The 284,183-nt window shown below is 48.9% G+C and overlaps 4 protein-coding genes and 4 long non-coding RNA genes across 34 annotated transcripts; 5 read left to right on the forward strand and 3 right to left on the reverse strand.

Annotated features, from left to right (window-relative positions):
• The first annotated feature begins 19,348 nt into the window (after nucleotides 1–19,348).
• PAQR5 (progestin and adipoQ receptor family member 5) lies at nucleotides 19,349–92,417 on the forward strand. 9 transcript variants are annotated; one of them, XR_015252752.1, is made up of 10 exons: nucleotides 33,012–33,033; nucleotides 53,970–54,114; nucleotides 71,839–71,966; nucleotides 73,913–74,118; nucleotides 78,522–78,648; nucleotides 83,522–83,663; nucleotides 85,175–85,286; nucleotides 85,933–86,029; nucleotides 88,342–88,483; nucleotides 92,010–92,148. XR_015252752.1 is itself a non-coding variant. In XM_086711078.1 (9 exons), exons 2-9 carry the CDS (start codon nucleotides 50,621–50,623, stop codon nucleotides 92,249–92,251), a joined length of 1,125 nt encoding a protein of 374 aa, XP_086567204.1. In that variant the 5' UTR covers nucleotides 19,353–19,506; nucleotides 50,572–50,620; the 3' UTR covers nucleotides 92,252–92,417. The 9 variants fall into 9 exon arrangements, 8 of the variants coding, with proteins under 8 accessions (XP_086567205.1, XP_086567209.1, XP_086567204.1 ...); XM_086711078.1 differs by lacking the exons at nucleotides 33,012–33,033; nucleotides 83,522–83,663; nucleotides 85,175–85,286 and adding exons at nucleotides 19,353–19,506; nucleotides 50,572–50,658 and having other exon boundaries at nucleotides 92,010–92,417; XM_086711076.1 differs by lacking the exons at nucleotides 33,012–33,033; nucleotides 83,522–83,663; nucleotides 85,175–85,286 and adding exons at nucleotides 32,256–32,386; nucleotides 50,572–50,658 and having other exon boundaries at nucleotides 92,010–92,417.
• On the reverse strand, nucleotides 25,763–32,168 carry LOC147580299 (uncharacterized). The gene is made up of 3 exons (XR_015252766.1): nucleotides 31,498–32,168; nucleotides 29,151–29,605; nucleotides 25,763–28,237 (listed from the first exon to the last, which is right to left on the reverse strand). It is a non-coding gene; the product is annotated as an uncharacterized LOC147580299 (long non-coding RNA).
• On the reverse strand, nucleotides 86,461–154,420 carry LOC147580300 (uncharacterized). 13 transcript variants are annotated; one of them, XR_015252754.1, is made up of 9 exons: nucleotides 153,929–154,420; nucleotides 153,171–153,231; nucleotides 128,630–128,798; nucleotides 102,260–102,350; nucleotides 101,457–101,611; nucleotides 101,187–101,344; nucleotides 95,300–95,443; nucleotides 90,997–92,219; nucleotides 86,461–87,655 (listed from the first exon to the last, which is right to left on the reverse strand). XR_015252754.1 is itself a non-coding variant. In XM_086711084.1 (8 exons), exons 2-7 carry the CDS (start codon nucleotides 153,187–153,189, stop codon nucleotides 92,178–92,180), a joined length of 609 nt encoding a protein of 202 aa, XP_086567210.1. In that variant the 5' UTR covers nucleotides 153,190–153,231; nucleotides 153,929–154,420; the 3' UTR covers nucleotides 86,461–87,655; nucleotides 90,997–92,177. The 13 variants fall into 13 exon arrangements, 1 of the variants encoding a protein (XP_086567210.1); XR_015252759.1 differs by lacking the exons at nucleotides 101,187–101,344; nucleotides 101,457–101,611 and having other exon boundaries at nucleotides 86,461–87,307; nucleotides 87,520–87,655; XR_015252755.1 differs by lacking the exon at nucleotides 101,457–101,611.
• LOC147580301 (uncharacterized) lies at nucleotides 97,099–101,178 on the reverse strand. The gene is made up of 2 exons (XR_015252765.1): nucleotides 97,516–101,178; nucleotides 97,099–97,272 (listed from the first exon to the last, which is right to left on the reverse strand). It is a non-coding gene; the product is annotated as an uncharacterized LOC147580301 (long non-coding RNA).
• On the forward strand, nucleotides 101,478–129,104 carry KIF23 (kinesin family member 23). 7 transcript variants are annotated; one of them, XM_086711071.1, is made up of 24 exons: nucleotides 101,478–101,627; nucleotides 103,385–103,454; nucleotides 104,470–104,598; nucleotides 108,581–108,686; nucleotides 108,932–109,068; nucleotides 109,275–109,384; nucleotides 109,817–109,987; nucleotides 111,281–111,322; nucleotides 112,023–112,135; nucleotides 112,278–112,399; nucleotides 113,668–113,770; nucleotides 117,927–118,006; nucleotides 118,092–118,211; nucleotides 118,440–118,566; nucleotides 118,906–119,064; nucleotides 120,381–120,538; nucleotides 121,197–121,370; nucleotides 121,603–121,782; nucleotides 122,076–122,387; nucleotides 125,421–125,651; nucleotides 126,537–126,619; nucleotides 126,799–126,883; nucleotides 127,501–127,571; nucleotides 128,609–129,104. In XM_086711071.1, the coding sequence occupies exons 1-24, from the start codon at nucleotides 101,617–101,619 to the stop codon at nucleotides 128,622–128,624; spliced, it is 2,910 nt and encodes a 969-aa protein (XP_086567197.1). In that variant the 5' UTR covers nucleotides 101,478–101,616; the 3' UTR covers nucleotides 128,625–129,104. The 7 variants fall into 7 exon arrangements, with proteins under 7 accessions (XP_086567197.1, XP_086567199.1, XP_086567201.1 ...); XM_086711070.1 differs by having other exon boundaries at nucleotides 101,547–101,627; nucleotides 126,799–126,877; XM_086711073.1 differs by lacking the exon at nucleotides 125,421–125,651.
• LOC147580302 (uncharacterized) lies at nucleotides 104,610–105,151 on the forward strand. The gene is made up of 2 exons (XR_015252767.1): nucleotides 104,610–104,871; nucleotides 104,904–105,151. It is a non-coding gene; the product is annotated as an uncharacterized LOC147580302 (long non-coding RNA).
• A 27-nt stretch (nucleotides 154,421–154,447) lies between the features above and the next one.
• On the forward strand, nucleotides 154,448–157,382 carry RPLP1 (ribosomal protein lateral stalk subunit P1). The gene is made up of 4 exons (XM_025918489.2): nucleotides 154,448–154,654; nucleotides 155,580–155,654; nucleotides 156,677–156,794; nucleotides 157,264–157,382. Exons 1-4 carry the CDS (start codon nucleotides 154,583–154,585, stop codon nucleotides 157,341–157,343), a joined length of 345 nt encoding a protein of 114 aa, XP_025774274.1. The 5' UTR covers nucleotides 154,448–154,582; the 3' UTR covers nucleotides 157,344–157,382.
• A 92,667-nt stretch (nucleotides 157,383–250,049) lies between these two features.
• Nucleotides 250,050–253,253, forward strand: LOC147580303 (uncharacterized). The gene is made up of 2 exons (XR_015252768.1): nucleotides 250,050–251,371; nucleotides 253,071–253,253. It is a non-coding gene; the product is annotated as an uncharacterized LOC147580303 (long non-coding RNA).
• The last annotated feature ends 30,930 nt before the right edge of the window (nucleotides 253,254–284,183 follow it).

Here is a 284,183-nt window from a genome sequence, read left to right on the forward strand (position 1 = left end):
TGGGCCAGGGTCAGAGTGAGCCCCAGACCTGTGTGTGTGAGTGTGCTTGTGCATGTGAGCACACACACACACACACACACACACACACACACACACACATACACACTGCCAGCCTGCCACCCCCGTGGGAAATCCAGAGCTCCTCTCAGGCCTGGTGGGCCCAGCAGATCCTTTGGGCAAAAGCTGGAGGGAAATACAGTTAACAGAAAACCGAGAGAAATGAGGAAAAGCACACTCAGCTGCTGTCTTTTCAATGGAAATGTGTCTTCACCCATGCTGGAACCACCAAGAAAAAATGCCCTAGCTGTCCTAGGGTGTCAAACAATTCCGATTCTCAGTTGAAGAAAAGGGATTTGAATCTGAGGACAGGACCCCTACCCCTTCCCCCAGACCCCACCCCCACAGACCCCCTTCCCAGAGTTATCCTGTCCCCTTGCCTCGTCCCAACAAGCTATCGCCGAAATCAGAGACACAGCCCTTGGGCTGAACTATGCTGCCAGTTAAAATATTAGTAAGCTATTTTCATTGTCTCCTCCTTGGTGTGAATGGAGTGAGCAGATCCTTTGTTTGGAGTGGTTTGCTGGGAGGTAACACAGCCAGTGGGCCCTGGGACCAGGGGTGGAGGAGGGTGAGAGAGGCCTGCTGTGGGCCACACCACCCTCGAGCAGGGTCCTCCCTGGCTGGTTGCCACCTGCCACAACTCCGGTCTCCCTTTCTGGCTCTGTGTCCTCCAAAGCAGCCTCTTCCTGGGTGGAAGAAATCACCGACGGGAGGCTTTCGCTCTGGCTCACAAAGTTGCTCGCTTTGCACCCCCTCCTCAGATCAGCGCACCCAGCCCTCCGGTGACAGCCACAGCATCTGCCTGTGCTATAGCAGACCCCACAGTGCATTAGTATTTTAAATTACTAACTGAATTAAAATGGCCTGCGAGGGAAAGGTGAATAGAACTCAGCCCTGGCTCTGTCTCTCCTTTCTCCAGGGACCTGCAGAGACCCCTGCCCCACCTTGCCAAACTTCTTTCTGAGGAGACAGGGGAGCCTTTGGAGAAACCTATGAAAGCCAAGGACTCTTTCACCAGAAAATATAGTGCCCAGAAAAGTATAGATGCATTCAGGGTCTCATCATCCCTGCCTACAATTGTTGAGCCTCCAGATGCCCTGAATTTCAACCAAAGATCCGGAGAGGGTCCATGAACCCCAGGTGAAAAATCACTTTATTGCTTATGTTTTTTTTTTTTTTTTTAATTTTTTTTCTCAACGTTTATTTATTTTTGGGACAGAGAGAGACAGAGCATGAACGGGGGAGGGGCACAGAGAGAGGGAGACACAGAATCGGAAACAGGCTCCAGGCTCCGAGCCATCAGCCCAGAGCCCGACGCGGGGCTCGAACTCACGGACCGCGAGATCGTGACCTGGCTGAAGTCGGACGCTCAACCGACTGCGCCACCCAGGCGCCCCTATTGCTTATGTTTTAAAATATAAACTCACAGGGGCGCCTGGGTGGCGCAGTCGGTTAAGCGTCCGACTTCAGCCAGGTCACGATCTCGCGGTCCGTGAGTTCGAGCCCCGCGTCGGGCTCTGGGCTGATGGCTCGGAGCCTGGAGCCTGTTTCCGATTCTGTGTCTCCCTCTCTCTGTGCCCCTCCCCCGTTCATGCTCTGTCTCTCTCTGTCCCAAAAATAAATAAACGTTGAAAAAAAAAATTAAAAAAAAAAAAAAATATATAAACTCACAAACCTTGAGAAACCTGGCAGGTAAAATCACTGCAAATGAATAGTTGGGTCAGTGGGTGATAAGGAATGGTGGGGACTGTGGCTAAAATGAAGCATTTAAAATCATTTCAAAAATCAGGGGCGCCTGCTGTGGCTCAGTCAGTTGAGCGTCCGACTCTTGATTTTGGCTCAGGTCATGATGGCAGGGTCGTGTGATGGAGCCCCGAGTCAGGCTCTGTGCTGAGCATAGAACCTGCTTACGATTCTCTCTCTCTTCCTCTGCCACTCTCCCCAGCTTATGCTCTCTTTCTCTCTCTCTAAAATAAAAATTTAAATAATGAAAAGTAAAATCATTTCAACAATTAAATTATTACCAGGTCTTAGGATTGTCGAGGTATTTACATCCGCCCCCTGTCTCCAACGGATAACGAGATCTACCTATTCCGTAACCCAATCATTCCTACTGGTGCATATGCCAGTTCCCCTCCATCTCCCTTGATAAGAATTCTCTCACTGCTTTTCTTTTGGGTTGCTCCCAGTCCTTCCAGGGGGCTGCTCGCTCAAGGCCCAAGTTAAACAGCACCTTCGCCATGAAGCGTCCTTGACAGCCAGACCCACATGCCTCCTGTGGGTGTTCCGGAGGAGCCCATGATGAGCTACACTGTGCTCCCTGAGCCCTCTGACTCAGTTGTCAACCGGGGACAATCTGGCAATATCTGGAAACATTTTGAAGGCCATGATTTGGAGATGGGATACAGGGATGTTGCTGAACATAGGACACAAACAAAAATTACCTGGCTCAGCTGTTAATAGTGCCAAGGTTGAGAAACCCTGTCCTGAGCTGACCCTGAATGAGCTTATTGAGGGCAACTCTGTGTTCTGGTTAATGCTTTGCCCTCAGGGCCTGTGACCTAGGGTCTGGCATGCAGGAGGTACCCCATGCCTGGAGGGTGGGCCTAAAGAGAAAGAGTCAACCTGGGCCCCAGTAGTGCACAGCCGGGTCAGGAGGCCACCTCGAGCATGGCTAGCCTCCTCCATGCAGACAACTCAACTAAGGCCCGACCGCCAGGATGTGAGTTCGCTGAGACAGGCTTCATGAGTTTGGGGGGCGGGAGTGGGGGGGAACATTAGAATTGTTTGTTCAGTTGGGCTGTTTAGGTTAGAAGAACAGAAATGCAGCCAGGCCTTGAGGTGGAACATTCATTCACTGTGAAGAGACGTGAATGGAAACCCAGGGTGTGGCAAAAGCGGGCCGGCAGGGAAGGCGAGGCTGGGAGCCTCTGGGAGACTCTGGCACCTTCCATTAAGAAGATTCAGAGAAAGCCCGGTCTCTTCTCTTCGTCCCGCCCCGCCCCAGGTTCATCCACACTCTCCTGCTTGGCCTGGGCTCCTACCAGGCCAACTTATCCATCAGCCACAGTGCCTAGGGGACTTTTTAGTGAAAATATTTTAATTTCTTTTAAAATCAAAAGAAAAAAGAATATAATAATAATGAATATAAAATAATGAATCTAGTCTAGATTATGCCCTTTCCTCTATGCCAATGCGGTCTATATAATTTTTAATGTATTTTTACGAAGAGAGGGGCCTGCCCACTGAGGCACTGCCCATCACACTTCCTGGTCTCTCCATGCTGTGACCTCACAGGTGCAACTTTCCCCACAGGCCAGCTCTCCTTTGCTTCTTAAGGAAAATTCCAGAAAATCCATGGGAGACATTCTGAATTCAAACATGTAACTAGGAAGGCTGCTGACTTTGACGAATTTTCCTTGGGAAAGGGTTTTCCGGAATAGACCCCAAGAAGTCAATTTAATTCCTTGATCAATTTTCCTTAAAGCTCTGTTAAGCTATTTCCAATTTTTTCACTTTTTTCATTTTGAGTTGATTGAAACTATTTTCACTGGGACCAATTCTTTTGCACTTAAGTTTTATATCAGAAATTTGGTCCATAGATCAAATTTTTGTCAATATTACATTTCACTGATGACAGCTTCTGTGGTGGTGAGTTTCTCCTTTCGTGAACTTTATTTCTACCAAGTCCGTTTTCCAGGGTCCAATTTTGTTCCGAGTTTTGTCAAGAACATTGGATTCTTTCATGAGTTCTAGTAGATTACAAATTATTGAATTTAGCTATCTTAGTTTTTCTATGCATTGGATAAAAAACTTCAGAATGTATAACTACTTCTGGGGTGCCTGGGTGGATCAGTCAGTTAATCGTCTGACTCTTGATCTCAGCTCGGGTCTTGATCTCAGGGTTGTGAGTTTGAGCCCTGTATTAGGCTCCATGCTGGGCATGAAGCCTATTTAAAAAAAAAAGAATTTATAACTACTTCTAAGCTTAAACCCCATACACACACACACACACACACACACACACACACACACACACATAAATTGTGACTACATTTAGGAGCTGGACAGGCAGGATGGTGAACAAGAGGCAGATTGGAGAAGAGAAAAGTTTGGCAACAATCCTAAGGATGTCCTGGGGAGGGCAGGGAAATCAATAGGTGGTTCAAAATGTTCTACTGTGCCAGCTTCTCTTTGTCTACTCCTGCCCCACATCATAGGTTGACTACCCCGGGGCAAGAGGAAGCCCATCGTATAAAATATGACGGCCTAGACCTGCCATTGAGTCAAGTGTTGGGGCAAGCCAGTGTTCCTTAGGAAGGAGGTAAGGCATGACCCCAGGGGTCCTGGGGCATGGCAAGAATAGTTCCATCTGGACAGTCCTCCCTGTGTCGTGAAACACTCCCACATATACCTATCACATGATTTCTGAACAGTGCTGGGAGACAGGCGTATCACCTTTGCTCCATGGATGATGAAGGAAATAAGGCAAGTGACGTGGGTCCTCATGTTTCATACTCAGTGGTTTCCCATTATGCCTCAGAGCCTCTCAGAAGAAGGGGAGTGAGGCGTCTGCGTAACACACTGTCATTGGTGAAGGTTCAGGCTGGTTCCTGACACTTCTGGGGCCTGAAAGAACACCAATGGAGGCCCACCTACTATATGTCTCAATATTTAAGTTACTAATCAGGCTCACAGTCCATAAAAGGAAAATATTTTCTCCTCCTACCTTAACAAATATACCTTAATAGTGACAGAATTGAACAGTGTGTTTTCAAGGGACTGAAAACTGGTTTTTAATATGGCTGAAAATTAGTCAAATATCAAGGAGGATTGCATTTAATCATGGCTGGGTATATCAGGGTTCTGTTGGTGGGCTAGTGATGTTTGAAAGGATAGTAGAATAAAAACACACATATGTTACGCACCGATTGATTTTGTAAGTTATCTCCCTTTATTTCAACAAAATTACTAATTGTGCTGTGACATAGTGAATAACCAAATTTTGTTCTATTGACTGAAATGCCACATGAGAAAATCTTTCTTGAATTCTTAGACAATTTTCCTTTAAATTCTACATGGAGACACTTCAAGCTTCTTTTTGTTCTTTTTTAACGTTTATTTATTTTTGAGAGAGAGAGAGAGCACGCATGCACACACAGGTGCCCACTTGAGCGGGGGAGGGGCAGAGAGAGGGGGAGACAGAAGATTCAAAGTGAGCTCTGGGCTGAGGGCAGAGAGCCCAGTGAGGGCCTCGAACTCACGCTCCATGGGATCATGACCTAAGCTGAAGTCGGACGCTTAACTGACTGAGCCGCCCAGGTGCCCCAACATTTCTTAAATTCTGTTACATTTCTCAATACTGGCATATTATAAAGAAAACCCAAAACACTAGTATTTGGCTCATTCGTTCAAATCTCTTCAATTGAGACTCTGCCTTAATGTAGAGTGACCTGAATATAGTTTATAGAGATATAAACTGGACTATTTGAATATGAATCTTCTCATTTATAGTCATATGAGCATTTTCCTTCTGTTTTTTAATGTTCTTATATTTTACTGGAATATCACTTTTATTGCATATTTTCTATGAAGGCTCCTTCTGTGTATTAAAAAAAGAAAACGTTTTCTCTAAACGTTGAAAATATTTTCAGTCCCTTAAAAAATGACATGGCCGAGGCGCCTGGGTGGCTCAGTTGGTTGAACGTCCAACTCTTGATTTCAACTCAGGTCATGATCCCAGGGTCATGGGATAGAGCCCGGTGTCTGGGTCCATGCCTAGCATGGAGACTGCTTAGGATTTTTTCTCTCTCTCTCTCTCAAATATTAAAAGTAAAAAATGACACAGCCAATTTAGATGTTTGTTTTTGAAAATAACCTTTGGCTAACATTGTTAGTGGCTCAGAAAATATCACATAGGATCGTTGAATTGTCCAAAGAATGCCATTGCATGGACATAAGTGAAGCCACGCCTCCTGCTATGAATTGAAGCCACGATCTGTGCACAGCACAGAGAATGCTTCTGCCTTTTTAGTCAAAATTCTGGCTTATACACTTTTTTCCTTTTTTTTTACAGTTGTGTTGCTGACATCATCATAGGTTTACCCTTGACAGTTCATTGCCTATAACTGAAAACTGTTTATTCAGTTCATCATATTAATCAAAACCTTTACTTTCCGTAAAAGGCATAAAACCAGTGAAATGCTCCGTGACTGTTTTCTTTTTCTGTAGTTCAAAATGTGGACAATAAACATTAATCATTCATTGTGGCTTTTGACCCTGATACAGTCTAATCGATCTGAGTAATAGTCACTTAAAAATATTTGTTATGTTCAATTTCTTCTCCTGTTACTTATCCCCCAAACTAATAAAGTCATTGTCTATCTCCTAGGTAATTATTTGTTTCACTTTTTACAAATCCATCCTGCATGGTTGGCTATTTGGATGAAAATTTGAAGTCATTTCAACAAGGAAAAAAAGAGATAAATACAATACCAGACTCTTAAATAACAGAAAACAAACTGGTGGTCGCAAGAGTGGGGGGGGGAGGGGTGAAATAGGAAAAACAAATTGAAGTCCTTTCTACTAAACCTAGGCTTTATTATTTTGTTTTCTGTATATTTTACGCCATTATTGCTTCACCCCACCCCAAATAAAACATTACGTTTGGCTGAACATAGGGCACATAATTTTATTCTTTTAGGAACATCCTACGGATGTTTCCTATTGCTGTTCCCTTGTCTTTATTGAAGACTGACCATGGATTACTGTCTATGCCTCTTTCCTGTCTCTACTAATCATATAAATGCTTTTTGGGGGGTACAAGTGAAATATGCTCACTTTGCTGTTGGGAATTTAAAAAATTTTAAGCAGATGGTCTCCTTCAAGGTTTTTCATTTTCTTTTTTCCTTTTTTTTGCCTGCACCCTACTATCATGATTGTGCCTTCTCCTGTGATTTCTATTTGCGCTCAGTCTGGATGATCCAAGGGATTCGAGGCGAAATGAGTTACATCCAGGGTATACAATTTGCATGTACTTTCATCATAGGAATATAAATTACATCAGTTGTAAAAATTAACTTCAAAAAATGTATGTGAAAAATAATCTTTTTTTTCCCCAAAAAATATTCAAAAGTTAACTGTTAAACTTTAGAGGCCAAATGCAAATGCTAGGTAATGAATATCAAAACTTGAAACCAAAATTACTTGATTTGGAATTCTTAATGTTTTGAAATCGTAACTAAATCTTGTTAAATATTTTATAAAAATAAAAACCGCTGTGGTTCTGGCATTCAACCCAGTCCACCCAGCTGGCAACGTAGCCTTTCCTGAGTCTTTGACACATCGTGTTTGCTAAATAACAATAATTGCTCACGTGTATTAGGTGTTCATTACGTGTTCTGGCGGTCCTATGCGGTGGGAGGGAGTACTCACTCATTAGGGAAAACAGAGAAACCAAGGACTTGTCCTGATGGCCTCAGGCAGTGAGGGCCACAACCGGGACCCGATTCAGGTTTTTCTGACTCACCACACAGCTGAGTACCCATCGGGCAGGGATCTGAACTGTTGTGGGCAGGTGGGTGTTCTCGTCTTCACACTGATGCGCGAAGCTAGCTCTGGCTCCTTCAGGCCTCAGGCTCGGGGGTCCTGCAACCCTAGCCTGAGGCTGTGGGGGGCCCAGGGTGGGGACCAGACCCTGGCCGCGGTCACCGCGGAGGCAGAGCATGACCGAGGCCGCGCCGCCCCCTGCGCCGGCACGAGGGCGCCACCTGCAGGGCAGCGGGGGCCCTTCCCGAGCAAGCCCGGAGCACGCATCGCGCGGAGAACCGCACCAGCCAGAGGCTGCTCAGGCCCGTGCGGGGCCCGCGGGAAAGAAGAAGGTCTGCACATGCGCAATCAGGAAAGACGCCCCTGCCCTATTTACTCAGTTACCGCTTTTTACTTCTTCCTCCGGCAGAGGGAAAGTTCTTCCCAATGCCTAACCTCAATCGCTCCATCTGCAAAGGAAGCCTTTCTCACTGCAGAGAACCGGCAACCCCAGCCTTTGTAGCTGCTTCCTAGGACTTCCAGAGATACAGCTCCCTGCAAATGCGTGGGTTGTTCCCGTCCCATTCCTGCGAACCCGATCTCTCCAGCCGCAGCTCGCGCTCACACCCATCTCCTTGCCTCCGGAAAGCTCTTCGCGGTTTGTAACCGTGTGTCCAGAATTTTGCTACCAGATTAACACCACAGCCCTCACAACAACCCACTGAGGTCAGGACTGCTGCTGCCGGTTTTCAAACGGAGACTTAGGGAGATGTTGTGACTTGTTCCAGAGCAAGGGGCGGGCTGGAGACAGTGGAGGTCTGATCGCAAGACCCCGGCACTTAGTGCCAGGCGCTGTCTCTCCTTGTGGGCAAGGAGTGTAGAGCGATGGCGAATTCCTGTGTTTTCTATGTGTAAGCGGGGATGTGCAAAGCCAGGGTGCATACTCACATCCTTTGGACAAGTGTATGAATGACTGGGATAACTGGGCATCCATTTGCAAGACCGAAAAGGAAAAAAAAAAAAAAAAGAAGAAGAAGAAGAAGAAAAAGACCTCACACACCCCACATCTTATTAAAAAACAAACAGCAACACAACAACAACAAAGCCCTCATTCCAAAATGGATCATAGTCCTAAATATAAAATGCAAACCTGTGAACTTCTAGAAGACACGAGAGAATGCATTTGTGACTTTGGGTTAAGTGAAGAGTGTTCAGATATCAAAAACATAATCTAAAAGAAAAAAAAATTATAATAAAGTAGACTTTATCACAATTAAAAACTTTTGCTCTGCCCAAGACATGGACAACGTAAACACAGACTGGGAGAAAATACAAATCCTATCCCTGAAAAAGGACTTATATTCAGAATATGTAAAGGACTCAACAATAAGAAAAGAAGTAACCCGGTTAAAAAATAGGCAAAACATCTCAGTAGCTATTTCACTAAAGAAGAGATAAGGATGGAAAATAAACACATAAAAGATGCTGAACATCATTAGTCTTAGGGTGATGTAAATTAAAACCAAATGAAACAACTTAAAGACTAAATAAATAAGGGTAGAGCTAAATTATGGTGCATTTGTGAGGAAGCGTATTATCCTCCTTCAGAAATTCTATTTTGCTCTTCAAAATAACATAAAAAATATTTATGGGACACTGTATTAAGTAAAAGAAACAGGATTTAAAGATACAGTACTATCCCAATTTGAAGGAAAATAGTGTGTGTGACATACACGTATTAAATAAAAACAGAAATACATAAAAACATAAATAGGGCTCATTTCTGGGTATGGCAGTTACTGGAGATTTCCGTTTTTTCTGTATACTTCTCAGAATTCTCCAAAATATTTCCCAGCATACACATCTTGCTTTTATAAATTGTCTAATAAGTCAAGAGAGAAAAAAATGGATGCCTATCTGAGCCCCTAAGCCCTCCCTTCACACAGAAGATGCCACCCCAGTTCCTAACAGTGGGAGTTTTGTGCTTGAGTTCTCCCTCCCTGGAGCCTTATCCGGAAGCCCCTCTTGGCTGGCTGCTGTAGGAGCTGCTGACTTCCCTTCCCTCTTGGGAATACCCTCCTTCCTGGCCGTGTCCTGGCTCTCCCCACTCCGCCCCCCACCCCCAACTGCTCCTCCTCCCTCGGGGATACTCATGCTGCCCCTCTCCTATGATGGAGGGCCCCTGGGGACCCTTCCACCCACTTTTGCCTCCTAATCTTCATTCTGTCCCTATGGGGTTTCATTCACTCCGTGCCATCAACAAGGGCACCCAGGACACCCACATCACCGTGTCTGACCTAAAACGGTGCCAGCAAGCTCCAAAGCCTCGCTCATCCACCCAGCCAGTCACCAGATGTTTATTTCATGTCCATTGCGAGGCACTGCTCTGGCAGCAGCCGCAAAGGAGCTGTTTTCCCATACCTGATATTCTAGCGGAGGGTGCAGGCAATACACATGGCAACAAATAAATGAACGCATTTATCTTCAGAAACTGCATGTTGCAAGATCCCCCGGGGCCGGCTGAATGCACAGTAAAACTCCAGAACCGCGCCTCGAGGCAAGCGATTCTCAAAGTGTGGTCCTCAGCCTATGGCCTCAGCATCTCCTGGGAGCTTGTTAGAAAGCAGATTCTCAGCCCCCCGCCCAGACCCACTGTAGCAGAAACTCTGTGGGCGGGGCCCAGCATTTGTGTTTGACAAGCCCTCCAGGGGATTCTTCATGGTCCCATAAAGGGCTCCTCAATGTTAGGGACCACACCTCATTTATCTTGGTATCTGTATTAGTTTCCTATTGGAGCTATAACAAATGACCGCAAACGCAGTGGCTTAAAACATCCCAAATTTATTATCCTGTGGTTCTGGAGAGCAGACGTTCAAAATCAGTTTTACTGGGGGTAAAATCAAGGTGTTGGTATGGATATGTTCCTTCCGGACACTCCAGGGGAGAATCCATTTCTTTGCCTTTTCCTGCTTATAGAGGCTGCCCGTCTTCCTCCGCTCACCTCTGCGTCTCTCCGACCTCCGCTACCATTGTCACACTTTGACCGCTGACCCTCCTGCCTTCTGCTTATAAGAACCTTTGTGATTACAAGGGACCCACTCTAAAAATCCAGGACGATCCGCCCATCTCAAGATCCTTAACTTCATCACATCTGCAAAATTCTTTTCACCACATAAGTTACCATAGTCACAGGATCTGGGAGCATCTCTGACGGACCGTTATGCAGCCTACCACAGCATCCGTCCCACGGCATGTGCTCAGCAAGGATCTGTAGTAAGAATGTGAATGAGTGAATGAAAAAAGAAATCGGAGTCCAGAGGAAACCTCCTTCTGCGGCATCCTGTGAGCATCTGACCTGGTTCCTAGGTGATGAGACCTGTCCATAGTCCTGAGCACATTGCTTCTTGGATACAAGTGCATGTGCGTTGGGCAGGTGAGACTCAGAAGTGAGGCTCCACCAGCCAGGACGGAGCCAGGGACGCCACTCAGCGAACATCAGGACCGGTGGGCCAGCAATCCAAAGGTGGGCCGTGAAGGGAATGTGGGACGCCTGCTGGTAGGTTTGGTGGCCGGGGTCACCAACAGTACATACATTCTGGGCTCGAGTCCCGACTCAGCCATTTGCCACTTACGTACACCCTCTGTGCCTCCTCGGTTACTTCCTGTGCTTCACCAGATTGTCGTGAGAACTGAAGAGAAGGCATGAGGTTTCCAGCCCTGGTGTGGTCAATGAGGGTGGGGTTGCCCTGCTGGTGAAGGGGTTTGACGTGTGCCTGAGAAAGGGCTCTTCGTCCTCAGATTCAGGAATATTACGCTAAAGGCATTAGTGTGCTGTAATTGAGGTTACCAGCTTGGAGCTAAATTAAATATTTACACAGCCCTCAATAATCTTCTCCCTCTCTTTAGCAGCTTCCTCCCCATGCTAAAATATTTAGCAGGGATTTCGGGAGTATTCGCAAACCCAACTATGGCTCAGAGTGACAAAGATGTCACCGGGGGCCTCGGCACATTCTTTCGTGTCGGCTGCTTTCGTCAGAGGCCAGGACCATCCCCTTGGCTCTTCCAGACCTGGGCATCGGAAGAAAGACATTGCACTTGGATCTTTAAAAGGCAAAGTAGACCGTGTTGGCTAGGTATGACACAGGCTGGAGCCAAAGGGACTTTGTAGAAAACGGGTCAGAAACCATCCCGGAAAAGAGTTGCACAACAATTTTTGAGGAGGAAGAAATCCTAGCAGGCCCGATGGCTGTGCGATACAAATTCGGCATCTAGGTCATGGAGCCATTCAGGCAAGTCGTTTGCAAGCCTACTGTTGCTAGGATGGCTAATAGATGGTTATGGTCCCTGTATTCTAATGCATGAAACTGATCGAGGTGCTCTGTATTTCCCATAAGCGGACTGTTTCTCAAAGGCTTGGACCTGTGAAAGCCTGGGGAGCAGCTGGCTGATGCGAATAGGAGTCCTATTTTGAACGTTAGCTGTTAGGATGTACGTTGTGGTGAACTTCAGAGCAGACGTGTTCCAGGAGAAGTCATATATATATTTAAGTTTCGGAAATCAAAATGTAGCCTCTGGTTATTAAGGCAGAATGGCACCGCGGTTGAGAGCACAAACTTTGCACCAGTCCCGAGTCCCTGCTGCGTGACCTCATCCAAGTCACTGCCTCCACTTTCCCAACTCTGAAACGGGGACAATGGTATGGGGCTCAGTGAGCATTAAATGAGATACAGGGTCTATAGAGCTCACACCAGCAGTAGTAAGAGCTTGGTAAACACTGGTGGGGACTGTCGCCTTCAATGCTCTGGTCAGAAAGAAGCTTTCCTGCTTGTTTGTGTAAATCTGGACTTCCACACCCGTGAGCAGACTGGGTATATATCACAGGGCTCACTGGCTCTCTGGAGCTGCCCTGCCTAGCCAGCCAGGCCCCAGGAGATCAGCAGGGGATCACTTCCCCCTCCCACCTCTGACAGCTCCGGAGCTGGGTGGGGACAGAGAACACAGCAAGCTTCCTGCGCCTTTCCTGAGCACACAACTTCAAAAGGTCCACACCCAGATTTTTAAGAAAGCCTCAGACCCAGCGCCAGCCTGTCCTTCTTTCTCCCTGGGGTCCGTCAGCACCCTGTCCCACTCCTACGACTAGAACTGTCCTTGTGCATCCAGGCTGTCACTGAGAGGCTCACTTTTTCATCTCCGAGGAAACACCCAAGGCCAGAGGGGAGAAGCCCCTTTCCCCTTAGCTGAACCCCCACCAGGGTTCAGATCTCAGCCCCTGCCTTTTCCTGGCTGTGAACCCCTGGCACCTTTTCTGCCCAGAGTGTCGCTGTCTGATGCCACAGAGATCCTTATTATTGAATAAAATAATGTGCAGTGTAGGGCGAGGCTCAGAGGCTGGGTTACCTGTGCGCTGTCCCTTCCCCTGTGGCCCCACAAAGTGGGCACATTGAGCTAAGAAATGTGTGGAGAAGGGGGCTCATCTACGGCTGGGGACTTCAAGGCCTTCACCTGCCTATAAAATAGCTCTGCGACCCGGACCTGAATGCCAGGGTTCGTCTGAAACTTTAGCTTCTTTCAAATGCAAATGTTCCACCCAGGCAGCCCACACGGGGGACCTGTGCTCATTTATACCTGAGCTTGAATAGGTGTATTCAAGAGCCTTCCCCTAGAGACTAATAATAATTACTATTATTTTATATTCATTCAGCCATTTATTGCACAAACAATATTACAACAATATCAGAAATCAGAAAAAGAATCACCCACAATTGCCGGCCTTTTAAAAAGCGGGCACTGGAGGTTCCCCCCCCCCCCCCGCCCCCGCCCTGCCCCCAGTTCCCCTCCAGCCCTTGTACATGCACATATGCAACTTTTCACAGCTGGGCTCCTGCCCAATGCAATTTTGCACTCAACACTGTATCATTAGCCATCTCCGATGTTGCAACCGTCCTCACAATTAGCTTTTACAGTGGGTGTGCTGTTCCTTCCCAGGTACCCTGGAACTGGACACTTAGGTTGCTTCCAGCTCCCTGCTTTTGGATACGATGCCGAAACTTTGTTCAAAGAGCTTTTTCATTTCTTGAGGATTATTCCCTTAGGATACGCTCTCAGGGGTGGGACTGCTGTGTTAAAGGTGATGCGTGTGCCTTTGGCTCTGGAGAGAGAGCGGGAGTCCGTTTTTTGCGGGGAGCTTGCCGACAGCTGGTACCTGGGGGCAGAGAGAGAGCTGGGGGTCTGGGAGGGAGTCTCTGGGTTCACGGGGCAGTCAACGTTTGCTGCGGTGGGGGAGGGCAGTCCTTAAAAGCCTGGAGGAGAGGCAGCGGCCTCGGCTGAGAGAAGAGAACCAGAGGCGGCACCCCTCGTCCCCCTCCCTACCCTCCTCCTCCCCCGCCCGGAGAGCTTGACTCACCTCCAGCATGTCCACACCTGGTCTGCGCCGTCCACACCCGGTGCGTGGGGCTCAGGGGGACAGGAGCAGGAGAAACCCAGGGAAGCGCTGAGCCACGTGCAATGGATGGCCCAGAATCCAGGCAGGAAGTGTTGCTACAATGGCTCTTGGGGTACGTAGGCCACCATCGTGGGTGCTGGAGCTGTAGGGGCGGGCTCCCGTATTTGTATGTATATTTGCTGTGACCTGGGTCCCACCCACGGCACTGGGGGCGGGATGATGAGGACACAGACCAAGAGCCAGACAGCCCAGGGCGTCGGACTACCTCGGGATCCCCACGCCGGCTGCCCGCCAGAATCACCTGGGGAACTTTAGAAAAGACCCAGGCCCCACCTCCAGAGATTTGGATTGAATCGGTGGCTCGTGCTGATGTCCAGCCGGGATTGAGAACCGCTGGATTAGATATTATATTTTCACGCTAGGGCATTTTTGGCTGCAGGGACAGAGGCCCTCCGAGGCTGACAGGAGAAAACAGAGGTTGCGGTGGGGTTATGATGGAGTTTGCCAGGGGGTGGGGCAGGAGCTAAATCTCCTTCATAACGTCCATGTGTGCCCTCCCCCAGGCCACCCGTTAGAAACCCTCCACCCAATAGACCCCGTGCACCTCTCTGCTACTGTGGCCTCAAGACCAGTCCTGGAGCTCTCCCCTTGCAAACAGGGGCTGCCCAAGCCCCTTGCCTAGAGGACTGTGGGCTGCTGTACGGACCTGCCTTGGCCTAGGAAGCTGGCACGCGAGACACCATCAGCCTGCTGGTCCCCTTCATGGCATCTCTGCTCCTCCCTGAGCACCGTTACCCCTTAGGTCAAATGACCCTGAAGGCCCTTCCAGATTCTCTGGTTCTTGGTGGAGAAAAACCCACCGGGCACAGGCCCTCGTAGTATTTCCCTCGGGAGGCGGGTGTCCGGGCCCTAAGCCTGGCCCTGTGGCTCAGCCCCGGCCGAGGTCAGTTCCAGATAAGGGGGCGGGGGTCACCCTCCTCCCCTCTCAGCGTCTTCCCACTCCACACACACCCTTCGGGGGCTTCTCATGCTTTACCTCCCTCAACTCCGCTCTAAGGACCGGATCCACACCTGGGGAGAGACTGTGCCCCCCCACCCCCCGGGGCGGGGGGGTTCCCCTGGGGGTCTGTGATTCCTGTGGGGAATGCAAAACTTTGTCGTTTCTTGTAGCTCCCCGGTAAAGGGCTGTCAAGCCCTGGGCATCAGTAGAGGGGCTGGGGCACGGAAGGCGGGGAGAACATCCCCCTTGAAGGGAGTCTTTCCCATAAGTACCCCATGATGGAAAGGTGTTAGAGAAAAGGACACAAAGGGTGCTACTGAAACAGCCATGGTCAGACTGGGAGGTGCTGGGACAGGAAGTCAGAGGAAGGGGAGTCCCCCAACTCACTGCCCCAGCAAGGCCCCCAAGTGGCCTTAGCCTGTCTCCTCCCTAAACAACCAGGTGGGGGAGGAGGCTGAGGGAGGCCTCTCCCAGGCAGCTGAGATGAGGTACGACACTGGGGGACCACGAGGTGCTACCCTTAGGAGGAAAAACACCGAACTGGGCTGAATGGTGTCCCCTAAAAAGATAATGCCATGTCCTAGCCTCCAGTCCCTGGGTCTGTGAAGGTATTTGGGAACAAGGGCCTTTGTAGTTGTAATTAAGGATCTTTAGACGAGATCGTCCTGGACCCAGGGACTGGAGTCCTCATACAAACAGGAGAGGACCCAGAGAGACACGGAGGAGAAGGGAGTGTGACTGGAGTCACGCCCCCGCAAGCCGAGCACCGCCCGGAGCCCACAGAAGCTGGAAGAGATCAGGACTCACTCTCCTACGGAAATTTCGAAGGGCGTGGCCCTGCTGACATAGCGATTGGAGACTTCTGGCCCCCAGGATAGTGAGAGAAGGCCTTTCTGTCAACCATGTACTCCCCCTGAGCGGCAACTTCTTCTCCTGTGAAATGAAGCTAATACTTCCAACCCCGATGCAGCAAGGGAAGAGCCTCGTCAGAGGCACTGTCAGGCAAGCGCTGACCCCTCTCCCGGCCTCCGTTTTCTCATCTGCAAAGTGGAGCAGGAAGCCCGGCCTGAAGACTCCATCGCAGGGGAGGTAAGAGGAGGGAGAGAACTTGGGGGCTAAGAGAGCTAAGGATGCATGAGGCTGCCGAGTCCTGCTATGTTTGGGGTGCACAGTTCTTGCTGTCAGATAAAGCCTTCTGGACAAAGGGGACAGACCGTCTGGGGCCACCCGGGAGGAGCTGGTGAGCCCCCTGAGGAGTGGGCTCCTGGCTGGGAAAAGTACTTCCGACACCTGGCACCCTGCACGCCCAGGGGGCAGCGAGGGCAAGAGGGAGAAATGTAGATTCTGCGTCATATGGATGGAGGGCGGGGCTCTGCCCAAAAAGGATATTTGCATTGTGTTATAAAGGTGTCCCCAAAGAGAACTGACATTTCTGAGTGATGCTCTCCATTTCCCCCACCCCTCCTCGGTCCCTCGGACCGCTGCAGACATCCCCCCACACCCTTCCGTGGTCCACCTCCCATGGCCACGAGGACACGTAGTGCCTGCCCCCCCGCTGGGCCGGTCCCACAAATGTTTGCTGAGGCCCTTGAAAAGAAACTACAAAGCCTGAATGTTGAATTCACGCAGCACTCCTGCGCCCAAAGCACTTCCAAATGCATTCTGTGGTCACCACGCTAACCCTACGAGGAACAGGATTCCGATCCCCGCTCGCAGATAAAGAAACAGCTGCTCAAAGCCGTTTGCATCCAGGCTGCCCGACTCCTGGTGCTCTTTCCATGTCACCTCGCTGCCTCTCCTGACATATCATCGGCTGCTTCGTTGGGGAATTTGGGGTCCGGGTCTCTCCAGAAATGTCCCGTGCCCCTATCTCCCAACCAGCGTGGCCTTAAAATCCCCCAAGGTCGACCGATCCCAGCCCAGCTTTCCAGACCCTCCTTGGGACTCCAGCACCCTCTCCTCTGCTCCCCCCTTCTCCCCAGCAGCCTCTCCTTGCTCCACAGCCCTCTCCAGAGGGTTCCTGTTTAACCACTCAGCTAGGCTTTCGTCTCCCAGCAGCACAGGTGGGGGCTGTGGCCCCTGGTGACCAGGTGTTTGGCCAAGATCCACCGACCACACTCCTTTAGGTTCCGGGAGCCACTTAGTCGTCCCTCTTCAGTCCCCAAGGTGCACACAAAGAGGCCTGCGGTGGGCAGGAGTCTGGTGGGGCACTGGCTGTCTCTGCTCAGCGGTGGGCTGTGTGCCTGCCTTGTGCGTGCCAACAGCTTCTGCAAGCTGGGGGCCAGGCCAGCATTTGGCTTTAAACACCTCACGCCCTATCCTGCCTCCAAAGCCCATCACTGTCCCGGGCATCTGAAGATGATGTTACGGGGCGCCTGGGTGGCTCAGTGGGTTAAGCGTCCGATTTCAGCTCAGGTCACGATCTCACAGATCGTGGGTTCGGGCGCCGTGTCAGGCTCTGTGCTGACAGCTTGCTCGGAGCCTGGAGCCTGCTTCTGATTCTGTGTCTCCCTCTCTCTCTGCCCCTCCCCTGCTTGTGCTCTGTCTCTCTCAAAAATAAACATTAAGGGGCGCCTGGGTGGCGCAGTCGGTTAAGCGTCCGACTTCAACCAGGTCACGATCTCATGGTCCGTGAGTTCGAGCCCCGCGTCGGGCTCTGGGCTGATGGCTCAGAGCCTGGAGCCTGTTTCCGATTCTGTGTCTCCCTCTCTCTCTGCCCCTCGCCCGTTCATGCTCTGTCTCTCTCTGTCCCAAAAATAAATAAACGTTGGGAAAAAAAAATTTTAAAAAAAATAAACATTAAAAAATAAAGATGACGGGGCGCCTGGGTGGCGCAGTCGGTTAAGCGTCCGACTTCAGCCAGGTCACGATCTCGCGGTCAGTGAGTTCGAGCCCCGCGTCGGGCTCTGGGCTGATGGCTCAGAGCCTGGAGCCTGTTTCTGATTCTATGTCTCCCTCTCTCTCTGCCCCTCCCCCGTTCATGCTCTGTCTCTCTCTGTCCCAAAAATAAATAAACGTTGAAAAAAAAAAATGAAAAAAAAAAAATAAAGATGACATCAGAAAGGACACCACCTGTGGCCTTGCCTCCCCCGCAAAGGGCTCCACGTCTCAAATCTCAGTCCCCCAAACCCTCGTGAAGGCAAAGCAGGGATTACGAGGCCACTCTGAGTTCGGCATAAGCTGGGACTGGGATCCACCCCATGCCCCCCACTCCTGTCAAGCTCTGGTTTGCACAGCACGGCTGCCTGTTTGTACGGGTCGTGCCTTCCCTCCAAGAACTTACATCTGAAAGGACAAGTGAGACACACGCACGTGCACACACTTCTTTACGTGATGCACAGCTGCAGGCCAACCTCAGCAAGATGCCCAACAGCACCACTGAGGATCCGCAAAAAGGGCTTGAGAGATCATTAACTCACGGCAAACGGGGAAACTGAGGCTCAGGAAGAGCTAGAGACCCGCCCAAGGCCACAGAGCCAAATGGAGGCCTCTGGGCTCCTGGTCCTGTGCTCCTTCCACTGTGTCTGCACGTGTAACAAACAAGGCAGGGCAGGCAGAAAAAAAGAGCTCAGACAACCTGGGCAGGCAAGGAAGGTCGACCCCGCCCCCCATTTCATTCTGGAAGTTTTGTCCAAAGGGTGCCTTTTCCAGAATTCCTCTAGGAGAGTTGGGGGGGGGGGGGGGCAGGCAGGAACAACCTACAACTTTTTCCTTCGTAGCCACACAGTCTGGGTGGCTGTTTCTTCTTTGTTCCCCTGTGTCCCTGTGACTCTTTCTGCTGTGTCCACTGAGTGGCAGAAGTCCAGGCCCGGCACCTTCCAGGCCTGGGAAGTGGAGTCCTGGGGAAGGGAGAGGGTGGCAAAGCTCCCTTGGGCAGGGGCATTCCGGAGAGAGCCGGTGGAGCTTGGCCAAGGCCAAGAACAGCCAAGGGTGGGGAGAGATCATGGTGGGGTGGGGCTGCGGGGACCCGGTTGTTTTTTTTCCTTCTCTGTGCTCCACCCCGTGCATTCTTCTGAAGGGCAGGCTTCCAGCCCTCGGCCCCCCGGGAGTGGGGGTGCGCGCGGTGCAGCGTGCGGAGGGGTCCGGCGGGCGACGGGGGCCTAGACACGACTCCACCTGGCGCACGGCTTCGGTGGCATCTCAGGCGGGGCGAGCGGTGGGCGCCGCTCCGGAGGTCACCGAGTCCGGCGTCGGTGGCACGTGGTTCTGTGCGGGTCGCGCGGGGAGGGGTGCCCCCGCGGTGCCCCCTGCCCTCCCCCCTGCCCTCGGCTCCTCCCCGGGGCCTGCGCGCCCCGCCCCGGGCGGGAGGGGACCGGGGGCGGGACCCACGGGGTAGGCGCGCCGACCGGCCGGGCCAGGTGCAGCGCCCGCGTGTCTGGGGGCCGCAGCGGCCCCGGAGGAGCGTCCCGGTGTCCGGCCTGCCGGTGCCGCGTCCCTGCGCCCCCTTCGCCGGACGCCGGCGCCCCTCGGAACCCAGGTAACCGAGGGCGGGACCCCGCGCCTGGGGTCCACGCGCACCCCGCCGTCGCCCCCGCGCTGCCCGCGGCCCGCCGAGGTCGCCGAGGGCCGCTCTCGGAAGGAAAGTTTGCGCCGGGACCGCCGCGGCCCCGCACGTCCCCGCGCGGGGAGCCCGAGCGGAGCTGGGGGCGGGCGCGCCGGGTCTCCGCGGACACCTGGGGATGCCCGCCCTCTCGCGCGTCCCATCTCTCACTCCCCTGGGCGTTTGCGCCCCTCCCCGCCCGTCCCCGAGCCCCTGAGCAGAGTCCTCGGATGGGGACTGCGGAGTTGGCGAATTCTGGAGGGATGTTTACATTCGCGCTTCCCGCCGCCCGGAGGCCAGACCCACGACGGGAGAGCCGGCCGCGCCAGGCGGGGTGCGGGTGAGGGGGCGTCCCCTGCCCGGGGTGGGGGGCGGCTGGGCCCTGCTCAGGTGGGTGCCCAGCCACCGGGGCATCCCGGCTTCTGTTCTGTCTTCCGGCAGGCCGCCGCCCGGCTGGGCATCCTTGGCTCCCCCCAGGCACTCCCCAAGCCCCAGTCGGATGAGTTGAGAGCAGGAGGGAGGGTGGCGTCCCCAACCCCCCCTTCCCCCACCAGCCCGGCAGGGGCCTAGCTAGGTCTAGAGCTCTGTGACCCTTGCGGACCTGAGCAGAATGGGCTTCGTGCAGCCCAGGCGGCGAGGACGCCCAGCTCAGTGTGAGGACGGGGGTGAAAGATGCCCTTTTCCACGCAGAACCTGAGAGAGCAGATGAGGGAGGTGCGTGGATCAGAGTAAGAGCTAACATCACTAGCATGGACGCGTCGCTGATTTCATCCCCCCCCCCCCCCCTACAATAAACCAGCGAGGTAGTAGGTCTTATCCCATTAGCAAGGTTGGGGGGGGCGGGGGGGGGGGGAGGAGGAGTCTCAAACAGGTTGTCATTTGGGGGGGAAAATATGGTAGACCTGAACTTCAAACCAGTCTCCTAGAGCCAGGTGGTTGGTGCCCGGGCCTCTGACTCAGCAGGGGTTCCTTTCTTCTCCCCCTCCTCCCCTCTTCCCTGGAGGTTCTTCTGGAAGGGGTAGGTCAGGAAAGGGCACCTCCAAGAAGAAGTAAAATCCGGTCAGGCGGCTCCTCAGGAGAGAGCCAGCTCCTTGCTAAGCTCCAGGACTGCGGGAGGCAGGCACCTGTTTTGTTCACTGCCGTAGCCATAGTTTCCCGGCTCCCAGAGGCTGCCCAACAGGAAGGGACTGAATCAACCTCGAAGGGCAGAGATTCTTTCCTTTGGACTGGAAAGGTGCCTCCTGCCACCGAGGGTCCTTGACACCCACTTGGGGCGGTTTGATGCTTTATAAACCAGCGAGCGCATCCATGATCCCCTGTGCTTTTCCAGACAGGTAGGCTTTGCCTTTACCCTGGATCCAATTGTCAGGCCCAAGGGAGGTGGGTTATGTGCCCGGCTTCGCCCTGCCCTGGGAGACCGAGGCCTCTGTCCCATTTGCACTGGAGTCCTACCCAGCCTTCCAGGAAATCTCATTGGAAACTTGACCCTTTGCCTCCTCCTTCTCCTTACCCATTCATGGGGCAACCATGGATGGAGGGCAGAGACGGTGCATGCCTCAGTTTCCTCATTTGTAACACGGGGACAATAGAGTCTGCGTGGTTTTATGAGTGAGCGGTCCAGAGGGCTCTGTAAGCTTCCCAGCAAACTGTAAGAGATGATGGTGATTTCCTCCTGTGTATGTGTGTTAGCCTGAGCTCCCCACGTGGCCTGTGAATACGTCTGGGAAGCGATCACACATCTTTGGTCTCCCTCAGAGAGCTGGTCTTATCCTGAGCATACAGTAGGTTCACAGGAAGTATTCACTGATCAAAAACAGTCTCTACAGGAAAAGAAGATGCTAAAATTGGATTTTTTTAAAACCTTCCCCCCATCCTTATGTAAGCAGAGAGAACATTCTACCATACAGGGGAGGCTGCAGGAGGAGGGACCGGAGGGGTCTGAGAGCCCCTAGAGGAGGAGGTGGTCAGTGTCTGGCTCATTCTAGGCCATGGTCAAGTGGGAAAGCATGGCAGGGGGTGTAGGCCTTTCCATGGCAGGGCCCTGAAGACTTTTGAGGCCCTGCCAGGAGCCCTGTAGCCCTGAACTCCCCAGCCGGCCCAGGTGTCCCCTTTGCCCTCAGGACAGGCCCGCACAGCCAGAGTTGGTCAGTTGTCTTCCCTGGAGGAGGCCTCTGCCAGTTCCTGGGTCTTAACCAGAAGTCAGTAGGGGAAGAGGTTTAGACCCAGAATTTCTCAGCTGGAATGGCGTTAGAGGCCGTATCCCTTCTACCCTCTCTGTGCTGTATTTTCCATATCAGCGAACATCCTGTCTCGTTTCCTTTTCTATCTCGTTTATCATCTGTCTTCCCGGTTAGCATATCAGGGCCGTGAAGGCAGGGCTTTCTGTCGGTTTTAGTCACGGCTCTGCCGCCGGGGATCGGCGCCGTGGCTTGTGTGTAATGGGTGCTTACTTAATGCGTGTTGAATAAATGAACACATTCAGCCCCACCCCTCCTCTCCTCACGGGGAGACTGAGGCCCAGAGTGACCTGTTGGAGGCAGAGCTGGAGTTCTTCTTGATGGAACTCAAGTTCGTTCAAAGCTGGGTCTCTGTCCCCTGCACCTGGTTGCTCGCGGTGCTTGAGAGCTGCCTTGGCAAGAACCTTCAGGTCACCCAGAGAGGCAGCTCCCAGGCAGAACGCATGGCCACCCTGCGAACTGAGAGAGCCAGGGAGGAGTGCTCCCCTTTAGACTCCCATCCCCCAAAGAAAACTCCCAGGGCTGCTCTCCAGAGGTGGGAAGTTCCTCAGTTAGTGGCGAAAACAGTGGCCTTTCCAGGCAGTCTTTTTTTTTTTTTTTTTTTTTAATTTTTTTTTCCACGTTTTTATTTATTTTTGGGACAAAGAGAGACAGAGCATGAACAGGGGAGGGGCAGAGAGAGAGGGAGACACAGAATCGGAAACAGGCTCCAGGCTCCGAGCCATCAGCCCAGAGCCTGACGCGGGGCTCGAACTCACGGACCGCGAGATCGTGACCTGGCTGAAGTCGGACGCTTAACCGACTGCGCCACCCAGGCGCCCCTCCAGGCAGTCTTTTAAAATTCCCCGGGACACTGGGGAACCAAGGAGGAGGACCAGAGCCAGGTCCCCAGGCAGCCCTGGGGGGAAGGATGGAGCTTCAGATCATGGGCCAAGGTTAACAAATCAGTCTGAGAAGGTGTGACCAGATGTGTGGGCTGGGAAGAGTGAGGACATTATTCTGCCCACGGCCCTGGGGAAGGGTTGGGGCTCTGAGACCTCACTTAGGAATCTGATCAGAGTGGTTTCCTTGGAGGACCCAAGAACTACCCCAGTGCAGGGACAAGCAGGATGGAGAAGCTCGAGGGTGGGGGTGGAGTGGAGGTCCAAGAACTATCTACAGTAGAAGCCGGAACTTTCTATGCAATAGAAAATATGGAACACACCTACACACACACACCAAGCGGCTTCGGCCCCGCCCCCGTGGTTCTTTTCAGCCACCATCTTCAGCAAAGGAATTTTATCTGTGTCTCAAGGCAAAACTCTGGGCCCCTGTGGAGTCAATTGGAGAAGAGATGGGACAAAGATGACTTCCGGAGGAAGTTAGTAGGGCCATAGGTGGGAGGTGAGGTCCCTGGAGGCATTTCCTCTTCACACTCACAGGAAATGTGGCTCCTGCCTTCTTCCCCGATGGCTTGGAGGGGTTGGAGGGGTGATCGTTGCATTTTAATGCCAGTCATAAGCATTCAGTAATTGTTAGCTGTTTGCCAGGCCGTGTTCTAACCTCTCTGCACGAATTGGTTAATCTTTACAATAACTCCATGACGTTGAAACCCGTGTCGTCTGCATTTGACAGATGTGGAGACCGAGGCCCAGAGCGGTGGTGTAACTTTGCCCAAGATAACACTTGGGCAGAGGGAGAGGGGGGCCAGAGGTACCCTTGGACGGCCGTAGACTCTCGGCCGTGCTGCCTCTGTACGACCCAGCAGGCCACACAGATGGGACAGAGAGCCTGGACGCCAGGGTGGCCAGCACCCGCCTTGGGGAGCTTTGGCTCTTTCCCCCGAGCCCTGCTCTTGACCCCCAGATCCTTTTCCGTTCTCATTGTGGTTTGTCAGATGCAGAGCGGAAATGCCCCTGTGCCTTGGTGTTGGGGGAGACACCCAGAAGTTGTGCCTCTAGGGATGTACGTGTTTACGAGTTTATCAGCTGTTTGGAAAAAATTGGGGAGGAAGGGGACCGGGAGATGGCGGGGGGGGGGGGGGCGGACAAAGAAAATGCTTTGCCTGAAGAAGTGAATCCATAATGGTGACTCCTTCTGTGTCCCACTGTGGTCCCCCCTCCTTGCTCCCCAACTGCTCCCTACGGGCTCCCTTCCCCCGGAGCAGGCGAGACCCTGACCCGAGACATAGCTTATGCATTCCTGACCCCTGGCCTTCTCTTTATCGCCCCCATCACTACAAGTTCGGTGGCTTCCAGCAACAGCGAATGGAAAAGTTCCCCTATTGTGACATAGCGTGAGTCAGCCCTTCCTTCAACGATGGGGTTGCACAGTCAGCTCTGAGGCCTTGGCCTGCACCCCGGTACCTGGAGACCTGGGGCTGGTTGCTTGGGGAAAAGGACAGGGTGACTCTAGACATGATTTTGAAATTATGCAGGTGGCAGCGAGGGGCCAACAGGTGCAAGAGACACAGCCGTTTTTAGTGTCTGGGAGAAAAGGCAGCGTGTCCCAGAGCGGTGACCCAAGCTGTAACTCCTGCCCTTGCCGTGTCCTCTAAGGCAGGGTTTGTTTCACAGGATTGGCCTCACTTGTGGCCCTGACCACCCCCAGCGTGCTCTGCGGGGTGTGAGTGGTGAATTTTGCCTAGGCCTCAAGCCCGCATTTTGCCGGAGCACACCATCGCCCATGAGACGTTTTTTCCCCTTCAGTTATTCGGGAGCCCCCTGGCCAGGCTGACCGCGGTAGAAGTGATTGGGAGCCTGTCAAAGGCCCAGAGCCCAGCCACCCTGGGCTTCTAGGTCGCGTGGTCCTAAATCGGGCCACTCTGCCAGCCCAGTACCAATCTTTGAGTTGGTCACTGCACTCTTGGGAGCTCAAGGCTGCTGTGGCTGGTGGGGAACCATGGGTGCTAATTCTGATACTATATCACGGTGTGACTTTGGCCCTGTCCCTTCCTGGGTGGGCCTCATCGGTAGAAAACAGCTTGGCTTAGATCAGCATTTCTCACCTCAGCGCTAGTGACGTCTGGGAGCAGGACAGGTCTTTGTTGTGGGGGTGGGGGCCGCCCTGTGCGTCGCGGGATGCTTAGCAGCAACCTTGGCTTCTACCCCTCGGATGCCAGGTGCCGGGGCCACCTGTCACTTCCGTCTTGACGACCAATGATGTTTCCAGATGTTGTTCAATGTCCCGGAGGCAAAATCATCTCCGGTGGAGAACCCCAGGGGGTCTCTGGTTGAAGACACCTTGATGACTAGGGACACATTTGTCTTTTCCAGCCCCTATTTTATAAATATGGACAGTGCATGAACGGGGGGCCTGGGGATAGGGGCTCCCAACGGCTTGTAGGGTGCGACGTGAGCTATGAGGGTAGGGTGCGACGTGAGCTATGAGGAAAAGGGAGGCTCTGGGCCACTGCCTCTTGCTGAGCCCCAAGGCCAAGTTCACTCTGCCTTCCAGACCTTGGCTTACATAAGAAGGTGATGGGAGGAGGCAGGCCTGTGGTCCCCATGAGCACTAAGGTTGGAAGCCCTCCAGCCAGTGACTAATAGTCTCTACGTGCCTTAAGGGTTCAGCTTCTCCTCCACAGTCCCCTGTCCCCTCTCTGGCTGCCTGCCCCTGAGAGGACACAGGAAGTGAATCAGCCCAGCCAGTGGGTAGCCGGTGGCGGGGGGGGGGGGGGGGGGGGCGGTGGTGGTGTGGGATGCAACCCAGTGGTGTCAGACGCAAGGTCCACACACGCCTGCACTGACCCAGCCCTGGCTTTATTTTGTTTATTCCTCCCAAGTTAGCTGTTTATTAACTTTGTCCACAGAAGCCCCTTCTGACCTCATTGCCTGACGGAAGGGCGAAAATGTGTGTCCTCCAGGGGTGGAAGGGGTTTGTCAGTGAATCCTGGAAGTAAGTCATTGTTCTGGGTACAGCAGGCTGTGAGATTTGGGATAGCATTAACCCAGATGATTGGTTTGGGTTATTCATTCTTTTTCTTTAATTTTTTTTACTGAGGTATAACTAATGTTTAACATGTTGATTTCAGGTTTACAACATAATGATTTGATATTAGCATACACTGCGAGGGGATCACCATCGGTCCCCATACAAAGTTGACTTAAAACATTTTTTTTTTCCTTGATGTTTAATATTTTTGAGAGAGAGAGAGAGGAGACATAGAATCCGAAGCGGGCTCTAGGCTCCGAGCTGTCGGCACAGAGCCCGACGCGGGGCTCGAACTCACAAACCGCGATGCCCCCAAGGTTGACTTTTATGAGCTGCTCTTGACAGCTTTCAAGTGTGCACAACGATGTTATTACTATTTTTATTTAAAAGCTTATTTAGTTTGAGAGAGAGAAAGGGAGTGAGAGTGGGGGGGAGGGGTGGAGAGAGAGAGAGAGGAAAAGAGAGAATCCCAATCTCCCACTGTCGGCAGGGAGCCGGACATGGGGCTCAACCTCAGGAACCCCACCATCAGTCCGAGAGGACAAAGATTCAGTACTTAATTGCAGAGCCACAGGTGTGCCCTATAAACTCCGTACCCACTGAATACTAACTGAAAGTCTAAACCTGTTAAACACTAACTCCTCGTCGCCTCCATCCCACAGCCCCTGGTTGCCACTGTTCTTTCTGCCTCTGTGAATCGGACCGTTCTGGGTCCCACGTGTAAGCAGGATCACACGCCATGTGAGCCCCCCATCTGGGCTCTTCACTTAGCATCATGTTTTAAAGTTCATTAGGTGCGTCAGAATTTCCTTCCCTATAAAGGCCAAATAGCAGGGCGCCTGGGTGGCTCAGTAGGTTAAGCGCCAGACTTCGGCTCCGGTCGCGATCCCACGGTTCGTGGGTTCGAGCCCCACGTCGGGCTCTGTGCTGACAGCTCAGAGCCCGGAACCTGCTTCAGCTTCTGTGTCTCCCTCTCTCTCTGCCCCTCCCCTGCTCGTGCTCCATCTCTCTCTCTCTCTCTCTCTCTAAAAAATAAATAAACATTAAAGACAATTAAAAAAAAAATAAAGGCTGAATAGTATTCCACCGTTAAGTATATACCACATTTTCTTCCTCCATTCACCTGTTGGTGGACATTTGGGTTGCTGCTGCCTTTTGACCATTGCCAGTAGTATAGCCATGAACGTGGGTGTGCAGATAATCCATTTGGGTCCCCGCTCCCAGTTCTTCTGTATATATTCCCAGCAGCAGACTTGCCGGGTCAGATGGAAATTCTGCGGTTAACCTTTTGAGGCGTCGCCGTACTGGTGAGGAAGAGGTGTCAGAAGTGGATGTTAACGGTGAACACGAGATATCCAAGCATCCAGGTAGAGGAGAGACGGGGGAGTGCAGAGCAGGGGAAGGAAGGGCCGACCCGTGCCGTGAAGCACAGTGGTGCGTGTGCTTGCTGAAGCCGGGTGTGGCTGGCGAGGGGGCCGTGGAGAGGGTCGTGGACCTCGAAAGGTGGGTGGACCAGGCTGGCGAACTTGGGCTCCTGGCTACGGGCTGTAAGAGGTGCTGAAGGGGTTTTTAATCGGGAAGTGATACCAGCCAGAAGGATGTCCGTGCGGGTGGTGTCACGGGCGGACTGGGAGGGAAAGACGCTTAAGGCGAGGGCCAGGTGGGTCAAAACTGGGTACCGCTGAAGCCGGGTGGCCGGGGTGCATGGAGGGAGCAGGTCTCAGGGTGGACCTGCTTCGGCGGCTGGGTGAACCGAGGTGCCCGCCCCTGCCTGGGTCAGCTGACGGGGGAGTGGCCTGTTTGGCAAGATGACCAAGGGGCAAGCTGGGGCCTGATGGTCTGGAAGGGTCTCTTAGGACCCCTGGGGTGGGGACGAGGGTCGGAGTGGGGTGCAGAGCGGTGGGACCCGGAAGGGGCGACCTTGGGGTGGCACAGAGGGCCCAGAAGAGCTGGAGGCCAGGACGCCACCCCTGCCTGGTCCGGGTCCGCCCCGCCCTGAGCGCGTCATACCAATCCACACCATCAGTCTCTGCGCTTGGGGCTGGGTGCTGGGGGTGGGGGATAGATAAACGTGAGCCGGTTACATCACATATCGTGAGCCGGTAAGTGTAATTCACTTATGCATCCTCCAAAGTTTAGGAAATGGAACTCGGCCAATATCTTTGCACAGTTACGCATGGAATCACATTCGGGGTCGGCGATCCCCGGCGGAAGTAGAGCGTGTACTGAGAGGGTGTCACGGGTCCGTGATTTAGTCCAGGTCAGGGTCTCTCACCTCAGAGCTACTGCCATTCGGGCCAGGTCATCCCGCGTCGTGGGGGGGCTGTCTCATGCCTTGTGGGACGTTCAGGAGCATCCCTGGCCTCTGCCCATCACACTCCCGGCCCATTTGTGACACCCAAAAATGTCTCCCAGGCGTTGCCCGATGTCCCCTGGTGGGACAGAAACCACCTTCAGTTGGGATCCGTCGGTCCGGAGGCCGGGAGATGCTTCTTGCAGGAACGATGTTAATCCACGCTCTAGAAGATATGTAAGAATTAATCAAGATGAAACAGACCTAGGGAGCAGGGGAGAGTACTCTGGGCTTAGGTGACAGTGTGTGCTCAGGCCCTGACGTGGGGAAGAGTGTGAAGGGAGACCAGCCAGGGGAGGCATGGTGGAGGTGGGGAGAGGGGCCAGACGCTTGGGGTGCTTGGGAGGGAGCACAGGCCAGGGAGCCTCCCGGACGCGCGGGATGGAACTGTTGGAGGCTGGCGAGTGACATTTGGGCATTTTGGGTTGGAGCCCCCTGGGAGGCTTCCAGGTGGGGCCCTGAGCTTAGAAGAGAGGTCTGGCCAGAGGTACACGTCTGGGAGTCACATGCATACCCATGATGAGTGAAGCCCTGGGGTGGACGAGGCAGCCCAGGGAGAGCAGATGGACCTGGAAGCGAGCTCCACCATGTAGAGACTGGGGAGGAGCTCCCAGAGAGGGAGCAGAGAAAAACCGTGGTGCCTGGTGCGGGGGAGAGTCGGAGAGTCGGGGAGGAGGGCGAGGCCGCTGTGAGGTCGGTGGGGCCGGAGTGGCCACTGGAGTCGGAGACCAGAAATCAAGGAGCCCAGTGCCCTGGGGCAGGTCGGGCTGAGGCAACGGGGCAGGAGGGAACAGAGACAGACGGCGTGTCTGGAGAAGCAGAGCTACAGACACCTCTGTGGAGGTGAGAGGAAGCCAGAAAGGGAGGCGGGTCAGGGAAGGTTTTGTTCTGTTTATTTCATCCGCTTGTTGCCCACCCTCCCCCCGCCCCGCCTTCTTTTCTTAGAAAGTAAACGTACGTGGTGCCGAAAAAATTTTAAATTGCAGAGACTTCCCTGTGAAAAGTCTCTGTCTCCCGTCTCCCTTGGCCTCCTAGCGCTCTCCCCTTCCTGGAAGCAGCTTCACCAGCTTCCTACGTACCCTTCCAGAGACGGTTCTGGCACGAATCAGTAAAACCGTGTATCGATTCATTCTCCCCCAAAGGGTGGCCCACAGGTGCCCTTCATTTGTCGTTTCCCCGCTTAGCTCTCTTGGGATGCTTCCAGATTGGTCCCTCGAGTGTTCACGGCTGTAGAATGTGCCACTGCGTGGATGTCGCACGTTTATTTGAAGAATCTCCTGGTTTTGGGGTGTCACAAACAACGTCCCACTGAATCGCCTTGTCATCTAGTCATTTTGCAGTAGGCGGTTCATGTGGGATAAAGTCTCGGGAGAGGAATTGAAGGGCCGGAAGGGTGTGTGTTTGGATTTTGAAAGATATCAGCAGACCGCTCTCCATAAAAGTTTAGAAAGATACACTCCAGCGGTGGATGAGGGTGCTCTGGTCCCATGCCCTCTTACGTGAAGTGTTACCAAACTTGCTGACATTTGCCAACCTGGAAGGTAAAAATAGTTTCTCAATAGAGTTTTAATTTGCAATTCTTGGCTGTGTTCACCGACCTGAGAGCCACTTGTGTTTTCTTTACTGTGAACTGTCTTTTCATATATTTTGCCTCCTTTCTCTCAGGTGGTTGGTCTTTTTCTTATTGAATTGGAGGCGATCTTTATATATGAAGGAAACTAGTTTTGTCTAGCAGATCAATTACAAGTGTTTCCCCCACAGTTGATCAAGAAGTTTTTGGCTGTCGCTGCATTTTATTTTATTTTATTTTATTTTATTTTATTTTATTTATTTTTTTAACAATTATGAATGCCGAGGGAGAGAGTCAACTGAGTGGCGGGTCCCTGGTGGGGAGGTCCCTGAGGAAGCATTGGGGTGAGTTCCCGGTTGGGAAACTCCTCTCTGTTGTGTAACAGGCAGAGGGAGGGAGGAGTCTGCAGTTAGTCCAGGGATGGGGTTGTGTTGACGAGGAATCAGAAAGCTAGCGGGGCAGGAGACTGATGGTGTTAGCCAGAGAGCAGTTGATTAAAAAGCACTGGAAACTCAGCTAGATGCCGGGAGGCAAGTGGATGCATCATGTGCTTTCTTAGACTAACGGTCCCAGTTGTTTATATCTTGCCTGTGATCTGGAGCCTTCCTTATCTCACTCTTACACGCCACATAACGTCCCCTGCCCTGAACCACCCGGGGCCAGGGACCAGACAACTGGGGACAGCCCCTGTGCCCCAGAGCCCGCCTGAACTGTTCAAACTAGCTAACCCTAAGCTAGTCACCCTGCCCTGCCTTGCCTTCCCCATGGAAACCCTAATAAAGGCAGTGGCCTGTGTCTTCCCCTCGTTCCTTTCTGCCCCCTGACCAACACGGGTGCTTTTCCATGTGGCCCTGGGAGGTGTAACACGCTCCCTCTCGGGAAATGTAAGTAATAAAAATCTTCTTTCAAGGGCATTAGCTTCTCCGCGTGTCCCTTGGTCACTTCCATACGTTAAAACTCTATGCATACAGTTGAGACAACAGTGCCCCTGGACAGGGACAGAGTATGAGGGGTTGTCGACTGCCGGTCCCAGTGAGGCTCCAAAACTGTCACAGTGTGGGTGGTTAAATAAGCAGGCTGTCCGGGGGGAGGGGGAGGCTTCCTGGAGGAGGTGGCCTGGAGATGAGGAGAGGCCTCGGTGGTGGGGATGGCAGGAACTCAGATGAGGAGGCACAGGGCCGTGGAGGTGGAGGAGGGTGGGCAGAGGTCCAAAGTGAGGCTGGAGAAGAAGATAAGAGAGGGGGGCAGGTCTGATCACGGAAGGGGGAGAAGAGGCAGGTGATAGGGTCCAAGAGCAGGGTGGGTCCTGTGGATACTTGTTGAAAGTGGGTTTGTTTTTTTTTTTTAATTCCCAAGAGTGCTTTGACTTTGTGTGAGCTCCCTGTGGGGGCTCAGGGTGGGGCTGCTTCTGATGGTGAGTCTAAACAGTGACAGGTGGTCTAACCCCACATTAGGACCAACCCAACTCCCCGGAAGACAGCAGCCTCCCTGGACCTTAGCCTTTTTTTTTTTTTTTTTTTTTTAACATTTATTTATTTTTAAGAGACAGAGAGACAGAGTGTAAGCAGGGGAGGGGCAGAGAGAGAGAGAGGGAGACACAGAGTCCACAGCAGGCTCCAGGCTCCGAGCTGTCAGCACAGAGCCCGACGCGGGGCTCGAACTCACGAACCGCGAGATCGTGACCTGAGCCGAAGTCGGACGCCCAACCGACTGAGCCACCCAGGCGCCCCCTTACCTTTTTGATGGCACGTTAACACCACCCATCCATGGATGAATTCGCCTCCCCACCTTCACTCCCCCAGCTTGCAACCACCAGCCCCCCACCGGCACCCTGCTCCCACCCTTCAGCTGCTTACACAGCGGCCCTGTTTCCCCTCCTGTCTCAAGAGAGCCTCCACCAGGGTGGTGTTTTCTCTCTCCCCCGTGAACACCCCCTCCTCTCTTCCAGAGCCTCCCTCGGGCTCAGATGCCAGCGGGTTTAGAGCCGCAGAGTGGCATCTGAATTGGGAGAAGCATTCTTAAAGACCAAATAGCCTTCGAACCATGGCGAGCGGGGTGTTAATGGTGGAACGTTTGGCGATGACATTGCTGTGCTGGAGATGGGGGGGCCCTCGCCGATCCACGCTGTGGCACACCACGTGGTGTCTTTTCGGGAAGGGTGGCGGGGAGGGTTTGCCTGTTCCGATCACGTGGGCCTAGGTCCCGGGCCTGTGCGCTCCGGGTGAGCGAGTCCAAAGGGAGTTCATACACAAACACACGCACACAGCCGGCGATTACTCATGCTACCTTGCGATTTCTTTATTGTTGCCCAGGGAATTATTTACCTTTTTGAGAGTGGAATTTGTGGGGAAGTAATGTCGTATTCACCGAGTGCTTATCTAGCTCTTATGAACTCTGAACTGGGCCGTGTGCCGTGGGTCTTAGAATGCTGCCGTGTTTGCTTTGCCTCCCCAGGAAAGACACCGTGTAATGATTCACCAACATGCTGTGCAGGCCCAGCCACCAGCGCCAGCGCGGAGGACAAAGGGAAGCCAGCTGGGCTGTGGTTGGCAGAGCAGACTTCTTGAAAGAGGAAGAGCTCAAGCAGACAGTGGGTGTGGAAAAGGTGTGGAGAGGAAAGGAGGGGAAAGGAGGTCTGGGGAGGAGGCCCCTGGTTCTCGCAGTCCGCGGGCCAGCTGTCCATGGGGGAGGTCGAGGGGCAGGAGGATGGCAGGAGGATGGTGATGGCTTCCCTGGGGGCAACAGGTGAGCCGCTGGGATGGGAAGGGACGGGAGGCAGCAGAGTCCCCATGGGCTCTGTCAACAGCGGTGGGGGCGGTGCTGGGTCCCCACTGCTTGCAGGGGAGCCCCTGGGGCGCCCTCAAGCTAGATGGGTGGGGATGGACTCAGTGACCTTGCCCTTCAGTGAGGCTGAAGTGTCCTTGGGATGCCCCCAGGGCAGGGAGCAAGTGTGTCCCCAGATCGGGGCTCCCTGATGCCTTGTGGGGGGGGATCCTTTTGAAAGTAGGGGTGGGGAGCTGCAGCTGAAATGTGGGATGTTAGTAGTTCGTTTCTCGGATGTTTTGGGGACACATCCTCTCTAGAACCTGACCGATGGTTTACAAACCAAAAAAAAAATGGCAGTGACAAAAAAAAAAAAAGAAAAGAAAAAAGGAAATTGTGTGAAGGAGGATGAAACATTTGGCTTAACCATGAAGCTGGAGAGAGGATGTGGGAGGGAGAAAGTGAGAGCCCTGCTGCCCTCCCCCCTCCTCCCTCCTCCCTCCTCCCTGCAGTCAGGCTTGGCTTAATCACTGTCCTCAGTCCAGCTGATGCTTGAGCGTTGGAATGTTGCTCAGCAAGCCTGGGGGCTTCGGGACTTACCCCAGGACCACCGTGCTGTGTGATCCTGGGTAAGCGGCCGACGTCTCTGGGTCCGGGTTTCACACCGGGCATCTCTTCTAGAGAAATTTTGCCCTTTGGATGCCTTTGCTTGCCGTCCTCAGGGTTTCCTTAAGACTCTGAAAAGAGCAGAAGAGGGATCTGAGGAAGTGAATTCCCCGGGACGGGGGACGGGGCGGGGGCCAGCCGGGCCGGTTTGGGGGGGCTCTTGGGCCAGGCTGGGCCAGATAGGCCTCCACCCCGCCTGCCTGGGTGTGCTGAGTGGGAACACCCACGCTTCATTGTCCCAAGGCCTCAGATTTGACTTTCAAAGGAAAAGCACCCCTCCTGATAAGGTGGGCCTCGTTCCATTACAGCCGGCTTTGTTTGGGCTCCAGGGCTGAGGAGGACAGGCCTCTGTGGGTGACATTGTCCCTGCAGTGGGTGAGCAAAAGCGCTTTGTGCCTTCAGCACCGCAAACCAGGCACCTGCCGCTGCGGGCAGGTAGGCTGCCTCCCGTTTCTCATGCTGGGATGAGGAAACTGAGGCACAGGCAGGACACGCGGCGTGTGGCAGGGTCTCTTGGGCCTCCCAGGGACAGCTCAGTCAGACGTGCACCAGGTCTTTGGACTCCTTGCCCTTGTCGTCTTCCCAAAAACCGTTTAGGATGGGCCCTAACGCGCCCGGGTTCTTTGCCCTGATTTCTCCCCCATGAGCACCAGCTGCTGCCCAGTGCCCGTGGAAGCGGACTCACTTTGCTCCGGGAGGAAGATCTGGGCCTCTGTGTGGAAAGTGAGGGGACGGAAATTTCCTCCCATAATTTCAGCTCATCCTGGTGCCACCTTCCCCTCTCCCCGGTGTCCTGGAATGTACCTTCGGCCCTTCCTTCAAAGCCCAAACAAATGAATCCGTAATGGTGAAATTCACCGTGTTGAGGCGACCACTTTTCTACCTCCCCACACAGATGCAGCCCAGTGTGACATCCCTGGGCCAAGAAGCAAGAGAGACCTTTTGACGGGGCTTGCTGCTTCACGGTGCTCTGTGGGACGCCGTGGGGACATGTGCAGGGGAGACGTGTTTGAAGCACGAAAATGATCGTTTTCTTCTCACTGTTCACATAGAGGCCTGGTGTCCCCCCCCCCCCCCCCCCACCGCACTCCCCCTGGGCAAAGTGAATCATTTTCAACACCAACCAGTGGCTGCAGGGGCTTTTGGGAGCAGGCAGGGATGGCCGGGGTCAGGGACAGACACAGCCAGAATCCCCCCCTTCCCACCTTCACCCGCTCGCTGGTTCCTCGCCGTGGACTCTGGTGGCCCAGTTGGGTTCTGGGCAGACCTGAGGGCAGGGGCGCAGGCCAGCTGGGGCCTCAGAGGCGGTCCAGCAGCGGAAGTCCAGAGAAGGTGGGGGGTTGCCGTTTCCACCGTCCTGAGCGCTGACTGCACAGTTGTGGGGGCTGATCTGGAAGGACCTCTTATTCCCATTTTCAGGGGCTTTTGACGAATGCATTTTGCCTCGGCCCTTGAAAAAAGCCTGTGCTTAACAATGCCAGAATAGGGGCGCCTGGGTGGCGCAGTCGGTTAAGCGTCCGACTTCAGCCAGGTCACGATCTCGCGGTCCGTGAGTTCGAGCCCCGCGTCGGGCTCTGGGCTGATGGCTCAGAACCTGGAGCCTGTTTCCGATTCTGTGTCTCCCTCTCTCTCTGCCCCTCCCCCGTTCATGCTCTGTCTCTCTCTGTCCCAAAAATAAATGTTGAAAAAAAAAAAAAAATTAAAAAAAAAAAAACAATGCCAGAATAAGGACCTGTGGCACAGGTCAGCCCGTGGGGCTCTGAATCCACCATATTCAAATATTGTGAAATGTATTGGCTAGGATGTGGGGTTAGCAGGAAAAATAACGTTCCAGTGAGGAGGAAGGAAGGTCAGCTTTGCAATCTACCTTGCAGCCCACGGCAGGCCGGGGGAGGAACGTCCTCCGTCGGGTCGGCATAAATTCGGGGGCACCACTGAGCCCCTGCTGTGCACCGAGCCCGAACCGGGCCGGAGAGGTAGTCACTCTGGGGGTTGTGAAAGTGCCCCCGCCCCCAGGGGCATAGGGTCAAAGCCCGGTGGAGCATACCCTGCCCATAAGGGCTTGGAATAGACCAAGGGACTTCGAATCAACATCGTCCCCATTTTACAGAGGAGGAGAGTGAGGCCCGGAGAGGCTCCGGGGCTCAAAGCCAGGTGCGTCTGACTCCCACATCACCGATGGGAACGACTGCGTGTGACGGAGGCTCCTGCCTATCTGAGCTCGTCAGTGGCTATGGGGCCACGTCGAAGCCGTGCCCTTTCCTGGCTGGGCCCTCTGTCCTTCTCTGACCCTCAGCGTCGTCTGGTCTCAGCTGAGGGTTTGGGCACGCGCCAGCCACCTCCCCATCGCCCTGCCCAGTCCCTGCGACCCTCTTCCTTCTGCCAGGTCACACTTCCCTGGCTCCTTCCTGCCCCTGACCACTTGCCTGGCCCCCGGGGGGCTGTGTTCCCTGGACTCGTTTTCCCACCAGTTCAATCAGTCAACAGCAGGGGGCGCCCGGGTGGCGCCGTCGGTTAAGCGTCCGACTTCAGCCAGGTCACGATCTCGCGGTCCGTGAGTTCGAGCCCCGCGTCGGGCTCTGGGCTGATGGCTCGGAGCCTGGAGCCTGTTTCCGATTCTGTGTCTCCCTCTCTCTCTGCCCCTCCCCCGTTCATGCTCTGTCTCTCTCTGTCCCAAAAATAAATAAAAAAACGTTGAAAAAAAAAATTTTAAAAAAAATCAGTCAACAGCTCCCCCCACCGCCCCGGGCCCAGTGGGGGAAGATCACGATTGCTAAGGAAGGCAGCTCACGAATTCTGAGCAGCTGAGGAAGGAGTTGGGGAGGGAGGTGGCTTTGAGCTACCTGGCGCAGAGTGGGGCTGCAGCCAGCGGTGCGGGGTCTGGGCCTCCTCCCCGTGCCCCCCTGCCACCTTCGTTCCTTCCCCTCCTGCAGCTCTTGTCTCTCTGAACCCTGCACCGCCAGGATGCCGGCCCACATTCCTGCCCTGGGCCTTTGCTTTATAGTCCCCGTCCCTGGGGGCACTCTCCTCTCCTCTGCCAGGCCACCCTTCCCCTCTCAAGCTCGGCTTCCCCTGGGAACCTTCCCTCACTACCCGACACCCTTGCTCTGGGCCCCTTCTCTGAACTCCCCTACCGCACTGGGCAGATCTTTTCTGAGCTCTCCCTAGCAGGTCAGGCGCTGGTTTCTGGGACTCGCCGTCCAGGAGGGAGGCGGATGCGCTGTCCCCGGAGCACCCGTGCAGCAGGACTGGCAGAGGAGGCCCAGGGCAGATGGGAGGTGAGGGGCTGGCGTCTGAGGGGCTCAGGTGGACGCTGAAGGGGAGATAGAATTTTCCAGGCCATCTGCCTGCGGAGGGAGCCGCGCACACAGAGAGGCGTGGCGGGGTGGACAGATGACGATTCGAGTGTGGACGTGTGGCCTTCGAGGTAGCTGTGAATCCCCGGGGGGGTGTATCCGGGAGGCGGGTGGCCCCTCAGAGGAGTCTGTCTCCTTCCTTCCTATCGATCCTTCAAAATATTATGAAATGTGTCCCCAGAAAGAAGGGGTCTCTGAGGGCAGCCGTAATTTCTCCTACTCTGCCCAGCAGGGGCTGAGTCATGGGCACCTGCTCACTGGGCACGCACTTTCCACCTGCACACTTTCCACCTTCTCCTGCGGACACTGGTCCCCAGCTCCCCGTGCTTCTGCTCACTTTGGGCTCCGAGTGTTTTGTCTCCCGACTGGATCCAGGCCGCGTAGAGGTGGACAGTTGTCCCAGGATGGGGCCATGCCTGGGAGTCGGCACTGGAGCTTAATAGCCCGGCGGGTCTCCGGGCTGCCCCCCCCCCTCCCCCCCACCGAGGATTCTGACTCCAAAAGCCCGAGATGGGCTCAGCCTAGTCTGTTCTGTATTTCCAGCAACAACCCCTGGGTTATTTGGATGCACGGCTGAGTTTGGGACTTAATGTGAAAGAGGTTTGCCAGGCCCCTGTCCGGACCCCTGACTTCACCCTCCTCCCCAGGGTAGGTGCCTCAGACCTCATCTGGACACTTCCAAGGTGGGGGGCTCAGTGCCCACGGAGCAGGCCTTCCTCACTGGGGGACAGTGCCTCTGCGGCTTGAGCTGAAGCCCGCCTCCCAGGAGAACCCCCCCTGGGGGTCTTGGTTCTGACCTTAGGGGTTGCATGACCTCCTTCGGTTTTCCACACCTGCTTCCCCAGGATGTGGGAAGGCGCTGCGTGCCCCGTCCTCACCGGTCTCCCTCCTCTCCTTCCTCCTGTGGTCTGGGCTCCCTTGCAGGCTGACAGCCTTATCTCAGACTTTAAGTTTCTCATCAGGTTAGAGGCTTGGGAAGGCGGTAGAGATCGGATCGTGCATTCTCCAGCAGCCCCACACTTCCCCGTTGGGGTGAAGGGGTCCCCCAACAGTCAGGGCCTGCATTCACCTTCCGTCAACCTGGCAGGGACTCACCCTTTCCCAGCCCGGGGGGGAGGAACCTGCCCACGCGCGCACCCCGGATGGAGGCCAGTGAGCTGCGAGATATGGACGCCCTGGTGCTCGCTCCGCAGAGCTCAGTGGTAGGTAGGCCAGCTCTGGGTGGGTCAGAACCTCAGCTCTCTCGTCTCTGGCTGTGCCTGTCGTCACCGGGCTTCACCTTCCCAACCTGACTTTTGGAGAGCTTATCCTAGCTGAGCTGTGGTGGGCTGGGGGGAAGCAGTATGTTTTAAAGCTTTCTAGGTGGAGGGCCGCCTGGGGGTGGCTTAGTCGGTCAAGGCTCTGACTCTTAATCTCACTCAGCTCAGGTCAGGATCTCCGCTCGGTTCATGGGATCGAGCTCCGCGTCAGGCTCTGTGGGCTCTACGTTGATAGCGGGGAGCCTGCTTGAGATTCTCTCCTCTCTCCCTCTGCCCCTTGCCCCCCTCCTCTGTCTCTCTCCCCAAATAAATAAACATAAAAAAAATAAATAAAAACTTTCTAGGTGGTTCTGAGTTGAGGACCACCGGGCTACATGCCCAGCACCCGTAGGTCTAGCTCCGACTACCCGTGGGAAGAGTTTACCCTGGAGTAAAAGAGCCAAGGCCCTCTTGCTCTGTGTGTCCCAGAATATGGAAATGTTTTAATATATTACATGTATTTCACAAAGCTCATAAGAAGGCATTTAAAAATTTAAATCAAATATTCAATAATTAAAAAGGGCAAAACTGTATTAACATCTTAGAACATCAAGTAACTGTAAAATTTATAAAGACAGACATAGGTCTAGTCTACGTTGAGAGCTGAACGCAGATGAAGCATCCAACACATTAAAAGCCACACGCTTCAAAAGCACCACATCCAATGGTGAAACATTGGAAGTTGCAATATTATCTGATTCCCCTTTTAAAGCAGAGTCTTTAAAAAGCACGCTGGTGGTATCGCTGTGTCTCGAATATGTTTTTCTCTGTAAGATTTTCTAGCAGAAGCTGTTCCTGGCTCTAACCCTAGCCGGGGAATGGTGAGAAGATATATTTGTGAGATATCTTCGAGTATTTTCCGCTGACAAGGCCTTCTGGCTTTTTCTCAGGGCCTGCAGTCGTTTATTTATAAGGAGCCCTTGTTTTTGTTTTTAAAGCATTTCCAGCTTATCCTCCGGTTCTTTGGTTTTATCTTGTTCTGATGGAGATTCTGAGGCAACGTTTCTGGTGTCAGTTTCACAACCGTCATGTTGATATTCCAAATGTTCGGAGAGTCTCCAAATAGAGTAGTAATTATTCTTGCTACAGAGTTTCACATTGTCTCCTGCCAGGCAATGCCTGAGCAGGACTTGAGACCTCTGTCACATCTCAGGGTCTTTTGTCCTTTTTTTTTTTTTTTTTACATTGTGCTTGTCTCCTTTTTATTTTTTTTAATTTTTTTTTTTAACATTTATTTATTTTTGGGACAGAGAGAGACAGAGTATGAACGGGGGAGGGGCAGAGAGAGAGGGAGACACAGAATCGGAAGCAGGCTCCAAGCCATCAGCCCAGGGCCCGACGCGGGGCTCGAACTCACGAACCACGAGATCGTGACCTGAGCTGAAGTCGGACGCTTAACCGACTGAGCCACCCAGGCGCCCCGCTTGTCTCCTTTTTAAAACACGTACACAAATCGAGACGTAAGTATGATGGACTCCCACGACTGGCCTCAACAGTGACCAGCTCACGGCCAATCTTCCTTCACCTCTACCCTTACCCACCACCCCCTGCCCCCAGCTGGAGTCTGTCGAAGCCAGTCTAAGACATTATCTCATTTCACCTGTAATCCCTTCACTATACCTCTCGGAAGGAGAAGGGCCCTGTAAGACACCCAGCCGTGGTTCTATTATCGCACCCTAGGAATTGATCGTTTCTCACCATCATAAAATACCCGGCATTCAGAGTCCCCCGGTTGTCTCATACATTTTTTTTTTTTTTTTACAATTGGCTTGAGATTTCAGATGTTAAAAATCCTGAAATAAAAAAATCGGGGAGCAAGCAAAAATAACACCCTTTTGGCACTGACGTACAGGATTTATGAACAGAGCATGGCAACCACCAGGCAGAAGGTTCTACACGGATGGGTCAGACCCTGCCTTTGGGGTTCAGAGGGCAGTGGGCAGCAGAAATCATTTGGTGGTTCGGCAACCAAATTGATGCATTCAATCAGTAATAATACCGTGCCCAGTCCCGGGCAGGGTGCCGTGGACATAGCCGTGAACCAGGCAGACTCGAACCAGGCAGTCTTGACTGAGGGGGGCCAGGGTCCTGGCGTTTCACTGTGAAGCTTGCACGTGGGATGATAGAGACTTTTGCAAGTGATCCTTGAGTTTAGCCTTGAAGAATGGGTAGAATTCCATCAAGAAGAGAAAGTGGGAGAGGAGGTGCCCCACTCCTAGTAAACAGGAAGTGCAAAAGCATGGAGCGTGCAAGGACAGAGAAGAGAAATAGGTGTGATGGGGTGGGGGGCATGTGGCGAGGCGGGCGGTAGCTGAGGCTGGGGCTGTCGGGGGGGGGCGCTGTGGAGGTCTTGAGGTTATGCTAAGGAGCGGAATCTTCTGGGCCCTTTGAGAGGAGACCCCATGCCTTGGTCTGTAGGAGCATCGTTGGACCATGAGTCAGGAGAGCAGAGCCTTGGAGGAACCACGAAGAGTTATTTGGATTTCCAGGCCCTTCCTGGAGCCCTCCATCCGCTAGACCAGGAGTCCTGCATGCGGTGGTGGGGGCAGGCCTGTGTCTGTCTTGAACTCCATGGATCTCCAGGGCGGGCACGGGGCCTGGCACACAGAAAGTACTCACTCCGTGTCCGTTGACTGATGACCTCCTCCCGGTGCTCCCAGTGCAGGGCACTCCTGCCCACTTCCACCCTCACCGTGGTCATGAGAGAGGGAGCCCCCTTTAGCTTCGCCTGGGGGAAATATGGTGGCTCTTCCAAAATGGGAAGGCTTTAGGCTTTAGGTGCCCCAGGTACCCTGAATGGGGCACTTCAGGACCAGGGTTGCCCCTGGGTCAGCAGGCAGGACAGGGCACAAGGAGGAAGGCTCAGATACGAGCTTCTTGGCGGGTGTGTGTGGGGAAAGGCTGGTCTTTGCAACCCATGGATTGGCTCACATGGCTGATTTCTCAAGACTCGCCAAGGGCGGGAGGACTAACTCATTCACCTATTTCCTTTTAATAGCGTTGTTGCTTTAGTGAAAAAAAAAAAAAAAACCACGTAATAATACACATGCTCATTGTGGGCAAACGCTAGTGTTCTAGAAAAGGAGGAGGAAGAGAGTAAAGCAGATACCTAGGGCTCACCACTACCGTCTAGAGGGAACCGCCGTGAACACACTTTGGGGAACATCCTTGCAAACACTTTTCTGCCCATAAATACAAGCAGTTAACGGTAACACGGTTTTATGTGGATGGTGTTACAAGATTTATGCTGCCCCATAACCCGGGTTTTTTTTTTTTTTTTTTTTTTTACGTTTAACAGCATCTCACGACACCGTTTCCTGTCAGTAACCACACAGATCTGTAACATTTTTAATCGCCGCACAGTGCCGTTCTGCATGGGTGTACCATAACTTACCCTGCCAGCTCTGTGTTGCCAGCAATTTGGATTGTTTCCAGTTTTTCACAATGTGCTAAAGAATATCATTCAGCTTCTTCAGATGTTCGATAATGGCCTAGCAGTAACTAGCTGGAAGAGCCGGGATCGCTGGAATAAAAGGAAAGGTTCGGTTCATTCACCGGGTCCTAAAGCCACGCTGGGAGGTCGCCATGGCAACCCCTCCCCCGCTCGTGGAGTGCCCATGAGCTACACCTCCAGCCGGGGAGGTGGGTCAGAGCTGAAAAGGAAACAGTCTATTTTTCAAGCAAAATTATACCCCCAGGGCAGAGGGGGCATGAGTGTTAGTGCAGAGCCGAGATGGTCTAGGGCGCCGTGGTGATAAGAGCCACTTTTTATTGAGTGCCTGTTATCTGGGAGATACCATGGTTTTTCATCCCTGCAAGAGCCATTGATACTTGTATTATCCTCATTTAGCTGATAAGAAAATTCAAGTGGCCGAGGTTAGGTGACCGCCAAGGGGCACACGGTAAACGATGGAGCCAGGATTTGGAATTGTCCTGCAGCCACCGCTCAGGACCATACCAGCCTCTCCCCGGCCACCGTCCCTGAGACCCCCAGTCCCGACTCCCCACCACCTGGTGCGTTCATTCCCACGGCATTCAGAGGGCGCGCGCTGAGCCTTCCTCTGGGCTCTTCTGCGGGCTCCATCCTGGGCACTTCCCACCTGGTACCCCCCACCACCTCCATGCTGAACTGTGGACAGCTCCCCGCGTGTGCACTCCGCCTGGGCCCCTGCTGCACCCTCAGTATATTTGCTTAATTGTTTTAATATTTATTTTATTTATTTTATTTTATTTTTGAGAGAGAGAGAGAGAGAGAGACAGAGTGCAAGAGGGGGAGGGGCAGAGAGAGAGGGAGACAAAGAATCCGAAGCAGGCTCCAGGCTCTGAGCGGTCTGCACAGAGCCCGACGCGGGGCTCGAACTCCCAAACCGAAGCGGGACCGAGCCACCCAGGCGCCCCTGCACCCGCAGTGTAGAGCGGTCTCTGTCCTCCGTGGCGGCGGCACTCTTGTTGATTCTTCGAGACTTGGCTCCGACCTCGTGCTTTCAGGAAGTCTTGCCTGACTCCCTGGTGTGGCGCCCCTCCTCCGTGCTCCCCAGAAGCGTCTGCTGTGTTTGTATCACTTGTCAGTGCTGATCTCCTGCACTGAGAATGTGAGCTAAGGGATGAGAGGGTTCCCCCCCGTTTCCTACGGTAGCCTCGGACACATCGTGGGTGTTCAGTAATGGGTGCTGAATGAATGAGTCAAGGACCGAGCGTCTTCCTGTCCACTCTCCATTTCTGCCCCCTGCCCTGGGCAGCTGTCCCCAGGGAGAACACAGGGATGATTTTAACCCGGCGTCTTGGATGAACACGCTACCAGCAGCTGCTCCGGGCTGCCCCACCTGTCACCTGGCTGGTTCCCCCACATTGCCCCGCAGCACTGGCCCCCAGCCTTTGCCCTCCTCCAGACCGGCTCGCCCTGCCAGAGAAACCGAGGTACTGGGAGAATCTTCTGGATCACGGCTCCTGCCCTCCCAACTGTGTCAGCTTTGCTTTATCAGTGCCTGACTTTTTCTCGTCCCTTGGGTCTTCTGTCTGCTCTTCTCCCTCGAGGGGACCTTTGAAGGTCACTTCTCTCTGCCTCCTAAATCTATCTGTAGCCTTGATTTCTCCTCCAGGACATGGTCACGTACTTTTAAAACTACAGGGGCGCCTGGGTGGCTCAGTCGGTTAGGCATCTGACTTCAGCTCAGGTCATGGTCTTGCGGTTGGTGAGTTTGAGGCCCATGTCATACTCTGTGCTGACAGCTCAGAGCCTGGAGCCTGCCTCGGATTCTGTGTCTCCCTCCCTCTCTCTCTGCCCCTCCCCTGCTCTCCCTCTCTCCCTCTCAAAAACAAATAAACATTAAAGAAAACCTAAAAATTTTTAAAACTGCAAATCTGTGCAAGTCTGAAATCTGTCCTGGTCTTACTCCCCTCCTTCATGGGTGTCACTATTTCCCAGCCCTTAGGAGATGCCGCTTTGAGACCCGGGCTCGCTGTGATCAGACACCTGACCTTGATCCCCAGAACCCAAACTGCACATCTCCGGCCAGGCCTGGCAGGGGTGAGCCGGCTGCTGTGAGCCTGACAGGGCTTACCTCCATTTACCCAGAGGAAAGGAACAGCCAGTTGTGGCCATGGGTGAACTTGACCTTCAGATTTGCCAAGAGAAACCGGAGTCCAGGTTTCTATATGACATCCCTTGATTTTTTAAATGCTGGCCTATGTTTGTTTTTCTTGATAGACCCGATTCTTTTTTACAGCAGCGTTAGGTTTCTGGAAAAATTATGTAGGATGTAGAAAGCGTTCCGGATGTCCCCTTCCGTCCTACCCCTTTCCCCTATTATGAATAGCTTGCGTTGGTGTGGTACATTTGTTACAACTGATGACCCAACACTGATACGTCATTAACTAATGCCCATAGTTACATCAGGGTTCACTCTGATACATTCTCTGTGCTTCGGCGAGGATATAATGTTGATGTATCCACCATGGCAGGATCATGCCAGTTTTTTTGTTTTGTTTTTTTTTTCCATGCTTCTTGTTTTTGAAACACTTTGGAAGCCCAGACCCTCTACTTTCCACACTTCCCTCCCACGACACGCCTCCTGTTCATTTTCTCCTCCCCACCCTGCAGGCAGCTCTTACCTCTCTGAGCTCTGGACCTGCCTATCCCTGGACAGGGACAGTGTGCTGTCACACTTCTCTCCTATCAGATGATGAAGTCCTTGAAGCACTCAGAGAAGTCTGAAAGCCTAGAAGTCTGCATCCTCAAGGACAGGCCTTGAGTGCTTTGGAATTGGCTCCGTGCTTGGATGTGTGCTGGGTCCGGGGCTTCCAGGGAACAGGCTTTGGGGGCAGTTGATAACGGGGAGAGCAAGCATATGGCAAGGGACAGAGACCTGGGCAAATCTCAAGTTTCAGTGGCTGCAGGGAGGGGAGAGGAGGTGTCTCAGCAAGGAGGAGAGTTGAGGGCAAACTGGATGCTCGAATCCTTAGTAGGAGCGAGCGGAAGTCTCCGGAGGGAAGGGAAGGAGGCTTGGAGCCATCACGAATGCGATTAGTGGCCTTATGAAAGCGGCCTGAGATGGCTTCCTTGCCCCTCCCCCCATGTGAGGACACAGCAAGAACTCTGCACCCAGAAGAGGGCCTTCACCATGAGCCTGAAATGCTGGCACCCTGATCTTGGACTTCCAGCCTCCAGAACTGTGGGCGATAAATGTGGTTTATAAACCCTCTACTCTGTGGGATTTTGTTGAGCAGCCTGAATGGGCTAAGCCAAAGTGTGTATATTTGTGATTTATGTTTTTCTGGAAGATTTGGAGAAAATAAAATGTTATATTAATACAAACATAGTTAAGTGATTCTCACGTTTTCTTTTATCTATTTAAAAAAGGTTTTTTTTTTTTTTAATGTTTTATTTATTTTTGAGAGAGAGGCAGAGCGTGAACAGGGGAGGGGCAGAGACAGAGGGAGACACAGAATCCGAAACAGGCTCCAGGCTCTGAGCTGTCAGCACAGAGCCCGACGCGGGGCTCGAACCCATGAACTGTGAGATCATGACCTGAGCTGAAGGCGGACACCCAACCAACTGAGCCACCCAGGAGCCCCCACACATGTTTTCTTATAGATACTTTTTTTATTGAGGTAAAATATGCATGACATAAAATTTGCCATTTTAACCATTTTTAAGCGTAAAGTTCAGTAACATTATTTATATTCACGATGTTGTGCACGCATCATCACTATCCATTTCCAGAACGTTCTCAACATCCCAAACAGAAACTCTGTACCCATTAAACAACAACTTCCCATTTACTTCTCTCTCCAGCTCCTGGCAACCTCGATTTTATCTTCTGCCTCTATAAATTTGCCTGTTCTAGGTACCGTGTCTAAGTGGAATCATATGGTATTTGCCCTTTTTTAATCTAGCTTATTCACTTAGCATAGTGTTTTCAGGGTTCCTCCACGTGGTGGCATGTGCCAGAATTTTATTCCTTTTTAAGGCTGAGTAATAATCCTGTTGCACGCATGTCCCACACTGGGTTCATTCATTTGCTGACGGACGCTCGGGTTCCTTCCACCTTTCGGGTGTTGTGAATCCTGCTGTTCGGAACGGGGGGGGTACAGCTATCTGTTTGGTCCCTGCTTTTAACTCCTTTGGGTATATGCCCAACAGTGGGATTTCTGGATCATCTAGTAATTCTCTGGTTAATTTTCTGAGGAGCCGCCATATTGTTTTCCATAGTGGTTGCCCCGTCTTACATTCCCCGCCAGCAATGTGCCCAGGTTCCTGTTTCTCTACATCCTTGTCAACACTCGTTGTTTTTGATCATGGTCACACTAGTGGTATGGAATGGTATCGTACTGTAGTTTTGATTTACATTTCCCTAAGGACTAGTGATGCCGAACTTTTCATGTGCTTATTGGCCGTGTGTGTGTGTGCGTGTGTGTGTATTTTTTTTTTTTTTTTTTTTTTTGAGAAATGTCTATTCAAGTCCTTTGCCCATTTTTGACTTGGGTTATTTTTGTTGTTACTGACTTGTAGTTCTTTATGTATTCTGGATATTAATCTCATCAGATATGTGGTTTATATATTTTCTCCCATTCTGTTTTTCACTCTGTTGACAGTAGCCTTTGAGGCACATGAAAAAAGCTAATTTTCACATGCATTTTTAAAGGTAAAAACGCCTGTCCTGTCTCCAGGTTCCCCCACTGGCTTCTCATGAAACCTGAACTCCTTCTGTTAACGTTGCTTCTTTGGGTCAAGTATGGGACCTCTTGTCCAAAATCCCATTGATGAAATTCATGCATCCAGGGGCAACTTGGATTAGAGACCTCAGGAGCCTCCTGATCTCATGTTTCTAGTTTTCTAAAGCAAGCATGGGAAAAATTCCCCACCAAACAGCCTTCTTTGTTTTTGCTACATATGCCCAACTATGAGTTTTTTGTTTTCCAGCATAATTTTTTTTTTTTTTTCAGAAAAGAGGAAATGGCATAACAGTTGGGTCCATCCAGAGCTTTTCATATTCGGGGCCACTGCATTCCCTTAGTTTTGAACAATGGCCTGGCTGTATGGGCTGTTTGGGAAAGACACTGTAACCTGAAACTCTCCCCATCCATGCTTGTTTGGGATCCTTCCAGAAGGCACCTGACACACACAATCAAAGAGACAGAGAAAGAGAGGCAGAAGAAAAACAATGTAATACAGATTGAGATTTATTCCCAGGTACATGGTCTCCCACTTGTAAGAACTGGTTTTGTTATAAAGGAGACTTTAATTTTTTTTTAAAGTCTATTTACTTATTTTTGAGGGAGACGGAGATGAGCAGGGTAGGGGCAGAGAGAGAGAGAGAGAGAGAGAGAGAATCCCCAGCAGGCTCCGCACTATCACTGCAGAGCCTGACGTGGGGCTCGAACTCATGAAACCGTGAGCTCATGGCCTGAGCTGAAACCGAGAGTCTGACGCTTAACTGACCGAGCCACCCAGGTGCCCCTTGTTATAAAGGAGACTTTAACGATCCCTTTAAAGAGCAGAGTAGGAAGATGGAGAGAGTAGCCACTGCAAACTTAGCCAATCCAATTGCTCGTTTATAATTTCTGTATGTCATCAATTCCTACGTATTGTTGTAAATGTTTACTTTTGCAAGAGAGAGAGTGGGGGAGAGTGGGCTCCACACTGACCGAAGAGAGCCCCATACGGGGCTTGGAGCTCATGAATCCTGAGATCATGGCCTGATCTGAAATCCGTTGCTCAACCGACTGAGCCACCCAGGCGCCCCTTGTTTTCTTACAAGCTCTGAAATCGGGAATCCTTTCCAATCAGTGACGTCATCCCCTGATTGTGATTGGCAGCATTTTTTTCCCCGTCTTACTAGTACCCAAAACAGTCGTGTGACTGCCAGCGGAGAGCGTCTGAGTGTGTTGAGATACGGTCTTGGGCTCTATCAGTATTTAGAAGTACCTGAGAGCCAGGGGATCCCCCCCCCAACCTCATGGCCAGGTGGCCTGGCTCAGTGAGAGTCTTGTGGCTGAGTTCTGCCGCCATCCGCATATTTTTCAGCGGGTGCAAAGCAGTAGGATGGCCTGTTTCTGCAGGCAGGTGAAGTGCCAGCAATCTGCCCTTTTAGGAACGCTTCTGCGCACTTTTCTGAACGTGTGAGCCAAGTTCGTGCAAATGTGTCTGGGGGCCTGCGTCAGCCGGACTTCTTGCCGGTTTTTGGCCCCCAAATCCTCCCTACTGGGCTCACCTGTCGCTGTCTTCGCTCGTGCAAGAGGGGGGGCACCTGGGCAGTGCCTCTCATCAGCTCCCAGGTCTCTATTCCATTCGTTTCTCCAATTAAACAGCACCCCTTAGCGCTAAGTCACAAACCCTCTTAGGTGGATGGGAAAAAGCCCCATTTGCACCAAAGGTGTGGCCTCTGAAGTGTGAGTGGTTCAAGATGCTAATTAATTGCCACCCCAGGGGTGTGGGTTAAAACTAACATTTCCATATCACACTGTCTGTGCGAAGCGTTTGAAAGCAAATCACAGGCAGCATAATACCAGCAAATGAATACTTCCGATTTAGGATACATTTTGTAGCAGCGGCATGAAACGCAGCTTCTCAGAGCACAGACTTCCAGTCACCCAGAGGAAAATGAGAAGGTTTTGCGCGTCAGCTGTGTTAGTCATTCCAAAAAGTGGCTGTAGTTACGAGGCTACTGTCGTTGAAGATGCATACGAAGACTTTGAATGTGCGTACTTCCGTGAAATGTGAGTGGAAAAGCAGTATTTTAAAATTATTACGTTGGGGGGCGCCTGGGCGGCTCAGTCGGTGGAGCGTCTGACTCTTGACTTCGGCTCAGGTCATGATCTCGAGGTTCCAGAGACGAGCCCCAAGTGGGGCTCTGCACTGATGGTGTGGAGCCTGCTTGGGATTCTCTCTCCCTCTCTCTCTGACCCTCCCCACTCTCTCTCTCTCGGTCTCTCTCAAACTAAATAAACATTAAAAAAAAAATAATATAGGGGCGCCTGGGTGGCGCAGTCGGTTAAGCGGCCGACTTCAGCCAGGTCACGATCTCGCGGTCCGTGAGTTCGAGCCCCGCGTCGGGCTCTGGGCGGATGGCTCAGAGCCTGGAGCCTGTTTCCGATTCTGTGTCTCCCTCTCTCTGCCCCTCCCCCGTTCATGCTCTGTCTCTCTCTGTCCCAAAAATAAATAAATGTTGAAAAAAAAAAATTTTTTTTTAAAAATAATATAATTTCCAGTATTTCAAACAGCAGCTTGGTTCGTTGTCTCTTTCTTCAGAGACCTAAAACCAAGATTGAAGAAAACCAAAAGGCTTCGGATCGTTCCGAAATCGAGGCACAATGTCAAGTTTTGCCCATATGTCGACAGTATATTGGTGTTCTATGTGAGATTTCATTTACGTGAGGGTTCCACAGCTAAAAGGTTTTAAAACAACTAAAAAAGCGGGGGACGGGCTATAACACACTCTCAAAGATCTGCCGACTTTTCCTGAAACAGCCCTAAAAAAATGGTTGCTTTTTAAAAATATTTTTATGTTTTTATTTTATTTTTGAGAGAGAGAGAGACAGAGTGTGAGCGGGGGAGGGGCAGAGAGAGAGGGAGACACAGAATCCAAAGCAGGCTCCAGGCTCCGAGCTGTCAGCACGGAGCCCGACGCGGGGCTCGAACTCACAGACTGTGAGATCATGACCTGAGCCGAATGAAGTCGGACATTTAACCGACTGAGCCACCCAGGTGCCCCTGGTTGTTTTTTGTTTGTTCTGTTTGTTTTAAAAAGGCAAATCATCACGAGATCACCATCAGATTTCAGGCTAGTCCGCTCAGGTCCAGAGCAAACAAAATTAATGCGAGGTGAAATTTGAACCTGACTGCCTCATCTCTATCAGGCTAGTGCTCCGCCCATATTCCTGAAGGTCCTTCCCCCCTGGAAACTTTATGCTACATACTGTGCATCCTACACAGGCCTTGAGGACTCAGCCAGCAAACCTGTAACCTCCCAAATATGTCTACGTGTAAGATGGCTGAATATAAATCGATGGACTGTTTTCCCTCTAAGAGGGTCCAAAACATGTGTAACTTCTGGGGATATCAATGAACTTCTGGGCATATCAATGAACTAGTACACAATCGGTCTCTAACATTAATCTATTAATGTGGTCAGGCGTATTAGAGTCCCTCCCAATATATTCATTTTTTTAATTTAAAAAAGTTTTTTAGAGCGAGTGTGAGTGGGGGACAGGGGCAGAGGGAGACAGAGAATCGTTATCAGGCTCCATGCTGAGCACAGACACGAGGCTCCATCCAGGAACTGTGAGATCATGACCTGAGCCTGTGAGATCAAGACCTGAGCCACCCAAGCGCCCCTACGTTCTGGTTTTTATGGTGTTGGTGAAATTGGGAGCTTGGCTTATGATGGAAAGTGGCTCCAGAGACCAGTGAGTTCATTTTCTGTTCAATTGCATCTGCAGTAATTAACAACGGCCACAACATTTGAAGCATCAGCCATGCTTTAGGACTTCCCGTGACCATCCAGGGATGTTTCGCCATTTTCGGCAAACATAAAAGTTTACGTTTCAGGTGCAACATGGCAATGTTTTACCGGAAGAGTTCTTATTTCCTTGCCAGAAAAACATGGCATGAGAAATCTCCCGCTTTTGAAAGAGCCAGGTCAAGTCTTACCTGAGAGATTGTCTCAACCTGATCAACAGACAGGAATGGCCATCGTCCAGCCTCTAGGTCATCAACATCATCATAAACACTCTATTTTCCATCGTCTCTCAGTAGCAAAGGGAAATTAAGTCCTAGGGCTTCGAATAACCTTGATTCAAATCCGAGTTCTACCAGCTACCAGCTGTGTGATCTTGGGAAAGCCCCATAGCTATTCTACCCTTCCATTTTCCTGCCTATAAAATACAAAATGAGGGGCGCCTGGGTGGCTCAGTCGGTTAAGCGTCCGACTTCGGCTCAGGTCACGATCTCACAGCCCGTGAGTTCGAGCCCCGCGTCCGGCTCTGTGCTGACGGCTCAGAGCCTGGAGCCTGCTTCCGATTCTGTGTCTCCGTCTCTCTCTGACCCTCCCCCGTTCATGCTCTGTCTCTCTCTGTCTCAAAAATAAATAAACATTAAAAAAAATTTTTTTTTAAAAGAGTCAGATGCTTAATGGACTAAGCCACCCAGGTGCCTTAGTTCTCTTTTTTAATTATAATGACACCCCCATGAAGAAAGTGCTACTGTTACTTCCATTTTACAGATAGGGAAACTGAGGCACAGGAGTTAAGTTCCTTGCCCAGGGTTGCACAGGAAATGGCGAATGAGCCTTTGAACGCTAGTGGCCTTTGGTGACTAGCTTATTTTCCTTATTTCCTTTCCACCCAGGCCCTTATCCACTCTGCCTCGCCTCCTGAGACGGCCATGGTGAGGATAAATGAGGCAGGGGACCAGCACGGGCTTGGTGCAGAGTGGGTAAGAGTTTCCCTCCTTCTCAGGGCGACTTTTGCCAGCCAGTTGGGTGCTTATCCGTCTCATCTCTCTCTTTATACGTTTCTTGGGGACAGTGACTCTCTTACTAATCTTTTTGTTCCCCTGTGCAGTAAAAGAAGAGAACGTACGGAGGATGCCTACCCTCCTCTATTCTGCATGTCACAAACCTATACGATTTTTACGTTCCCTAAAGTCTCAGCTTTTCCTTCAGGCTGTAACAGCCGACGGAGAATAAGCACCTAGGCATTTAGCCTTCCCCTTACTTACGTGCAGTAAGCGGTGACTGAAGGAAGAAATTGGTGATTGCGGTACTATGATTATTGCCGATGTTGGAAGTTTAGTCTGGTCATCCTACCTGGATGGTGTGTGCTGGGCGGGAAGGGACCGTTTCTTTTCCTTTTCTTGCCCGTGACATTGAGGCTACTCTAGGGAGAACTGGAGGACCGAGATGGGCAGGTCTGTGGAGGCTTTCCTGGTGTGCTTGGGGTCCCCCCAGTACTGGACCTTCCGTTCGTGTCCTGCCACTGGGTGAATTCATGGTGCTTCCGGGAGTGTGGGAGTCTTGTTGATTTAGGCCTGCAAAACCGAGAGAACCGTGGCCTGCTCACGATGTTGTTTGCAAAGTACTAATCTGGGGGGAGAGGAGACTGGGTGGCTCCGTCAGTTACACGTCCTGACTCTTGATTTCGGCTCAGGTCATGATCTCACCGTTTGTGGGATTGAGTCCCGGGTCAGTCTCTGCGCTGACAGCTTGGGATTGCCCCTCGCCCCCACTTGCACTCTCTCTCTTTCTCAAAATAAATAAACTGGGGCGACTGGTGGCTTAGTCAGTTGAGCGTCCGACTTCTGCTCCGGTCATGGTCTCGCGGTCTGTGAGTTCGAGCCCCACGTCGGGCTCTGTGCTGACAGCTCAGAGCCTGGAGCCCGCTTCGGATTCTGTGTCCCCCTCTCTCTCTCTGCCCCTCCCCCACTCGTGCTATCTCTCTGTCTCTCTCGAAATAAATAAACATAAAAAAATAAAATAAATACACTTAAAAAGTATTAACTTTTATTTTTTAAACCTGGGTAAAATGTACCTGTGCTTTAAAAAATTATTTTCTCAAAAAAGCATTTTCTTTATTATTCGGTAATGTGGAAACATTACGTAAGTTTTTACTGTGGTAAAATATGCACAACATGAAACTGACCGTTCTGTCCATTTTTAAGTGCATATTTCAGTGACATTACATTCAGAATGTTGTGCAACCATCACCACTACCTGTTTCCAGAACTTTCTATCATCCCAAACGGAAACTCAGTACCCATTAAACAATACCCCATTCCTCTCCCCACATGGCCTCTAATCTACACTTTGTGTGAGTTGGCTCACTCGAGGTGCCTTGCATGAGGGGAACTGTACAATATCTGTCTTTTTGTGAGTGGCTTATTTACTTTGGTGTGATGTTTTCAAGTTTCACTCATATTGAAACATGGAGCAGAATGGCATTCCTTTCTTTTTTTAAAGTTTTTTTTAACGTTTATTCTTTTTTTAAATTTTTTTTTAATATTTATTTTTGATAGAGACAGAGCATGAGTGGGGGAGGGGCAGAGACAGGGAGACACAGAATCCGAAGCAGGCTCCAGGCTCTGAGCTGTCAGCACAGAGCCCGACGCGGGGCTCGAACCCACAGACTGCGAGATCATGACCTGAGCCGAAGTCGGACGCTCAACCGACTGAGCCACCCAGGTGCCCCTAATGTTTATTCTTGAGAGACAGAGCACGAGTTGGGGAGGGACAAAGAGAGGGAGACACAGAAACCAAAGCAGGCTCCAGGCTCCGAGCTGTCAGCACAGAGCCCGTCGCGGGGCTTGAACTCACGAACTGTGAGATCATGACCTGAGCTGAAGGTGGGTGCTTAACAGACTGAGCCACCCAGGCACCCCTTACATCAGTGTTTTTGAAAAAGAAGCAACATGGGGCACCTGGGTGGCTCAGTCAGTTAAGCAGCCGACTTCGGCTCAGGTCATGATCTCGCAGTCCGTGAGTTCGAGCCCCGCATCGGGCTCTGTGCTGACAGCTCAGAGCCTGGAGCCTGTTTCAGATTCTGTGTCTCCCTCTCTCTGACCCTGCCCCGTTCATGCTCTGTCTCTCTCTGTCTCAAAAATAAATAAACGTTAAAAAATAATAAAACTGATACATTAAAAAAAAAAAACAAAAGAAAGGAAAAGAAGCAACTTTATGACGATGAAACATACATTGTGTGTTGCACCATAGTCCCAGATAAGAACACATAGAACGTAAAGGACTACACAGTAGGGAGCAAAAGTATAAGCTACAGAAACCAAAATACACTTCCGTCCCGAGCGCGAGCGGCACTGCTGGGACGAATGGTGTGAAAGAAGCATTTGCTGAAGGCCCAGGACGACCTGGCAGTACCTGCTGAGTTGCCAACCATCCCGGGAGGGTCCTCCCCAGACACCTGGGCAGGTGGCTTTGCTTGCAGGCGGACGAGGTTGGTGCCACACGAGGGAGGTGCAGGAAAGGTCTCTGGACCTTCAGGGGGAAGGACAGAATTCCTCTGGGGGAGCTTTAAGGAGGTGGCAGATTTCCACCCAGCGATAATGGGGGCAGGAGAGGCGTTAACTAAACTCCTAGCGCCGCCCTTTCTTGGCTAAGCCCAGCTTGGATGCTTCTGTTTCTTAGGCCTGGATTCCTCTTACTCGCAGCTGTTAAGCAGCCTTCATCCTGCATTTAAACGGCCTTGTTACTGGGACTTGCTCTGTCTCCCACAAGTGCCTCCGATTGGCCTGTCTGGTTCTTTTATGTGTCATGGGGCAGCCACGCTCCCGGGAGCCTTCTGGAAGAGCTGCTTCTCCTTGGGTGACCCGGGGCCCGACTCCTGCCTTCCTCTGCCCACTGGGGGGACCCAGACTTGGGATCACGCTGTCCGTCCAAGGGCAGCACCCGACGCAGTGGAGAGTCAGCCTTTCCAGCTCTCCCCTCGCTGTGCAGCCTTGGGAAAGTCACCCCACCCCTCTGACCCTGATGTGCAACACAAGGGGACCGGGTGGCCTCCACGGCCCTTCCAGCTCTACAATGTTATGATTGCCCATATTATGATTTAATGACCTCCCTCCAGCGCTCTTGGAATAAATGACTCAGCGGTCTGATATTTTTGTGGCTGGTTTTAAGGAAGCCTGATGATTTTGCCATGACAGGCAAGTTTTTGTTCCGTGGTTCAAAGCCTGACGGTCTTGATCCAGCTGGAGTTAGGCGGGGGCTGACCGGATTTCTTCACGCTGGCCTCTTTCAGGGGAGCATCCTGGGCACCGGCTGCTGGCCAGAGGCACCCCGGGCCATGTCAGAACTTTGAGCAGGTGACAGAGAGCAGTTGTCACAGCCTCAAGATGCTGAGCCTGAAGCTCCCCCGGCTGTTTCGCATCGACCAGGTGCCCCAGGTATGTGCTCTGGTTCCGGTGAGTTCCAGGCGGAGGCCAGGCATGGTGTCTGCACCGGAGTGACTATTCTGTCTTCAGCCAGTCTGTTCTGTGTAGGCCTATTCTCTTTTTATTTTCATTAAAACATTTTTGTTTAGGTTGATCTATTTATCCTGAGGGTGAGAGCAAGCAGGGGCGGGGCGGAGAGAGAGGGAGGCGGAGAATCCCGAGTGCAGAGCCTGATGTGGGGCTCGATCTCATGAACCGTTGAGATCAGGACCTGAGCTGAAATCGAGACTCGGGGGTTCAACCGACTGCCCCCGGCCCGTTCTCTTCGAGAAGGCCCTCCCCGACTCCCTCGGGGAAGTAGAACTTCCTGTTTCCCCACCTCCGTGGCACCTGGAAACAGAAGTGGTCCTGAAACTGTCTGGGTTGTAACCCCTCCCTGTGACATCTGTATTGTATCGGGAAGTCATTATTGAGATTACACTTTCTAGCTGAAGAGAAGAAGCCAATGGCACCTGACCGGGTAGAAGGTGTCTTTGGGACCCTCCCTTGGGTGCTTGAGAGCAGGCCAGGGGCGGAGTCACCTCGTGTGTGGCCTTGCCGTTGTCCTTATCACTTGTGGGAGGCTCAGGCCAGGCCTGGCCGGGTGGGGGGGGGGGGGCGGGGGGGATGAGGAGGGTTGTCAAGAGGGCCTTACCCCCTCCTGTCGTGGGCTCCCGGGGCCGGGAACTCACACGGGGCCACCCCGAAAAACCTGGTACACGTCGATACGATAACCTGCATTTGTAATAGGCCTTAGGCGAGGCCACCGCTTGTGAGCCACGGCAAGCTGAGTGGAAAGGAGGTGTCCCTTCTGTCTGTGACATCCTCCAGATGGAACGTCCCACCCTGAGATAACACTTGTTCATCTTCGGTCAAAAAGGAAGGAAAGTTGACACGGAGCTCAGGGTGCGACCAGATGATGTTTTCTTTCCAGGGCAGGAGGGGCGCACCAGCTTGCCGTGGCTCAGCACCAGGCGTGGAAGATTAGGAGCAGACCCACGGCCAGACTTTGTCCCGAAAGCCCGTGAAACTAGGTGACTGCAGCAAGGTGGCACAGGGGTGGCACGATCGGACACGAGGCAGAGGACGGACAAATGAAAAATGAGGCTGGCCTCGCAGGACGCTGCCGACCAGGGCGCCCCCTCTGTGCTCCCAAGGCTGTGTCTCCTCCTCTGTGATTCACCACTCAGTTCTGCCCCCAGAGCACTCGTGGCTGTGGTTAGTGGGAGCACGGGGTGAATCTTTGAGTCATTCACTCTTGAAATGTTTATTGCCTGCCTGCTGCGTGCAAGGTGTTGCTCTGTGCGGGGACTCAGAACAATCGGGTACGAATCCCGCCCCTGAGGACTTCAAAATATGCAGGAGTGCTTCTGTTGCAAAGTGGGTCGGGGTGTGTCCCAAAAGACCTGGAGGAGGGTTGGTCCCTTCCGTCGTGGGAGAGGAAAGGCTCAGGGAAGGCCGCATGAGGAGGGAGATCTTTAAGATGAGCTTGAGGGTAGGTAGGATGTGGGAGGCGGGGAAAGCATGCCAGGTGGAGGGACTGGTGTGGTCAGAGGCCTGGATACGGGAAACCACCGGGCAGGTGTGGGGACTCTGGGAGGAGGGATTATGGGTTCTGCTGAGATGTCCCCCTGGGCGTTTTGGTCAAGGTTGGGTTCAGAGTATGTGCCCAGGAAAGACATGAAGGAGAAGTGAAAGTCTCAGTGGGCGCTTTGGGGAGCGATGTGGGATTCGGAAGTATGGGGACAAGAAACCCCCCGAGGGCTGAAGATGAACGCGCCTTCTCTGTCCAGTTCTTCATAGACAGTGGAGGTGACAGTATCCTTTTTTTTTTTCTCAATGTTTTTGTTTATTTTTGAGACAGAGAGAGACAGAGCATGAGCAGGGGAGGGGCAGAGAGAGAGGGAGACACAGAACCCGAAGCGGGCTCCAGGCTCCGAGCTGTCAGCACAGAGCCCGAGGCGGGGCTCGAACTCACGGACCATGAGATCGTGACCTGAGCCCAAATCAAGAGTCAGATGCTTAACCGACTGAGCCACCCAGGTTCCCCTGGAAGGTCAGTTTATTTGAGGATTTGCTGGGAGTAGGGAGCAAGCAGTTTTTGCTTATTAAGACAGATGCAACCAGATTGAGAAAAATGCGTGACGTGCATGAATATTTAACACAGACCTGGTACAAACGCCGAGCTTACTTTCGGGGGGCTCCGTGGGTTCTGATGCTCAGTCTGCGGAGTGACCTTGGACAAGATGTTTCATTTCCCTCAGTTTCTGCACCTGTAAAGCAGGGTGATGAGAGTATCTGCTTCCTGGGGTCACGGGGAGGATTAGAGGATCCCAGCACATGGTGAACTGTCAGTAATGTTGCTGCCATCACCTGTTTCATACGGAGGCCCCGGATAGCCTCTCCCTTTGTATATCAATGAGCTGTGTGGCCTGGGCGACTTCCCTACTCTCTCTGAGCCTCACCCATCAGAGGGGGCCAGAGCACCACCTCCCGGCATCGTCAGGGTTATAATTCCGGCACATTCCTGGCCGAGAGATCGCTCACAGGAAAGGACAACTTGTCCCTTTCCTCAGAAGGTGGGATTTGGGTATGTGACTCAGAATTTCTAGCCTCCTTTGTGCCTAAAAACAGGTCTGAGTACTTTAGGGAGTTGTTAATGATTGCAGGGATCCTTATATATTGTTCTTGACTTTAATTAAAAGGAATGCTTTTGGGGCACCTGGGTGGCTCAGTCAGTTAAGTGTCCAGCTCTTGATCTCAGCTCAGGTCTTTTTTTTTTTTTTTTAATTATTTTTTTAATGTTTATTTACTTTTGAGACAGAGAGACAGAGCATGAACGGGGGAGGGGCAGAGAGAGAGGGAGACACAGAATCTGAAACAGGCTCCAGGCTCCGGGCTGTCAGCACAGAGCCCGACGCGGGGCTCGAACTCACGGACCGTGAGATCGTGACCTGAGCCAAAGTCGGACGCTTAACCGACTGAGCCACCCAGGCACCCCCCCTTTTTTTTTTAATAACAGCTCTGTTGAAAAATAATTCACATGCCTCTCAAGTCCTCCTTTAAAAGTAGTTCCGTGGGTTATAGTACGGCGGCACACAAGACGTATGTTGCACAAAACTATCACCACGGTCAATTTTAGAACATTGTCATTACCTAGAAAGGAACTGTGCCAATTAGCAGTCGTTTCCCACTTGCCATGGCAACCACCGATCTCCGTGGATTTGCCTGATCTTGGTATTTCATATAAATGGGACCACACAACAGGTGGCCTTTGGCAAATGGCTTCTTTCCTTTGGCACAATGCCTCCAAGGTTCGTCGATGCTGTACCCTGTAGGGCTTCCTTTGTTTTTATGGCTGAGTGATATTCCCTTGTGTGGATGTGCCCGTTTGTTTATTCATTCATTAGGTGGTGGACACTTGAGTTTCTGTTTTTGCCCGTTGTGAATCATGCTACTGGGGACATTTGTGGACAGGTTTCTGTGTGGACATGTTTCCGGTTCTCTTAGGCACCCCCTCAGGAGTGGGATGTTGGATCACGTGGTGACTCTGTGCTTAACTATTTTTTTTTTTTATTGTAGTACAATATAGTTAACCTAAAGTTCACCGTCTTAACCAATTTTAGGTGCAGGGTTCAGCGGTGTTAAATATATGCAAATTGTTATGCAACTGTCCCTGCCGTGTATTTTCCATAATTCTTTTTATCTGGTAAAACGGAAACTCTATACCCATTAAACAATAACTCCCCACTTGCCCTGTCCCCCCAGCTTCTGAAAACCATCGTTCTACTTCCTGGCTTTATGATTTCGACTCTTCCAGTGCCTTATAGAAATGGAATCATATGGTGTTTGTTTTTTTTTTTTTGTGACTGCTTTATTCATTTCACTCGGCGTGGTGTCCTCAAGGTTCATCCCTGTTGTATATGTCAGAATTTCCTTCATTTTTTTTTTTAAATTTTTTTTTTAACGTTTATTTATTTTTGAGACAGAGAGAGACAGAGCATGAACGGGGGAGGGTCAGAGAGAGAGGGAGACACAGAATCGGAAGCAGGCTCCAGGCTCCGAGCTGTCAGCACAGAGCCCGACGCGGGGCTTGAACTCACGGACCGTGAGATCATGACCTGAGCCGAAGTCGGACGCTCAACCGACTGAGCCACCCAGGCGCCCCTGTGAATTTCCTTCATTTTTAAGGCCGGATCATATTCCATTGTATCGACACACCACATTTTGCTTATTCATTCTTCCATCAGTGGATACTGGATGACTTCTGTGTTGTAGCTGTTGTGAGAAATGCTGCTATGAACCGAGGTGTGGAAACATCCCTTTGAGATCTTGCTTTCAATTTTTGGGGGTATACACCCAGAAGTGGAACATGCCATTTCTGCAAAACAAACAAACAGGCAGCTGGGATTTATTTTAGGGATTGCATTGAATCTATGCATTAATTTGGGGAGCATTACCATCTTAACAATAGTAAGTCTTTCAATCCATGAACATGGGATGTCTTTGCATTATATTTAGGTTTTTAATTTCTTTCGGTGATATTTTGTAGTTTTCAGTGTACAGGTCTCACACCATTAAAAGTATTTATTAGGGGCACCTGGGTGGCTCAGTCAGTTACACGTCCAACTCTTGGTTTCGGCTCAGGTCATGATCTCACGGTTCATGGGTTCGAGCCCCACGTTGAGCCCTGTGCTGGCAGCACTGAGGCTGCTTGGGATTTTGCCTCCCCCTCTTTCTATCCCTCCCCCCCCGCTTGCACAAGCTCCCTCCCTCTCTCTCAAAAATAAATAAACATTAAAAAAATCATAAAAACAAAACCAGAATTCGTTAACTTTATTCCAAAGCATTTTATCGTTTTTGATATTGTTGCACATGGAATTATTCCCTTAAATTCTCTTTCAGATTGTTCATTGCTAGTATATAAAAATAAAACTGAGTTTGGTATGTCGATAGATCCTTCAGCCTCGCTGAACTCATGTATTAGTTCTAACAGTCTTTTAGTGGATCCTTTCAGATTCCCTGTATGTAAGATTATATCATCTGCAAATATAGTTTTGCATCTTCCTTTCCTGTTTAGATGCCTTTTTTTTCTTTTCCTTGTCCAGTTGACCTAGCTAGAACCTCCACTATGATTGACATTGCATAGAAGTGATGAGAACAAACGTCCTTATCTTGCTCCCGATTGTAAGGGGAAAGTATTTCATTTCCTACCACGAGGTACGTTAGCTGTGAGTTTCTCATAGGTGGCCTTTGCTGGGTGGAAGAAGGTTTATCCCTATTTTGTTGAGTGTCTTCTTATCACGAAAGGATATTGGATCTCATGAAATGCCTTTTCTGTGTTTTTTGACACAGTTGTGGTTTTGTTTCTTTTTTTTCTCCTCTGAATGAATCTGGTCAGTTTGTCTCTTTTCTTTCTGGTTTTCAATAATTGAGAATATTAAATTCTACCTGAAAAAAAGGTGGATCGGTGGCTCAGCGGAGCCGCTCTGTTATGTATTTTATATCTCTAATGTCCGTTATTTTTTTACGATTTTCTTTCTGTTTTGGGTTCCTTTTGTTGTGCCTGTTCTAACTTTTTAAGTGAATCACTCTGCCTTCTAATGTAAACAACTGAGTACGTATTATTTCCTTTAAGTATTGCTTTAACTGCAGCCCACCTGGGCTGCTTGAATTCCTTTCCTCTTTTTTTTTTAAGATTTTTTTTAATGTTTATTTATTTTTTCTTTAATTTTTTTTTCCAACGTTTCTTATTTATTTTTGGGACAGAGAGAGACAGAGCATGAACGGGGGAGGGGCAGAGAGAGAGGGAGACACAGAATCGGAAACAGGCTCCAGGCTCCGAGCCATCAGCCCAGAGCCTGACGCGGGGCTCGAACTCACGGACCGCGAGATCGTGACCTGGCTGAAGTCAGACACTTAACCGACTGCACCACCCAATGTTTATTTATTTTTGAGAGAGAGCAAGCAAGGGTAGGGTCAGAGAAAGGGGGACAGAAAGTCCAAAGCAGGCTCTGTCTGCACTGACAGGCTGACAGCCCCCGATGTGGGGCTCGAACTCACGAACCGTGAGATCACAACCTGAGCTGAAGTCGAACACTCAACCGACTGAGCCGCTCAGGTGCCCCTGTTTGAATTCATTTCTAATTTCTGTTTTGATTTCTTATGTAATGTGTAATTGCTTAGAAGTCTATGTGTATTTTTTTTTTTAATTCCCCAAAGTTGGGAGTTTTTGTTATCGATTTAATTTTTTTTTTTTTTTTTAACGTTTATTCATTTTTTTGGGACAGAGAGAGACAGAGCATGAACGGGGGAGGGGCAGAGAGAGAGGGAGACACAGAATCCGAAACAGGCTCCAGGCTCCGAGCCATCAGCCCAGAGCCCGACGCGGGGCTCGAACTCACGGACCGCGAGATCGTGACCTGGCTGAAGTCGGACGCTCAACCGACTGCGCCACCCAGGCGCCCCGTTATCGATTTAATTTAATTGATTGTGGCCTGAGAATGTCCTCTGTATCATTCCCATTTTTGAAATTTGTTCAGAATAGCATTATGGCCTGGCACATGATCAATTTTCATAAATCTTCTAAATGTACTTGAAAATAATGCATAATCTTCAGTTGTTGGGGGCAGTATTGCATATATGTCCTGTAATATCCAATATTTTTATATTATTACTAATTTTGTTCTGCTTGATCTAGTCATAGTTGAGATATGTTAAAATCTTCCACCGTGGTGGCAGATTTGTGAATTACTCCTGTGGACAAGTCGTTTTTTTTTTTTTTTTAAGTAGGGTTCACACCCAGTGTGGAGCCCAAGGCGGGACTCGAACTCATGACCCTGAGATGAAGACCTGAGCCGAAATCAAGAGTTGGACGCTTAACTAGCTGACCACCTACGCATCCCCAGTCAATGTTTGCTTTATAGATTTTGAGCCTATGTTTTTTAGGTACATCCAAATTTATATAATATCTTCCTAGTGAAGTAAATTTCTTATTATTTTGTAGTGATTCTCTTTCTGTCTAGTTCTGTTTTCTGTCTTAGAATCTCTCATAGTCAAATAACGACCCAGCTTTGTTGTTTTTGTTATTTGTCTGGTTTCTTTCTTTCCTTCCTTTGACTTTTAATCCCTCTCTGCCCTTATATTTTAACTGTATCTTGTGTAAATGGCACATGGTTGGATTTTACCAAGTTTGATAATATTTGTCATTTCACTGGATAGTTTAGTCTGTTTATATTTATAAGGATCATTGATGTATTTCCATCCATTTTGATCATCTTATGTGGTTTCTAGTTATTGTCTCTGTTTCCTTTCTTGCTTTCTTTGCATTGAGTTTTACATCCTTATTTCTTCCTTTTAACATTTGATTTTCTCCTCCACTTGTTTCACAGTGAATACCTAGAAATATGCTCTATATTGATTCATTTAATGGCTACTATAGCTATGGTAATATGAAACGTTGTGCCAGGCAGGAAGGGCCAGGCCTCAGTTGATCACACAGAATGTTCTGGAATGGGGTTGGTCCTTCAGACTTGTCCCAAATGAGAAAAGGAGGCTAGGATTTCGTATCATCATCAGTGGATGTGTGCTGCCTCTGGGCAGGGAGTATAACATGGTCACTGGGGTGGCCTTTGGCCAATAGCAGTTCCCATAGAGGGACAAGTGGCTCAGCTCTGAAGGAGGGACGGGTTCCCTCCTAAGTGCATCATAGTATCTACCACCAGAAGGCACTCTGGGCAGATGTAACATTAACCAGAGATAGTCACATGGCCCCGACCTAACTGCCAAAAAGGCTGAGAAAGGTCAGAAAACACATGGAATATTTGGCCAGCTGTCTCTGCCATACCTAACTTCTTGGATCTCAGGACCGGCAACATCAAAAACATTCTAGAAGCTTCTCAGTTTGTCTTCATAGATCACAACAAAACCGTTGTATTTTTCTCCTTTGGAGAAACATACCGTGTCTCTTATTTGGTTTTAAAAAAAATTTAATGTTTATTCACTTTTTGAGAGAGAGAGAGAAAGAGAGAGAGAGAGGGAGGGAGAGGGTGGGGGAGGGGCAGGGAGAGAAGGAGACACAGAATCTGAAGCAGGTTCCGGGCTCTGAGCTGTCAGCTGTCAGAGCCCGATGCGGGGCTTGAACTTGGGACAGCACGATCATGACCTGAGCTGAAGTTGGACACTTAACTAACTGAGCCACTCAGGCGCCCCAGTTTTTCATAGTTTCTACCCCTCAATCTCTCTGAACTGCTTTCTTGGAATCTGTTTTCAGTTGACTAATTTTCTCTTCGGCTAGATCTAGTCTGCTATTTATCCCTTCAATGACTTTTTACTTCAATGTCTCTAGTGTTGTTTGCTTGTGCATGCTTGCATTGAAGCAGAAATTCCCCAGAGAGGATTTGCATTTGCTTTTGTTACTTATGGGAGGGAGCCACAAACCTTCCACTTCTATTTATTTGTAACCGCTTTAATTTCTCCACTTGAGATTCCTTGGACCATAGATGTAAGTGTGGATTTGGATCAGAAGCCTGTATGCATGCAATCTAGCTGGTGGCTCTAAATTCTGGGGAGAGATTGTTTCAGGGAGACAGCTTCCTTATTATTTTTTTCTGCCTGGTGGGGTTTATTTCACATTCCCTTGCCTTTAGAGTCCTAGCCTTCCTGGCAAGTCTGCCTTTGATGGGCTTTAGGGTCCATCTCTTATTTGCAGGGTCTGGCAGCAGAAACTCTGATGCTGAAGGCAGCTTACCGCACGGGGCTCCTGGGGGCTTTGTGATGCTCTTTCTTTTGTGCCATTTTGCTGATACGCTTATCCGGCTTTTGATGCAGACTTCATCCAGCACTTTAACTGTTCTAGTCAGAAGCATCTTTCGTGACATCTAACTGACCATCATTCGTCCCAAACCAGAGGGTCTCCAACCATTCTTCCAGGTGCTTTCTCCGTTACTCTGGGCCCAGTGACCTCTTGCTTCTGAAAACTTTGATAACACTTAGCATTTCCACCAACTATAGCAATCGCTAGTTTCACTAGGGTGGATGCAGCGAAGTGTGATGGGCTTTGCGAGCGAACAAACTAGCGGTTGCCTCTTGGTTCTGCTATGAATTATGGCCTTGGAAACTCCTCTTGTTGTACTTCAGTTTCCTCCTCTGTGAAATGGGGTTGACAGTCTGTATCTTACAGTCTCCTTATGATGATCCAATAAAACAGGGTCTGCTCCTAACGTGCGCTGGGTCTGAATCAGGAGAACCATAGCGACCACAGACTGTATGTCTGAATGTAAAAGTTACATATGGAGCTGGCAAACAGTTAGGCGGAATGGTTCTGTTCTCTCTGGACAAATATCCCGTCATAATCCCAAAAGAGTATATGTAAAGCTCTAATTTTTATACAGCGAAAGCAAAATATCAAAGACAACTAAACTTAATTATTGTTGTACATATCTGGATGTTACGTTGATGCATTAGTGATGTTTGGATGAGTAATAAAATAAAAACATGTACAATTTGGTAATACAAGTCGGTTAAGCGTCTGACTTTGGCTCAGATCATGATTTTGCGGTTCATAAGTTCGAACCCCTCATCAGGCTCTGTGCTGACAGCTCAGAGCCTGGAGCCTGCTGCGGATTCTGTGTCTCCCTCTCTCTCTGCCCCTCCCGACCTCACGCTCTGTCTCTCTCTCTCTCAAAAATAAATAAACATTAAAAAAAGTTTAAAAACCATATGCAATTTATAAATTAGTACGTTTAGTCCATCAGATTTCTTTTTTGCCTTTATTTCGGCAAAATTATGGGTTATCTTGCTATAATCAACATTATCATATAATTAGTGCTCTATTAACAATGATTCCAAATTACACCATTGTTCTTGAGTCACTGAGTCTTTGTTTTTTTTTTTTTTTTTTTTCTTTTCAATTAATTTCATGTGGGAGAAAATTCTGGTGAGTTTCTGCTCAGTTCTGCTCAAGTATAGTAACTGGAATTATCAAAAAATGTTCTTGGGGTGCCTGGGTGGCTCAGTCAGTTAAATGTCAGACTCTTGATCTCAGCTCAGGTCGTGATCTCAGGGTCATGGGTTTAAGTCCTGCGTTGGGCTCTGCACTGGGTATGAAGCCTACTTAAAAAAAAAAAAAAAGAAAAATATATATGTACATATATATATTGCATATATATGCATATGTATGCATTCTTAAAGCCTTATTTAGAATCAGAAGTGAACTATAAATTCTACACATCAAGTTCAAGCATAATGAAATTGCATATAATAATTAAAGTTAAGAAGAAAAATTATTAAATATTTAAATTTAATATACACTACCATTTTTATATGGCTCTCTTTACTCTCTTTTAAAACAATATATAGACCCATACAGCACTTAAATTTGATTTTTTTTCAAGAAAAAAGTTATCATAAAGAAAACTTCAAATAGCAATATTTTGCTTAGTCAAAATTATACTGTATAATGTTCAGAAAAGTAATCTGCATGGAAGTTAATTTCCTGCTTATTTGTATGCGAATCTTCTCTTTCATGGTCCACGGACGGTTTGTTTCTTTTTTTGAGTTTTGTTGTGTTTAAATGTCATTTTTGTTACATATTTCACATGTGGCTCCTTTGGCTTAGAAAAATCCTATACGTATCTATGATAAATATGTACTTTGAATCCCGTTAGAAGTGAAATAGCCAAACCTTGATTTTCTTTTTTAATTTTTTTAACATTTATTCATTTTTGAAAGGCAGAGAGAGAGCGCAAACGGGGGAGGGCCAGAGAGAGAGGAAGACACAGAAACAGAAGCAGGCTCCAGGCTCCGAGCTGTCAGCACAGAGCCCGACGCGGGGCTCGAACCCACAAACTGCGAGATCACGACCTGAGCCGAAGTCGGCCACTTAACCGACTGAGCCACCAAGGCGCCCCGATTTTTTTTGTCTTTTTAAGTAGGCCTCACACCCAGTGTAGAGCCCAACGTGGGCCTTGAACTCACCACCCTGAGATCAAGACCGGAGTTGAGATCAAGAGTCGGACGCTTAACCGACTGAGCCACCCAGGCGCCCCAAACCCCAATATTTTTGTAGGCTTTTGCTAACAACATCCCGTAATGAATACCTGTGAAGAGCTCAGACTCGCATTAATGTCATTTCGTCCCAAAGATGGGGCTTGCTCTGTATTTGAGGACCCTCTGTTTCATTGATTTCTTTCCATCACCTTGCATCTTGCCTAGATTAAATCGAAGAATTTAATGGCATTTATTTGGCATTCTCATTGTGTGAATCAGAGTAGTTTATGGTCACCTTTGATGAGTGTTTCCGCGAGATGTCCCATGCTGGAGAAGATTCAGAGAACGCCACTCATCGTCTTTGAACTGTTCCAAAGGAAGTCCTCAGTCCCCCTAGGAAGAAACTGAGACCGTGGGTTGCCATTTATTTCCAGCGCTAGGATTGCTTTTGGAGTTTTGGTCAAATTCTGACCTTACGTTCGTTTCCTCTTGTTGCCACAACATAGTACCACAGATTGGGTGGCTTTCAAAACGAGGATGAATTTATTGTCTTACAGTTGTGGAGGTTAGAAGTCTGACATGGGTCTCACTGGGCTAAACTCATGGTGTTGGTAGAGTCTGTTTTCTTGGCTGGTCCAGCTTCTGGAGACCACGTGTGTCCTTGGCTCCTGGCCCCTTCCTGCACCTCCAGAGCAGGCAGGTAGCATCTCTGACCATTCTTCCATGGCCACATCTCCCTTTCTTCTGCCGCCGCCTCCTCCTTCCTTCCTTTGAGGACCCTGTGATCACACGGGGCTCACCTGGGTAATCCAGACAATCTCCCTATTTTAAGGCTAGCTGATTTGCAACTTTAATCCCATCTGTGACCTTAATTTCCCTTTTGCCGCGTTGCCTTACGTAGTCACAGGTTCTGGGATTAGGGTGTGGACATCGTTGGTGGGGAGGGGGGCGCATTATTCTGCCTGCCGTAGACTTTCCAGTCATGTTACCACACCAAGCCCATGGCAGGTTTTTCAGTCAGTGCCTAAAATTGAAAATTGTTGGGGCGCCTGGGTGGCGCAGTCGGTTAAGCGTCCGACTTCAGCCAGGTCACGATCTCGCGGTCCGTGGGTTCGAGCCCCGCGTCGGGCTCTGGGCTGATGGCTCGGAGCCTGGAGCCTGTTTCCGATTCTGTGTCTCCCTCTCTCTCTGCCCCTCCCCCGTTCATGCTCTGTCTCTCTCTGTCCCAAAAATAAATAAACGTCGAAAAAAATAAATAAATAAATACATTAAAAAAAATTTAAAAAAAAAATAAAAAAAATAAAAAAATAAAATTGAAAATTGTTTTCCTAGTTCTTAAATCAAAGACTGACTTTTTACAACAAATGTGAAACCAGTGGAATGTTCCATTGCCTCAGCTTCCTTGCTTCTTCCGTAGGTCAGTGCTGTGTATGGTGCTGGCCATTCAAGGGGACCTTTCACCCCGGTACGCCCAACCTGCATCCAGCGATATTTATCTTTTTAAGACATCGTATGTGTCCTTTTTCACGTTCCTGTCCGTTAAATCACTAATATCCTTGGGAGCCTCTGTCCTAGATGGTGATAGGTAATTTGTTGACTTTTTATACATCTTTTGTGTTCAGCCAAAAGAAATTTAGCTTCATTTTTTTTTTTTATATAATGTTTATTTATTTTGAGAGAGAGAGAGAAAGAGAGAGAGGGAGGGGGGCAGAGAGAGAGAGAGAATCCCAAGCAGGCTCCACGCTGTCAGCACAGAGCCCAACACGGGGCTTGATCCCATGACCATGAGATCATGACCTGAGCCAAAATCAAGAGTCGGATGCTTAACCAACTGAGCCACCCAGGCGCCCCGGCTTCATTGTCTATGAATATTGTGGTGCATCTGCAAAAAGCATCCTTCGACTGGACTGAACAGTGGACACTTCTGCTTTTAAAAACGCGACCCCGGTGTCCTAAATTACATTCACCTGTAATTGTAATCGCTTAATGCCAACAACGGTTGGCTGTCACTTCAATGTATTTGTGGTTCTCGTAATTGCATGTGACTTGTGTATAAGCGGTTTTATGGCATTTTAATTGAGATCCTAAGTGCTGTCTCTTGCCAGGACTCAGCACGGCCCGTCCTGCACGAGCCAGTGGCTTAGCGTCCAGCTCGGTCCTGCAGGCGCTCACTAAATGGCAGGTTATAACCGATGCATCAGTTAGTGGCCTTCCCTTTTCCTTCTCCATAATCTCCGTGCCTTCCGCCCACAAACACCTCACTGAACTCCTCACTGGTCTCTCTGTCCTGCTCTGGCTTTTAATGCCCATGTCTTCAGGCGCATCTTGTCCCCCTTTTGCAATGAGCTGGATTCTGGGCAGGGAGGTGACCGTCGGATGCGGAGGCGGGGGACGGGCTGTGACCAGGGGCAGCGTCACCGGCGGCATGCCCTGGGACCTTGCGAGAAGTGCACATTCTCCCCCAGTCCCACCGAATTCGCCGTAAGAACCCCAGGCGATCTGCCGACACCCGCACAAGAGCGTTTGACGGGCACCGACTTAGGGACACTGTCACCCGGTGTCCCTGCCGGTCTTGGCCAGCTCGGGCTGCCATGGCAAAGTGCCGCAGACTGGCTGGACAAACAGAAGTTCACAGTTCTGGGGGCTGGAAGTCCAAGGTCAAGGTGCTGGTGTGGCTGGTTCTCTTAGGGCCTCTCTCCTTGGCTTGCAGATGCTCCTTCACGTGGTGGTTCTTCTGCACACGCCCCTACCGTCTCCCCTTCTTCTGAGGGACGCCAGTCAGATTGGACCAGGACCACCCTAATAGCCTCATTTGAATCATCCCTGTCTCCGGGGGCGACTGGGTGGCTCAGTCGGTTGAGTGTCCGACTCTTGGTTTTGGCTCAGGCCATGATCTCACGGTCTCGTGGGTTCGAGCCCCGCGTCGCGCTCCGTGCTGACAGCTCGGAGCCTGGAGCCTGCTGCGGATTCTGTGTCTCCCTCTCTCTCTGCCCCTCCCCTGCTCACGCTCAGTCTCTCTCTCAAAATAAAAAAATCCTGTCTCCAAATACGGTCACATTTGAGTTACTGGGGGGTTAGGGCCTCCACATGTGAGTTTTATGGGGGACACGATTCAGCCTATAACCCCGAAGAAGAAGAAACAGGCTCAGAGAAGCACCTGACAGTCCAAATCACAACACAGGCCTAAAGATGAGTGCTTCGTCTCCTACAAGAGCCCTTCTGAGCAGCAGCAATGAAAGGGTAAGAGGCCAAGGAAGTGAAGTCTGAGGTCTGCATGCAGCTTTCAGATTTGCTCCCCCTACTCCTGGGAGCTTGGGAAAATGTCTTAAGCTCCCCGGGCCTTAGTTTCCTTCTCTGTGAAATGGGGACAATGAAAGGCTCTCCCTCCCAAGGTCATGAGGACTCCCTGAGATTTGGACGGGAAATGTAGATTGCCACACCGACAGCACCTGACCCTCTTGGCCGGCTGTCAGAATCCACCCTTATTCACCGCTAGCCGGAATGTTCGATTATTTTCCCCAGGTGATTTGCAGTTTAATAGCGAGAAAAACCAAGGGTTTAAAAGCGTCACAGTGGAATTTCGGGTTCAACTGGCAGGTGCACAGGGTCTTTCCGGGAAGCCAAGCCTTGGCAGGCACTAAGAGGAAAACCTGCTGATTTGTCCTTCCACCCCGGGTACCTGGGGGCTCTCACTTCTAAATAATAGGCTGCACACACAATTTGATTTCATTTCACATGAAATTGCCTAGCCTACAACTAGGGATGCGGGGTGGATTCCTACAAATCAATCCTGCTGTGCAAATTAGCCGGCACCTGCTAACCCAGGGCTGTTTGGAAATGAGACCCAGCTCTGGAGCACTAAGGCAATGATTGCAATTTGCCTTGTGGGGTTAGACTGGGTGTGAATACAAAATTGTTTTCAAATGTCCCATTGGTTGTTTAGATTTATGTAGCGTGTCCTCTTTTAAGATCTACTCTGTGCAGAGCACTTTGCTAAGGCCAGGGCGGGAAGATGGAGAGAATGCCGCTCCTTTCTAATGTTCAGAGGGCCTCGGGGCAAGAGTGCGTCTAGCATTTTGGCCTAATAAACTGAGGTTCAAGTTGAGGAGGGTAGGGGCAGGTCAGAACATCGCTGTTCTAGGGCTGAGGGACTCCCTTTCTTTTATCCAGTCTTTATTCTTCTTTTTTTTTTTTTTTTTTTTTTTGGAGGGGCTGCTTTAAATCCTGCCCCTATAGGGGCGCCTGGGTGGCTCAGTGGATTAAGCATCTGACTTCAGTTCAGGTCATGGTCCCACAGTTCGTGGGTTCGGGCCCCGCGTCGGGCTCTGTGCTGACAGCTCGGAGCCTGGAGCCCGCTTCGGATTCTGTGTCTCCCTCTCTCTCTGCCCCTCCCCTGCTCATGCTCTGTCTCTGTCTCTCTCTCAAGAATAAGCATTTAAAACAATTAAAAAAATAATAAATCCTGCCCCTAGAGCATGGTTAGTGAGCTTCCCATCCCTATCTGGGGTCAGGATAGCAGGTCAGAGGAGATTCTTTAAATATGGGCCCAATCCTGGCGTTGGTGGTAAAGTACCCGCGCCAGGTCTGGGGCAAGATTCCTAAGCGTGGTCCGGTTGTCCACAGTGTGAATTTCCCAGCCCGTCTGTTTCCCTCTGGCTTTGGACTATGTCAGCATCTTCTGATCCAAAGAGAGAACAGTAGTCATGTCCCGAATCATCCAGAACAAGATGTAGGTGATCTCCCCCTCCCCTCCTGTCTGTCCACTGCCCACCTGTGGGCCCTGTGTCCAGACTGTCCTCCAACCCCGCCCTGTGTGCCACCACCCCGCCCCCACATGCCCAGCGCTCTGCGAGCCCCTTGTCATGAGATCTCCTCCTGCACAGATCTGCTAAACTCATTCATGTGAAGCAGTGAATCATCAATAACAATGGCTCCTTTCTGGAAATTTTACATTTTCATAAGAGGCCAATGCCTTAAAAAAAAAAAAAAAAAACTTGAAAAAAAATTTTTTTATGTTTTATGTTATATTTGAGAGGACGAGACAGAGCAGGAGCAGGGGAGGGGCAGAGAGAGAGGGAGACAACAGAATCCGAAGCAGGCTCCAGGATCCGAGCTGTCCGCACGGAGCCCGACACGGGGCTCGAACTCACGAACTTTGAGATCATGACCTGAGCCAAAGTCAGATACTTAACCGACTGAGCCACCCAGGCGTCCTCCAAAAAAAATTTTTTTTAAGGGAAGACTGTAATGTGAGACGGACAATAGACCCCCAGTTTCCACTGCAGGGCTGTCGTATGCCCACCGGGCACGGCCACCCTCCTCTCACGGGTACAGAGCTGAAGTCCATGGGCCCACCTGCCTCCTTGTCAGCAGCCCTGGGGGTGGGGGGTGGGTAGCTGCGAGCCAGGATTTCTGCCGCCCGGGACTGATGCCTGTCCACTGCAAACCGGGGACGTCAGCAGAATTGAACGGTGAATCAGAAACCGGAACAAATCGCTTTAATCAGCTAAGACCCAAACCTAATTCAAATAGTATTTTTCCACTGGACCATGAACCAACTTCACGGGTCCCCCTCCCCCTGGTTGACCAGTTTAACCCAGAACTGAACTAGGAAGGGAATGCACTCCCTGTTTTATAGGTGAGGACCCTGAAGCCCTGAGAGTCGTGGCTGGCTCAAGGTCATGGGGCCCAGGTTTGACCCCTGACTTTCTCCACTTGACTCAGAACCTCAAGATATAGTACATGTTACCTATTTTGTACTTAAAAAAAAATTTTTTTTTTTAGTGTTCATTTTTGAGGGGGAGTGAGAGAGTGAGCGAGCACGAGCGGGGGAGGGGCAGAGAGAGAGGGAGACACAGAATCCGAAGCAGGCTCCAGGCTCTGAGCTGTCAGCACAGAGCCCGACGCGGGGCTCGAACTCACGGACCGCGAGATCATGACCTGAGCTGAAGTCGGACGCTCAACCGACTGAGCCACCCAGGTGCCCCGTACAATTACCCTTTTTAATGGCTCTAATGGAGCTCTCCGGGCGGGTTGACACCCATATGTGAGCTGACCAGCCCAACTCTCTCCCCTGGGGTTGGTGACCAAGAGACTTGCCAGGTGGGCCACATGGGGGAGGGGGATTGCGCAGGCCCAGCTGTGGCAGCCTCCGCTCTGCCCGCATCCCAGGCTAATGCCATCACCGTCTTCATCATCAAAAGGCCTTTATGAAGCGCCTTGGTGAATATATCCTGGCACTGAGCGGGGATCTTCTGCAGAGATCTTCCCACCAGCCCCTGACATCCAGGGCATGTCGGCTTGGGCAGACAGCATATACGTCCTCCAACCGGGAAGGCACCCAAAGACCGGGCTGTAGGCCCCAGGCAGAGGGGGCAAAACCAGCCAATATTGATGACAAGAGTAAGTGCGCCTGGGAATGCAGAGACGGGCTGGGCTCCCAAAGGGAGTCCGGGTCTTAACTTCTCTCCTCCAGCTGCTGCGGGCTTCTGGAAATCTGGAAGGATTTTCGAACTTACGGGAAGGAGGAGAGGAGCAGGGAGAGGGAAGCAGCTTGACGGCTCAAGGACTTGGGGTCGAGGGGTCCAGGCTTCAGGGTTCAAGCACGCAGCCCGAGAGGACACTAGGTGCTACCAAAGCTGCTCCTCCTGAGACTTCTCGCCGCCCTCTCACCTCACCTCGGTGCCCCTCTCTCTCCGCCCCCTGCAGGTGTTCCATGAGCAGGGCATCCTCTTTGGCTACCGGCATCCGCAGAGTTCCGCCACGGCCTGCGTCCTCAGCCTTTTCCAAATGACCAATGAGACCCTCAACATCTGGACTCACTTGCTGCCCTTCTGGTACCTTCCAGCCCCCTTGACCGGCCGTCTCATTCGGGAGCCCCGGGGACTGGGGCTTCGTTAAAGCCCAGGGTGGGTTGGGAAGGCTGAGATTCCATGCTGGGATGTTGGGGGACGCCCCCATGGCGCATGGGCGTGGAGCTGGGAGTTGCTGGGGCCTATATCTGGGCGAGCTTTAGCACACGGACTCTGGTAGGATTCGGGGGGCTCCTGGTGGCTCCCCAGTCTTCCCCTGCTCCAGCGCCTGGTTAAAATGTCACGAGCTCCAGGGTCGCCCGGGTGGCTCAGTCGGTTGAGCGGCCGACTTCGGCTCAGAGGGTCATGATCTCGAGGTTCGTGAGTTCGAGCCCCGCATCAGGCTCTGTGCTGACAGCTCGGAGCCTGGAGCCTGCTTCGGATTCTGTGTCTCCCTCTCTCTCTGCCCCTCCCTTGCTCACCCTCTGTCTCTCAAAAAATAAATAAACATTTAAAACATTTAAAAAAATACCTTAAATGCTAATAAATTAGAATTTGCAGATGGGGATGGCGGTGGTCTCTTCCCCCTGGAGGTGCTGGGTCACCTGCTTCTTGTGGGTCCTCTCAGAGCACCCCCCCCCCCCCAGTGATGTGAGCACCCCCAGTCCCCAGGCTTTCCCTGCTGCTGCTCTGCCCTGGCTTTCTTCCCTCCAATCCCCATCTGGCCACAAACCTCTCAGGCTGCGTGGAGGGACCACAGGTGATTTCGGCTGTTTTAAAGTTTGTGCCGCCAGGGGCGCTGGCCTGAGCATCCTTGTTTGTGCGTCTTAAGCTCCGGTGCTCAGATCCCTGTGGGGCGACTTCTTGGTGGTCCTAAAGCTGAGCCACTCTGGCTGAGGCCCCCCGCTGCATAAGACATCCTATCCTGCCACTGCCAGGCCCCCGAGAGAGGCGGTCACCACTGAGTGACACGGAGCGGGGAGGGTCTGAGAGACGCCCTGGGCAAGTGGGGCCGGGGAGTCATCTTGAGGTGATAAGACAGGTTTTGAGACCAGCACATGGCTGAAGGCCTGTGTTTGCTGGGACAGGAGAAAGATGGCCAGTGTAGCCAGAAGATGCTTTGTAGTCTCCCTCTGTGGGAGAGCCAGTGGGCACAGGGGCCGGCTTTCTAGAAGGAGTGGTTTGTGGCGGAGGGCAACTCTGCAGGCAGGGCCCCCCTTGCCCGGGTCGCGGGTGAGGCAGACGGGAGGCGGAGCTGTGCCGCGTCTCTGTGTACAGGTGGGGCCCAGAGACCCAGGCTCAGCTGAGCCTCAGCATGGGACCAGGCCACTCAGAATGGGGGCTGCAGTGGCAGTGAGGGAATAGCATGGAGAGGAGGGAGAAAAAGTCCTGGCATCTTCTAGACTTTCAAGCACACCCCCCCCCCCCCCCCCCGCCGCACCCCCGCCACCCCGGGAGGATGCTTCTCTTTGAAGAGCCTTCCTGCAAAGGGACATAGACAAACCACAGGGATGGTGACAAGGCCGACCACTCCTATGGGCAGTGGCTGAGTGTCATGAGGTTATTTAATGTGACGTTCAAAGAGGTGGGGGAGGGTTACGAAGACTGCCTTGGGTATGGGATAGGCTGTTCTCCCGCGGTCCCGTTGAGGGGGAACCAGGGCTGACCCAATGGAGAGATTCCGGGGAGACAGGTGTCACAGCTCAATGAAGGACTCAGACAAGATGCTGTAAGAGAGATTCTGTGGTTACAAGGCCGGGCGAAGACCGGACTAGACGAACCTAAATGCTCTCCTCTTGCCCCTCCTGCCCACTTCCAACCCCAAAAGGATCCCACTCACCCTTCGTCACGCCTGGTGTTTCACCGAGGTGAGAACACACGGGGTTCAGTTGTCCCAGGGCAGTGGAGGGCAACGGAGAGTCCGGGGAGGGGTGGGGGGTGCGAGGGGAGCCCCCCGCCGCAGAGGTCGAGTGGGCCGCGCTGTGTTCCAGGTTCTTCACGTGGAGGTTTGTGACCGCCTTGTACGTGACAGACATCTGGAATGACAGCTACTCCTGGCCTCTGTTTGTGTACATGGGCACCAGCTGCGTGTACCCGCTTGCGTCCAGCTGTGCGCATACCTTCAACTCCATGTCCAAGAACGCCCGGCACATCTGCTACTTCCTGGACTACGGTGCCGTCAACCTCTTCAGCCTGGGTACGTGGGGGCCCGCGCTCTCCTCCCCTGCCCAGGGCCGAGCTCCTCGCCCCTTCCCCTGGGAGCTGGGGCCACCGGAAGGTGTTGCCGGGGCTTGCGGAAGAGTCACGGGGATGCCAGGGCCCCATCCGGGTTCCCGGTGAGTGTCCCATAAGCAGCCGGGCCAAGGGTGTGCTGGCAAATGCTAATGACCGATCGTCTGGGGACAAGGGCCCTGCTCTGTGGTGTTGGCCAACTCGGGCGGCGTAAATGACTCCCATCGCGGCTAACTTGGAGCCAGACGTCCCTGAACGCGGGCGGGGAGAGACACACGGTCGTGCACCGTCAGGCAGTAAGTTCGTCTGTGCAGAGACGGTAGATGCACTAACTGGAAGTCGTTACTTCTGCGGATGTGCTTGTTTAATTGCACGCTTGTGTAGCTGGCCGTGTTTTACCAGTTGGCCTGCAAGATCTGGGCAAGTTTAGCAACCTGCTGTCCTAGGCCAGGGCGCCGCCTCCTCCCGGCTGCCGGGTCCCCACGGCCTCATGGGCCCCTCTTCCGAGAGCTCTCCCAGCCTCTGATGGGGGGGGCCCCGCCGTGTGCCCCAAACCACTCCCCTTTCTCTGGCCCCCATCCCATCACTCCCCCGTTCTCCTTCGGCCTCTCCATGTTCTCACCCTCCTTTGCTGGCTCCCCTCCTCTGCTCTGCCGTCAGCGGGCAAGCTCCCCATCGGTCCTTGGGCCTCTGCTGCTGCGGGGTCCCGCTTTAGGGTGATCTCCCTCGTGCCCACGCCATCCCCCGACACCTCGGGACCGGGCACTCCCAAAGCCATCTCTGGTTTACCGCCCACCTGAGGTCCACGCCGCGTCCGGCCCCGCGCCCGCGACTGTCCTCATCCTTCCCCCCCCCCCCAACACCCCCTGGGCACACCTGCTCCCCTCCTGCAGTGACTTGCCTGGCTAGTGGTCGCACCCCCACCCGGTCTTCCAAGTCCGAATCCGTACGCAGCCCTCGAGTCCCCTCCCTCTCAGGCCCCTGCCCGTGCATCTCCACCGTCCTGTCCACGCCGTTCAGTGAGTCTCTACCCCACGTTCTTCAAATTGCTCCCCGGCGTGGGCTTCACTCAGACCCCCCTGCCTGCCTCTCCCCCTGCACCATGACAACAGCCTCCCCTCCACTTCCTGCTTCTCCCCCACTCCAGCCAGCTTCCTTCCTGGGAGCCTTCTCTAACACCTTCCAATATGGCACCCCGCCCACTTAAGACCTTTCAGGATTCCCAGTGACCCCGGAGGAAGTTCACACTCCTTAGTCTAGAGGCTTCCGGAGCCCTCGATCACCCGCCCCAGACCCATGATAAGAGCAGGCATTTTGGAGAAATCACGACCCAGCAGGCTGCGTGCTGAGCCCCTGACACACATCACGAGGGGGGCAGCACAAGGAGGAGCTTGTGGCCTGGCCGCCCCCGCCCCTTCACCATTGTATGCTCGCGGGCACGTTTCTGAACCTCACTCAGCCTCAGTCCTCTGGGCCACAAAATGGGCATCATATCTCCCCCATAGGGTGGGATGAAGGTGAAACGAGATTGGCCAAGGGGAGCACCCCACACAGTGCCTGGCACTGAGCGAGCATCGGAGGGTAGCCATTACCACGATTATGTGCTCAACCCTGACGTCGGTCCCCGGGGATGGGGGCCATCGCTGTACCCACCCTGTAGGTAAGAATAACGAGGCGCCATGAAGTGAGTTACTCAGGTCGCACAGCTTGCAAATGGCAGAGCCGGGGTTAGAACCCAAGCCCCAGGGGTCAGCCGCGCCCCCTGAACTGTCTCCCTTCCCGTCACTGGCTTTCTGTCTTTGTAAGAGTTCCTGGGCGTCCGGTGCCCCCCACACAGGACCTTACCAGAGAACTTCCTCTTTCCCTCCCTGCAGGGCCTTCAAGGCTCGGCCCCGGCAGCCTCAGCGGCCCCTACCCACGGCCCCCTCCAAGCCCCCGGACCGGGAGCCCCTCCATGTGGCTCTGGGCCCCAGCCTGGTCAGTGACGTCTTCATTGCTGCTCCTTGCTCAGGATGGCTCCCTGAGGACGGGACATTGTTCCTTCGCATTTGGCTTTCCAGCCTGTGGCCCAGTGCCTGATGTGGGAGCGGTTCAGGGAACACGGAAGGGAGGTCTAGTCCGTGGAGAGAGCCTACGGATTCCACCTCGGCCTCCCCGCCCCTTTGTCTGCAGCCGCCCCTCCTGCCCGTGTGGAAACCCTCAGTACCCACCCCCCCGGATGGCATTTGCTCCCACTTCGTCCCTGGTTTCCAGCTGTTCCTCCCTCTAGGTCATCCTGTGCACTTTCACTAGGTTTTGGCCATCTCAATCCCTCGCTCGGAAACCTTCCGTGGCTCCCTATTGCCCCAAAGAGGATGTTTCCTTTCCTTAGCCTGGAATCCAAAGCTGCCTCTACTCCTGCTCCCTGGAAAGCCCTCTAAAGGGGTCTGAGCACCATTTACAATGTGTGTATGCGTGGAGGGGTGCTTGGAGAATTGCACCAAGCAATCCTCGGATGCCAGCTGGGCGTCCTACAGTTCAACTCATTTCTGATACCGTTCCCACAGGTTAAGGGCTCAGTCCCATAAGACTGACCACCCCCTCCCTCCGCCCCCTTCAGACACCTGTCTCAAGCCCAGGTTGTTACCTGTGCCTTTGACAGACTGGCTATAGACCCAAGGCTTCAGTGACCCCGGCTCACAGAACTCAGAGAAACACTTTACGCACTGGATTACCGGTCTGTTATAAAAGACCATAACTCAGGGACGGCTGCATAGAAGAGACGCCCAGGGTAGGGCCTGGGGAGGGGCCTGGAGCTTCTACACTCACCAAGCACGCCCCTCTCCCTGAATCTCCACGTGTTCACCCACCCGGAAGCTCGCCGAACCTCTCCCTTTGGGTTTTTATGGAGACTTCATTAGTTACCGTTGATTTCACCTCCAGCCCCTCTCCCCTCCTGGGCGTCGGGGGTGCGGGCCTGAGGCTTCCAACCCTCTAGCGACAGGGTTGGTCTCCAGAAATCCAGGTCCCATCCTGAAGGGGCTTTCCAAAGTCATCTCATTAACAGAACGAGAGACACCTTTGCGGCGGTCCTCGCTTAGGAAATTCCAGGGGTTTTAGGAGCTCTGTGCCAGGAACAGTGGAGGAGACCAAACATGTATTTCTTATTGGAAGTCATTTCGTTTCCCCCCCGTGGTTGGGGGCAGGGTCTGAGGTCCCCCTGCTCTTGTCCCACCCACGGAGCTTGCATGCACCTTGGCCCCCCGCCGAGCAAGTGCATCTGGTCCAGATGGAGCCCCCGGGTGTATCAGGCGAGGAAGAGTTTGTGCCCCGGGAGTCAGTTCCCAGCTGAAATCCCATCTTGGCTCTTTTCCCCGAGTGGGAACACCCCTTGGCTTTATCAGACTCCCATCTGTTAAATGGGGTCAGAGGCAGAGGTGAACCTGTGTGGCCCAGGCCTGCTTCAGCCTTGAGCCGGGATTTCACCGTTCTCTAGATCTTTGGAATAACAGGTGAGCTTAGCACTGACCCCTGAGGCCCTGGGCTGACAGGTCCAGGACTGTCTTCTCCCCTCCCAGAGGAGACCTGGTAAGGGTGGCTGGAGAGGGCTTCTGGGCCAGGCCCATGGACACACCTGGCCCCTTTGAAAAGGACAGCGATCTCCCCTGTTCTTTCAAGTAAAAGCTGCAGCAGACAGGTCTCTCAAGGGCCCTTGGTAACCCCTCCATCACAGACTCCCAGACCTAAGGCAACAGAACACCAAGCTTAGCCTCTCATACCCGCCCGTGAGCTGGCCAGTCCCCCAGCGCACTGGCACGATATGCCTCGCCTCGGCAAGGGCCCTCCCTCCCTGCCACATCCACCTTCCCACGGGGGCACCCCGCGTCATCGGCAGGTGAGATGTGCACACTCAGAGCAAATCTGAGCACGTGGAGGGGTCCTCGTGGGCCACCGCATGTGGTTAACAGTGGGGGCTTTCACTGAGCTGCCTCAGGCTGAAGCTTGGCTTTGCCGCTTTCTAGCTGGTTGCCCCCCAGGTGGGTTGCTAGACCTTTCTGTGCCTCCGTCTCATCATCTGTACATGAGGATGAATGCAGGATTTATGTCACAGGGTGATGGTAAACCTTCTGCGAGTCAACGTGTGTAAAGCCCCGGGGTGGGGGGGGCAGGCTGGGCTCATAGTAAGTTCTCAGGTTAGGATTGGGGTAGGCAGGGAGGAGAGGGAGGACGTTCTGGGAGGGGCAGTGGCGCAGGCAAGGTATGACGGCAGGACGCTCACGGTCCCTGGGGATAATGAGGGCTCAGCCAGATGCTGGGGTTGGTCTTCCCGAGGAGTCCAGACTGTGCTGCGTCCTGGCTTCCCGCCCAAAGCTGGTTTTTCTTCCCCAGGCTCAGCCATCGCTTACTCTGCCTATTCGATCCCCAACGTGATGGTGAACACCACCTTCCATGACTACTACGTGCCCCTGGCCGTGCTGAACACCATCATCAGCACCGGCCTCTCCTGCTACTCCAGGTACCCGGCCACTGCACCTCAGAGGGCGGGGGAGGCTCAGTGGAAGGGCTCTCGGAAGCCTGGGGGCTCGGGTCCACACGGACGTCCCGCGGCTGGCAGGACCCGCTTCATGGGCACGAAGCCTGGGTGTTCAAGGGGACTCCACACTTGGCTTCATGCTGGCCCTATTGCGAGGCAGGCTGCGTATCCTCCTTGAGCCTCAGTTTGCTCATCTGTAAAATGGGGCCAACCCAACTACTCTCCTTGTGAGATGGAGGTAAGGGTTACAAGCAATGTGGTGGGAACAGCTGGCCCAGAGGCGGTGCCCCATCAGTGGGCCGTCTGCGAACAGTGACTGAGCGGGCCCGTCTCTAGACATATGTGCCAGCTGTCAAGCTGTCAGATGGCACCCAAGTGTCCCCGGCGTCCCTGGAGAAACCCTATGGCTGTGAGCCACACCCAGATCACTGGCTCTGATTCTCTTTAGTTTCTCCCTTTCGCTCAAGAAAGCTCACTGGAGTGTGAATGCAAGAGACACTGTCTTGTGGCTAAAAGCTCTGGTTTATGCAGCCCTTTGTGGAAAGGAATCGCCTCAATTTCCTTTTGCTTAAATTATTTGGGACACCTCTCAGATGGCGGTGTTGGGGTGTTAGCCCTGTCTGGATGCCCCCGGGGTGCTGGGTGGGGGGGGGGGCGGTGAGGGCTCTCGTGGGAGGCTGGCAGGTTGCACCCCATCTTCCGTCCCCCGGTCTCGATTCCGGGGCGCCGGTTGGGGTCTCCCCATTGGACCAGCTCAGAGAATTGTAGCCATCCGCTCGCCCCTCCCCAGGAGGAGAGGGACGGGGGCGGAGGGAGGGGCGCTTCTCTGCGAGGATTGTGGCTACACCTTTCCTTGGGTGACACTGGGGTTTCGTGGGACAGAAGGTAGGCCCGTTTCCCCAAGCTTGACAGGCTGGTTTTCTGTAAAAATGGAAGGATAGATTCTTAAAGAGCACGCAGACCCACTTGCCCCAACCTGCCTTTTGCTTGCCTGTCCTGAGATGGGTGGGAAGCGTGGAGTTGCTTTGAGTCAGAGGGAGTCTCATTTCTAGGCTCTGTCTCAACATTAGGGCTGCTCATCCCATGACAGAAGCCTGGGGGTGGGAGTGGGGGATAAAGTCCCTTCCCTCCTGTAAAGCTGTGAGGAGATCGGGTCTGCCCGTGGGGGTAAGAAACCGAATCCGATGTCACGGGCTTATCCTCGCCTCCTCCCCACTTCCTCGAGGACTCCGTTGCCAGGGACGCAGAAGCCTCTTTCTGGAGCGCAGCCTCTGTGCCAGACTGGCGCTGTGAGGGTTGCATGGGTGACAGAGAGGAGTGGGTGGGTCCCGGCCTCGGGTGAGACAAGGCTTAACACTCACAGAAAAGTAACAAGGGTGCCAGCCACCGCCCACGAGACGTGAAGCATGACCTCGAGGCACGGGGACGGGGATGCACACACACACACACACACACACACACACACACACACCTAGCTCTGGTCCTTGGATGAGTCACAGCCCTGTCTGGTTAGCTCCTGCTGGACTGTGTAGTTAGGATTGGAGGGAGGTGAGCACTGTGGGCCGAGGGTGCAAGGAAGTTTCCATGAGTGTCAAACAAATTGTCCCAGAGTTCATGATCCAGGACTGCTTTCCTAGGAACTCCCAGTGCAAATTCTCGAAACATTTGCTCCCCCACCTCCCCCCCACCCTTTTTCTTAAGCTTTCTGAATCGCCTATAAGCCACCAGGGTAGATTGTTTCCTTCTAACCAGGGGTCCACCCGGGTTGTTTATAATAAATGGGTCTTCTGGATGTGGCATACCTGTTACCTTTGGACAAACTCATTTGGCAGGGCAGGCTGGCTAGAATCTCTCGATGCTTGTGCTTGGAGGCTTCTCCCTTGTCAATGAAATGGATTATCTCTGTTTACTTCTGGGGCACATCTGTCGCTATTCCATCTATCCGTCTATCCATTCATCCATCCAGGCATCCATCCATCCACCTTCCTATCCACCATTCCCCCTACCCAACCACCACCTACCCATCCATCTGCCCACCCATTCACCCATCCAACCATCCATCCATCCATCCATCCACCCATCCATCCATCCACTCACTCAACCATCCATCCGCTACCCATCTACCCCCTACTTGTCCATCCATCCATGCATCTATCCATCCATCCACTCACCCAACCATCCATCCGCTACCCATCTACCTCCTACTTGTCTATCCGTCCATCTATCCTTCCATCCACCCATTCACTCACCCAACCATCCACCACTACCCATCTACCCCCTACTTGTCCATCCATCCATCCATCCACCCATTCCACTCACCCAACCATCCATCCACTACCCATCTACCCCCTACTTGTCCATCCATCCATCCATCCACCCATCCACTCACCCAACCATCCATCCACTACCCATCTACCCCCTACTAGTCCATCCGTCCATGCATCTATCAATCCATCCATCCATTCACCCATTCATCCAGCCAGCCAGCCGGCCAACCAACCAACCACCCAACATTCCTTAAATGCTTGCCCTACTCCAGGCATCATGTTAAGATCTGGGAATACCAGGAGGAGAAAGGCATAATCCTTACGCTCAGAGAGCACCCAGTGCGGTGGTTGAAGCAGACTGCAGACCCCCGCCAAGGCCAGGCGGACTCATCATTTCCTCTAACGGCCAGAGGAAATGGAATTTAGAGTATAGCATTACAGAAGGCAACATGAACAATGAGAATATAAGATGACACCTGCCTGGATACACAGAGTTCTGCAAAATGGTACTGGGACTGAGTATTAGCTGGAGATGGGGGATGGGCCTCTTGGACGGAGTGAACGGCCTGGATAGGGTGAGGGGGCCAGAGAGGATAGTACTGGGAGGCATCAAGGAGTCGCCAGAAGTTGCCTGCACAGCTGGAAGGAGGAGAGTGGCTGGAGAGGGTCTCAGCAGCTGCCAGGATCTGAGGTGCCCCCCGTGTCCTTCTGAGGACTGGCCCTGTGCTCGTGAAGGACAGTGATCTTTGTAGGAGGCCAGTTCCATGGACTCCACTTCGGAGCTGAGGGGCTTCCTGGTGTGGTAGCAGCTGCTGCCGTGGGGATGGGAGGAAGGTGGTGCTGGAAGAGAGAGAAAGGGGCCCACAGACAGGGTGGGATGCCCCATCTGAGGGCCCTTTGGGCTCCCTTCTCACCTGGTCCTCCTTCCTTTCATGTTTTCATTTCCTTCTTGGTCTTCAGTGTCTGAGGAGCAAGAAAGAGGACTTGTGCCCAGGGCGGGGGGTGACTCAGCCCCTATTAACTTCAGGAGAAGCAGGTGGAGAGGAGGGACAGGGTCCCCCGGAGGCCCCGATTTCACAGACTTGCCGTGTGGCCTCTGGCTCCAGTGTCCATACAAGCAAGGGCATCTGAGAGGATGTTTCTGGGTCCTCTCTGGTTCGGATGTTCTACAATGCCGGAGCTTCGGAGTCTTTTCCAAGATTTCTCTCCTTGCCTTCCCCCTCCCCCAAGCCCACCCGACCTTGGCCTCCTGCGCCATCAGTCCACGGCGTGGCCAGGAGTGGCAGAGAACCACCGTCGTCTTCCCTGGGCAGGAAGTAGACCGTGAACCTCGCGAGTAGTTTTTAGTTATTTCCGTGCTTACCGGAGCATCACGGTCTAAGTGGCATTCATTCCATTACAGTGCATGTCTTTAAGGTAAATCTCCACGTAGAGAACCGGGGGCTCCCCTGACTGGGTTTCTGGTCCCTATGATCATGGCCTCTTGTTCAAATGAATATTCCCGAAAACTGCTTTCTTCCTCGGTAGCACTTGAGAAAGGAGATGGGAGAATGCGTGATCTCTATGTGGCTCTTGGAACAAAGTGGGGTGACGGAGACCTCGCTTGCTCATCCTGCTGACCATCCAGAAGCCCAGAAAGGTGTCCTCACTCCCTTAAGGCACGTTGGTCCCACAGAGTTTGCTGTATGTTACAAGTCCCTGTAGGTACTTTTTATCCACGCATCCAAGGCCCCCAGCAGTCGGCTTTTTGGACAGATACTTGCTCAGTGGAATGCCCTATGGGCAGTGCTGTGAGGGAGAGGGGTGACTTTTCATCCTGGACGGAAAGTGAGCTGCACTGGGAGAGCCATCCTGTGGCTTTGGTACTGTGGCAGCCAAGAGGGGCACAGAGAAGGCCCAGGAGAGGGTTTGGAGGTCAGAGCTGGAGGCAGGAGGCTCAGCAGTGAGTGGTTCTCAGACACCTCTGGAGGTCGGAGGGCTCAGCCAGATGACAGTGCTACCGGGGCCGGGGGCCAGCATGCGGAAACGTCCGCATTCCTGTGATGTCACTCCCACAACAGAACAGCTGTAACCACAACGCACACACATACACGCACACGACCTCTGCGTTAGGAAACGATAGAACGTTTCCAAAAGCCCACCCGTTTCAAGCACCCGTTCCAGAACTTGCTTGCAAATCCTGCTGGCTTTGTTGCAACAAGATTTATCAGGTTTTAGAACAGACTGGTATCCTATTGACCCTCTCCTGATAAAGGCTTCTGCCAAAAAAATCCAGTGTTGCCTGCCAACTTGGTTCTAGGCAGTTGAGGCCTGACTCCCTGTAAACTGGCCTGTCAACTCTGTGGTGTAGGGACTGTCTGACCAGGTGGGGCTTTGGAGACCAGGTGGGGCATCCGGTGCTTTCGGAGGATTCTGTGGCTCCCACCCCTCCTTCCGGGAATCTCTGGATGGAGCGACACCCTGTGGCTAAATGTGGAACTGCACCTTAGCAGTGGGAGGCCCCTGTCTGTGGCTGCTGGCCCTTCTGCCTTTTATTCTCTGTTGCTCTCTTCTGCTCTGCTTTTTCTCCCTTTTTTTTCTCCCTGTAGACTCGGCTTTGCAGCTGGAGAGGCTGGTTCGTTTGCCCCTGGGAAAGCACTTTATCGGGCCGGGCGAAATGTTGTCTCAAGTCACGGGAAGTCCATGGTTTGGGGGATGGCCCTCGCCGGCCACAGCCAGCTTTTCTCCTGTGTAAGTGGTCACAGAAAGAGCGTGCTTTATGGTGAGCCATAAAGAGCGTTTAATGGCGAGCCTCTCCTAACTCAGGAAGGATAGGCCGTGCCGTGCACGGGGCAGGAGGGAGCGGGCGTGTGGTCGGGTTTGCCAGGAGACCGTGAATGCTATTGAGATGGACTCTGGCTGTTGGGGCAGTGGGCGTGTGTCCCAGCTGCTCCCTGGGGCAGAGGGTACAGGCAAGGATGGAGGCTGGGTTGTGGTCTGAGGCCTGCTCAGCCTGCTGGAGGGGCGGCGGTGTGAAACGTGGAAGCCAGACGGCCCAGGGTTTCAGTCCTAGCTTTGCCTCTTAACCAGCTCCTCTGACTTTAGGCAAATCACCCAGAACCTGCCTGTGCACATTTTCCTTACGGCGTAGCTATAAGATGGGGACGGGGAGAGGATGAATCCCACGACACACATTTTAGTAAAAGCTTCCATTTCGTGAGTGTTCCTCTGTGATGTAAGCTCCCTCGTATCATCTCGTCAGATGCTTGCAACAAGCCCGTGAGGGGGTAAGGTTGTCGGCCCTGTGTCACACGCGAGGATTCAGAGGGGCACAGAGGTTACCTCACCTGCCGGGGTCACAGGATCATGAAGGGCAGAGGCAGGATTCGAACCCAGGGTGTCCAGGTCAGAAACTGCATGTGAAATCCCCTCTCCCAGGGTCGGCGGTTTACTCCCAAGGCTGGGGTTCCTGTTTGCGGGGGGACGTAAGTTGCTGTCCCTTGTTTCTTTCCCTCCTTTTCCTGGAGCTTGTCTTCCATCTCTACCCTGCGCCCGCCATGCGCTTGTCTGATGTAGGACAGGGTCAGGAAAGGGGACACGTGCTGCCGTGGGCTTGAGAGCAGTCAGAGCCTATCGCTGGAGGCTGTGGGGCTTCTCTGCCTCTTATTCTGGAGCAGGGATCCTCATGCTTGGCATTCCTGAGGGCTAGACACGACACAGCGGCCAGGGGGACAGCAGGTGACAGGTGATGGCACCAGCCTGTGGCGACAGGAAGAACCTGGCTGAGTGGGGAGATGGGCGTGGGCTGAGCAGAGAGGCAGATTGTGTTTGGTGGAGGAAAGGGCAGGCTTGTGGGCTGGGACTGGGGGGTCTGGGGACCAGGGGTGGGGAGCAGACTCCATTCTCGCCAGAGAGCGTGAAGAGGGGCAGGACCGTCAGGAAGGGCTGAGAGGGGCCAAATGCCTCCACTGCCTCACTGGCTGCACCGGGACGGCCACTCCACCAACCCTGGCACCCTGACTCTGCACCCCACCTTTGTGGGGACCTCCGGCCTCGCCCTGCAGCCCTGGGGGCACCGAGGGCGGGCCCGCCCCCCCCCCCCCCCCCCCACTGATACCCAGTGGTACCCAAGTGGGGTCCTGCCCTGCCACCCTGCCTCGACAGCCCCCTGGCCCGGGGCGTGAGCCCTCCCTCGCCTGAGCCCCAGTTCAGGGCTCTGGTTTTGTGTGGACATTCTTCTCGCTCCTCTCACGTCCTCCCAGCGTCCAGCCTATCATCTGTGCTGCCAGAGTCCCCATACCCTGGGCTGCCGGCCCCGAGCCAGCAGAGGCCCCATCGCGTTCTGTCCAGGAGGACCTACCTGTCTTTGCCACGGTCAGCACCGCTCATTTTAACGTTGGCTTCCTCTTGGGACTGGAGGCGGGTCGGGGTGTTGCTGAACGAGGGGGAAAGGCCACGTTTACTCGGTTTCCCCAGGCCAGCGTCCCTGCGTGTGGTACCGAGTATTCCGGAAGTCTCTCAAAGTCATTAAAGACTTCACCAAACCAAGGGCTTTGGCACAGCACGCACCCGGGGCAGCTGACATCGGCTCCTTCACAGCCGTGCTCGCCCCCCGGAGCCCGGGCTGGGGGCCCCCCACGCCCCCACGTCTGCCCACCCTGGTTGCTGCTGGACTTCTAAAAGGCCCTTTGGCAGTTCGACAACTTGCCTCCCAGAGGGCCTTCCCAGCCCAATACCTCCTCCCTGGCTTCTTTGGACACCGTTGCCCCTCACGATGCGGCCCCAGGAGATGGTTTCCCCTGAGACCCTTTCTCCTCGAAGGCAGAGTCACTCCCGTCGGGCTGGGAGAAGTGGAAGAGGCCCGTCGGGGGGGAGCCACTGGCCTCCGGAGGAGGTTGTACAAAAAGACTTCTCTTCTGCGGACGACCGGCCCTCAGTGATTTGTCATGTGCGTGCACGTGTGTCATTCACGGAAACCGTTTTTGGTCCAACGTCTTCCCCCTTTCCTTCCCCGCTTTAGGTTTCTTGAAATCCAGAAGCCCGGGCTCTGCAAGATGCTTCGCGTCCTTGCCTTTGCTTATCCCTACACCTGGGACTCCCTTCCCATCTTCTACAGGGTAAGGGCCCGGCTCCGTCTTTTCTCTGCCTGTTGGCAACACCAGGGAATCTATTGTTTCCTGAGCTCCTGGGGCTCGGAGCGCCATGCTGGTCACTGCGAGGGACGGACGTGGGAGCCACGACCCAGGGGCTCCCTTACTAGTTAGGACACAGCAGGAGAATGAAGGCCCTGGCAAACCACAGGGGATGCATCAATGGCCAGCACTGACTGGGGGCTCAGACGCAGTCGTGGAGGGCTGGGAAGGGGAGGCAGCCTGGGGTTTAGTGCGGTGACCAGGAAAGCAGGCTCTGGAGGCAAATCTCTAATACGCACTCGCTGTAAGACTTTGGGCCAGTTAGGTACCATCTCTGTGCCTTGATGTCCCCCTCTGTAAAATGGGCATGGTAATAACACCTGCTTTCATCAGACTGCGGGGAAGATTACATGAGATCGCTGGCTCGTGGCAAGTGGCCAATAAATGCATTTATTCTGTATTATCATCAACTAACATACTAGCAGCGAAGGAAAAAGGATAAATGAAGGTCGTAAGATAGATGGGAATTGGAGAACATGAAGGAAGGGGGTGTAGGAGGGACACAAGAAAGGGGAGAGGCACTCACAAATCGGATGGACCTGAGTTCAAATCCCAGCGCGCACTGGCTCTGTGACCTTAGGGAATGCACCTGATCTCTCTGAGCCTCAGTTTCCTCATCTGTTAATGAGGCTGACATCCTCTCCCGCACAGAGGGGTAGAGGGGTTTAATCAAATCAGCAGATCGGAGGGCTCAGCAATGCCCGCCAGAGGGCCTGCACCCAGTGAGTGGAGTTTCCCTCCCAGGGGCAGCTTGAAGTTTGATGCGCAAGTCAGGGACCGAAGGGGAGGGCCAGAGCCACTGCCACCTGTGTGAGCCTGGGATGGGGGGGGGAGACCCAGAGGCGTGGGTGCAGCCCATTCCCCTGACTCCTTCCTCCACGACACAGAACACCCATAGGAAACCAGAGCAGAGCAAGCCGTTCCCACATGCCACCAAATCGCATAGCACAGGTCTGCGTTATTAGGAGCACCAGCTGAGTCAGACAGGGGGCGGAGGAGGGGCCGGGAGGTCTGATCGCCAGCGGGGAGGTTGAGGAGCACCGGTTCTGGAATCAGCCTGCCTGGATCCACAGCCTGACTTCACTGCTGATTAGTGGTCTGCAAGTCACCCTCTGGCCCAGCTTCCTCATCTGCGAAGTGGGATGTTTTGGTAGTTGTTGAGGCTGTGATGAAATTGTGCAAATAAAAGGCTGGCTTAGTGCCCTAGGTAAGTGATGGCTGCTGTCATTATAACGGTAATACAAAAACTATACTTAGCTCTCAAACAGGATAATGGCTGTAATTAACACGTTTTGATGACTCAGAAAGGCCTTCCAGGGATTTCTAGGCTTTAAAGCCTTAATTAGGAGCTTGAAATCAGGGGATGCGCTGGTGAGAAGTGAGTTCAAGGGTGACTAGACCACTTTTTACTATACTTACGTTTTACCCCCAAAAGAGTAGCAAATAGATTTAGTAGGATTTTTCTTTTCCTTTTCCTTGATTTCTTTCCTTTTCTTTCGTAATTAACTCAAAAGGCTTTATGGACATTTGGAGGATTAAAATACAGCTGCCCTGCGGGGAGAAAAAATAAAATAAAATACAGTTGCCTTGGGTCTCTCAAAAGATCACAGTCAGAATTATGGGCGAGCCTGGGTGGCTCAGTTGGTTAAGCATCTGACTTCGGCTCAGGTCATAATCTCATGGTTTGTGAGTTCGAGCCCCGGTTCGGGCTCTGTGCTGACAGCTCAGAGCCTGGGAGCCTGCTTCGGATTCTGGGTCTCTTTCTATCTCTGCCCCTCCCCTATTTGCGCTCTGTCTCTCTCTCACACAAAAATGAATAAACATTAAAAAAAATATTAAGGGGCACCTCGGTGCCACAGTCGGTTAAGCGTCCGTCCGACTCTTGACTTCGGCCCAGGTCATAATCTCGCAGTTTGTGACTTTGAGCCCCGCATTGGGCTCTGTGCTAACAGTGCGGAGCCTGCTTGGGATTCTCTTTCTCCCTTTCTCTCTGCCCCTCCCCTGCACTCTCTCTCTCTCTCTCTAAATAAACCTAAAAAAAATTTTTTTAATATTAAAAAAAAAAAGGAATAGGAATTCTGCTCCCACGGTCCCTGAGAGTTCCCCTTCCAAGCCACAGCCCAAGGAGGTGAGGGCCTTGGCCTGTGGTGCCCGCACGCGTGTGCAGAGATGGCTTCGGGTGATGAGAAGGAAGGGGTCCTCCTCTCGAGACCTGATGTTCCTCTGAATCCCTGCAGCTGTTCCTGCTTTCGGGGGACGGTGCGCAGAATGAAGCCGCCTTGTACCACCAGAAGCACACGGCCATGACCCTCCTGGCCTCTTTCTTCTACTCCGCACACCTGCCAGAGCGCCTGGCGCCTGGCCGCTTCGACTACATCGGTGAGTGCGCGGCGGCCCCGTTGTCTCCCTGCCACCAGGACGCCAGTGCATGCGGTCTCGAAGGGGAAACAGGGGCATGGAGAGACGCAACTCCCCAGGGGCTTCTCTAGGAGCAGGCCAAGGGAAGTGAAACTGTAAGGCAATGGAGGCCAGGATGTACGTAGCCAGCAAATGGCCAGGTAGGATGGGAGGATGGAGAACAGGTGCATCTAGGATTCTAAGGCATTCCTATGGGCTACGGGGCCTACGGAGTCCCGTTATTACCCCAAAGATGAAATCCCAGGATTAAATGGACATCGAGGACAGCCCTGAAGAGGAACAAGACAGACCGAGTGCAGATGGCCCCGAGGCTGACAGATGGCAGGGGCTGTGCCAAGGAGGGGAGCATGTCTTCGTCTCGTTCAGGTGGCTGCAGTGGGGCCAGGAGTCTTGGTTCTCAGGTGTGGCCCCTGGAGCATCAGCATTTAGCATTATCTGGGAATTCTCAGATTCTCAGGCCCCCGGACGTCCCGAACCAGAAGCTCGGGGTGTCTCACTCAGAGGCTGGGTGACTCTCCAGGGGAACCTGAGCTCACCGCCGTTAGAGAAGTGATGTGCTGGAGAGGAGCTGTGAGAGCCAGAGGACTTCTACCTGCTGGGAGAGTGCCTTCCCTCTCTGTCTAGGGAAGTGGGTCGGGCACTGGCTGGAGGAGGGACCCTTGGGCCACTTCTGGTGACGCTGAGGACTCCTTGAGATGAGAGCTCCCTAGATACGCTGTCATGGGGGTTCAAGGGTCAGCCCTTATCCTTAAATGGTGGGCAGGGACCCTGGTTCTCCCCAAGCCCATTTCTCCAGTGATTTTTTTCATCTCCTCCCACCTAAGACATGTGGCCAGATTTGCTTTATTGGCTCTGAAAAGAGCTTCATCTCCTTTACTTCAATTCTGTCCTACCAGAAGGGATGCCAAGGACCAAAATGCTTGGAGGGCAAATTTCAAACAAAAAGGTGAGGGGGCGGGGGAGACGAGAGGGCCACGGAGTTGGAACTTGTCTACAGGAGCCCCGTCCACTTCCCGAGCCCCACCTAGACAAAGTATCGGTGGTTGTAAATGAAGTCCGGGGACTGCAGGAAAAAATAGCCCTGGCCGTGTTTTACCAACTCCCTGGTGTCTTAATAACATTTCATTTATTCACTTTTTTTTTTTATTTTTTTTTCAACGTTTATTTATTTTTGGGACAGAGAGAGACAGAGCATGAACGGGGGAGGGGCAGAGAGAGAGGGAGACACAGAATCGGAAACAGGCTCCAGGCTCTGAGCCATCAGCCCAGAGTCTGACGCGGGGCTCGAACTCCCGGACCGCGAGATCGTGACCTGGCTGAAGTCAGACGCTTAACCGACTGCGCCACCCAGGGCGCCCCTCATTTATTCACTTTTAATCCCACTCTCTTGGGCCTAGGGGAACAGAACCCAGAGACACCCCTCCATTGGCCGGACATTTGCCAGACAACTGTTAATGACAGGTCATTAACAACGGGTTTGGAAAATGATCCGTCCCACAATAATGGGGTCTGCCAGATGTGGGATTCCCTCTCCGACGTGGGGCAGAGTGCTAACTGGTTAGCGCTGGCCCTGCCCGTAGGAAGTTCCTCCATATTCCTGTCCAGCCAGATGGCGGGAATCTCTCTCTCTCTCTCTCTCTCTCTCTCTTTTAATGAAAGAGAATCCTTAACTCTTGTGTCGTATGTGTTTGCTAGGACTGCCATAACAAAGAATCCCAGACTGAGTGGCTTAAACAACAGAGATGCATTTTCTCATAATTTTGGAGGCTGAGACCAAGGTGTGGGCTGGGTCCGTCTCTCTCCTGGCTCTCTCCCTGGCTTGCAGACAGCCCTCTTCTCTGTCTCTCCTCATGTGGTCTTTCCTCTGTGTACATTCATGCCCAGGTCCTAACTTCCTCCTCTTAGAAGGGTACCAGTCACAGGGCACCTGGGTGGCTCGGTCAGTTGAGTGTCAGGTCATGATCTTGTGGTTCGTGAGTTCAAGCCCCACATCAGGCTCACTGCTGTCAACGGCACGGAGCCTGCTTGGGATTTTCTCTCTCTCTCTCTCTCTCTCTCTCTCTCTACCCCTCCCTCTGCCTCTCTCCCTCTCTCTCTCAAAATAAATATATAAACTTAAAATAATAAAAGATCCTGTCTCCAGATACGGTCACATTCTGAGGTACTGGGCATTGGGACTTCAACATTTGGAACTGGGGGAAGGGAGACACAGCTCAGCCCATGACACATGCTGTCTTTGTTCTCTTCTCATCTTCTGATTTCTGAGGGTTGTCCCACAAACAGTCCTCGGCCCTGGGCAATGGACTCTTTTTCTCATCACTACCAACTCAGCATGTTCCCGCCCACTACCACCCCCCTCTGCTGGGTCCTCCCCTCTGTGGACACATAGCTGGTGAGCCAAGGTCCTGAAGGTCATCAGGGAAGAAGAGCCCCTGGTCATGTCTGGGATTAACCAGCAGTAAGGAGAGGGCTACCTTGTAACTGGCCAATAGAAAGTCTGGTTGGCTTCTCCGTTGGCCTCAGAATTGGAGCTGATGAGTGCTGGCTCTGAAGAGGTGAACTTTGGGAGAACATGATGCCAGACTTCATGTGAAAAACAGGACTGGTGGACAAGTTGAAAAAATGTACTCGGGCCTTTTAATTTTTCTCACACTGCATTAAAAAAAAATGTTGGGGCACCTGGGTGGCTCAGTTGGTTGAGCATCAGAATCTTGGTTTCGGCTCAGGTCACAATTTCATGGTTCGCGATTTCAGGCCCCTTGTAGGGCTCTGTGCTGTCAGTGCGGAACCTGCTTGGGATTCTCTGTCTTCCTCTCTCTCTGCCTTTCCCCTGCTTATGCTGTCTCAAAAATAAATGAACAAACATTTAAAAAACAAATAAATGCATTGAGGCATATTTTACGTATCACATGGTTCCCTGATTTCAAGGATACAATTCAGTGATATTTTTAGTTAACCCCCCAAATTGAATCCCCATCATCGCAAATGAGTTTTAGAACATGATCATCACCCCGGTAAGATCCCTCCTGCCCATGTCTTATTAATCCTGATTCCTACCCCCTGCCTGAAGAAACCACTAACCTACTTTGTGTCTGTGGATTTGCCTTTCCTGGACATTTGATATAAATGGATTCTGACAATATGTGGTCCCTTGTGTCTAGCTTCTTTACCCAGCATAATGTTTTTAGCCTATACACGATGGAACAGTATCAGCAGTCTATTCCTTTAAAAAAAAAAAAAAGTTTATTTATTTTGAGAGAGAGAGAGAGAGAGATACAGGAGGGGCAGAGAGAGAGGGAGACAGAGAGAATCCCCAGCAGGCTCTGCCCTGTCAGTGCAGAACCCAATGCGGGGCTCGAACTCACAAACTGTGAGATCATGACCTGAGTCGAAATCAAGAGTTGGAAGCTTAACCAACTGCGCCACCCAGGGGCCCCTGTTCGTTTTTTGTTGCTGATCCTGGCAGCCTTTTCTGTGTTCGCCGTAGGTCACAGTCACCAGCTGTTCCACGTGTGTGTGATCCTGGCCACACACCTGCAGATGGAAGCCATTGTTCTGGACAAGACTCTGAGGAGGGAATGGCTCCTGGCCAACTCCAGGCCCCTGTCTTTCCCTCAGATAGCTGGAGCTGTACTTCTGTGCCTCATCTTCAGCCTCAGCAACATAATTTATTTCTCAGCTGCTCTGTATCGGATTCCTGAGCCAGAATTACATAAAAAAGAAACATGATTCAGACCATAAGCTTTTCATGCCAGATGTCAACATTAAGCTACAACCTCCTAAGTACCATAAGTGCCTAGTGGTACCTGTTTACCAAGGTCTAAAATATTCACGGTGGTTGATGTCTTGGCATTTTTGAGTGCGTTCATGTCAATAAGGTATTTAACTGGGGAAATGTCTCTCAATGTGCACTTATTCTATAATTGTGATTTTAAAAGGGGAAGATGGGTTCAAGTAAGTCCTTGTTCAGGCGAATCCTTAATAGTTCATTAAGTCTTAAATTTATTTAAAATAAGGCAGTTAGAAGCCTTCCTATTAAGTGGCCGGATGAAGCTTTACTACTCTTGTAGTGTTACCCTTTGAAAACGGACCCTGCTTCATTTGTTGAGTCCCACATGGCACAGCTCCTGCCAAGACCTCCACGGTGGGAGGAGAATGAGCCAGAAAGATCAGCGGGGTGTGTGGAGGGGGTGGAGTAAGAGGAAGCTGGGTCTGTGGGAGCCCTGGGGACTGGGGAGACACTTCAGGATGAAGAGACCTGGTTTGGGGAGGGGGCTTCTTCCTTTCCCCACCTAGTGAAGGGAATGAATGAATGAATAGAAAGAGTCCTCTTTCCCACAAGTCTGTTGTGCCTTAAAGTGCCAATTCCCATGTCACGTGGATTTGGATTTTCTCTGAAGGCCACATGGCTGGGTGTCTGTGTTCTGTTTTGTTCTGTTTTCTCGTTGCCAATTCGATGCTGCAAAGTGTTATGCAGTGCAGGTCAAATGTGTGAGGCATGGGAGCTGGCTGAGCTAATTCCAGTTGGCTGTGCTCATCTGTCACTGTGTGAACCAATGGCATGGCTCTATTTGGGGATGCTATCCATTTAATATTGCTTCAGCATTTCAAAGGTGCTGCAAAGTTTAGTGTTCCCGGGCAGAGGATGTCAAAGACCTTGTAAAGGGTTGGTCAACTACAGTGATCCTCAAGCTCTGCTGCGAATCAGACACATTTGGTGAGTTGGCGACCAGTGCGGATTCCCAGGCCAAATCAGGGGATTCTGTGTTAGTAGTTGAAGATGTAGGTCTTTTGGAGGAGATTTGCCCTGAATCTGAGGAAGTCCCCAGGTGATCCTAATGCAGAAGGGCCACAGGCCAAATGGGAAAAATGCTGGCGTCATGAGTTCCAGAAGGCACTGGGCCTCTCAGCTTTGTTGCAGTTGACCTAATTTTCAGCAACTCACCACCTAAGGATGTATCCTCTGCTGTCTACTCTGCACAAGAGTAGCACACTGAGCATTTTCTCATCTGTTGCCTTAGGAGTTAAAGTTTAGTATTTCGTGCTGTTTTCAGAGAGTTCAGAAATGCTGATGCAAAGCTGTAGCAGATGCCCATCAACCCCTGATTTGCACTTGCTAATGACTTGAGGGGCTGTCCATCACAAAGCAGGATCCTCTTTGCTGACTCAGGAACACCCTCAAAACTTAGAATACTGCCTCTGTGGTAACTGGCACAGAAACTTGAATGGCCTCACGAATAGCTCATCGTCCAACCCTCTGAGGACAAGTAAAAATTTATATTGGCTGAGAGTGGTCAAGAAATATGATTTCATTAGTTTTACTGTTTATTTACTTCCTCTGGGGAAAGGTAGACTGATAAAATTATATGGGCTGGTAAATTTTTGGTACATTAATTGCCCGCTGCATGACAAAATTTGGTTTGGGGCGATAATCTGACACTCCTAGTGGAATTTTACTCCAGCAGGGTCTGTGGGCACCCGTTTCGCCTTGCTATAACTTCAACTTTATGCTGCAAAAAGGCACAGAGTTTAAATACCCTATTCTAGGGGCGCCTGGGTGGCGCAGTCGGTTAAGCGTCCGACTTCAGCCAGGTCACGATCTCGCGGTCCGTGAGTTCGAGCCCCGCGTCGGGCTCTGGGCGGATGGCTCAGAGCCTGGAGCCTGTTTCCGATTCTGTGTCTCCCTCTCTCTCTGCCCCTCCCCCGTTCATGCTCTGTCTCTCTCTGTCCCAAAAAAATAAATAAACGTTAAAAAAAAAATTTTTTTTTAAAATACCCTATTCTAGCAGGTGCCAAAGACATGAAGCTCTTTAACATCTCTTTTGTTTAGGGAGAGGAAAATGTTTGTTTAGTTCAGAAATAGTTGAAAGTTATAGGTGATTAATTTGAAGGACCTTCAGATTATTTAATTTTGGGTGATGTGACTTTTTCGCCATCCTTAATGATGGGAAAGAAAATGTTACATCAACAAAAGAAGACCAGTGTTTCATAATGTTTTTATACGTTTGGCAAACTCAGTCCCACTGTATACATTTGGACAGTGTTACCAATTAAAATTGGATGACAGTTTGCAATGGGCTGATTTGGAAGCTTCTAGATACAGACAGTGGGTTCAAAAATATTAATTACCATTAGGTATTAAGTGTAATGTGGGTTTGCTTAAGCCAAAGTCAAAAAGGAAAGGCAAAAAGGTTGGCAGTGGGTGAGCTGGAGAGCTCACTGGGAAGGTGTCTTTTCATGTAGTGGCCCTCAGGTTTTTATTGTCTCAGTACACCTTGGAAATGTGCCATACCCCCATTGGTAGCAATGCTCGCCACCGCACGATCTCAAAGAGGATTTTGTGGGGGGTGACAAACTCCTAATGGGATGACCCTCTTCTTCCTCCCCCTGCATGAGAAACACTGCCCCCCAAATTTCCCAGATGCCACGGTGGTGATAAAACTTGAATGTACTCGAATGAGGCCGTTTAGCTAACTGCCTTGTCCTTCGCTCATCATAGCTTTGCTTTCCATTGCTCGGTTTCTAGAGAGCAACGAATCTGTCACTGACTGGAATGAGAAGCGGGAGGTTTTAGGAAACCATTTGTGTTACAAAGTGACCTGTTTGACCTGCTGCCATCTTAAAGTGTTTGTTGTGGAACTCAGCTCACGTGAGAAGTTCTACGGAAGGCAAGGGGCAGTGGATCAGGGTGATCAGATGTGTTGGAGAGACCCTTCATTTGGCTCTGCTGTGTCCCAAATTTGTTTGGCCATGGTACTATATGAAACACCTATTCACACTGTATAACAACTCTTTATCACATATTAGTTGAATGCCAGCCTCTGATTTTCTGGTCAACAATCCATTGTGGATGAAAAGGCAAAGACCCATTTCTGAACACAGCTGTTCCTCCAACTTACACTGATGTCTGGTTTTCTTAAACTGTATGGGAGGAAAAAAAAATAAACTTTATTATAATAAAGGCCTGTTTCCCACTTGATTTGGTTATGTTTCACCTACCACACTGTAAACATGTTTGTTCATCATAAGAAATTGATTCCTGGGGCGCCTGGGGAGTGCAGTTGGGTGAGCGTCTGATTCTTGATCTCGGCTCAGGTCATGATCTCATGATTTGTGAGTTCAAGCCCTGCATCGGGCTCTGCACTGATGGTGTGGAGCCTGCTTGGGATTCTCTCTCTCTCTCTCTCTCTCTCTCTCTCTGTCTCTGTTTCTCTGCCCCTCCCCTGCTTGTGTACTCACTGTCTCTCTCTCTCTCTCAAAATAAATATACAAACTTAAAAAATTTAAGAAATAGATTCCTGTACCTGTGTACATTGCTAAATCATTCAATGAATGTTTATTTTGTGCCTGGTGTATATGGAATGAACACTCCTGCATGGAGTGAATCTTGTGACTGTCAGTAGGGAAAGATAGATAAATTCAGATAACGGTAAGTGCTATAAAGAAGAGAAGCCTGGTGAAGATACAGAAATGGGTGGGATAGGGCAGGTGAGATTGGATGGCCATTCTGAGAAGTTGATGTTTGACGAGAGCCTTGGTGGGCAGGAAGGGGCCAGCCCTGCCAGTGTGTGGTGGGGTAGGTGTTTCAGGTCAGATGGTGTATGGGCAAAGGCCCCCAGACCAGTAGGCACTTGGTCCTATCGGAAGGATGGAAATCAAGCCACTTATTCCTGAAATGTGTAACTCTAGATAATGTATGGATCACTTGGCTTTCAAAGAATTCTGGGATTTCTCCTGCATGTTCTTCCCAGGAGATTGTCCAAGAGGCTTTCCTATGGGCTCTTGGTACTTGTATGAATGTGCTTCAACTCTGTAATAAATATATTTCAGGCAAATAGAGAGTCGTTACCCCCATTCTCTTCACTCTGGGCAACAAATTTCTAAAATTGGCTTAATTCATGCCTCCTGTAGAGCATGGAACAACGTACCTCAAAGATAATTTAATCCAGCGTTTCAAAAATGTGTTTGATGATGGGGGCACCTGGGTGGATCAGTTGGCTAAGCCTTGACTCTTGATTTTGCCTGTCATGATCTCATGGTTCTTGAGTTTCAGCCCTGAATTGGGCTCTACCCTGACAGGGTGGAGCTTGCTTGGGATTCTCTCTCTCTCTCTCTCTCTCTCTCTCTCTCTGCTCCTCCCCATTTGCACTTGCTCGCTCACTCTCTCAAAATAAACAAATAAATAAATAAATTTTTAAATGTGTTTGATGATGCAAAATGCACATTGTCAGGCCCAAATGGACAGATGCAGCATACCTTGGGAGGGAAAAGTAGTCTTAGAGTTTTACATTTTTATCAAAAGCCCCAAGTAATTAAAAAAAATTTTTTAATGTGTATTTATTGAAAGAGACAGTGTGAGTGGGGGAGGGGCAGAGAGAGAGAGAAAGAGAGAGAGAGAGACTCCAAAGCAGGTTCCAGGCTCTGAGCTGTCAGCACAGAGCCTGACACGGGGCTAAAACTCATGAACTGTGAGATCATAACCTGAGCTGAAGTTGGAAGTTAACCAACTGAACCACCCAGGTGCCCCCCAAGTGCTTTTTAATATAAGGCAGTTTAAGAAAACACTAGTCCAACCATTCTTTTTTTTTTTTTTTCAGATTTGGAAACACATTGAGTAGTATGAAGAATCCCCAGGTACTGGGGTATCTGGCTGGCTTAGTTGGTAGAGCATGTGACTATCCATCTCGGGATGGTAGTTTCAAGCCCCATTTTGGGTGTAGATATTACTTAAAAATAAAATCTTGGGGCGCCTGGGTGGCGCAGTCGGTTAAGCATCCGAGTTTAGCCAGGTCACGATCTCGCGATCCGGGAGTTCGAGCCCCGCGTCGGCTCTGGGCTGATGGCTCAGAGCCTGGAGCCTGTTTCCGATTCTGTGTCTCCCTCTCTCTCTGCCCCTCCTCCATTCATGCTCTGTCTCTCTCTGTCCCAAAAATAAATAAATGTTGAAAAAAAAAATTAAAAAAAAAATAAATAAAAATAAAATCTTAAAAAACAATTCCCAGGTACTTTTCATCCTTCCCCCTTTTGATATGTATATAACTCTCATCTCTAACAGAGAGAAACTTGGCTCCCATTATCCACAATATATTATTTGCTCAATCTTAGAACGTACAGAATGTCATTTCAAAATTACTAACCCACGTCGGCAAAAAGGCTTGCTAATTAGAATCCAATATATGTTTCAAGTTCTTTTTGTCTGGAGCCTGAGGGCATATAGTCTCAATAGTCTAAATTACTTGGCTTAGTTATGGCCCCTTTATGTGTATGTTACTCATTTGAAATATGGTTCAGATCATTTGTTTCTTTTTGTATCAATTCTACAACACCCCCCCTCCCCCAGATTGCTGATTTTATTGTCTTTTGAGTATGTAAAACATTAACATCCATTCATTTTCAAATGGCCTGGGGAGAGTCACATGGCCTGTGGATGTGAGATGATGCAGCCTAAGCTCTTGAGTGTGAACAGCAGGGAGGGTCAGGGAGACAGCTCCTCGCATTGAGCGTTGGGTGTATCACAGTCATCCTGTCCTCATTTTTACCACCTTCCCTCAAACACGCTAGACCTCAGCCCTTTCTGGTCACTGGCTGTTACAAGGTTCCCACAGCTGTTCGTGTGGGTGTTTGGGTTAATCATATTGGTTTCCATCCGTGTAGGGTCAGCCTCTCTCCAGTGATTTGCATAGGACCCTCCACCCCAGTTTGGCAGTGTCTTATAAAGTTATACTTACCGTCAGACCAGCAATCCCACCCAAGGGAAATGAAGATCCCTATCTGCATAAAGACCTTTATGCAAATAATTATACCAGTTTCATTCATAATTGCCTAAAGGTGAAAACGACCTGAACGTCCAACGGGCTAGCGGATGGATGAGCTGTCATGCATTCCTACAGGGGATTTACTACTTAGCAGTAAAAAGGAAACATGGTATCGATACGTGCAACTCAAAAGCGTTGAATCTCCAGAGCATTTTGCCCAGCTAAAGAAGAGACGTTCTGGAACAGTTAAGACTCTAAGGGAGGAAGTCAGAAAAGCGCTTGCCGAGGGCTGGGGGTAGAGGAAGGTGATGGACTACAAAAATGCAGCACAAAGAAAGTTTTGCAGTGATGGTGGCGGTGGTTACAGGATGGTGTGTTTGTTAAATCCATGCACACGGTACAACCAAGAAGGGTGGATTTTGCTGGATACAGAATGTACCTCCATAACCCTGACTTTGGTAGAAGCCTCCGGGTTCTACTCCCTCCCCATCTCTTACCCTTCCCCCTGGTCTGGATCTCTAATTCTAGGGGAAAATGCAAATCTTTTACTGCCTATGGGGAGCCCGTTGGAGGGGAGGGGGGGAGAGGGGAGAGGAAGGCAGGGGAGAGAGAAGAACGTGTTAGGTGTGAGGTGATGGTTTTTATCCTATTTTCTATTTTAAAGCAAACAAGCTAGAGAGCTTTAGTACAGATAGAGGCGAGGGAGAAAGAAGAAAGTGGCCTGAAGAAAAGCTGGGGTGGGGCTTGATGGAACTGGGTCCTCCACTGGGATGGATTCATCCATTCCTCCCAGACAGTTACCAGGGGGCCTCCATGGCGCGGCACTAAGGGTGCAACAGTGCCACCTAGTGAGCCTGTGGGGATAAGCTAGTAGAGGAACAGTGAGCAAACCGGGACGGGCGCTCTGGAGCAAACCAACAGCTTGCTGGCAGGGTGGAGGGGACTGGGGGTACACAGTAGGGATCTAGCATCCGGGGGCAAGTCGTTGGCAGAAGGTCTGCTGAGAACTGAGAATAAGGATGCATAATAAGGCGGGGAGGAGAGCTTGTCAGCGGAGGGAGTGTGTGCAGGGGGTCATAATAAGGGATGGGCTTGGAGAGGAAGAGCCTCAGGGCCCTGTGAGGGTGTCTGGCGCTGGGGAGCTCCTGCAGTGTGAGGAGCATTACACAGGGGAGTGACATGACTAGATCTGTGGTTTAGAGGTGAACGGGCTGCAGATTTGGAAGGCAGCAGCAGGAAAGCCTGTTAGAGTACTGTTGCAGTCATCCAGACAAATGATAGGAGTAGCCAAGGGGATAGAGAACAGCGTTTGAGAGGTGTGAAGGCTCTTTGGTAGGTAGAACTGTCAAGATGTGGTGAGTGGATGTTGGAACAGAAGGAGAGGCAGAAGTCCAAGATGGTACCTGGGACTCTGGCTTGGGTGGCTGGGTAGATGGTGTATCACCCATCCACTGAGGGGGAGCAGGCTCGGGGTAAGAGATTAGGGTGCCTTAGGTATGAGGTGCCTGTGGGACACCCAAGCGGAGAATGTCTGGAGCTCAGAAGAACAAATGTGATTGGTGTGTGAAGCCGCAGGAGTGGTTGGGAGTGCCTGAGGAGAGTCCTCACTAAGTGGAGACCAGGTCAAAACCCTAAGCTACGACATTTACGCACACACAAAAAAGGAACTCACAAATGAGTTCCGTGAAAGAGGGGCGCTTAGAGAGCTTGGAGAGGAAAATGAAGACATAGTAAGAGAGGAATGAGAAATATTTTCGGTGCTGTTGAGAGGCCAAGAGAAGGGCATGGAAGGGTCAATTAGATTTAGCATCAAGGAGGTGGTGGTCTCAGTGAGAAGAGTTCTAATGGAGAGACTGAGGCCAACGCCAGATTGCAGGGTAACTAAGAAGTAGTCAAATGGCCACGCCTAATTCCTAAATAATACAGGTCCCAACCTGTCCTCTAACAACAAACAAAGCAATAAAAGCATTAGGAAAAACCATCTTTATGTCACATAATATGGGCCAAGGATGTTAAATTTTGTCCATTTAACTGGTGTCTGGTTGAGGAGCTGGGACTAGAGTCCCATGAGAGCACAGATGTAGATGCAGATTTGACAGTCATGAGGTTAGTGACAAATGTTGAAATGAGATAGAATTAGTTCATCTTAGAAAAGAGTGGATGGACATTGCTCCTCAAGAGTGAGGACCAAACTTTATTCATCTCTATAGGCTGTTAAAAATTCACCCGAGGAATCTAAAAGATCAAGTTGGTTTTATTAAGCGATTCATGAATGGGGCAGTATCCCATCTAGCAAGCAGAGAGATGCTCCCAGGAGCCATACAAAATGTAAGGCTTCCATAGGAAGGAGGGTAGGGTAAGGAAGTTACTGGTAAAAGAAAAGTCAGGATTGTTTCAGGCCAGGTCACCATCCCTAAGCGGGGAGGGCAGGGGTCTTATTTGGAAGGTCATCTCATCTTCCTTTGGTAGGGGGCAAGGGGAGAGGGGAGACGCAGAGGGCCCCTGCGTCAGATTACCTCATTGGTGCGGACCAGAAAGTTCCTGACTGACCGGTTCAGAGTACGTTTATGGGAGGGGTAGAAACTACACTTAGGTGATATTAAGACATTAAGATATTAAGCCCCGGTTTGGTGACCTGGCATAGCATAAGGGACTCCATCTTGGGCCAGTGGTTTTCTTTTTAGCAATGCTCAGGATCAAACATTGTTAAGAATGTGATAAAAGAGAAAATAATTTGATAAGAGAATGTATGTATAAGATAGAGCTGGAGGAACCAGGAAGGGAGAACCCAGGAAACGTGAAGGGGGGAGAGGACGCCAACATGATGTGGTGATATGGAAGCCAGACGCGGAGTCTGGCTGTGCAGGGCACCGCACAATAGGACACTCCTGTGCGGGAACCCCGCTGACCTCTGAATGCACGCTGGACTGGCCCTTCCGTTGGACTTCTTGTACTGTAGTAAAATAAGCCCTCAGTTTCCTCATGGGAAAATGGAAGGGGATGGACTTCATTACATCTGAGCGCAGCCCGGAGACGCAGACAACTCGCGCCTCACTCCCGCGGTCGCCTAGGAGACGAGCGCCACTTCCGGCAGAGCAGTCACTTCCTCTGAGGCCCCGCCCCTTCCCCGCGGGCGGGCGCTGATTGGCCCGTTTGAAATGCGCCGGGCGCGAGCTCACCTGGGCTCGCGGCGGCGTCGACCGGCTTCTCGGAGCGCCGCGCCTGAGCCGTGGAGTCCCGCTTCCCGTGGCCCGTCCCTGCGGCCTGCCGCCCTCGCCAGCCCGCCAGATCGAGCCCGGCGTCCCGCGCGCGCCTCCGGGCAGCACGGAGCCCGCTGCCATGAAGCCAGCGTGAGTACCGGGCCGGGCCGGGGCCGGCGTCTCCCGTCGCAGCCGGCCCCGCGGTCTGCACGGAGCCCTGCGCGGCCCGGGCCGCTGCCCCCCAAAGTGGGAGCCCCCGCGTGGGCCGCTTAGGGGGAGCCCGGGCGCGGAGACTCGGCCGCGGCGCGCCCTCCAGCCTCCACCCCGCCCTCTGCCGCCCGGAGCCCGGCGTCCCGCCCCGGCCTCCCGGGGGCAGGAAAGGTCGGCCCACGGGGGGAGCGGGGAGGTCTGTGCCGCGACCCGAGTCCCCGTTAGCCGGGGTGCCATCCACCTGGTTCCGGGACCGCCGCCCCCAGCCCTTTCCCTCCTGTCCGCCCGCTCGTCCGGGTTGCACTCTGCCGCGGTAGTGCGGGCCGGGGGTCTCCCCGCGCGCGGGCTATGCTCCGGGGTTGAGGGCGCCAGGAGGCCTCGGTCTTTGGAGGGCCCTGGCACCCGGGAGCGCGGCGTGCTTTTCTGAGCCTAGCCGGTGGCCTTGAGACGGAGACCAGTTTCTGGGGCCGCTGACAGCCCCGCTCCGCCCACGGGCGCCCACGCCCACAATCCCCCCCCCCCCCCCCCCCCCAGCAGTCGGCCTGCGTTGCTGCGCTGCCCCGAGCACTCACCGCTCTGGGTACAGCAATCCCTGCGCGGAGGGGAGGGCTGTCATTTGCAAAAAGCGGCTTGTTCTCTTGAGGCCAAAGTCAAAATCTTTATCTTAAAAAAAAAAAAAAAAAGAAAAAAAAAAAAGGTTGAGTTTAAGTAAACCTACCGTAATAGTTTGTACTTAAAACACTAATTTGTTTCATCTTGGAACATGTTGAGAAAATATTTTAATAATCCGTAGCCCATGCCAGTAATTTCACTTAATTTTGATGTTAAGTGTTCATCTACACGACAGATAAATGTGGGGGTTGGTGGAGGAAAGGGGCATGCTGGAGAAATTGGTGAACTGAAGTCAAAATATGTTTTTCCTTTGTTTCTAAGAGAGCAAGAGAAATTGCAGTTTGGAGACTAAATTTTGTTTGGGGACAAAGGATGATAGCGTGGAGAACTCAATAAACAGTTGTTCCTTAAAAGTATAGACCTTGATCTTGATGAAAAAATGGATCCGTCCATCTGCATTTTTATTTTTATTTCAAAAAATTTTTAATGTTAATTTTTGAGAGAGAGGGCACGAGTTGGGCAGGAGCAGAAAGGGAGACACAGAATCCAAAGCAGGCTCCAGGCTCTGAGCTGTCAGCACAGAGCCCAACGCGGGGCTCGAACCCGCAAGCTGTGAGATCATGACCTGAGCCACCCAGGCGCCCCTCCATCTGCATTTTTATAATTTGGTGAAGTCAATAGCTTGTCAGTCTGCCTTGGCAAGGGCCGTCAGAGCGGTGTGTGTGCTTGTGCACATAGATAAGTGCCTTCAAGATGAGTGTGGTCAATTATCTGTAGATTTTTCAGCTTTGTCATGCTTCTGTAAAATTGTTCAAGAAAATATGCAAACTACTTAAAATATAGAACTACTCAAACAGTAAGTAGGCACATCTAGAACCAAAAATGTCTCCTAAACCCAGTTTTACTTCTGCATTATGCGTGTCACATTCTTCTAATGCAGCATATTCTTATGTTATTTGGGGGGTGAGGTTTTGGAACTGCTAAGGGATAACTTTATAAGCTCTAGGAAGGTTATCTCCCTGTGAATTACAGGTGAGGTTTTTGTACGTTAGTTTGAACAGAATTTTTTTTTAACCCATGACCAGGAGGACTAAGACGCCCAGGAAACTTCTAGTGAAGAAAGGATCCCAAACGAGTCTTAAAGACCCAGTTGGGGTAAGGTCTCTCTGTGAATTTGTTTGTGTGTTTTTTCTTCAGTCCTTTTCTGTCTTCTGTGTGTGCTTGGAAGGGATGGAGATCTCAGCTTTGAGATTTTGTCTCCGTGTAGGATTCTTTAGTCCAGCAAAATGAAGTCTTAGGTTGTCAATTGCATAACTCCTGTAACTAATTATGATTTGAACAATTAGATGATGAAAAATGTTCTTCAGCTGTCCCAGAGAATTCTTCCTACTCTCAGCTGGAGGTAGGAATTTCTGCTCCAGTGAGCGTCCTCCCCATTTCACCACCATTAAATAGTACTTGATGGCATGCTTCATAAAGACTGCTGTAGAGTAGCTAAATTCAGTCTAGTTTACTTCTCAAAATTGCACATACTTCACTAGTTTCAGACCTGGGACCTTGCTTTTAAAGTCAAATGCAAAAAATACTAGTTTGATTTGCTCAGATATTTTCGGTCTGTCCTTCACTGGCACAGGAATGTGTCTCTTGTTCTAAGTTGAGGGAACTAGATGCTTTTTGCAAGCTGAATAGTTTTTCCTCAACCCTATCATTGATTGAGAAGATGTGTTTAGGATGTTGCACTTTATACTTTATTTGTATATTTATTGAGTGTTAAGCTGTCAAGTTTTGCTTGACATTCAGTTTCAAACAATTCTAACAGCTTTTCAAATTCTCACTGTGTAATGTTGATTTTAGAGATTTTTAAAATTAGTAATAGTGTAACTTTATTAAATGTGTGCCTGCACGACAGTGAAGAGAAGCTGTGTGACTTTGATGCTTTTGTTATCCAAATTTACTTCAACTGTAGGTGCATTTAAAAATCTCTCTAATGTCTAATATATCTGTGTGCATCTGACCATTTCTGGTAGCAAGTTTTGGTTTTCATGGCTCTAAGTTTATATGAATCTCTAATATCGAGAGACCAAATGTTGAACGAACAAATGGGAAGCTTAAATGAAAAGTCAGGTAAAAAGTCAACCTTTGTTCTTAAAGTCCCTTCCTGTATTTTCAGGTATACTGTAGGGTGCGCCCACTGAGCCTTCCTGATCAAGAGTGTTGCATAGAAGTGATCAATAATACGACCGTTCAACTTCATACTCCTGAGGGTTACAGACTCAACCGAAATGGAGACTATAAGGAGGTAATTGCCATTGGACCCAAGCTATTTTTACTTGATAAGATTTACTCGATTTTTCCCGAAGGGCTTTTTCATTTTTTTCCATTTAACAAAATTCACGTTTCTACTTTTTTGAAAAACTTGTTTACTTCCCTATAACCACCATATATAAAGTGTGGCTAGGCATACGTTTGGTATCCTTGAGGTAGAGGATTGCCTTTATAATGTAATTTCTTGTACTGGACATTGTTTTTTAGAGCATGTCAGGGATCGTTTAATGCAGAATGATTGTGCTAGGTGGATCGTTTAATGCAGAATGATTGTGCTAGGTGGCTATACACACACACATATTCAATTTCATAAGCAGATTAAAGTAGCAATGGCCGGGGGCACCTGGATAGCTCAGTGGTTAAGCGTCTGACTTTTGGTTTTGGCTCAGGTCATGCTCTCACAGTTTATGGGTTCAAGCCCTGCATCAGGTTCCATGCTGATAGTTCAGACCCTGCTTGGGATTCTCTACTCCTCCCCTGCTCTCTCTCTCTCTCAAAATAAATAAAATAAACATTTAAAAATAAAATAGCAATAGGCATTGTGTTTTTGTTTCGACCTCTTGTGAAGTGTTATTTTTAGTAAAATCTTGAGCAAAGTGAGTTGAATGCCGTTCAAACATCTTGCACTAAAGCTGCAGGGCAGAAGATTTTACGGGTGAGACACAATCTTTGCCTTTATGGAGCTTACAACTTAACTGGGGGCACGGACAGAAAACAGGTAACCTTCGTATTGATAGGAGACAGACAGGTGTGCTGAAAGAGATGGACTGTGGGAATGCAGAAGAAAACGTTTATTTGGGCCGTTGTCTCTACTGTCGAGCTGTCTCACTCGTGTGCACACTGCTCTTGTGAAACCGTCGGAAGCCCACCAGTGGTCTCCGGGCCACTAACATTTTGACGGACGCCTCTTGTCCTCATAATGTATTTCTCAGCAGTCCCCTCCTTCCTGAAGCCCTCTGCCGTCTCCCCGTCCAAGTCTCTGTGTTCTCGGCTCTCGCTGGCCACTCTCTGCAGGTTCCTCTTCCTTTTCCAACCTCTCAATACTGAGGTGCCCTCACCCAGGACTCTCTTCTCTACCCTTTCCCATGGCTTTAAATGTTGGTTATGTGACAATAATTCTGGAGTTGACCTCCAGTCGAAACCTGTCCTCAGCTCTAAAGTCAAACGTCCACTGTCTGGATGTCACGGAGGCACCTGAAATTGTACACATTCCCTCTAAATCACTTCCTCCCTTGTCTTCTCTCCCAAATAAATGGTACCTCTGTCTCTTCCCCTTGTATCTCATGTATCAGTAGATTCTAGCCCTTCTCCAATGTGAAACTGTCCTTTTGTTTCTATCTCCACTGCCACCACCCTTGTCTCAGCCCTGTTATGAATCACCAAGACTAGTACTTCGCAAATGATCGGTGCTGAAGGAACAGCTTTTTAAAATCTTCAGTGCATCGTGACTGATCCTTTTGTGCAGCTTTGCCATCTGAGTGAGACCATCGAGAACTGAGCTTACAATCTGTTCAACGAGATGAGCCTCCTGATCACGTGCGGGGATGCTGCAGCCGTGTCAGGTGGCTACAGAAGTTTCTAAACTTACTCTCCATTTCTGTAATTATCTCCTCCTAGATAGGAAACAAGCAGTTCTCAGAGGTCCATTGGTTTGCTGACCCTACTTTGAAATCTAACTGGACTGCTCGCTTCCACTCTGAATCTTATTCTCCAGTCCATTTTCTAAAAGCCTCCAGAGAGATCTTTTAAAGCAGAAATCCGATCTGACCTTTTTCCTGTTTAAAATCTTTCAAGGCAGAATGTCTTTAAATGGGCAAAACCCTGCTTAATTTGCCTCCTGTTTCTCCACCCTCCTCTCTTAGTACTCATCCAATCCTCTGAGTTCCTTGGATAAGCCCAGATCCTCCTTCAGGCTTGTTCTTTTCGCCTGGACTTTTCTTTCTCTTGGCTCTTAGCATGGATGGCTCCTCATCTTTGGATTTCAGCTTAAAAATCGCCACCTCAGAGAGACTGTCCAGACGACCTTATCGGAAGTAGCACCCTTACCCCTTAGCCCCTTCTCTCCCGCTCTGCCCTTTATGTGCTTCCTTGGTAGCACTTACCGCATCTAGAGGTTTGTTTTTTGTCTCTTTCCCCTGCTATCGTGTAAGCTTCAAGGATATGCACCTTCTCCGCCCTGTGCCCCATTCAGTGAATATGGATGAAGCACGAATGGTCTGGAAAGGCTTCATGGAGGACTGGGTTTTCGAAGATGTCAGATAGTTGAGAGTTGACTTACTAGGAGGAACTTCACTTCTTTACTTGGACTTACTTTCAAGCATGTATAAGTAGACAAAAAGTTTGGTGGGGATTAGTAGCTCTCATTGCCTGTGACAGAAGGCAGGGCTGAAAATTGCAAAGGGTGCTGGACTGAAAATGGCTGCAACCAGTCAGCACTGTAGGCTTGGGCAGGTGCCTGCCCTGGGCCTTGCTTTTCTTTACTGGAAAGGAGGGGTTTGTTCACAGGGACTTGGAGGTCATCTGACTAACCTGCTGGTACTATCTGAGGTGTGTCCTTCCTGGTCTGATTCTTTATACTTCTTATGAACTCTACAACTGATCTACAGGATTAGGATAAAAACTTCGCAAAGTGAAGAGTTAGCCTAGCTGAAGCAGGCTGTGTGTGTGATCTATAACGAGCTGTAAAATGAACATAATTCACAGTATGTAATCACAGGTGAGAGTGAGACGAGTCACTGCCATGCGAAGGCAGTGCCTGGCCACTGCTCAGGGTCAGCTGCTGTCTTATTATATATTTGAGTACTAATCGGTACGTGTCTCCTCTTGGGGGGACGAAACTGCTACTTTAAAAAACGTAAGGGTTGTGATAGTGATATCTGTGCAGGCTGAATTTAAGGAAAAGGGTACGAAACAGGAAAGGCGGTCCCGCTTGACAAAGGTTATACTCCGTAATAAATTCCAGCAAATACTTATACAACAAATAACCTAGCACTGACGTTCATGAAGTAAAACCTGTAAGAAGGTCACAGACAAAACCGCAAGGTCTGTAATACAAAAAAACTAAAAAATAACAAAAATGGAAATAATAGAACTCCAGCCCCTGCCCAGTTAGGACAATTTAATTGACATTAAAATATACTTATATTCCCCAACCTAATTTTCCAGGTAGGAGTTTGGTAATAGTTTTGGTACTATGATTATAACTTTGTAATAATCCTATTTTGATAGAGATTTGATAATTGAAGTGATTTTTTTCAAGGTCACGATTTATTTAAAATTTTATAGAAGAACTCAGGAAATTAAATTTATAGTTCATTTCTGGTTTTAAAACAGTACAATAAGACACTTGGTTTTATGCTGCTGTGCCATTTAAAAATTTTTTTCTTAATGTTTTTAAATTTATTTTTGAGAGAGAGACAGAGAGTGTGTGTGAGCAGGGGAGGGGCAGAGAGACACAATATCTGAAGCAGGCTCCAGGCTCCAAGCTGTCATCATAGAGTCCGATGTGGGGCTCGAACCGGTGAATGGTGAGATCATGACCTGAGCTGAAGTTGGCCGCTTAACCGATTGAGCCACCCAGGCGCCCTGACTGCTGTGTCATTTTAAAAGAGCGAAGTAGTGTATGGAGTAATAATGCCCGATGATTTTTCACAAGTTCGTAACTGAGTCATGGTCATTTTTGCTCTTTGTCGTCTAAAATCTGCAGTGGTCTGTGACGTGTTAGCGGGCTTAAGACTTCTACATTCTCTTCAGTAGTTATAACTGTAATCTTTATCATTTATAAGTGGTATAATTGAGGTACATCATGACTTTTTTAAGGGTTCCAAATTTAAAGACTTCATGGTTTTTCTTTCTGTCTACACCTTAAAGCAACATCTGAATACATTAAAACAGATGTATTTCTAGCTTAGAGTGGAATGCCATTCATATGCTTTTTATTTCTCCCTTCTCCACAGACTCAGTATTCATTTAAACAAGTATTTGGCACTCATACCACCCAGAAGGAGCTCTTTGATGTTGTGGCTAATCCCTTGGTAGATGACCTCATTCATGGCAAAAACGGTACGGGTACTGGAGTTTTCACTGCGTTTTCCTTTCTGTCTGTCTCATAAAACTCTTTTGATACTTACGTATTTGATTATGGTTGGTCCTGAACTCACGTTTGTTAAATGTGGCATAAAACATTAAGGGTGGTATAAACCCTGTTTTTTTGAGCTGGTTAATTTTACGTGTTTTTTAATGCTATGAAAGAAGGAAAAAGAGCGGAGGACTTAATATATAACTCGATGTGACTTGCTACATTGTAGGTCTCCTTTTTACATATGGTGTGACAGGAAGTGGAAAAACTCACACAATGACTGGTTCTCCAGGGGAAGGAGGTCTGCTTCCTCGTTGTTTGGACATGATCTTTAACAGTATAGGCACATTTCAAGCTAAACGATATGTAAGTGTAATTCTTTTGTGTTGTGACTAGTTCACCTGAGGGCATAGAGACGGAGATACCTGTGGATATAGGGTTAAGGGAGAACTCCTAATAAACTGGGTACATTCTGAAACCTTACATAGTAAATGTTTCTTATTTCTGAACTAGGTCTCTTACTACTTAAGTCAAATCTAAAAATCATGGTCTGATTTTACCCTCCACTTCAGGTTTTTAAATCTAATGACCGGAATAGCATGGATATACAGTGTGAGGTTGACGCCTTGTTAGAACGGCAGAAAAGGGAAGCCATGCCCAATCCAAAGACCCCCTCTGGCAAGTAAGTAATTACATTTGTATGTGACACTGGTCTGAGGGGAACCCTGTCTGGTGGTTTCCTCAGGCACGCGGGATGGTGAAAGTGAAGGGTGGTTGGTCTGACGGTTGACTGCAGTGAGATCAAAGTTGAGGAATGTTCTTAATTAAGTTTATTTGCTCAGATGTCCTCTTTGGTTTTGAGCACAGTGTTCTTGAATTACTGTTTAGAGAAGGTGCCGCTCTTGGTGGAGAGGGTATAAAAGCCGGTGCCGTGTGTCTGCGGGAGGACACGGCAGTGCTGTCGGCTGACCGGTAGCATGGACAGACTGCTTTACACACCACTGTTTGCGGTGACAGGCCGCTCACGTTCTCTCTCTGTTTCCTCTTGGGATCTTTACTTTTGATTCCGACTCACAATGAGTAAGCAGATTTTTTGGCCCTTTTCTTTTTTCAGACGACAAGTAGACCCAGAGTTTGCAGATATGATAAACGTACAAGAATTTTGCAAAGCAGAAGAGGTCGATGAAGACAGTGTCTATGGTGTATTTGTCTCGTATATTGAAATATATAACAATTACATATATGATCTGTTGGAAGAGGTGCCGTTTGATCCCATAAAGCCTAAGTAAGTAGTGGAGAGAGTCCCATCTTAGCTGTTTAACCTTGGGGAAGCCACTCGACCTCAGTGAGCTTTAGTTTCCTCAGTGATAAATGGTAATCGTGCTTTTGTTTTCAAAATGAAAGGTAACTTGTGTATCGTACGGTTGGTGTTCGGTGCATAGTTTTATTCTTGACCGGATCTGCAGCTGTGTCAGGGCACCAGGGGGTTAAGGTGTCTAAGGAGAAGAGAGACCTGAATACTCACCTTAGACATTACTTTTGAAAACTCTTGGCCTCGGGGCTATTATCTTGAGAAGGATCGTGATCACATGAGGAAGTGTCCTAAGGGTGAGGGTTACCTGCGGTTACCTTTCAAGAACCGAATACTTAGTGTCGGGAGTTTGTAGCCACATTAACCATCTGTGGTCGGTGACCTCTACAGGGAGGAGCCCAAAGCTATTGTCTATACAACTGATACAGGTCTTCTATCACTGATTCATACACAGGAAGTGATCTGTAGCATCACTCTGCCAGAGTTAAAAGACAACTCCTTAGATTTCCTTGGGTCTTGGCCTGCTCAGACTGAAGAACAACTCCAGCCTGGCATCCCAATCCACGCCTGTGCCAGAGCAGACTCTGGAGTCTCATTTAACATTAGTATCTTGCTCTTGAGTTGATGGTTTTGTTCTCAAGCTAGATGTTTATCTTCAATGCTGTCTTTGTTAGAGCCTCTCAGAACATAAATAGTATGTAGACTTGTGTGTGTGTGTGTGTGTGTGTGTGTGTGTGTGTGTGTGTCTAATTGAACATTATTGGAGAAACAGCTGGATCTTTAGAAAACCATCAGACTGAAAGAATTTAATAAATTCCATCACACAATGTACAGATCACTTGCTTTCCCATTTGTTTCGGAGTATCGGTCACGTGTACCCATTTTCCTAAACTTTTGTGAAGACATTCGTTGCTACCGATCCCTCGCCTTTTTGCTCACGTGCCAAGGTTCTTTTTTGGTGGGTTCTAAATGCGATCATTTTCAAAGAAGCCTATCTTGGTTTTATGTAGTTTTACGAAAGGAAGGCTGACAAATGTGCCTTGCACGCCTTGTAACAACCATTCTGGTAACTCCTTGAATGAACCCACCGGGTGCGTATTTGGCCCTGAATTCGGATTTAATTTGTGAGGGTGGTGCTCAGCCGGCTCTTCCAAGCTGGTTAACTTTTAAGTGTTTTTACATACGATGAAGAAACATTACAAGCGGAGGGTTTTGAGGAGCCGATCCTGTGACTGTCACGTAGCTCACACCCTCTTCCTTCGGTAGGTGGAACAGCTGCAGCACGCCCATGAGGAGCACAGAGTTTGTGTATGTGACCATGCTGACTCTTTTCTTAAGAAGGGTGTGGTTGTACTAGCGGCTGGCATCTGTGGCGAGTCTGCACGGAGCTGGTGTGTCCTTGGCACTGGGCTGCCTGCTGCCTCTAAGCCCCTCCCTGCTTCCCAGCAGCCTGCCATTCACTGAGCAGTGGTGGCCGGCACTCGCTTGTGCCCCCACCGTGCAGGAGGCAGGCCGAGCAGGTGGCGCCCTTCCTATCCTTATCCTACCGTACAGACTGGAACTCGAGCAGCCACTCTGAAAGGACTGCCACTCCTGGTATAAACCAAACTCTTCCTGAATCTGTCTTCTGCGGACTCTGATGTCGGGACCGGCTCTCTCTTTTACAATTAGGGAAATGCCAGCTAGATTCTGATGCTTAACCTGTGCATGTGATGTTGCCGTCCTACTATTTTGATCTCTACTTGTTTAGAAAGTGTTTTGTGTGCTTCATTAGAACAAATTATAGCAAAGCTTCTAAAACAGTGTAGGTTCCTGTTCTCCTGTTATGTAACTAATCTTGACTATACATCCTTACACTTACCCAAGTTTAATGTCTTTCGGAGCTCTTGCCTAGGCTTATTCCCTTGTAAGAATCGATGTCATGTTGCCTGGCATTTTAGTCCTAGTCTTAAACTGAGATATTAGTATCCCATAATTTAGGAGACTAATGTTTTCTTCTTTCTCATAGACCACCACAATCCAAATTGCTTCGTGAAGATAAGAACCATAACATGTATGTTGCAGGATGTACAGAAGTAGAAGTGAAATCTACTGAGGAGGCTTTTGAAGTTTTCTGGAGAGGTTAGACACCACGCTAACATTCAGAAAATCTGAAACAATAAGTATACTCCTGAGAGTTGCTACTATAATTTAACAGCAGTTAAATTTTTAGTACTGTAGTGATCGAATTCAGGTTTAATCAGTGATGTCTCTGTCATCACAGGCCAGAAAAAGAGACGTATTGCTAACACACATTTGAATCGTGAGTCCAGCCGTTCCCATAGCGTGTTCAACATTAAATTAGTGCAGGCTCCCTTGGATGCAGATGGAGACAATGTCTTACAGGTAAATGTGTAGTGTGTGGAGTTTTTCTTGTTTTAACTGAAGCTTTAGTTTTTGGAACTAGAGTTAAAACAGGGAAGTTTCGCCGCAATGAAGACTGCTCTAGAATTATTATAGTAGGTGATGACGTTTAAAAATTGTTGCACTAGAGAGTGTAGTTCTGGGAAACTGGCTATTGAATCTGAGAACCTGGAATTCTGCTGTGAAAAAGGTTTACAAATCTTTATAAATCTCTTTAATAGAGGAGATAAAGTAAGAAGTAGGTACGGACCATTATTTTATCTCTGAAGACTCATTTTGTATGTGGGAATTCAGTTAATGGTTTTGAAATGTCAGCAGTTAACTTCCCAGGGTAGGTACGGTTCAGGAGATGACAATTCTAAATTGTTCTTCTCTTGGCTGATAGGCCAGTAGGGCTCCTGTCTGCTGATCACTCGTTACTACTGGGCCTGTCATGCTACAAGGCTTACATCAATTAGTAAAAGCATTTGGGCCTGAGTAGAAATCATTTAATAACTTTAAGCTATTAAAGTGTAATTCCATTTGAAACTGAGAAGGTCTCCTCATGGCATGACTACAGCAGGGTATTGCAGACCACCAGGATTCGAATTTTGATTCCTGTTAATTTACTAGCTGTCTGACTGGTTATAAACTCTTTATAGTGTTGTGAGGATTAGAGCAGGGAGTGCATGTAGAGTTCTTAGGCCAGTGCCTAAGAACTGACTGACAGCACTCGTAAATGTTAGTTAGAAAATGCTTGTAAGTCAAGCCTTCAAATACACTTGCTTTCCTTTGAATCACATCTAGTAATATCAGTTATGTACCTCTTTTCATTTCTTATTCTACAATTAGAGTATTATGAAATTGTTTGATTATAAAATTGTCAAATATCTGGTTATAGAAAAATTAGGACAGGTCTTTTCTAGACTTAGCAGATGCGGACTGAGCTCCTGCTGCATGCTAGGTGCTAGGTGAGATGCCGGAGGGAACAACACTGGTTGAGAGGCAGTCCCTGCTTTCGTGAAGCTCATGGTATAATGCAGACAGCAGACGATGGGCAAGTCCTTGTCCCCTTCACCAACCAGTGTATTCATTTAGCCCAGATGCTTTTAGCGGACTCTTCCCCCAGAACATGTATCCTTTGGCCCTACCATTTGTATTGTGCAAATGTTATATTCGTAAGACTTAATAATTTGTTGACAGGAATGTAATTAAAGAACACCATAAACCAGTTATACCTTGTGTTATTGGCGTTATGATCTTCCTTTCAGGAAAAGGAACAAATCACGATAAGCCAGTTGTCCCTGGTAGATCTTGCCGGAAGTGAAAGAACTAATCGGACGAAGGCAGAAGGGAACAGATTACGGGAAGCTGGTGAGCAGAGCACAGTACTACTGTGATTGCTACGACTTTCCAGAACTTGCAGTGTCAGTCTGTCATCTGCTTATTGATAGGTGGTAATTTGATAGTTTAGAGGCTAAAGTTAGGGGTCAGTGCTGTTTCTTTAGTTATGCTGGTTTGGTATCAATATATGACCATACACTGACTTAAGAATGAAGATAAGCAGGGCGCTGGGGTGGCTCAGTGGGTCAAGCATCCAACTCTTGATCTCGGCTCAGCTTGTGATCCTATGGTTCGTGAGATAGAGCCCCACGTCGGTTTGTGTGCTGACAGTGTGGAGCCTGCTTGGGTTTCTGTGCCTCTCTGCCCCTCCCCACCTGGTTCACTCACTTGCTCTCTCTCTCTCAAGGTAAATAAATAATCTTAAAAAAAAAAATGAACGAAGAAAAAGTGATTAAAATGAATATAAAACAAGTTACATTCATATTGTATCTATTGCCAGTAATGTAAGTACTAGGCCCTTAAACTTAAGTGATTTAACAGTTATTCCAACATTCATTCTGGTGAAAATTGGCTTCTGGAGATGGGAAAAATCTTTGAACACAAAAACAAATTGAAAGGGAATCTGTGTTTTGTTGTTGGTGTTGTTTTTAGTCTCTTATTAGTGTAGCTATTCATGTTACATTTTACACATAATAGCATTCATGGAGTACCTACTGCGTGCTGGTATCTGAACACTCATCCAATCTGGGTGTGTGTGTGAGGGCAAGTTTGGGGGGGAAATGGCAGAGTCAAGGTCACTGAAATGGTGTGGGCTGATGACCTATGACAACTGGGGTGGCAGAGCAAGGCGAGGTCACGAGGATCCTTGTCTGTCATACTAAAAAGTCTGAATTTTGTCCTGAAGGAATAATGGTGGTTACCTATTATTAAAGGACTAGTGTGTATCATAGTATCTACTATGCATGGGCTTGATTTCTTGATTCTGACTTTTCAGGACTGTATCATACCCATTTTTCAGATGAGGAAGTGGGCTGGGAGAGATGAATTTTCCCAACACTGGAGCCCGGGTGAATTCTCAAAGCTTGTGTCTTTCTGCTGTTATACAGGGTCCTTAAAGTCAATGAGGAATTAGTCTTTTAGAAAGATTGTTTTCCTATGTAGAGAATTAATGTACCGAGGCAGGTCTAGGGATAAGAACAGCAGTTGGGAGCCTTTTGCAGTAATTCACACAAGCCATCATGTGACCTAGAGGCAAGGGTTGGACAAAAGTGAGCCAGTTAGGAAGGCCACCTGGATGTGGAGAGGCCGGGAGAGGCAAGGGCAGATCCAAGATCTTGACTGAGGAGAAAGCAGTCTGAGGTGCAGGTGTGGGCGGTTCGAGTTTGTGTTGGACACGGGTAGCTTATTCCGGTGAAGTGCCTAGTAACTGGATGTAGAGGTGCACACATTTGGAAGGAGAGCTGACTGGAGGTTTACAGCTTTAGGTTTTGCCAATATGACGGAAGCAATAGGGGAGATGAGATTATTCTTGGAGGACAGAAGGGAACAGGCTGAGGGCAGAGCCTTGAGGAACAAACACTTGAAGTAAATGATTTAAAGAGCCTGGAAGGAGAGAGAAGGTGGTAGCCAGGTGAGATGACAAAAAAATCCACATTATGTATATGTAGATAGAGAATCTGGGATCCAGGGTATGACAAAGGATTAACCTTGATGGGAAAAGAGGTTTGTCTCAACGGAAGAAAGTAGAAACTGGAGGGTTCTGATGCTTTGGGGAAAAAGCCAGAAAGGACTACCAGAGTTACTAGGATGAGGAACAGGTGTGACTAAAATTAGGCCGTGAGCATGAGAAGAACGGGAGATGGTGGTTGGGGCCCAGGTTTCAAGAGGTGGTGCGGTTCTGAATGATAAGGTTTCAGGGTCCGTCATAGCTGCGCGGCTCCCGTGCTAAAGAGAGAACAATGTGCTGAGGGAGTTGGGGCCTGTGGCAGCTCGTCAGAAATGACCCGGGCGTGTAGGGGGAACACTGAAGGCATGGCAGCTAGGGACTAGGAAAAATCTTGCTGGCCTCCCTCTGCTCACCGTCCTTATAAAATGTCAGGCTTTAGAAAACAAGCAACTTTTACTTAGGCTGCGGGGGGAAGCAGCACTGCCCTTCTGTAGTTAAAGCGCTGCAGGGCTTTGTGCCGTGGCTGCAGCGTGAAGCCCATGGATGCTTCACAGAAGATTTCTGAATGAATAATATAAAATACATAGGATCACAAAGGAAACCGATTAGATTAAAATGTGTTTTTAACAGTATTCTTAAAGCATTTGTCATTACAGTAATTTACATGCTTCCTTATTAATGCCTAAATTAAAGATCCACCAGGAGGTCTTAAAACTACATAATTTCAAAGCAGTAATGAACATAAATATCTTGAGATCAGCAATAAACTGTAATGTGCTATAAAATTACCTGTGATTTCTACTGATAAAAATCACAGGTATCACTAATACTACTTTTTGGCCTATGCTCGTAATTGAAAGGAACTGCTAAATTTCAGAAGTCAGTACAAAATAAAGGTGTAATTTATTTCCCATCCAGGTTTGCAGACTCCCCCAAATGTGCCCATGGATAACATGGACCCTGGGTTCAGAACCCCTGGCAATTAGGGAGAGATGGATGGAGCCCTCTGTGAGAGGTGTGAGGAGGTGGGGAAGTCTAGTAACAGGAATTTGGGTTCCAGAGAACACAATGGAAGCAGGAAGGACACTGGGAGTTGCGGTCAAGGAAGAGGAATCCTGAACCATGGGACATTATGGAGGCACAGACGAGCTCTGTGTTTTGAGAGGTGGCCAAGGATGACAGCATGGTGGGAGTTAGCTGACCTTAATCAAGGTTCTAAAATGAACAAATTGCTACGTATGTGGGAAGGGGGAGTCTCTGCAAATGGGATCTCCTGCATTATAGGAGGCTTAATTAATCTGTCAGACTTGCCTTGGCTCAGAAATCCAAACAGAGTGGTCAGAAGTAACAATTATGCTGCCCAAGGAATCCTTGTCTGGATGTGGAAGGGACGCAGTTAGCTGGACCCTAAGACCCACGGTTGTTAGAAACACGAGGCCCTCCGGGTGCAGGGGACACTTCAGTGCTGATGGAGCCAACTACAGCCTGAAATTGTCATGCTGTAGAGAATATGTTAATAGAGGATATTAAACATCTGCATCTAATACACTCTCTCACAGAATTTAAGATTTGGAAGAAACTTTATGGGCCAGGAAGTGTAACGTTGCATTCCTTTTACTCTAGAATTCTTGCTGGATGGGATTTAACCTCTCCCGAAACACTGCTATTATAGAATGTTCCTGCCAAGCCATATGGGAGTGATCTTGAAATTAGCCACTATAACCTGTTATTTGTAATTTCCTATAGTATTTCTGGGTTTTTTTTAGTGTTGATTTTTTATTTTTATTTTTTTATAAAATGTTTATTCTTTTTTTTTTAAAATTTTTTTTTTTTCAATGTTTATTTATTTTTTTTGGGACAGAGAGAGACAGAGCATGAACGGGGGAGGGTCAGAGAGAGAGGGAGACACAGAATCGGAAACAGGCTCCAGGCTCCGAGCCATCAGCCCAGAGCCTGACGCGGGGCTCGAACTCACGGACTGCGAGATCGTGACCTGGCTGAAGTCGGACGCTTAACCGACTGCGCCACCCAGGCGCCCCATAAAATGTTTATTCTTGAGAGAGTGAGAGCGGGGGAGGGGCAGAGAGAGACAGGGAGACACAGAATCTGAAGCAGACTCCAGGCTCTAAGCTGTCAGCACAGAGCCTGATGTGGGGCTCGAACTCAGGGACTGCGAGATCATGACCTGAGCCGAAGTCTGATGCTCAACCAACTGAGCCACCCATGCGCACCCGTGTTTATTTTGGCGGGGGGGGGGGGGGGGGTGGTGGCGCAGAGAGAGGGAGACAGGGAATCTGAAGCAGGCTCCTGGCTCTGAGCTCTGTCAGCACAGAGCCGGATGATGGGCTCGACCCCCAAACCATGAGATCATGACCTAAGCTGAACTCGGATGCTCAGCCAACTGAGCCACCCAGGCACCCCTCCATATATTTCTATGAAGTAGGGATTTTATAGGCAAACAGACCACACTCTAGCTACTTTAATGTTTTCAAATGTCTTCTGTCTCTATTTTTCTGTCAGGAAACATTAACCAGTCATTAATGACACTAAGAACATGTATGGAAGTCTTGAGAGAAAATCAAATGTATGGAACTAACAAAGTAAGCAACAGCCTTTCATCATTTCTGTAGCTTTGTTTGTACGCACTGTTTGGCCTTATATATTTGGATTTGAATTTATTTACAGATGGTTCCATACCGAGATTCAAAGTTAACCCATCTGTTCAAGAACTACTTTGATGGGGAAGGTAAAGTACGCATGATCGTGTGTGTGAATCCAAAGGCTGAAGATTATGAAGAAAGCTTGGTAATTTTAACGTATTTATCCTATAAAGTCTCAGAGTTTCTATGGAGAAAACAACTATTTGGATGTGAAGAATGACATTCTAAATATTTTTAAAATTGATACAGAACCATTAGTTACGGAACTAATGACCAATCTATTATTTCATTAAGTAATTTCTGAAGAAAGGCTTGGATATGTTTATTTAAAAAAAAAAAAATTTAAAAACCTCCCATTTGTCTTGTATCTTAGCAAGTCATGAGATTTGCAGAAGTGACCCAAGAGGTTGAAGTGGCAAGACCAGTAGACAGGGCAATCTGTGGTTTAACTCCTGGAAGGAGATACAGAAACCAGGCTCGGGGAGGTCCAGTCGGAGACGGTATGATTTGGTGTTACATCATGTGCACGTTTGTCAGTCTCTCTTCAGATGTATTTTACATGAGACAACAGTTTACTTCCCTTCCTCCCAAGAACGAAGGGGGGGGAAAATTTCTGAACCAGAGTATAAATGAGATTTCTTTTGTTACATACTGTAACTTTCCCCCCCCACTCTTCCTTTTTTTGTAATTCATTTTAAAGGAAGTATGATTGTGACAACTCTAAGTGCATGGTTAATTGAACCGGGGGTTGGGGGTTCTAATCACAGTGTTAAACTTGTTTAAATAAGCTCTTTCTCTCCTGTGTAACTTCTTGTAATTTTTTTTATAATTCAACACAGAACCACTGGTTACAGAAGTAGTTTTACAGAGTTTTCCACCTTTGCCATCCTGTGAACTTTTGGATATCAACGATGAGCAGACTCTTCCCAGGCTGATTGAAGCATTAGAGAAACGACATCACCTACGGCAGATGATGATCGAGGAGTTTCACAAACAATGTAAGGGCCAAAAGCGGTCTGCGATCATTTCACCTCCGGAAATAGGCAGTGAATCAGAGTTCTTTGGTGGGGCAGATCTTTAAGGAAGGGTTATTTCTGCACTTAGTACTCAAGGCATTGTTTAATTAGACTGACAGGGAACCTTCCCACAGATCATAAAACGAAAGAGGTGGGTGGGTGTGTATAAGGTCCCTTTTTAAAATTTACACTGATGGACACAAAAGAGTGGAGTAATAGCTACTTTGTTTTTAGTTCTTACTAGTCACTTACTTGCAAGGCACTTCACGTATATTACATGTTTTTTATATATAAAATTTTTTAGTTTTTTTGTGAGATAGAGAGAGAGAGAGAGAGAGCGAGCACGTGCGCGCGCAAACGGGGGAGGGGCAAAGAGAGAGTGGGATCTGAAGCAGGCTCCAGACTCTGAGCTGTCAGCACAGAGCCTGACCTGGGGCTTGAACTCATGAACCGTGAGATCATGATCATGACCTGAGCCGGAGTCGGATGCTCAACTGACTGAGCCACCCAGGCGCCCCACATGTATTACATCTTAATAACTGTCTTTGGGCGAATTACTTCATCATGTATTTCTTACTCTCCATGTCTGCACAATGGAGATTTTAGTTGTTTTATCTAGGAGGGTGTCGTGGGGATGAGATGATTTATGAAAATCATGTAGAACAGCGAACAGCCTGGTATGTAGTTAAGTGCTCGGAAACAGATCAACAATTTTTATCATCGTCGGTTCATTTAAATCTTCGTAAGAAAGGTGTGAGATGAGTGGTATTTATATCCCTGTCTTGAAATGAGGAAATGTGCTCAGAAAAATTAAGTAACTTGTCAAGTCCCACAACTGATCCTAAATCCAGTTTTCGCACTTGTTTTGAAGCAAATGACTTAACCTATAAGGGTTGACAAGGGAATGTCATAGTGCAAAATGAAAGGCCCAGTGTTTTCCAGTGAAAAACAGCCTTTAGGAATGTCTCTCATAGATTTCTTTCTTTTTTTTTTTTTTTAAATTTAGAGGGAGAGAGGGGGGGCTGGTGGGGAGAGGAGAGAGTCTTAAGCAGGCTCCATGCTCAGTGTGGAACCTGCCTCAGGGCTCGTTCCCGCAACCCTGGGATCATGACTTGAGTGGAAATCAAGAGTTAGATGCTTAAAGCAACTGAGCCACCCAGGTGCCCCTCACACTCTTTATGGACTAACCCTCATGATTTGCTGACTAGCTACATTTTACAAAGTACCGACTAGTAAAAGTTGATTCCACCGGTCATCTTGGAATTGGAGTAAACTTGGCCTGCATGCTTTTGTTTCAGCTATTACTTTCAAAGCCCTGTTGCAAGAATTTGACAATGCTGTTTTAAATAAAGAAAACTACATTCAAGGAAAACTAAATGAAAAAGAAAAGGTGATCTCAGGACAGAAGTTGGAAATAGAACGGCTGGAGAAGAAAAACAAAACTTTAGAATACAAGGTTTGTGCCGGCATCATTTATGGGCGTACGTGCTGGCCGTTGAGCACCGCTCTCTCTGCCTTAGCTGTTCTGCTGTAGAGCCTCTCACCACTGCGTTCTTACTCGTCCTCGCCTCACCCCAAAGACAGGAAATGGGAATGAAAAGCATTCAAGGGGTAATAATGCTCTTTAATTTTATGAGTTAGACTTTAGCGATCGATGGGAATGTTCTTGGACCAAACAGGTGAGTTTTCCAGAGGGCTCTCTAGAGTTCGGCTCTGCTCGTAGCTTGCTTTTTGACTTCTGGTGAAGCATGTTTGCTCTCATTAACTGAGTGTCATTTAGGGGGTGCCCATTCATTCCAGAGAAGCCCATCTCAACCAACACAGTGTTCTCTGGTCTGAGAACAGCCTAAAATAGAGAATTCAGGTCTTACTCTCAGGGGAAACTTACTTTCACACAAAGTCGGTTAAAACATCTTTTCTGTGAGAAACTCGTTTAAAAGTTCTCGCTTCTAGGAATGGAGGTAGGAATTCAGGTGAGAGTTTAAAGGAAACTGCTTTCTCCCTGATTTTTGCTCCCACAACTGTGCCCGCATAAGCAAATTCTGCGAGCTTATTTCACAGCTACGTGCAGTGTTTATGTGCCACACGCTGAAAAGAATGGTCTGCTTCCCCAGATTGAGATTTTAGAGAAAACGACTACCATCTATGAGGAAGACAAGCGCACCCTGCAGCAGGAACTCGAAGCTCAGAACCAGAAGCTGCAGCGGCAGTTTTCTGACAAACGCAGACTGGAAGCCAGGCTGCAAGGCATGGTGACAGAAACGACAATGAAGTGGGAGAAGGAATGCGTGAGTGTCGCTCCTAGCGTTCCGCACTCGCGTCCCCGGGGGAGGGTGTCCGTGGTGGTGACGGCGGCTCCAGCAGCCGCTGCCCGCCCTTCCAGCTCCTGACCAGTGACCTGGCCTGGCGAGCGCGCGAGGGACGGAAGGACTGTCGTTCTTGGCAAACGATGCGTCCGGGTGACGCGCTGCGCCCGTCTGGTGTAACTGAATTAGATGTGTGTCGCTGTCGCCAACCTAGGAGCGTCGGGTGGCAGCCAAGCAGCTGGAGATGCAAAATAAACTCTGGGTCAAAGATGAAAAACTGAAACAACTGAAGGCTATTGTTACTGAGCCCAAAGCTGAAAAGCCAGAGAGACCTTCGCGGGAGCGGGACCGGGAGAAAGTGACCCAAAGAGCCGTCTCTCCGTCACCAGTACCTGTAAGTTATGTGGTTGTGGAGTAACCCGCACTGGAGAAAATCTGTTCGGATTAGGTGACTTTCTATGATGAGCACTTGTCGTTTATATTACTTAACTGTGTTTCGCCAACTTCTCTGCATAAATATCTCTAAATTTAGCCATCAACGCCAATTCAGTGCATTCGGTATAAAAATTTTTTTAACTCAGTAAAACGAAGTCTAGAGTTGTCTTCGTGTGCTAAAATTATAGAAAAGCAGTGAACTGTTTCTCTCAGTGTTTGTCTCGCTCATTAACGTCTCTTCCATTTTTTTAGCTTTCTAGTAACTATATCGCTCAGATTCCCAACGGCCAACAACTCCTGAGCCAGCCGCAGCTCCATAGGCGCTCTAACTCTTGCAGCAGCATTTCTGTAGCTTCCTGTATTTCGGAGTGGGAGCAGAAAATTCCTCCGTACAACACACCTCTCAATGTCACATCTGTTGCAAGGCGTAGGCAGCAGGAGCCAGGACAAAGTAAAACTTGTGTCGTGTCAGACAGAAGGCGAGGGCTGTACTGGACCGAAGGCAGGGAGGTGGTTCCCACATTCAGAAATGAGGTAGAAACAGAAGAGGACCGCTGCTGCAGGGTTAGTGCCAGCATTCTCTTCAAGTATTGTAGCCACAGAGCGTCATCTTGGGGGCTTTCGTGTGGCGGTTGTTTTTTTTGTTTTTGGTTTTTTGCCGTTTTGTTTTTTCATTATTTTATTTTATTATTATTTTTGTGTGTGACTTGATTCAGAAAGCTCAACGGAAGACGGGTGAGCTCCAGTATAAATAAGGTCTAATTTTTCTGTTAATTTCTTGGAGAAATCACCCTGAAATCGAGGCCTAGCTCTTCAGTCTGAAAAAGCTGTAACGTATCTGGTAACAGCAGCCATGCCAAGGAACACAGGTCAACTGGGCTGGCCCGGAGTAATCGTGTTTTCCTCCGCAGTTGCTCCTAAGCACTCCAGACCGGGGTGCGAGTGCTGAGGGCGGTTTCCATTGCTTTTTCCTTTTGGTTTCCTTTCCTCAAATTTTTTTGCCACTTTTGACCTTTTGTTTTTAAAAATGTTTTCTCAAAATGTTTTCTATTTTGAAAAATCTCAAACTCAAATGCTGAAAGAATGGCACAGTGGCTTCCTTCCCCCTTACCTGGATTTACCAATTATTATCTATATAGATATGCAATCCTGTTTTCCTCAAACTTTTGAAAGTCAGTCATACACTTTGTGGTGCTTCATCCCTAATGAGGACTGTCCTGTATAAACAGTCTTTACCAAACCCAAGAAAGTTCACGTTAATTGAATAAATATCCTCTATTTTTAATCCATGAGCCTAACAAAGTGAATGCCCTGCAAGTGCTTATTATATATTTTTTGATTTTCATGACATTCAGTGTTTTTGAATACTCCAGGTCTGTTGTGTAACTACTGAAGGTTTGCATGTCCAGTAGTTGCTTTTAATCTGAAGAGCTTTATCTCGATTTACAAGGGCTTGGCCTCAGTCAAGGGTGTTTAAAGTCATTCCTGTTTAAGTTTTCTTAAGGATTAAGATAAACTTTTTACTTTGAATCTGAATAAATGGGCCAAGCTAATATTGTGAATTTATATTTAGTAAAATTTTAATATGGCTTTTAGATAGAATTTTTCTTTTAACAAGTTAATAGTATTTGCTTTAGCTTTTCTTGTACAATTTAGGTACAGATAAGCTTCATTTAGATCACCTGCACTCCTGGTTATTCAGGAATAGTGATGAATTAATTGCAAGGTATTTACCAAGACCCTGCACAGATGTGTTCTAAAGTCGGAGTTTTTTACTTTGCAGATTTTGCTTTAAACCTTTTTAGGGAGCAAATTATGGTGACAGAGTTTCTGATCAAGTCTAATAAATCCCCTTTATTTTTCATGAAAGTTTATAGACTGAACACTATTCAAGGCCTGCTTGTGCCTGGTCAGCATTAACGTGTTATCCAATTTGGCTCTGAGATACTTAAGAGGATTTACTAGCGATCCTTTAACTTCTCACTTGAAATCAAATCTCTTTAGAAGTGCAGCAAAGTTTAGGCTAGTATCTACACATCTAGGTTTATTGGCCAAAAATTAAGTCAGGTGGACTGAATTTACACTACTAAAGTGTAAATTTGAGGAAGAAATTTAAAATATCTTCGAGTAGGTAAATGATAGTGGATTGTAAGAACTATCTTTCTGAAGCTTGTTTCATAATCTATTTACTGCCAAATGTGTTCAGGAAAACTATCACCTTTGCTAAATGGTAACGACGTGCAAACTGAAACAGATTGTGAGAGAGCCTGAGGCCACTTTAAGAATGGAAGGTTTCCTAGTTGCCCTGAGGCTTGGGCATCTCGCATGGCAAACTGACTGCCCACGTTCTGTAGCAGCATCATTTCCCACCAGTGCTTCTGCTGTTGCTTGTGCTTATTAGGGGAAACGCTGCAGTTCTCCAGACAGGCATTTTATTTTTTTTAATGTTTATTTGCGTGTGTGTGTGTGAGAGAGAGGAAGGGAGGGGAAAAGAGAGAGAGAGAGAGAATCCCAAGCAGGCTTCCTGCTATCAGAGCAGAGCCCGACATGGGGCTCGATCTCACAAACTGAGATCATGACCTGAGCCAAAATCAAGTCAACCGAGTCACCCAGGCGCCCCAGACAGGCATTTTCACTTGGGATCTTCATAGGCGACCAGCTTTGAAGGATTTGGCCTGTAACAGACTGTTTCATTTGCTTTTAGTTATACAAAAGGAGATGTTTGAAGCAGTGGGTATCTTTGGAACTATGTCCTGTGTGTGAGATACCTTTTCTTAGACTGAATGTGCTAAATTTAACTTGCCCAAATTTACATGATAGTTGACTGGAAGCAACTAGTTTTTTATTGTGTGACTGATGGAGACTAATTTGATACTGTATTTTTAGTTTGGTTCTTAGAACCTTCATGAAATGTCTGAGGAAAAATAGTTGGTATGTTTTAGCCATCACTGTGTTTGAACTTTTCATGAAGTTCTATTTGAACTTTTAAAGTCTCAGAAAGTACTCAGAAGTAGTTCTTTTACGTTCTCTTGATCATTTTATACATAGAATTCTTATTATACCTTAGGTTCTTTAGCATTTTGTACATACAGGCCATTAGCTTTCATTTTTTTGTCCGTCTCTGTAGAAGGAGTGTTTTCTCTTTTGTTTAGAGCCTGTGACATGTTTAAGGCTTTTACTGACCTTATTTGGAGCCTTTAACACAGTTGTGGACCTAACAGATTACCTCACAACGACAGGCACAGATAACAGTTTTGATCAAGAATGTAAAATGAATGGTCTTGAATATACCACCTACACAGGAAAGCCTAGTAGCATTATCAAAATTTTTCCTTCCATTTTGTTTTGTTGAAACGGAAGCTCCCTGGCAGAACGTAGAACATACAAGATGGTTTTAAGAGATGTTTGTGGGTTTTGTTTAAATACAAAGAGAACATTTAAATCATTTGAGTAACATATTTAGCTTTTGAAAATGTTTGTGCGTTTGTTTTGATATGATCATCAGCTAATGTAGCCAAACCTGCTGCACTTCTAATAATACCCTTAAATTAATTCTGGGTTATGCTTGTTTCTTGATTCCTCTTTCAACCTGATCAGAACGCACCACCAATTCGTCTCCGACACAGACGATCACGCTCTGCAGGAGACAGATGGGTAGATCATAAGCCTGCGTCTAACGTGCAAACTGAAACAGTCATGCAGCCACATGTCCCTCATGCCATCACAGTATCTGTTGCAAATGAAAAGGCACTAGCTAAGTGTGAGAAGTATATGCTGACCCACCAGGAACTAGCCTCCGATGGGGAGATTGAAACTAAACTAATCAAGGTAAAAACAAATTTACACAGGACGAAAAACATACAAAATGTCAACTTCACAAAAAACCACTTAATCTTCTATTCCTTTGATGACACACGGGCGGTGTCAACGAAGATAAATGGGTGTTGATACGACCTTTTTGACCTTTGTGTTTGTTCGTTAGAAAACTAACTGCTCAGGCTATGAATCTGCTAAACTACAATTAAATCGGCTGCTCTGTACTGAATGAGGCTCAGATTCTCCGGATCCTCTGTTAGAGGATCCTCTTATATACTGTAATTAATATAGTTTAACCACTACTTTAAAAGTAAGCCCAAAGAACTTGTACCATTTGTCAGTTCTAGATAAAAAGCCCACATTAAAATGTGACCTATCAAAATTTCTTATTATTGAGCTACCCAGAGCCCTTTCCCTTCCCTTCCTGTAGAAAAATTTTCCTTTGATTGCAGAGTCAATGAATAATTGGGGAGTAAAAGGCATCTGGGAAAAAACGTTTTTCATATCAAATTTAATTTAGATGATGATTCTTAGTATAACCAGAGTTACAAACACGACTGTACTGTCATTTGAAAATAAGGGGTGGGGTATACCCAGAGGAAAGTATAAATGCCTTTGAACATTTAGAAATTTCTGGTAGATTTCTTGATCCTTGGTGTGGTTTTTATAGAACAAAAAGGAATATTCTGAAGAATGTTACTGATGATACTGCACTGGACTTTTGTTTAGTGAGAGATAATTTCTGAAGTATTTTAATAGTACAGACCCAGCAGTTAGAAACACCATCTGGTTTTGTGGATGGGACTTTATTGGTTTATGGAGAATCTCAAGTTCAGTTTGAAACATTTATCACTTGGGCTATCAAAGTGTAATGGTGACCTTTTCTCTTGACTTCAGGGTGATGTTTATAAAACAAGAGGTGGTGGACAATCTGTTCAGTTTACCGATATTGAGACTTTAAAACAAGAATCGCCAACTGGGTGAGTGACCATCAAGGGCTATTGTTTTCTTAGCTTGCTTATTCTTGCAGAACATAACATCCTATGAAATGTATCATTAATTATCTGAAGGAGTGTAGTGATATTTCCCTATTTTTAACATTGTTCCTGTTCCTGGACGCAAAATAATTGTTGCGTATTGTTTCCCCATTTTTCTGTAGGCGAAAACGAAGATCTTCCTCGGCAGCACCTGCCCAACCAGATGGTACGGAGTCTGAATGGACCGATGTAGAAACAAGGGTAGGGGTAAATATTTGTTTAATAAAAATAAGGGGTAACCTATTTTTAACCCCCCTGCTTATTATTTTTCTGGCTCTTGGAAGCAGCTGAGGTCGGATCTCACACTGCCAGTGCAGCCTGTAGTTCTGTTCCTTGCAAACCTGCCAAGGGACTCATGCTCGTTTGGATCGGCTCTCATTGGAGCTCTTTGGTTCAGAATCCTTGTTTTCAGTGTAGAGGAACAGGGCCCGAGAATCAGGTCAGAGAGCGTCACTGCAGAGTGACAAGAATTCACATCAAATTGGTGGGAATCTTCACACAGGCACAACTTCCCTGTGGAACTGTTACTCCTGATGAGAGGCTCCCCTGGAAAGAGCATGGGAAGGGCAGGTGGTGTTAGGAGGCCATTTCTTCCTCATCTAAACCGAGGAAATTACCCAGATGATGTCTACGGACACTTCGAGCTCACCATCTTTGTGGCTTAAGTCAAATAAACTGCAGATACCTGGTATTTTAGCATAGCTGTCTGTGCTGCACTAGAAAGCAATGTGGGGTGTCACCTTGGCTGAACCCATCTGAGCAGAACTGTTTTATAGACTGCACAGAGGAGCTGATCTTTTCCTCTTCTGTAATTTTCCTATCAGTGTTCTGTGGCTGTGGAGATGAGAGCAGGATCTCAGCTGGGACCCGGATATCAGCATCACGCACAACCCAAGTGAGTCCTGACTAACTGGGCCTTTCTGTGTGGCTTCTCCCTTCTCCCTACCGTCCACTTTAAGGGGACATTATGAGGTTTCTGTTTACCCCTTGGAATATCTGGGTGCTTTGGCAGACTGCCGCAGTCGGTGCTGAGAACCTCAGAAGGCTTGGGAAGAGCAGTAACAGGAGGTGATGGAAGATTGCTCACTCTTATTCGTACTTTGCTAATGCTCATAAAGCTCTCGGAGGCTGAACTGAGATCACCCATAAGGAGGGGAGGCTGGAGGCTTTAGTCAGGGATGACAGCAATTTCTGTAATTCATTCTTTCTGAACATGCCTCTTGGTCTCATTATAGTGGTTAAGTGTTCAGTAAAATAAAACGGGGTGGCCGAATTTACGGTAGGGGAAGGAATCACACATTTCCTTCTGTTAAATGCATACCCCATTCTTTTTCCATGTTAGTAAAACCCTTTCTTTTCATATGTCTACCTATACATGTCTGTGTGTCCATTTTTTTTTTTTTTTTTTAAAGTGAACATAGATATCAAGACTTGAGATGAATGAGATAGATATTGGTGTTCTTTAAGGGAATAGTTTCAACGTTTATTTATTTTTGGGACAGAGAGAGACAGAGCATGAACGGGCGAGGGGCAGAGAGAGAGGGAGACACAGAATTGGAAACAGGCTCCAGGCTCTGAGCCATCAGCCCAGAGCCCGACGCGGGGCTCAAACTCACGGACCGTGAGATCGTGACCTGGTTGAAGTCGGACGCTTAACCGACTGCGCCACCCAGGCGCCCCATGTGTGTCCATTTTTAACACAGGTATTCCTCAGGCAAGTTGGAAAAGTACCGCAGTAGGATGAAGGCGGGAAGTCCTGCTTTTAAAACTTAATATTGGAGACTCATAGTTTATAACTTTTACTTGCTATCTCAGGATCTGAACTTTCCCATGATAAAAGAGTTCTTGTAAAGTCTTCCTAGGAGATCTAATTGCTATGGATGTATCACTGATCGCAAAAGTCAATACTAAATGCTGGTTTTCACATTTTAGGCGCAAGAAACCTTGACTTACCGGTTTCAGTAACGAGAGAACATTTTCATTTGTGTTGGTGATGTCTCCAAGCAGAGCCAGCAGTCTTCAGAGTCACCCTGTAGAACTGCAGCTTTGTTGAATACCACAGACCTCAGATACATCAGATGCTGGTGCAGATCAGAGATTCCCCCGAAGCTTCCAAAGATATCTAGGATTCAGCACACTTTTTATATTATATGCCTTGCCATGTGAACTTTTTAATAATGCTATTATTTTGTATATTTCTTGTATACTTATAAACTAATTCACACAAGTATTTTGTCCTAGGTGATTAAGGAAAAATATATTTAGATCACACTTTTTTATTGTGACTTTTCCAGCTCTTGTCTGAATACTTCTTAAGGGTTTATAAACAAATGCTGCTATAGCTTAGCTGCAAGAATGCACTTTAGACATATTTGGGAATTCAAACTTTCAAAATAAAGATGTCAGTGACTGGCCAATACTAAAACCATTTTAGGAAGTTGTTTTGAATTCTGTATGTATATATCCACTTTCTGACATTTAGATATGCCAAAAGAATTGAAATAAAAAACTGAGAAACAGAAACAAAGTTGTGGGACATTTACCACATACTCCCAAGCACTAGAAGTTTCTAATGTTTATCCATTCTGAGAGAGACTGCATGAACAGAGGTGGGGAAGGGGGATTCCAAACAGGCTCTGAGTTGTAAGCCAGACCTGGGGCTCAATCCTACTAACCATGAGACCATGACCTGAGCCAAAATCTCAAGTCAGACCCTCGGTTAGCTGCCTGAGTCACCCAGGCACCCTGGTGCTACCTGTTTTAAAGCACACAAAGGAACAGCTTCGGGGGGGGGGGGGGGGGGGATGTATTTCTCCTGCTCAAGGACCCATTTCTCTCTAGCAACACAACTTTGAAGAGGGAACTCCCTGACTGGGGAGAGGGAAAAGGGAACAGACAGACAAAAATATCAAAGGACGCTGAAGGAACATTCCTTTCTGACTGCTTTGGGATTTCAGCAGGAGGTTTGCACATGGACCTCTGGGAGTACCCTCATTCCAGGATCTCCCTACCCGTCTGTAGGCAATCACAAAATCCAGTGCTAAGCCTATACTTCCCCTCACCCCTACCAGCTTCTACATTGGCTTTTTTTACATGCACTCCTGAGTGCAGCCCCAGAACCAGCTCAGGTTAAGAAGAAACTAAAAACTTGAGCTATTGCACCACCTTCTGGGAAACAAAAGAAAGGTCTGTAATTGCCAATCTTACAACTGTAACGAAATAAACAACAAAAAAAAGTGTGTGCAATTTCAAATGCAATACTATGGTACTGCACACACACAAAATTCTCCAGCAACACAAAGGTGCAAAATGTTGTGATTTAACAAATAATTCAAAATAGTTGTTACAAAGATTTGATGAGCTTACAAGAAAATGGGAATATGCTTCAATTTAGGAATAAAATTATTGAACGTTAGATGTTTTTTTACAAAGGAGTTTGAAATTTTTAAAAAGTCCCACACAATTTCTGGAGCTGACAAATTCAATGAGTAAGATGAAGAAATGCATTAGACAGCTTAGGGAACAGGGCAGATCAGATGGAAGAAAGAATTACTGACCTGAAAGATAGAAATTTAGAAATGACTCAGGAGAACTAAGATTTTAAAAACGAAGAAACCCTACAAGAACTATCATATATGATGAGAAAAACAAATGTAAGAATAACTGGTCCACCAAGAGGAGTAGAAAGGGAAAAGGGAGCAGAGAGTATATTTAGAGAAATAGTAACAGAATTTCTCAAACCTGGGGAAGGAACTGGGCAAGTCCAAAAAGCTAACAGAACACTCTATTATCTCAATGCAATAAGATGCTCTCCTAGACATTATATTGAACCTGTTAAGTCTTAAAGGCAGCCAGGGAAAAATGAAGGTAACCTACAAAGGAACCTCCATTACCCTATCAGATTTCACAGTACACATTGTACAGACCAGGAGGGTATGGAATAACCTATTCAAAATGCTGAAAAATAAAAGCTGCTCGCCCAGAACACTGTATCTGGCAGATATGCTTCAGATATGAAGGAGAAATAAAGGCTTTCCCTGACAAAAACTGAGAGTTTAGCACCATTACACCTGCCTTTCAAGAAATGCTGGAAGGAATTCTCCAAGCTGAGATGGAAAGACACTAATTAGTGACATAAAAGCAAATGAAATTGCACTATACTCTAGTCAAAGGTGAAAAAACAGAATTGGAAAACTGTATTAGAATGATAGGTTAACCACTTAATTACAAAAGCTTAACAAAAAAAAGCAATAAAAAAACTACAACCACTAGAATTCCTCAAAGAATATACAGCAAAAAAGGTAAACTGACATCAAAAATATAAAGGGAGGAGTAAAAAGGTGGAAACTTTATATGGAAATATGGTGCATTTATCAGCATAAAAAGGACTCCTTGGATGTTTTATGTAAGCCACAAGGTAACCACAAAGCAAAAATCTAGAATAGAGTCACAAAACAAAACAAAACAAAACAAAACAAAACAAAAGGGAAACTGAACATATCACCATGGAAAGCCACCACGTTATGAAGGTAAAAAGAAAGGGAAAAAGGAACAGGAGATATCAAACAACCAGAAGGCTAAATAGAAGATGGCAGTAGTAAGTCTTTAAGATCAATAATCGCTCAGTATAAATGGACTAAATCCATCAATCAAAGGCACACTAGCTTGATTAAAAACAAGACCCAACCATATGCTGCCTATAGGAAGCTCATTTCAACTTAAAAAAAATTTTTTTAAATGTTTATTTAATTTTGAAAGAGACAGCATGAGTGGGGAGGAAGACACAGAGCCTGATGCAGGGCTCAAACCCACATACTGTGAGATCATGACCTGAGCTGAAGTTGGATGATCAACTGACTGAGCCACCCAGGCGCCCCACTCATTTCAACTTTATAGACACACAGAGGCTCAGAGGGAAAGGATGGAAGAGGATATTCCTCTTCCATGGAAACCAAATGAAAACAGGAATAGCTAGCTATACTTAGACCAGACAAAACAGATATGTAGCCTACAAACAATAAAAAGAGACAGAGAAGATCATTTTATGATAAAAGGGTTAATACATCAGGAAGATCTCACAATAGTAACTATATACACACCCAACACTGAGTCACCAAAATCTATTAAGCAAATACTAACAGATGTAAAGGAAGAAATAGACAACAATATTAGAGGACTTTGGTACCCCACTGTCAGCAATAAATAAACCATCCAGACAGAAAATTGACAAGGAAATAAAACAACTATACTCTTAAACAAAAATAACAGATGTATACAGGACATTCTATCCAACAGGGGCAGAACACGTATTCCTTTTGAGTGCACATGGAATGTTTTCCACATAACGGGGCACAAAACAAGTCTCAGCAAATTTAAGAAGACTGAAACCACTTAAATTATCTTTTCTGACCACTATGGTATGAAACTAGGAATCGACAACAAAAGGAGACTGGAAGGAAGATTTACAAATATGTGAAACTAACAACATGCTCTGAACAACCCAACTGGTCAAAGAAGAAATCAAAAGGGAAATAAAAATTACCTTGGAACAAGGGAAAATGGAAATAGAGCATATCAAATCTCATGGGATGTAATAAAAGCAGATCTGAGAGGAAAGTTTATAGCAATAAATGCATATGTTACAGAATCAGAAAAACCACAAATAAACTTTTCCCCCAAAGAACTCGGAAAAACGAACTCAAAGTTATCAGAAGGAAGGAAATCATAAATATCAGAGTGTAAATAAATAAAACAGAGAGCAGAAAAACAACAGAAAGGATCAACAAAACTAAAAGCTGGTTCTTTGTTTTTTTTTTTAAATTTTTTTTTCAACGTTTATTTTTTGGGGGACAGAGAGAGACAGAGCATGAACGGGGGAGGGGCAGAGAGAGAGGGAGACACAGAATCGGAAACAGGCTCCAGGTTCTGAGCCATCAGCCCAGAGGCTGACACGGGGCTCGAACTCACGGACCGCGAGATCGTGACCTGGCTGAAGTCGGACGCTTAACCGACTGCGCCACCCAGGCGCCCCTAAAAGCTGGTTCTTTGGAAAGGTAAACAAAATTGACAGACCTTTAGCCAGAATAAGAAAAAAAAAAGATTCAAATAAGAAATGAAAAAGGACACATTACAACTGATACTACACATAGGACCAGAAGAGACTACAATGAACAACTGTTATGTCAATTACCCTAGAAAAAATGGATAAATTTCAAGAAACACACAACCCACCACCCCTGAGTCAGAAAGAAATACACTATCTTAAAAGATGAATAATGGGCAAAGGGATTGAATCAGTAACCAAAACTTCACAACATAGAAAACCCCAGGGCCAGATGGCTTCACAGGCAAGTTCTACCAAACCTTCAAAGAATAATTAACAGCAATCTTTTTCAAACTCTTGCAAACAACTGAGGAGGCAGAGATACTTCCAGACTCATTCAACAAGGCCAGATACCGAAGTGAGATAAGGACACCACAAGAAAACTGAAGATCGGTATCCCTGATAAATATAAATGCAAACATTCTCAACAAAATATTAGCAAACTGAATTCAAGAACACATAAAAAGAGTTATACACCACGTCCAAGTGCGATTTATCTCTGTGATGCAATACACACCAATCACTAAGCGTGGTTTATCACATTAACACAATGAAAGATAAAAATCACGTGATCATCTTAATAGATGCAGAAAAACCATTTGACAAAATACAACATGCTTTCATGATAAAAAACCCTTGGTACATGGGATACAGAAGGAACATACTAAGGGCTATATACATCAAACCTACAGATAATACACTCAACACAGAAAGAAAAATAATGAAAGCTTTTCCTCTCAGATCAGAAACAAGACTAGAATCTCTACTCTCAACACTCTTTTATTTTTAAAAATTTTTAAAAACATTTTTACATATTTTTGAGAGGCAGAGACAGAGCACAAGCAGGGGAGGGGCAGAGAGAGAGGGAAACACAGAATCTGAAGCGGGCTCCAGGCTCTGAGCGGTCAGCACAGAGCCAGAGGCAAGGCTCGAACCCACCAACTGTGAGATCATGACCTGAGCCGAAGTCAGACGCTTAACTGAGCCACCCAGGCGCCCCTAGAATGTCTACTCTCAACACTCTTTTCTAATGCAGTACTGGAAGTCCCAGCAATTAGGCTAGAAAAAGAACTAAAATCCATCCAAATTGAGAAGAAAGAAGTAAAACTGTCACTATTTTCTTTTTTTATGATTTTTTATTATTTATTTTGGAGAGACACAGAGCGTGAGTGGGGGAGGGGCGGAAGGGGAGACACAGAACCTGAAACAGGCTCCAGGCTCTGAGCTGTCAGCACAGAGCCCAACGTGGGGCTCAAACTCAAGATGGCGAGATCATGACCTGGGCCGAAGTCGGACACTTAACCGACTGAGCCACCCAGTCACTAATTTTAAATGATATGATTCTGTATATTGAAAATCCCAAGATTCAACCAAAAAACTGTTGGAGCTAATCAATTATTTCAATAACGTTGCAGAATACAAAACTAACATACCAAAATCAGTTTCATTTCTATACACTATGTGGGAAACATCTGGACAAAAAAATAAACTTCCTGAGAGAATTTTGGGAAGGTGGCAGAGTGGGAGGATCCTGAGCTCACCGTGTCCCACGGACACACTGAAACAACAGCTACATCTATACGACCAATTCTGAAAATGACCTGAAGACTGACAGAACAGACCTTCCACAGCTAATCATAAACAAGTGCAGGGGGTGGAGACATGGCTGGGAACCAGCCTCCTGGTGTAACTAGACACAAACAGGAGGGACATCACAAGCCTGGAGAAGAGGATCCCACACCAGGCACCCCTTGGCACTGGGGACCCAGAATGGGGAAGAGGAGTCCTTACGACCTCTGATTTTGGAAACCAATGGGCCTTCCTCCCAGGAGCTTTAAAATTCAGGAGACAGGTGACAGGAAACAGTCACAGCCCTTAAAGTGCCAATACGCTAAATAACTCGGCTAGAGACACAGCACAAAACCAGCAGTCTGAAAAGCCCCTGGGGTTTACATGAAGGAGATAAACTGACTAAATTTAGAAGGTGTGTTGAAGAGGCAGGGATCTGCAGGAAGGAGAGTTCTCCAGGGACAAAAGTGCTGGTGGCCACCATTTCTCTTCTTCTTCAGCTTAGATAGCTGATAGTTGCAGGAGCCAGCGCTAAACTCTCCACCTACTTTGCCAGCATTGCATGCCCCACCCTGGCGTTCTCCTGCAGACCTGCCCAAATGCAACTCCCTGCCTCACAGGAGTCACTCCAAAGTGACTTCTGCCCCGAGGCATGGTGGGAATAAGCCCACACACCAACGTGCCCACAGCTCCTGCAGCTGAGCCTCTTAGCTGACTGTGGACGGAGCAAGCCCTACAGCTGTGGCAGAGGCTAAGTCCAGACAGCTGGACCGACTGCCGGCCCTGTCCACTAATGAAACCCATTGCTGCTGCAGAGGCCTGTCAACAGTGGGGGAGTAAACTCCCCGGATGCCCACAGCAGGCAAAGCAGGTAAGTGCAACTAGCGGGGCTGAGGGCGATCACAGCTTAGCCCCAACAAGAAGGCACACACAGCCCACAAAGACGTATCCTCTTTGGTTCTGGTGACCAGGGGTGTCTGCACTACAGGGCACCACAGGACTGCTTCTACACAAAGCCACTATTTTCAAGCCAGGAGATATTCCTGACCGACCAATACATAAAAAAAAAAAAAAAAAAAAAACAGCTAGGCAAAATGAGGAGACAGGGGAACACATACCAAAGAGTAAGACAAACCACAGAAGAAGAGCTAAATGAAATACACACAATATGCTTTATAAAAAAATCGAAATAATGGTCATAAAGATGCTCACTGGACCTGACAAAAGGCATCTGTGACATCGTCAAGTATAATAGCATTCACATTACAGACTGCCAGAAGGAGAAGAGAGAGAGTGAAGGCAGAAAACTCATTTGAAGAAACAACAGCTGAAAACTTCCCCGCTCTGGGGAAGGAAACAAACATCTAGGTCCAGGAAGCAAAAGAGAGTCCCTAACAAGGTGAACCCCAATACACAGCCAAGAATACTTTACCAGCAAGGATGTCATTCAGAATAAGAGAGATAAAGAGTTTCTCAAAGAAAAACTAAAGGAGTTCATGACTACTAAACCAGCCCTGCAAGAAATATTAAGGGGGACTCTGTGAGTGGGGGAAAAAACCCAAAAGGAACAAAGACTAGAACAGAGAACATTACCAGAAACACGGACTTTATAGGTAACACAATGGCACTAACCTCGTATCTTTCAATAATCACCCTGAATGTAAATGGATTAAATGCTCCAATCAAAAGACAAGACATAGGGTATCAGAATGGATAACAAAACAAGACCCATCTATATGCTATCTACAGGAGACTCATTTTAGACCTAAAGACATAGGCAGATTGAAAGTGAAGGGATGGAGAACCATCTATCATGCTAATGGATGCCAAAAGAAGTTGGAGCAGCCAAACTTATGTTAGACAAAGTAGATTTTAAACCAAAGACTGAAACAAGAGATAAAGAAGGGCACTGCATCATAATTAAAGAGTCAATCCATCAAGAAGATCTAACAATCGTAAATATTTATGCCCCCAACTTGAAAGCATCCAAATATATAAATCAATCACAAACATAAAGAAACTCATTGACAATAATACAGTAGTATTACAGACACTCATACAGTACTAACACAGAACGTTAACAACACACTCACAGAAATGGACAGATCATCTAAGCAGAAAGTCAACAAGGAAACAATGGCTTTGAATGACACACTGGACCAGATGGGGACTTAACAGATATATTCAGAACAATGCATCCTAAAGCATCAGAATACACATTCTTTTTGAGTGCACATGGAGCATTCTCCAGAACAGATCACATACTGGGTCACAAATCAGCCCTCAACAAGTACAAAAAGACTGAGATTATATCATGCTTATTTTCAGATCACAACGCTATGAAACTTGGAGTGAACTCCAAGGGAAGATTTGGAGAGACCACAAATACTTGGAAATTAAAGAACATCCTAATAACCAGGAAATTAATGAGGAAATAAAAAAGTGCATGGAAGCAAATGAAAATGAAAACTTAATAGTCCAAAACCTTTGGGACACAGCAAAGGCAGTCCTAAGAGGGAAGTATATTGCAACACAGGCCTACCTCAAAAAGCAAGGAAGGTCTCAAATATACAACCTAACCTTACACCTAAAGGAGCTAGAAAAGGAACAGCAAATAAAGCCTAAAGCCAGCAGAAGAAGGGCAATAACAGAGATTAGAGCAGAAATAAATGATACAGAAACAAACAAAAAAACCCCAGTGGAACAGATCAACAAAACTATGAGCTGGTTCTTTGAAAGGATAAAATTGATAAGCCCCTAGCTAGACCTATCCAAAGGAAAAGAGAAAGGACCCAAATAAAATCATGAATGAAAGAAGAGAGATCACAACCAACACCACAGAAATACAGGCAATTATAAGAGAATATTATGAAAAATTATATGCCAACAAACTGTGCAATCTTGAAGAAATGGATAAATTCCTAGAAACATACAAACTATGAAACTGAAACAGGAAGAAACAGAAAATTTAAACAGACCCAGTAATCAAAAATCTCCCAACAAACAAAAGTCCAGGACCAGATGGCTTCCAGGAGAATTCTACCAGACATTTAAATAAGGGTTAACACCTATTCTTCTCAAACTGTCCCACAAAACAAAAATGGAAGGAAAACTTCCAAACTTATTCTATGAGGCCAGCATTACCTTGATTCCAAAACCAAAGACCCCACTAAAAAGGAGAATTACAGGCCAATATCCCCGATGAACACGGATACAAACATTCTCATCAAGATACTATGAAATCGAATTCAACAGTACATTAAAAGAATTATTCACCACAATCAAGTAGGATTTATTTGTGGGCTGCAGGGTTGGTTCCATACTTGAAAATCAATTAATGTGATACACCACATTAATAAATGAAAGGATTAAAAACCATATGATCCTCGCAACAGATGCAGAAAAAGCAATTGACAAAATACAGTATCCATTCTTGACAAAAACCCTAACAAAGCAGGGATAGATAGAACATACCCCAACACCTAAAAGGCCATATATGAAAGACTCACAGTTAATATCATCCTCAATAAGGAAAAACAGAGAGCCTTTCCCCCATGGTGAAGAACAAGACAAGGATGTCCACTCTTACCATTACTATTTAACATAGTATTGGAAGTCTTAGCCGCAGCAATCACACAACAAAAAGAAATAAAAGGCATCCAAATCAGCAAGGAAGAAGTCAAACTTTCGCTATCTGCAGATGACATGATACTCTATGTAGAAAGCCTGAAAGACTCCAGCAAAAAATTGCTAGAACTAATACAGGAATTTAGCACAGTTGCAAGATATAAAATCAATGTACAGAAATCTGTTGCATTTCTATACACCAATAATGAAACAGCAGAAAAAGAAATCAAGCAATTGATCCCATTTGTAATTGCACCAAAAACAATTGGATACCCAGGAGTAAATCTAATGAAAGAGGTAAAAGATCTATACCCTAAAAGTTATATAATACTTATGAAAGTAATTAAAGAGGACACCAATAAACGGAAAAGCATTCCATGCTCATGAATTAGAAGAACAAACATTATTAAAATGTCTATACTACCCAAAGCAATCTAAACATTTAATGTAATCCCCATCAAAATACCACTAGCATTTTTCACAGAGCTAGAACAAATAATCCTAAAATTTGTAAGAAAACACAAAAGACTCCAAATAGCCAAAGCAATCCTGAAAAAGAAAAACAAACCAGGAGGCATCATGATTCCGGATTTCAGGCTCTTATAAAGCTGTACTCATTAAAACAGTATGGTACTGGCACAAAAACAGACAAGTAGATCAATGGAACAGAACACAAAACCCAGAAATGGACCCACACCTGTAGGGTCAACTAATCTTTAACAAAACAGAAAAAATATCCAGTGGAAAAAAAGACGGTCTCTTCAACAAATGGTCTTCGGGAAACTGGACAGCAACATGCAGAAGAATGAAACTGGACCACTTTCTTACACCATACACAAAAATAAATTCAAAATGGATGAAAGACCTAAATGTGAAACAGCAAACCATCTCTTAGAGAACACAGGCAGTAACTCCTCTGACTGGCTGCAACAACTTTTTACAAGACATGTTGCAGAGGCAAGGGAAACAAGAACAAAAATGAACTACTGAGATTTCATCAAGATAAAAAGCTTCTGCACAGCAAAGGAAACAATCAACAAAACTAAAAGGCAGCCTACAGAATGGGAGAAGATATTTGCAAATGACATATGTGATAAAGGGTTAGTTTCCAAAACTTATAAAGAACTTAATAAAACTCAACACCCAAAAAACAAATAATCCAGTTAAGAAATGGATAGAAGACATGAATACACACTTTTACAAAGAAGACATCCAGATGGCTAACAGGCACATGAAAAGATGCTCAACATCACTCACCATCAGGGAAATACAAATCAAAACCACAATGAGTTACCACCTCACGCCTCTCAGAATTGCTAACATTAACAACACAAGAAACAACAGGTGTTGGTGAGGATGCTAAGAATGGGGAACCCTCTTGCACTCTGGTGGAAATGCAAACTGGTGCAGCCACTCTGGAAAACAATATGGAGGTTCCTCTAAAAGTTAAAAATAGAACTATCCTACAACCCAGCAATTACACTACTAGCTATTTACCCAAAGGATACAAAGGTACAGATTTGAAGGGTTTCATGCACCTCAATGCTTACAGCAGCATTATCAACAATAGCCAAACTATGGAGACAGCCCTAATGTCCAACGACTGACGAATGGATAAAGATGTAGCATACACACACACACACACACACACACACACACACACACACACACACACACACACACACAGTATTACTCAGCCATCAAAAAGAAAGAAATCTTGCCATCTGCAACAACCTGGATGGAGCTAGAGTGTGTTATGCTAAGCAAAGTCAGTCAGTCAGAGAAAGACAAATACCATATGATTTCACCCATATGTGGAATTTAAGAAACAAAACAGATAAATATATGGGGGGGGGGGGGGAAGAGGGAATGAAACAAACCAGAGACTCTTAAGGATAGAGAACAACCTGAGGATTGAGGGAGGGAGATAGCCAGGGTATGGACTAGATGGGTGACAGGCATTAAGGAGGGCACTTGTTATGATGAGCACTGGGTGTTGTATGTAAGTGATGAAGCACTTAATTCTACTCCTGAAACCAATATTGCACTTTATGTTAACTAACTACAATTTAAATTTTTTTTTTCAACGTTTATTTATTTTTGGGACAGAGAGAGACAGAGCATGAACGGGGGAGGGGCAGAGAGAGAGAGAGGGAGACACAGAATCGGAAACAGGCTCCAGGCTCCGAGCCATCAGCCCAGAGCCTGACGCGGGGCTCGAACTCACGGACAGTGAGATCGTGACCTGGCTGAAGTCGGACGCTTAACCGACTGCGCCACCCAGGCGCCCCAAACTAACTACAATTTAAATAAAAATCTGAGAAGAAAAAATAATAGGGGCGCCTGGGTCGCCCAGTTGGTTGTGATCCCAGGGTCGTGGGATTGAGCCCCACGTCGGGCTCTGTGCTGAGTGTGGAGCCTGCTTGAGATATTCACTCATTCATTCTCTCTGTCTCTCTTCCTTTCCTCCCTCCCTCCCTCCCCTCCCCCACCTCTTTCTCCCTGCTCACGCTCTCTAATAAAAAAATTTAAAAATCTCAAATATTCACAGAAAAAAGAAAAGCAATGACTATAGCAAGCAACAAAGAATACTACATAATAATAAAAGGATCAATCCTATGCACCCAACACAGGAACAATTAATAGACACAAGGGGAGAAATTAACAGTAATACAATAATAATAGGGGACTTTGACACCCCACTTACATCAATGGCTAGATCACCCAGGCAGAAAATCAATGAGGAAACAGTACCTTGAACAATAAATTATTAGGAAAAAGCTTCATCAATGAGGTGAAGAACTTGTCCTTCAAAACCTATAAAACACTGATGAAAGAAATTGAAGATGACACATGTGGAAAGATATACCATGTTCATGGATTAGAAGAATGAATGTTGTTAATGTCCATACTACCTAAAGCAATCTACAGATTCAGTGCTATCCCTATCAAAATACTAATAGCATTTTCCACAGAACCGAAACAAATAATCCTAAAATTTGCATGGAATCACAAAAGACCTCAAATAGCCAAAGCAATCTTGAGAAAGAAGAACAAAGCTGGAGGTATCATAATTCCAAATTTTAAGATATACTACAAAGCTGTAGTAATCAAAACAATATAGTACTGACATAAATACAGACACATAGTTCAGTGGAACAGGACAGAGAGCCCAGAAATAAATCCACACTTAAACAGTCGTTTTATCTATGACAAAAGAGGCAAGAATATAAAATGAGGAAAAGACAGTTGTTTCAAGAAATGGTATTGGGAAAACTGGACAGCTATATGCAAAAGAATGAAACTGGACCACTTTATTACATCATACAGAAAAATAAACAGAATGGATTAAAGACCTAAATGTGAGACCTAAAGCCATAAAAATCTAAAAGAAAACATAAGGAGTAATGTCATGGAATTTGGCTTCAGCACCATATATATGGATCTGTTTTCTCAGGCAGGGGAAACAAAAGGAAAAATAAACTCTTGGGACTACATCAAAATAAAAAGCTTTTGCATAGTGAAAGAAACCCATCAACAAAACAAGGTTTTCTCCCTAGTGAATGGGAGAAGATATTTGCAAATGATACCTCCAATAAGGGGTTAATATGTAAAGAACTCATACAGCTCAACACCAAAAAAATACAAATAATCCAATTAAAAATGAGCAGACCACCTGAGTAGACATTTTTCTAAAGAAGACATACAGATCACGGGCAGATCACATGAAAAGATACTCAACATCACTAATCATCAGGGAGATACAAATCAAAACCACAATGATACATCACCTCACACCTGTTACAATGTCCAGTACCCAAAAGACAAGAAATAACAAGCGTTGGTGAGGGTTTTGTGGTGAAAACAGAACATTGTACACTGTTGGTGAGAACGTAAATTGGTGCAGCTACTGTGGAAAACAATATGGCAGTTCCTCAAGAAATTAAAAACAGAAATACCAAATGATCCAGTAATTCCACTACTGGGTATTTACCCACCAAAATGAAAACACTAATTCAAAAGATACATGCCCTTCTATGTTCATTACAGCATTACATACAATAGCCAAGATATGGAAGCAACTGAAGTGTCCATCAGTGGATGAATAAAGAGGATGTGGCATACACACACACACACACACACACACACACACACACACACACACACAGAATGTTACTTGGCTATAAAAAAGAATCAGATATTGCCATCTGCAAAAACCTCGATGGACCTAGAGGATATTATGCTAAGTGAAATAAGTCAGACAGAGAAAGACAAATACCACATGGTTTCACTTTTATTTGGAATCTAAAAAACAAAACAAACAGACTCTTAAGTACAGGGAACAAACTGGCCATTGCTAGAAGGGAGGCGAATAGAGAGATGGACAAAATAAAGAGGACTGGAAGTACAAACTTCCAGTTGTAAGATAAGTAAGCCATAGAAATGAAAAGTGCAGCAAAGGGAATATCATCAATGATACTGTAATAATGTTGTGTGGTTATTACACTTATCATGATGAGCAATGAGAAATGCACAGAATTGTGGAATCAATATGTTGTACACTTGAAACTAATTGTATGTCAATTATGTTTCAATAAAACGATTAAGTCTTAAAAGAAAAGTATAATCGGGGCGCCTGGGTGACTCAGTCGGTTAAGTGGGCGACTTCGGCTCGGGTCATGATCTCATGGTTCGTGAGTTCAAGCCCCGTGTCAGGCTCTGTGCTGACAGCTCAGAGCCTGGAGCCTGCTTCGGATTCTGTGTGCCCCTCCTCTCTCTGCCCCTTCCCTGCTCGTACTCTGTGTCTTTCTCTCTCTCTCAAAAATAAACATAAAAATTTAAAAAGAAAAAAAGTAAAGTATAATAAAGATCACAAAAAAAGAAATCTTTCCTATTCACAATAGCATCATAAACAATAAAATACTTAGGAATAAATTTAACCTAGGAGGTGAGAAGTTTTGTACAACAAAAACTATAAGACTTCTGAAAAAAAAATCTAAAGACACAAACAAATGGAAAGACAGCCCGTGTTCATGTATTGGAAGAATTAATATTGTTAAAAAGTCTATACAACTCAGAACAATCTGCAGATTCCACAGAATCCCCATCAAATACTAATGGCATTCTTCACAGAAACAGGAAAAAAAAAAACAAAAAACCAAAAAAAAAAAAAACTGTAAAGTTTGTACAGAACCACAAAAGACTCCAAATAGCTAATGAACAAAACTAGAGGTATTGCACTTCCTGATTTCAACTATACTACCAAACTACAGTATTAAAAACAGTATGGTACTGGCGCAAAACAGATACACTGGCAAACAGAATGGAGAGCCCCAAATTAACCTTTGCTTATACATTTAACACTATACATTTAAACTGACATTTGACAAGGTGGCTAATAGCACCAAATGTGGAAGAGACAGTCTCTTCAACAAATGTTGAGAAAACTGGATAAACAGATGCAGAACAATGAAACTGGACACCTATCTTACACCACTCACAAAAATTCACACAAAATAGAATATAGACTTGACCTTAAGAACTGATACTATAAAACTCCTCCTAGGGAAGAAGCTCCTTGAGACTGGTTTTGGCAATGATTTTTGGATATGACACCAAACAACAAAAGCAAAAATCAAGAGAAGGGATTACATCAAACTTAACGAATAACATGGGTGTCTGGGTGGCTGAGTCAGTTAAACGTCTAACTTTTGATATTGGCTCAGGTCACAATCTCACGGTTCATGAGTTTGAGCCCTGCATCAGGCTCTGCACTGACAGTGTGGAGCCTGCTTGGGATTCTGTCTCCCTTTCTCTCTGCCCCTCCTTTGCTTGCTCTCAATCTTTCTCCCAAAATAAGTAAAAAAAACTTTTGAACAACAACAACAACATAACAATACAAAAGGCAACCATTTCCCAAAAAATGGAAGAAAATGTTTGCAAACCGTACATCAGATGAAGGGTTAATATCCAAAATATACAGAGAATTCATACAACTCAATAGGAGAAAAACAACCTGATTTGAAACTGGGAAGAATAACTAAATGGACATTTTTCCAAAGAAGACATACAGATTGCCACCAGGCATACGAAAAGATGCTCAACATCACTAATCATCAGGGAAATGCAAAAGAAACAGCAGTGAGATATCGCCTCACAGCTGTTGGAACAGCCATTGTCAAGAAGACAAGAGTTACAAGCACTAGCAAGGATGTGGAAAGAAGGGAAGCCTTGTGCACCGCCGGTAGGAATGGAAAGCGGTCCAGGCACTACGGACACAGATGGAGATTCCCCAAAAAATTAAAATTAGAACTACCGTAGGATTCAGACTTCTATGTATTTACCTGAAGAAAATCAAACACTAACTTGAAAAGACATCTGCACCCCTATGTTCGCTGCAGCACTATTTACAACAGCCAAGATATGGACACAACTGAGGTGCCCTTCAGTAGAGGAATGGATTTAAAATGTGGGGTATACAGACACACGCTGGAGTATTAGCCACGAGAAAGGAGGACATCCTGCCATTTGCCACATGGATGGACCTTGAACACATTATACTAAGTGAGGCAAGCCAAAGGCAAATACTGTATGATACCACTTATACGTGGAATTTTAAAAAGCCAAACTTGTAAAAATAGAGAATAAAATGGTGGCTATCAACGGATGGGGTTGGGGACACAAGACAGACGCTCTGAAGGGTACACACTTAAAACGCTGTAGTAAATAAGTCCTATAGATCTAACACACAGTACACTGACTACAGACAATAATATTGTATTACAAACATCAGACACCCTAAGACACTAGAGTTTAATTATTCTAAGTACTATAAAGAAAGGATAATTATGTAATATGACAGAGATGCTAATTATTGCCATAATGGTAATCATATTCCAATGCATCAAATTATACACATGGTGTTACACGCTCTAAGTTTACATAATATTATACGTCAAATACATTTCAATAGAAAAAAAGTGAACAGAATTCTTGGAATTGTAAAAATGAAACAGCAGTAGAAAATGTAAAGTAATTTGACATTAAATTGATAATGTCTTTTTTGTGTGACAACTGTAATATCCACGTATTAAATATGCTCTTCTAGACACTTAACTAAAAAACATGGCTTGGAGACAACATAAATTAGAAAAAGTAATACTGAAAAACATGGTGAAATCGACATTCTTACCTAGGCAAACATACATTTTTCCCTGATTAAATTAGGATTTCTTTGGAGATTGATTTTTTTTTTTTTTACCACAATGCTAGTTTAATCTATTTTTTAATTAATAGTGAAAGTGTAATATTAACCCACAAAACCCACTTATTTGTCACTAATAGTGGTGAGCAATGTCATAGCTGTGTTTCTAGAATGCTCCAGAGCACTAAAGTTTAATCGTATTTCAGTAGATGTTACTGGATTTAACCTTTCCATTTCTTATTTTTATTTTTTTACATTGGCATACTGCTTAGCCTTTTTTTTTAAATGTTTATTTATTTATTTTGAGAGAGAGGGAGAGAGAGAATCCCAAGCAGGCTCCATGCTGCGAAGCGCAGAGCCTGAGGCAGGGCTCCAACTCATGAACCCTGCAATCATGACCTGAGCTGAAACCAAGAGTGGACGCTTAACCGACTGAGTCACTCAGGTGCCCCCCTCCCCCCTCCTTAGTCTTTTGAAAATACATCTTAACAGGATGTTTGTACTACGATAGGGGGATGAGGGATAGTAGAATTTGTTTAAAGTAAAAGTATGATGTTGAATCCACAACTACACATAATAAAGGGAAACGTATGGGCAATTGATGTCTTGCTCTCCTTAACCTTTATGAAGACTAACTGGTTAACTGGGTGCTCAGTAGCTGATATCCTGACCAGGTGTTATCGATATTGTACAGGTGAAGAAACAGATCGAGAGGATTAATGACTTGCTCAAGGACCCCAACAGCATAAATGGTGGAGATCATATTTAAACCCAAGCCTGAGCCTGGCATCAAAGCGCTTAACCAGTTTGTTAATGACTATGTCTCATCTTTAAAGTTTAAATAAAAATTCCTTAGCCCTAGATACTTTTAGATGAAAATTTTGTTTGAAGTTCTATGCCCATTGTAGAGTCTGAACTCAGGACCCCAAGATCAAGAGTTGCATGCTCTACCAACTAAGCCAGGTACCCCTTAGTTGATAATTTTTGATGTTTTGCAAAACAGGAAAGTTTTGTACTTTCTTACTGATTTCTATGACTTTAAATACAGCCTTTGGGTACTTTGGGCCTCATATCTTCTCCTAATCTGACATTTTTTCCATTTTGGTTATGGTGATTTTATTTTTATTTGAATTCAAATTAGTTACCATATAGTGTAGTATTGGTTTCAGGAATATAATTTAGTGATTCATCACTTATGTACAACAACCAGTGCTCCTCATAAGGGCCCTCCTTAATGCCCATCATCCACTTAGCCCATCCATCCCCCACCTTCCTTCCAGCAACCCTCAGTTTTTCTCTATAGTTAAGAGTCTCTTATGGTTTGTCTCCCTCTCTGTTTTTATCTTTTCCTTCCCTTACCCTATGTTCTTCTGTTTTGTTCCTTAAATTCCACATATGACTAAAATCATACAATATTTGTTTTTCTCTGTTTGACTTATTTCACTTAGCATAATACATTCTAGTTCCATCCATGTTGTTGCATATGGCAAGATTTCATTCTTTTTGATCGCCAAGTAATATTCCACTGTGTGTGTGTGTGTGTGTGTGTGTGTGTGTGTGTGTGTGTGTGTGTGTGTATCTTCTACATACCATATCTTCTTTATCCATTCATCAGTTGATGGACATTTAGGCTCTTTCCATAATCTGGCTATTCTTGATAGTGCTACTGTAAACATTGGGATGCATGTGCCCCTTCAAATCAATTCAGCAAAGTCACAGTATATAAAATCAACACACAGAAATCTGTTGCATTTCTATGCATCAATAATGAAGCAGCAGAAAGAGAAATCAAGGAATCAGTCCCATTTACAACTGTAACAAAAACCTTAAGATACCCAGGACTAAACCTAACCAAAGAGGTAAAAAAAAAAAAATCAGTACACTGAAAACTATAGAATGCTTATGAAAGAAACTGAAGAGGACACAAAGACATGAAAAAGCATTCCATGTTCATGGACTGGAAGAATATTGTTAAAATGTGTATACTACCCAAAACAATCTACACATTCAGTGCAACCCATATCAAAATAACACCAGCATTTTTCAGAGCGCTAGAACAAACAATTCTAAAACTTGTATGGAACCAGAAAAGACCCCGATTAGCCAAAGTAATGTTGCAAAACAAAACCAAAGCTGGAGGCATTATAAATCTGAACTTCAAGCTGTATTACAAAGCTGTAGTCATCAAGACAGTGTGGTACTGTCACAAAAACAGACACGCAGATCAATGGAACAGAATAGAGAACACAGAAATGGACCCACAAATATGTGGCCAACTTATCTTCAACAAAAAAGGGAAGAATATCTAATGGAAAAAAGACAATCTCTTCAGCAAATGGTGCTAGGAAAACTGGACAGCGACATGCAATATGATGAAACTGGACAACTCTCTTACACCATACACAAAAATAAATTCAAAATAGGTAAAAGACCTAATGTGAGACAGGAAACCATCAAAATCCTAGAGGAGAAAACAGGCAGCAACATCTTTAACCTCAGCCGCAGCAACTTCTAAACAGTCATGTCTCCAAAGTCAAGGGAAACAAAAGCAAAAATGAACTACTGGAACCTCATCAAGGTGTTTTTAAAAATAAAGTTAATTTTTGGGAATGCAAGCTGGTGCAGCCACTCTGGAAAACAGTACGGAGGTTCCTCAAAAAACTAAAAATAGAACTACCCTACGACCCAGCAATTGCACTACTAGGCATTTATCCAAGGGACACAGGTGTACTGTTTTGAACACACACACACACACACACACACACACACACACACACACACACACCCATGTTTATAGCAGCACTATCAACAATAGCCAAAGTATGGAAAGAGCCCAAATGTCCATCGATGGATGAATGGATAAAGAAGATGTGGTGTATATACACGATGGAGTGTTACTCGGCAATCAAAAAGAATGAAATCTTGCCATCTGCAACTACATGGATGGAACTAGAGGGTATCATGCTAAGCAAAGTTAGAGAAAGACAAATAGATGACTTCACTCATATGAGGACTTTAAGAGACAAAACAGATGAACATAAGGGAAGGGAAACAAAAATAATATAAAAACAGGGAGGAGGACAAAACAAAAGAGACTCATAAATATGGAGAACAAACTGAGGGTTGCTGGAGGGGTTGTGGGAGGGGGGATGGGCTAAATGGGTAAGGGGCACTAAGGAATCTACTCCTGAAATCATTGTTGCACTATATGCTAACTAATTTGGATGTAAATTTAAAAAAATAAAAATAAAAAATAAAGTTAATTTTTAGAATTATTTTAGTTTTATCAAAATATTTTGAGCATAGAGAGTTCCATATACCTCAGGCCAGTTTCTCCTACTTTTAACATATCAATATATTTGTTACGATTAGTAAACCAATACGGATATACTGTTATTAAATAAAGTCCATATTTTATTTAGAATTCTTTAGTTTTTATCTAATGACTTTTGTCTTTCCCAGGATCCCATCTAGGAAAACGTATCACATTTAGTCATTGTGTTCCCTCAGGCTCTTAAGTATGATAGTTTTTCAGACGTTTGGTTATGGTTTCTCTGGCTTATAGTTTTCACTTTTAATGTAATCAAATATATGAATCTTTTCCTTTATGTTCTGTGCCTTAAGAAACCTATCATATACACTTAATAATAATAAACTCCCATTTTCCTCTAAAATTTTAGACTTTTCCTTTTCATATTATGTATGATAAGGACAAAATTAAAAACATTGCTTCCCCATTTCCGTGTGGATAGAAAACCAATTGTCCCAGTACTATGTTTTTTGAAAAGGTACTCTTCCTTCTGTCCACCCCCTCCCTATCTATAAAGCCGTACCTCTGACTTACCAAGGTCCCATACGTAGGAGAGTGGATTTTTGGATTCTCTGTTATATTGGTCTATTTATCTATTTGTTATGCCAGTAACACAGTTTTAATTCATCCAGCATGTATTTATTGGAGCGTCTCCTATGTGCCAGACACTGTTTTAGGCATAAGAAATGCAGTGGCAAACCAAAGTTTGTGTCCTGCATGGAATTTACATGTAAGTAAAGCCTGTTATATTTTAGAAAACTGTCTTCATTATTATTGGTCCTTGATCCTTCCATGAAAATTTAAGGTCAACTTGTCAAATTTCACCAAAACCCCTAATGGAATATTGACTGAAATTACACAATTTGGAGAGAATTACCCATTTTAAAATCTTTCCATCTGTGAATATGGTATATCACTCCATTTAGGTTGCCTTTGATGTTCCATAAAGTTTTGTAATTTTTAAGGGGCGCCTGAGTGGCTCAGTCAGTGGGCATCTGACTCTTGACTTTGGCTCAGGTCACGATCTCATGGTTTGTGAGACTGAGCTCAGCACTGGGCTCTGTGCTGAGGGTGCAGAGCCTAGCTGGGATTCTCTCTCTCTCTCTGCCCCTTCCCCGCTCTCAGTCAGTCTCTCTCAAAATAAATAAATAAACTTAAGAAAATTTTAAATAATGGTCATGCATATCTTATTAGATTTACTCCTAGAAACAAAATGATTTTTGTTGCTATTGCATAAGGTGTATTTTTTTAATACTACATTTTGTAACTGACTTTGGCAGATCACAGAAATGCTGCTATCTTTTGTGTATTAATCTTGAATCTAGCTACCTTACTGAACTACTTATTACGTTGTTTTGCCTATGGATAAACAAATGGATAATCATATTACCTATGAATAAAGAGAGTTTATAACTCTCCAATTTAATAACCTTTTCCTTTCTTGTCTTATGGAGATAGCTAAACTCTAAAATAGTAATTGAAGCAGAAGTAGAGAAAGGAGATATCCTTATTTGTGCCTGATTTTAAAGAGTAGGTTTTAAAGTTTCACCATTAGGTATGATGTTTGTGGGGCATCTTGGGTGGCTCAGTTGATTGAGCATCCGACTTCAGCTCAGGTCATGATCTCACAGTTTAGGAGTTTGAGCCCTGCGTCAGGCTCTCTGCTGTCAGCACAGAGCCCGCTTCAGATCCTCTGTCTCCCTCTCTCTGCTCCTCCCCCACTTGTGCTCTCTCTCTCAGTCTCTCAAAGGAAAAGAAAAGCAAAAAAAAAAGTATGATGTTTGCCATAGATTTTTAGTAGATACCTTATCAGGCTAAGGAAGTTACCTTCTCTTCCAATTTTCTAAGAGTCAACATGAATAGTTACTTAATTTTATCAGGTTGTTTTTTTGAATCTATAAGAATTTCATATAGATCTTCCTCTTTAACTCGTTAATGAATTATTTTTAATAGATTTTATGTGGAGCTATCCTGTTTAGTCACGATATACCATATTTTCATACACAGTACTGCACTCAGTTCATTAATCCTTAACTTTTTTCCAGCTTTACTGACATAATTGACATTCACATTTTATTTTGGATTTTTGTGTTTACATTTACAAGTGAGAAGAACTTATAATTTACCTTTTTTATACTCTAACATTCAGGTTTTGCTGCCACAATTATAAAACAATTAGGGGATACAAAATATTGATTTAAAAGACTTCTAATTAATGTAGTTCAACAGAGTGATATTTTGTTTTACTTTGTGTTGATGTGTCATATTTACCAGATCAGTTGTTTTTGTTTTTGTTTTTTTTTTGAAGTACACTGGAGATGGGGTGGAGGGGTGGGGTGTGACTGTGTTTTGGACTGATCCATTCTGACTTTGGAAAGGTTTGAATTTTTCTTTTTTGTTTGAATTTTTCAATAGCTTTAAAATGTATTCCTTTTCCACCCAAATTCCACTATAAGTGCTTCTCAGATTTGGATGAAAACTCATAATAACTTTTATTTTCAGAAAGCTTGATATTTTTTAAGCTCTTTTAAAAGTTTGGGATATTAAGATATGTTCATATTTGTGACTAAGAATGATCCAAGTGGGTCCCTAAACTGAAGGATTCCCTTTTAAAAAATTTTTTTCAATATTTATTTTTGAGAGAGAGAGAAACATCACAAGCAGGGAAGGGCTGAGAGTGAGGGAGGGAGACACAGAATCCAAAGCAAGCTCCAGGCTCTGAGCTGTCAGCACTGAACCCAACATGGGGCTCGAATTCAGGAACCGTGAAATCATGATCTGAGCCGAAGTTGCACGCTTAACTGAGCCACCCAGGTGCCCCCTAAACTGGGGGATTCCAATGGAGATGTTTGGTCAGGGATGATTATGAAATAATGACATTGACTACACCACCTTTCTAGGAAACTACGTGAATTCCGAGAGGGAAATAGTTGATGGAAAATGTAAAGATAATCATTTTTGATAGGAGGAATTGCATTTAGGTTTCATATCATGTAGTAAAACAGTACGTACACGTTTTAGACAATTCAAAATATTGAAAATTTAAAAAATATCAAAAATAAAGAAGTTAAGATCCTGATGAAAAGAAATGAAAGATGGCACAAATAAATAGATATTTTGGGGGCACTTGGGTGGCTCAGTAGATTGAGTGCCTGATTCTTGATTTCAGCTTGGGTCATGGTCCCAGGGTCATGGATCGAGCCCATCAGGCTCCATGCTGAGCATGGAGTCTGCTTGGGTCAGTCTCTCTCTCTCTCTCTCTCAAAATAAAAAAAGAAAAGAAGGCTATTTTGTGGTCATGAATCAGAAGAATTGTTAAACTGTTAAATTCATATTATCAAAATGTGCAGACTACTCAAAGCAATCTACAGATTCAAAGCAATCTCCATTGAAATTCCAATGGCATTTTTCACAGAGATAGAACAATCCCCAAATTCGTATGGAACTACAACAGACCCTGAATCGCCAAAGCAATCTTGAGAAAGAATAAAGCTGGAGACTTCATGCTCCCTGATTTCAAACCATAAAACTACAGTTACCAAACAGACGTTGACATTAAAACAGGCACACAGATCAATGGTACAGAAATAAAGCCATTCATATATGCTCAATTAATTTATGACAAAAGAATATACACTCAGGAAAGGACAGTCTCCTTAATGAATGGTGCTGGGAAAACTGGTCAGCCACATGCAAAAGAATGAAAATGGACCACTAGCTTAAACTTTACACAAAAATTAGTTCAAAATGGGTTAAAGACTTGCCTGCAACATAAAACTCCCAGAAGAAAACATAGGCAGTAAACTACCTGACACTGATCTTGGCAATGATTTTTTTGCATCTGACTCCAAAAGCCAAGGCAAAAAAGCTAAAGTAAACAAGTCGGACTACATCAAACTAAAAACTTCTGCACAGCAAAGGAAATCATCAACAAACTGAAAAGGCAACCTACTGAATAGGAGAAAAATTTATAGTGATGCCTGGATGGCTCGGTCGGTTAAGCGTCCAACTTCAGCTCAAGTCACGATCTCGTGGTGAGTTCTAGCCCTGCGTCGGGCTCTGTGCTGACAGCTCAGAGCCTGGAGCCTGCTTCAGATGCTGTGTCTCCCTCTCTCTCTGCCCCTGCCCTGCTCGTACTCTGGTTCTCTCTTTCTCAAAAACAAATAAACATTGAACTCATACAACTCCGTATAAAGAAAAATCCCATTAAAAATAGGCAAAAGATCTGAATAGACATTTTTCAGAGGCATGCGATGGCCAAAAAAGCACATGAAAAGATACTCAACAATACCAATCATCGGGGAAATGCAAATTAAAACCACAGTAAGATATCGCCTCACACCTGTTAGAATGGCTATCATCAAGAAGACAAGAATACTAAGTGGTCATAAGGATGTGAAGAAAAGGGAACATCTGTGCACAATCGGTGGGACTATAAATTGGTGCAAGCACCTTGGAAAACAGCATAGAGGTCCCCCCCCACCCCGAGATTAAAAGTATTACTACCATAGAATACAGCAATTCCACTCTTGGGTACTTATCAGAAGACAACAAAAACATGAATTCCAAAAGATATATTCATCCCCGTGTTCATAGCAGCATTATTTACAATAGCCAAGACATGGAAACAACCAAAGTGAATGGATAAAGTAAATGTCACCCACAGAGGAATATTACTCACCTGTAAAAAAGTATAACATCTTGCCATCTGAGACAAATGGGTGGGCCTTGAGGGCATTATACTGTGTAAAATAAGTCAGAGAAAGACTACTGTATGATCTCACTTATATGTGGGATCCCACAACAAACAAAAATAAACAAACCAAACTCCTATATCCAGAACACAGATTGATGGTTGCCAGAGGGAGGGATGGATGGAATGGGTGAAAGGGGTCAAAAGTTACAAACCTTCAGTTATAAGTCACTAGATGTAATGTACAACGTGGTGACTATCGTTATTAATATATTATTTCCTCCTTAAAAGTTGCTAAGAGTAGACCTTAAAAGTGGTAATTGTGTATGGTGATGGATGTTAACTATTAACTAGACTTCCTGTTTTCATCTTGCAACATATACAAATATCAATTATGGTATACACCTGAAATAAAAATGTTATGTCAATTATACCTCAAAAAAAATTTAAACTAAATATAGAATCCAATACCAATTTTATTAAGCTTCAAAAGATACACGATTGCAATTCAGCACCCACACAGGCAGCAGGTGCATCAAGATGTCTTGAACATTTTAAGGGCAAGTTTTAGACAATTTCCACCCTAACACAGGATAGGATGCCTGAGTTATAAAAAAAAAGAAAAAAAGAAAAGAAAAGAAAAGAAAAGAAAAGAAAAGAAAAAAAGAGAAAGAAAAAGAAATTGAAGTGGAAAGTTTCCTTAAATTCTTAACAGATCTTCTGTACTTAAAATAATAGTTGCTTACCTCTTAGGCTGTGTCGGGATTAAATGAATCCTTGTAGAGTGTGGCTCAATCCCTGGGATATAGGCGCTCAAATGCTACTGCTCTCCGAACAAGCTTCTATCTTCCTCTTAAATCGCTTATTTTATCCGAGACGCTGCGCTAAGCAAGCGAGCCCTCCGGGCTGAAATTTAGCTCCTGCGCTCCAAGTGGTCACAGCCAGCTGGGGGAGGCTGCCGACGTCATTAAATGCCTAAATACTGTTACATGGGATACAGTATGTGGGAGTGACGTCCATTTACCTAGATAACTTTTTCCTACAAATATTTTTACTGTTCATGAGCCCTGAGTTTCAGCTGAACCAAGAGAAGACGCCACTACAAGGGCGGACCTACCAACTTTTTGAACTCGCTAACAAGCCAGTCACGCTTTGTGCGCAGGCGCCCTGGTGGTCATCGCAGGAGCTTCTCGCTCCGCCTCTTCCGCCAGGCGCGGGCGCCGATTGGTCCGCGTGACCAGTATAAGACACCGTGCGCAGGCGCGGGACTCCCTTTCCTCAGCTGCCGCTAAGGTGCTCGGTTCTTCCGAGGAAGCTAAGGCCGCGTTGGGGTGAGCCTCTCACTTCACCCGGCGACTAGCACCGCGTTCGGCAGCGTCCGCTCAGCACTCGCCCGCATCATGGCCTCCGTCTCGGAGCTCGCCTGCATCTACTCGGCCCTCATCCTGCACGACGACGAGGTGACGGTCACGGTGAGTGCGGGCCTGGGCCGGCGGCGGGGTGTGCTTGCGGGCAGCCTTTTCCCCTCTACGTGCCAGGCGTCCCTACCAAGCCCTTCTGGCCGGAGCCGCGGCCGTCAGCACCCCGGCGGCGGGGCGGACGCTCGGTAGCGGGCGGGCCCGCGGGCCCGGCCGCCAGGGACCTTGGCCACGTGCTGGCCCCCGAGGGACTGGATTTCACTTGGGCTGCGCGCTCCGGCCTTGGGAAGCTTTCTTTAGCGAAGCTTTCTCGGCGTGGGGGCATCCTCACCCGCACCGAGGGCACTTTATCCCTGTTTGGTGGGATGGCCTTGAATTCCTGTGGTCCTCTTAGTAGGCCTTGTTGGGCCAGCACATAAGCTTGCTCCACCCCGCGGCCTGACTCGTAACTTAAAATAGCTGCATGACTTAGGCAGGTCCCGGCCTGTGAAATGGCAGCCAGGTGACTGGCACACGGGAGCAGGATGCATTTCTTTTGCTCGTGATAATCTTAAGAGTGTAAGACTTGTGTTAGACATGATGGGTTTAGATAAGCATACATGAAATACGGATGGAGGGGCGCCTGGGTGGCGCAGTCGGTTAAGCGTCCGGCTTCAGCCAGGTCACGATCTCGCGGTCCGTGAGTTCGAGCCCCGCGTCAGGCTCTGGGCTGATGGCTCAGAGCCTGGAGCCTGTTTCCGATTCTGTGTCTCCCTCTCTCTGCCCCTCCCCTGTTCATGCTCTGTCTCTCTCTGTCCCAAAAATAAATAAACGTTGAAAAAAAAATTAAAAAAAAAAAAGAAATACGGATGGAATATTTAAAGTGGTTACGCACGGTTTTGTACGCACGTTTTGAGTGATGTACTTTCAATCGTAGTGTTTTGGAGACATATAGGAAAGTTACACTTCCTGATGGATTTTTCTGTTTTACTTTTTTTAGGAGGATAAGATCAACGCCCTCATTAAAGCAGCGGGTGTAAATGTTGAGCCTTTCTGGCCCGGCTTGTTTGCAAAGGTAAGGTGATGGCCTCAAAGTGACTTCGAGAAGCAGACTTGTGGAAGGTGAACTGATTACCTTCCACAGCTCACGTGTTCATAGGACATGAAAAAATGCTGGAAGATGCCGTGTTCCAAGTGACAACTTCTTCATAGTTCTACATCTAGTGTCTAATTAAAGTTTGTCTTGCCTTTTCTTTCTGGATCTCAGTCTGGTTTCTCTTTCCCTCTGTTCTGACACCATGACCAAAAACTACACGAGATACCAGCCAGATGACTGCTTAAAAGGGTCACTCAGGAGATAATACCACCCACACTGGTTCAAGCAAATCCTTCCAGCATGATCTGGTTTCGTGGAAATTGGGCTTGGTGGCCTTTCATTGACCATTTACTGTTTGTTAGGATATTAAAAGACTGATGAAGACAGGATTCCTACCCCCAGGAACTTGGCACTGGCTACCTTCCGTTGTATATGTTACTTAATCTCTGGCAAGAGGCTATTAGCTTCTATCTCTTCAGGTTATGTCCTCCAAAGAGTTTTGAAGGATTGAAAGCATTAGGCTTTTAAGAAAGGTACTCCTCTTTAATAAAAAGTCCCTGGACTAGCAGTCTGAAAAAATTGAAATCAGTGTTGAGAGGAGACCTGCAACTATGGAAAGAATCCTGCTTTGAGTGTTTAAGGAAGCTTGCGTTTTTTGCCAACAACTTAAGCCAGCATTTTGGGACCAGTTTTCTCATCTATTGAAGGGATTCACTTATTCTATCTTGCTACTTAAGGTACTGCATTGCAATTGTAACGTTCAAAGCTTGAGTCATTTTTTTGTGACTAATTTTTAATATGCGTGGCCCTATCTAAAGTAAGTCTTAGGGAATCTCAGTGGCAGACAAAATGTCACTGTCAGACTGCAGCAAAGGAGAAAGGAAGAGCAATACAGTGTTGGGAAATTACTGCTGTAGGTTGAAATGGGGTACCTTTTGCGGGGTAGGTACTATAACAAAAGGACAGAACTGAGTGTCACCTGTATGTGTACTGTGTTACAGGCCCTGGCCAACGTCAACATCGGGAGCCTCATCTGCAATGTAGGAGCTGGTGGACCCGCTCCAGCAGCTGGTGCTGCACCAGCAGGCGGTCCTGCTCCTTCCACCACTGCTGCCCCAGGTAGAAAACTTTTTTTGGGGGGGGGGGGTATGGGAGGGAGGAGTGTGGAGATGAAGAGCTATCTTGCCTACAATACTTAAAAAAAAAATTTTTTTTAATGTTTATTTTTGAGAGAGAGAGAGAGACAGAACATGAGTGGGAGGGGAGGCGCAGAGGGAGGGAGACACAGAATCCGAAGCAGGCTCCAGGCTCTGAGTGTCAGCACAGAGCCCAATGTGGGGCTCGAACTCACAGACCACGAGATCATGACCTGAGCTGAAGTCAGAGGCTCAACCACAACTGAGTCACCCAGGTGCCCCACCTATGATACTTTTTAGTTTGCTAAGAGTCGGTGATGTATAGAAATCCTAAACCCAGGGCAATAGTTGGGAGGAAGTCTAGGGTATTTTTGACCATGTAAGCTGAAGGGCCTGGGGCTCTTTGGAGTGTAAAATATTGAGGTGTGTGATCGACTGTTTTTGTTTTTTAGCTGAGGAGAAGAAAGTGGAAGCAAAGAAAGAAGAATCAGAGGAGTCTGATGATGACATGGGCTTTGGTCTTTTTGACTAAATCTCTTCCGTAATCTGTTCAATAAAAAGCTGAACTCTTCGTTGCTGTTGGTTCTGCCAGTTGTTTGGGGATGTGCTTTGTCAGGATGATCAGCCTTCTGGTATGACACCAGCTGGGTGTTTACCCCTGCTAGCATCTCGTGGTGGGAAATAGCACACAAGCTGGATGCTGTACCAAAAATGCATCTAGTATTGTTGCACCGAGAACTGTGTGGGGAGGTGGGAGAAGACAAGATCAGAGCAGATGCCTTGTCGGGGCCACATGTGTTAGTTCATGATTACTGGGTTTGTCCCCTTGATGGGAAGAAGAGTCACTGATGGTGTAATCAAGACCTCTTGAAAATCCCAAATATATTCCTGGCTACAAATATTTGTGCTGTGCTGAGCCAGAGTACTATTAAAACTTTGGGTTTAGTTCAGTAGTACTGAAGGAGTGGGAAGAATTCAGGTTTGAGTCCCCACGTATTTACACAAAGAGGCTAAAACCAAAATTCAAACCAGTGTTTGACTAACAGGTTTGGGGGACCGCCAAGGGTGGCTGAACACTGGTGTGGAGACTGGTTCACGTCAAGATACCGGGGGACCCGAAGACTTGGGTTTAGGAAACCTGGTTTTGTCTTCAGAGCATCTATTAAGTGCCAGGCACATGGAACATCGTGGCCCTTTTTTGTCTCCATTTAACACCTGATGAGATCGGGAGTTGATGAAAAGCTGGACTTAAATCCCTGACTGTCCTCACGCCATTGTATGAGACCACGTGTGTCAGTTTTACAACCACTTGGGTAAATGGCTGGTGTGCCTTGTAAAACACCACCTACAACCCACAACTCCGCTTCCAGGGATCACCTGAGAGAAAATACGCAATGGGAATCAGAGCAGTACTTGAAAGTGTTCAAAGCAGTACTTTAAAATGGCAACACTCCTTCAAAAGGTCCATCAACTAGAAAATAAATGATCCTAAGTTAGCTTTGAAAATGAACTATGGATATAGAGAAATCCTTAATGGTATGAGGTTGGGTTGAAAACAAATCCCAGCAAACTGCGTATAACACCCCACCCTTTTCCTAAAGGTCCAAAATAAAAGCTGGGACATCTACAAGAGATCAGGCAGGGACGCTCACTTTAGGACCGTCAGAACAGTAGCACATAGATGTCATTCAACTTTTGCGAGTTTTCATGTATTAGAAATGAGTCATTTGCAGACCAGTGAGGAATAAGTCCTAAAACAAAAATGATGGTGGGGCTCCTGCCAGCTCAGGTGGAGCGTGCAACTCTTGTTTTGGGGGTCATGAGTTCAAACCCCACCTTGGGCATAGAGCTTAAATGAAAACTGATCGACATCTACGTTCGGTGCCTAGTTCTCCCCCCTAGCCTCATCTGTCAGCCAACAGCCAAGGCCGCACTGATCTCAGGCACGTCATCACGTCATGGCATTCTGCACGACGATCCCAAGGGAAAGCCCCAAGTCACAGATGGGTCAAGTGGAAGCCGGAGGTTAGCGGGAGGTAAAGACGAGTAAGTGGGTGGAAGGATTCAAACCAGGCCCCGACTGCAAAGCCTACTCTTTGCATCTCTCCCCAGGCTGTCACTCCTTTCTCCCCTCCTGCATCAGTTTCCTCATCTGTAATGATAGTGTCTACTTCACTGGGTTCTGGAGAGTTCTGAGAGAATAGGAATTCCTTGCCTTTGGTGAGCACTCAGGTGTCAGGAGGGAATACCGACACTTCATGTAGGCAAGGAAATATTTTCAATGGGTTAAAGAGAACACTTAAGAAGATAAAGGAAAACACCTAGAACAGAAAAGTGGTAAATCGTGATATTATAAACATCAAGTTCAGTTATCTGAACCAAACAGCACAATCACAAATGTTCACTATAGTAATACTCAAGTGTTTTTTTTTAAACGTTTATTTATTTGAGAGAGAGAGACAGAATCCCAAGCAGACTCCACAGTCAGCACAGAGCCTGACTCGGCCTGAGCCAAAACCAAGAGCTGGACGCCTAACCGACTGAGCCACCCAGGCACCCCAAGACTCAAGTGTTAACATGGCCTCATGGGTGGGCCCAGCTTTTGAAAAGAAATCTTTTAAGGTAGTAAAAATCTAAATAGAGCTAAAACCTTCCCCAAAGATGATCAAGCTAGGAGACTCACATAGCCCTGTGGAAATGCTATCTTTTTATTCACTTGATATTGAATTAAAAAGTCGGCCCAATTCCACTTCCCTTTTAGTTCCCCTGACCCTGAATTTCTTCTTGGCAAAATGGGAACAGTCTCTAGTTTATATTGGGGAATGAACAGAGTAAGGGAACATGCCCATCAATGCTTGCCCGTATGCTGACACTATTTCCCTCCTGCATAAGGTACAAAGAACACACAGCTGGGAACCCTGGGTCTCAGAATCCCCAGGTCCAGCAAGCCTAAGCCTTGCGCTCTTCAAACCCCCTCCTGCCAGTCCTTTGCAATCAGGCAGCAGCTTTGGTTTCTCATAACTGGTTTCCCACTTCTGATTGTTCACCAAGCATACTCGCTACTTTGTTTAAAAAGCTCCATGGTTGGGGCGCCTGGGTGACTCAGTGGGTTAAGCGGCGGACTTCGGCTCAGGCCGTGATTTCACGGTTGGTGAGTTCCAGCCCCGCGTCAGGCTCTGTGCTGACAGCTCAGAGCCTGAAGCCTGTTTCAGATTCTGTGTCTCCCTCTCTCTGACCCTCCCCCATTCATGCTCTGTCTCTCTCTGTCTCAAAAATAAATAAATGTTAAAAAAAAAAAAAAAGCTCCATTGTTTCTCAGGTTCTGTTCACAACTCTCCTGTGACCACTGAAAGCACACCCAGGTCCATGGCTGGGATTAGCAAGGGGGCCAGGATTAGGGGTAAGAGAATTTTAGGAACAGACTTGCTTCCCGACAAACCATCTAAGAACAACAGTTTTTACAAAAATCCATATTGTCACTGGATGTGTTACACAATGGCATAAAAAAAAAAAAATCCAAACCTCCTGTCAACTGTTTTACCCTGTTTTGTTTTGTTTTGTTTTTTCTTCTTTCTTCTAAAAATGATGAGAGAACCACACATGAAATTCTAAAACCACCTTTTGGAAAAGAGAAACGCTCTAATTAAAATGAAAGAATTCAGAATACGTATGCAACAGAACAACTTGGTATATCGCTACAAATGCAAATAAAAGCTGCCAAATCCTCTCTCCCCATAATCTGAAGGAGGATCTACAGTAAAATTCTGAGGGAACAACGCGAGCCAGGCGGTTCCTGGTTTGGTTGGGTCGAGCTTTGTAGTTTAGAAATAACTTTCACCTGTGTTCCCATTCTGAACTTGACCTCATCAGGAGAACTTCATTCGCCCTGTTCATCTATCAGACTGTTGGCTCAGAGAGTTTGAGTGCCTGCCAGGTTCGCGCAGCTAAGGTTAAGGCAAAGCCAGGCTCACCACCTCAGTGGTCTCTGGTATTTCTTCTACTGCGACACAGTGTCCCCTCCACACATGTGCTTTTATAAGGTACAGTGATGAGCCCTTGATTTTTTTTTTTTCTTCTGTCACTGTACAAGCCACCTCTCCATCTTCTTACCTGTGCAAACCAGCCTGGATAATTCAGCTTGAGGTAGACGTGGGCCACTTTCAAGAGAGCGTTGTTGTTGTTTTTGTTCTTCTGAAGCAGCCCGATGTCTCTCAAAGTCAAAGCACAGATTCTACACAGCACCATGAAACCTGGACTGTTCAGGTCTGATTCAACAACCTTCCGGAACACTCCTATGAGGACACAGGGTCAGGGGCCATCCCTTATTTTCACAAGATTGCTCAAAATAGTTATGGGCTTCCAAAGAACCCTCCAACTTCTACTCAATTTAACTCACTAAAGCTTCCACTCCTCTGGCTTGTATACTTTGAGGGTTATTATCACATCCAATTAAAAGGGGGAAAAAGTGTGTGTTTCACCTCCTATATCTTTGTATTTGCTATTCCCCGCTCTCGCCAGGGCCAGTGACTACCTACCCCAGTTAATTCTGTCAAGCCTTAGGAAGCCCACCCAGGCTGTATAAAATCCTCTTCTGAAAGTTCTCTGTCTTACCGTCTCTTAATAGTAGATGTGTAATTACGTGTTTATGACAGGTTGTTCAGTATCATCCTCCCCCATACAGTAAGCTTGGGGAGCAGGGCTGTGGCTCACCTGTACCCCCCATACTTATCACAACGTCCGGCTCATCATTGGTGTTCAATATGCATTCATCACACTGTCCCACCCTTTCCTTTTACACGGGAGGAAATCGGGGCCCAGAGGGTGGGAGGAACTTGCTCAGCGGCAGCGAATGGGACAGCCAGAGCTGGAATCCAAGGCTCTGGGCCAGTAAATGCTCTTTCCAATGCAGCAGGCCGTGCAAGGGCACAAAACCAGGCCTGCCCCCCATCGCAAGTTCCATCCATCCATCCATCCATCCATCCATCCATCCATCCATCCATCCATCCATCCATTCAATTCCTACTTGGGCGCACCTTCCAGGTTACCAGGTACAGGTGAGGGTATTCAGGCCCTAAGGTGGGAACCTTCTGAAGGCCGAGACGCTCAACCAGGTCTGGCCTCATGCATTCCTTAATCGTAAACCCACGGGACCGGCTCCGCCAACAGAAGGCAGGGGGGTCCGGAGGTCCCCCCAGGTGAGGCCCCAGCCAGTGCTGAGCCGGGAATTCTCAGCCGGTGGGGCAGCAGACGCAAAGGTGTGGCTCCCTCGAGCCCGCAAACTGCCTTCTGGACAAAGTGACATGTTACCTTCCCTGTCACGTCCACGTCGCCTAGGATGAAGGCAATGATGCAGGAGGTTGGAAAAGGAGGGCAGGCGGCTGGATGAAGGCGTCTCTGCTCGCCTCTGCTTCACCCGCAATATCCTCAACCCGCGCAGGTGCCTGAGACGCCTCCCCGCCCTCCCTTCAAGCTTTTATAGCCTGCCGCTCGCCAATCAACGTCGGTGCTGGGAGCAAGGGCGGGACGAGAGGCGGGGCTAAAGACCGAGTGTGGCCGAGGGAAGCCGAACTTTTCAATTGCACTGAGGACTATTGACCGCCAGGGGGCACGCGCGGAGCCTCCGAGCCTTTTGCGCATGCCCATTAATATTAGTCCCGCTGGCACTAGCTTGTAAGCCTGGTTTAGTGGCGATGTCGCTGTCTGGGGCGCTCGTTAGTAAATTAAAGCAACTAGTCTGTTGTGAAACCTCTCTGTCGGGAGATTGCAGCACTTTCGTTAACCAGCAGGAATGGGATGGGGCATATTTGTAAACTGGGAATAATGACCCTCAGGACTGGCTTTTTGGGGCGTGGGGCGCGACAACAGGTGTCTGCGTTTGGGCACCCCTAGTTAATTACCACCTCAGTTACTTCCCTGTTCTACTTTAGGGAAGTGGGTGCTGACTGTTCCCAGCATCTTCATTTCCAGAAAGCGTTTGCGCCCAGAGAAAGAAGTGAGAAGATTTGCTCTGCACTTGGCTGCTTATCATCCCGCTGAGTCACCTGGGAAGCTGTTAAACAAAACAGAACAAAACACAACATCCGAATGAAACAGAGAGCAACAACTTACCCAGCTTTCTGGGCCCTTCCGCAGGCCAAGGAACCGAGACCTCCGGGGATGCGGTGGGGGGGGGGGGGGGGGGTCGGGTCTGATTAGCGTTGGGAATGCCTGGTTTAGGGCAAACACAGCTCCTCCCGCCGTGCCTGACAAGTACGAGGTGCATAATAAGCACTGTCTGAAAGAATGACTGAATTAATAACTTTTCAAATATTGAAGGATGGTTTAACAGTTGGATAATAAACCACGTTGACGACACGTGGAAAATGGACTGTTGGTTGGAGTGTAAATGATCACAACTTTTTAAGGAGTGTGGTTGGGCTCTATGTCTCAGAATTAAAAGTGCTCTTCCCTTTTATCCAGGAATATCACTTGTAGAAATCCATCCAAAAATATATGTGCAATTTCAATGAAGCATTTTTGTAAGAGAAGAAAATTGCATGAGAGGAGGCTTTCATGTGGCAATTAACAGAAAGGCTGTTATTGAAAGATACCCAGAATAGCTTGTTAAGTGAAAAAAGCAAGGCGTGCCTGGGTGGCTCAGTCAGTTAAGCAACAAATTCTTGATTTCTGCCCAGGTCATGATCTCACAGTCATGGGATCAAGCGCCGAGTCAGGCTCCACACTCACAGCTCGGAGCCTGCTTGGGATTCTCTAACTTTCTCTCTGCACCCCGCCCCACTCAAATAAATAAACTTAAAAAAAAGAAAAAGTTGAAGACCAGTATACATAGCATGATCCTAAAAGATTCACATGCATGTGTTTATAGACGTAGGGAAAATTTCTGAAAGTGTTCAGAAGAAACAAGCAAAAGGTGGGGGTGCCTGAGGCTCAGTCATTGAGTGTCTGACTTCAGTTCAAGTCACGATCTTGTGATTTGTAAGTTCAAGCCCCGAATCGGGCTCTGTGCTGTCAGTGCAAAGCCTGCTTTGGATCCTCTCTCTCTCTCTCTCTCTCTCTGCATCTCCTTTGTGCAACTGTTTTCTTTCTCTCAAAAGGAAATAAACATTAACTAAGAAAAAAAAAGAAACAGGTAAAAAGGTAAATGATTACCTCTGAGGAGAAGGGTTGGAGAGGATAGGAGTAAGATTTTTTCCATGTCAGTTTATCCATTCCATATCACTTAGATTATTATTTTTTTAACGTTGATTTTATTTTTGAGAGAGGCAGAGACAGAATGTGAGTGGGTTAGGGGCAGAGAGAGAGGGGGGCACAGAATCTGAAGCAGGCTCCAGGCTCTGAGCTGTCAGCACACAGCCCGATGCGGGGCTCAAACTCAAAAGCCATGAGATCATGACCCGAGCTGAAGTCGGATGCTCAACCAACTGAGCTACCCAGGCGCCCCTCATGTCGCTTGGATTATTACAAGCCACAACCATGTATTACTTTTAGTAGGTTTTAGTTAGTTAGTCCATTAAAGCAACTCCTCTCTTGTGAAACTTGTGTAAAGAGATTCTAGCACTTGCTGTTAACCAGCAGGAAAAGGATGGGATTCATTCGTAAATTGGGAGTAACGACCTGTTCCTGCCACAGGCTGTTGTTTTGAGAAGGAGGGTGGTGGTTGGGGAGCCACAATGAAGGGACTTCAAGATAGAGAAAAAGCGAACTTATCTAGGTCTGGGGGGAAGAAGTCTGACCAATCGTGAGACAGTTTTATCTCAAAATAAGGAAAATGAGGAAAAGCTTTGCTGGCCGTTAGACTGAGGCTGGGGTGGGGAATACAATGTCTGCTTCCGTGAGGAGTGTGCTTTAAATACCTCTTGTAGGGGCGCCTGGGTGGCGCAGTCGGTTAAGCGTCCGACTTCAGCCAGGTCACGATCTCACGGTCTGTGAGTTCGAGCCCCGCGTCGGGCTCTGGGCTGATGGCTCAGAGCCTGGAGCCTGTTTCCGATTCTGTGTCTCCCTCTCTCCCTGCCCCTCCCCCGTTCATGCTCTGTCTCTCTCTGTCCCAAAAATAAATAAACGTTGAAAAATAAAATTAAAAAAATAAATAAATAAAAATAAATAAATACCTCTTGTAGCTAAACACCCCAGGTCTTTAAGGGGGTAGGGCTAAATGCTCTATGTCACCCTACCTGGATTAACTCAAATCCCACTCTGCCACTGAATAGGGCTGTGTGACTTTAGGCTCATTGTCTAAACTCTGGTTGCCTCAGTTTCTGCATTTACGTGAGAGGGAAAATGATGACACCTACCTCATAGAGTTCTCGTGGAATTACGTGATCCGGTACAAGTAAAACACTCAGCACAGTTCCTGTTCAAAAAAATGTTAGCATTTCTTTGCTGTTCCACGCGATGGATCGACCCTTAAACAGTTAAAAAGAGAATCACAGAAAACATTTCTACTGTTGGAGGGGCTGTTTTTATACCCTTAAACATTTATGGAAACAGCCAATATGGAATTTTCAGGATTAACGGATTTAGTAGATTGGTAGAATTATTGCATATACGCTGGACGCCTTCGCTTTCAAAAGGGAATTGATGGAAGGTTGTTTTCCGGATACTGGCTCAGTGCTGCCCCACAGTGGCCAATCGTAGGATTGGCTCCTTACGTAAGTTGGCCTTTGCTTACCAGAGCTCACCTGGGCTGGGTGGGGGTGTGTGAATCAGGCAGGCTGGGGTGGCCAGCTGTTGGCCCAGGGGTTGAATGAGTTGGTCTACACCTTGGGAAGGAAAGGCATGTTTGCCTGCCCGCCCGTGACTCAGCCAAGAGAAGAACCAAGCGCACTTTATTTAATACGGTGGTGCCTCCTGTGTTATTTACTTAGCCCATTTGACTTTTCCTCTTAGCAGGCTCAAGTTCATTTCTTGTCTAAAAACAAGAAGGTCGTTACTAGGCGGCCGGGCTATCTGGTGTGCTCTTGGCTTCCCACCAAGGTTGTTGGAAGAAACAGCCGCATCAAAACCACTTCTGCTTTTGCCAGAAGACTTGTGGAGGCTGTGTTGTTGTTATAAGGTCTCGTGTGAAAATTCTTTTAAAATTTAGGGGCGAGAGAAAGTTTGTATCCTCTGAGGAATCGGTAGCCCTGCCTCTTCTGCAATAACCAGAGCTCGTGGCTTAACTACACTTGCCTCCCCTGCTGAGAATCAGGGTCAGTTGGGTGTCTAATCTCAGCAAGTGAAATTGCCCCCGGATGGGTAATGTTTTCTCGATACTGATTAAAAAAAAAATTTTTTTTGTGGCTCCTTTAATGATTCACTGCATATTTGTACTTTGATCTATGCTCTCATATCCTTCTCAAGAAAGAACCAAGAATCCACAAATTAAACGAAAAGTGGAATATTTCAGGTTTTTGTTTTTTTTTTTTTTATGGCCCAAAGATATTAGAGGTGGGTTTTTTTTTTTCTATTTTTTTTTCAACTTTTTTTTTTTATTTTTGGGACAGAGAGAGACAGGGCATGAACGGGGGAGGGGCAGAGAGAGAGGGAGACACAGAATCGGAAACAGGCTCCAGGCTCCGAGCCATCAGCCCAGAGACCGACGCGGGGCTCGAACCCACGGACCGCGAGATCGTGACCTGGCTGAAGTCGGACGCTTAACCGACTGCGCCACCCAGGCGCCCCTAGAGGTGGTTTTAAGTCAGTGGCTGCACTTGGGTTTTTGAGACGAACAAGTTTATGGGTCAAAGACTTCAGACCGTAACGAGCCTTTCCTTGGGAAAATGAGAAGCTCATGTAAATAAGGCCCTCAAGGAAGTGGTAAGTTGTGGGCAAAAGATCAGAAGCTATTAAGGTTCATTTCCTTGTCCGCTGCCACTAAGGGTAATATCGGATCAGTGTTGACTAAATTAGAGACAGAGGGTTGGTAGCCTTTTTGGATCCCAAACCTTTTTCGCACGGCTGTCTGACGTCCCAACAGTCAGAGCCTCATTCCCTTGCGGTCACGTCGAAGTATAAAAACGGTCCTGGGAAGGTTAAGACATTAGTTCTCTGACACCTCAGAGGAAATGACATCCAACCCTAGGTTCTTCTTTCAGAGTCTTGGTTTCCGCCTCCCCACCAAGAGATGTGGCTCCTGGCGAGATCAGAGACTGTTGGGTAGAGAGCCCTGTGCTGCTTGAACTGGCTGTGTGACGGACGATAGACAAGCCCCATGACCTCCCGCCCTGAGAAGAAGTGTCTACAGCCTGGGCCTGGGGACTCACCTCCCGGCCCTCCGGGCGCGCCCAGCTCCTTGCTCTGTTTACTCCCAAGGAAAGCCTTCCTTCTGTTTACTCAGCAAAGATTCTTTTAAGACAGGCTAAGCACACGGTTTACTCTGCTAACAAGCTTTGGCATTTATTGTGAGGACCCGTGTTGACTTATTCTTGAGTCTTCATTGACATTCACTGGGAAATGTCAACGCAAACACAGGGAGCCATCCTGGGAGCTACAGGCCTGACAAAGTGCTCCAGAAAGGGCCATCCTTCCTGTTTTGGTTAGAATCACCTTGAGAGTTAAAAATAACAGTGATACACGCACCATAAGAGGTTCTAATGATCTCCTTTTAGTTTTTAGATTCAATACCTCAAGGCTTTTGCTAAAGGTCTCTGGAAAGCTTCCTGATCGCTTCTCGGCCTTTTGGCTAAGATCAAGTGTAGAAAGCTTCCTGTGTTGATGCTGGATGAGGCTTCGTGCCAGCCACTTGGGCCTCCTTCCGAGTGCCCGGCCCTGGGCATGCTGGGGACCACGGCACGGCTGCAGAGACCGTCAGCTGTGGGTTCAAGTACAGCTTGGCCTCTAGCTGGTTGTGTGACCCCGGGGCAGCCATTGCCTCTCTCTGGCTCTCGGTTTTCTCATCCGTAAGGTGAGAGTGAGTGGTCTACATACACATCTCTGCAGCGAGACTGGGCCCCCGGCCAGAGCACAGGCCCTAAGAATGCTCAAAAATGTTTCTTTTGCATAAAGGGATGAATCAACTACGCCAGCTGATCTCTTGGGTCTTGCTCTGACATCTCGTGCCTGAATTCCTCCAAAAGGCAGCCTCAGCCTTGAGTCATAGTCTGACAAGATCTGCTAATAGGGTCACTGTAGACAGCCGCAAGCCCCCAACGTCTGGATCAGTCCTTGTTTGTGGCCGCCAAGTGATCTCACCTGCCTTTGCCTCTCGCCGTCCCCCGCTCCCCATCCGAGCCGACTGCTTGTGAAGGAAACATCTTCTTAGACGAGGGGACTGTGTATTTGGTTTGTCTTTGTTGCCTGGAAACTGTTGGCATCCTGAGACATTCTGTTGCCTTCACTGGGTAATGAAAAATTGATGACTTTTTCTCTGTCAACAAACTCGCAGCCTGTTCACCTTGGCTGGGAATGGGTGGGAAGCTCGCTCCTTGCTCCGCAGCTGTTTGCTTTCGTTCAAGGGCTCGGGGTTGCTTTACTTAGAGGCTGGAGACCCCCCCCCCCCCCACCTCCCGCCCAAGACGGTGGGACCAGAGGAGTGCGGCCGTGTGTGTGGCCGCTAACGTGGAAAGAGCTGTTTACACTTCCCCCAAGCGCTCCTTCAGTTCCAGCAAATGCCTCTGCCCAGCTGACCTGTCACACCTCTGTCCTCTAAGGTACCCCTGTGCGCGCCCTGGCCCAGAAGCCTTGTCTGGTCTCCCAGGCCCTGGATTCTCCTTGTCCTCGAGAAGCCCCGGGGGGTGACGCGGGGGGGGGGGGATGGGGGTGGGTGCAGCAGCCTGCAGTGCAAAACTAATGCCTGTTTCCATGCCACGGGGTCTGGGGTCTCCTCCTGGCTGTGCGTTCGCTTTGCGGCCCCCTCCCCCCGCCCCCGCTGAGGGCAGGCAATAAGTACATCTTCCAGGATAGACACAACATGTTAGATTTAGAAGGGACCTCAGCGACGATCCGATCCCCTCCCCCCCTTTTTTTTTAATATTTGTGGAAAGAGGAAGCTCAGAGTGGTGAGGTGATATGGCCATCCAGTTTGGACTAGAAACCAGGGCATCCACCACCCTGGTCTCACATCGGGTTAAGACGTCCCCCAACCTCCCAGCTTGTTGGAGGATAGGGTTGTTTCCAGAGACCTCCGTGGAAGCCTCCTCGCCTTCCTGCTCATCTGTCTTACAGGTGGGGAGGGCAGAGCCCAGGGCCTGGCCTCTGGAACCCGTCTTTGGGGCACTGTCCCTGGGGTTCTCTCAGGCTTAAGTTCTTCTTTTCCAACGACAGGTGCAGAGCTGTCCCCCGAATTAGCCACAGGCCCCGAGTCTCAGAGTCTCAGAATGGCGCAGGAATCCTTGCTGTCTGCTGAGGCAGTGCCTCGGGGAATGGATTCCTGTTTTCTTGCCATTGATCTTGGGCCAGCCTTTGGGTCAGTGGCCCTGTGGACGGGTGCTACTCGAACTGTAGCCCTGGACCCATGCTGGCTCACAGACCCTTGTTACCTGAAGACAGGCACAGGAAATTCTTGCTGAGAATTTGAGAGGAACACTCGGAAACTTTTTAAAGCAATTCGACATCGCCGCGTTGTTTAAGCAGCATTTCATTTTGTCCCGCGGATTCATTTTTTATTGCAGTTTACAAAAAGTATTGGTCCAGGGGCGCCTGGGTGGCGCAGTCGGTTAAGCGTCCGACTTCAGCCAGGTCACGATCTCGCGGTCCGGGAGTTCGAGCCCCGCGTCGGCCTCTGGGCTGATGGCTCGGAGCCTGGAGCCTGTTTCCGATTCTGTTGTCTCCCTCTCTCTCTGCCCCTCCCCCGTTCATGCTCTGTCTCTCTCTGTCCCAAAAATAAATAAACGTTGAAAAAAAATTAAAAAAAAAAAAAGTATTGGTCCATGACAGATTGGAAGGTAAAAAAAATAAGTAAATAAAACCTGGTCCTTGGGAAGCGCTGCTCCTGACCCCCTTTTGCAGCCTGCACGGGGCGTGCTCCCCAATGGCTGCAGTCCCGTGAAGTTCTCCTTTAGGGCAGGAGGGGGCGCCAGAGACATAGATAATCTGTCCTTCCCTAAGCAAGAGCCATTTATTCTGGGAGCATCCTCCAACTGACAACCTTCTGGATGCTGGGACACGGGGAGAAGGGAAGGCTTTCTTCTTCTTGTTTTGCCTCAGCAGAGAGCAAAGTCACCAGGAGGAATATCTAGGAAGACAGTCCATGCGGAGACAGCAGGAAAATGAGGATCGCTGCTAAGGGCTTTCTTCCCCAGGAAGCGGAGCTCTGTGGCTTAGGCGTGTAGCACAGGGCTCTGAGCCTGGGTTCGAATCCTGCCTTCTCCTCTAAGTTGTTGTGAGGACTTGGGAAAGCCACTCAATCTCTCTGAAAGCCCAATTTCTTTGAATGTAAAGGGGCCATGTTAATGGTTCCTACCCCCCAGGGCTCTTGGAGGGTTAAAAAAACATAAATCACTTAGTACTATGCCTGGTCCCTATAGACACCCAGTATAGGCTCCCAGTAAATGTGTTCATTAATGTGACAGTCCCTTCATGCCTGTTCTCTCAAAGTTCCTGTGAAGTTGGGAAATCCTCCTTTCCAGATGGGCAGATGGAGGACAGCCAGGTCCTTTTCCACCAGTCATTCTGACCGCTGGACCCTGTAATATTGTGAGATTTGGCTCGGCCCCCACCTCCTCCAGGAAGTCGGCCAAGATGGATGCAAGCCCAGAAGTCTTCCCACTGTGGCATTATTCTTCTAATTACCGATTGTTCTGATTCTTTCCTCTACCACATCTCCCCAGCCCTGTGCAAACTCTGCACATTTCATAGTGTATAGGGCATCTGGCCCTGGAAGGCTGTGTGACTTTGGGCAACTTGCTTGACTCCTCTGAGCCTCGATTGCCTTATTCCACCCCATGTATTATTGTGATGAGTGAGTGAGGTAATGCGGGGTGAAGGCCAGGTGCCCAAGAAACATCAGCAGACGAGGAAACAGAGGCCCAGGAAGGGAAGGAGCTAGTATGGGCCATACGCTGGACCCTAGGCGTACCCCAACAGGAAGGTAGGCACTTTTGTCACCTGTTGGCAGGTGAGGGAACTGAGCCTCGGTTTACACACGTCTGCAGGACTGTGAAGAGCTGGAGTGGGGTCGTTGACCTCCAGTGTGTGATATAAAGTCCCAGAGTTCCTCTTGCCTGCAGAAGAGTCGCAAAATACAGGGATTTGGGGCCCCTGGGCTGACCTCAGCGCCCAGAAATAAACACGCTTACTTTTTCCTCTCTGATTTTGCTCCAGACCCCAGGAGGACCTTTAAGAGGACAGGATGTTAGTGAGTGGGGCTCCCATTTGAGTCTCTGTTCACGGGCAGCCCTTTGGCAGTAAATGATCTTGCAGAAGAGAGTGGGTGAGCAGCAGGGGGCGCTGTGACACCGGAGGAGAACTCGGCTCCCCTTGGGAAACAGATCCAGGTTCTGAAGGCTCCACAGAGAAACTCAGCCTGATGAGGCGGGCTGAGACCAGGAGTCCGCCATCCCCTCAGGCCGGGATCCACCAGAGAGCTGAGAACCACAGTGGCCTCCAGAAACCAGGAAGTATGGCCATTAGGAGCACTGACTTTGGAGTTGGTGCCCTTGGGTTTGAAAGCCTGCTCAGCGCTTGCATAGCTCGTGATCACGGGCCAGTCACTTAACCTCTTGCAACCTCAGTGTCCTCATGGAAGAGAAATTCAACAGCTTCGTGACTCGCTGTCAGTGTGGAGCCTGAGGCGGGGCTCCATCCCACGAACCAGGAGAGCCTGACCTGAGCTGAAATCAAGAGCCGGCCTTGCTTAACCGAGCCACCCCGGCGCCACAAATCGATAAGTCTTTTTTTTTTTTTAATTTTTTTTTTAACGTTTATCCATTTTTGAGACAGAGAGAGACAGAGCATGAACGGGGGAGGGGCAGAGAGAGAGGGAGACACAGAATCGGAAGCAGGCTCCAGGCTCTGAGCCGTCAGCCCAGAGCCCGACGCGGGGCTCGAACTCACGGACCACGAGATCGTGACCTGAGCTGAAGTCGGACGCTTAACCGACTGAGCCACCCAGGCGCCCCAAATCGATAGGTCTTAATAACAGTAACGGATGCCTTTCCTTGAGTGTTTCTTCCAGTGCCAGATACCCTGCTAAGAAATGTACACGGAGGGGCGCCTGGGTGGCTCAGCCAGTTAAGCATCGGACTCTTGATTTCGGCTCAGGTCATGATCTCACGGTTTGTGAGGTCGAGCCCTGCACGGGGCTCGGTGCTGACAGTGTGGAGCCAGCGTTGGATTCTCTCTCTCTCCCTCTCTCTGCCCCTTCCCTGCACGTGCTCTCTCGCTCTCTCTCTCGAAATAAATAAACGTTAAAACAAACAAACAAACAAAAAACAACTTTCTAAAAAAAAGACCTGTTGATTGGTGGGGTAGTCCCAAAGAGGTGAGGCCCCTACCCTCCCAGGCGTGGTGTCCTTGCCCTGCTCTGGCTCCCCTCCTTCAAAGGGCTCACCTTCTGGGACATTGACCTATCTGTGCCTCTTCTGCCAGAGCAAACTGTTTGTGTCCCACGGGCCCCGCTTGTTGCCAGAGGCCTGTGAATCTCCTTCAGGCCAACGTGCTCACTGTTGGTCGGCGGGGAGCAGGGGGATGGTGAGGCCCTCAGCGGGCCTCGATTTCTCCAACTGGACGGGCTGCAGGAGAGAGGCGTGGGGTCTTTCTCAGGCTGCCATCAGCCATCCGGGAATGTGTTCCCATCCTGCAGACATGGGTACATTTTAGCAGGGCCCTTTGCTGTGAAACCCAAGTGCGGCCTCAGGTAGGAAATGGATAGGCTCCCAGCCAAGACCCATGGAGGACACGGCTTGAGGTGACTTCCCTCTGCAAAGAGGCGACCTTGGCCTTCCTCACCGTCCAGCTTGCCCCCTGGTGTCCCTTTACCCACGTGGCCCCTCCCAGGGTTCAGGGTCCCCACACCCCACACCCCACACCCCCAGCCGGGTTTGCTCTTAGACCAAGGGCTGGTAGGGTAGTTTCCTCTAAGGTGTGAATGACTGCTCGGGTTGGTGCTGCCCCTTCTGAGGACATTTTACTTGGGCAGGGACAGAGTTTATCTAGAGAAATTAAACCCTGTTTATGGAATCTCGGCAAGAGGCTTTGAAGCGGGAAGGACGTTGCCCCCGTTCAAATCATAGCAGCCTTCATTCTTGGGCCTTGCTCTCAGGTGGGGCTACTGGTGTAGCTGGTTCGAAGGCCCATGGCATACAGCAACTGAAGAAAAACTGATACTTTGGATTTCATCAAAAATTAAAACCCCTGGCACTTCAAAAGGCATCATCAAGAAAACTCCAAGGCAACCCACAGACTGGGAGAGAGATCTGCAAATCATACTTCTGATGAGGGGCCTGTGTCTGGAATATGTAAAGAGCTCTTACAATTCAACAACAAAAAGGCAAGTGACCCAATTACAAATGAGCCAAAGACTTCAATAGACATTTCCCGCATAACATATACAAGTCGCCAATAAGCACATGGGAAGATGTCTTACATCATTCGTCACTGGGGAAATGTAAACAAAACCCCCAAGGAGATACAGCCTCCCACTTTACTAGGGCAGCTATTATCAAAAAGACTGATGATAGGTGTTGGGAAGGATGTGGAGAAACTGGAACCCTCATATGTTGCTGGTGGATTTTAAAAGAGTGTAATCACTTAAAACAACAACAACAACAACAACAACAACTGAGACAGTTCCTGAAAAATTTAAGCATAGAGTTACCATATGACCCAGCCACAACTTGGTATATACCCAAGGAAATTGGAAACATATGTCCACACAAAAAATGATGCACAAATATTCCTAGCAGCAGTATTCATAGTAGTCAGAAATAGCCATTATTCAACTGTCCCATCGACTGATGAGTCAACCAATAGATATATCCATAGTATGAGATCCATGGTATATGAGTATCCGTGGTATATCCAAAGAATGAGATATTATTCAGCCATTCAATGGAATCATGTGCTACCATCTAGGGGAACCTTGAAAACATTGTTTTAAGTGAAAAAGCCAGACACAAGAGGCCATAAGGTGTACGATTCCATTTAAATGGAATGTCCAGAATAGGCAGTTCCATAGAGGGGGAAGGGGGATTAGTGCCTTCCAGGGCTTGGGGGGAGGGGCGAATGGGAGGGAGTGACTGTTAATGGGTACAAGGCTCCTTTTCGGAGTGACAAAGACGTTCTGGAATTAGCGGAGATGTCTGCACAACTTCGCGAATATACTAATAACCACTGTATTATATACTTTACAAGGGTGAATGTTATGGTATGCGAATGGTGGGGTCCTTGAAACCTTTGATGGATAATAGATGCCCATCCCCAAGCACCTTTCTTCACCCACCCTAGTGCATGTGGTGACTGTGTCCTTTCAGATAATTTCACCGTGAAGGTAGGAAAGTCCCAGAGGACACTTAAATGTTGCGGGGGGGGGGAGGGGAAGGGGCGCCTGGGTGGCTCAGTCTGACTTCGGCTCAGGTCAGGATCTCGCAGTTTGTGAGTTCAAGCCCCGCGTCGGGCTCTGTGCTGACAGCTCGGAGCCTGGAGCCTGTTTCAGATTCTGTGTCTCCCTCTGTCTCTGCCCCTCCCCTGTTCACGCTCTGTCTCTCCCTGTCTCTCAAAAATGAATAAACGTTAAATAAAAATTAAAAAAAAAATGTTGGCGGTGGGGGGGTGTATTTTTGGCAGTCACAGTTGACAGGGGTGCTGCTGGCATTGAGGAGCCTGTGAGGACCCAGGGCTGATAGGCATTTTGCAATGCCCGGGGCCATCTCACAATGGAGAATGGTTTTGCAAATCCGCAGGACTTGAGAAGGTCTCCCAAGACAAAAAAAAAAAAGGAAAAAAAAGAATGTCTGTCAAGACACTGATGTAGATGATTATGTGAGCTAAACACTAACCTCCGATTTGCATAATAAACACCAAATATATTTGCAAGGCTTTAACATACACTGCGTTTCCCCCGGAATACCGACTACCATGCAAATTGGGAAGATCTCACAATATCTCCTGCTCAATGTCAGTAATTTATCTCTCAAAATGAGCTGTTCTGTGCAAACGCTTCTGGGAACATCTTTCCTCCTTTCCTTTCCTTTTGTTTATGTTCTTTCCATCACTTTAAAGGGGGGGGGGTATTTTATTTTTACCTGTCATCCCCAATCCCAACCGATTTCCTAGCATCTAACTATAAAATACAGTAAAATGCTTCTATAGGTCAGAAACAATCATGGCGGGTGCAAGATGTTCAAGCTTTGCTTCCTGGTCGCCCCACAATTGATACAGACAGTAAGTAGCAAGCAGTTGCCCCAGCATTAGGAATCTGGTCTCTCTCAGTGCCAGTGACAGGCGAGAGGCTCCATCTCCGTCACTGCTGCTTCCAGGTCGTTCAAAACACAACTTTGACGTGGACCTTCTACTAATTGTACTTGGAATGTGTCTTGATTCTTTTCCCATAGCCTGTTTGGTTAAGAAACATGCTGCATCGCATTCTGGAGACCCACCCCCACCGCTCCGTAAATCCCAGTCAAAAAGCATGGCCGGAAACCATACGTGTGTTCTATAAAAAGCGATCTGCAGGGAGAATGTGAACTGGGGGTCTGTCGTGTAGAACCTGAACTTGATTTTCTCTGGGCCCTGGAGGGAACATGATCCTCTGGCCTGAGCTCGAAGGACCTTGGAGCATGTCCATCCTTCCTTAGTTCACAGGGAAGAGGCAAAGAGGCCTGGGACTTGTGTAGGGTCACGTAGTACCCTGTGGCACGATTTGGTTGGGAGTCCAGGCTCTTAGCACCTAAGCGTCGAGGTTCTGGGCTCTACCAGGCCCTTGAGCTGCCTTGGAGTGGCTCGATGGCTTTGGTGGACCGTTCCCTTAACCTTTGAGCAAGCAACGTCCAAACACTGAGTAAGCAACAGATCACATTGTCCCTGCCATTGGAAAGTAAAGGTCAACACATTCTCCGTAAACATGCCGACCGGCTATTTATAGAATTCGACCAGACTGAGTGTTCAAAACGTGGTCGAGTCAGGGATGTGGCGGCTGAGATGAGGGCGGGGGTGGGTCTGAGACCCAGCCGTCTGCAAAGCCCAGTCTGTGCACGTGTGGTTGCATGCAAAGCGGTGTTGCCTCCGTCGTGTCCCATGAGCTGAGTCTCAGGACGGCGTGCTGGCGAAGAAGCTTCTCCCCCTTTGGCCCAGTGTTGCCCACCGGGTGTTCCTGTCGTGCTGCATTAGTGTACCAAGGGGGTTCCTGTGGGCATCTCGCCTCCTAGGCAGGAAGGGCTGGGACAAGACATGGAAGGGAAAAAGGGAGGAGGACGCAGGCAGGGATGCACCTTCACAAAACAGCTCAGCTGGTGTGGAGCGGGGGAGGGGGACCGTGGGGCCAGCTGGGTTGACAAATGCGACTGAGGTGATCTGAAATGGTGCCCCGAGGTGAGCAGAAGTTGCCGAAAGGGATGAACTGGGGAGCAAATTAGCAGTCAGGGGAGTCTGTGACTTCCGGAACACACACACACACACACACACACACACACACACACACACACACACACAGCCTGCCCCCTGCCGGTGCGCAGTGCAGTGGGGGAGGTGCAGGGAGGAACTCCGTTCGATTCCTATTCGATTCCCGGCAGGAGCCCCGCTCTGTCCTGCCTGGAGGCGTGAGCACAGGCTGTTCCTTCTGCTCCGCGTCTCTCCGCCTCCCGCGTCCACATACTTCGGCTCAGCATTCTGCTCTGATCCCAGACGTCCCTGCCCTGACTAAGCTAGCTTGGAAAGATCGCTTGGAAAAAGCGTTATTTACATGGTATCTTTGTAACGCTATCATTATTTAAAAACGCTGTATCTATTTGTGTGATTGTTTAATAGGTGTTTCCTTTCCTAGACTGTAAGCCTCAAGCCAAGGTCCTGCCACGGCCAGCAGGGTGAGGGTTGACACTTCGGCCAACCTGCTCCCCCAGGGGTCCCCCTTCATGCTTCCACTGCCCCATCCTCTTGGTGCTCCGTGCCTTCGCCCCTCTGTGCTCAGGCCAGTTTCCCTACTGGGCCTTCTCCACATATCCCCGGGGCATGTGTCTCCTTCACAGGGCTTCCTTACGTTAGGGTCTCCAGGTTGGGGGGGGGAGGAAGTCCACCTCCCTCTCTCCCTCTGTCCCTCCCTCTTCTTTGCTCTTGCTCTAGGCTCGCCCTGCCCCCATCGTGCTCTCTCTGACCGCACCCCCCAGAGCTTGCTGGGAGCTGGTCTTACCTGCTGAATGACACCAAGTGCCCTTTGAGGGCAGGAGACATGCCTCATCCTGCCCCCCCCCCCCCCCCCCACTGTATCTGGCCTGAACATATGTAACTCAGATGGCAGCCAGAGTCCCCAGCCCCTGAAAACCTGAATGACACAGACGTAAATTCTCATTTCAGTCCCCAGGGAACCCAAAGCCTCTGAGATGCAAATTCCTGCAAATCACCCAGTTTGACTCCACCCAGTTTGTCACCACCCAGTTTGACTCCAGACTTTGGCCTCTGCGACATCTGCTTTTCCTTTTAGCTGTTTCCCTTATCTCTTCCCTGGAACCCACCCAAACCTCAGGCTAGGCCTTTCCCTTTGGTCTTCGTGGCCAAAGTGGCTCAGGCAGCAGGAACCTTACTGAAGGGTCTTGGTTGTAGACAGTGAGAACCTCAGTAAGGTTTCATGTCATACGTTTTTGACGGGGAGAGAGAGAGAGAGAGAGAGAGGGAATCCCAAGCAGGCTCTGCACTGTCAGCGCAGAGCCCAACGTGGGGCTCGAACTCACAAACTGAGATCATGACCTGAGCCAAGATCAAGAGTCGGACGCTTAACCGACTGAGCCACCCAGACGCCAGAGGGTTCATGCTATTGGCCACTCCCCTCCTGTCCCCTACCCTCTGGGTCCACTCTGGAGCAAACAAACCGGGTTCCTCCCATCCCCAGCTGGCTGTGCGGGGTGAAGGCCAGCGGGGTTCTCAGCAAACCAGGGCCCTGTCTATAATGCAGCCCGGCCTTGGCTGAAATGGAGGTTTACGAGGGACCCCAGAGGCCCCGCCATGGTCCTTGCAGGATTCAGAAAGCCCCAGTCTTATTAGGTCTGGCCTTCCTCCCTCTCCCTGCCTGAGGGGCCATCTCTCTCCTCCTGTCAGCTCCAGCAGGACCTGGCATGGCTTCATCCCGTGGCTTGGAGTCAGATCCCAAACAAACCGCCTTTCTCAGGGAGACAAATACCCTGGAACCCACTAATCTCCTGCTTCAGCGGCATCATGTTGCTCCCTGCAATCTTAATCTCCCCTGGCAGGCCGTGCTGGAAAAAGCATCCGGGAAACCAGATCTTTCTGAGCGAAGCCAGGGCTGCCTCCCCACCTGCCCCCCTTGCCCCACCTGTATGCCCTGCCAGGGAGGAAAGCGCCTCCCAGTGGCTGCGCCCACGATGAAATGTCCCAGGAGCCCCACGCCGTCCTTTCCTCCAGCTCCAGGCCCTGGGGTTCTGGAAGGGTCTCCAGCAGGGTGTGTGGGGAGGAGGGGAGGACTGGGTTTTGAGAGCAAAGCACCTGGGTTTGCACTCCCACTCTGTCGATGGGGTTGGTCATCGTGAAGCTGGCTGGGTGACCTCGGGTGAGCCTTCCAAGCATTCTGGGCCTCAGTGTCCTGATGTGTAACGTGAAGGGGGGGATGGGGTGGCTGAGCTCAAGGAGGGTCTTGCCCTTGGACAACACGGTGTGATGTAACTTTCATTTCAACTTTATTAGGCTCTAACTTAACGAGGCTGTAACATATATAATAAAATGTGCCCATTGTAATGAGTAATTCATATGCAATTAAGTGAGTTTTGACTGTGTATCCGTCACAATCAGGATTCATGTCAGGCTCCCCAGAAAGTTCTCTCATGCCCCTTCGTAGTCATATGCCCTCAGTTCCTAGAGCTAGAATGTCATATGGGGCGTCTGGGTGGCTCAGTCAGTTAAGCGGCCGACTTCGGCTCAGGTCATGATCTCGAGTTTGTGAGTTCGAGCCCCGCGTCGGGCTCTGTGCTGACAGCTCAGAGCCTGGAGCCTGCTTCTGATTCTGTGTCTCCCTCTCTCTCTGCCCCTCCCCCAGTCGTACTCGGTCTCTCTCTCTCTCAAACATAAATTTAAAAAAACATTAAAAAATTTTTTAAGAATGTCACATCACGGAATCCTACAGATGAACGCTGTTGTGTCTGGTTTCTTCCAGAAGTTAGCGTAATGCCTGTGAGATTCATGCGCGCTGTTGGGTGTATCCGTCCTTTGGGTCTTTGTAATGCCAAGGAGTAATCCACCGCAGGGACAGACCCCACGCTGTCCATCCGTTCCCCTGCTGTTGGACATGGGGGCTGCGGTTGGCTTTTTTCCAGTTTTGGGCTATTATGAATAAAGCTCCTATGAACATCTGTGTACAGGTTTTTGTTTGAACGTAAGGTTTCATTTCCCTAGAGTAAATACCAGGGAAGGTGATTGCTGAGTCCTGTGTTAAGTATGTGTTTAGCTTTGTAAAAAACTGCTTCTCTCTCTGGAGTGGCTGCGCCCGGATGCATTCCCACCAGAAGTGCACGAGGATTCCAGGTGCTTCTCGTCGGCACTTGACATTGTCTGTCAGGGTTCCTTCCTCCTACCGGCCTCCAGGTCCTCCCGCTCCCCAGGGCCCAGGGCCGACCCGGGCCTCCTTTTTGCCCTGGGCTCTCCCACCGTCTCTCACACTCAGGCCTGGCTTAGGCCAACAGCCTGCGGGGAGGGAGGGTCCAGGGAGACAGAAACTCTCAAGGCTCCACTTGTGTTAGAGAGCAGGCTTGAGATGGAATTTCAAATGCAGCCTTTCAACTCTGCAAAGCAGACAGACCCGGGCCTTCTAGAATCGCTGGCTTCCGCGGGGCCAAGAATTTTGTTTTGCTCATTTTAACGGTCACTTTCTATTTCTTCAGGCCTATGCTCAAATATCACCTTCTTGGAGAGGCCCTTCCTGGTCACCAGGCCTGGAACCAGATTTTGTGGGGCCTGGAGCTTCTTTAATTTTTGAGAGCGCTCTTTAGGGAAGAAGAATCCCTGAGTGTGGATACAAAAGCTCGTAGGGAAGAATTTCAAAAGGGAACAGGAAGGGACTTGGCCACGAAGAAAGCCTTGAAGCTTAAGCTTCGTGACTTTGGGGGTGAGTTCCCTTCTACTGTTCCCACTAAATGCAACAGGCACCCCGTGTCTCTAGTCTACCCCATGCCTTGGCTTCTTTTTCTTGACGATGTACTCTATCTCTTATTCAGGGTCTGTTTCCCCCACTGGAATGTTCTCCGTGAGGGTGAGGGCTTGTTGGCTCACTGCTGTAAAGCCAGCACTCCCAAAAGTACCTGGTACATGGGGAACGCTCAATAACTATTGACTGAACAAAGAAATAAAAGCTTTCCACGCGCTGCCGGCTTTTTCTACTTGTGTGAGGTTGAGTGTGAAAAGCGGACCAACGCACAGAAGAGGGCGAGGCTCATACTGGTGGCGCACAGAAATGGCAAAGGCCCTTGCTCCGGGTGGACAGAATAGGACGCTGACATTCACTGAGCTCTCGCTATTGGCCAGGCACTTTCCACACATTGTCATCCTGTAGACTCTCGTGGCCATCAGGGAGGATTGAGGTGGACGCCGTTATCCCCGTTTTGCAGGAAACTGAGGCACAGTGGGGTGAAGCCATTGGACCCAGCCACACACTGCCCGTGAACAGGCAGCTGGGATGTCCACCCGGGTATGTCCTTTCTCCTGCTTCAGGGTCGCTCTTGGCAAGGCCCCTCTCTCCAACATCGGAGCCCCTCAAAGTTGTTCATTCCATGTGCCGCGGGGAGGGAGGGGTCACCAAGGGTCAAGGACTCCAAGGTGACCCCAGGGTGAGCAAGGTTCCAGGCCTGGAGGAGAGACAGGGTCACGTTCTTTGGGAGGTGAGGAGGCCCGCTTGCCGAGCAACCGCCCTGCCCTCGTCAGCTTGAACGAGGCCAGCCTGGAATGGAACCAGCCGTGTTTGCTGTTAAACAAAGGCACAGGGACTGGGCCCCAAAGAGGGTGAGTTCTGAGCTGCTTCCAGGACTTGATTTGCTTTAAAGAGACTAAGGAGAGTACTGGGAGCCCAGAAATACCTCCTGCCCCAGGTTCCAGCAATTCCCCCAGTCCCCGCCCCTGAGAGCTTGGGTGTGCTGTCCACACCAATGTTTCCTCCTTCCCTCCTATAGACCTGGGCACAAAGCACTCACTGCCCACACTGGCATGACAATTGATTACAGTCAAGGCATACGAAAGCATTAAATGCCTGTGAAGTCTCTCCACTCCCCGACTTTTATGAAAAGATCTTGAACTTTTGGCTAATGTCGGTCTGGTAACCCTTTGTTGGCCCTGCTCGGAACACTCGCCTTTGGCCCAAGCTCTACATCAAATGTCATCTTTGTGCTGGGGTCATCATTTTAGTCACAAGCAGACTTTTAAGTTTTTTCATTTCATTTCATCTCATCTCATAGTGGGGTTGGGGTAGAGGGGCAGAGGGAGAGAGAGAGAGAGACAGAGAATCCCAAGCAGAGCCTGATGTGGGGCTCGATCTCACGACGGGGAGATCACGACCTGAATCAAAATCCAAGAGGTGGATGCTCAAGCCACTGAGACACTCAGGCGCCCCACGGCAGCCTTTTGTTTAGCACCTACTATGTGCCAGGCAGTGCACATTCATCATCGCTCTTCTTCCCCACAACCCTGCAAAGTCAAGTTTCTTATTCCCTGATGGAGAGACAGACGCCCCACAAATAACAAACAGTGCCTCTGAGGAGAGGAGCACGGGTCTTGCTTTATTCCCCAGGTCCCTTCTCTCCTGTCTTTCTCTCCACTCTTCACTCCAACGCCACAACGCTACGCGATTTGGCTTTAAAATCATCTAAATATTTATTTATAGAGCCTGCTCTGTGTGGGGTGGGGTCCAGCCCAGATCCCAGAGACGGGACCGCCTTGTCCTTGCCTTCAGGGAGCCCAGAGCATAGCTGAGGAGACAGATGGGAAGGGAGGGATTCTAAGATAATGTGGCCAGTGCGGATTAGCGGGACGGATTCAGGGCTGTGGGGGCACCTGCTCCTGCTGGGGAGGCAGGGGTGAGTGATCGACGCGGGACCCAGCAACACGCTGCCAGTGTTTTGTGGGTGTGTGTGGGTGTGTGCACGCAACTGTGACATGATTGAGACAAAGAGTAATGAGATACAGTTGCTGCCTCAATTTATGGTGTGGGTTATGCAGTGCCCCTGACTGTACTGAGTCTCAGTTTCCACTCGAAATGAAGCACTTTATTTTTGAAACTTTATTTATTTATTTTGGAGAGAGAGAGAGAGAGAGAGAGAGCGAGCGTGTATGTGGGGGAGGGGCAGAGAGAGAGGAAAAGAGAGAGAGGGAATCCCAAGCAGGCTCTGCATCATCACCACGGAGCCTGACGTGGGGCTCGAACCCACCGATGAGATCATGAGGACGCTTAACCGACTGAGCCACCCAGTGCCCCTAAATGAAGCTCTTTTAATTTCGTCTTTCAAATTAGAGCTTTTTTTTTTTTTTAATTGAGGTGTAACTGACATACATTATATTCGTTTCCGGTGTGTAATGTGATTTACTCTTTGTATATATTACAAAATGATCACAGTAAGTCTAGTGAACATCTGTCACCATACATAGTTATAGAATTTCTTTTTTTTTTATGATGAGAACTTTTAAGATTTACTCTCTTAGCAACTTCCAAATATGCAATCCAGTTATTAACTATGGTCACCATGTTGCATGTGACATCCCCAGGACTTATTTATTTTCTAGCAGGAAGTTGGAACCTTTCACTCTCCTTACCCACTTTGTTCCCTGCCTCCTGTGTCCTGCCTCTAGTAACCACCAATCCGTTCTTTGTATCTATGAGCTTTTTGTTTATTTATTAATTTTTTTTAAAACGTGAGAGCTTTGGGGCGCCTGGGTGGCGCAGTCGGTTAAGCGTCCGACTTCAGCCAGGTCACGATCTCGCGGTCTGTGAGTTCGAGCCCCGCGTCGGGCTCTGGGCTGATGGCTCGGAGCCTGGAGCCTGTTTCGGATTCTGTGTCTCCCTCTCTCTCTGCCCCTCCCCCGTTCATGCTCTGTCTCTCTCTGTCCCAAAAATAAATAAACGTTGAAAAAAAAAATTTAAAAAAAAAATAAAAAAAATAAATAAATAAAACGTGAGAGCTTTGACACAAGCACAGATCTATAGGCTGGAGCTTGTTGATAGCAATTTGGCTTTTTTTTGTTTGTTTGTTTTTTAAACCAAAGGCAAAATGTTTACAATGGAAGCCTTTTTTGATATTTATTTAAGAAGATATTTATTTAAGATATTTATTCAAAAAACAGGCATATAGTTTTAACTTCTTATTATGGAATTTGAAAACCATACAATAAAAATAGAAGAGTATAATGAATCCCTTATGCATCCAGAACCCAACTTCAATGGTTATTAACACTTGGTCATTTCTTGAAGAAGTGGGTTTATTTTATTTTATTATTTTATTTTATTTTATTTTATTTTATTTTATTTTATTATTTTTTTACTCTTTATTTGTTTTTGAGAAAGAGAGACACAGAGTGAAAGCAGGGGAGGGGCAGAGAGAGAGGGAGACATAGAATCCGAAGCAGGCTCCAGGCTCTAAGCTGTCAGCACAGAGCCCGATGTGAGGCTTGAGCCCACGAACCATGAGATCATGACCTGAGCGGAAGTCAAGAGTTGGACGCTTAACCAACTGAGCCACCCAGGAGCCCCGAGAAGTGGATTCTGGATGGGTTAAAATAAACTAGAATTTTGCAAAACATTTACTGCCTACTGTTGTTTTTCTCTGATGAAAGAAGTAAGCACAATTTAAAAATATATACCATGTTTATCGAAAAAGTTATAAAGATACACGTCTTCCCTGCCTATGGAGCTCCAAAGGTACCTGGTAGAGAATTCAGATTCCTAGGCTGTAGAAAGCCTGGGCAGGGAAACATCTCACTAGCCTGTCTCTTGCAGACCCGACATCCTGTGGTTCTCTTATCTGTAGAGAGAAAAAGCCCGTTTATAACTTTTGTACTCGGGTCTTAAATGTGGTGGTAAATATTCAGGCATGTGTTTGCTTGGAGCTCACAGCCCTAGGAGAGTCACCTAGAGAACAAGGCTTCCTTGACTCCTGTTCTGACTCCCAGGACATGTTTTAATGAATTGCCCTCAAACCCAAATTGACTCCAGCCTAACTCGCAAGCAGCTGCAATACTCTGAGGAAAAAGCCGAAACCTGAGGGTTGAAAAAGTAAACCTTGGCTCTGCACCCATTAGCTGTGTGGTCTTGAGAAAGTTGCTTTCCCTCTCTGGGCCTTCACTGCCCCATCTGTAAATGGACTTTTTCCTGGGTTACCTCTGTGGCCTCTGTAACTGACTGTGGTCCGTGGCCAGGTGTAATGAAGGGGTGTTAAATACCACACCGTGTTGCTATTGAAAAATATCCAGAATATTTGTTAAGTGAGAAAAGCAGGGGGTGCCCGGTGGCTCAGTAGGTTGACGGCCCGATTCTTGGTTTTAGCTCAGGGCGTGATCTCATGGTTAGGAGATCGAGCCCCAATTCGTGCTCTGGACTGTGGGGGACGTGCACGCTTAATCCATTTGTGCTGGAGGGCTTGGGTGTACTTTGAAAAGGTGAGCAGGTTTTGTTTTGTTTTGTTTTGTTTTGTTTTTTTAAGTGTATTAGATGCCATGCAGTTAACAAGAGTGCTCCAGATGTCAGCTGAAGGGGCTCAAGTTCTAGATCAGAACACCTTAAATCCCTCTTTGGAAGCCCCTCCCCCTCTCCGAAGAACGCCACTGATCCCCGAGGGATCCCATGCTCTCAAGGTGCAGATCCAGGGACCCTCACGTTCTTTTACCCCACGTGACCCCATGGCTCCATTTCCGCTCCCGAGAGAGAGCCACGCACAAGAAGATCCGGGAACGGGGTGGGCTCTCCCATCCACCCAGGGAGGGGCCACCCTGAGCGTCACCCGGCCGGGGTTCAGAATCACAGAAAGACAGGCGGTCTTTTCTATTTTTAAACTCTGACTTGCCTCCTCACCGTCAGCTGCCCAACCTTCCCACGCTTACTGCTTTCTCCCTCTCCTTTCCGTTCCTGCTTCTCTCCCCCTCCGTCCCCTGGATGCCCAAATGCCTTTCCTTCTGTTTCGCAGCGCAGTTCCGGCACCCAGCTGCCCCGGCCCCGCAGATACACACACGCCCAAACCCGTCAGGGTGCTAACCGAGCAGGGAGACTTCCACTTCATAGGCTCGGCCTTCCGTAAAAAGGTGTCATCGTAAAGATTTGTAGAACGATTTACAAGGCCACAGCCCTGACACCACTTGGGCAGGGGCGGGGTGACAATGCTACTTCCCACGCATTGTCCCCGAGGCTGGGCCCTGCGCTGTCTTTCAGACAAACCTGCCTACGAGAACATTCGGTAGTATTTGAGGCTCCTCCTTCCTCCCTGGCTGCATCCAACCTTGCTCTCCCGGCTGTCCTTCCTCTGCAACCCAGCCTCCTTCTCCTTCTGGGCTGATTCTCTGGGCCCCGTGCATGGCAAAGTGGAGGAAGACATGGGACTTGGGCTTTGAGCATCTGTGGGGCGGGATCCTCCTGGGGTGGGGTCAGGTGGGGTTCTCACCTGCTGAAGTTCTGCCATGATGATCCCCGCGAGCCCCTGGATGTTTGGGCTCAACTGGCGAGGCTTCCGTGCCGGTCCCAGAATGTGAACTCGGTGCAGGGATGCAGAGGAAGGAAATAGGGAAACGGCCATGGCCGACATCCAGGCGGGAGGCTGGCCCCTCACACCCTTCCAGGGCTTTCCACGTGCAGCAGCCTACATGGGAAGCTGGAAGGAAGATCAGTGATGTTGCTCAGGGGTGGGCTTTGGCTCTGAGTGGGAGATTACTCGTCTTGGTTCCCACAGAGGGGGGAACCCGGTCTTGTGCCCGAGGGGTGGCCAGAGGGATTTTTTTTTACAGACGACAAAGCAGTGCGTAATGGGGATCGTGGGTGTGTGGGGCACTTGGGAAACTCTTCACGGAGATTCTTGAGCAGGGCTTGGAGCATGGACACTTGCACGCTGATCCACTTCGCCAGGTGGATCGATGTGGGTGAGACGGGACTGAGTGAAAGAACGCTCACACCAGACAGAGGGAGCACGTCCTATGACCAAGGCATGGCGGCTGAAAAACTGCTACGTCTGATGAGCCCTGAACAACCTGGTGAGCCTACATTGGAAGGATTGACGGGATGAAATCTGAATCTTTGGTGAGCTCAGCTAAGGCATTCGGGTCTTATAGGCCACGGTCATCGCACTTGATCTTAGCCCAAAAGGCCCAGAAGCGATTGTAGGCCACGGTCGTTGGAGCATGTCAGCAGTCAAGTGACAATTTCAGGTTTGCCTCTCAGAAATATGCCTTTGGCTTCTGGATGGCTCCTGGGGGGGCAGTGTGGAGAAGGAGGGCCACTTAGGTGTCTACTGCCTCATCTGGGCAAACACGATGGCAGGGAATTGTCAAGGCAGATGGAAAGGAATGGATAAATACTATATACATCAAGGAGGTGGGATATATAAAGCATAGTAAACAAATGTGAGATAGCATATATATATCTGGTACGTTTGAGCTGCTGTAAGATATTTCGCTGGCTGAATAAACCCCAGCTTTAGATCTCTGTTCTCCCAACTATTTGTATTTCCACTTTTTCCCTATCACCAATAGGACTGCCATGGACATTTTTGTACCTGTCTCCCTGTGCACCTGACACTCTTTTCAGAGTGGGCTCCTTCGAACTGAACTGGCTTTACTATATTGTGAGATTGGGCCGTCTTCAAATCTACTAGATAGTCTTGAATTCTTCCTCAAAGAGATTGTACCAACAACACACTCTCCTCTCAAAAAGAAAAGAAGTTCCCTTTGTTTATGAGTGTTTTCAGACTTGCAAGATTGTGCCAATCTGATCAGCAGGAAATGGAATCCTCGTTGTTTCCATTTGTTTTCCTGAGTGCTAGTGAGATTAAGCTTTTTTTTTTAAATTTTTTTTAATGTTTATTTTTTATTTTTGAGACAGAGACAGAGCATGAACAGGGGAGGGGGCAGAGAGAGAGAGGAGACACAGAATCTGAAACGGGCTCCAGGCTCTGAGCTGTCAGAACAGAGCCCGACGTGGGGCTCGAACCCACAAACTGTGAGATCATGACCTGAGCCGAAGTCGGACGCTTAACCGACTGAGCCACCCAGGCGCCCCGAGATTAAGCTTTTTTAATGTGGTTATTCACCACCCTGTTTTCTTCTGTGAATTGTCTGTTCATATGCTTTGCCCAATTCCATTGGGTTGTTTTTTTCTTACTGATTTGTTGAAGTTCTTTATATATTATGGATACTGATCCTTTGTTGTTTAAAGTATCTTTTTTTCAATCTGTAACTTGTCTTTTCCATTCCATTTTTAAAAACTGTTGTCAGAGAGAAGTTTTAAATTTTAATATATTGCAACATTTAAAAAATTTTTTTCTTTAAAGAAAACACATCTGATGTTTTATCACTGAGAACATCTGCTGCTTATCTTTCAAGAGTACACTTTATTAAGTTAAGGAAGGTCCTACTCTCCCTAATCTCTTAGAGCTTTTGTTGGTTTTTAAGTTGAAACTTTGAATTAAAATAGAAATAGGTTTAGGGGCACCTGGGTGGTTCAGTCAGTTGAGTGTCTCTTGATTTTGGCTCAAGCCATGATCCCAGGGTTGTGAGATCGAGCCCTGCATCGAGCTTGGGATTCTCTGTCTCTCTCTCCCTCTGACCCTCTCCCCGGCTTGCATTCTCTCTCTCTAAAATAAATAAAATGGAAAAAAAAAAAAGGGAATAGGTTTGAATGTTATCAACTTTTTTTTCATACAGTTTTTCTTCATTTTACCTGTTAACGTGACGAATCACATGGGTCACTTTTTGGAAATTAAATCTTCCTTGCATTTCCAGGCTAAGCATCGTGTGGCCAGGACGGATGGATAGACAGGTAGACAGGTAACCATATTCAATACACAGGACTGTCTGGGGCAGGGGTTGTAAGGGACAGGGCACGGTCTTGAAAGACAGATGCACTCAGGAGGAGGTCGGTGCTCTCTAGGGTTGTGGAAGCCTACAGCTGGCTGTTTCTCTACCTGTAATTTTGTGGATTTCTCCGAGGCCCGTCCACTGCACTGGGACCTCCATTTGTTAAGCCTGTGGTGTGGTGATGTCTTGATTCCTGGCCATCTGGTCCTCCCTGACAGACCCTCTCTGTCTGGTCATGTTCCCCAGATATTAGACTCCTTTCTCCCTCATCCCCGTCCCCCTTGCCTTTGGTGAATGCGTGCTTCCTTGACCACTGTCAGTAGAGTGCCACTCCCTAAGACACACCCCCCCATCCCCCCATATGCTCCCTCTGCTGCAAGAGAGCTGGCTGTGAACATCCCAAGCCCCCTGGGTGGTCCTCCTCAAGCCCCTCCCATTTGGTTTGAGGTGAAGAGGGAGCACCTGCCTGCACAGTCCCCTCCGGTGGCATCCTTCTTTCTTCTAGGCCTCTCCAATCTGTATTCTTTTAGCAGCCAGACTTGGGTGGAGGCCAGTGCTGGCAGAACTGGTTTTACAAAACCTTAGCCTGCCCTGTGCAGGCCAGGTGGTTTGGCATCTTGTTTCGGAATCGGGAAGTGTTTGGCAACTGTGTCTTGCTCTCAGTTTCTGGAGCTTCAGCTGAAGAGGAGATGGAGAAAGTCCCATTTCAACATCCCGGTACACGTTTTTTTAGAGCTTTATTTATTTTGTCTTTTCTTGTCTTTTTTTTTTTTTTTAAGTTTTTAATGGTTATTTATTTTTGAGAGAGAAAGAGACAGAGCGTGAGCAGGGGAGGGGCAGAGAGAGAGAGAGAGAGAGAGAGAGAGAGAGGAAAACCCAGAATCTGAGAAGCAGGCTCCAGGCTCTGAGCTGTCAGCACAGAGCCCGACGCGGGGCTCGAACCCACGAACCGCGAGATCGTGACCTGGCTGAAGTCAGACGCTTAACCGACTGCGCCACCCAGGCGCCCCTGGAAACTTCTTTCTTAATATTCTCATCCCTGAATTACATCCATGCCTACTGAATTCACTGTAATTCGCTTTTTATTGTGGTAAAATACACATAGCATAAAATGTAGCACTTTGACCATCTTTTCAGTGCACGTTCCAGTGGCATCAAGTACATCCATATCGTCGTATTATCATCACTTGTATCCAGCTCCAGAACTTTCTCCAGCTTCTTGAACTGAAACGCCAATGACATCGATACGGCTACTGTGCCTTGTGGGAATACACCACAGGTTATCCTTCTATTGATGGACAGCCCTGGGTGTTTCCTGGGTTCTGCTACTGTGAAAGGGGCTGTTATTGTTATTTTTGCAATGTCTACTGACGAACACGCGTTGGCTGTTAGTTTCAGGCATGTGGACGTTCAACTCTCAGAGATCAAAGTCAAAGGTTTTTACACGGTGGTTGTACAAATTTACATTCCCGCTGCAGTGGCCAAGAGAGACCACGAATCCACATCCTCACCAACACTTGGCATGTCAGCTTGACATTTTGACAGAGGGAGATAGGAGAGCTTTGTAAGCCAGTTGCTACAAGTCCGGGAGGGTGCTTGCTACTCCTGGGTCTCCTTCTTGAACTTTCAACTTTCAAGACCCTCTTAGAGGCTTTATTCTTGCAGAAATTCCCCAAATGGCATTTATTATCTTTCCCTCCAGTTGTACATATTATTTGTAGAAAACTTGGAAAGTGCAGAAAACAAACTCCTCCTTTCTTTCTTTCTTTCTTTCTTTCTTTCTTTCTTTCTTTCTTTCTTTCTTTCTCACAAGGGAGCGAGAGGCAGAGACAGAGAGAGAGAGAGAAGCAGGGCTCAAGAGGGGCTCGTTTTTTACTCAAGGTGGGGCTCCAGCTCACCACAAGTGAGGGAAGAGCTCACCCCAAGCAGGGCTAATATTATGGTGCATTCATACGATGGGGTCATATGCAGTCACTAAGAATCCACCTTGCAGAAGAACATTTTGAAACATTGAGAGATACAGTATTTGCATATTGTTGACCCCAGGAAAACGCTTACAAAACAATAACGTACCATGATTCCAATTTTGTACATTAAAAAGACAAGCTATACTAACCAATGTTAGAAAACAGTTTCTCCAGAGAGTGACATCGAAAGTGACTCATTGTTATGGGCAACTGAGTATCTCAGTCGTTAAGCGTCTAACTTTGGCTCAGGTCATGATCTCACAGTTCATGAGTTTGAGTCCCACATCAGGTGAGCTGGAGCCCCACTTTGACTGTTGGACTTAAAAAGATTTTGGGGGGGGTGCCTGGGTGGCTCAGTCGATTGAGCGTCCGACTTTACTCAAGTCATGATCTCACGGTTCGTGTGTTTGAGTCCTGTGTCGGGCTCTGTGCTGACAGCTCAGAGCCTGGAGCCTGCTTTGGATTCTGTGTCTCCCCTTTTCTCTGCCCCTCCTCTGTTCATGCTCTGTTTGTCTCTCTCAAAATAAATAAACATTGAAAAAAATTAAAAAATATATTTTTTGTACACAATGTATTAATAGATCCATTGTAAATCACTGCATGTATTCATAATTATTTCTTTTTATTTTAATTTTATTTTTTTAATTTACATCCAAATTAGTTAGCATATAGTGCAACAATGATTTCAGGAGTAGATTCCTTAGTGCCCCTTACCCATTTAGCCCATCCCCCCTCCCACAACCCCTCAAGTAACCCTCTGTTTGTTCTCCATATTTATGAGTCTCTTCTGTTTTGTCCCCCTCCCTGTTTTTATTTTTGTTTCCCTTCCCTTATGTTCATCTGTTTTGTCTCTTAAAGTCCTCATATGAGTGAAGTCATATTTGTCTCTCTCTGACTAATTTCACTTAGCATAATAGCCTCCAGTCCCATCTACATAGTTGCAAATGGCAAGATTTCATTCTTTTTGATCGCTGAGTAATACTCCATTGTATGTATATACCACATCTTTATCCATTCATCCATCGACGGACATTTGGGCTCTTTCCATACTTTGGCTATTGTTGATAGTGCTGCTATAAACATTGGGGTGCATGTGCCCCTTTGAAACAACATACCTGTATCCCTTGGATAAATACCTAGTAGTGCAATTACTGGGTTGTAGGGTAGTTCTATTTTTAACTTTTTGAGGAACCTCTATTCTGTTTTCCAGAGTGGCTGCTCCAGTTTGCATTACCACCAGCAGCACAAAAGAGATCCTCTTTCTCCACATCCTTGCCAACATCTATTGTTGCCTGAGTTGTTCATGTTAGCCATTCTGACAGGTGTGAGGTGGTATCTCATTGATTTGTATTTCCCTGATGATGAGTGATGTTGAGCATTTTCTTCATGTGTCGGTTGGCCATCTGGATGTCTTCTTTGGAGAAGTGTCTATTCATGTCTTTTGCCCATTTCTTCACTGGATTATTTGTTTTTTGGGTGTTGAGTTTGATAAGTTCTTTATAGATTTTGGATACTAACCCTTTATCTGATATGTCGTTTGCAAATATCTTCTCCCATTTTGTTGGTTGCCTTTTAGTTTTGCTGATTGTTTCCTTCACTGTGCAGAAGCTTTTTATTTTGATGAGGTCCCAATAGCTCATTTTTGCTTTAATTTCCCTTGCCTCCGGAGACAGGTTGAGTATTTATATATTTGGGTGCCTCCACATTTGGAGCATAAATGTTCATAATTGTTAGGTCTTCTTGGTGGATAGACCCCTTAATTGTGATATAATGCCTTTCTTCATCTCTTGATGCAGTCTTTATTTTAAAGTCTAGATTGTCTGATATAAGTATGGCTACTCCAGCTTTCTTTTGTTGACCATTAGCATGATAGATGGTTCTCCATCCCCTTATTTTCAATCTGTAGGTGTCTTTAGGTCTAAAGTGGGTCTCTTGTAAACAGCATATAGATGGGTCTTGTTTTCTTATCCATTCTGTTAGCCTATGTCTTTTGATTGGAGCATTGAGTCCATTGATGTTTAGAGTGAGTACTGAAAGATGAACTTACTGCCATTATGATGCTTGTAGAGTTGGAGTTTCTGGTGGTGTTCTCTGGTCCTTTCTAGTCTTTGTTGCTTTTGCCCTTTATTTATTTGTTTTTTTCATCTTTTCTCCCCTCAGAGAGTCCCCCTTAATATTTCTTGCAGGGCTGGTTTAGTGGTCACAACCTCCTTTAATTTTTGTTTGTCTGGGAAACTTTTTATCTCTCCTTCCGTTTTGAATGACAGCCTTGCTGGATAAAGAATTCTTGGCTGCATATGTTTCTGATTCAGCACATTGAATATATCCTGCCACTTCTTTCTGGCTTGCCAAGTTTCTGTGGGTAGGTCTGCTGCAAACCTGATCTGTCTTCCCTTGTAGGTTAAGGACTTTTTTTCCCTTGCTGCTTTCATGATTCTCTCCTTGCCAGACTATTTTGTGAATTTGACTATGATATGCCTTGTTGAGGGTCGGTTTTTGTTGAATCTAATGGGAGTCCTCTGTGCTTCCTGGATTTTGATGTCTGTGTCTATCCCCAAGTTAGGAAGTTTTCCACTATGATTTCCTCACATGACACTTCTACCCCTATTTCTCTCTCTTCCTCTTCTGGGACCCCTATGATTCTGATGTTGTTCTTTTTTAATGAGTCACTGATTTCTCTAATTCTTAAATCGTGCTCTTTTGCCTTAATTTCCCTCTTTTTTTTCTGCTTCATTATTCTCCATAAATTTGTCTTCTATATTGCTGATTCTCTGTTCTGCCTCATCCGTCCTTGCCACCATGGCCTCCATTTGAGATTGCAGCTCAGTTATAGCATTTTTTATTTCATCCTGAGTAGATTTTACTTCTTTTATCTCTGCAGAAAAGGATTCTAATCTATTTTCAAATCCAGCTAGTATTCTTATTATCATGATTCTAAATTCTGGTTCAGACATCTTGCTTGTATCTGTGTTGGTTAAGTTGCTGGCTGCCATTTCTTCCTGCTCTTTCTTTTGGGGTGAATTCCTTTGTTTCGTCATTTTAAAGGGCGAAAAGGAATTAATGAGGTAAAAAATTTTTAAATAAAAAAAATTAAAATAAAAAATATTAAAATTAAACAATTAAAAACAAACACACACACAAATTGAATAAGTGATGCTAGATCCTAGGTGTGTTTTGGTCTGGGTGTTGAAAAGGGTTGATAGATTAGAGAAAAAAGGGAAAAGAAAAGAAAAAAAGGGAAATCATTTTAAAATTTGAGAAGATGAATACAATGAAGTAGACTAAAATGAAATGATGGAAGTAAATTAGAATTTGAAACAATTTACACAAAAGTAAAAAATATAGTAGGAAAAAAAGGAAAATATTTTAATAAAAATTGAAAGTAATGATTTTTTTCTTTCTGTATTCAATAAAAAGAAAAGAAATGAAAAACAGAAAAAAGAAAAAAGAAAAAAAAAGAAAGAAAATTGAATCGATGGACTGGCAAACAGACTGAAATGTGACTGAAATTACTTCGTTTCCCCCTAGAAGTCAAACTATGAAATGCTTTGTAGTCTGTAAACTAAGCAGGCAGAGAGACTTGTATTCTTGGAGAGGTTGGCCCAGTTGGGCGGGGCTCAGTGTAATGGCTCCGCTCTCCACTAGATGGCGCTGCAAGCCTACGGGGGTGGAGTGTTGTGGCGCTCGTCGGTGCGTATGCGCATGCGCGGGACTGGTGAAAATGGCACCACCCAGCCACCCAGTCTGTTCTCCCCGATCAGCCTCGCGCACCCGTCCTCCGTCTTCAGCTCTTGTCCACTCCCCACTTTTCCACTCTCCGTGACCAGGCCCCAGACAGTACCTCTCTCCTGAGTTTTGTCTCAGATGCGGCTGTTTTCCCCAGCCCCTTGCTTCCGAAGAACTGCAGCTTTGACTCGCTCTGCCCCTCTGTGGGAGGGTCTCACCGAGCAATGGCCGAATGAGCAATGGCTGAATGTTGGCTGCACCCAGGAACGCCCGCTGCATCCTGCTGCTGCCGGTGCCCTGAGACTGCGGCCAGGTGCCAGCCTGCCCCAGAAAAAGTTCGCGAGATAGTATAGCTGCAGCATTTCAGGGATTATGAAAAATCACCACACACATCTGGCACCAGGCTTCACCCTTAACGACCTTGTTCCAGCATCAGCGAATGTGGCCGTTCTCTGGGGTCTGCTGGGACCAGGTGGCTTCAACAGTCTCCACCAAATGTCCTTCCAGCAGTGGAACCGATTCTCCCCGTGTGGCCCAAGAACCTCCTGGACCCCACTCTGCCGTGGGGATTTGCCCTTCCCACCAGAGCACCGCCAGGTATGGAGCTGTGGAGTTGCAGATTTGTGCTCTCCCTGTTTAGAGTCTTAATGGAGTTTAAACCCTCTCCTTTCTCCTTTTTCCCTTTTTAGTTCAATCCCTGCGGCTCTTTCCACTTTTCCACTGTCTCTCCAGTTGCTTTGGGGGGGAGGCTTTTCCCGTATTCTCCCCCCCCCACCCCGTCTCTGTCCTCTCTCCACCCACAAAAGTGGCTCCCTGCCCTCCGCGGCTTCGCTCTCCCCCAGTTCACTTCTCTGCGCCGTGTACCTGCTGAATTCTGTGGTTCAGGTTGTGCCGATTGTTGTGTTAATCCTCAGATCGGTTTTCTAGGTGTGCAGGATGGTTTAGTGTTGGTCTGGCTGTATTTCATGGATGCGAAACGCACAAAAAACTCCCGCACTGTTCCTCCATCTTGGCTCCTTCATAATCATTTCTTTTTTTTTTTTTTTTTTAAACAATTTTTTTTCAATGTTTATTTATTTTTGGGAGAGAGAGAGACAGAGCATGAACGGGGGAGGGGCAGAGAGAGAGGGAGACACAGAATCGGAAACAGGCTCCAGGCTCTGAGCCATCAGCTCAGAGCCCAACGCTGGGCTCGAACTCACGGACCGCAAGATCGTGACCTGGCTGAAGTCGGACGCTTAACCGACTGCGCCACCCAGGCGCCCCTTTCATAATCATTTCTTAGCAGAAACATCTAAACGTGAGATTGCTTGTACTTTGTAACTTTTGAAAAAAGGCCTTTCTGTCAGGCAAACCTCCTTTAGCATATAACAATTAGGATGCATTGTTGTATTAATCAGAAACATCTTGTTACCAGACAGTTTCTGGCTACCACGAGAAAATGGGTGTTATTACTTTGTATGCTGAAAGAACATTCTAGTCCAAAGCAAAGCAAATTGACCTTTGAAATATCTTCTATCACACTTTTTGAAGTCTTGATAATAGTCTGGAGGTACCACAGCCATGTGTTATGGGTCCATAGCAGCATGGGATCCCACCTTGGGAAGCTTCGTTTAAGAGGGCTCCTGATCCCCACCCCCCATAAAAATGAGATTGGGGTGCTGTGAATGCTGATGTACAGCATCTGAACCAGGTACTGTGCAAAGTACCTGCTTTACATATTTTCCTTAAGAGATATCATGCGATGTCAGGAATGTCTCATCAGGCAGGCAATGCTGGAGGCTTTGCTGGGGTAGTGGGAACATCACCTGTCCCTGACAGCTGTGTGGCCATCCTGGTCCCAGACTCCATCATGTTTGATCCTTCTGGACGGAGAAGCTGGCAGGACAGATGAGAACCAGGAGTTAAGTGGCGTCTCTGAGGCCACATAGAGAAGTCAAGTCAAGACAGCTTTCGGACACACCCCTCTAGGGCTCTTTCTACCGTTCCATGCCCGCTGGGACAGACTGGCTGGCAAGTCCTCGACCAGGCTCGGGCATCGCACCATGGATTCCCGACACTGGAGGAAAGGGGCTGAAAATGCCCTGCAAGCCTTTGCAGGAAGGGACTTGAGTCTGGACACTTGGCCCGGCGACCTAGCCTCAGGGAAGGACCCAGCTGATTCTTTTTTTTTTTTTTTTAATGTTTTTTATTTATTTTTGCGACAGAGAGAGACAGAACGTGAGCAGGGGAGGGCCAGAGAGAGAGGGAGACACAGAATCGGAAGCAGGCTCCAGGCTCTGAGCTGTCAGCACAGAGCCCGATGCGGGGCTCGAACCCACAGACTGTGAGATCATGACCTGAGCCGAAGTCGGACGCTTAACCGACGAGCCACCCAGGCGTCCCAGGACCCAGCTGATTCTTTAGGGGAAACTATCCCCAGGGGTCAGATGACGTGGTACTCGCTGGGTGGCCGTAGACCAGTCTTTTCTTCCTAGGACTTCCAGTCTCCTGTGAAAGGGGTACTTAATTAGCAGGTCTCTGAAAGTTCCCTGTTGGACAGAGAATCGCCAGGCTTCGTGTGCCCACAGTGTCCCCTCTGCGGGGATGTTAGGGCCCCTGTGGTATCCAGCAGGGATCTCCGTGCAAGGACTTTCATCTTCCTTCACCTCTGTGTCCTGAGGGCGATGTGCAGGCTTCTGCCGCACCTGGGTTTCCACGTACAAAGTCTCCTAATTTTGTCCCCCTGCCTATCAGCCAGGGCCTAACAGGGACACCCTCCCCAGTCCGTGCTCTGGCCCCACCATCCTGGAGATGTGCCACATGGCTAAGCAGCTGGGATTTCCCTCTGTTCGTTCAAGCAGAATGAGTGAGGGAGTGGAACCTGTGAGGAAGCATCTAGGCTCTCCTCCTGGCCGGTGCTTTGTGCTGGGCTGTGCTGATAGGTTTCAAAAGAAGTGCGGGGCGCCTGGGTGGCTCAGTCGGTTAAGCGGCCGACTTCGGCTCAGGTCATGATCTCGCGGTCCGTGAGTTTGAGCCCCAGTGTTGGGCTCTGTGCTGACAGCTCAGAGCCTGGAGCCCGTTTCCGATTCTGTGTCTCCCTCTCTCTCTGCCCCTCCCCCGTTCATGCTCTGTCTCTCTCTGTCTCAAAAATAAATAAACATTTAAAAAAATTAAAAAAAAAAAAAAAAAAAGAAGTAAAGCCATGGGCACTTTGTTCAAACCAAGCTGGAAGAGAAACTGGGTAGGCCCCTGGGGTCCTCTCCAGGCCCCATACATCTCCTAAGAACACAGCTGGAAAGCCGATGCACAGCCCAGGGGGCTCTATGTGGCCTCCCTACCTCCACGTGGCCTCTAGGAGGCCCCCAATGTCTCCTTCCCTCCCTCGGACCCACTTTCTCCTCACATACGGACCACCTGATTCCACCAGGTTCAGACTCAATAAACGTTGCTGGTTGCTGATGGGCCGAACCCCATCTCAGAGAGGCATCTTCAAGTTCTGTCTGCCTTCTGGGGTCCACGTGCTAGACCAGAGACTATGGGCATTTTCCTGCTACAGACCCGTAGCTGAGACCCTCAAGGACGGCTGCTCCCTGCGAAGCAGGGAAGTGAAGTGAGTGAGGCACATTTCTGGTGCCATAGCTGTCCACTCCATCCTTCCCGTCCTGCAAGAGAGCAGGAGGGAATACGTGGGGATGGGCCCTAGCGTCGGCCTCTAAGTATTAAAGCTTTGTGCATTTTATGTTATTTAATTAATTAATTTTTTATTAAAAAAATTAAAAAAAATTTTTTTAATGTTTATTTATTTCTGAGACAGGGAGAGACAGGGCATGAGTGGGGGAGGGGCAGAGAGAGAGGGAGACACAGAATCCGAAGCAGGCTCCAGGCTCTGAGCTGTCAGCACAGAGCCTGACGCGGGGCTCGAACTCACGAACCGTGAGATCGTGACCTGAGCTGAAGTCGGTCGCTCAACTGACTGAGCCACCCAGGCGCCCCATTTAAAAATTTTTTTAAACGTTTTTTCATTTTTGAGAGACAGAGTATGACGCGGGGCTTGAGCCCACCAACTGTGAGATCATGACCTCAGCCGAAGTCGAATGCTTAACCGACTGAGCCACCCAGGCGCCCCAAGCTTTGTGCATTTTAAATCTCACATGATGGAGTGTGTGTGTGTGTGTGTGTGTGTGCGCGCGTGCATTTGCATTTCAAGACTGCCTGGAAGAGTTTGGGTAGATCAGTCCCCTGACCTCTGGGTACAGATGGAGGGCAGGGGCTGGGACTTCAGAGCAGAGGGAACCAATTATAGGTTTTTTCCCCCCTCCTTCTGCTTCAAGGAAACTCGCTTTTAATTTCCTTTGTGATTACCCTGCTTATTGCTAAACACAAGCGGATGGCTGGTTCCTCTCTGATTTCTCTTTGCAGTAAGTCTCCTTCCCTCCCCCTTTCATCTTCATTGTTTTATATTTAGCCCCAGACAGTTGAGAAAATATGCGGTGCGTGCAATCATGCGAGTCTCACCACTTGTTTGGGGTTGATTTTGGGCACTGGGTCAGCATCCTTCTGTGTCTGAGGCCACGGACCCCTGTGGGGGTATGAGGGAGCCAGGCTGGGGCATCGACAGGTTTGAAACTCATCTCAAGGTTTGGGTTGGGGCGCCTGGGTGGCTCAGTCGGTTGAGCGTCCGACCTCGGCTCAGGTCACGATCTCGCAGTTCGTGGGTTTGAGCCCCGCATCGAGGTCTGTGCTGACAGCCCAGAGCCTGGAGCCTGCTTCAGATTCTGTGTCTCCCTCTCTTTCTGCCCCTCTCCCACTCGCGCTCTGTCTCTCTCTGTCTCAAAAATAAATAAACATTAAAAAAAAAAAAAGGTTTGGGGACAGAGCAGACTTGGTGTTAAAAGTTTGAGTGGAAGGGCCCTGAGAAGTTCTTCTCCCCCTCCCCAGCCTACCCTTGCACGTTTTGGTTCAGTGACCAAGGTTGCTATTGACCCATTCATTCAACACATACGTATGGAGCACCTGTGATGTGACAGGCCTGTGGTTGATGCTAGGGATTCAGGGGTAAAGGACAACAGCCACAGCCCCTGTTCTCAAGCAGTCTGCCTCCTTATTAATTGTAAAATGTGGCACAGAGGGTGTCCCCCTCTTTTGTGACCTGATTTGTTTCCCGGATTTCGGGCTGTTGTAGAATTTCTGCAGCGGGCCAGAAGGTGGATGGGGCTGGGGCATGGCAGGTGTTAATGACAGGTTTGGGCATAGGGGGGCACAGGGATGAAGGGCTGGCATACCAGGACGGAGCCTGAGTGTGCTTGGCCCCTGGCAGGGTGTGGGGTACCCGTCATGAGAGCAGATTGGTGCAGAAAGAGCCTCTAACCCTAACCCTTTCACATTCACCCTGAGGACAACCGGGCTTGGGCAGGCCCTGCTGTGTGGGAGTGTTAACCCTTCTGCCCGGAGCACTCTGGTCACACATTCAAGTCCCTTCCTGTCTCACGTAGCTGGCATCTTTCTTTGTTCACAGACCTCAATCTGTTCGGCCCGTCTGCTGGGAGAGTTGTGGGCAGAATGGTCCACGGTGCCCCAGCTAGTGCGCCTTGATGCCCTGCTGCTCCCCATCTGAAGGCCCCCCTGGGCTCCAAGGCTCTGAATGAATGAAAGTGCAGATTCTACCTGGGCTCCAGGTGCCTGGGTTGCTGTGCTCCCTGGTGCTCGGATGTGTCAACACCTTGGGGACCAAGGCAGTCCCAGGTGCCATGGGGAGTGATCTTAGGACTTGGCCTGGAGTCCCCTCAGAACCTGGTCCAGAGGGAGGAATCCCCAAACACACTTGGTCCAGAATCTCCCAAACACACTTGGGAAATAAGGAACACCCAGGCCATGCGCTGCAGACCAGGCATGCAATCGCAACTCTGGAGAGAAAGTGTCAAGGAAGATGGGGGTGGTCTGAGAAGGAAGCCTCTTGCAAGGCCTTGAACTGGGTCCCAGGGACTGAGGAGAGGCAGATCACTTCAGGATGGAATGGGAGTAGGGGAAGGAATGACATCCACTGGGCACTTGCTGTGCGCCCTTATCACGTCGTTTCAATGAATCCTCATGGCAGCCTGTGCTCTCTTGGCCCCACAGCTTGACTGAGGAGCTGAGATTTGAATGCCAGTCTAACAAATACCAGAGTCCCCAGCCGCCCCTGCCCCTCAAAACACACACACACACACACACACACACACACACACACACATGCACGCACGCAGACATACAAACAAAACTATCCCAGACCATTCTGGGACCAAATCTCCCGAATGCTTCGCACATCACAAGTGCTGAGCTTTGTGTTACCATCCAGGAGAAGATCCTGGGCCCATTGGAGACGTTTCTTGGAGGACACGATGAGGTAGTGGAATAAAGCTGCCTGTGTGCCTGTGGGCGTATGTGAAAGAGAACCACAGTTGTGCTATTTCCAGTTGTTCAGCTTCGGACAAGCTGCTCACCTTCCCTGGGCCCCACTTTCGACCTGCGAACAATCAGGTTAGCCGTCCCTGTGGGTCTGTTGGTCAGGTGTTTGTGAGGGTTTACGAGGTGGGTCATGAGTGACCACGTACGTCGCTGATCGTAAAGCATGTACACACTGCCAATGTGTTGCTTGGCCCCCAAGGCCTGTGATGTGCTGACTGTCACCTGGAAGGAAACGGAAAGAACACAGAAAACATCGCCCCCCAGTGTGCGAAAGTGGGTTTCACTCAGGAAGGCCTCGGGTAGCTGGGTACCACCATCCGCTAAGATGCACAGGACCCAGGCCCACCCGGAGCCCGGAGCTGCAGAGATGGGGCCTCGCCAGTGCCCAAGACGCAAGCTTCTGGGATTGGAGCAAACCCTTGAAGAGAGCTCGTGGCCCTCAACTCTCTCCTGACATGGCTGGTGTGGCCTTCCAGGCGTGGAGCTTGGGGGGTGCTAATTGTTACACAGCTACATGGCAGATCTGGCCGTGGCTGGACAAACTACTGGGTTTGTACAGAGCTTCGCGGTTCCATACTCTTTAGCCTCTTTGGTTATATAGGACACAAGCCCTTGAAACTGCCTTCGGGGGAAGAAACAGATGGGACCTGATTAAGACCAGAAAGCCCAGGGAATGAAGCTGCTTTCTGCCCATGATTTCCTTTGATCCTTAAAATACTCCTGCAACCTGGTGTTATTCCCCCATTTTACAGGGAAGGAAACTAAGGCACGGGGTTGTAAAGCGATTTTCCCAGGTCTAGTGTTGCAGGGGAGCCCATACTTAACAACAAAGACATGGGTTTTTTGGGGATAAAATTATATCTGATCTTTTATGTTCAATGGTAACTTTGAACAAGAGGAAACTGAGGCCCAGCAAAGCCCTATCCCAGCCACCATAGCTCAAATGCATTGAGAGATCTGGAGGCTATTGATCCCAGCTTGACCTTTGGATGGTCAGTGTCAGTCACAGATCCCGTTTTTCCCTGTGCAGCTCGGGCGACTAAGCCCCACGTGCCCTAGAAGCTATCTCTAGAAGGTCAGACAGACCCCCCCTACTGATCACAGTGCCTCTGGTTGAGACATTTCATTTCCACCTTCCATTTTGGGCCTGAGCACCATTCCTGCCTTTCTATTTATACCAAAAACAGGGACACCCAGGCAGGGTAAGCCTCCTTTTCACCTTCAAAGCAATTCTGTCCTCAGACTCCTGGCTTTTCACCCTTGCCTGACCCACTCTGGCTCCAGGGTATCGTGTTAGATTTAATTGGTCAGCAGGTGATATCGCCATCAAGATCTTTGAAATGAAGTTTGGAATCTGTACTCATTTATGTTGGTTGATAAAAGGCAATTGTGCGTTTCTCTTTTGGTCTCTCAATGTAATAAGAGACACATTAAAAAAGAAAGCGTGAGGGTGGGCAAGGTGCAAGCGAGGTGAGCGTGCCCCAGGGGCGCTCGTGTGGTCGGCCAGCCCTGGCTCCAGCCTTCTTTCATCTTCACAGGTTTTTAAGTCATCAATCATGTAGCAAGTCTTTATTAAATCCTTAGTGGCTGCAGCTGGGGGAAGGAAGCCTCCTGAGATGGGTCCTGGCCTCAGGGAGCTGATATTCTGGGTCCTGGAGGAAATGGGATAGGGAAATTGACGATGCAGGTGATGGGCTAAGCAGGGTGGGGGAGAGCACTCTGGCTGGTTCAGATGAAAAGGTAGCCTGGGGTCTTGAGTACACAAGAGGGGCTCATGGAATGAGCCTGGGTTTGATCTGGTCAGTTCTGGTTTTGAATTCCAACTCTATTTCTTACTAGGTATGTGACTATGGATAAGTCACTCAACCTCTCTGAGCCTTAATTCCTCCATCTGTTTGAGGATAATCATCTCTGCCTCCTGGGGTTGTAATATGACTTTAAATGAAATAATGAATCTGACATAGCATAGTACACACGTGCTTTTTTTTTTAAAGTTTATTTATTTTGAGAGAGAGAGAGTGAGCAGGGGAGGAGCAGAGAGGGAGAGGCGGGGAGACTCCCAAGCAGGCTCCACGCTGTCAGCGCAGAGCCCAACACGGGGTTCAGTCCCACGAATTGTGAGGTCATGCCCCGAGCTGACATCAAGAATCAGGCGCCCAACCAACTGAACCCCCCGGGCGCCCCTGATACGCACATTCTGGATAAACATTGTATCTTTCCCATCCTTTCCCGTGTCCATTACCAGCAGGCTTTCCTGTGAGTGACAAACTCAAAATATCAGTGGCTTATACAGGAACGAAGTTTGTTTTTTCTCCCACAGAAAAGATGCAGGCGTGTGGTTCAGGGCTGGCACTCCTTGGTGCCAGAGGCTCAGTCAAGCTCCTTCTATTTTGTTCTTTCGCTTTCCTGGCCTTGATTTCTAAGATTGCTTTATAATCCACCCGGAGGCTCCAGTCATTATCTCTGTATTCCAGTCAGTAGAAAGAAGAAGAAATTTGCACCTTTTCCCGTTACGGACACACTTTGGAAGTTGCAGGTACGGGGTTCTACTTCTCTAGGAACAGGAGGAATTGAGTGTTGGGGGACAGCCAATAGTTCTTAACCGCCTTGGCTTTCCGGGGAAAATGCCTCTTGAATAGAATGTGCCAGGGGAGTGTGTACTGGTGGGAGAGAAGGGGAAAAGGTGTCAGAGAGAGGCGGACTGGAAAGGCTGAGGGTAAGTAAAGATACAGGCATCGAAACAGTGTAACAGACCAAATACATCAAACAGAACAGAGAGTCCAGAAATAGACCCATGTGCATATACAATGCATTGATTTTTAGAGGCGCTAGGGTAAGTCAGTAGGTCAGGGATTAGTCTTTTCCATAAATGGTGCTGGTGCAAGTGGACATCTTAGGGGAGAAAAATACAGCTTGACCTCCCAGCTCATATCGTATACAAAACTCATTTTAAGATGGATCATAGACCTGAATGCAACATCTAAAATGATGGTGCTTCTAGAGGAAAATGTGGGGAAAAAGATACTCACAACCTTGGGATAAAGACAGTTTAGGTCCCCCCCTCCAAATTACTAACCAGAAAAGAAATGGATACTTTGGACTCCATACAAATTAAACACTTCCGTTTTTCAAAAGACATTATTAAGAAAATGAAAAGGCAAGTGACAGACAGGGACAAATTACGTACTTGCCTACATTTGACAAGGAGTCCATATCCGGAGTATATAAAGAACACCTATAGGGGGCGCCTGGGTGGTGCAGTCGGTTAAGCGTCCGACTTCAGCCAGGTCACAATCTCGCGGTCCGTGAGTTCGAGCCCCGCGTCAGGCTCTGGGCTGATGGCTCAGAGCCTGGAGCCTGTTTCCGATTCTGTGTCTCCCTCTCTCTGCCCCTCCCCCGTTCATGCTCTGTCTCTCTCTGTCCCAAATAAATAAACGTTGAAAAAAAAAAAAAAAAAGAACACCTATAACTCCATAATAAAATGACAAACAATCTTATTAAAAAACAGTGGGTGAAGGACCTGAACAGATATTTCACAAAGGAAGATATATGAATGACCACTAAGCACATGAAAAAGCGTGCAACATCATTGCAAACCAGAGAAATGCCAATTAAAATGGTTGAAAGAGGGGAGCCTGGGTGGCTTAGTCAGTTGAGTGCCCAACCCGATTGCGGCTCAGGTCACGATCCCAGGATCCTGGGATCGGGCCCTGCTTCTGGCTCTCCGCTGAGCATGGGGCCTGCCTAAGATTCTTTCTTCCTCTCTTTCTGCCCCTCCCCTGCTCACATGAACATATGTGCACTCTCTCTCAGTAAGTAAATAAATAGAAAAAATGATTGCAGGAATGATCAAAAGGTCAGCAGCCCCAGTGTTGGAGGGCACGCGGATGAACTGAAACTCACATCCTTTGCTGTGGTCTGAGAATAAAACTGTGCCGCCACTTTGGAAAACAGGTTGGCGTTATTTATAAAGTAAAACAGACACAAACCTCATGACTCAGCAATTTCATTCCCAGGTATTTACCCAAGAGGAAAGAAAACATTTGCTTACCAAAAGGCTTGGACAGAAATATTCACGGCAGCTTTATTCATAATGGTCCCAACTGGGAGCAACCCCGACTGCCATCGACCGGAGGGAGGGCTGACTAATTGGAACACACCCATGCAATGGGATACCATCTAGAACAAAAAGGAACGAACCGATGCATGCAACAACAAGCCATGAGTCTGACCGAAATTTTGCTCAATGAAAGAAGCCAACAGAAAAGAGTATGTACTCAATGATCGCATTTTACGCGATATTAGATCCAATGTGATGAACCTATAGTGGTAGAAATCAGAACAAGGGTCGCTGGGGCCAGTGGTGGTGATGAGGGATGACTAGGAAGGAAGGGCAGGAAAGAACTTTCTAGAGTAGCGGAATATTCTATATCTTGATTGGAGTGGTGGTTACACAAGTGAATATATGTTAAAATTCATCCAGATGGCAACATGCCTCAAACTGTACATGTACAATCTGTGCATTTTATTACATGTAAATTATACATCAGTAAAAAAAATATGTATATAAAGAATTCACGGTCAAGTACAAATTCCCCCACAGAGGCTGTTGTGGTGGTGTTGTCACTGATGTAGCACAAATCTTGGGTGAGGTGACTCATTTATTTATTCATTTATTTTTAAAGTTTATTTATTTATTTTGAGAGAGAGGGAGAGAGAGGATCCCAAGTGGGCTCTGTGTGGTCAGCGCAGACCCCGATGTGGGGCTTGAACTTAGAAACCATGAGATCGTGACCTGAGTCGAGATCAAGAGTCAAACGCTTCACCAACTGAGCCCCCCAGGTACCTCTGTAACTCGCTGATTTAGAACAGGCTGTTAGGTGAGCCAGGAGAGACACTGAGGGTGTTATGAATTTGATTCCAGTGAGTAGAGGCAATTTATACTGCTGTATCATGAAGAGCCCTGCTGTCCGGCCCAGCCTTCGTCTTGGGTGGTCACCCATGGGCTGTGATTTCAGGGTGATCAGAAGCTGACTCATCCCACATTCCTTTGCACTCAGTTTCAACATTGCCTTTTTCCTGTTTTCTCTTCATGATGGGGCAAGAGAACCCCTCTTGGAGGTGTAAGCGAGTGTATCTGACACCGTCCCCTCAGAGTGGCTGCTTAATTTGCGGGGCCCAGCGTGAAAGCAATAAGCAGGACCCCTGTTTGAAAATTGTAAAGAATTTCATGACGCTGACAGTGAGCATTCACCAAGCACTGAGTCATTTTAAGTGCAAGCTTGTAAGCGACAGTACAGGTTACGTGTTTGTGGAGTCGGCTCTGTGTCTGTCCTTGTGGAAGAGACTGGGGAGCAGCTATGCAGGCAGGGGTGCATGCGGGTGGGGAGGGGCCCTGGAAAGTGGACAGAGTCAAGGCGATCCAGTGGAGTTTCTGAAATGCGATTTGTGGGCCATTGGCATCCAAGTTCTAGGGGAGGGACTCAGCATCTCTGAAGGCAGGGCGCAAGAATCTGAATGTAAGGAGGCTCTCCAATGATGCTCATGGGCCAAGGAAGCCAAAAATCTTGGGCAGGGGAGTAAAGGGAAGATACCCAGCTAGTTTCATTACTATTTCGGGCGGATCTCTGAGGGGCCAGAAGGTAGACGCAGGCGCATGGCCCAAGGCAGACCTTCCTTCTACAGACCCGTTTCTGTCCATTTAAGCCTTCTTTGTGCACACCAGGCTGGCTCTGTGCTTGGCCCTGAGGATAAGAGAAGTCATGAGTCCTGCCTTCTAGAAACACGTGGTCTCATAGGGGAGGGCCACCCAGGAGCATGACAAGCTCTAATACATGGCAGAGAGAGGCTCAGACGGCATCATATCCAGATTGGGGGGGTGTTAGGGGCAATCAAGGAAAGCTTCCCAGAGGAGGTGGCATTTGACTGGGTAATTTGAAGGATGATCCACTGGCTATGAAGAGGTGAGGGGGAGGCATTCTGAAGGGGGAAAAGGTAAGAGCAGAGCTGAAGGGATGGGAGAGCACCGGGAGGGCATAGGGCATGGAGGCAATGTTGGTTTAGCTGTGGGGCAGGCAGTGTGTCTGGAAACCGAGGGCCTGGCCTCTCCCTGTGGAAGCAGAGCGGGCCAGACTCCCTTCTTCCTGGATGGTGGTGATGAGTCTGCAGAAGAAGACCAGGCTCTGTCTGTTGGACACTCCGGCCTAGGACTGGGTGTCTGGAGGCTGATCGGAGAAGGTGGGGACATTTAGAGGATGTAGGGCTGTTGGATGGTGGCAAGTGGCCCGTTGGGGCAGTGCCAGCAGTGGCGTCCTGGCTGGACCGCCCCTGGCATCCGTGACTCTACCTCTCTTCTTTGTTGGCCAACCCCCCTATGCCTCCCATCGATTCTGTGAGATCCCCAGTGTCCTCCTATTAGGTTCTTTCTGGCTTAAGCCAGCCACGGTTGTTTTCCCTGGGCAAGCAAGAACGCTGATGCAGAATGCTCAGCGGGTGGCAGGCAATGGATGCCTCGAATGCCACGGGGAGAAGGAGCACAGATGGTGGGAGCCGCGGAAGGCGTACGAGCGAAGCAGGGCCTTGATCCATAGATCCGGGAGGAGTCAGTCATCGGTAGATTGGAACCCGGGGAACAGGACTGCAGGGCAGTGGGGAGCTGAACGGGGAAGTAATAGTGACAAAGGAGGAAACAGAGCGTCACGACTAGAGTCACAGGAGTGGAGTTGTCAGGAATTTGCAGCTGGCCCGAGGTGGGAGGACAGTGGGGAGAACTTTCCACAGAGAACACACGTCATGCCGTATTTCCTTTCCGGGGTCTCAGTATCCATCTCGTCTGTTTCAATTTCTGGATTCGCGGGGGGGAAGTTTGCAGATCAAGGGGGTGCTGGCCTAGACCTCTGGCCTCATCTGGGAGATGGCCTCCCCTTGGAGCGGCGCCCCGCATGCGAGCAGACAGGAGGGCTTAGGAATGATTAGCTTCTAAGGGGAGAGGAAGAAAGCGACCCTTAATTCCTCTTTAATAACATATGTCAGTAGGTAACGTTTTCAATATGTCACTGTGTCTGTAGCTCCGGTCAGCGGGTCGCTATCATTTTTGGGCAATAAACAAAAGACTGCTTTTAATTACTTCTGTGAAATTGCCCGACCCATGCATGATTAAATATTCATTATGTAGAATAAGGCATTTTCTTTGTATAGAGATCCATATTAAATTTAGCTGGTATAACCCACTGACCGAACAGAACTAATAAATTTCGTGTAATGGCCTGCAGCTTTTCCCCGACTGCTCCGGCTCTTCCCTCTCAATCCCTCTCTCCAGGTCCCTGTCTCTGTCTTAGCCTAGCTATTTCTATGTCCATTTAAAAAATTGAGATGAAATTCCACGTATGCTTAACTGTTTTAACGTGTACATCTCAGTGGCAGCTAGTGCATTCACAATGTCGTGTGCCTCCCACCTCTCTGTACCTGGACGTTTGTCTATCCCCTCCCACCCCCCCGCAGAACACCCTCTGCCCAGTAAGTAATCACACTCCCTGTTGCTTCCTCCCCCGGCCCAGCGATCGCTAGTCTGCTCTCTGTCTCTATGGATTTGCCTGTCCCGGGGCCTTTCGTGTAAAAGGAATCATATAATATGTGCCTTTTCGCGTCTGGCTTCTTTCACTCACTGTGACGTTTCTGAGGTTCATCCAAGGTGTAATCATCGATACTTCACTCCTTTTGGTGGCGGAATCATAGTCTTTCGTATGGCTGCACCGCAATTTGTTTATAAATTCATCTGCTGAGGGACCTTTGGGGTGTTTCCACCTTCTAGCTGTTAGGAGTGGTGCTGCTATGAACGTTTGTGTACAAGTTACTGTGTTTTCATTTCTCTTGGGTGTATACCTAAGAGCTGACTTGTTGGATCGTATATAAATTTTGTGTTTAAGTATTCTTACTATTTATTATTTTATTTTTGAGAAAGCGCAGACAGGGGAGGGGCAGAGAGAGAGGGGAACAGAGGATCCGAAGCAGGCTCTGCGTTGACAAGCCATAGCATAGAGCCCGACGCGGGGCTCAAACTCAGGAACTGCGAGATCATGACCTGAGCTCAAGTCGGATGCTCAACTGACTGAGCCACCCAGGTGCCCCTGTATGTTTAACTTTTATATTTTTTAGTATATATTTACATATATATATATTTTTATTAATATATATATATATATATATATATATATATATATATATATATATAAGCATTGTTCTGGTAGTTTCAGGTGCACAATATAGGGATGCAATAGTTCCGTACGTCACTCGGTGCTCACCATGACAAGTGCACGCCTTAATCCCCACACTAGTTAGATTTGTGATCATAGCCATCCTAGTGGGTATGAAATGGTATCTCATTGTGGTTTTGATTTGCATTTCCTTAACAGCCAATCGTGTTGAATGTCTCTTCATGTGCTTGTTGGCCATTTGTATATCTTTTTTGGAGAAACGTCCGTTCAAATCCTTTGACCTTTTATTAATTGGACTCCGTCTTTTTGTTGCTGTGTCGTGAGAGTTCTTTATCTATCCCGGATACTTACGAGGCATATGATTTGCAAATTGTCTTCCATTCTGTGGGTTGCCTTCTCACTCTGTTGACAGTGCACAAGAGTCTTTAATTTGGTGACACCCACCTTATCTATTTTTTCTCTCATTGCCTGTACTTTTGGTGTCATGCATAAGAACTCTTTGCCAGATCCAAGGTCTTGAAGCTTTTTTCTTCTATTTTCTTCTAAGAGTTTCATAGGGAGAGAGGGCTTGAGCTGGGGAGGGGCAGAGACGGGGAGAGAGAGAGAATCCCAAGCAGGCTATGCAATGTCAGCACACAGCCCGATGTGGGCCCCGAACTCATGAACCCTGAGATAGTGACCTGAGCTGAAATCAAGAGTCAGACGCTTAACCAGCTGAGCCACCCAGGTGCCCCCAAGAGTTTCAAGGTTTTAGATTTTACATTTAGGTATTTAGTCTATTTTAATTTTTGTATATAGTGTAAAGTAAAGCTTCAACTTCATTTTTTTTTTTGTCAATGTGGATATCTGGTTCTCCCAGTATCATGTGTTGAAAAGACCATGCTTTCACCGTTGAGTGGTCTTGGCACTCTGGTTGAAAACCTCTGAAGAGGCATAGGGGTGCCCCGAACAGTCCTCTGGGTGGCAGGACTGGCTCCATCACTGACTGATGTTTGTAGGACCATGCACATTCTCTTTTTAGGCCTTGCTTCCCCACCCCCACCCCCCACCCCCTGTAAAATAGGCAGATAGGACTTGATCACCTGCAGGAACTTCGAGGAAGTCAGAGGTCGGGGAGGCAAAGAGAACGTGGCTCTGGAGGGAGTGAAACTTCCCGTCTCTGCCCACCCGTGTCACTGCTCTATAGCATCCTGGTTCACAGAAGGAAACTCCGTGACTTTCTGCGACTTGTCATGTCTTTCCCCAGCCCGTGTGGCTTTAAAGCAGTGACGAATTGCTGGAACTATAATCATGAGAATAATAAGCCCTTGCTCTGCAGTGTGTACAGTACTGTCACATTCATTGCTCAGTTTACAAATGAGGAAACCAAGTCCCAGAGAGGTGGTGTTACTTGCCCCTAGCTAGACTAATCAATAGTATACCTGGTCTAGATGAAAATGAATCCCAGTTCAGCTACCTAAAATGCTGTGTGGCCGCCCCTGGACAATGAGGTAGTTAGGAGAAAGGGGAAATAGAAGGAGAGAGAAAGAAAAAAACTAAAAAAGCTGAATCATATATTGATTTAATAAAGTTAATTTTCCACAGGGTCTAAGGGAAATGGAAAATCAAAAGGTGGGCTCAGAATGTAATAAAATAAGGCAGTAATATTTACAGTAGTCCTGATGTGGTCCAAGAGGAAAGACCAGACCCATGCTACCCTCCACTCCCCCTCCAGCCCTGAGCCCCTCTGCCTCTCTGTGCCAAAGCATTTAGCTGGTGAGTGACGCTAGGCTCATCTTATATACCTGATAAGGATTGATATCCAGAATATATAAAGCACTTTGACAACTCAGCAGCAACCTGATTTAAAAATGGGCACTGGGGGCACCTTGGTGGCTCAGTCGGTTGGGTGTGCGTCTCTTGATTTCGGCTCAGGTCAGGATCCCAGGGTTGTGGAAATGGATCCTGCATTGGGCTCTGTGCTGAGTGTGGAGCCTGCTTGGGATTCTCTCTCTCTCTCTCTCTCTCTCTCTCTCTCTCTCTGTCTCCCTCTGCTCCTCCCCTGCTCATGTGTGTGCACTCACATGCTCTCTCTCTCTCTCTCTCTCTCAAAATAAAAAAAAAAAATAGGCACAGGACTTGAATAGACATTTGTTCAAAGAGGATACACAAACATCTAATAAACACGTGAAAAGATACTCAACATCACTAATCAGTAGGGAAATGCAAATCAAAACTACAATGAGATAGCACTACATACTCATTAGGATGGCTAGTATATAAAAAAAAAAAAACAGCAACTCAGAAAATAACAAGTGTTGGCAAGGATGTGGGGAAATTTGAACCCTTATGCATTGCTGGTGGGAATGTGAAATGGTGCAGCTGCTGTGGAAAATGGTACGGCGATTCCTCAAAAAATTAAACATACAATTACCATACGCAATTTCACTCTGGGTATATACTCCAAGATAGTGAAAGCAGGTCTCCAAGAGATATTTGTATACCCATGTTTATAGAAGCACTATTCACAGGAGCCAAAAATGAAAGCAACCCAAGTGTCCATTGATGGATAAATGGATAAACAAAGTGTAGTATATACATACAACGAAATATTATTCAGCCTCTGAAAGGAGGGAAATTCAGACACATGCTGCATCATGGATGAACCTGGAGGAATATATATGTGTGTGTGTGTGTGTGTGTGTGTGTGTGTGTGTATATGTGTGTGTGTGTATATGTATATATGAGTGTATATATGTATATATGTGCATGTATATGTATATATATGCACATGTGTGTGTATATGTATATATATGTGTGTGTATGTGTATGTGTGTGTGTGTGTGTGTGTGTGTATAGTAAACCTTGGTTTGTGAGCATAATTCATTCCGGAAGAATGCTTGTAACCCAAAGCACTGTACATCAAAGTGAATTTCAAGAACCATTGGTTCAGTTGTGATCATGTGACATTTGGTGTCATGTACTACTCATATTGCAAGACATTGCTCATTTATCAAGTTAAAATTTATTAGAAACACTCACAGAACAAGTTACTTGCAATCCAAGGTTTTAGTGTATATATATATGTAATATATAATATAAATTATATAAATTATAAATATATATTATATACTAAATATATAATATATAATATATATACTACATACACTGTATATAGTATATAATATATACACTATATACAGTGTATATAGTATATATATGATATATAATGTATATTAATGTATATATAATGTATAATATAAATTATAAAATTATAAATTATATATATTATATATCATATAGTAAATATATAATATATAGTATATAATATATATACTATATACAGTATACTAATTTATATATATATACTAATATATATAATATATATATATACTAATATATATAATATATATACTAATATATAATATATAGTATATAATATATATACTATATACACTGTATATAGTATATAATATATAATATACACTGTATATAGTATATATATATGATATATAATATATATTTAAAATCTACCCCCGCTCCTTTTTTCTTTTCTTTTCTTAATGTTTATTTATTTATTTTGGGAGAGAGAGAGAGAGGGAGGGAGAGAGAATCCCAAGCAGACTGCGCTGACAGTGCAACAACTGGCTGCAGGGCTCGAACTCAAAAACTGTGAGATCACGACCGGAGTTGAAATCAAGTGTCTAAACATTTAACTGACGGAGCCACCCAGGCGCCCCCGGAGGACCTTATATTAAGTGAAATAAGTCAGTCATCGAGTCATACAAATACTGTAGGCTTTTGCCGCAAGGAGGGCCCTAGAATACTTAAATTCACAGAAACAGGAAGTAGAATGGTGGTTGCCAGGGGCTCATGGGAGGGGGAATGGGGAGCTAGTGTTTTCTGGTTACAGAGTTTCAGTTGGGGAAGATGGAAAAGTTCCGGAGGCGAGGATGGGCGTGGTAATGCAACGTGAATATCCTGAATGCCACAGAACTGTACTCTTGAAAATGGTTAAAATGGTAAATGTTTTAAATGTGCTTTTTTTAATGTTTATTTATTTTTGAGACAGAGCAAGCACAGGTGGGGGAGGGGCAGAGAGAGGGGCACGGAGGATCCAAAGCAGGCTCTGCACTGAGAGCAGAGAGCCCGATGTGGGGTTTGATCTCCCGAACCGCGAGAATAAGAGATATTCTAAAAGAATATCTACAATATTCTCCAGGTACTGTGGACAGGAAGGTTTATGGTGATAGCAGTACTTCCTGGGGAAACTGAGGCACGGGAAGGAAGCCCTAGAGGTTTCCGGAGAAGGGATCGGAGGCCTCAGAGGACCTGTGGCTGCCCCGGCATCAGAAACACCGCTCAATGAGGCTTGCCCGGCTCTGCCCTTAAGCTCAGCAGAGGCCCCAGAGTCTTGGCTGGACTTGAACTCCTGTCCTCGTGTCCTCATGACGGCTTTCTGAAGCCTTCCCACTCCCAGACCATGATAGGAAGATATTTTGAGAGGGTCTCTCTTTCTTGCCAGCCAAACCAATTTTATTTAACTTTGATTTCTATTTAAAAACTGTTAGTCAATCCAGTTATTGGAAAACTTTTAAGCATGTTTGGAACAACTTGGCTATGTGAATTTACTTCTTCAACTATAAATTGTATGAAATCTAAATAAAGATCAAGGATTGCCAAAGTAAATTTGAAGTCTGCATTGAGATGTTCTGAATGTTTAAAGTATGCACGGAATTTTAAAGACTCTGTTCAGAAAAGGCTGTGAGCTTGAGCCCCGCATTGGGCTCTGTACTGACAGCTCAGAGCCTGGAGCCTGCTTCGGATTCTGTGTCTCATTCTCTCTTTGCCCCTCCCCACCCCCTCAAAAAGAAATAAACATTAAAAAAAAAAAAAGATTCTCTCTGCCTCTTCCCAGCTTGACTTCTCTGTCTCTCAAAATAAATCAACTTCAAAAAGAAGAAAAGGATTTGAAATAGCTCAATAATTTTTTTAATGTTTATTTTTTGAGAGACAGAGAGGCAGAGTGCGAGCGGGGGAAGGGCAGAGAGAGAAAGGGAGACACAGAATCGGAAGCAGGCTCCAGGCTCCAAGCTATCAGCGCAGAGCCTGACGCGGGGCTCGAACTCACAAACTGCGAGATCATGACTTAGGCTGAAGTTGGGTGCACCTAGGCGCTCAATAAATTCTTATATTGATTACATGTTGACATAATAATGTTTTGAATATATTAGATTAAATAAAAATATTATTATTGATTTTACCTTTTCACCTTTTCTTTAATGTGGCCAATTAGAAAATTCAAAATTACATGGTTGGATTGAATTATATTTCTTTTTTTTTTAATGTTTATTTCTTTTTGAGAGAGAGAGAGAGAGTGTGTGAGTGGAAGAGGAGCAGAGAAGAGGGAGACAGAATCTGAAGCAGGCTTCAGGCTCTGAGCTGTCAGCACAGAGCCCCAAGTGGGGCTCGAAGTCATGAACTGTGAGGTCATGAGCTGAGCTGAAGTCAGACGCTTAACCGACTGAGCCATGCGGGCACCCCTCGAATTATATTTCTATTGGACGGCGCTGGGCTACAGCATCTTGGGAAAACTCAGACTAGTGGAGAGACTTGGACAGCTACTAAGTGTCTAGAACAAGAATTTCAGCCTAGGGGCACCTGGGTGGTTCAGTCGGTTGAGCGTCCGACTTCGGCTCAGGTCATGATCTCGCGGTCTGTGAGTTCAAGCCCGGCGTCAGGCTCTGCACTGACAGCTTGGAGCCTGGAGCCTGCTTCCGATTCTGTGTCTCCCTCTTTCTCTGTCCCTCCCCTGCTCGTGCTCTGTCTTTCTCTGTCTCAAAAATAAATAAAAACTTAAAAAAAAATTAAAAAAAATAAACATTAAAAAAATTAAAAAATAAATAAATTAAAAAAAAAAAAGAATTTCAGCCTAGATCCCTGAAGCGGGAGCTCTTTCTTTTCAGTGGATTGGAAAACGTTGTTAGTTTGATCTAGGGCCTCTAACAAAACCCGCCTGGGAGGGAAGCAGCAATTCGCAGCCCAAACTGGACAGGATCTGCGGCGTCTGTGCCCAAGGACCTGCTCCAGCACAGGGGAGGGCTCACAGTGAGGCTGGGTGGGCAGGGCTGGACAAGCTGTTCCCTCCTTCTATACAACCACCACCCCGCTCAACCAGAGAGAGCTTTTGTTATTTTTTAAATTTAAAAAATTTTACTTGTTTTAAATTTTCTTCTTATTTTTTTTAATTATATTTAAAATTTTTTTTAATGTTTATTTATTTTTGAGACAGAGAGAGACAGAGCATGAACGGGGGAGCGTCAGAGAGAGGGAGACGCAGAATCGAATCAGGCTCCAGGCTCCGAGCTGTCAGCACAGAGCCCAGCCCAGAGCCCAACATGGGGCTCGAACTCACGGACCGTGAGATCGTGACCTGAGCCGAAGTTGGACACTCAACCGACTGAGCCACCCAGGTGCCCCTAAATTTTATTTTAGAGAGAGAGCGAGCAAGCAGGGGAGGGGGCAGAGGGAGAGAGAGAGGATCTTAAGCAGGCTTCTTGCTCAGCACAGAGCCTGACACAGGGCTTGATCCCATGACCCTGGGATCATGACCTGAGCTGAAATCAAGAGTCAGACGCTCAACCGATTGAGCCACCCAAGTGCCCCTTATAATTTCTTTTATACACTGGGCACGGGATCTCATGATCTGGGAGCACAGTTTCTACTTCTAAAAAAATAAAAAAGGTTGAAGAGCATTGGTGAAGAGGGAAGTCTTTGGACTCAAACCGACTTTATACTTCTATGAACTGCTTGACCTTGGGCAAGTGAACTACTCTGACCCTTAGTTTCATTATCTGTAAAATGGGTATTGGTGTTTCCTGTCTGAAAGATCATGACAATAATGAGTTGATGGAGAATATACTGCATGATTGACAACTGGTGTGCAATGAATATAACTCCTCTCCCTCCCCATCAAGGCTGCCCTGGACTCAGTTCTGCGTGTGTGTGTGTGTGTGTGTGTGTGTGTGTGTAGGTGTAATGAGGTGGAGTGTTGATGAATATGAAGGAAGCGGTGACCTTTTTTCCCTAGTCATTTCCTGTCTCATATGTTCCCTTATCCCCAGACTCCTTTGTTTTCAATGGTAGTTTCATATCCATCTGCAGATAGCGAGGGACCTGGGAGAAGGAGATAAAACGGGGGTGACGACTGTGTCCGCTCACGTGGGCTTTTCCTTCGCCTATTTGATGAGCTGCCTGCAGGGGGCAGCACGTGGCCAGCCCTTCACCCAGGAGGGCCTGACTCACAGGCTCATGTGCTTTGCAAGACAGAGCCTTCCCAGGCGGAGGGGGATCATTAGGGATTTCTGGGAGGAGCCTCAGTCTGGTGTTGAGATGCTCACTGGCAGGTGTAGTGATGCTGATAAAATAGATCGGTGGTCCAGCTAACCTCTTCCCCCGGCCCTCAAGGACCCACTTATAAAATCTCCCAACTCCAGAAGTCAGAGAGACCTAAATGGAGAACTATCCCTAACGCGTCATTTTACCAATGCGGGAAGCCACCAACCTCACAAGGTAGGTACGCGTGCCTCCCCATCTTCTAGAAAACGGGCTCAGAGGAGTGAAGTGACTTTCCCTCGGTCCCACAGACAAGAAGTGATATATTTCTTAAACCTCTTTTGTTTGCAGGCAACAGAAGATAACCAGTTAGCTTAAGCAAAGGGGAAGGACACGGATCCTGGGGCACGTCACAGAATGGCGGGAGACTTGACAGGCTTGGCTCGGAAGGGCAGGAGCTCCGGCTGCTCTACTGAGCAGCGATGTCTCGATGCTCAGTCTCGAGCAGCGATGTGTGGCTTTTCTGGAGAAGTGCCTGCACAAAGGAGCCCCAGCGCCAGTCCCTGGGTCTCCCGGGTGTCAAGTTCAGGTTCCCAGGAGCGAGGTTTGGGGTGGACTCACCTGGGTCGCTCGGCAGGGGTCAGGGGTCAAGGTCGCTGCTGCAGACACGGGGGGACTGTCTTGAGGCCTGCAGTGGAGCCCAGACACGTGCAGCACAGGTGTCCCCGTCCGTGTGTGTCCCCGACTCTCAGCCAGGGCCTTTCCTTATTACACACGGTGCTCTCAGGTGGCTGCAGGTGGATCCCCGACACAGGCCATCTGGGGAGACTGAAGCTACTCTTTGCATTTTAATAAAAGAGGCCCAGAGACCGAAGGCCTTTGGGTCCTACAAAATGGATTCTCCCAAGCGACGGCAAGTGTGTGCTCTCTAGCTGGTGGGGCACCGGCGATAAGGAGCCTGTGCCTGGTACCTCCCGCACATGGCACCCCGGCGCCTCCAACTCGTGACGTTCCCTGTTTCCTTCGCTTCCCCGTGTCCCCCCCCAACCCTTCCATCTCCCTCTCCAAGGATTTAGTAATATGTTGTCTAGACACTCCTGCTGCCGTTTCTCCTCCATTAATCCATTTTAATTGGAAAGTTATCATAATGCAAACTCTCTTTGGTATTATTTGCGGCTCTGCATTATTAGAACTTCACCAACTCGCTTTCCCAGCAAATTAAACTTGCTATGGAAGCAATGAGATCAGCTGCTCATATTAAATCAGGCTGCGCGTTGTTAAGCGGGGCCGGGAACGAGGCTGCCTCTGCTGGGTGGGGTGTCGTTGCTGGAGGCGTTTACAATGGCACCGCTGTTTCTATGCTGGGGACTTGGCCTCCGTGCCCAGTTCTCCTCTTTTTTGCCCGAGCACCGTGTGTTGGAAATTAGACAGGAAGAAAGAGAGGACAAGAAGCCTCTGGTGGGTTTGGCCTCACCCCAAACCCGGGGCAAATGGCAAGAGGCAGAACACACAGGGGCCTGACGCTTAATAGATTACAAAGCACGCAGTTGGTCCTTGGAGCCTGTGAAGTGGGTATTCCTGTTCTCCAGAGCCGGAAACGGAGGCCCAGAGAGGGTGACTGACCTTGCTCGGGGTTGCACCGGCAACTGAATGGTTCAGGGCCGGATGGGGCTGATCAGGAACTCCACGTCAGGTCCCTGACTCTGAAACCATGCCGCCCCAGGGGACAAAGCTCACGTCGGAGCGAGCAGACACCTTCCTCAGAGCAGACCCTGGAACCGGTGCATTTCAGGTTGATGGCACGAAAAGCATTTAGGACCGCGACCAGGTTTCCTATGTGTGGATTACCCACTGTCTCGGTGTCCGATTTTTCCCTCCTTTTTCGCTTCCTTCCGTGTCTTCCAGTGGGGACACTATTGGGGGTGGTGTTGGAAAATATGTCCACCAACTCTTTGACCTTCCTCCCTTCCAAAGGTGGGGCTTCTATTCTCTCCTTGACTGTGGCCCGATTCTAAGGAAGAGGATGTGACGGAAGTGAAGGTGTCTTTCAGAGACAGGCATGGATGCATTAGCTCTGTTCTCAGGGATTGCTCACCCTGGGGGGAAGCCAGCTGCCATGTTATGGGGACACTGAAGCAGCCTGTGGCGGGACCCCGGTGGGGCGAGCAGCGGAGGGCTCCTAACGCCAGGCAGCACTACTTGCCAGAAGTACCAGAACTCTTGCCAGAGTTACCCTGGGAGCTCACTCTCTACCTCCAGCCAAGCCTTAAAAATTGTTTTTTGTTTTTTTTTTTTAAATTTTTTTTTTCAACGTTTATTTATTTTTGCGACAGAGAGAGACAGAGCATGAACAGGGGAGGGGCAGAGAGAGAGGGAGACACAGAATCGGAAACAGGCTCCAGGCTCTGAGCCATCAGCCCAGAGCCTGACGCGGGGCTCAAACTCACGGACCGCGAGATCGTGACCTGGCTGAAGTCGGACGCTTAACCGACTGTGCCACCCAGGCGCCCCTTCTTAAAAATTGTTTTTAAATGTCTATTTATTTTAGAGAGAGAGAGAGAGAGAGAGAGAGAGAGGGTGAGCAGGGGAGGGGCAGAGAGAAAGGGAGGCTGAATCTGAAGCAGGCTCCAGGCTCCGAGCCATCAGCACAGAGCCTGATGCGGGGCTTGAACTCAGGAACTGTGAGATCATGACCTGAGCCGAAGTCGGACGCTCAACTGACCGAGCCACCCAGGCGCCCCCAGCCAAGGCTTTTTGGATGGCTGCAGCCCTGGCCAGTATGTTGACTGTCACCTCATGGAGACCTCAAGCCAGAACCCGTTCTTCCTGTGCCCACCCTCTGCCACCAGGCTGCTCCAGAATTTCTAACCTACAGAAACCGTGTGAGCTCGTAACTGTTTATTGTTGTTGTAAGCCACTAAGTTTTGGGCTCATCTGTTACACAGCCAAGATGATGAATGTGGTCATACGACCATCTTGCAACCACGAAGATGACAGAGGGTTGCCTGTTTTGAGATTTCTTGTTCCACGAGATAGAAAGAGCTCTTAATTCACCGTTAGGGTTTTGGTTACTTGTTACAAAAGGAGGACACCCGTCGCCTCCTGACTGCCTTTGCCTAGAAGAGATCTGAAACTTCCAGTTCCATTTCATTGGCCATCGGAGGCCCGACTAGGGGGGAGGGGAAGTGCTGAGAAGTGCATGAAGGTTCTGGGAGGGGGAGGCGGGAATTGAGGTCGGCCCAAAGGATGGGTGGAAGCGAAGAAGTCAAGATGGCGGGTGCCTATAGCACGTGGACTTAGGAAGAAGAGGGAAAGAGGGTATTGTAGAGAACGGGCCCAGGAACGCGGTGGGTGTCTACCCAAGCATGGTGTGGCGGGAAGTTCCCCACCCTCCCTGCCGGGCCCTTTGGGGGGCTGGCCAGTGCTATTTGTTAGCCTCCTTCCCGAGGGTGGGCCCAGCTGAGGTGAAATGCCCCCGCTTCCTCAGGGTTTGCTTCTTGGTTTTAGATGTGGCAGGGTCTGGTGGCCACTTCTGTTGTTCTTTCTACCTCAGCCAGTCCTCTTGGCCAGAATTCCCGCTCCTTCGCTGGATGGCTACGGCGGGGGGGGGGGGGGGGGGGGGGGGGGGCGGCTGTGAGGAGCTGGCTCGGCAGACCTGGGGAATCGACGTCAGGAAAAACTTTCTGGACAAAACTCAGGCCTTGCCAAGGGGCTGAATGGAGCATGTACCTTTATAGGCTGGGATTTCATAAAGCCCTCCCGGAGACACAATAGCCCTCCCCCTAATGGCAGAAAGCCGGGCACTGCGACGGGCCCGGGGGCTCTTGACCCTGGAGGACAGCTGTCTCTGTGCCGGTGCACGGATGGTATGTTAATAGCCACCCGCTGAAAGGTGGCCTCTCAAGTGGTTTGTGCTTCTCTGCAGCCAGGACAGCGGGTCCCTACAGTTGGGCGGACTCAGAGGCATCATGTCAACATGGCCCCCAGGTGATTGCAAGGTGCATGGACCGTCTTGCCCCAGCCCCAGCCTGAGCATCCTTAAGGACAAGGGACTGAGGGATCTGGCGTCCGGCAATGCCTCCCACTCATCAACTGTGCGAGGTACTTTCCTTCGAGAAGCCATGCTTTCCTCAGCCGGACGTGGCCGGTGAGACCACAGAAGGCAGGGGGTGTAGAGTGCCCTACAGACCGGCAAGTGACATCAGAGGTTCAGGGTTTCTCAACGGAGAGCCCGAAGTGCACAGACCTGTGGAGGTTCTGTGCTGGGGCGTCTCTTGGGGCAGGGAACCAGCATTTTACTGCGAGCTCTCCAGGTTATCCTGACTCACGCTGGATATTCCAGGGTCCCCTCGTGATCCTGTGTGTTCCCTAGGACGGCCTGGCCGCTCGGCAGGACAGTGTGGCCAACCCCACGCTGCAGAGCTAGAGAGGCCAGCGTAGTCCCCAGGGTCACCCAAGGGCAGCGTTGAAGTTAGAGCCTCATTCTCTGTCTCTTTCCACCTAGAAAGGGGGTTCCAGGGAAACCCAGAATCAAGGGGTGATAATGATCAGGGGAGGCAGAAACTCTCACCCACGGCGGTGGGCTGCCCACCGTCCCCAGCCCACATTCCAGATTCTGGGAATATTAAGAAAAATAAGAAGTGTTCATATAATGCTTCCTATGTGCCTGAGCACTGGCTTTGCACATGCTCGTTAGCCCTCATGGTGACCCTGTGACCCTGTTCTCCCCATTTCTTCTTTAAGGAAAAAACACAGGAAGTACTGAAAGGCCAGCCAGACTCTTAGTCCCCAGAGCTGCTCAGGGGGCAGTCCCCCAGGGCACCGCCCCAACCTCTCATCTCACAGAGAGACACAGCCCAGAGAGAGAGAGGGTGCCGTCGGAGTCCCACACATGTCCCTGCCAGCGCTGGGGCCCGGTCCAGGGTGCTGGACTCCTGGCCACGCTGCCTTCCTCAGAAAGGGGTGCTTCTGGGCTGTTCCGGCCACAGGGCTCATTACTGATGCTGCAAATTGAATGAAATAGCTGCTTGGTTACAAATTAATAACAGATTTGTTTGTCATTAAGGCAGCATTGTTTAATAAAATTAGCTCAGCTGAGCGTAATTACCTTCATATAAAATTCCCCCTTAAAAATTACTTTGATAAATCTGAGCCAATTAGGCGGGAGTAAAGACTAGGGGCTGGGGGTTTGGCTCTGAGCTTGGGTTGGGTCCCTGCAGCCACATCCCTGGGCCGGAGTTCAGTTCCCACAGCCCTCGGGGCATGCCCCCGGGGACCCCCTGAGGGCCAGTGGAGAACTGTAACTCAGCTTCTCCAAGACGAAACCTCAGAGGGCCTTGGACTGACCTTTTCACTAAATCTGAAACAGTATTCCTCCTAAGCAGGCCCCCAGCCTTTTACGCTCATTCCGGGTTATTCCTCTGCTCAGAGACCTTTGGGGGGCTCCCTATTGCCCATAAGCTACCAACCCTAGTCTCGATCTTGTTCTCCAAGGCCCTGCAATGCAGCCTCATGGTAGTTCAATGAAAATGAAAACCAGGGGCGCCTGGGTGGCGCAGTCGGTTAAGCGTCCGACTTCAGCCAGGTCACGATCTCGCGCTCCGTGAGTTCGAGCCCCGCGTCGGGCTCTGGGCTGATGGCTCAGAGCCTGGAGCCTGTTTCCGATTCTGTGTCTCCCTCTCTCTCTGCCCCTCCCCCGTTCATGCTCTGTCTCTCTCTGTCCCCAAAATAAATAAACGTTGAAAAAAAAATTTTTTTAAAAGAAAATGAAAACCAGACTGGGTATCAGGGCCCGCTCTGGCCCCAGCCCAGATGTCTCCAGACAGACAACCCTCTGTTGAGGCTTCCTTTACTCCTCGGTAGCATAAGAAACACAGTCGTTTCCTCCTCAGGTGGTTCTGAGGATGGCAAGAGATCACGGCTACGGTGCTTTGTAAACCACAGACCCCCAGTGAGGCCTCGCTTCTGTTCTCCCCTTCTCAGCAGCTGGCCTGCTTTCCTGGCCACCGTCACTTCCAAGTGCCTCTTGTCGCTGGGTCACAGAGCCCTTTCTGGAATGATTTTCCCCTCCTCTCTGGTCGGCTGTTTTAGGTTTTAAGGTTCAGTCAATAACTTTCTCTCTCTATATGCGTTTCCTGCTGGCTCTGCTGGCCCCTGAACCTTCTTCCTAAGACCATGGAGCCTGACTCTAAAAGCCTGTCTCCCCCCAGGAATGGGGATGGGTATATGGAATCATGCCCCACATGGCAAATTTATAAGGCCCTTGTTCTGCCTTTTCAACTGGATTCTAGCTCTTTCTTTCTTTCTTTCTTTCTTTCTTTCTTTCTTTCTCTTTCTTTCTTTCTTTCTTTCTTTCTTTCTTTCTTTCTTTCTTTCGTGTTTATTTTTTTTTCAAAGAGAGAGAGAGAGAGCACGTACATGGGCATGAGTGAGATTGGGGCAGAGAGAGAGGGGGACAGAGGATCTGAAGCAGGCTTTGCCCTGACGGCAGAGAGCCCGATGCCGGGCTGGAACGCATGAACTGCAAGATCATGACCCGAGGCCAAAGTTGGAAGCTCAACCAACGGAGCCACCCAGGTGCCCCTGGCCTAGTGTTAGGTCGTTGTTTCTTTCCCTGTCTGGGGAAATCTGCAGTAGGATCAAAAGACATCCGCACTGGATGGGACCTCAGAGATTAGCAGGCTGCACCTCCCCACTTCCAGATGGGGAAATGGAGGCACAAAGCCACTCAGTGGCTGTGCCGGGCCCGGTTCCCTCCTCTCCTCACCTCCAGGCTGGAGCTTAGCCTTGGCCGCGTTTTCCATTGCTTCTGCTCTGCTCCAACACTCCTCTTAGCCCCTCTCTGAGCCTGCCGGTCATTTCCTGAACACCACTGTCTTTTCACCAGGCACCTGGATTTCAGCCTCTGGGAGGGAGGTGGTTAAGGGGCCCGTGAATCTCTCCTGTGCAATTTACAAGTCCAAGATCCCCCAGTGGCCCTGCAGGAAGCCAGTAGGGGTAAGGATGCTGACTGGGGCATAATGCTGTACAACTCCAGGGAGTGCCATTCGTAGACGACATCACCCCCTGGTACTGCACAGTGCACAGGCCACACAGCTGTACCCAGTGCCCAGGGGCCAAGAGTTGGGGGGGAAAGGGGGGATCTGGGCACGTATGGAAAAGACTCAGCTCAGACTGCAGGGAGGTGGCTGAGACAGGAGGCAAGCAGGACACAGACTCAGACAGGAAGGAGGATAGCCCCTGCTCACTGAAAGCCCTGTGTCCGGCTTGTCCTGGAGAACACGTGGGGCCTGCAGGCTGACACAAACTCACTTTGCGCCTTTGGGCCTCAGTTTTCTCATTGGTGAAATGTACCTTACAGAGGCAAGTAATGAAAAAAATAGATGGGAAACACCTCAAACATAGAGGGTGAAATCTGAAAGCTGGTGATGTCGAAGCAAATGGCCAGGTGTTAGAGCACAGGGGTACCTGGGACTGGGGTGTCGGGGGGGGGCCCTCCCCAAAGCCCTGGCTGGTGGCCTGCTGGAAGATCCCGTTTCTGGGTAGGATTCCAGCATCCACCAGGGAGGCAGACATTTTGTGACACTGTTGTATGAGTGTTGGGAGGCCATGGGGGTAGATGGGGGGACACAGCCTCACGTTCTCTGCAGAGAGAAGGGAAGACATTCCGTCCGGTCCTCAGTTTCCCCTGATGCTCCCCCATTCCCAGGGCACAGACTCTCAGGGTGGCCTTTCCTGAAAGGCCTCACCAGTCACCCATCCTGAGGACTTAGGAAGGGGAGGGGGCCAGGGGACAGCAGCAGGCATGAGGAAAAGTTCTGAGAACACGCCTGGGCTCCAGCCCCTGCTTAGCCCCCCCATCTCCCTCTAAAGCCCCTTTTGAAGGAGACCTCGGAGCTCTAATGAGTTGAGAGCTTTTATGGGAGCCCAGGCAAACCAATTAGGTTTGCTTAAAAATATTGTATTCATTAGCATGAAAATAAAGCTGAACTTTTTAGAGATAATTGCATCTTTTAAAATGTGGTCGTCTTTGTCTGGGCTTGTCTCATAAATATGGATGCTGTATAATCCTTTTGGAACCGTGGTCGCAATCATGAGGAACACACAAATGCATCCAGAGTGTTAATATTCTGACAAGAGTGGGGCCTTTTGGGCAGGCAGTGCCACCGGAGGCGGCCTCTGGAGGTGGCCCTGTAATCCCCAGCTGCAGCCTGCGCAGCACAAGGGGACCGCGCAGTCCCGGGTCCCTGGGACCTCAGATTTGGGCTCCAGTTCTAAATTGCTCCCGTTCATGTGGCTGTCTCCAAGGAGGGGGCGCTGCAGGCTTCTCAGGCTTTGCTTAGGAGGTAGAGAAGTGGGGCATAGAGGTTGAGCTCAATTTATGGCCGGGGAAATTGAAGCCCAGGGGGTTAAGTGGGTTTGCCAAGGTCACCCTGCACGGATGGGGCCAAGACGATGCCCGGTTTGCCCTCGTGGGGCTGATGCTCGTTGTCGGGAATGAAGTGGGGGTCCCTGCCGGGGAAAGATTGCTTTTCCGTTTAGCCAGGAAGGGGTTTGTTTCAGGTGGGTGAGCCTGGGTGGCTGGGGTTGGAGACTCCAGGCCCACCCGACTCTGTTTCTATCAATTGCCCTCCAAGCCACCCCAAATAAATATGCAATCTAAGTCCAAGCCGCGAGCCTGCTACATCGTGCGTCTTTGAGATAAGTTCTAAGCAACCCCCTTTCCATCTGGGAGTGCCCTTCGGTCCTCCTGGGTAGGAGCTCCTGAGCTGCCTATGGTCCCGGGTCCTCCACGGCTGCGTTTATCCTCCCCTCTCCCTCTCTCCACTTCCTCCTGGGTGGAGCCACTTTATAAGATTAATATCCCACTTCTCTGTGGGGTGCTAGGACTGGCCCCCAAGGAACACTGTGAGCTCAGTGAAGTCTCATTTCAGCAAACATTTGCTAAGTCTTTGCTCTGTCCCAGGCACCTAGCTAAGCCTGATGGGGCTATCACAGTAAGACAAGGGGCCTGAGACCCCGGCTCCTTGCAGAGCCGGGCTGTGGGATGTGGGGACTGTGGCATCCACCAGTTGGATGGGCAATGCTGACTGGCCAGGTAAACTGCCTTTTGGAGAATGGCGGGATTTGGGCAGGCTTTGGGGACCACCTTGAAAAGAGGGAGGAGCAGGGTTTGGGATGTGTTTGGGCATTATCGAAGCCCAGAACCTTTTCCTTTGCCGTTTTCCAGGCTCCCTCCTCTCTTCCTTGCCCAGGAGGTCTCAGTTGGCCCTTGGCTGCTCCCCGCCCCCCCATCCGCCTCCCTCAGGGCACAGCAAGGCGTGCCCGGGCTCCCAAGCTACCAAACAGAAAACTATGCGGATGTCCAAATATGAGGATGGGGTGAGAACGTGCATCACATTTATTTACAGCCTACCTACTTTTGTCAGGAGACCCATTAGGCAGACACACATGACATTGCCATGTGTAGCCATTCTGGAATAAAATGGTTATTTTGACCTCCGGGGAGTGCTTTCTGTGTGCAGGTGCAGTATGTGCATTATCTCATTTAATCCTCAGGATGCATCCACGGGAGAGATACGTGACTACCACTCCCACTGCACACCCTGCACAACCGAGGCGAAGGAACTGAACTTTCCCAAGTCTTAAGGAGCTGGGCTTCCCGGCCAGGCTTGCCTTGTGCTACATGGAGGTACCATGAAACACAAGGCACCACGGGATCGGGATCGAAGCCCAGCAGGCAGAAGGAAGGAAGACACAAATGTTGCGAGGTAGTTGGGAGTGGAAAATCGAATCCTAGAGGTGCCTGCGTGGCTCAGTTGATGAGGCATCCGACTCTTGATTTTGGCTCAGGTCGTGATCTCACGGCTCGTGAGATCGAGCCCCAAGCCGGACTCTGTGCTGACAGTGCTGAGCTTGCTTGGGATTCTCTCTCTCCTGCTCTCTGCGTCTCTCTTTCTCCCTTAAAATAAATAAACTAAAAAAAATAAAATAAAAAAATAAAGAGAATAAAATCCTATAACTCTGACTGAGGGAAGGTTAGGCTGTTGAAGGCAAGATAAGATTCTGAGCTTCCTAAGAGAGGAGGCAAGTAGGGGAGGGGAGCCTGGGGCAGGTTCATAGTGTTCTCATGGACTCCAGGGAAGGGTCTGCCTGTGCAATGGGACAGCTCCAGGAACATGGCGCCCTTTCCCCAGTGGGCAAGAAAAGCAACATCTCATCCGTTATATGATGCCGTACTAGGGCTAAGCGGCCCCCGGAGCCCTGTTCTTTCCATGTGTAAAGATTCCCGAAGAATGAGTACTGTAATTATTGGAATTTTTTAAAAAACCGAAATTGATTTCTCACTCGTGAAAAGTCGGGTCTGGGTTTGTGGGATGTGGTCGGACCCTCCACTGGATTCTCTCTTATCCCACTTCATCGTCAATAAAACAGATCTTACTTGGTGCTTAGGATTCATTATAAGTATGTTAGAAATCAGAGGGCAGGAGGAGTGATCAATGACTACTTCAAACCTCACACAACAAATGTATCACGGACATCTTTTCATGTCTGCATTTGTTAATACTGCTTCACACTTAAAAATATATATATATATTTATTGAGTTTTTGGGAGAGCGCAAGCAGGGGAGGGGCAAAGAGAGAGGGACGGAGGATCTGAAGCGGGCTCTGCACTGACAGCAGTGAGCCCGATGTGGGGCTCAAGCTCGTGAACCGTGCGTGAGATCGTGACCTGAGCCGAAGTTGGAAGCTCAACTGACTGAGCCACCCCAGGCGCCCCACTACCTGACGCTCTTTAATGACAGCACAATATTCCGTGGCATGTTTGCACCATCTTTGTTTAAAAGCAATATATCAGTCCTTTTTTTCTTTCTAAAAGCAGTATTTTTTTTTAAACCATTACCAGTAATTCCGTACTGGCCAACCTGTCCCATATACGTTTGTAAATAATATTTTGTAGGAGATAACACCGTGAGCATACATTTACAGATATTTTGTACGAGGACTAGAATTGCTGCATTAAGTGTATGTGCATTTAACATGTTGATAGGTGTTTTCAAAACACTCTCAAAAAGAGAAAAAAGAAAAATCAGTTTATACTTATAACAATAAGTAAATGAGCATGTCTATTTCCTCAAACCCTCTAAACAAGACTCTCTATCATGGGACCCTTATCCTACATATTCATCCTCTTATTGATTTTCAAGAACTCTTTGTATACTATGGATACTAACCTTTTGTCAGTTACGTATGCAGGTACAAAGACTTCCTCTGGTCTGTCACTTACCCTTTATCTCCATTTGTAGATTATTTGGCCATGCAAAAATTTTTCATTTTCGGGGCACCTGGGTGGTTCAGTCGGTTAAGTGACCGACTTCGGCTCAGGTCATGATCTCACGGTTCACGGGTTTGAGGCCCGCATCGGGCTCTGTGCTGACAGCTCAGAGCCTGGAGCCTGCTTCGGATTCTGCGTCTCCCTCTCTCTCTGCCCCTCCCCTGCTCATGTTCTGTCTTTGTCTCTCAAAGGCTAATAAACATTAAACACATTTTTGCATTTTTTATGCAACTAAATCTGTAGGTCTTTGCTCTCACGGCCTCTGAGTTTAATGCCTTGAATAGGAAGGCATCTTCCTCTTTGAGATCACAAATCTTTTCTTCTGTATTTTCTTCTTTTTTTTAATAAAAATACTTTTTCGGGGGGTAGGGGCATGGACTGACGGGGCAAAGTTGTGTGTAGATATTGCACCCTTCACTGCAAGGCCCCTTGGCTCACTTCATAGCATAGGATAGGATTTCACTTCCTCTCTAGCTCATGGGGTTGGATGGGACCATGGGATTAGTTCCAACCTGAGTTGTGAGCCGAGTGATGGAGTCACCTCAAGACCGAGTCTCCAATGGCCAATGCAAGACTTTCCGGTCTCAGTGCAGACCTTCTATGGCAGTGTTTGAGATGGCGGCTGGTCTGTCACCTGGCTCCTGTGTGATTTCCACCAACAGAGCCTCCCCGCCAGTGTGCAACGGATGTGTGTACCCGGAACCGGAAGTCAGCTTTCGCGGTGTTAAGTCCCTGAGATTCGGGAGCAATTTATCGCCACAGCACAGCACCGCCCATCCTGGCTGATTCCAGAGGGGATCTAACTTGCTTTTTCCCAACTGGACCGCTGACTGTTGACTTTCCAGTTTTTTTAAATGGCTCATCTTTCCGTGACGTTCTCAAATGCCACGTTTATCGTGCCCCCAGTTCTCATGTGCACACGGGTATGTATCTGGACTCTTCGGGTCTGACCCATCAGTTTGCCTAATCGTCTACCAGAATCCACTGTTTTAATCGATAAAGCTTCAGAACACATCTTGCAATTTTTCACAGCAGCCTCTCAAGCTTCTCTTGTTTGTTCTCATGGCTTTACTCTTTAGACAAATTTTAGGATTAGTATCCCAGGTTTCGTAAAAACCCTATTAGAATATGGGTTTGGAAACGGCGTTGAATTTATACATGAACTAGAGGAGAATTTCTGTCTTTACATATGGAATCTTCCTCTGATTTCTTTTTTTATGTGTTGAGTAGCCCTCTTAGACTTTTAAGAAGTGTCTTCTGAGCTCCTACTGTATGCCGAGCATTTTGCTGGCACCAAGAATAAGAGATGAACAGGATACAGACCGTGCCGTCCTGGTTCACAGTCCAGTGGGACAAGACCACTGATGCCAGCGGGAAGGGGAAGGCAAAAGACACGGAGGGAGCCCAGAGGCGGGATGTAGGAACCTCTGGCAGTTTGAAGAGGAGTTAGCCAGGCAAAGGGCCTATTTGGCAGATGAAAGTGCATCACCAAAGGCTCTTGATGGGCATGTGACCGGAGGGGAAGAAGAAGGTGTGAGCGGCTTCACCCCACATGTGGTGTCATGGAGTTTGGGCCTGATCCCCAGAACAGTAGCGTGCTGCTGGAAGGGTTTAACGGAGATGGACCCCGTGGCCTCAGCGTAGCCTGTGTTTGGGGGTGTGGTCTGATCTGTTAACCAGGAAGGAGAGGTGTCTGGTAATCCTTTTTTTTTTTTTAATGTTTATTTATTTTTGAGAGACAGAGACACAGACAAAGCGCGAGCGGGGGAGGGGAGAGAGACAGGGAGACAGAATCTGAAGCAAGTTACAGGTTCTGAGCTGTCAGCACGGAGCCCGATACGGGGCTCGAACCCACAAACTGTGGGATCGTGACCCGAGCCGAAGTCAGATGCTCAACCGACGGAGCCACCCAGGCGCCCCAATATCCAGTAATTCTCATATGAAATCACTCAGGGATATCAGATGGCTACGGAAAAAGGACTAAGGCCAAGAAATAACTAACATTCACTGAGCACCTACTATGTGCCAAGAATCGTCATGGTATAGTTTTCACGTCGTCCGTGTATGGCCAGGAATTTTTACGTAGTAGAAAACCCCCGAAATAATCTGGCTTCTGCAGGTATGATTCCCATTTTACAGATGAGGCAAATGAGGGTCAGAAGGCTCAGTCCTCAGTCTAGAAGGCAAGTCCTCAGTCCTTGCCCCGGGTGCAAGGGCTGGGGAACTGCAGAGCTGGGATTGTACAGCAGATCTCGCATTTCCAAATCTGGGCGGCTTTTCTGCCCTCCGCAGCTGCGTCTTGTTATAAAAAGGAGCTAGTTCTCAGCCCCGGGAAGAGAGGGAAGGCTCGTTCTTGGCCAAGTTTCATTTAATTTTCCATCAGTAGGTGTCAACTGTGAACTAGTCAGAAATGCTAAAATAACAGCTTAAAAACATAGGAACCGAAATGGAAATGTAATTTTAGTGTGGCTCTCCAGCCCCCTCCCCTAGATAAGTGGTGTGGAGTATCTGTTACAGAAATGTAACACTTAAGGACTAAACTCACAGGAGTTGCTGTGGATGTGCAATTTAGCAACTTGGGCTGTTAAAGAAGGGAGGGGGGAAAAACCCTCTGCGGGCAGAAAATTGAAAACAAAAGGAGAAAAAAAGCGACATAGCCTTCCTGCCTCTGGTTGCAAGCTCCTGGCAATGGCCCGAGAAGTAGCTTGCGGGTAAAAATGCCTTGCCTGCGCGAAACATAGACTCTGAGGGGGATCATGACCCCTCATGAAAAGGGGAAAAGGTGGGCTCGAGTTAGCCAATCAGGCATCAAGGCCTCCGGCTGGTAAGTTAGCAAGGGCTCGTTCAGCCCCTGCCATGTGCCAGGGTGTTGGCTCGGCCCAGTGGGACTTGGCGATGGAGGGTGGCCGGCATTGTTCCCTCAAGGGGCTCGCTGTTTCCGTTTGGATCAGCACCCACTGGTGGTAGTGAAGCAGGACAAGAACCAGAGACGCGTGGGGACACTGAGGCGAAGGCGGGGTGCAGGTCTGGTCTGCAGGGGCTGAGGAAGTTGACATGCAGGGGAAACGTGGGGTCATGGCCTAGGAGCAAGGAGATGTGTGTTCCAGTCTCAGCTCTGGCCCCGATTCACTTGTGTGAATGAGACTTTCCTGCGTCTCAGATGTCACACGTGGAAGGGTAGAAGTCGATCAAATGGTTTCTAAGGCCTCTGCAGGTTCTGACACCTATGATTCTATGAATTAGGATCACTGTAAAGCCTCCTTCAGTTGTTAGTAACAGAAATCCAGCTCCAACCAGCTTAATCAAAAAGATGAATTTATTGACTTCGGTAATTGTAAAGTGTAAAGGTGGGCTAGGATCAGGCTAGGATCAGGCATGGCTGGATCCAGGAGCTGACGGAGGAATCCTTAGGCTCTGTCTCCCTCCCACACCATGCCCTGGTTATGCTTTCTTCTCTCTGTGCTGGCTTGTCTTGCCATCAGAAGGAGACAATCTCCCCACGACCCCGCCCTTCTTTAAAAAGTTTATTTATTACGAGAGGGAGAGAGAGAGGGAGAGCGAGAATCCCAAGCAGGCTCTGCACTGTCAATGTGGAGCCCTACATGGGGCTCGAACTCACGAACCATGAGATCATGACCTGAGCCGAAACCAAGTCAGATGCTCAACCGACTGAGCCACCCAGGCGCCCCGATAATCTTTTTTGATGGTTCCAACACACTAACTCCTAGGAGCTCAGTCCCACCAAACCACGGAGAATGGTTTCTTCTAGAAAAGAAGGCTTCACATACCAGCTGAAAGGGGATAGGATAGACAGCAGGCAAAAAATAACAGATGATCTCCACATGGGTCTTGTATGCATTTCAGGTTCAGATAGGAAACGTGGAGGAGGGGAGGAACATTCACAGGAGAACTGCAGGGTCACAGCTCTGCCACAGGCCTGGCCATAACATTTGTGAGGCCCAGGGCAAGAGCACAGATGGAGGCCACAAACCATATGTCTAAATATTAAAAAGTCATAACTCACACTAATGATCTGTTAAATGAAATAGGTGTCTCTGCTTATCTGGATGCATGTATCTCCATAATGGCCCGAAGGCGGGTTCCTGTTCAGAATTTTCAGAATCCTTGGAATTTTCACCAGATTGAGATAGAGGGTCCCATCCCTCCCCTGACTCTATCCCATGCCCAGACGACACCTCAGCACATACACCCAAGCTCTGAACACAGCCCACGTAGACAGCTGGGCATACTGTCCCGGTTCACCTTTTTTAAATTTTTTATTTATTTATTTATTTATTTTTTTTTTTAATTTTTTTTTTTCAACGTTTATTTATTTTTGGGACAGAGAGAGACAGAGCATGAACGGGCGAGGGGCAGAGAGAGAGGGAGACACAGAATCAGAAACAGGCTCCAGGCTCTGAGCCATCAGCCCAGAGCCTGAGGCGGGGCTCGAACTCACGGACCGCGAGATCGTGACCTGGCTGAAGTCGGACGCTTAACCGACTGCGCCACCCAGGCGCCCCTTTTTTTTATTTTTAAATGTGTATTCATTTCTGACAGAGTGGGGGAGCGGCAGAGAAGGAGGGGGACAGAGGATCCAAAGCGGGCTCTGTGCTGATAGCAGTGAGCCTGGTGTGGGGCTCGAACTCACGAACCATGAGATCATGACCTGAGCTGAAGTCAGATGCTCCACTGACTGAACCACCCAGGAGCCCCTGGCCCTGTTCACCTTTAAGGGACTAGCTTGGGGGGGAGGCCTGTGCAGGTCCGGCAAGGGGGCTGGGCCTTCTGGAGCAGTGAATTCTTTAGTTCTGGTTACCGGAGTCTGGCATGGGCATGTAGGCTCCCGGTGGGTGCCCCTTCATGGCCCCATAGATTGCTTGTTCCAAGGAGAGGGGCATGGCAAGACACCTGGTCAGACCAGGGCCCCTTCCTTGCCCAGTTCTAAGGCTGGTAGTGCAGTGAATGTTCCTGGTGGAGAGCGGGGAAAGCTGGGAAATAAAGCTGAAAAACGTATGGGCTTGAATGAAGACGGCATTGAACGTCAGGCTGCAGAAACTGGGCTTGCTCCTATGGGCAATGGGGAGCCTTAGGGTTCTGAGCAGGAGGATGGCAGGACCGGACTCAGGTCCAGAGTGACTCCAGGGATCTGACATCTGGGAATGCTCCAGAATGCTCCCCCCCACCCCTGCCCTCAGGTGCTTGTTCCCTGCATCTACTCAGGCTCCTTGAGATTTAGCTTTGCTGTGAGGATGGGTCCTTTGGGGGAATCTTGCCCCGAAGCCCGACTGAATGGCTCTTACCCTGGGCTCCTGGTGCCCCTGGGGTTTCTTTCGTCAGAGAAACGGTCCTGCAATGCCTAGTCTCGGCAGTTGGGTCTCCTTCCCTCAGCATAGGGACTTCTGTAAACCAGGCCCCCAGAGATGTTGGTGGAAGGAAGGAGATTTGTGCAAGAGATACGAGGGAGGTGGGGTGAAGAGAAGGCATGTTGTAGAAAGCGACTCATGGACTTCCCTCCTCAGAGACTTGGTTCCCACCCTCCGCTCCCCTTTAGAGCTACATCTAAAACATGGGGTGCCTGGGTGGCTCAGTTGGTTGAGCGACAGACTTCGGCTCAGGTCACGATCTCGCAGTCCGTGAGTTTGAGCCCCGTATCCGGCTCTGTGCTGACAGCTTGGAGCCTGGAACCTCCTTCAGATTGGGTGTCTCCCTCTCTCTCTCTCCTCCCCAACTCGTGCTCGCTCGCTCTCTTTCTCTCTCAAAAATAAATAAATGTTAAAAAAAATAAAAAAAAAGAAAGATCTACATCTAAAACCCGACAGCTTTCACGGCCTCCATCACAGCCAGCCGGGGCTGCAGCCACTGCCCCTGCTCGGCGGGATTATTGCAGGCCTCTCCTCATTGGCCCCCTCCACACCCCATCTCTTTTCGGCCCAGGAGCCTGTGAAGTGTGAGATCATGCCATCTGTGGTGGTGGCCCATCTCACTCGGAGTGTCAAAGTCCTGACAAAGGTCGGGAAGGAGCTTATATGCCCCAGGATCCCCTGATGAAAAAGCAGATTCTGATTGAGGAGGTCTGAGGTGGTGCCTGGAACTCTGCATTTCCAGCAGCCCCGACGTGAGGCAATGTCGCTGGGCGGAGGCCCACACCGCGGGGGACAAGGCTCTGGGCTCGAGGCTCCTGGGGCGCCCCTGTTCCCCTTGCCCTCCTTCCGGGGTGACCAACTGTCTCTACTTGCAGAGGATTGTCTTGGGTTTAAAACTGGAAGTCCCATGCCCCAGGCATTCCCTGTGTACTGGGAAAGCTAGGACTACTGGTCCTCCTGCCTCTGGCCCTCCCCTCAGCCTCACTTCCTCCTGGGTCCTCTCTCCCGGGCCACCTCTCAGGGAAGCTTCTGTTTCACACCTGCCCTCTCCCCACCCCATGGTCTCTGTCCTCTTCCCCACTGAGTTTTTGTTGTTGTTTAAATTTATTTATTTTTTAAATGTTTATTCATTCTAAGAGAGAGAGAACAAGAGCGAGTGAGCATGAGCAGGGGAGAAGGAGAAAAAGAATCTTAAGCAGCCTCCACACTCAGTGTGGAGACCGGCGTGGGACTTGATCCCACAACCATGAGATCGTGACCTGAGCCGGAATCAAGAGTCGGACGCTTGACCGACTGAGCCACCCGGGTGCCCCTTCCCCACTTAGTTTTTATCCTGGGAAGTTTTCACCCCGCGGCATACTATTTTATGTGTTTCTCTTATTTATCGTCTGTTTCTTTCCGTGAGGAAACAAGCTCCAGAGCTGGGATATTCTCTCTTGTCACTGATGTACCCCCAGTGCCTATAACAGTGCCAGGCATATCATGGATGCTTAGTAAAAAAAAAAAAATATATTATATATATATATATATATATATATATAGAGAGAGAGAGAGAGAGAGAGAGAGGGAGAGAGAGAGGGAGAGGGAGATTAAATGAATGCCTGATTCTCCAAACCAGTGCTTCTCAGACTTGAATGTGCACACGAATCCCCTGGGGAGATCGTTAAACTCCAGATGCTGACTCAGGAGGTCTGGGGTGGAGGCTGAGATTCTGGACGTCTGAAGGCTCCAGGTGCGGGAGGTTCCGCTAGTCCATGCATGGCTGGAGGCTCTAAATGCTCTGGTCCCTTTTCTTCTTTCCCACTTGGCCCCTCCCTTCCCGGGGAAAGAGGGGAGTCTGGATTTGGAGGTAGGGTAGGGGGGCTCTTGGAAGCGAGAGGGCCAGGTGGGGCAATCCCAGTCCCCATGATGAGGGGCATTCGGCTCTGGGGAACTGGGTGGCCAAGCAGCTGGCCCATCTGACTGATTGAGTCAGTGATGAAAACGGCCCGGGCCAAACTTTCCCTGTCCTGTGCTGCCTTTCAGAGAGAGCTGTTACCCCTCCCCCGTGTCTTCGCGGTCTCTACAGCTGGCTTGAATGAGCAAAAGATTTCTCTCCGGAGCTGGGCTCTGCTGGGCTTTGCACCTGCTGCCGGCAGCTGTTGCTGACGTTCCCGTTAATGGCACAAATGGCGTCTCTAATGGCTGGGGCCTAAGCCCTGGTTGGCAGCGGGGCTGGGGGTGTGTGGGCTGTGCAGACAGATGGGAATCCTGCCAACTACCGGGATCCAGGCTGCACTGTCAGTCAGACGGCTGGCCAGCCAGCCAGCCAGCCAGCTCAGTCTTCGCCCTAACACACTGTTACAGGAGCCTCGGGGGAGTGTAGACAGGCTCTCAGCTCCCCAGGAGCTCGAGGCTTAGTTGAGGTGGGAAGACTTCAATGTAGAAGAGATTTGCACAATAAGATAAGACCCCGGCTAAAAGCCTCAGCTTGTGTCTGTGGAACCAACTGGAAGAAGAGTGCAGGAATTCTGATAAACTGGAATATGACTTCCCCCAAAGACTCTGATAAACCTTAACAGACTGTTTTAAACTTGCAACTGGGATGCTGTCTGTTGGACATATATTTGTATGGACTCGTTAGAAATTTGTGACATACAATAGCTTTTTAATTTATGGAAGGAAAATGAAATCATGGGTGAAAGCAAATGAAATCATGGATAAACCATTATCTAAAGTTGCTAAGAACCCTAAAGGATTGTAAGGGTTTGCGTTCACTTGTGCTGCTGATTTTTGGAATGTCTTGCTTGTTGATGCACTTACCCTAAAGTTAATAAGGGTGAAGCTGATGCAGGTGCCAGTGATAGCCACATTCACTGAGAACATTCTCTGTGCCAGGCACATCATCCCACTGCACACGCATGACGCGCCGTAGGGTAGTGGTGGTCATCAACCCCGCGGCCAACCAGTTTCATTTGCCTTCATCTGGCCACTGTGTCCCGATTCCCCTGGGGGTCCCCTATCATCCCCTAACCTCCATTCTTGTGCTTTCATGGGTGACTCCGCCCCCAGTGCAGAGGTGTGATATGTGCCTTGTCAATCACAGGATTTCTCTGGCCTTGGGGTTTGGTTCAGGGGTGGTCACATGACCCACGGAGAGCCAATGACGCCTGGGGACACGACCTTACCTTTCCCTCAAGGATGTGAAACTGACAGGATATAAGACCAGGAGTTTCTATCTCCAGCTCCTGACCGCGAGAGGAGAGCCTCTCTGGGAGCTATGGGGAGGTGATATCTCCCTAAGGTGGGCAGTGCTGAGCCTGAGGATAGAAACCAGGACCACGTTTGCTAGTTTTTGCTTGAGCCACTTTGAGCGGTTTGTTACTTGCCACTCAACATGTCTTAGCGGATACAGAAGCAAGTATCATTTTGCAGACAGGAAGGTGCCATCTATGAAGCTCAGGTGTCTCAACAGCGGTGGGCTTGAGAGGAAAGGCAGAAGGCTGGATGGAATTGCTTTCAGATGGGATGGCTGGGTGAACGGTGGAGCCTCTTCCAAGAGAGAAGTATAGGAGGGCCGATTTGGAGGAAAGGGGATGAATTCAGTCTGTAGAATGCCCAGGTAGGTGGGAAGGGAGTCTGGAATTCTGGAGTGAAGGTGTTGGAGACAAGGTTTTGGATGCAAAATAGAACCAACCAGCCAGCACCACTGAGAAACAACAAATCAGCCACTCTGCCAGGGGCCATGTGGTAGGTGATGTCCCTGCAGGAGGGCCAGCTGTAGGGGTGGAGTCTGTTTCCTTGTGCAAGGGTGTTTGGATGTCAGGTGCAGAGGGGCGGAGTTACTTTAGTTCTCAGGTCGTGGCACTCCAGCATTACTGGTCCTCAGAAGGCCCTATACGTTTGTTTGTTTATTTATTTATTCCCTGGAATGCCCCTTCCTCTTCTCCATTTCCACCACCCCCCCCCCCCCCCCCGCCGACAGGCGGCCGTTCTAACATGTATGTTGTTGTTTGTATGCGTTCTTGCCAAGTGCACTTTGTTGTTTTATGTGCATGTATCTTTCACCGATGTGAATGAGAGGCTACAATAGAACTCATTCTGGGGGCGCCTGGGTGGCTCAGTCGGTTAAGCGTCGGACTCCGGCTCAGGTCCTGATCTCATGGTTTGTGAGTTCGAGCCCCGTATCGGGCTCTGTGCTGACAGCTCGGAGCCTGGAGCCTGCTTCGGATTCTGTGTCTCCCTCTCTCTACCCCTCCCCAGCTTGTACTCTGTCTTCTGTCTTTCTCAAAAATAAATAAACATTAAAAAATTAAAAAAAAAAAGAACTCATTCTGCAGTTCACATTTTTTTCCCCATGTTTTTTCCCACATTTTAATTCCCGTGTACCATGTTTTATGACGCATGATCCATGTTGCCAGGTGAACATTTTTTTAAAATTTTATTTTAGAGAGAGAGAGTGAGCGAGCAGGAAGGGGCAGAGGGAGAGAGAGAGACAATCTCAACATTTATTTATTTTTGGGACAGAGAGAGACAGAGCATGAATGGGGGAGGGGCAGAGAGAGAGGGAGACACAGAATCGGAAACAGGCTCCAGGCTCTGAGCCATCAGCCCAGAGCCTGACGCGGGGCTCGAACTCACGGACCGCGAGATCGTGACCTGGCTGAAGTCGGACGCTTAACCGACTGCGCCACCCAGGCGCCCCGAGAGAGAGACAATCTCAAGCAGCCTTCACACTCACCGTGGAGCCCGATCTGGGGCTCGATCCCACGACCCTGGGATCATGACCTGAGCTGAAACCAAGAGTCGGACGCTCCGCTGACCGAGCCACCCAGGCGCCCCGCCATGTGTACATTTAATTCTTTTACCTGCTGCACAGTGCTCCATCAGAGAGGGGGATGTGCCCTCCACGTCACCCCCCCTGCTCAGAGCACTCCCATTCCCTGCCTCCCCACGTACTGCTGCAGTGACCTTGCACACATCCGCTTCAGGTCCCGGTGAGAACTTCTGGGGGGTGTAGACCTGTGTAGTTGTCAGCCTGCCGGCTAGCCCAGTGTTCCTGCCTCCTGGAATTCATGCCCTCCCCTATGGAGTAGGGCTGGCCTAGGTGACTGGCAGGACATTGCAGAAAGGCTAGGGTGGCCTCCAAGGCGAGGTCATAGGTGAGATTACAAACAAGAGGGCTCTTGGATCACTCACTCACTCTGGGGGCCAGCAATGGCCGTGTAGTGAGGACACTCAAGCAGTCTTGGGGATCCAGATCTGTGTGGTGAGAAGCGAGCTTCCTGTCAGCACCTAGCACTGATGCTCTCTCGGGGTGAGCGAGCCACCTTGCAGGTGGGTCTTTTGGCCGCCGGCAAGCCTTCGGATGACTGAGCCCCAACTGACATCTTGACTGCAAGCCAGAAGCATGTAGTGACACAACTCCTAAGTTTCTGGCCCACAGAAGTGGACCTGATGGATGCTTATTGCTGTTTTAAGGCACTAGATTTTGAGGCAATCTGTTACCCAGCGATGGATAACTAATACAACCCCAGAAGGAAATTGCTGGATCATACACTGTGCCTGTACAAGTTCTGATTGTGGGCATCGTTTAAAAGTCAGTATGTTTTTTAAGTTTTTTTACTATTTTGAGAGAGAGAGAGAGAGAGAGAGAGAGAGAGAGAGGGTGCAAGAATAGGGGAGGGGCAGAGAGAGGGAGAGAGAGAATCCCAAGCGGGGACTTGATCCCATGAACTGTGAGATCATGGTCTGAGCCGAAACCAAGAGCTGGATGCTTAACTGACTGAGCCACACAGGTGCACCGAAAGTCAATATTTTAAAAGTGTTAAAATATGTTTTATTTATTTTTGAGAGACAGCGCACGCATGCAAGCGGGGGAGGAGCAGAGAGAGAGGGGGACAGAGATGCTGAAGCAGGCTGTGAGCTGTCAGCACAGAGCCCGATGTGAGGCTCGAACTCACAAACCATGAGACCTGAGCTGAAGTTGGATGCTCAACTGGCTAAGCCACCCAGGTGCCCCGAGAGTCAGTGTTTTGTTTTTTTTTTTTTTTTTTAATGTTTATTTATTTTTGAGAGAGAGACAGAGTGTGAGCAGGGGAGGAGCAGAGAGAGAAGGAGACACAGAATCCAAAGCAGGCTCCAGGCTCCGAGCTGTCAGCACAGAGCCCGACGCGGGGCTCGAACTCACAAACCGTGAGATCATGGCCTGAGCTGAAGTTGGATGCTCAACTGCCTGAGCCACCCAGGCGCCCCCAGCGTCAGTATTTTCAAATCTATGATGGAGTTGGTTGTTATTTGGCCACTTCTCCATCTGGGTGGTGGAGAGGTGAACAGATTCCTGAGGCTCTAGAATGGTGTCTGACTCCATTGAATGCTACTGGGAGAAGATTGCACCAGCAGTCGTCATTTCTGGAGAAATCCCAAAGGATTTCCCCAGAGTCGAAGCACCCTAGACCTTGGCTGGGGCCAGAGAGAGCCTGGGGACCCCTGGCATGAGCTGACCCGCCCTCCCCCCTTCTAGAGGGGAGTTCTGCTAACCTGACCTGCCTCATGATATGCTGACAGAAGTGCAATTGCATTTAACGAGGCCGCCGAAGAGCTTCAATTTGTAGACTGAAGCGACAGAAATTCATTTTCTCTTATTTTCCCCATCTTTGTCTGCAAAATAGATTTCTGCAGTGTCATTTCTCTGCTCGCTCCAATCTCTGTTAAGGAAATGAACTGTTGGAGCTGGATGTCTGTTTTATTCAGAGCACTTTAGCAATCCCCAGATACGGGGGCCACTTTGATGTTCTGGACCACTGGAAACTGAATTGCTCTGGCCAAGGATGTTTTCCTTTTCCTTTTTACGTTACTTTCTCACGGTATTTTCTTTTTCTTCCAACTGAAGAATCATTGACACGCAATATCGTGTTAGTTTCAGGTGTAGAATACAATGTATTTGATACATCTACACATTACAGAATGGTCACCAGATAAGTCTAGTTACTGTCACCATGCCAACTTGCTACAATATGATCGACTACATTCCTTGTGCTGTGTATTACATCCCGTGTGCTATTTATTTTATAACCGAGCATTTGTCCTTCTTAACCCCTGTTACTATTTTGTTCATCTCCCATCCCCCTCCCCTGTGGCAACCATGAGTTTGTTCTCTGTATCTATGAGTCTGTTTCTCTTTTGTTTTGTTTGTTCGCTTGTTGTGTTTTTTTGTTTTTAGGTTCCACGTATAAGTGAAATCCTACAGTATTTGTCCTTTTCTGTCTGACTTATTTCACTTCACAAAATACCTCTAGGTCCATCCATAGTGTTGGAAATGGCAAGATTTCATTCTTTTTTATGGCAAGTCATATTCCAATGTGCCTGCTGGCCATCTGTGCGTCTTCTTTGAGAAAATGTTTATTCAGGTCCTTTGCCCATTTTTTGATCAAATTGTTTGTTTTACTGATATTGAGTTGTAGGAGTTCTTTCTTTTTAAATTTCTTTTCATTTTATTTATTTGAGAGGAGAGTGAGAGGATGGGGTGGGTGGGGGTGGGGGGGAGAGAGAGAGAGAGAGAGAGAGAGAGAGAGAGAGAGAGAGAGAGAGGAAGTCTTAAGCAGGCCCCATGATCCGTGCAGAGCCCGATATGGGGCTCGATCCCACAACCCTGGGATCATGACCTGAGCTGAAACCAAGAGTTGGACATTCAACTGACTGAGCCACCCAGGGGCCCCGAGTTGTAGGAGTTCTTTATATATCTTGGATGTTAACCCCCTACTGAATATATCATTCGCAAATATCTTTTCCCATTGCTTAGGTTGCCTTTTGTTTTGTTGATAGTTTCCTTTCCTGTGCAGAAGTTCTTTTAGTTTAATGTAGTCCCATTGGTATATTTTTGCTTTTGTTGTCCTTGCCTGAGGAGACAGATCTAAAAAGATATCCCTAAGACCAAGGTCAAAGAGCTTTATTGCCCAGGATTTCTTCTAAGAGTCTTATAGTTTCAGGTCTTCTGCTTAAGTCTTTAATCCATTTTGAGTTTATCGTTGTGTGTGGTATAAGAAAGTGGTCCAGTTTCATTCTCTTGCAAGTAGCTGCCCAGTTTTCCCAACACCGTTTATTGAAGAGACTGTCTTTTCCCTGTTGTATATTCTTTTCTAAAATTAAAAAAAAAATGATTGATTTTTTTATTTTAGAGAGAGAGTGTGAGTAGGGGAGAGGGGCAGAGGGAGAGGGAAAGAATCACAAGCAGGCTTTATGCTGAGCACAGAGCCCGACATGGGGCTTGATATCACGACCGCGAGATCATGACCTGAGCCAAAACCAAGAGTCGGATGCTTAACTGCTCAGCCACGGGAGCACCCCATATTCCATTGTATATTCTTGCCTCCTTTGTTGTAGATTAATTGAGCATATAAGTGTGGGTTTATTTCTGTTCCATTGATCTATGTAGCTGGTTGTGTGCCAGTACCATACCGTTTTGATTACTGTTGCTTTGTGGTGTAGTTTGAAATCTGGGAGTGGGATACTTCCGGCTCTGATTTTCTTTCTCAAGATTGCTTTGGCTCTTTGGGGTCTTTTGTGGCTCCATGCAAATTTTAGGCTACCAATTATTTTCTAGTTCTGTGAAAAATGCTGCTGGAATTTTCATAGGGATTGGATGGAATCTGTAGATTGCTTTAGGGAGGTGGACATTTTAACAATATTAATTTTTGCAACCCATGAGCATGGACTGTCTCTATGTTTGTGTCATCTTCAGTTTCTTTCATCATTTTCTTATAGTTTTCAAGGTACAGATCTTTTACCTCCTTGGTTAAATTTATTCCTAGATACTCTATTCTTTTTGATGCAACTGTAAATGGGATTCAGTCTTGGAAGATTGTGTGTTACTAAGAATTTATCCACTTCTTCTAGGTTTTCAAATTTGTTGGCATATTAAAAATTCAGAAATTCAGGAGGGCTGGAGGATAGGGTTCAAGGATAGGTGGCTGGATGCTGGCATGGGGGTCGTATTCAAATGGAGAAACCTCACTTTCACCACTGAGTAGGGCTAGATCAGGGAGAGCATGGCTATATGTTGGGTCCCTGGCTGGGTGAGTGGGGAGCAGGCTAGATTTCAGCCCCTTTCCCCGCTTTGGACAGGTGCCCTTGTCAAGTGACCAGCCTACACAACCATACGTGATGTTCCTGCTTCTATCAGAAGCGTTTACTAAGGTATCACCTCGAAGTGAGACTGCTTTTCCCATAAGATAGATTCTGGGGCCTGCTGCGATGGCAATGACTTTCCTCCACCTCACCCTCACCACGCCCCTATGAGCCGGAGATATTGTCTCCACTTTATAAGGGAACAAACACAGAAAAGGTCAATTATAGGTCCGAAACCACAGCCAAGTGGGGACTCCAACTGAGGTCTCTCCGAACCTAAAGTTTCTGCTCTCCCTTCCCTCCCCTCGTGGCCTCTGCCCATCCCGCCATCCATGTGCCTCAAACATACTGGACCATGTCACCAAAAATCTAAACACCAAGGGATCTAAACATTCCATTCCTAGATATATATCCCCCAAACCCTGAGAGCAGGGGACTCAGCCAGATACTTGTACAACAACGTCCGTATAAGCCTTGCTCGCAACGGCCAAAAGGTGGAAACAATGCAGGTGTTTGTCAACAGAGGGACGGAAAAACAAAATGAGGGAGGTACACACAATGGACTAGTGTTCATCCCTGAGAAGGAAGGAAATCCCGACACAGGCTACAACATGGGTGAGCCCTGAAAACGTGATGCTAAGGGAAATAAAGCAGCAGGCAATAAAAGAACAAATATTTTTTAAAAATTTTTTTTTCAACGTTTATTTATTTTTGGGACAGAGAGAGACAGAGCATGAACGGGCGAGGGGCAGAGAGAGAGGGAGACACAGAATCGGAAGCAGGCTCCAGGCTCCGAGCCATCAGCCCAGAGCCCCACGCGGGGCTCGAACCCACGGACCGCGAGATCGTGACCTGGCTGAAGTCGGATGCTTAACCGACTGCGCCACCCAGGCGCCCCAGAACAAATATTTTATGATTCCACTTGTATGAAGTAGCTGGAGTATCAAATTCACAGAGACAGAAAGCAGGACAGCAGTTCCCAGGGGCTGGGGGAAGGGGGAAGGGGGAGTGACTGCTTAATGGGCATAGAGTGTCAATATGGAATGATGAGCAAACTTCTGGAAATCGGTAGGGGTGATGGTTGCACAGCAATGCACTTAATGCCAATTAATTGTACACCTGAAACGGTTAAAATAGTACATTTTATGATTATGTATATTCACCACAAAAATATTTATTTATCTATTTATTTATTGAGAGAGTATGAGCAGGGGAGAGGGGCAGAGGGAGAGGGAGGGAGAGAGAGAATCTCAAGCAGGCGCCACGCGCATGCAGAGCCCAACGTGGGGCTCGATCCCATGACCTCAGCTGAAATCACGCGTCGGACGCTTAACTGACTGAGCCACTCAGGTGCCCCGACTACAAAAAGTTTTTTTTTTTTTTTAATTTTTTTTTTCAACGTTTTTTATTTATTCTTGGGACAGAGAGAGACAGAGCATGAACGGGGGAGGGGCAGAGAGAGAGGGAGACACAGAATCGGAAACAGGCTCCAGGCTCTGAGCCATCAGCCCAGAGCCTGACGCGGGGCTCGAACTCACGGACCGCGAGATCGTGACCTGGCTGAAGTCGGACGCTTAACCGACTGCGCCACCCAGGCGCCCCTACAAAAAGTTTTTAAATAAGAAATGTGCCTCAGTGCACACTGCATTATAGCTTTCTGTTCAAGCGAGGGTCTTCTAAGTGGGGGCTGGGGGCTCCTCCAGGGCAAGACCATCTTGTGTTGTCTTCATCTGTGTGTGTCTCGTGGCTTTCAGTCGCCTCCCCGCCTCCGAATCTTGCCCTGTGCTGCAGCGGGACTGGTCGACCTCACGGCCTGGAGACTGGACCTCTTCCCCGTGGTCCTGCACACACGGCTGGACCAGCTTCATCGTCTGAGTGTAAATAATGCCCCTTCCGGTAACGGCCAAGAGCAGGGCGTAAGCCCCCTCCTCCCCGGCGTCTCCTGACTCTCTCAGGCACCCTTCTCCCAAGTGTCCAGGAATCCCCCAACTTTCCCATCGGCCAGTCCCATCTGTTCCCAGAGCTGGAACAAAGAGGCAGGCGGGCTCCTGAGGCCAGAGGAGGCTTCACTGGTCTAGAAACCGCAGTGCCACTGGGATCCTCTCCAAGTTAGGGACAGCTGAAGTCTGAGTGGGGGCTCAAAAAGATCTTCAGTCTGCGGCTGCTGGCACTGGAGAGTGGCGCCTCTGGCCGGGTCTGAAATGGGCTGCCTGGGGTTGCACCAGGGACCCAGGTGGCTGCCTCCTACATTGCTACACATTCCAGTTCAGGGTTCGGAGCTTCTCAGAGGGGGAGCACAAGCGATCCCGTGGTCCCGTTCTTTAAAGCCCCACCTGGCAAAGGAAGTCGTAAGTGCGTATCAGTGAGGACAATGTTGGTTGCAAGTTCAAATCAAGTTAGGCTGAGGAAGAGGGGGGAAAAAAAGAAATGGGCTCTCATAATCGGGCAGTCCAGGGGTTGGCTTCTGCCTGGTAGAACCAGGGGACGTTTGAAGGCACCACAGCTGTCTCTCTCAATTCTTCTTCTTGGCTTGTGTGGTCTCTGCCTGGCTCTATTATTCCCCTGGGTCCTTTCCTTGGAGCAGGCAGAATGGCGACCGACAGTTTCAGATCAGATATTCTTTCAAACTATTCTTTCAGACTAGCGATAGCCACGGAGATAGGTCATCTTCCCTGTTAGCTCTGGCAGGAAAGTCGTAGGACGATCTCTGGTTGGCCCTGCCAGAATAATTTGTGCCTCCCTGAATTAATCACTGCAGTCCCTTTCAGAGGGGTGATCTGATTGGCTGGGCCTGGACCACACTGTTACCTAGGGAAGGTGGAGTCATGTGATTGACAGGTCCATCAGGACCAACAGGGTTGGGGGAGCAGCACAGCCACGGAAAAGTGGATGTGTTATCAAAGGAGGGAGATGGGAAAGTGGAAGGGGCCGTCAAGGACTTTGGGAACCAGAGTCCACATCAAGCCCCGGATGGGCCGGCTCCCAGTGTGGCTCCTTAGATTAATTCCTACGTCTCCTCCCCTAAAGTGTGGGACTCTTCCAGAAGAGCTGGCTGAGGCCAGATTCTGGGGTCCATGGCTACACTGACCTCGAGCCCCAACTTCGCTGGTGACTCCTTTGCCCCAGCACATGAGACACCCTTCCTCCTTTGGCCCCCAAGTCTGGCCTCATCTTGTGCCTCAGTGCAGGGACTCCCGTCTCAGGGGAAAACGCCGCCTGGCCAGACTTCAGTGTGGGCACAGCCCTGGATGTCGTGGAGGTGCTCAGGAAAGACTCGTCTCATCTGTTCATCCTCCCCGTTGCGATCCCTCCCCACCTCCATGCCCTCCTGCATCAGGGGCTTCCAGAAGAGTCAAGCATAGTGAAAGGAAGTGGGGCCCAGAGCTGGCACGCCTCAGGCAAATGAATGAGGGAGTGAATGAATGAATAAGTGTGTGGGTAGACTGACAGACTGTGCTAAGCTTCAGAAGGAGTTGAAAAAAATGAGATGCTCTCTTCCCAACGTGCATTGGCAAAAGGCGTCTCTGGCCAGCTCAAGCCTGGGCGCTATCATAGCCCAAATCAATTTTCAGACTTAGAACAAAAATGCATATCTATTTCTCTCCGGTTCTCTCTGCCTCCCCTCCCAAAAGAACACGTCTGCGGGGACAGATGGCCCTGTGTCAGCGTCCCTGTGTGATATTGATGTGAACAGCGAGGGAAGGCGATGCGGCTCATGGCTGTAAAAATAGACGTGCATTAGGAATGCATGAAGTCAGACCCCTCCTCTGGCCACGCCAGGCATGCTATTCTAAACCCAGCACTCATGGGTTTGGTATCCAACCGGCAAGGCAGAACAGTGGTCTGGAACTTGACATTTAAAGGGTTTGAAAGAAATAGAAAGAGGCATGGAGATTTCTTTTTTTAAGTCAGTCTGGCTATTTCTGAATGTGACATGCCAAGGAGACGGGAGATCGAATTCACAGCATTTTAGAACCATAGCGTCTGAGAGATGGCGTGGGGCTGTATGAGCTGTTCTGTCTGGTTTCCCTCCCAATGCAGGGATTCCTTCCATGGAGCTTCTGACGGTTGTCTGGTTTCTGCTTGAATACCTTGAGTGACAGGACGCTCTCTCCCTCAAGGGGCAGCGTTTTGTTGTTGGGCATTGTTGGGCACATCTGACGGCCACTGCAAAAATACTTCTGAGAACATAGCGAGTCGGTGCCTGTCTCTCTGAAACGCCTCTGCACTGACCCTGGGGGTCGGGCCCCGTTTATGGTGTTGGGATGGATCGCCGCTGGTATTTCTTGGGCCCCAGCTATGTGCTCAACCCTTGAGGAGCCTCAGAGGCTAAAAAAGAAGACAGAGTTTCCAAAAGCCAGCTAGCACCCAATCTGGGGAGATAATGAACATGTGTGGAATAATGAGATAGTGCACAGCGACAGGATATTATTAAATTTGACATTGTGTGATGCCACCTGTTTCCTTCCTGGTTCGAATCAGTGGCAATTTTCGCCACCCCCGTGTCGATTAATGACACCTACATTTTAGCAGTCTCTCTGACTTGGGGGCTTGGAACGACCTTGACTTACGCCTAGTTTCCCCCCCTCCCCATCTGGTCTCTCTCGGGGGGGGGTCCGGCAGAGGGAGGGTCTCACAAACTCCTCCCACCTCCTGTCCCTGCTTGTACTGCCTGCACAATCTCCCGCTTGAGGTTCGAGACTCCCTCAGAGTTTGGCCCCGTATTATCCTTCTCAGACTCCGCCTTCTTCTTATGCTTCTTCCACGTGGTTGCCCCCACACCTCTCCCGTCTCCTTCAGATACCTTTGGCTTGCTCCCCTTCACGCACCTTTTCTCCCCTGCCTCCCATTTTGTCTGAATCCCATTGCTTCTTCCAGGCCTGGTGGAAACTTAAATCATCTCTGTGGTCCCTGCGTCTCAGTATCAACAAATTATGTTATTTCCCGATGGTTGCGGTTTGCTCGATCGCCAAACTGCCAGGCACCCCTTGAATCCTCTCTTGCCTTTTAAGGCTCACAGACCCCTATGATGGAAGAAATATAATGGGCTTGGTGTCCCAAGACCTGGGTGCAAATCACAAGTCTTGGCCACTCGCTAGCTTTGCTCTCAGGCAGATCAGAGGCTCTCCCGGGCCCTCAGTTTCGACGTCTGTGTTGTGAGAGTGGTTCCCCACCCCCCCACCCTGGGTTGCTGATTAATTGACATCATGAATGTGGCAAGTCTGTTTCAAATATGCAATGCCTCACAGGTTTTGGTTACTACTAGGGCTGTGTCGCCTTTTAAAAGAGGAAGCTGCTGGGCTTGCACTCTTTTTATATCCTTGGAATTTATATCGGCAACAGCAGTTTATATCACCTGCTGTTTGTCTAGCTTTGTGCAATGAGCTTAGGGGGTTAAAAGTGAAGGCATGGTTTCCAGCCAACGGCTTACACACTCTGGGTAGAGATAATGAACACATGCAGAGTACTGAGACAGTGAGATTGGACAGGGTATTATTAAGTTTGACTTTGTGCGAGCCTGCCTGAAAGCAGGGTAGAGGCTCTGAGAGGGGGGCTGGAAGAGCTGGGGTGATAAGAGAAGGCTTCCTGGAAGAGGCAGCCTAGAGGCTGAGCTTAAAGGCTGGGTAGTCCCTGCGAAGGGGAAGAGGAAGTAGGGGGGTAGTCCAGGCAGGGAGATTTCTCTGCAGCACGTCGATTGCCCTGTCCAGGCTCACCCGGCAGAGGGACTCCCCTTCAGTCAGGAGCTGTGCTGGACGAGAGGCAGGAGGGTGGCTCAGAGATAGTTTCTTATTTGCCAATGAGAAAAACTGCAGCTCCCGGTCGGGAACGGCTTAGGAAGGGAGGGGCAGGGTGCTTCCCAGCGCTAAGTGCGTTGGATATGCTGAGAAGAGTTACATTTTGGATGCAGTGTTCTCTGGTCTGACTTCCTCTAGCTTCCTGGAGAGTCACACACATGTTGGGGGGATTCATGGGCACTGCCTCCCACTGGGTGTATGCCAGCCATACGTAGGCGGGGGGGGGGGGGGGGGGGCGCGGATCTAAGAGCGTCTCTAGAGAAGGGGCTTAGGGGTGGTAGTGGTCCCGTGCCACCGCCTGTGTGCTGCACTCACGTGTAGATTACACGTAGCGGATGTAATGCGGATGTAATATGTAGATTACATCTTTAAGTTGGAGAGGCTTTGGAGAGGGGCTAATGGAGATGATGCAGGGGCTAACCGCCGCCTCCCCCCCCCCCCCCCCCAGGATATATCTCTTGGTGAGACCTCTAACTGGAAAAATCTCTAGGTCGTGCTGTTATCAGCCCCACCCATTTTTCTGGGTGAGTAATTCATTTACCTGCTGTTATTGCTAGGGTGTCATCATTTCCCTGGTTCTTGGTGGAGCTAAAGACAAGCTATCGGGAGCCCTTTCAGAAAGTGCCTTGTCTCCCGTCCAATCTTTATAGCCCCGCATCTCAAGCAACCTTGGCCCACAGCCTGTTTAGGGGATGGGGCCCTGAAGGTTGCTAAGCTCGGGATGAGAGCAGGTGATAGCTAAGGCCCCGCTGATGATCACAGCCTCTTTTCTCCTTTTATTTGCCCAGCCTTGAGCAAACAAGTCACAGTAAACTACATGGCATTTGGATATTGGAAATGCAAAGAGAAAGTGTCTCCAAGAACAATAAAGGAGTTAGGGCGGAGGGTACGGGGGGTCCGTGCGGCAGATTACATTGTGTAATCCCTCTCAAAGGCAAGGTGGCTTCCCAAACCAGGAATGGGTATAGGAAGCCTGGGGGAGAGCCTGCTGTCCGCACTTCACTCTACAACGTTAACCTCATTCGACTGGATGCTGACTCAGAATGTTCTAGGCAGGACGTATGCACCCATTTTAGCTCAGCCCCGTGAATGATACAAGAAGAAGCCAGGCCTCAGAAGCTCCAGTCTTTTGGGGGAGGAAAATCAGGTAAGAACAAAGCAGCTGGGGAACCATAAAGGGCTAAACCAAATGGCAACGGCTCCATAAGCCTCTGTCTTCCCCCTCGACAATCAATTGCTTCTTCGCTCCCTCTGCACTTGGCTAGCACAGAACTAGGTTTATACCACATGTGTCTCTCTCATTAGACCAGGGGGCGGCACACTAAAGCCCGGCTGGTTTTTGTAAGTAAAGGTTTATTAGCACCTGGCTGCACTCCTTCATTTGTGCCCTGTCTCCGGCCCCTTTTGGGCTAGAAGGGCAGAGTCGGGTTCTTGGAACAGAAATGGTCTGCAAAGCCGGAAGTATTTGCTATCTTGCCCTTTGCGGAAGAAGGTTGCTGACTTCCTGATTCGGATCAGGGACTTCCTGATTCGACCACAGGCAGGTGGAGGGCAGGGACTGGGTCTTGCTCACATGTCAACCCTTAGGCACAGCGCTTTGCACATTTATGCTTAATTAAAAGAAGAAGTGTCCAAGCTGGAGAGAGTGAAGGGCATCCAGGGGAAGCAGTTCAATTACTTAAGAGCAGGCGCCGTTTTCAAGGACTTTAAAAGCCTTCATTTACATACACAGAGTTGATAAGCTAATTGCACAACAATCTTGTCCTAAATTAAAGCAGCCCCTCAGGTCTCGTTAGATAACACCTTGTTAACCTAGTTCAAGGAAACCTGCTGTTTCTCGACAATAATACAAGTGCGATTTCCGTAACCCAGACTCTCTCCCACCACCCAAGTCTCTTTTTAGTCTGAATTAGACATTAGACAGACATTTCCTCTGGAGTGGAAATGACCGTGAACATAATCCAGGGTAGCGTCTCTCAAACGGTAGCGGCTGGTAAGTGAGACACCATTTTGTGCATTATGCGGTGTAGACCTGGTGCTCAGGGGCCTCGAGCTTCCCCGGGGTCTGAGGAAGTGATCACGGCATGGACATTTTTAACATGTTGCCTCCAAAATTCACATTCCTTGCGACAGAGCAAAGCCAATATGCAAGAATGTTTATTTAAAGTCTGCTTGGGGCACCTGGGTGGCTCAGTCAGTTAAGCATCCCACTCTTGATTTTGACTCAGGTCATGATCTCACGGTTCATGGGATCGAACCCAGAGTCCGGCTCCCCGCTGCCAGCCTGCTTGGGATTCTGTCTCTCCCTCTTTCTGCCCTTCCCCTGCTAGCTCGCTCTCTCTCTCACCCTCTCTCTCTTTCTCTGTCTCTCAAAAATAAATAAACAAACATTAAAAAAAAAGACCATTCTTAAAAAAAAAATGTCCACTAAACAAATGACATTATTCCATCTCTGACTCAATTCCTAGAGTTATTTTTAAATTATATTGAACAGGAATGTGGGTACATTTTAAGCTGTGTGGCATGACGTAAGGGTGGGGCCTCCAGATTTGGGGATGGATGCAGACAGAGGAGGATGTGCGTTCTGTGGGGTCCAAAGGTCGTAGAATTTTAGCGGCTCTCTTTGAGAATACGGATATATGGCAGCACCTTACTTCTGCAAACGTGACTTTGTAGGGTGGATCACCATACCAGGTGAACATTTGGTGAGGGTATTTCCAGATTCTTGGAATGATCTAGATGGGTGGGAGGCCCTGAGGTTCAGTTCTATGGACCTGATGGTGAACACTCCCCTGAGTGACTGGGTCACTCATTATTTGCCTCATTAGATGAATGGAGTCAAATAAGCCTGGGAAGTGCTGTCAGTGCAGTGTTCCAGAGTCCCAATTCCTTGCAACTCTTTAAAGGTTCTGACAAGTCCTGCAGTTTAGAACATTAACTTTATTTGATCCGGAGTTTCTAAAACTTGTTTTTGCCGTAGAGGCCCTCTCTGGGCCAATGTTTTCAAACAACTGAGAAGCAGGAGGGAATGCCCCCCTCCCTTGCCCTGTCCAATCCTATTTCCTTTTATGGAGTAGAGGGGGCTGCTGTCTCAGGGCTGAGCTGGGACTCTCCTCAATTTGGGATTACAGACACAGCAGGTCAGACAGGTGCTTTTTGGGAAGGGGCTGGTTGAGAGGCGAGGACTGGGTCAGACCTACTCGTAAGGGGTTTCTGTTGTAATAAAATCCTTTCCTAAAAAAAAAAAAAAAAAAAAAATTCTGTGGCTCAGACTTTCTCTTGCCCAGAATTTTAAAAGAGTGGGGCATTTTGACTCAAATGAAGGCAAAGGGGGTTGACATATGGATTCCTGAGTCTCACTTTCTATTAGCATCGTCTAGTTTTTTAATTTGACTTGGGTGCAAGACTGGTGACACGATTTCCAGGTCCCTGTGCAAAACGAAAGTGCTGGGGGCCCCTGCTCAGAAGTCAAGGTCAAGAGAGGGAGGGCGGAGCATTAAACGGCGTGGGGGCTCCTTGCGAGCTTGGGCCTCCGTGACTGTGCAGGTCACGTGCCCATGAGGCCGGTCCTGGCCCGGTGCGTATTTGCGGTTACCCATTTCAAAGTTCACTGCTCTGAGGACCTGTAAAGTCTGTAGGGAAGACCCAGCGGCTTAGGAGAGGACTGTGACCTTCGCATAACGGGCTAGATCCGGGCCCCCGCGTGGAGGGGCCTCTGCGGGGTGGATCGGTAATGGAGCTTTTTTAGCCTCACTCAGCACTCTCCCTGATTCATCAGCGATGATGCTGCTGCTGCGGCCCGGCCCCCGGCCCCGTGTAGTTCACATTATCATCGTAATGAGCTGCTGCTTCTCCAGTGAAAACACTGCTCTAGCCTGGGCGTTTCCAAAACAGTGCTAGTTACCGCATCCAGGTAGATGGGGTCAGCCTACGACTCCCTCTTTTCCTGGCTTGTAATAATTAACCATTCTATCAGGGGACTCAGTCTAATTGTCTTTCCTATAAGCACTTGGTAATTATGAGCACAGCGACGGGGTGAGAAAGTGGGAACACGGGAGGGCACAGCTTTCCCTATTGTGAGTGCCTGTATCTCCAGCAGCCGCGGGAGCGTGGCAGGTGTGGGGAACCGCGACAGCAGCAGGATGGGGGCCCATGCCTTCTCTACCTCGTGCCCTAGGCTTCCGCAGTGGAGGGGGGTAGTCTCAGCAGGTAAGGCAAAGCCGGTGCTTTGGGCAAGGGGTTTCTGGGCCCCACTGTGGATTAAGGAAACGTGAGAGGCACACTCTGAGCCATCCCGAGCGAGGCTCCCAGAAACCCTTTACCAAGTTCATGCTCACTGGCCTTCTGCTTCCCACGCTTTCCACCTGGGAAGCCTCGCCTACCCGCTCCTGCCCCCAGACGGGCTGCAGAGCGGCCCCATCTTCTCCTGCAAGAAAGGCGGACGTGGTCCGACTGCCACGGGCAAGGTCTGGAACCCGAGAGTGACCAGGGAAGGCGGTGGAGGTGCCCACGTGCCCTATCTTTTTGCCTTCAGGCCAGCGAGGGCATCCTTCCCTGACCCTTGAAAACGGCAGCAGTTGTACTGAACAAGTTCCCCCCCTTTTACTTTTTACTGTTTTTGGTTCACGACAGTGAGCCTCTGCATCACGGTCCCTTGGAGCTGCGGGGAGAGCTGGGAGGGAGGACTTCTGCCCGTGCTCCGGGGAGCATCGGAGGCCAGCCACGGTGGACTTAGGCCAAACACATGATCTTGACTAAGAGCCTTTTCCTTAAGTGGGGGTGGGGGGTGGGGAATCGTCTGGGTTTATTCATATGTTAGGCTGTGTGGATTTTTTTTTTTATAAACTTTGTTTATTTTGAGGGGGAGGGAGGGGCAGAGAAAGAGAGGGCAAGAGAGAATCCCAAGCAGGCTCCACACTGTCAGCACGGAGCTGTAGGCGGGGCTCGAACCCACCAACTGTGAGATCCCGACCTAAGTCGAAACCGAGCGTTGGATGCTCAACCGACTGAGCCACCCCGGGCGCCCCCTAGCCGTCTCTCTTTAACTGACGCCGTAGATTACCCCCGTGTTAGTGCGTCCTCGTGTTTCCTGTCCTGTTCCCAAAGCAGAGGGTTTTGAGACACTCTCTGTTGAGACAGTCATTTCATTGAGGGCGGGTTAATCATTAGGTTGAGGGCAAGGGTGTCAACACGGGTACAATTTACTTATTTGTTTCTAATTGCAGTAGAGGCGCCCTGATTAATGAGTAACTGTCTGGGGAGTGGAGGTGAAGCAGGCCACTATCCCCTTCTGTTGTAAGGCCAGCTTTCACTTCTCCCTGATAACCTGTCGGTGGTTCTGCCTTGGGAGACCCAGCCTCCTCTGCCCATTTCCTTGTCATAAGTGGCTGGCTCGCTATCCGGCCTATGCCGCACCCTTGGGCAAGCCCGTCCCTTTCTTGGGGCTTCCTCTGCACCATCTGTGAGCGGAGGCCGAGAGACCATCTCTGTGATGGGGAGCTTTGTCTTGAGAGCCCTCTTGCTGCTGGAGTCAAGTGTGTAGGAGCGGGAAGCCTCGAAGTGTCTAGGGGGGATGTCAGTCTAGAAGCTCTCATGGGCCACGCTCGTAGAAACATAGGGCATTTTTCTCCTCTGTGGTAAAACCTCCATGCTGACCCCAGTCGGATGGTAGGTTGTCTAGGCCAGGTTGGCAGACTTCCTCAGTGGGGACAGGGGCATCTCCCGCAGTCTCATACTGGCAATGACAGCTTGTTCCAGGGTCTGCCCTGTCCATGTCACAGAGACCGTGTTGAGTCCCTACTATTTACTGAGGGCTGACCATGGGTGAAGGGCAGCACTGAGGGCCTGAGACACAGTAGCCCATTTAATTCTTATAACAATCGCTTGTATTATTATTCCTGTTTTACAGGGAGGGATGTTCAGCTCAAGGAACTCAGGTGGCCTGCCCGTGGCTGCACAACTCACAGGTGGCAGACCTGGGATTCCATCCCGTGCCCTTGACGATAGCCCACGCCCTTGACCGCTTTGCTTACATCTTTCCATTCCGTGTCTGGTTAAAGATCCATTAAAATTGGGAATGCCCCTTCTCTGAGCCACAGCCTTCTTGGTGTCTTCTTATCACTGTGAAACGCGACACCAAAAGTCAGAGGGGACCCAAATGGTTAACCTACTCTTTGTACTCTGGGGTATTACTCACTGCTCAGGGCCTCAGGTGCAGATAGGAATCAGTCTTCCCAATGGGCCAGCGCTCAGCATGGGTTTGCCCCCTCCTTGTTCGGGGGTGCATGGCCACGTTACCTACTTCCTGCTCCTGGCCTCGACCGGCACAACCAGGGGACCAGGCCAGGCTGGGGAAGGGCAAGGGAGGGCAAGGGAGAAGATCTTATTTTTTTTCCGTGGCTTTTGTCGAGGAGAAACTGTAGGCCAGTGGTGATCTCTGATCAACAGCCCCTCTTACCTCATTTGGAATACTGAGGAGCAGGTGTTTTGTCAGCCTGTGCTTTTACAGAAATACCAAGAGGTTTTCAGCCTTTTCAAGGAATTTGCAAACATCCCATATTCCCTTCCCTCTCCATCTTCTGTCCAGTCACTCGCCCGGAAGAACAGTTGACAGACTTGGCCGTGGCCCACGCCGTTGCCACGTGGTAATGCCAAAGGGTCTCGGGCCCAGGAGGGGCGTCCCAGCAAACTGCCCAACTCCTGATACGGGGGGGGCAGTGTTTTCTGGCTACAGAGTGTAGCCAGAGTGAGCTTTTCTGGCCCGAGCCTTTGCATATGCCCAGCAGGGGCTGTGTGCTCGACTTAGAAGATGCAGGAAGCTGAGGCCCAGCGAGGTGACGGACGGATGGCTGGCCAAGTGGGGCCAGCAGCTGCGGGAAGCCCAGGTTTCTTGGCACGGACTCTGGGATTCTTCGCACCGACCAGCTCTTAAGTCCGGGCAGCTCAGGGATCCAAGAAAGCACCTTTATTTCTGACTTTCTTCTTCTCTCCTGTAGCCTTCTGCTAATGTTCAGCGGGGGCCGTGCACCTAGAAAGTCTCCGTCTGAGGCTGCTCCCTCTTGAGAAGAGCAGAAAGTCCCAGTTGGACTTAGGAAGAATGAAATCCGTCCCAGGCCCCGAGCTCTCTGAAAAGTTGTTATTAAATTCCGCGCGTGGCCCTGACCTGGATTTAAAGATTTGCAAGAAGACAAATTCCAAACAGATGCCCATTAGGGCCCTGACAGCCGCAGCTTAAAGATAACATTTACATTCTGCTGGGGTTCGTATCTCTCTGTTCCCCGCGCAGCCCCTCTCCCGCCTCCAGTGGGATCAATACCTCGGTCGAGGTTACGTGGAGGTGGCCACATTCTTTTAAGCTGTTTGCTCAGTGCTTGGTTTGCTCTGCTAACATGCCAGGCACTTCTTCCAACAGGCCTGTTTGCCTAGTATTAGGGCTGTTTGCCGAAACACCTACCCCAATCCGAGGGGGCTCAGCTTTCCAAACAGTTGGTCCCCACATCTGTCAATCAATAACAGCAATCGGGTTCCTGATATGGACAGCAAGTGTGGCCAAGTCCAATATTTGCCCAAACGCCGCCCCCTCCCCCTGCACCTGACTCTCCCCCCAGCTCGACGAGGCGGACATTCGCCAAGCGCACAGGCTGCTGGGAAGAGGCAATGCTGGAAAACGGGGAGCTGATTCCAGGAAAGAAGGGCACACGAACAAACATGATAGCTCCTTTATGAGAGGTAATTTACTGAAATACACAGTGATTACCTGCTCACCCAGCCCTGGCGTAATTAAAAATGGCAGGCTCGGGGCTCTGGATTCCCTAGCGCTGGCCAAGGAAAGTGGGTTGCAGCTTGTGAAGCTTGAGGTTGGATCCGGGGGCTGGTCTGGCGTCACAGGGGATCAGAGGGACATCAGGATCGTATCAAACCCAGGAAATCAGCTCCCAAGAGGGACAAAATGCTAGCAAGAGAAAATACACCCTAAGAAGAGGGTGACATTTAGGAGGGACCGTCTTCGTGTAGTTTCGAACTTGGAGGGGTTGGTTCACAATGTTGTGAATGCACTAAATGCTACTCAATTGTTCTCTTTCCGATGGTTACTTTTATGTGGTGGGACTTTCACCTCAGTTGGGGCGGGGGGGGGGGGGGGGGCGGGGAGAAAAGAGAATGAATCCCAGTGAGCCCAGGACGTTTACATTTGAGAGACTCTAATGCCTAACTCGGGCTTTGGCTCAGAGTAAATGCTTAATAAATGTTTATTGAAAGAACAACCTAACATTTGCACAGTCAACAAAGCTCTTTGTTATACATTAGCTCATTTCATCCTTAAAGAGCCCTGCGCGGTGGGCAGGGGTAAATCTTCTTGTGTTGTAAAGGAGAAACTGAGGCTGAGGGAGGAGAGTGGTTTGCGTAATGTGGCGCGGCTAGTAGGGGAGGTGCTGGGATTCAAACCCCGAAGTCCCCGGCTTCCAAGTCTGTGCTTGTATAGCCTCACTATTGGGCCTACCTCATGACTTCCAAGGCAGGAGAGAAAGAGAGGCTTACAGATATTACTTCCCCCCTTCTTTTAGGGTATTTATTACTAAAACTATTTTAATGTTTTTTAATGTTTGTTTATTTCTGAAGGAGAGAGACACAGAGTGCTAGCAGGGGAGGGGCAGAGAGAGAGGGAGACACAGACTATGAAGCAGGCTCCAGGCTCTGAGCTGTCAGCACAGAGCCCGACGCGCGGCTCGAACCCACGAACCGCGAGATCATGACCTGAGTCGAAGTCAGACGCTTAACCGACTGAGCCACCCAGGCGCCCCACACTGAAACTATTTTAAAACTGGACTGTCCAGCCAAGCCACCCATTCCCCCTCGAAGCTCCTAGCACCGTGCTTGATAAATATTTTCTGATTCATTCAGCTGCAGGGAACAAGCTTTCGTTGTTGTGGTGACTGCCCAGAGCAAAACTCAGGGAGGTTAGGGTATCAGTGATGCCGAAGGACCCTGGCCACCAATGTCTGCGAGGGGGAGCTGGAGTCCGTGGGGGGTGACTCCCAGAAGCATTGCTGGGTGCAGGGTATCCTCTGCGAGGGGGAGCCTGGTGGTGCTTGGGCCAGCTGGGCCACTGTCGCTTATTGGTCTAGGTGGTGGAGGGGTGGCCCCTCGTTCAAAAATTAGTAATTTCAAGACAGTGACGGCAGAACATGAAGCCCAGCACATGTCTGTCTGAGGACAAGGTCTGAGAGGCTGCACAGCTCTCTGTGGTGTGGCCTTGGGGCAGGCACGGCCTGGGCTCCCGCGGGGCATCTCTGTGGGTGCTGTGGATGGAGACAGGAAGTGGGGAGGGGCGGGGCAGAGGCGTAGAAGGCCATCTCTTTTCTGGGGTGTCCCTCATCTCCTGGGGAGAACCCCGGTATGCTCCCCCCTCCCTCCACGATCATCAGAGCAACCTCCAGACCTGCGTGGGGTTCCGCCCTGGTTCTGCTACCTGGAATCCTCGTGACTCGGGATGGGACACTGAACTCAGAGCCTCCGACTCCTTGGTTATAAAATGGTGCCGATGCTTTCCTCGGTGAGTGATCGAGGGGTCAGATGAGACGATGCCAAAGGACCTGGCCGTGTCCCTCATCCCAGATCACAGCACCGTCTTCTCCGGACTAAGTGGGACTGAGGTCCCCATCAGCTGGACCTGAGTTGGCTAACAAAACACACGTACACGGACTGAAAACTCAAGTGCTTTCAGAGGCGGGGTGGGTAATAGACACGAAGGAGACAGGCGCCAGAGCAAGGCTTTAGGGAGGGGTAGGGACTGTGGTAAACTGGTTTGGGGCCCTCCCTCATGCCACTGCCATCCAAAGACCAAATGGATACGGGAAAACACTGCCAGCTCCTTAGGCGGCGAGGGAGGTCATCCTGAGAACTTTCAAACACTAAGTCGGAAACCGGGACATTAGGTTGACATCAAGGGGGAGGCATTAACAGGCCATAAGGTCCTACACGGTGAGCTACAAATGTGGCTCCCGGCGCAACGCGAGGAGGGCGACATAATCGGTCACGTGGTCCTCACCGTCTGTGAAGGAGAAACGGATAGTAGGTGCTGGGAACCAGCTCGAGAGACACCTTCTGGGGGCTGCATGTAGGGTCTCGTCCTGGGTACTGAGGGTAGGGTGATGGTTGCGGGCTTCTGGTGCAGGGAACAAGCAGGTGCAGAGGAGTTAAAAAAAAAAAAAGCAATAAATTTGACTGAAATTTGATCTGCTTTGATTGTCCCTGTGCACTGGCAATTGCAAACAACGTCAGTGACAAAATTCTCCTCCACGAAAATTCTTTCTTGGCATCGGGTGTAAGGGAGTGGACCTTAAGAATCAGTAGTAACAAGTATAAGCTTCACATTAGGACGGTTTTATTACCTCTCCTTTTTTCTTTTAATTAAAAAATTTTAAAAATTATTTGTTTAATTTTAGAGTGAGTAAGAGAGAGAGAGAGAGAGAGAGAGAGAGCACAGGAGTGGGGGAGAAGAGTAGAGGGAGAGAGAGAGAGAGAGAGAGAGAGAGAGACAATCTTAGGCACAGAGCCTGACTTGGGGCCCGAACCCACGGCTCTGGGATCATGACCTGAACCGAAATCAAGAGTCGGATGCTCCACACACAGACTGAGCCAGCCAGGCGCCCCTCCTCTCCTTTAATAAACATTGTAATCGTACAACGAAGTTAATTTGGAGGACTCCCAGTTACAAGCGTTGGCTCCCCAAACGCAGACCCGTCCCCAGGCATTTGTTTTGAGAGTTATTTTGTCAGGCTGCAGAAGTGTTTGCTTTCTCCCCGGGTGCAGTCTCTGTCCCCAATCCCCCGTGGTAACCTGTGTTCTCGAGCTTAAAAGCTCGAAATGAATAATGACCACATAGCCGTTGTAAAGATGAAAAACATAACATGAGTTTGTTAATGCAATGCAGTCACTCTAGGTAGTCACTGGAGTTTAGTGTGTTTTTTTGTTTTTGTTTTTGTTTTTGTTTTTTTTTTTGAGAGAGAGAGAGAGAGAGAGAGAGAGAGAGACTCTCAGGTAGGCTCCACACCCAGTGTAGAGCCTGATGCAGGGCTTGATCCCAAGATCAAGGTCAAGATCATGACCTGACCCCAAATCAAGATGCAGTTGCTCAACCGATCGAGCCGCCCAGGTGCCCCTCGAGTTTAGTTTTGTTTAAAATTGGAAACAACCAGGACACCTTGGCGGCTTAGTCAACTGAGCGTCCGACCTCGGCTCAGGTCATGATCTCGTGGTTCGTAAGTTCAATCCCCGCATCGGGCTCGCTGCTGTCAGCGCAGAGCCTGCTTCAGAGTCTCTGTCCCCCTCTCGCTCTGCCCTTCCCCCTTTTGTGCTCTGTTTTCAAAAATAAATAAACATTTACAAGAAGTAACATTTGAAACGACCAAAGAGTGTGAACTGCGAGATGTTATGTTTTTGCTTAGTGAGTGTTTTAGTTCATGCTTGAAATAGTTAACTGGATTTGAATGATGTGTTTGTATACATATGTTTACATAGATACATTTTAAGTAGGCTTCCTGCCTAGTGAAGGGCCCAGCACAGGGCTTGGACCCATGACCTTGAGATCAAGACCTGAGCTGAGATCGGGTTGGATGCTTAACCAACTGCACCACCCAGGCGCCCCTTGAATAAAATGTTTTGAATTGACACTTATTTTTTTAATTGTTTGAAAAAGAACAAAATCCAGAAAGTGGTTTTTATCAATAAATTGTATCTTCGGCTGACATTGTAGTCTTATTAACATCCTCTTGTTAGTTACTGGATAATTGTTTACATAAATTATTATTATATCAGACCATAACCAAAGGATTAGAGTTCAAGCTGCTGGGCATGTATAAACACCATTACACAAATCGTTGTGCTTTTGTGTCCTATAGGAACTTGGAGTAACTTACAATGTGTGATAGTATGGTGAGACCAGCAACTGGTTCATAGTCAAAAAGGTGTTCTGGAGAAATTTCAAGTGGGGCACCCGCACCAACCTAAAATGGCAAGAGTTCAGTGGTGCTCCATAGAGAAAAGGGAGAAGAACAAAGGAGAAGGCAAATGAAACAATGTCTGGATAGGTTAAAAGTACATAATGCTTTCAAAATCGCGTGTCGTTAATGGGGATTCTGAAGAAATGACACATGGCCTGTCCAGCACACCTATAATATTGTCATTCGTCGTGTTTCGTGATTTTTACAGAAAACAATTTTGGTGTTTGGAAGACGATTGAGTTTAAAAGTGACCTGTTGGGGGCACCTGGGTGGCCCAGTCGGTTAAGCGTCCGACTCTGGGTCTCAGCCCGGGTCGTGATCTCGCGCAGTTGGTGAGCCTGAGCCCCATGTCAGGCTCTGCACTGAGCGATGAGCCTGCTTGGGATTCTCTCTCTCCGCTCTCTGCCCCTCCTCCACTCGTGCTCTCTCTTTCTCTCTCTCAAAAATAAATGAGTAAACATTAAAAAAAAAAACATTAAAAATATGTTTTGAGGAGGGCACCTGTGTGACACAGTCAGTGAAGCCTCCGATTTTGGCTCAGGACGTGACCTCGCGGTTCCTGAGTTCGAGCCCCGCATCGGGCTCTGTGTTGACAGCTCGGAGCCTGGAACCTGCTTTCGATTCTGTCTCTCCCTCGCTCTCTGCCCCTCAGACAGAATCCGAAGCAGGCTCCAGGCTCCGAGCTGTCAGCACAGAGCCCGATGCGGGGCTCAAACTCAGGAACCGCGAGGTTATGATCTGAACCGAAGTCAGGTGCTCACCGACTGAGCCCCCCGGGCACCCCGATAAATAAACATTAAAAGAAGAGCCTGCCGGGGTGTCAGGCACTCTCCTTATGCCACTGATTGGCTATCTGTGGTCAGGCTGCATGGTCTCCATGCCCGGGTGGGGGGTCTTGGTGAGGGGCAGAGGAGGGGCAGGGTCAGTTACCATCACACCATCTTTCTTAGCCGGCCGCTCCCTTGGGAAGGGGCCTGTATTTGGGCTCTTCTGTTCGCAGGAGCAGACGCCCACTTGGGCTGCTCAGCTCGGGCTCCACAGTCCTGTCTCATCCTTTCCTGAGGCGTGGCACCAGGCCCGAAGGGAGACGAGGGCAATGTCACCAGCCGTTGGGGTTGCCCCAGCTCGTAGCAGCCCCTCTGTCTACTTTCCAGCAGCCGCCTTTACCGTGGGGTCACCTAAAAGAACACACAGGCACACAGTTTCTCCAAAGGCCCTCTGGGAAGTTCTTAGTAATTCCGTCAGCACGGCTATGGAATTTCTGCAGCCACAGGCCTTGACGGTCACCACTGGGTCAACAAAATCAGACAAGTCCCAGCGGGGGCGTGGTGGGGGGGTGGTTCCTGTGTGGCTGGCATTCAGGGAAGGGTGGACAAAGCCCTAGGAGAGGTGGGTGAGTTGTCAGGGTTGTTCAAAGCAGGGTGACAAAATTCACCCGAGGGGTCTCGCGGAAGGGCGGGAGCCTCTGTGGAGTCTGAGATACAGTCACAGAGGACATCTTCAGAGGCTGGTGTGCAGTGAGCACATCCTAGAACCAGTACTTACCAGCTCTGGGACCCCCGGCAAGTTCCCCCTCCCTCCTCTGAGAAGCTGGGGTGGGTGGGGGGCAATGGTCCAAGCTCCCTGGTGGAGGTTGGTGAGGACAAAGGCCGCTGTAAAGCCCCAGGCCCTCCCCAGAGTAAGTGCTTCATAAATGATGGGTGATGAGCTCCCAGGGGCTCCCGTGAGACTCCCCTTTCTCAGTGGTTCTCCACCCGGACGCGCCGTGGAATCTGGGGCTTAACTTGCACCTACACTCCGGGAAGACCTTTCCACAGGGGCTGGACTCATTTTGCGCGTGCGATTCTGGCGAGCGAACCCAATTCAAACTCGGAAGGCCTACAAAGAACCGACAGATACGATGCCCTTTGCCTCCCTCAAATATAAATGGTCTCAGTGGAGCTTTGGAGAGAAGCTGGATAGCTCTCGTGAAATCTAAGTTGTCATTTTCGTTGCTAATAATAATGATGACAATCCCTGGGCTCGGGAGACACAGAATCTGAAGCAGGCTCCGGGCTCTGAGCTGTCAGCACAGAGCCCGATGCGGGGCTCGAACCCACGAACTGCGAGATCATGACCTGAGCCGAAGTCGGGCGCTTAACCCACCGAGCCACCCAGGTGCCCCTCAGCTGCTTTTGATATGTCACTAATTTGATCTCACAGCTACCCCGTGGTGAAGGTCAACTGGTCTTTGCTGTGCCCCAGAGAAGGTCGGTGGCTTGCCCAAAGTCACACAGCCTAAAAGAGCCAGAGGTGGGATTTGAACCAGGGCCGGCTCAGTCCAGAGCCCAAGTTCCTAAGCCTAGCCCCTGCTATTTGATGGAAACGGTCCCATCTCCGGGAGCTACAGGCTGAGATGGCCGCCCTGAAACAGGCTTCTAGGAAAGGGAAAGAACATAAAATAAAGGTCTTGACCTAACTCGACGGAATGTCTTACACGCTGTTAGCACCGCGTCAGAATTTGTAGGAAGTCTGGTCAGCGCTTCGCCAAAGTTGCCTGGAGCACTCTCAAGGTGGCGAGAAGCTGTTGAATTAATAAAATGCGTGAAGATGATTACAGGGGAAACACTTAATCTACGGAGGATAATACACTCCGTGGAGGCATTTTCAAGTACTTTCAAAAACTCCCTTTTCCACACCAATAATTGATAGACTAACCTCACATTGTTCTTATTTGTTCATTAACATAAGGCCCCCAGGGGCTCGCTATGCAACACTTTATTAGCCTGGATTGAGTAATATATTTTAAAGTAATAAAACGACATTATTTTTAAATTATTTTTTAATGTGGACTTTCCAGCCATTGACTGCCCTCTCTGATAGGTCTGAATTAGTGAGTTTTAATTGTGTGCGAAGAAGCAATAAAATAATCATTACTAAGATGATGGGGGCTTCTTTTATGGCAGACACTGAGCTGGGCACGTCACATGGATCTTCCCCAGTCAGCCCGACAAAACCCTGTATTGGGGGTACTATATGCCCCTCCTGACAGACACAGAACTCACGCTCCGAGGGATTCAACTCCTTGCACTGGGTCCCTGGGCTAATGAGTGGGGGAGCCAGGAGTCCAGCTCAGGCTTATCACCCCGTGGGCCGCCTGGGTGGCTCAGTCGGTTAAGCTTCTGACTTCGGCTCAGGTGATGATTTCGAGGTCTGTGAGTTCGAGCCCCGCGTCGGGCTCTGTGCTGACAGCTCAGAGCCCAGAGCCCGTTTCGGATTCTGCGTCCCCCGCTCTCTCTTTGCCCCTTCCCCGCTCATGCTCTGTCTCTCTTGCTCTCAAAAAGAAATAAAACATAAAATGCCAATCTAGATGCGGCCGTGAAGGTGTTTATTGCATCTGAGTAACATTTAAATCTGTAGACTTGGAGTAATGCAGATTATTCTCTACAACACGGGTGGGCCTCGTCCAATCAGTAGAAGGCCGTAAGAGCAAAGATCGAGTTTCCCAAAGAAAAGGGACTCCTTGTCAGGACTGCATCATGGGAATGCTGCCCGAGTTTCCATCCTGCTGTCCTGTGGAACTTGAACTTGAGATTGCAACATGAACTCTTACATAAATTTCCAGCCTGCTAGTGTGTCCTACAAATTGTGGATTTTATTCCAGTACGCCTTTCTATGCCGTGATAAAATTGAATCACGGCCCTGCGTAACTGGGGTTTTTACGTAGTTGACCCCTTTGAGAAAGAACCAAAGAAACTAAGGCAAATGGCGCTCAGGGATTTATCTGGAAATGCCACTCCTGAGCCCGTCTGACGCTGCCTGCTGCAGTTACCTCTGGTCCAGGCCCTGGGTGCTGTGGCTTTGCAGCCTGGCGTGTGCACCCCAGCCAAGCGACCTCCTGACTCAGTCCCAGTGAGGCTCTCTCTCTGCAAGAGTAGGAGGATTTGGAGCCACAAGACTTCGAATCAGAGGGGCTTCTAATCATGCAGAAAACTCAACTCTCCAGAATTTGCCGGGGGAATCGATTTCTTCTCTGGCGTCCTCTTATCAGGCGGCATTGAAGCCACTCTTACTCTTATCTTTTATTCAGATATCATGTCTGTAAAGGGACTGACTCAGGCCCTCCGGTCCTCCCCTCCATTCCTCCCAGAGAGTGGTGGCAGGGCAGTGGGGATCCTCCCCACTTTACAGAAAGAGAAACCGAGGTGGGGAAAGGATGCACCTAGCTTCTGATCCTGGGCGGCACCTGCGGCAGGCTGGGAGAGGAGCCCTGGGAGGAGCCTCCCAGGTGCTGGTCCCAGGGAAGCGCTGGTCTGTCACTGGCCGGGGCGGGGGGTGGGGGGGACATCTGGCCTTGCCAATTAGAGCCAGCCTTGCTTCTCCCAAGAGGTCCAGGCCACAGATAGGGGAGCCTGTGACAAGCTTTAAAGTCATGATTTTTTTTTTTCTTACAGTTCCCTGAGATCCAAGGCAGCTCATTGTGTGCTAATGCTCTGTCCCTCTCGGTTCCCTTGCCCAGGGAAGGCTTATACTAAGTCTATCCTTGCTGACTCCCGGCAGGAAAAGTGCTCTCTCTGGGGAATGAGGATTGCAGCCATGGGCTAGAGGGTGAGGGAGAGACATGGTTTGAGGTAGAAGGAACGAACTGTGTGACCTTAGAAAAGTCACTCAACCCCTCTGAGCCTCAGTTTCTGCCTCTGTAAAATAATTGCCTCCCAGGGGGTCGTCAGTGGTTTTAAATGAAATAATGCATGTAGCCATGTTGGATAAAGTGCTGTACCAACATTAGCTATGTTTTAAAAAATATTTTTATGTTTATTTATTTATTTATTTTTTAAATTTTTTTTTTTCAACGTTTATTTATTTTTGGGACAGAGAGAGACAGAGCATGAACGGGGGAGGGGCAGAGAGAGAGGGAGACACAGAATCGGGAACAGGCTCCAGGCTCTGAGCCATCAGCCCAGAGCCCGACGTGGGGCTCGAACTCACGGACCGCGAGATCGTGACCTGGCTGAAGTCGGACGCTTAACCGACTGCGCCACCCAGGCGCCCCTATGTTTATTTATTTTTGAGAGACACAGAGAGACAGAGGAAGACAGAGTGCGGGCAGGGGAGGGGCTGAGAGAAACGGAGACACAGAATCTGAAGCGGGCTCCAGGCTCCGGGCTGTCAGCACAGAGCCCGACGCGGGGCTCAAACTCACGGACCGGGAGATCAGGACCTGAGCCGAAGTCGGACGCTTAACCGACTGAGCCACCCAGGCACCCCAGCTATTGTTATTTCTGATGCACCCTAAAAGGGAGGGAAGGAAAGGCAAGATTTAGAATTGGGGAATTTTGCCTTCTTGGATCTCATGTCACAACACTGAGAGTTTAAGCCATCTGCCGCAAATCGCAGAAGGTGAGAAAGCAGGTTTAGGGTTGGGTAGTGAGGACGGGTGGGAATGAGGGGCATTGTCTGCTTAGGGCCCAGGGACTGGGCCATGGTGGGACAGACGAGGGTCCTAGGAGGACGGTGCTTGGGCAGTGGGCAGCGAGGTTGGAGGGAGGCCAGGTAGGCAGTGGCTCCAATGCTGGGCCTAGGAGTCAAAGCTGTCACTTGGGAGGATGCCAAAACCCAAGGGGGGTTTTGCCAAAACCCGTGGGTTTACCAAAACCCATGTAGGGGCCACTAGTGCAAGGACACATGGATGGTGGAAATCACTCCCGAGTGTGACTTCTGCTTCAGCAACAGGGCAAAACACACATCCCACGCAAGCCCCCTTCCGAGGATCACAGCCCAGGGGCTAAAGAGGTAGGTCAGGGGTGGGGAGGAGGGCAGAGCTTTCCAAGGGAAAACCCAGCACTCTCATTCTCTGAGGTCAAGAAACGTGGGCTGCAGTCATTTTGCCGTGATCAAAACTAGGCCTGAGTCACTTTTGGGCAGAAGTGAGAGAACACGGGGTCGGGGGTGGGCAGGGGGGCGTACCTATGCGGGCACCACACCCACACACATCGCCCAAAAGCTGCTTTACCACCCCAGATGACCCGAGGATTCTGGTAATGAGAGTTGTCGTTCAAGACAGGCCTTGACTCATTTCTCCCACGAAAGGAGGAAATGAAAAGTCAGCAAGAGAGAGTAGAATTCATATCTAAGTGGATCATGAGTGCCCCCTGTCTCCTTCCTTCCTTCTACTAAAATATTCCCTCTTTGGTCTCTCTTATTGCCTCATATTTCACCATTAGAGATTTATTCCTTTGGTTATTCAGTCTCCAAGAGTTTTTTTTTTTTAATTTAAAGTTTTAATTTAAAAATTATTTCTTTATTTTGAGGTGGGAGAGGGGAGAGAGAGAGGGAGAGAGAATCCCAAGCAGGTGCCACACTGTCAGTGCAGAGCCTGACTCAGGGCTCGAACTCACGAACTGTGCGATATCATGATCTGAGCCCAAATCAAGAGTCTGCAGCTTAACTGACTGAGCCACCCAGGCGGCCCCCCCTCCCCCAAGAGGTCTTCATACAAAAGCCAAAGTTCCTGGGAGAGGCAACAAATAAGACTGGAGTGTGATCCAGCTCAGTAACTGGGCCCTAGGATTGGTTTCATCGGAGGGGAGCCTCAGGGGCTAAAAAGGGGTGAGTAAAGGAGAGGGGGTAGGGACAGAGGTCAAAATCTGCACTTTATGGACGAGGAAACTGAGGTTTAGACAAATGAAGAAACACTTAGTCTGTGTTGGGAGTAGGCCGAACCTTATCTCCCACCCCAAATTGTGTGTCTTCTTCAGAGTTGTTCGGAAGCAACTCGGAGACATTTGTTTCAGAGCAAACGTGCCTTCCTTGCCTTCCTGTCTACGTCCAGTGCCATCCAGGAGGTGGGAGCAACACTCAGGCCATTCCTGAGTGGGCCATTCATGAGCTGAACGGTAGCTGTGACTTGTGCGTCAGGTCCTAAATGATAGAACTGCACCAATCAGACGAGAAATCCTCTCCCTCCCTCCCTCCTTGCCCCCTCCCCCTCTGTTTCTGGAATTTGAGGTGTCATGCTGGAAGTTGGAGGTGGGGTGGCCATGACAGGGCTACAGACACCCGAAGGTTCTGAGGTAGGAGAAACTCAGGGAGCCAGCCACACAAGGGACAAGGAGCACAGGTACAAAGAACTGTGAGGAGAGATGTCCCGGGGACAGCCCCTGTCTGCCTGATGCAGGAAGATGCCTCCCTCCCAGGGCGGGGACCCTTAACATGTCTGCCCAGTGAGGCAGAGCCTGCTGAGGTACGTCTCCCGTGTTTTCGCTTTCTGACTCGAGTATTCGCTGATGTTATCTTGTACGTGTTATATCATCCAGTAGTGAATGGGTGGGAGGCAGATCACTTTAGTTCCTAGGTTGTTGGTCTCTGGATCAAGAGGCCACATCTGTACCCGATAAAGGAATTACTGTACCTCACTGCTGATACGGAGATCCCAACACAGCCCCCTGAGATCCTGAGTGTGCTGTCCTGCCTGGTAGGACCCCGGGGCTGTATTCCTTGGGGAGGGGTGAGTGCATTTTGCTTGCAGGAGGGAGAATGGACCACTTGTGTAGTGACCCCAAGAGCAAACTGGCCATCGGCCATCACGAAGGCTGTTCTCTAATTATTTCTTGCTCTCTGAGTGCTGGGCCCCAGGTAGGATTGCACCTGTAGGCCCCTGGTGCTGGGGTGGGACCAGTGAGTTGCGAGTGTGAGTTTTCGTGGTCTGTCTGAGGCCCTTCAGGCTCTTGCCCGGAAATAGCCACATTCAAGATGGCGCCGCTCCCTCAGCCTGGAACCCAGGAGCAGAGGGAGTATGGAGCCCCAGACGACTCAGGTCCGAGACATAAACCTTCGCTGTCACTTGCTCTGGGTCTTTTTGGAAAGTAGATAGAGGCGCTGACACCGTGGGGCCGCCCAGGCACTGGTGACATGCCTTGGGTTTCCCCAGCTGGCCTCAGCCCCATCCCTCAGGCTGTGGGACAGGAGCGCAGGACAGCAGAGGGCACCAGAGGCCTGTCTCCACTCTTCCCATGATGAGCCATCCTACTGTGTTGGAGGAACTGGCATTGCAGGAGGGGCCCTCTGGCCGCCAGCAGGCAGACAGCGCAGGGCCTGTTCCTCGGCCCTGTTAGTGTGGTTGTGGGCAGGAGTCTGTAGGATGCAGACTGAAGCCTCGGGAGGCTTCAGAGAGCCCGGGCCCCACAGTGGCCTCTAAAGCATAGGCTTTCCGCTTTCTCTTTCCCTCTGGGCCTGGCTCTGACTCAAGGACCATCATCAGACCTAGAGGAAGGCTGGGAGGGGACGCCGGGGGCCAGGACAGAATGTAATAGGCGCTGCTACAGGGAGCCCCCCGACCCTGGCACGGAGTCTTGGGATCTCGGGCCTTCCCCAAGGCTTCGGCTCTTGAGGCCTCAAATGCCACCATTATACTTTGGCCATTATGCACAGTGGGTTGTTCTGAGATGTTGAAACGCAGCCCTGTTTCTCTCCTTGGTGGTGGGGGGCGGGTGCGGTGGAGGGGGTGGGGCCTGCAGTGACTCTTTCCTAGATTAACTGGACGGTGCACAGGTGGGGTCTGAGAGCTTCCTCAGCACAGAGAGCTTTGTCCTGGGAGTTGGGCAGCTGCATGATCACCTTGATGTCCCCTTCCCTCCCTGGGCCTCAGTTTCCTCCTCTGTCAAAAGGGGTTGCGGCTGGCCAAGCTCGGAGCCCCCTCCAGCTTTATAACCTGCGCTTCTGGGAGCGGGTTTCGCTGCTCGGGACCCAGGAGGCAGCCTGGCCCTGGGGAAGGGGCGGGAGGGAGGAGGGGAGGGGAAAGGGTGCAGGACAGGGAAACCCGGGGCTACTGAGAGTCACTAGCTGGATGCGACGTTTTGCCAGGAGAGGCCGGACTATCTGCGTGCACTTGCTTTATTTCAGTGTTGGCATACGCCTCAATATTTACACTTCTCCAGATCATATAGAGACCAAGGTCAGGTCAAGACTGTCCACGGAACCTTAGCTGGCTCAGCGTCAAAAAGACGAGGGAATGGTGCCCGAGTCTCTGGCCCTCCCTCCCTGCCTTCTCTGGGTGCTGTTCCTGGCCTCCGGGTGCTGGTCCCTCCCGCCTGGGCAGGAGGTCTGGCCTGGTGTCTGGATCCCCAGTCAGAAAGCCTTCCAGAACATCTAGCAGATGGACTCCAAGCTGTCACCTTGCGGGGGTGAGGTGGGGGGGATGTCCACCTTCTGCTTGGAACGCTTTGTTGCCCTTCTTCCACCCTTGCCAGCGAGCCAGGCTCTTTGGTGGGGAGGTAGCACCAAGCTTTCCCCTGCAAGGACCCAGGAGCTCTGGAAGGTGGGGTTTCCCTGGAGAAGCAGTGTCTCCCCCAACCCTTTGACCTCAGTTTTGCCAGGATCCTGGGAGGCTGGGCGGGAGCATGGAGGCAGGCCACTGTCCTGATCCTCCTTCGGCTCCTCTGAGCTCCAGAGACAATGGGGGCCTCGCAGAACTCACTGCAAACCGTTCTGGTTTGTTACATGTTTTGAGAGTCTCATCTCTCTCTCGAGTTGGTTGTAAACTGTTTAGGGCCTGGCAGAGGAGGTTTTGGTGTCTTTCCTCCTCTTGACTTGTTGGTATTGTCTTGTTCCACCCCTAATTCCACCAAGTCCACCAGTCTCTGCACCATTCATTCATTCATTCATTCACTCACTGAGGCTCACCGTGGGCAGGATGTCACCAGGGGCTGGACATACAGAGTAAAGTCTAATTCAGGGTGGTGAGTGCTGTGACAATGGCCTGTGTGGGGCCCTCATGGGTGCATCTGGGGGAGAGCCTGGCCTGGGCTTGGGGAGGTCAGAAGGGGGGGGTATGGGCTCTCAGAGAAGGTGAGATTTGAGTTAGTGTTGAAGGAGAAGCTGTAAAAGTTCCCTAGGTGGGGGTGGAGTGGCGGGAGAGAATTTTCTAGGAAAGGAAAGCACAAAAAGCTGGCAGGGGGAGAAAGCAGGGCCCCTTTGGGACTGGAAGCATTCCCTTCCGCTGGAGCAAATGCAGGCGAGTGGACAGGAGCTGGGGAGAAGGCAGGGCCTGGTCATGGAGGGCCTTGGGGCACAGGCTACAGCTGAAGAGGTGATGTGGAGACCAGCATGGCGGTCATTGCTCTAGCTCAGGAGAGGAGGAGGCGATTGGAGGAGAGGGCAGAGGTGAGGCTGATCCCCAGGGTCCTGGCTCAGGGGGCTGCCTATTGCAGCCGCTCACCACTGGCCAGAGTGGGGGAGAGGAGGAGCAGAGTGGGAAGGAGTCATGAGGGTGAGTCAGGGATGCATGTGCTGGGTTTTGGACGCCCAAGGCCACTCCAGGAGAGGGTGTCCAATAAGCGGTTCACGTAGTTGGAGAATGAACCTGAGCATCCTCAACAGGTAGGGTAGTATTTGCACCCCTGTGCTGTAGATGAGATGATTAAAGGGGTGTGCATAGCCAAAGACAGAAAAAAGGGCTTAAGACAGAACTCCTGGGAGCCCCTGCATTCCAAGAGTGGGTGGGAGAGGTGGGGAAAGGAGTTGGTGTGGTGGAAGTCAAGGGCGGACCGGCAAAGAATGAATGGTTGACATTTCAAAGGGCGGCAGAGACAGGTGCACAAGTCTAGGGTTGGCCAGGAAGGTCCCTTGGCCGGAGGGATGATGGTAGAGCGTCTGGCAAGGTCGTGGGCTGCGGTGCTGACCCACAAGAGGCAGGCTGCTGTGACCTCTCCTGCCTGCACAGCTCTGACCATGGTGCTGGGTACTCAGTGCTCCGTATAACACATGGTCGGGAGAGTTTGTTGGATGAACGACTGTGGCGTTGAAGAAGAGACTTGTTTGTTGTTAAGTCGGTGAGATTTGAGATATGAGTGCCTCACCTCTCCCGCCTCCCTGCCCTCAGAGTGAGTCACAATCAGAAAGGTGCCGGATGGGGGTTTCCAGGTCTTATCCAGATCTGGAAAAGATGAGCTAACCCGGGAGAAATGTGGAGGCCCTTTGGAAGGTCACAAGTGCTCCTGAGCGAGGGCTGAGAACTCCGTTCTCTGGGGGCTTTCCTGTAGTTCTAGCCTCATCGGCACCTCCGGTGGCGAGCGGGGCATTCGGGGACCCTGTAACTTGCTGGGCTCCAGCGGTAAAGCTTTTCTCCTTGGAGGACTGGGTGACTGGAGAGCCTACCCAGGCCAGCAGCCATCATAAGCAAGGCGCACTGAGGTAGGAGCCCGGGGCTAGGATGCTGGCCTAAGCTCTGCCATTATCTTGTGTGAGGCAGTGGTCTCTCTGGGCCTTAGTTTCTCCATCTGTGAAGTAGGGATTCCAATACTGCCTCCCCGGGGGGTATCCCGAGGATAAAATGGAATAATGGATACAGAGATGATGTGAAAATGAAAAGGGTGATACATGGCCCAGGGCTTTCTTCAATCCTTCATTCGTTCATGCATGCACGTGTTAATTCAGCAAAAAGTGACCAAGCGCTCCCTAGGTGCCGTGATTACAAAATACTAAGCACTCAGGTCAGAGTAAGTGAGTGGGCAGACGTTGTGATAAGAGCCTGCCTTTGACCCTGTTTGTCCCTGGCCCACCCTGCCTGCAGGGGAACGAATGGGGTGGGGCTGATGAGGTGTGGCATCAGTGCCCTAGGCTGGGAGGGTGGCCACTGCCCATAGGCTCTGCTGCTGGGATTGGGTGATGCTAGCATTTCGCTCTCTCTCCCTCTCCGTTCTGGTGGTGGGTGGGGGTGGGGAGTTGAGGGGGAAGGGGGAGGAGTTTATACTGAGCCGGGTCAAAGGTTGCCCCTCTTCTGCTTTGTCCTCTGGACCCCGAGGCTGTGTCCCCTGCTACTTGGTGGGCACGGACGTGGGCACAGATGTGCACGGGAGAGGGTAGCATGTGGTCATCGGCTGGCTCCCGGGTATGCAGGATCTGTGTCCGGATCCGGTGGGTGAACTAGGATGAGGTGCTTAACCTTGATGGGACTCAACTTCTCCACCCGCAGCATTCTTAGTACCTGTGCTCTGTGCCGTGTTGAAGATGAGGTGGGCTGTAAGAGAATTTCGAAATATTCGAAACTCCTGCTCCTTCTCTTCCTCTTCCCCAGACATCAACTCATCATCAGCAAAATCATCAGACCACCTTTCTGGGCTCCTTCCTCCTCCCTCCTTCCTCTCATGGACCCCTCTGTGCCATGTCTCCTCAGCCTGATAGCCAAAGAAGCGTATCCCCAACTTCGCTTTCCATGGATCGAAATGACCCCTGGCTTGCCGGTCAGGATTGGCTGATTTCTTGTCATGGCTCGATTCCATTACAACTTATGGGGGTCGTAACGCAAAGGATTCTGGGCCTCAGAACCATGAAACATCAGAGTAGGAGGAAGCTTTGGAGATTGCGTGCTCTGGCTGAAAAGAATAGGGGGATAAGAAATTGATTGGACAACGCCCCTCAAGTACGAGTGACTATTGTTGGCAATCCTTCCAGCCCTCTGCCCTCTCCGGTCAATCTGGAGGGCCAAGGTGGGTGTGGTTCAAGTGCAGGGCCCCACACAGGTGCACCTCATCCCTCCATGGGGATCCATGCAGACATTCAGATTTGGGCAGCCTTGCGGCAGATTACAAAGGTGCAGGGTATTGTTGCGTTTTACAGCTTAAGTTTTGAGGTATAACTACCCATGAATGACTTGAAGGCCCATTGCGTGCAGCCATTTGTAGATGGGCTGAGGCTGAATGCCGATTGTCGGCCCTCTAGCGTCGTGGGAGAGGAAGAGATTTGGCCTGGGGAGGGTCCTGCTCATGGTGCAGCCTCTCATCTGCGTGTGGATTAGCTGTTCTCCACCTGTCATCAAACTCTTGAACCCACGAAGTGACGACAAAGAAAACCAGCTGCTGGGGCCGGAGGTGCCGTGAGGAGGAGGTCATGGGGCATAACCAAAACAAGGATTTAAAGCTGGAAAATAGAAACTTAAGGTAACTTAAACGTTTCAAGTTACGATTTTATCTTATCATACGGGAAGTGTTATGTGTTATCCTGATGTTAGCAGCTTGAGGGATTCACAGAGACCTTGGGATATATTCTTTGGAAATGGCTTAGAGTGCCGAATAGCAGCAGCAGAAACTAGAAACAATTGCAGCGCCACTCAGTAGGAGACTGGATAAATACGTTATGGAGCTTTCGTGCTTTGGAATGTAGTGCAGTTGTTAAGAAAAAGGAGGAAGGAATGGTTTAATAAACGAGAAGAACAAGGTTTAGAGAAGAATGTGTGGGTCCATTTATATACGTTTTTTAAAAAACCTTGTGCGTACGTATCCCAGGAGACACCTTGGTTTTTACTTTTATTTTATTTTATTTTATTTTATTTTATTTTATTTTATTTTATTTTATTTTATTTTAATTTTTTTCTGGAAGGAACATAGGCATCTGTTAATGAGGGTTCCCTTATGGAATCCTCACATCAACTCTCCGAGCCTCAGTGTCCCCATCTGGACAGGGACCCTTATAATCCCACATCCTAGGATGTAAGGGCAGTTCCCATGGGACACCCTCTGAGAAGCCAGCCTTGTGCCCGCCCTAGAGCCTCACGGGAACAGTAGTGGTTTGCAGCAGGAGGTCGGGGAGGTGAGGAGGACCCTGTAGTTCGGCACGTCTTGGCTGCCACTGTGTTCGTGGGGTCAGAGGTGACCTCAGTGTAAAGACCCTGTCGCAGCTCCTGGAACCGAGAGTGCATTTGCTCCCCACATCCACCCTGAGGGTCTGTGTGCACCACAGGCTCCCGGCAGGAGAGGGGCTTCCAGGGACCCAGACCCAAGGCTGCCCGAAAGGCAGCCAGGCACCCCGGCGTGCCCCAGTATGGCATCTTCTTCCAGGTCGTCGTCGTGCCTGGAGGTCTGTCTCCTCGGGGGCAAAGGGGAGACAACTGTTCCCTGGGAGCTTGTGTTCTCATCCGCCAGCCTCCACGCACTCTACTGGCTGGTGGACAGCCTTCTGGAGCAGCCTAGACACCCCAGATCAATTTGCTAAAAGCCAATTTACCAAATGATCAATTCGCTGAGCGACTAAGTTGCCGTAGGACCGAGGATCCGTTTTTTAAATTTCAGTTTCCCTGCGGCTTTGTATTGCAGTTCTGGCAGGAGAATTCTGCCTGCGTGTCAGATTTCTAATGCTGAGCCTGACGCTAGCACTCAATATTTTATATGGAAAGGCTAGGCTGGCCCAGCCCCCACCCCTGCCCCAGAATCCACGTCTGCTCTGCTTTCTAGGTGGGCCTTCTCTTGGAACGTAGTTTCCGTCTTCCATCTTTGGGCCGGCCTAGCCTGGGTCTGCTCTTGGACTTACGTGATGAGAGTGGATTCCTGTTGGACTTGGGGCCGCTTTCCCGGAGCGGGCTCAGGACCTTGCATTGGGGTCGTTTGACAAGTGGAAGGAAGTGATATTTTTCCCAGACCTGAGTCTGAGATCTAGGATTCACGCCCCTGGTATTATTATTTACCATTCTAATTGAGGTAGTAATAACCATTGAAATGGTGAGCATTTCTAAGTGGAAGAACTAACCTTTTACTTATTTATTTATGAAACTTTTTAGAATCTGAATTAGAGTTTAGAACCATCTCGCTGCCAGCTCACATTACCATAAAATTTGCCAATTACCCAGAACGAGCAGTTGAAGACTTCAAGTTATGGGGGAAAAAAAAATCAGTTATTCCAACTCTCAGTTTTCTATACATGTTCCCTGTACTTGTATCTATATCTGTGTCTGTACTGATACCTATATCTATCAGTAGGCAATTTATTTTTTTTTCAACGTTTTTTTTTTTTTTATTTTTTTTATTTTTTTTATTTTTGGGACAGAGAGAGACAGAGCATGAACGGGGGAGGGGCAGAGAGAGAGGGAGACACAGAATCGGAAACAGGCTCCAGGCTCCGAGCCATCAGCCCAGAGCCTGACGCGGGGCTCGAACTCCCGGACCGCGAGATCGTGACCTGGCTGAAGTCGGACGCTTAACCGACTGCGCCACCCAGGCGCCCCTCAGTAGGCAATTTAAAAAAGCGGATTCATCCCAAATATTTTCATACACTTTGGAATGGGTGATATTCTTTATTGCTATTTTATTTTCTTTCTTAGGCTTCACTTATGTTGGCACATGTTTGCCTGCTCGTACCTAGTGAATGCTGATTTTTCTTCTTTACCTTTTCATCAGGCCACCGTGGTATCTTGCACAAAACACTGTGGAGGTGACCTCGGGGCAGGTTAATTAATTTCCCCGAGTCTTAATGACTTCATTTGCAAAGCAGGGCTCAAAACACCTACCTGATGAGGTTGCTGTGAGCATGAGAAGAGACAGTGGGTGGGAAAATGCTGTAATCATTCACGTAGCTGTGCGGATGTAGGATGTTACTGTGGCATGAATTCTGGACAGGAAAAGCAAGTCCTGATGTTTGTGGTCCTTTAGAAGAGAGATGGCAGGGAAAAAAATTGCCATGGCCAAGTTGAAAAGCATAGAGCTCTTTCTTTGCTGAAGTTTTTCACGGGATCCCCAATCTGCCCAGGCTCGATCCTTTGCTGGCCCGATCCTTTGCTGGCCTGGGAAGTTCTGCTGCTGTTTCAACCTTGTTAGACCCCCTCTTCCCTGAATGGCTCTGAGCTCCAACCATATGGGCGTTCTAGATTTCTGGAACATTCCATGCTCATTCCTGCCTCAGGACCTTTGCACAGGCTGTTTGCCCTTTGCTTCCTCTCCCCTACAGACCATCTTTCGGTCTTAGCTAAAACATCACTTCTGTGAACTTCCCACTGGTAAGCTCCTCCTGGAAATTGTTCTCTGTTAACTAACACCTGCCCTTATTAATGTTTCACAGCATCAGTTATAACAGCAGTTAATTAATTCATTGTGTAATTATTTGTTTAGTGTCTGCCCTTTCAACCCGTCTACAAACACTGTGAAGTCAGAGATTGCGTCTTGTTCCACTGTGGAACTGGCACTGTGTGCCAGCATTTAGCACTGTGCCTGGCACGTAGCGGGTGCTGGGTGAACATTTTTTGAATGAGTGAATGAGTGAACGAATGAATGAAAGCGGGGCAGCAGCGTCGGGGAGGATGGATGTCTGCTGGACTCCTCTCTTTTAGACTCATTCTGGCACTCCTCAGGAGGGCCTGATTCGCTTTCCTCCTCGGTCTGTCCGCAGTTCAGGTCTTTGCCTCTGGTCTGGGCTGGAGTCCATCAACCAGCAAACATCCCGTGAGGTGAAACAGAGGGCAGCCTGGGTGACACAGAATATAAGGTCTGTGGGCTCTCTGAGGAGGGTGATAGCTCTGGTGGGTGGAGTAGGTGGGGGCTGCGTGGAGAGGGTGGGACCGAAAGCCCGAGCACATGAAGGTTGGAAGGGGGCCTGGCCAGCTGTCGGCAACCCCAGCGGGACCTTGGCCAGCCCCATCTGCTGTCTGGGCCCCGGCTGGCCCGGCTATGGGCAGTCCGGGTGAGCAAGCCCTGTTGCTCTGGCGGGTCCCCGAGTTAGCCTGGCCCCTCGGGGAGAAGGGCTCCTTGAACCCGGGCAACTTCTGCCAGTACCTACTTTCACCTGCTTGCTGAGGGCGAGTGGGCACGGAAGAGGGGCGGGGGAGGGGTTAGGGGAGGGGAAACCCCCTCACCCTCTGGTTTCTCGAAGGCACCCCGCCCCTTTAACCTACTTCCTGGCCTGAAGCTTCAGGGGGCGGGGAGCCAGTTCTGCTCCTCTGGAGACAGCCCTCCATCTCACCGGACATAAAAACCCAAGGACTAAAACCTACAAAAAGTCAATGGACAAGGGATAGAATTATACCCCCCTCCCCCACCCCTTATCAAAAATGTTTTCCGGAACCAGAAAATGAAGGGAAGCTGGGGCAACCTGACCTTTTGTAAGAGAAGGAGGTTTAGACACTGGGAGGTGAACTGAGACCTCCCTGACCCACCTACCACACTCTGGTGGTGCGTGCCTTCGATTCAGAGTCCTGGACGCTAATGCCTGCAGCCATCGCTGGGTGCCCATATTTGGGCGGGCCTGTCCGTGGGCTGAGAGCCGGGCCCCATGGGAATAGAATGTGAATGCAGCACCCAAAGATGGGACAGCTGACCCCAAGAACTGAGAGAGTACCTCCTGTTACAGCCTGGCTCTTGTCCCTGGACTGCTGCTCAGCGGGAAGACCGTGAAGGGTTTCAGGACAGCACTGAGCTGTGCTTCTTGATTCCCGAAGTCACCTGTAACTTTAGGGGTGTTCGTCTTGGGGCCTGGGCCAGGAGTCAGGGGAAGGTCTGAGAGGGGTACTTCCTAGGCAGAGGGGAAAGACACCAGCTTCTCTTGGGCCCCTTTCTGATGGGCCACCTGTCCCCAGCCTCCCTAGGTCAGGCTGACTGTCACTCAGAGGAACAAAGATTCCAGGCCCTGAATACCCACCTTCATCACTAGATTCTTCTTTAAAAACGCCTATTGGATGGAAATGCACCGAGTTGTGCTTTCTTTTTTCTTTTTTTTAAATGTTTTTCTTTATTTTTGAGACAGAGAGAGGCAGGGCATGAGCAGGGGAGGGGCAGAGAGAGAGGGAGACACAGAATCCAAAGCAGGCTCCAGGCTCCGAGCTGTCAGCCCAGAGCCTGACACGGGGCTCGAACTCACGGACTGTGAGATCATGACCTGAGCTGAAGGCAGACGCTTAACCGACTGAGCCACCCAGGCGCCCCTGAGTTGTGCTTTCTTAAGGAAAACTCAACATTTCCTCTAGCATCTGGTGAGGGAGCTACTGAACGTGCCTCCGTACCACGGGACTCCGATGTCCAGGAAGCCTTGGCTTTGCCGAGCCAATCGGGGGCCTTTGATAGGAAGGAACTCGCTTAGGTCAGCGTCACTGACAGAGAACCTTGCCGCGTTCAGGGTGCATCCCTAGCCTCCCCTCCCCAGTCCTTAGGAGTATAGAGCTTTGGTCCTGCTGAGACCCTCTAAACCCAAGCAGGAAGGACACTCTAACGGTGATATGCCCGTCTCTCCCTCCCACTCATCCTGGCTCCCTCTTCTCTGCCGAACACAGGCACCTGTGCCAAGGCCTGTGTTGTGGCCCATCCTTCTCCCTCCTGTTCCACAGTCTACCTTCCCTTCCTTCTTTCTTCTCAGCTCACACACTGAGCTCACACACTCAGCTTACACACTCAGCTCACACACCAGTGAGCCGATGGCACGGAGAAGCAACGAGAATGGAGAGGCCCGAGTGGTGGATGGGGCTGCTACAGTCAGGGCAGCCTTCCTGAAGGAGGCGACCCCAGCTGGGCTTTAATGGATGGACAGGGTTTGGAGAAGCACAGAGGAGGAGTGGTAAGCGACAGAAGAGTTTAGGGATGGGTGTGGGGGGCCCGGTTGGAGACCTGGGGGCAGCGGGCGGGGTGGGCGTGTGCGTGTGCGTGGAGGGAGGTTGGCTCTGAGAAAGTCAGGAAACCAAAGTGCAGATGTTTTGTTTGACGAAGATTCCAGTGTCCCGGCTGTGGTCGTTCCAGCTAAATAAAGCAGTCACTGTGATTTTGAAACCACAGTGGACTTGTTCCGCTGTGATGGCAACTAATTATGGATCGTAATTGTTTAAACACAGGGAGGTGTTTTGACCTGAATAGTAATAATGTGAAGGGGCTCCTTTGGTGTCTTCCCACAGCCGGCCCAGGAGCCAGGGCCCGGCCCCACGCACCCCGCCCTGACCCACATGGGCACGGCAAGGACAAAAATGCAGCGTCCCCCGTGGCCCCGGGAAATGGGCTTTTCTGGACCTTCGAGACTCAGGCTGCAGAGGTGGGGAGAGCCGAGAGGGGCCTGGGTCAGCCCCTGGCAGGGCTGTCGTGAAGGTGTGACAAGTCCCCATGAGGAAGGCGCCTGCGTGTGGGGGACACTGGATGCGTGGGCTGGCGGGCGGAGCGCGGCAGAACCAGGTGACCTACCTCATCGCACAGAGGAGGACCGACCCGAGTCGCACAGCCCGGCGGAGACCTGGGGTTTTCCGAGGACTCTCATTGGCCTGGGGCACCGGGGCTGATGATCACCCACGATCACGCTCACTTGTCATGTGGACAAGTTGCTTTACCCCCCTAGCCTCAGCTTTCCCATCTGTGAAGTGGGAATAACGAATGCCGAGCCCGAGGGAGTGATCACGCGGAGGACGGCAGGGGAGGGTAAGAGCAAAGCCGCACAGCGCCTGGCGCGCAGAAGGAGCTTCCCAAGTGGTGGCTCTCCCCAGTCCTCCTTCAAGAAGCATGTCCCAGTCGAGGCCTGCGGAGACACCGGCCGCCGCTCTGTCCACCCCTGTAGGGGCCTCTGGCTCTGCAGCCCGGTGTCCCAGGGTCCAGGCGAGGCTGACGGTGCATGGATGTGAACTCCCCTGAACCCTGCAGCGGGGCTGGATTGCCTTGCCTGGGCCAGGTCTCCTCTTACAGCTGTCACACCGCATTGGGCTTCCTCTGTCCGTCTTGTCCGAAAACCGAGTGGGGCTGTGGCCTCGGGTGGCGTGCCCTCTCCCTGGCCCCGTGTAACCTAGCAGAGGCCCTCCTGAATATTTCAGGGATCTGAGCGTGCACTGCTCACTTTACAGCCAGAGAGGCTCCGAAGGGGAGGGGATGTTCCTGCAGAGTCACAACACGAAGCCAGGTCTCCTGACCCCACCTCAGTGTTCTCCCTGCGGATTCACTGACTTCCCATCAGAGTTGTCCTCTCGGGTTCAGTCTTGGTCCTCTGCCTGGAATTCTTCCCCAACCCGTTTGCTTATTGGGCTTCACATGTTCTTTAGGCCTCAGCTTCAGTGTGATGGCCTTGAGCCCCTACCTTGACCTGCTTGGATCCCTCTGTGTTCTGTTTTCACAACGTCATCTGGGACAGAGACTGCCGGTTCCTTCCTGATCTACATGATTACTTCTTTTATCAAATCCCCGTTTAACAGGGAAGCAATGTGTGCAGTTGAAAAGACTATCTCTTACAGCCTTCCTGACAGCTAGGAAGTTGCTGAGTAAGGTTTCTGAGAAATTGACAAAGGACTATTTTTTCTCTTTGCATTTTGCAAAATGCACTCCCCTGCATTTCGCCTGGGACGCAGATGTGGTGGCTGGAGCCCTAGCAGCTGTCTTAGACCTTTCTGTTAAGGGAATCAAGGATACTTTTATGTCAGAGCAGAAGCCTGTAGTTGGATTTCTCTTCCTGGCAGCCAAACTCGATCTCAACTGATAGAACATTCTTTGTGACTCTTATCATGGCTGATGCTAGCTGTATGCAGATCCTGAAACAGTGTGCTGCCATCATGAAACAGTGTGCTCAAAGAGGGCAGGGATTCCTTCTGCATTGTTGACTCCTGTGTCTTCAGCAACAAGTACAGTGCCCACGTTAGGAAATTTTTTGGGAATGGGTGAATGTATCCCGATGAGTACCTGATGTCTAGCCAGGGGTCCCATGGGATCATTTAGGGAAAGGGTGGCTCTGACGGTGGCCTTTGTAATAATTATGAGAAGCAACTTTAGCTGCCCAGGCTGCTGGGAACTACCGTCCCTTTCCCTATAAATTGGTTCCCCAATATCATCCTTGAATAAAAATATAAACTGGGGGGCTTGGGTGGCTCAGTCTGTTAAGCATCCGACTTCAGCTCAGGTCATGATCTCGCGGTTCGTCAGTTCCAGCCCCGCGTCGGGCTCTGGGCTGACAGCTCGGAGCCTGGAGCCTGCTTCGGATTCTGTGTCTCCCCCTCTCTCTGCCTCTCCCCCACTTGTGCTCTGTCTCTCTCTGTTTCTCAAAAAGGAATAAACATTAAAAAAATAATAAAAAATTTTTTCCCATTTGTTAAAGGCTGCAGTGCATTATATTTTTCAGTGGATATATGGCAGCCGGGTTTCCATCAAGGGGAATGACTTTGCCTGCCCCCTTCTTCCGGCACTCTTTGTCGAAATGACGTTGTAATGACCACCTTTGTGCCCAAAGCTTTTCTCGTGCTGAGGGTTATTTCTGCAGAGGAGCTTCTCAGAGATGGAGTTATTTGATCACAGGAGATCAACGTATCCCAATGTCATTCTGCAGAACCGGAGTCAATGCAAAATTAAAGGGAAAGAGAGACTTGGTCCTTTTATTTTTCTCTGGGCTCAGTTTCTCTAGCTGTAAACTGAGCAGGTCAGATTAGAGGGCTCCAGGTTTCCTTACAGATCGGAAGTGCTGCTGATGGCTGGGAAGGAGGCCTCTGACATTCTCTGGGGCGCAAGGTCAGGAGGTGAGGGATGGGGGCAGAGACCCGGATGTGTCAGCCAGTACCTCAGTTCCCCCCACTGGAGATGACCCCGCCTGTGGAAGGGAGGCCTCGGAGCCTCCAGGCCCCTTTCCTGCGTCTCTCTCACCTTCACACATCTTCGTCAACTCCCGGAAAGTGTGTGCTTTATCGTAGCCCTAACGGTTCCAGAGAGGAAGGAGGGCTTCAGATCCCCACCGAGTCCGAGGGTCTGCATGGGGACTCCTATGGGGCCAAGGATTCACCTTTGAAGGCAGATGTAGGAAGGGGGCAATGCTTAACCTGAAGGAGGACCTCTGGACCAGAACGTCAGACCCTGTGGCCGGCCCCTGAGGGACCTGAGCACAGCACAGGTCATTAAGTCATTATGAGCACAGCACAGGCATTAAGTCATTCGTGTGAACGACCAGAAATGCTCCCCATCCTCTGTCACGAGGCTCCCTAACCTCCCCTCTGGACTGTATTATTGTATATATCCATCTGTGCTCCACCTGACTATGAGCTCCTTGAGGGCAGGGTTTGTCTCTGCATCTGGGATACAGTAAGTCCTCAATACTATTTTAAGTGAACAAGAGACTGGAAGTGCCCGAATGGGATGGAAGGTAGAGCTGGGGTAGGAATTGGGGGGTGGGGGTGGGGGTGGGCAGGGAGCGGAGAGAGGAAACGGTGCGGAAAGTCCTGGGCTGTCTTTCTCTGTCAAGGCAGCATGGGCTGAGCCAGCCCCAAATCCCTGCAGCCTGGTCCTTCTTGTGTGGGCAGGTTGAAGGGCTCCCGGTGGACAGCCATGGGCCGGGGGAGTAGCAGGTAGCAGAAGGAGGAAGCCGGGGCCTTTATGGCTCATTTGTCCATCAGAAAACATTAGTTATGTTTTCATTCGTTCTTTCACCCAATGTTTGCACCACCCTCTGGGTGTTGTGTTTTGTGTTAGGTCTGATGTTCAAGGATGGGAAAGAGAGCTATGGCCCCTGGAACGCCTGGAGCATACGAGGGCAATCGTACCTAGGAAGGCGGTGGGGGTCGGCGGGCAGAGAGGGTGATGGGATGTGTGGGGGCATCCTGGGGGGAGCGGCCATGCCTTTCCCAGGTGGAAGGGGCCTCCCCAGCTGTTGTTGGGCCCCATGAGCCACAGCGAGGCCCGTCACTGGGGAAGCAGAGCCGGGGAAAGGGATTATTCCATGTGGTAATAAGTGGGTACAGCTCTGAGCGGGGTTGGAGGCCTTGCATGGAACACGAGCCTGGGACACACCACTCACACCTAGAAAAGTGGCAGATGAGATCAAACAGTAAATTGCAGCCTGGGGGCACCTGGGTGGCTCAGTCCGTTAAGCATCTGACTTTGGCTCAGGTCATGATCACGTGGTTCACAAGTTCAAGCCCCGCGTCGGACTCCGTGCTGACAGCTCAGAGCCTGGAGCCTGCTTTGGATTCTATGTCTCCCTCTCTCTCTGCCCCTCCCCCACTCATGCTCTGTCTCTGTCTCTCTCTCTAAAAAATGAATAAACATTAAAAAAATATTTAGGGGTGCCTGGGTGGCTCAGTAGGTTAAGTGTCTGACTTTAGCTCAGGTCATGATCTCGTGGTTCGTGAGTTCAAGCCCCGTGTCGGGTTTTGTGCTGACAGCTCGGAGCCTGGAGCCTGCTTTGGATTCTGTGTCTCCCTCTCTCTCTGCCCCTCCCCTGCTTGCTCTCTCTCTCTCTCTCTCTCTCTCTCTCTCAAAAATAAATAAACATTAAAAAAAATTACAGCCTGAAATGCATTACAGGGTCTTGTTGATGTAAAAACGCTACCCGCGGAAGGTAACACGCAAATGAGAAAATACCCATGGAAGGTAATATATAAAAAAAAGAGAGAACTGTTGACTGCATTAATGGCAAGGCTGAGTGATTTGTTAGACGGTTTTACAAAGTTTAATCTCACTATGTTAGTAATAATATTTTTATTTCAGCAATAATAAAATTGAGAAGTAGGACAATACTAAAGCTTATGGGGATGGGAGATGTTTCCTCGAGATTCCTTATCACGTAGTAGAAGGTACCCAATAAAAATAGGACAGGATGGATGCCCTCCAGGTCCCCTGTGCTTGGGTCAGGGCAGCTGTGAGCCCTTCAGGGAAGTTTTTTAAATTTTTAAAAATTTTTTAACGTTTATTTATTTTAGAGACAGAGCACAAGCGGGGGAGGGGCAGAGAAAGAGGAAGACAGAATCTGAAGCAGGCTCCAGGCTCTGTGGAGCTGTCAGCACAGAGCCAGACACGGGGCTCGAACTCATGAACCATGAGATCGTGACCTGAGCCGAAGTCAGACGCTCAACGGACTGAGTCACCCAGGCGCCGCCCTTAGGGAAGTTTTGATGCTATAGGTGGTCCAGCTACGTTTTCATTTCTTTTAAGGATTAATGATTTGGTGTTTATTTCCTTTCATGAGCAATGATTAGCCACTACCCCTCCACATGTTAGCAAAGTAAAAGCTGAATCTGTCTCGACACTTCTGGCTGGGTTGTCGGGGTAACTGGTGGATCCTAACTGCATTAGGGCTGGTAGCACATCGGAACTGTTCCTCTGTTGTGATGGGAAAATAGAAAAAAAAAAAAAAGTGCCTACATTTTCTCTGTGGTCTTGTAAAGTTTGTTTGTTTGTTCCAACATATCTTTGCTGGGGTTGGGAGATAGCTTAATGGATGTTTGTTGAGTGACTAATGACTGACCGATAGGCTAACAGCCTCCATTGAAGTAGGCTGAGCAAGCAAACCACTGTGTGGAAGGAAGTCTAGGCTACACAGCGTAATCATCTGCTAATCACTGAGCCACCCTGCTGGTTCTCATTATGGGAAACACTAAAAGGAAGACACGGAAATACCAGGAGAGGAAGGCGTCAAGTTAGATGTAAGGGCGAGGAAGAAGTGGTGAGATACTCAGTGTTAAACAAGTACAGTCCAGAAAACAGGTGATTTCTTAACAGGTGTCTTGGTCAATAACTGTTCGGTACAAGAAACAGAACTATAAACTTAGCTCTTGATGATGATGATGATGATGATGATGAATTTGTTGGAAGGCTACCGGGAGACTTGTTGAGTCCGAGGGCAGGGATGACAAGCAGTGTCCACAAGAGGCTCAAGGTGGAGCTACTGGAAAGTCATCAGAGACCCAGACAGCTGCTTTGTGTCCCTCCCTCTCTGGGACCGCGTGGATTTTTATCTCAGCCTCTCTCCGTAGGTCTGTTTCATTCTCGTCTCTGAAGACTGGCCTTCTCCAGGTCTAGAAATGTTCGCCTCCGTCCAGACCTGATCTCTACCATCATAGACCCAACACCAAAAGTCTAAACTTAAATTCCCAGCAGAAAGAGTCTGATTGGTCAGTGGCCAGCCAATGGGGGTGCCTCTCCTGAGTCAGGTGTCCATCTCTGTTCCAACAGGGTGCATTCAGGTGCAGGACGGCAGAGACACTTTTATGGGTGGGAAGGCGTTCCTCAGACGAGGGGGCACAGACTGGGCGGGCGCATTGGCTAAATGGAATGATTTGGTGTTGAAGAAAAGCATTCAACCACGTGTAGAAAACGCCCACCGTGTACTTTTAAAAACGAATAGCTTCTGGAGCTTAGCGTCCAGGTCTTCACAAGGGCCTACAGAACTGCTGATTTCTGAGGAGGTCCCCCCTCGTTTTCCAAGTCTTTGGAGAGAGCAGTTAGTAGAAAATGTTAATGACCAATTTCAGCAAATGACCATTTTGGTGCTCCCAGGCCACTAGGGCTGGCCAGAGCTAATTTTTAGAATGCCCCCTCGATGATTCTGGCAACTTGTTTAATGTTGACCTAGAGACA

This window comes from Puma concolor, chromosome B3 (assembly GCF_028749965.1).
Source record: "Puma concolor isolate L17-30 chromosome B3, mPumCon1.1.hap2, whole genome shotgun sequence".
Lineage (NCBI taxonomy): Eukaryota > Metazoa > Chordata > Mammalia > Carnivora > Felidae > Puma > Puma concolor.

Bases quoted from the DNA above. Each gene is read 5' to 3' on its own strand.
- LOC147580300 (XM_086711084.1), bottom strand. The intron at 101,612-102,259 runs GTGAGTGCTCGG...GCTTCATGGCAG, and splicing joins GGATTGCTGTACCCAGAGCG to CGGGCTCCGTGCTGCCCGGA. The intron at 95,444-101,186 runs GTCAGCGGGGTT...CCTCCCATACAG, and splicing joins AGTCCAGCGTGCATTCAGAG to TTTAAGAAAACCAGACATCA.
- RPLP1 (XM_025918489.2), top strand. From the start codon at position 154,583: ATGGCCTCCGTCTCGGAGCTCGCCTGCATCTACTCGGCCCTCATCCTG. The intron at 155,655-156,676 runs GTAAGGTGATGG...ACTGTGTTACAG, and splicing joins GGCCCGGCTTGTTTGCAAAG to GCCCTGGCCAACGTCAACAT. The intron at 156,795-157,263 runs GTAGAAAACTTT...TTTGTTTTTTAG, and splicing joins TTCCACCACTGCTGCCCCAG to CTGAGGAGAAGAAAGTGGAA.
- KIF23 (XM_086711071.1), top strand. The intron at 109,385-109,816 runs GTAAGTAATTAC...TTCTTTTTTCAG, and splicing joins CCAAAGACCCCCTCTGGCAA to ACGACAAGTAGACCCAGAGT. The intron at 120,539-121,196 runs GTTTGTGCCGGC...CTGCTTCCCCAG, and splicing joins ACAAAACTTTAGAATACAAG to ATTGAGATTTTAGAGAAAAC.
- PAQR5 (XM_086711078.1), top strand. From the start codon at position 50,621: ATGAGGCAGGGGACCAGCACGGGCTTGGTGCAGAGTGG. The intron at 54,115-71,838 runs GTATGTGCTCTG...CGCCCCCTGCAG, and splicing joins GCATCGACCAGGTGCCCCAG to GTGTTCCATGAGCAGGGCAT. The intron at 88,484-92,009 runs GTGAGTGCGCGG...TGTTCGCCGTAG, and splicing joins TGGCCGCTTCGACTACATCG to GTCACAGTCACCAGCTGTTC.